This window comes from Balaenoptera ricei, chromosome 7 (assembly GCF_028023285.1).
Source record: "Balaenoptera ricei isolate mBalRic1 chromosome 7, mBalRic1.hap2, whole genome shotgun sequence".
NCBI classification, from domain to species: domain Eukaryota; kingdom Metazoa; phylum Chordata; class Mammalia; order Artiodactyla; family Balaenopteridae; genus Balaenoptera; species Balaenoptera ricei.
The window spans coordinates 29,732,687-30,021,044 of NC_082645.1; the positions used below are offsets into that span (position 1 = coordinate 29,732,687).

At 38.2% G+C, this 288,358-nt stretch overlaps 1 protein-coding gene and 1 long non-coding RNA gene across 7 annotated transcripts; one reads left to right on the top strand and one right to left on the bottom strand.

The window, feature by feature from the left end:
* Positions 1–23,135: 23,135 nt before the first annotated feature.
* Positions 23,136–165,954, bottom strand: LOC132368925 (uncharacterized). Its single transcript, XR_009504183.1, has 3 exons — positions 165,886–165,954; positions 70,303–70,394; positions 23,136–23,186 (listed from the first exon to the last, which is right to left on the bottom strand). It is a non-coding gene; the product is annotated as an uncharacterized LOC132368925 (long non-coding RNA).
* Positions 165,683–226,783, top strand: SPOPL (speckle type BTB/POZ protein like). Of its 6 annotated transcripts, XM_059927766.1 has the most exons (14): positions 165,683–165,822; positions 166,301–166,424; positions 191,473–191,504; positions 205,634–205,770; positions 205,955–206,076; positions 206,349–206,500; positions 208,415–208,542; positions 210,235–210,330; positions 213,710–213,887; positions 213,968–214,023; positions 215,407–215,529; positions 218,454–218,596; positions 218,686–218,739; positions 222,549–226,783. In XM_059927766.1, exons 4-14 carry the CDS (start codon positions 205,693–205,695, stop codon positions 222,691–222,693), a joined length of 1,275 nt encoding a protein of 424 aa, XP_059783749.1. In that variant the 5' UTR covers positions 165,683–165,822; positions 166,301–166,424; positions 191,473–191,504; positions 205,634–205,692; the 3' UTR covers positions 222,694–226,783. The 6 variants fall into 6 exon arrangements, with proteins under 6 accessions (XP_059783749.1, XP_059783753.1, XP_059783750.1 ...); XM_059927770.1 differs by lacking the exon at positions 210,235–210,330; XM_059927767.1 differs by lacking the exon at positions 191,473–191,504.
* Positions 226,784–288,358: the final 61,575 nt, after the last annotated feature.

Consider the following 288,358-nt stretch of genomic DNA (forward strand, 5'->3'; position numbering starts at 1 on the left):
ATAGTACACAAAAGTCTTAATCCATGAAAGAAAAAATTGTCAAGTTGGACGTCATTAAAATTAAAAACTTCCATTTTGTGAAAGACACTGTTAAGAGAATGAGAAGACACAACACAGACTGGGAAAAAAAATTTGCAAAAGACATATTTGATAAAGAAATGTTATTCAAAATATACAATAAACTCAAAACTCAACAATAAGAAAAGGAACAACCCAGTTTAATAATGGGCAAAAGTTCTGAACAGTCACCTCAACCAAGATGAAGTACAGATGACAAATAAACATATAAAAAAATGTTCAACATCATTCTTCATTAAGGAATTGCACATTAAAATAACAATAGCTAAAATCCAAGCCGCAGACAACACCAAATGCTAGTGAGGATATGAAGTAACAGGAACTCTCATTCATTGTTGGTGGGAATGCAAAATGATACAGCCACTTTGGAAGAAAGTTTGGCAGTTTCTTACCAAACCAAACCTATTCTTAACACACAATCCAGCAATTGTGCTCCTTGGTATCTACCCAAATTGAGTTGAAAAATTATATCCACAAAAACCTGAACAGGAACGTTTATAGCAGCTTTATTCATAATTGCCAGAACTTGGAAGCAACCAAAGTGTCTCTCAGTAGGTGAATGGATAAAGAAACTGTGGTACACTCAGACAATGGACTGTTATTCAGCACTAAAAAGAAATGAGCTATCAAGGCATGAAAAGACATGGCAGAACCTTAAATGTATACTACTGAGTGACAGAACGTAATCTGAAAGTACTACATACTGTATGATTTCAATTATAAGACATTCTAGAAAAGGCAAAACTATGGAAAGAGTAAAAAGTTGAGTAATTGCCAGGGGGTAGGGGTAGGGAAGGATGAATAGGTGGGGAACAGGGAATTTTTAGGGAAGTGAAACTACTCTGTAGGATAAAATAGTAGGTATATGTATTACACACTTGTCAACATCCATAGAATGAACAACAGCAAGAGTGAACCCTAATGTAAACTATGGGCTTTGTTTGATAATGTTGTATACATGCTGTTTCATGGATTGTAATAAATGCACCACACTGATCTGGAATATTGGTGATGGGGAGGATGGGGAGGTGTTGGAACTCTCTCTACTTTCCCCTCAATTTTTTGTGAGCCTAGAATCACTCTAAAAAATAATCTTGGGAACTTCCTTGGTGGTGTAGTGGTTAAGACTACACGCTCCCAATGCAGGGAGCCCGGGTTCGATCCCTGGTCAGGGAACTAGATCCCACATGCATGACGCAACTAAGAATTTGCATGCCACAACTAAGGAGCCCACTGCCGCAACTAAGATCTGGTGCAACCAAATAAATAAATAAATAAATATCTAAAATAAATAAATAAATAAATAAATCTTACTAATTAAAAAAAAAAAATCAAATCAATCAATCCAAGAGAACCAGAGAGTCCACATCAGGAGATCTGTGGTTCCTTCTGTAAAGTCAAGTGGAGAGTTAAAGAGAAAATTTCTAAGAAATCCAGTAGTCAGGAGCATGAGAAGCACCAAATAGGCCAGACACAGTGATATAGATAAGGCCAAACAGATAGCACAGTCATTCATGTAGAAAGCTCTGTAGCATTGTTGCCTACTACAAGAATGACAGGGAAACCATATGACTCAGCTATTCCACTTCTGGGTATTTGAAAAAGAAATCTGAAAAACACAAAACACTAATTCGTAAAGATATATACACCCCTATGTTCATTTCAGTTTTATTGATAATAGCCAAGATATGGAAACAACCTAAGTGTCCACTGATGGACAAAAGGATAAGGAAGATGTGGTACACACAACAGAATACTACTCAGCCATAAAAGAGAATGAAATCCTACCATTTGTGACAACGTGGATGGACCTTAAAGGTAGTATGCTAAGTGAAATAAGTCAAATGGAGAAAGACAAATATTATATTATTTCACTCATAGGTGGAATCTAAAAAAAACAAAGAGACAAACAAAACAATAACAAACTCATAGATAGAGGGAACAGATCAGTGGTTACCAGAGGGGATAGGGGTTGGGGGTGGGCGAAATGGGTGAAAGAGTCAATTGTATGGTGATGCATGGAAACTACACTTGTGATGGTGATCATTTCATAGTGCATACAGATGTCAAATTATGATGCTATATACTAGAAACTTATATAATACAAAAATTAAGAAATAAAAATAAGGGTAACTAGTTACCCTTTGGGGGGAGAAAAAGAATGACAGGTAAGACCTCTGACTTCTAGGAAGAAAACCAGACTGAGCGGAATTTAAGTAGCAATTTAAAATAAGTATATGGAAATGAGGGTGTTTATCTAGGCCAAGTTGTAGTACTCAATTAAAAATCCCTTTCTAAGCATGTGAATATAGGTAATTAGTGGTCAGTATGTATCTAGTTTTTTTAATAGTTATAATTATATGATTTTAATAAAAATACTGTAATTTGTGTTCTCATGAGCATTGAAAGCTTTACTCTGTTTATCTCTTGGACTTTTGCTAACCTAACAAGGGTCATTCAGAAGAATCTTACTAAAGTTTCAGGCAGGCATTTTGTTTGAGATGCTCTAACTAATTTCTTGGAGCTAGCCCTAGCATATTTAAATTAAGTGCTTTTTATCCTATCTATCATTTATTCAACAGAGAAGCATTGAGGACCTAGTTTTCCAAGCTCTGTGACTCGCAAGCTAATCTTCTGCCTGTCCTGCTAACAGCCGACTCACTCTAGCTTGCTGCCAAATGGTAGCTTAATTTTATATATGTATCATGAGATTGGGTGTGCCTATCTGCAAGATTAGACCAGCTGTCTGATCTTGAATCCAACTCCTGTCTCACATGAAATATAAGATAGGTTCTGATGCTAGCAATATGAGTCTCAGTTAAGTCTATTCACATGGCATATGTGTGTGTGTGTGTGTGTGTGTGTACACATGAGTTTTTATGTATTTTCTACAATGTGCAGACACATAGGCCATTCCCCCATGATCAGCATCACAAGCCTGAGAAGATGAAAGAGACCAGCCTCATCCTGGTAGGATAAGTTGAGATGGTGAAAGCTTAGAGTGAATTAGGAGCCTTGGGACCAAAGCACTGGCTTAGAGCTCTAATGGGATGGCAATGCCTTGGAGGAGATGGAGGATTGACTGGGAAGACAAAGGACTGTGGAAACTTAGTGTATATTGGAAAGAGAATTAGAGGACATCATAACATCAGGTTTTATCCAAATTCTGTGAGATCACACATCCCAGTGAAATCTCTCAACATCATTAATAGGAAGCAACAAAATCTAAGGACCAACATCGGCAGTAAGACGTTGCAGGTTGAAGGGCTGATACCACCGGGGAACCAGAGATGATTAGAAAAGAATAATGGCAGAATCCTCACACAAGGATGGAGTGATTGCTAGGAAGTACTTGCAGGACCATGCATGGGGGAGGTCAGAAATTGGTCGAAAGTCTTTAAGGAAACTGGAGGTCTTGGTCTGCTATTTAACATTAGCTGTGACTTAGAAGAGGTGCTAGGAAAGCATTTCTGAAAGCAAGTCTTAGGAGACTTCCTTTGCAGGTCAAAGTTTATATTTACACAAGAGAACAGGCAATTCAAACATAGGAAAGGCTATCGATGTCTCACTAAGTGGTGCCTCTTGCTTTCTGTACCTACACTTTGTCTAAAGTCTGGGAGAGTCAGAACAAAAAGCCTAACAATGTAAAAGACAGTAGTTGGACAATTAGCAAAATTTGAATAAGATCCATAGATTAGATAATAATATTGTATCAAAGTTAATTTTCCAATTTTGAAAATTGCATTATGGGTATGTAAGAGAATGTTCTTGTTCTTAAGGAATGTGCACTAAAATATTTAGGATAAAGAGGCATCATATTTTACAAATTTCAAATGGCACAGAAAAATTTACATAGAAATGTAGGTATATGTAAAGAAATATGAAGAGATGGGGAAGAGAGAGAGAGAGAGGGAATGATAAAACAAATGCAACAAAATACTAAAAATCAGGGCTTCCCTGGTGGCACAGTGGTTAAGAATCCACCTGCCAAAACAGAGGACACGGGTTCGAGCCCTGGTCCGGGAAGATCCCACATGCGCGGAGCAATGAAGCCCACATGCCACAACTACTGAGCCTGCGCTCTAGAGCCCGTGAGCCACAACTACTGAGCCCACATGCCACAACTACTGAAGCCCGCACGCCTAGAGCCCGTGCTCTGCAACAAGAGAAGCCACCACAATGAGAAGCCCCCACTCGCCGCAACAAGAAAAAGACCCGCACACAGCAACAAAGACTGAACGCAGCCAAAAATAAATAAATAAATAAATAAAATAAATTTATAAAATAAAGTTAACAATCAAAGCATATGGGTAAATGTTATACGAAAGTCCTCTATATTATTTTTTAAATTTCTCTAAGTTTGAGGTTATTTCAAAATAAAAAGTTACTCTAAAAAGACTGCCAACAACAGAAAGGCTAACACAAACTAGAGCTATTCTTAAATGTAGACAAGGCTTTGTAAGCAATGAGATCTGAGCCATGTTGAAAATGTGGCATGCTCACTGCAAAATACACCTTACTTCTCCACCCAACATATTTAATTTTATGGCAATCATTCCTAGGGATTAAAACACATTTCAGAAATCTGAGAAGAAATTAAAATGTCTTAGTTGAAGGGGTAATGACTTAATCTCTGTTCATTATTCCAGTGGAAGAAAGCAGGATCCTAAGGATTCTTTCCCTCTGGTTTTTGTTGTACTTACCCAACCAATAGCCTTGCCCCTCTATTTCATGAATATAGGTTTCACTTTCATTAGTCATGTAAAATCACATTAAATTCCCTGTGGGAGAACCGTAACATTTAATGTGAAAATAATTTTTTTTGAATGATATACCATGCTTCTAGAATAAAGTTGCAAAAAAGGGTTGTTTGTGCTTCTTACAATCACCAGACAATAATACTAATGGCTTGGTCTATTATCCACAATCATTTTTGTGCTAAGTCCACTAAGGATTTGGTATTGAATTCCCACTTAAGTGATAGTCATTATGCTGATTTTTTGGGAATCGTTTGCTACATGTTTCACATTTTAATGTATTACATTTATGAAGCCTTTATCCAAGGGTAAAACTTTCTTAGATCAAAAAATGTTACACATATTTCACAGGTGTTTGGAGAGGGATCCTTTCATTTCTGCCTCAGCATTTCAGCCTGAACCCAGAAAATATAAGCATCTACCCACTTGATAATTTCTACCCATTCCTGAATGGAAGATTGACAGATATCTCATTAGAGGAACTGAAAAGCAGTTGGGTATGCTCACCTTTCTCCTGTCTCTGGGGTAACTAGCATTCTTCTCTGTTCTTGTTTCAGGGGGCAACCATGAAGGGGTCAGACCAAGACCTATTTTCTAGAAGCAGTTCTGAAGGTCCATCTCATTCCCTATTTGGGGACTGAAAAGTATAAAGCAATAGTCCTCAGTGAGTATGTTTTGGAAAGACCATTCCAGCCTTTCCAATAATAAAAATAATATTTCATTCTCTGTCTTTCTGACTCTTTTGCCTATTTACATAAATTTATTCAAAACTCAAGAGAGGAAGCGAAGAGTGCTATTTAAAAGCTCCCCTAAAATGTCACCAGTCTTATTGCCTGGTTTTTCTGCTTCCAGATTTGTGGACTTTCTTTTGGTAAATTCCTATTACACTGAGGTTTAAATACACCTTTGATTCCTACTAGGGATGGATAATTACCAAAGCCTCTATTTACATTTCAAAACAAAATGGTTATTCACTTACTTCATTGCCTGATGGGTTATGTATCCATTACAAACCATTAGTGACCATTAGGAATTGCAGTTCTTTTCATTTCCTAAGGCTTTGTTTGAACTTCACAAATCACATGACAAGCTCTGTCAACACCTTCAAAGAGAAGCATCATTCTGATGAAGTCAATAAGCAGAAAAACTGGACCAGGACAGGATGGCGCCTGGCTCTATGGGCTGGACAGAAAGTGGAGCAATCTGGGACTGGTAGAGGTTTCATCAACGAAGTGGGCAGAGCCAGGGGACCTGACCCAGCACTGAGACTGGCCACCTCCAGGAGGCTGCTAGCTCTTGGGAAAGTAATTTTTTTCTCTTTTTGGAATTTGTATTATGATCAAGTGAGACTAAGACTGCGAATGATGTCAATCCAGAGGGAACAAAACAAAAAAGAAATCAACCCAGCGAGATGAAGTCTGGTAACACCGTGAGACCTCCAAATCAGTCTACAATCCTTGGTCTTTTAGTTATGAGAGCCATTAAATGTACGATTTTGCCTTAAGGAAGTTTTGATTGGTTTTCTCCATCTTGTGATTGAATGGATATTAACTAGTACAGAAGGTCTACTTACACTTTTCAGTTTATTTTATGCAAAAGTTAAGTGCGATAATGACATATCATTAAGCTTAAAACAGGAAAATTTAAAAATGACGCTAAGTATTGAAAACAGTGGAAGCAATACAGGGAATTGGTTCCCAGATGATGAAAGAGCTGAAAGACAAACAGGGAGGGGATGGTGAGGCAACCTGCTGACTAGCAGCAAGGGGCCTAGAGGAGGAAGGTTACTGAAGCCCAACAGCCAGCATTACCTGGGGGAACTTAAAACCATGGGAGATCTATCCATTGAGAACGAGAGGGGTGGAAGAGACTCAGTCACTGAGAGAGCCATGTTGCCTGAGTCAGAGAGATGGGGAGAAATACCCTGGCCTTTCCCCTTCACCCTTCCTCTGACCTCCTGTCAGTGCCTCTCATTGGCCAAACCCAAGTGGGAATCAGCTGACACAAGAGCCTGGGAAGCACAGCCTGCAGGGATTGCTCCCCCCTCCCACCCCCGCGTCCAGTGATATTAAGTAAAGCATGAATGCATCTGAACACAAACGAGCCCAACACAAACAATATTTACAAATCAGCAAATATCTTATCTCAAAGTGTCAAATGCTTTCTAACCAGAAAAATGGAGTGCACAAGAAGTACTTGTTCACCACTACTATTCTTTTCCTCATTTCTCCTTCTCAAACGATAAGGGATAGAAAAAATGGATATTACATTTTTAAAAGTTCCCCCAAGCAATTCAGATTATGTTTATATCGCCCTTCCCCCTTCATCCCCCTTACCTGAAGACACTGCTCGACCTCATGCCAAAATTCAAAATTTGAGCAATGGTGTGCTTAAATGCTGATATTCTTGATGATTTTCCCTTCTTTCCTACTTTAAAATTAGGAGGGAAAAAAAAACCCTAACAAATGAACAAATCCAAGGAAATGGTTTTCTATGCTAGGGACTCCAAGACCATAAAACCAATATTATTTCTTAATTATACCAGAGCTTCATACCAGAGAGTTTATAAAACTGAGAGGAAACAATGTTTAAAGGAAACACCACGGCTTTCTGTAGCACTTCAAAACAAACCTCTTTTTAAGTGTGGTTTTAAGATGTAAATTGATTTGTAAGTTTCAGAAGGGAAAAGAGACACTCCCTGACCTCTCAAGTATGTGACTGGACACCTTGGCGCCATCTATAATGATTTGGCCCCAATCCTACCTGTAATGGGAAAAAGTAGAGGCATCAGAATTTGGGTCGGAAACTAGGGGACAATTAGTTCCATCCATTAGTGAAAATTTTATGAGTTCAGTAAAGGAGGAGTGTCTAGCTGAGTGCTTAGGAGGAAAAGGGGAATTTGGTGCAGTAAAGTCATAATATACTACTTATGAGGAACTTTCTCAGGAATCTAAAGGTCATCTGCCTCCCAGTCCCAAAGAAATACAGCCCTGCAGAAATCTCCCTGGCCATTTACCACCTGCCTGGCTAAGCCTTCCCTTGGGGCCTGAAGGACTGACCTATCTGCTGACTCAGGCAGACAGACTATCCTGAGGTCTGTTCTAAATTATCATATCCAGCCTCATCTGTCCTACACAGGTTATGAGGCTAACATAGTATCCATGGATGTGCCCAGGCTGCAGTCTTCAGATCGAGCCCCTATTCCAGGAGGTGGTATTTGGGTAAGTAATTAAAAAGTGAATAATGGGGTTCTTCAGATGACCGCAAGAGTCACCTCCGTGAGAATTCAGAAACCTAAAGTCCAGTGTGATGAGACACAATCACAGACAGGGGAGGGATTCAGCTATTATGTGGTTCTGACAAAACTTTTCAACACGTTTCCTATCGACCTGTAAAGTGTTACCTAGGATGCCTAATTCTGATGTCAGCTAGTCCCTTGGGGATATGCAAGTGATTTCAGAATGCATCGAGGACCACCCAGTGGGCAGCTAAAACTATCTTGAATATCTTTATCTCTTTCTTATATTAATGCTATCCACCTATTTATTCATTTATTCCTTTGGCATTGCCTTTCCTTCCTCTCCACATTCATATTAGAACAGGTTTGAACCACAAATGAACAAAATGAAGACCTATTTTCCAGTTTAACAAAGTTCTCTCCCCACAGGATTTTATCTTTCATGGGGTGTTTGTTGTTTTTTAATACACCATATTAACAAATTGAAGAATAAAAACCATATGATCATCTCAATAGATGCAGAAAAAGCTTTTGACAAAATTCAACACCCATTTCTGATAAAAACTCTCCAGAAAGTGGGCATAGAGGGAACCTACCTCCACATAATAAAGGCCATATATGACAAACCCACAGCAAACATCATTCTCAATGGTGAAAAACTGAAAGCATTTCCTCTAAGATCAGGAACGAGACAAGGATGTCCACTCTCACCACTATTATTCAACATAGTTCTGGAAGTCCTAGCCACGGCAATCAGAGAAGAAAAAGAAATAAAAGGAATACAAATTGGAAAAGAAGAAGTAAAACTGTCACTGTTTGTGGATGACATGATACTATACATAGAGAATCCTAAAACTGCCACCAGAAAACTGCTAGAGCTAATTAATGAATATGGTAAAGTTGCAGGATACAAAATTAATGCACAGAAATCTCTTGCATTCCTATACACTAATGATGAAAAATCTGAAAGAGAAATTATGGAAACACTCCCATTTACCATTGCAACAAAAAGAATAAAATACCTAGGAATAAACCTACCTAGGGAGACAAAAGACCTGTATGCAGAAAACTATAAGACACTGATGAAAGAAATTAAAGATGATACCAACAGATGGAGAGATATACCATGTTCTTGGATTGGAAGAATCAACATTGTGAAAATGAGTATACTACCCAAAGCAATCTACAGATTCAATGCAATCCCTATCAAATTACCAATGGCATTTTTTACGGAGCTAGAACAAATCATCTTAAAATTTGTATGGAGACACAAAAGACCCCGAATAGCCAAAGCAGTCTTGAGGCAAAAAAATGGAGCTGGAGGAATCAGACTCCCTGACTTCAGACTATACTACAAAGCTACAGTAATCAAGACAATATGGTACTGGCACAAAAACAGAAACATAGATCAATGGAATAAGATAGAAAGCCCAGAGATTAACCCACGCACCTATGGTCAACTAATCTATGACAAAAGAGGCAAAGATATACAATGGAGAAAAGACAGTCTCTTCAATAAGTGGTGCTGGGAAAACTGGACAGCTACATGTAAAAGAATGAAATTAGAATACTCCCTAACACCATACACAAAAATAAACTCAAAATGGATTAGAGACCTAAATATAAGACTGGACACTATAAAACTCTTAGAGGAAAACATAGGAAGAACACTCTTTGACATAAATCACAGCAAGATCTTTTTTGATCCACCTCCTAGAGTAATGGAAATAAAAACAAAAATAAACAAGTGGGACCTAATGAAACTTCAAAGCTTTTGCACAGCAAAGGAAACCATCAACAAGACGAAAAGACAACCCTCAGAATGGGAGAAAATATTTGCAAACGAATCAACAGACAAAGGATTAATCTCCAAAATATATAAACAGCTCATTCAGCTCAATATCAAAGAAACAAATACCCCAATCCAAAAATGGGCAGAAGACCTAAATAGACATTTCTCCAAAGAAGACATACAGACGGCCACGAAGCACATGAAAAGATGCTCAACATCACTAATTATTAGAGAAATGCAAATCAAAACTACAATGAGGTATCACCTCACTCCTGTTAGAATGGGCATCATCAGAAAATCTACAAACAACAAATGCTGGAGAGGGTGTGGAGAAAAGGGAACCCTCTTGCACTGTTGGTGGGAATGTAAATTGATACAGCCACTATGGAGAACAATATGGAGGTTCCTTAAAAAACTAAAAATAGAATTACCATATGACCCAGCAATCCCACTACTGGGCACATACCCAGAGAAAACCGTAATTCAAAAAGACACATGCACCTGAATGTTCATTGCAGCACTATTTACAATAGCCAGGTCATGGAAGCAACCTAAATGCCCATCAACAGACGAATGGATAAAGAAGTTATGGTACATATATACAATGGAATATTACTCAGCCATACAAAGGAACGAAATTGAGTCATTTGTTGAGACGTGGATGGATCTAGAGACTGTCATACAGAGTGAAGTAAGTCAGAAAGAGAAAAATAAATATCGTATATTAATGCATGTATGCAGAACCTAGAAAAATGGTACAGATGAGCCAGTTTGCAGGGCAGAAGTTGAGACACAGACGTAGAGAATGGACATATGGACACCAAGGGGGGAAAACTGCGGTGAGGTGGGGATGGTGGTGTGCTGAATTGGGCGATTGGGATTGACATGTATACACTGATGTGTATAAAATTGATGCCTAATAAGAACCTGCAGTATAAAAAAACAAACAAAACAACTAATACTAAACTTTCATTGGGTTATTTGTATGGAAATATGTTAATATAAATGTTTCAGACATTACATGAAATTTCTAAAAATCTTATATCTGTATTTGTATGGAAATATGTATGGAAATATGTTAATATAAATGTTTCAGACATTACATGAAATTTCTAAAAATCGTGTATTTGTATCTGTATGGAAATATGTTAATATAAATGTTTCAGACATTACATGAAATTTCTAAAAATCTTATATGTTCTGGTATAATGTTATAAGTAATAATCCTAGTTATTACTTTAAAATGTATATCTCAGAAATAACTAATTTTCTTGTCAACTGCATTATTATGAACTTTCATCAAATCTTTAACCGTGGTCATTTTTAAGTCTTTTGTCATTTACAGACAATTCTGGGTGTACTCTGATGATTTTGCAAATATGTTCCTATAAAAGGGTTTCATCTTCAAGAAATTCATGGAAAAGACTCTGACAAGTACAGGTTTCTGGTAACTGACTGTACTGCTGAACTGAATGAATAAGCATTTTCAGAACTCTAATGAAAAACTGATGAACTCATAAAAGTGCTAACAAAAGATCAAGATGAAAAAAAAAATTAATTACATGGGACTGAGTGAAGTGATGAGGATGAGTATAATTTTTGTGACTTTCTGTCTGAATTAAAAAAAAAAAAAAAATCCCACAAAGACTCAGAGGCAAAGAATATACAAATCAATTTTCACTGCAAAGTAAAGGAGCTGTTACAGTGGAGGATTACTGGACTGAATGTCAATATTATGACATAGTATGAGTGTGTTTCATGTTTGGTAATTGCAATCATTGTTGCTGTTGTTGTGGTCATCCATGTACAATGCTTGGTGTCAGTCTATTTATCTCTTGTAAAAATAAAATACAGTGTGTGTGTGTGAAAAAAAATAAATAAATAAAAAATAATGATAAAACCCTCTTGCCAATTGCAAAGTCATTTATAACCTAATCACTTGTCTTAATTTACTTTATCCCTAATTTTTAAATTAAATTGTTTAATTTATTTTTATTTATTAATCTGTAATTAATTGATAACCTCATCCTGTTCAAAACTGATTAAATTTGCTTTATAAGAACATGCATATTTTATTAAAATAATATAAATTAAGTGTGTAAGAAAGAAGAAAGCAAAATAAGTATAAGACATAAAATGGTGCTGGAATGTAAAGCTGATGCCAAAACACACACACACACACACACACACACACACACACAGGAATACTAGTCAGTCATAAAAAAGATGAAATCTTGCCATTTGCAACATGAATGGACTTTGACGGTATTATGCTAAGTGAAATGAGATTTCAGACAGAGAAAGACAAATTCCATATGATTTCACTCATATGTGGAATATAAAAACAAACAAAAACAAAATAAATGAACAAACCAAACAAAAACAAACCCATAGATACAGAGAACAGACTGGTGCTTACCAGAGGAGAAGGGAGAGGGTGAAATGGGTAAAGGGGATCAACTGTATGGTGACAGCCGGAAACTAAACTTTTGGTGGTTGAGCATGCTGTAGTGTGTACGGAAACAGAAATATAACGCTGTACACATGAAACTTATATAATGTTATAAACCAATGTTACCTCAATAAAAATATAAAAGTAAAAATATCAAGCGGGTTTTAGTTTAGGCAAAGTAATGATTAGATGAACTTATAAGTAGGACAACTGGCTTTGTTTAAGGTAGAATTCTTCCAAAAGCAAAAATGCAGAGCAGATAAAAAGGAAGCAGAGATTCACTACAGCAACTAATAAATTCAAACCCATATTACATCGTTTCAAGCAACAACATAAAAGATCTTTAGCAAGTGAGACTGGAAGGAAAATACCACTAGCTAACATGTATTGACATACTGAGCACTTTGTTCTAGTCATTTTCTATGTGCTCACTTAATCTTCACAACAATCCTCTGGGATCAGCACTATTATTATCTCCATTTTATAGACAAGGAAACCGAGTCACAAAGACTCAGAAAAACTTGTTCAAAGTCATCAGCTAATAAGTTGTTAAACTGAGGCTTGAACTCAGGTATCCTGGCTCCAAAACCACTATGATATCATTAATATTATAAAAAATATTTTAAAATCACACTTAAGATGAAAAGTAGAGGCATAATTAGGAAATTAGTTAGAAAACAATGATGTCTATTATATCATGTATCATTTGCAAATATGGAAATGAAGGAAGGAAGGATGGAAAGGAAAAAGAAAAGAAGGTAAGAAAAATATTTGAAATAGAGGAAAAAATGCATAACCTTATCTACACAGAAAAATCTTTGGTGTGCAGATAATCTCAGTAACTGAAAATCATTTTTAGTAGTTTTTGGAATGCACACACACATATCTTTATATCTTGTAGCTATATTACATATACATGTATGCATGTACTATATATGCAATACATTATGTATATACATATATGTATGTCATACATATAATACATTGCATTATATGTGTACATACATATATATTTATGCATGTATCAACACATAATAAATGTTTTGATATTATTCGTTGAATGAATGAATGAATGAATGAAATATACACATATATGCTTTTGAAAGCTACACAAGCACTGTTCAAAAAAGCCTTCAATAGAAAGGCTGGGTTTGAGGTATGAAGGCTTTTACTTTCACTTTATATTTCTTGGTATTGTCTGCATTTTTTCCCAGTATTCATACATTGCTTCTTATTTTTCCATGTCAACCATAATTATCCAGAAAACAGTATTATAGGACATATTTGCTTTACATTCTTACATTAAAATATTAATAAATATTAAGAAACACAACATTATCTATTGACCACTTTTTCTATAATGTTAGAAATCAAAGGAAAAACACACATGCCTTGAAGTTTACTTGAACCAACCCAGAGCAATACAATAGATGTTATCCAAAGAATGGGGTTTGGGGATTTGTTTTTTGTTATCCAAAGAATGGGGTTTGGGGATTTGTTTTTTGTCCGTTTGTTCTGTTTTTGTTTGTTTTCAGTCAAAAGGCTCATCCCATGAATGTCCAGTTCCCCAGGTAAAACAGATGAAAAACCAGAGGGGAGAGCATCACCACAGTCAGGTGATAAACATGACTGCCTAGATTTCTTATTTTTAAACTTCAGTTGTTATCTTCTACTAAATCTCTCATTTTTCCTGTAGATCTCTGGCTCGACAATCATGTAGCCATAATTTAACTAAGTATTAAAACTAAAATCCTCTTAGAAATAATCTTCCTCCCTACTCTTCTTTTTGCCTTTCAGTAATTACTGTACTAGTGGGCAGGTGGTACAAAGGCTATGAAGTATTTTAATAGATTTTTTTGGTTTCATGATTAACTGATACAAACCTGAAGTGTTACCACTCTTAAATGTAATCAACTAAAGATTATAGTTTTGATTAGCCATTGAATAGGTCTGGAATCATAATCAGATACTTGCCTATTTTGTCAACCTCTGATTTAGAGTCTTTATTGCAATTGAATGGCCTTTATCTACTAACAAATAAGATATCTTATTTAAGCAGACAAGGAAGAACATGATTTTGCTATGAAAATTTTCCTTCTCTCTTACGCAAAGAGATGGGCTAAAATCTTCCTAATGGTCTGTTAAAAGACTATAAGGATTTGATATGGAAAGTAAAATGACTTTCAGTATTCTGATGTAAGTTAGAATCTTTATTTTATCATCTCTTTTTCTCAAATCAATCAAAAATATTTATTGGACTTTTGCAATATAAAGCATCAGAGAAAGAAGAATCATAATCTCTATCTAGAAATGTTCACCTTATTAGACAAATAAGATAAAACTAGGTAAGAAATAGTAGAAAATTAAACTTTCTATTGAAGTATAAAATTGTGCCCTATAGACAATAGATCTTCATTTTCTTTCTATTTTTGTCACTCAAGTTTTTTTTTTTAATAGTTCCTCTACCTTCTAATATGGGATATCTTTAGGCTCATTTTTCCACCTGCTTCTCTACACATTTCTTCTCTCATCCTTTCTCATGGCTATGAAACCATATACAAATTCTGGTGTTTCCTGAATGTATATGTCCAGTACAGACCTCAGACATGATAGCCCGCTGCCTATTCTACACATCTGCTTAAATATCTCAAATGTTCCTAAAATTCAACAGCTCCAAAATTGAACTCTTGATCATCCTTCTCCCACACCAAATCTGTTCCATCGCTAGTCTTTCAAACCTCAATTGGTAAAGCCAGAAATCTGAGAATCATCCTTAATATCTTATCACTTGTCCTTAACTCCTATATCTAGTCCGTTATAAAATCCAATCAATTCAACTTCCAAAATATTACTTGAATCCACCTACATCTCTCTTTTCACTCTAATTGCTTACCTGGTCTCCCTGCTTTTGCCCTTTTTTGCCCTCCTCCCTCCATCCATCCTCCACAGAGCAGCCAAAATGATCAATTTAAAGTGAAAATTACATGATATTCTTTTTCTTAAAAGCCTTCAAAGACTTGATATTGTATTTAAGATAAAGTATGAGTACAATTTGAATCATATCCCTTGCCACCTTTACATCTCAAATAAAGTCATTGTTTTTTCACAAATCATTACAATTTGTTAATATATTTTATATGAGTGGCTTCCATTTCTGCTTTGGTTTTATTGGTTTGCTGTTTATCCCCCCCTGCTAGACTTTAAGCTGCATATATCAGGGACCATGTCTCCTTATGCACATGATCTCATTTAATACTCAGAATATCCCTATTTTATTTATTATTCCCTATTTTACAGATGAGAAAAATATGACTTAAGAGAAGATGAGTCTTTCCTGAGGACACATACCTGATATGATGAAAAACTAGATATAAACCAAGGTCTCTTGGAAGCAGAGAGCTATATAGTTATTTACGATACTGTATCATTCCCTCCACAAACATTACCCACTGGAGATGTCCAAAATCACAGCCATACAAGGGAACTTCCTCTTGAAAATTATTAATGAGCTAAAATCAACATGAAAGGAAGTCTCAAAAATGTCAAGTAATTTTTTAATTGCATGATTTTGAGGAAGGTAGGGTAAGAAACTGGTTGCCTGATTTTTCAGTGGGTGCACAGGATATTTTTATGTATAGAAACCTCAAGTGGTAAAAGCCTTCACGAAAAACCCAAATCCCAGTTCCTCTATTTCAGTTTCCTAATATGTAAATAGTTTTAGGATTTAAGAATTAAATGCGGTAAAGTATATGAAACATTTAGCGTAGTCTTGTATTCAAATATTACTTATTATTATACTAATTAGTCTTTTTTTTTTTCCATCTCAGCTGCACAACCCTGTAGTGAGAGAAGAGGCACTAGAGAGTGTGTTCTCTGTTTTCAGTCTGAGGGTGCTGCTTAGTCCAGTAGCCGTGAATATGGAGCGGCTGCAGTCCTGCAAAATGGAATCCCCTAAGGCTTAGGATCCGGAATGCACTCCAGTTCCCTGTACTTGATGACGAGTCCTCTAAAACTGATGGAGAAGTTTACAGATGAGTTCAGTTCATGGTTCTTTCAATCCCTGACTTTATCATTCGGTTGTAATTATCAAGATCCTTTCCACTTTATTTTGTACACTTGAATCTCTCCTTTAGTATCCTTCAAGGACTGGCTCCTGCCTTGCTCTTACCAGCTCACCTCAGAGACTATAGTTTTGATACCTGCATCCTTAGTTCCCCTTCTTGGAGCCAGCTCTCCCCTTCTCTACCTGCCTGGACCAAGACATACCATGTAAGGGAATACTGGATTCCCTGTTGCTGTGCTCTGCGGACCTGATGAGAAACCTCTCATAAGTGGTAGTGATCTTGCCAATGACAACAAGTTGTCAGTAATCAAGTTTTGGGGCACCCTGTTTTGCTGCTAATACTCTACTCCTTCTCCCTCCTCTCTATCCACAAAATAGGCCGGTGGGTTCTGATGTCCACCGTTCTACCAAGTGTGGATGTAGTAATGAAATCATATGCAATCCCTTTATTCCAGAATGTAATGTAATTAATTTCTTTGCTAACTAACCCCTATCGAAAGGTTAAAACTCTAAAGACCCAAGACAAACACAATGTACACTTACAGAAGAAAACAATTGGGAGTGGGGAGAATTTCTAACGTCCCTTCAGAATACAGGTAAATATATTCAAAAGTAGTTGATTAACAGCATAGTTTTTTAAAACCACAGGGAAACTGTCATTTCTTTAGAATGCATATTAAAATTTAACTAATTATAAATTATAAGCATTCCACAAAACATACTTGTGGAAACAGTTTCAAAATGCTCATACATATTACTGACCTTGGGGAAAACCAAGGAAGGAAATCACCTAGGAGTCCTCCCAATTTTCCTGTCAGTCTTATTCTCTCATTTTTGGTGACCCTGGTCACGTTCATGAATGCTATCCCTTTTTTTGTGATGCATAATCACCACCCAACAGGGATACTTCTCCAGTCCGTTGTCTGTATCCATCACGTCTCATCACCCCTGTCACAGACCTTTCCTTCCCTGGCCACACCACTTCCTGCTGCCTGCTCTTTCCTAGTCCCTTGCTCTAACTCCTGTGGAATTCTCTTTCTACCTCTAGTGTCATAGGGCACAGACTGAACCCAGGGCTTAGACTCTGCTCACCCATGAAGTTCTATCATGCCTTTCCCAACAGACTCACGTGCATTCATTTTATAGTTGGATGCTGCCAGGCTAGCAACTTGCCTTCTTCTTTGTAACTATTTGTGAAAACAAATGAATAAAGGACAAGTAAGGTTTATGAGAAAAAGAGGGCTGAATCCATGAGTCCATGACTCCTCTCCACTGACATTAGATATTAAAATAAGTCAGTGAGCTGATAAGGGTCTGGCCCAAGGCAGATTCTAACTAAGAGTAATAGGATGCCTGGGAGGGAGCTTACCACAGAACAGCAGTCCCCAACCTTTTTGGCACCAGGAACCGGTTTCGTGGAAGACAATTTTTCCACAGACGGCGGCAGGGGTGGGGGAGCAGAGATATGGTTTCGGGATGATTCAAGCACATCACATTTATTGTGCACTTTATTTCTATTATTATTACATTGTAATATATAATGAAATAATTATACAACTCACCATAATGCAGAATCAGTGGGAGCCCTGAGCTTGTTTTCACTTGCTACTCGCTGATAGGGTTTTGATATGAGTCTGCAAGCAATTGATTTATTATGGTCTCTGGTCAGACAAACCTCTCTGCTGATGATAATGTGTATTTGCAGCCACTCCCCAGAGCTAGCATCACTGCCTCAGCTCCACCTCAGATCAACAGGCATTAGATTCTCATAAGGAGCGTGCAACCGACATCTCTCACATGCACAGTTCACAGTAGGGTTTGCGCTCCTATGAGAATCTAACGCCTCTGCTGATCTGACAGGAGGCGGAGCTCAGGAGGTAATGCGAGCGATGGGGAGCGGCTGTAAATACAGATGAAGCTTTGCTCGCTTGCCTGCCACTTGCCTCCTGCTGTGCGGCCCGGGGGTTGGGGACCCCTGCCATAGAAGATAGAAGGAGTTTGGAAGCATGAATATGTCTGTCTATCAAAGCTACGGGTGAGGTGAGAGTACTAATTCCGCCTACATACACCACTGAAAATTCAGTTACTACTAGTACAATTAATTTTGGTAATATGAGTGTATTTCATGGGCCACGGCAGAGTGAGAGGCTCTGAACTGAAAGAGATTTTACCGCTCATGAAGATATTGTTGTTGCAATAAATCAACTGGCATCCATGAAAGGAAGGAATACAGAGCCATCAAGGTAGATTTCTGGATCCCCTGATGGTGGTAATGGAGGACCAGAAAGGGTGGTCATCATGGTGTTCATCCTCAAGAACATCAGTTTCTGCTCCCCTAGTAGGAAAAGCATGAGAGATGGTAAGAAATGGTTCATGAATATTTTTATACTACCCGAGGACCCTCAGAGATATTTAGGGAGAGAAACTCCTGGAAATATTAGGAAGCTTTACAGTAAAGTGGATAGGGAACTCAAATTCTTATAATTTGGGATAATAGTGTAACTGTGCTTTTTTGTCTTTTATTTACAAAATGCTAAAATTTCCTTATACCCTTACTCTTTTCTATGAATGCTTGAACTTCAGTGAAATCCTGATCTCCCCAATATCCCTGTTTGAGTGTAGAAGAGACCACTGCTTTTCTTTAATAGTAATTTAAGTTTTTACTGGATACATGGTTTCTCTGAATAAATATTACATTTCTCAGTCTTCCTTACAGGAGTGTAAGGCCATGTGACTAACTTCTGATCAATAAGATATGATTACATATAATTTGGGTATAGGAATCTACCATAACTTTGCAGGAACCTACCTTAAGAGTCAGCTGACATATACCCTTTGTTTCTTTTTCCTTCCTTCCCCCATCCTCCTGCCAGGAACATCATACCACTACCTTGGACGATAAGGATGAGGGCAACACCCTAAGGACAGTAGGGCAATGAGGCAAGGATGTTGGGTTCTTGATGAATTCATGGATCAGAGACACCATACCAACCCTGGAAAATACAAGATGGCATTTTTACTCTCATGTCCAGTACTTAGATGGAGAGGGTTAGAAAAGCTGGGGGACTTACGGTCATCTCTCTCTTTGCAGCCTTTCTATGGAAGCTAGCTTAGCCAAACTGTCTCCTGGTTTCCCTTCTATCCTTGCTGATTGTTCTTTCTCAGTCATCTTAAATGGATTCCTTTCCTCAGCCCTGTGACCACTCCCCAAAGTCCTGCCCTCTGCTCACTGTCTTCTTCCTGTATACTCTCTCCCCACGTAACCTCCCAAGGCTGCTGAGAGACCAAGTGCTGCCTCAAATGATATAAAAAACTTTTGCAACATGCCTCCAAGAATGTCATTCTCCACACATTGAAATCCCCCAGCTTTTACTTGGGCTTTCCTGCCTCTTCAATAACCTCCTTTCGATCATATGTGACAGTGTGTGCCTAGTGTCAACACAGTCAGCCCACAATAAATACTAGTTTCAAAACAGAAAAAAAGTTCATATGTCATTTTTTTCTGAGATCATGTAAAATATCCCCAGGAAGAACTAACCATTGTCTCTTCCCTGCTTCCACAGCGGTTAATCTTATACTTGTATTTATTGTAACACGCACCACATTGTACTGTATTAGAGTTAGTGGCTTGACTGTTCAGCCCATGCCCCTCTGTCAAAGTTTGCAAAGGGTCATCCCAGGGGTCAAAAATCATGCCACTGACTCATTTGTTTGGCCAGCGCAATACTGGTAAACAAATGAATTTGAAGGATTTGGCAGGCATCTTTCACTTTCTCAAGCCCCAACTCTCTCTAGGGTCTTATTCCTGCTTTATACATATCACAGATCAATTCCTGCCCCATCCTTCCCTGGAAGATGAGAGACCAAGTCTTAGTAATCTCATTTCCTAGCACATCACACCACACTGGGTTCACCATAGGCATTCGGTATGTACTAAAGGGAAGTGAGGGACAACCTTCCTTGCTGTTTAGGCCCTACCTAGAGCCTAGGCTCAAAAAAGACTTAGAGAGTGTTCTTGAAATGCTTGCATGTTCACAGGAGATTTCAACACTGTAAACCCTTCAACGTTTCCTCCAAAGTAAGTCTTTAAGGGTAGAGCTCTTTTAAGGCACACAATACTAGATACTGAAATAGTTCAAGTGCTTTCCTGAGTTCTACATTGCATCCTGGGAATGAGCAGAAGGTCAGGAAACAGGGAACAGGATGTGATTCTGTCCAGTTTGACAAAAGAGTAACGATCCCTACCGCCTCCCCAGCAAGCTAGGGCCACCCCCAGTCAAATCATCACCTATATCCTCCTCTTCTTCTTTAAACCAGTCACAGTGGCCCTGAGAGGTCTCTCAAAACACAGAATTGCATTTGCTCGCTTTTTTAACATTAACATAGAAGATGAGCTTCCTTCCAGCTTACATTTGAAAGTGGAGAGTTTTACCTAACCCAAATAAACTCGGTGCATCTCATTATAGAAAAAAAAAAGAGAGAGAGAGAGAAAGAAAAACACACCACCTAGGAATATGAATACATTTTTATCATTGCTTCAAGATTCAGGGCGTGAATTTTTTAATACTTAATATCCTAAGTTGTTTTCTTCATTTCCACAGAAATAACTCTGCAAGTTCAGATTTTATTTTTTTAAACTTCTCTTTTCCCCAAATCAGTGGGAAAAATTACCATATCTTTCAGCTATATAAAATAGTTTTACAGTTTAGCACTTGAGAAACAACCCCCATCAATCACTAGCAGTAACTGAGGCACTTTTTGTACCAAACAACTTAAGCTGAAATTGAAACATCACTGATTGGCAAAACAATTTTGCCTTTCTAGTTTCTGGCCTGTCCTCTCATCAGTAGGTGTTAAGTCTAAGGGAAAGTCCATCTTATGGCCCTATTTAAAATATTTCTAGTATCTTGGGGGTGGGTGGAAGAAAATCCTACCTCATTATTAAAAGGTATGATGCAACTACATATGGTTGCCTGCAAATACTTACTGCCTGAAGAAAATTCCTTAAGAACATTATTATCTTTCTAACACCTTATAAGAAGAAATATTTAGTGATCTGATTAAATACAGGTTGAATTTGCCAAGTAATAAAACCACATTTTGGAAGGAAATAAAATTGTTTATTCTTTGCAAATTGCATTATATTAATATCTAAACCAGTTATCGTCTATGCTCTCCCCATTCCCCCAAAAGAGAAGTCTTGCTTTTCTCTCGCATATTATTTTCTGCCAAAATGTTTCATTTCTGTCCAGTAGTTAGGGGAAAAGTTATTTTTGTGGGAAAACATGCTGGGACAGCATTCTAGAACTTTATTATGAACAGATAACCAGTCTACAGTGTAATAAAAATTAACTCTACATGAAGAAATTTAATTTTCAATCTAAGTTATAGTATGTATATTATGTATTTATTAACACACATTTTAGATCTCCCCATATGATGAAAGGAATCATATTTAAGGCACTTTTCTAAAGCCATTGAACAATTTCCTTCTACTTCTCCTGATGGGAGAGCAACCAATTTCATAGCCAACAACACTGGAGAAATACCAGGACAGAGAAAGAAGAGGGTTAAGTAGCAGATCCTCAATCTGTTTATTCGTTCATTCAACACGTATGTGTTACTCATCTCCTCTGCACCAGGCAGTGTGCTAGCCACTGACACATTGTGATGTAGAAAACTTACAGTCTAAGCAATAGTTTGTGATTCTAGGAAGCTAAGTGGTAACTCAAGAAGACCGTTCCCCCCAACTCCACCTAGACCTGAAAAGATTCTCCAACATGTGAAATAAGTTCCACTTCCTCTCTCTCTCTCTGTGATTTATTCAATATAATATACTTACCAGTTCTTTTCCAACCAAAAAGTGAACCAGGGATATAGACTACAGTGAACCATGATCCAAGTGCGGAGCTTCTTGTAAGCAGTATTTTTTCATTAGATTTTGTAATAAATTATAGAGGTGGTGTTAAAAATTGAATAGTTTATAAATGTGAGCCCTCATTAGCATATATTAAATATTATTATTTATTAGAACAGTAATACTTTATTAGTTTTTAAAAATTAATCATCAAATCGCTTTACACAATTAAGTTTAATTAACGCAGAGGGATTTCAGAGGAAGGATGTCCTAAAATCTCTTTATTTATTTATTTTTATTAAGGAAAAAGCATAATTCAAAGTTGTTACATGACCCTTAGGCACAGCTCAATTATTGAGCAAGGAGGGAGTTTTGCATAACAGCATTTTCATCATTTGGGCACTAGGATCATTTGGGGCTCAGAAAATAAAGTACTTCTCAGGGTAATCAAATTGTAAGGTGAGAAATCTAAGGGTTCCTAGAGTGCTTGTCTGTTAGTTTGGGAGAAGCTCCACTGGTAACTCTAATAGTCCTTCCCTCTTCCACATTGACGAGTTGAGACCTGCTACACTGGGCCCTAAGCTTCTTAAGGACAGGGTGATGTCTAATTCATCTCTGCATGCTACTGTCCATAACAGTACCTGACACAGAGTACTATGTACTCAATGTTTGTGTCCCCCCAGAATTCACATGTGGAAGCCCTATTCCCCAGAGTTGCTGTATTTGGAGTAAAGAAGTAACTAAAGTTAAATAAGATAAGGGTGGGGACCTGACCCAACAGGGTTAGTGTCCTTATAAGAAGAGACACCTTGTTCTCTCTCTGTGCATGCACCAAGGAAAGGCCATAGTAGGACATAGTGAGAAGGTAGCCATATGCAAGCCAGGAAGAAAGCTCTCACCAGAAACTGAACCGGTCAGCACCTTGATCTTGGACTTCCCAGCTTCCAGGCTATGAGAAAGGACATTTCTGTTATTTAAGTCACCCAGTCTGTGGTATGTTGTTATAGCAGCCTGAGTGAATTCATACACAAAACAACCACTCTGATTAGTTGTCAGATGAACAAATAATTTCTTCAAAAAATTCCAGGCTTTCTGGTTCAAACATTTTTTGAACACTTGCTGTGGCAGGAACTGTGGCAGTCAAAGTGTTATGAGATGAAAAGAGAACTGCAGTTATATGTTTTTGCATCTATGGAATGGGAACAATGGTAATACTTTCTTAGAGGTATGAGGAATAAATGAGATAGAGACCTTAGCTCAGTGCTAAGGAACTATTCCATCATTTGTTATCGTTATGTCTCAGGGTGTGGTACCACAGATGAAACTGTAGATTTTTCTTCTCTTTCTGTTGACAAAGGGGCCAGGAATGTTGCTCATCCCACCTGCCATTTTCATGGGTGTAGTCCTTATATTACCTTGGGCACAGGGTTGAAACTTGGGTGAGGCAATAAGAGACATATACCCAAAATTTAAGGAGGCACCCACTCTCAGGGTCGTGTAAGTACAACCCTGTACTTGAAAGACACAGAGAATGAGCATCTCCTTAAATTTTGTACTCTAGTTTCCTTCTTACCTCCCAGCTCTGTTGGGGAATCTTCTTTATGAGGATGAGTCACCTTAGAACTACTAGGAGTAACCTTCTTTAGGAGTGTGGGAAATGATCCCCATATTGTGAGGAAAGAGGCAAAATAAGACTGTTTTGGATTTTGAACATTTAAGAGAAAACTGTTTTTCTGAGTTGAATAGTATCCCCCCAGATTCATGTCCACTAACAGCCTGTAAATGTGACCTTATTTGGAAATAAGGTCTTTGCAGATGTAATCAAGTTAAGATGGGGTCATAATGGATTAAGATATGCCCTAAATTCCATATGACTAGTGTCTTTATAAGAAAAGGGAAATTTGGACACAAAGACACAGACACACAGGGCAGAAAGCAATGTGAAGATGGAGGCAGAGACTAGAATAAAGCATCTATAAGCCAAGAAAGGCCAAGGATAACCAGCAACAACCAGAACCTACCAGAGGCAAGGAAGCATTCTTCTCTAGAGCCTTAACCGGGAGCATAGCGCTGCCAACACCTTGGTTTCAGACTTCCATCTTTCACAACTGTGAGAGAATACACTTCTCTCTTTTAAGCCACTCGTTTTGTGCTCATTTGTTATAGCAGCACTGGGAAACTAATATACTGCTCAAGTATTAGGTATGAATCTCTGGGAAAGAAGAAAAAAGGGTAGCCTGGATCTGTGGGGTGTAGGACGAGAATCAGTCAGGACCCAGTATTTGTGGGGCCTCCTGTTTCCCTGGGAGGGAACTATCCATGTGAACTGAAAGGCTGAGCACGAAGATCTGAGACCCTGGGAGCCAAGAATGGGGCAGCTGTGACTGAGCTTAGCACTGGTGCTGGTGGTGTCATCTTCTTCAAAGACACATGGAAGTCCCTGGAGGAATCTCACCATCATTGTCAGGAGAGTAGAATAGCATCTTCTGACATATCTGGAGGGCCAGTGCTCATCAGGGACAAGTACAAGCAAGGGCCAGTGGAAATAGCAGTTGTCTTTCCGTGTAAGTATGGAAGCTCGACTGGCCATCTTCTCTTCTTTGGGTTACCTGTATATACTCTCAGAAGTCCTGGGCAGTTTGAATATGGGTAGGCTTAAGACAAACTGAAGCATGAGAAGGAGGAACTCTTGCAAAGAGGTGACACCCACACTGAAGGACAAACAGGAGTCAGTCAAGAGGTGAATGAATGGGGGAGATTTTAAGTAGAGGGGCTCGCAAAAATGAGGGTCTTGACTTGATAGAAAGATGGCACACTGAACATCTGAAAGAACTGAGAAAGATTAAATGTAGGAGTTCCAAGGCATGAGATGAAGACATACATGTCTCTATGTGGTAAGCCAAGGAAGCAGTGGAGTTAGTGGGGATGGAGGAAAAATATTAGCTCCTAAAACCAGGGCCACAATGGAGGTAACTGAAACTCCGAACACATTTCCAAATGTAAGTGATTGCTGGTTTCATCAGTACAATTATATCACGCTACAATCGCATTGTAAGCTCCACAGATGTTGGAGGGCTAGCCTAGGAATCAAGTCAGTATTCTTAATAATGCTTTGTATAGATTATTATCCTCCTGAATTCCAAACAACCAACTTACAAAGAAGCCCAATTCAGTTCTAAAAGGCAAACTAGCTATACTAGTGACTTGCCACACCCTGAAATGGCCTTGAAACTTGGGAGCAGATACAATTCAGCATAAATTGTCCTCTGCTACCAGTACGTTCTGAATTGCCGATAAGAAAAATCAACACTTTTCTTTAATGTTTGCAGGCTCCTTTTTTTAAATTGAGATAGCCAGAAATGCCATAATAGATCTGGATAAAATTGAGCCGGAGAACAGAACCAAAGCACGGTTAGAAACACCCCTCTCCCCTCATACCTCCCACTGAGCTGTCAGTAGAGCCAGGAGGGAACTACACAGAGAACCTGTTCTAACTCCTCTGATCGAAACCTGGCCATCCTTGAGCAAACTCCAGAGACAGCTGTATTTTCATAGGAAAACCCACCTTTTTGGTTTTAGCGCAAGGGAAACTGCAAGTCTGTACTCCTAGACTAACATAAAATGCAATGGAGATTAAATAAGGGTGACAGCAGCTTCCTTGAATTCTCTTCCGGTCCATGAATTAAATCCTCTTAGAGATGAGACTCTCATCACCACAGAGCCCGGGGAAAGGACATGACTGATTGAGTTCATATTATAATGCCTTGTACCTCTCCTGCCTTGGGGAAGGAAACATAAAATAAAGATGCCTGTACCATAAAATACCCAAATACGTTCTTCAGAATTCAAGGACTTAAATTATTCATTGACTGGAGCATTCCTTTTTTTTTTTTTTTTTTTGAATGAGAATAAAAGAGGAAAAAAATACCCTAATCTTTCTGTCACAAAATAAAATATCAGTCCTAATGTTCAAATTCACCCTCGGAACACAGCATAATCCCATATTATAACCAATTTTGTAAAGTGAAACTGTATGCAAAAGAAGATAAACAAAAGGAAAAGAAAGCAACCGAGTACCAGAAAATAACTCACAGCAAATGACATTTGGAATGAAAGACAGAAAACCCACACTATTTTGTTCTCTACTTAAATAGACGGAGAGCAGAAATGCACTGGAGACATTTGATAATCAATAAAACATTACCCCGAGGGCGCTATATACAACTATAATCTTTAAAACAAAACTCAAGGAAATGGAACATTTAAATTAGAAGGACTTTTAAAAAACAACATGGCAAAAAAAGAAAAAGAGGCTTAATGTCCTTTTCTATCAGGGAATTCTCAACTTAAGGGTTATTTTTCACAGCCAGTTTTTAACCAAGGAACATGAGGAGAGAAAAAAAATATCTCAAGCCTTTCCTGTCACTGTAGCCTTCATAATCACCACAATTCAACATGACACCATGACTTGTAAGAAATTCTCCCTGGCATCCATTTAAGTGGACACTAATTGGAAAGTTCAGTGAACAGAAAAAGGCTGTGAACAATATATATTTCAACATGCTGTACCCAATCCTGACCTTAAATGACAAGGAGGAAAAAAAATGCCTCAACACAGCCTCTGTACCTCAGCTCTGTACTGTGAAACCAGGATGTGAGTTAGCTCTGGGAAAAACGCCGGGCTTGTGATAAGACTGAAAGCAAACCTGGAAACTCCAGGAGAATCAATCTGCTCCAGACACATGGTTCTATAAGGGAGCATCTGGGTGCCCAGAACTGAAGGCAGGGACTCCACAAGCAAGGAGGTAATGGTAAGGTGTCATTGAAAACAAGGGCTCTTGCCAGATGAACAAGGATTTCAACCTTGGATCCACTGTATCCTAGATGTATAACACCTTGGTCAGAGAGCTCCACCTCTTAGATATGTCATCTGTAAAATGGGGATAGTAATAACGCTATCATGAGCCATTGTGAGGAATAACTCAGATGATATAAATATAGCACAGAACCTGTCACATTGTAATTGTTGCCCTATTAATAGCTAGCATGTATTGAGGGCTTACAACCTACTATTAAAAAACCTTTGTCTCTCCTACCAAATGTAAAACCGATAACTAGTGGGAAGCAGCCGCATAGCACAGGGAGATCAGCTCTGTGCTTTGTGACCACCTAGAGGGGTGGGATAGGGAGGGTGGGAGGGAGAGAGACGTAAGAGGGAAGAGATATGGGGATAAATATATATGTATAGCTGATTCACTTTGTTATAAAGCAGAAACTAACACACCATTGTAAAGCAATTATACTCCAATAAAGATGTTAAAAAAAAAAAACACTTTTGTCCCTCAAAATAACCCTGTGAGCTAGATATTATGATTCTCCTCATTTTACAGAGGAAAAGACTGAGGCACGGAAAGGATAAGTAACTTGCCTAAGGTCACACAGGTGTTTAGTGGTAAACTGGCACTTAACCCTGGCATTCTGGTTCCAGTCTACACATACTGTTTCTAATTTAGTTTTATTGAATGAATGAATGAATGAATGAATGGTAGTTATTTTTTTATTCTTGAAGATTTGATAATCTCATTGAACAGTGATAGGCAGAAACACTGTAATCATAAAATAAGATCCTATAAAATCAATAGCTATCTTTAAACTTCCAGAGAACCAAGCCCTACAAACAAGAAATGGAGGCAGAAAGGGTTTAAGAAGCATTTATGAGAGTTTCCTCAGCGTCAGCGAAGGAAATATCTGACTGCTTACAGAAGATCCCAGGCAACCTGGGGTTCAGGGGAGCTGCCCCCATCCTGACTTTTGGTAGTCTCAATGCTCTGCTAATCCTTCTCCTTCCTGGCTGGCATAGGGGAATTCACCTTTATTTTACACTCTGGATCCCAAGATTCCCAACTGACTGGTTTTCTGTGTCTAGATCTACACTTAGCACTAAACTTATCCTTGGGAGTTGCAGTCCCATGATCCTAGAGACACTGAATGGTTATGCCTCAGAAAGGTTAAGCTTGGTGATTGGGGACCAAGGGTAAGGAAACTTAATACGTCGCATTTGCACAATCTTTTTTTTTAACTTACAGTTCTTCATCCATGCAAAAATCCTTCACAAATGAGAGGGCTCAGGTCCCAAGATATATAACTGGCACAAGGTCACAGAGTAGAAATAAGAACCAGGATCCCAGGTCTTTCTTGCCCTGCTCAGCGTCTTCTTTGTCCTAGTCCCTTATAGCTACATGACATGAAAATCCATCCCCAAGTTGGAATTATGGCTTAAGGTTAGTTCTGAGAATTCCAAGAACTTTAGGCTGTTGATAAGATACTATTTGGTGGTCTGTCCCATTGGTACCCTGGTTGCTAGATCTTCTGACCCAGCAAAGAGAACTCTAGGAGACTATGAAATCTATTGTTTGATTGTCCTTCACCTTTTGTGAGCCCTGCCTTCTGTTAACAAATTCTACCTCAGCGTCATTGGATTCAGCCTATGATCCAGACTTGATCAATTACAAAATCCATTTCCCTCAACACAGTGATTAACTCAGAGATGGGCACATCTCTGATTAGCTACCCAAGGGAAGCTAATCAGAATCCTTTCCTGGATTTGCTGCACAGGTACTAAGAGAAAGAAGTTCTCTATCAAGTGAGATTTCTAAAATGAGAAGATGTGAACCTGGGGTCTTCAGTCAATCTTCCAGGTTTTCAGCAGGTTTTCTCATGCCATGGGTCAAAGCCTATTTTCAGAATGCAGGCAAGGCAAAACAAGCGAAAATGAAAGATAGATAGTGAAATTCCTAGCTGATAGCAGGGGAAATCCCAGTGCTTGAGACCTCTGTGGGTGCAGCTCTTCCTTCAATTTTTTTAAAATTTTTAAATTTTTGGCTGTGCTGGGTCTTCGTTTCTACATGCGGGCTTTCTCTAGTTGGGGCCAGCGGGGGCTACTCTTCATTGCAGTGCATGGGCTTCTCATTGCAGTGGCTTCTCTTGTTGTGGAGCACGGGCTCTAGGCGCACGGGCTTCCGTAGTTGCAGCAAGCGGGCTCAGTAGTTGTGGCGCATGGTCTTAGTTGCTCTGCGGCACATGGGATCTTCCTGGATCAGGGCTTGAACCTGTGTCCCCTGCATTGGAAGGCATATTATTATCCACTGCACCACTGGGGAAGTCCTCCTTCAATTTTTTGAGCCCTCCCCAGTAGTGTTTTTGGTCAAATGAGCTAATGTATTTCTTTCTTGCCTAAGCTAGTTTGCCACTGACACATCCTTAAAATCTTCTCCATTTAAGGCTTTCATGAAACCTAAGCCCATTGGAACTTTTGTTGACCTATTTATCTAGTCATCATTGGTCTCCACCACCATTCCCTGCACTGCAATGTAAGCTCTACAGAGAAAGCGGACATCTGGTGTGTCTTATTCACTGCTCTACCTGCAGCATCTAGAAGAGAGTCCTGCACATAGGAGGCACTCAGTAAAAAGTGGGGAACGTGTGAGTGGATGGAAGAATGAATGGATGAATAAGGCAGAGCCAGAAGTCCAAGACCCCGAAGCTCTCTCCGGAGAGGCGTTCCATGAACACCCACCAGCTCTGAAGCTGGTGAGATGGGAGAAAGCTCACTAGGGGTCCAGCACACTGAGACTCTTTAGAGACTCACAGAGGCAAACCTCCTGTCGCTTTGGTGGCAGGACAGTGAGCAAGGTTTTCTCCAGCCACTAGGAGACCTCAGGCAGAAACCTATTGACTAGGCAAGGGGTCTTCATTAATGGGCCTTCTTCCTCAGAGAGCCAGAAGATAATCAGAAGTTTTTTTGAGGTCTGTGCAAGGTGTTTAAATGACAATACATTGAGGTATTGGGATCTCCTAGCTCTTCAACACCATGAAATTCAGCTCAGCCCCTTCTTGAGCATGCACCACGTACAAACTATAGTCCTCCCTGGGTACCTGTGGGGGACTGGTTCCAAGACCCCTGTGGATACCAAACTCCAAGAATGTTCAAGTCCCACGTATAAAATGCTGTAGTATTTGAATAACCTATGTACATCCCCCCCATACTTTAGACCATCTCTAAGTTACTTATTATACCTAATACAATATAAATGCTGTGTAAATAGTTGTAAATGCAAGTAAATGCTGTATAAATAGTTGCTGGGTGAGGAGCAAATTCACGTTTTGCTTTTGGGAACTTTCTGTAAAATTTCTTTTTAGTATTTTCAATCTGCAGTTGGCTAAACGTATGGATGTGGAACCCATAGATACAAAGGACTGACTGTATAGAGTTAGGAATTGTAGGGAATACTAAGTAGAAGATGTCTTCACCCTGCTGTGATGGAGCCTTAGAGAGATAAGGCACTAAAGAAAGACCTCACATACTAAGCAGTAAATGATAATGAGTTGTGGTTTTCCTAGGGAGAAAAGAAGGGAAAGGTGGAAGAATAACATCCAAAGATTTTATTCCCAAAGCTATTTTTGTATCATTAATATTCTCAAGACAAAGTCATCTTAATTCATTTGCGATTTTATGTGTCTATTGTTTGATTTGTCAGGTGTTCCAAGACATTCTTTTTGAGGAGAGGCATGGGAAAAGAATAAAACTCAAACAAATGACAATAGGATACTGGTCCTTTTAAAGGGGTGTTATAAAAGAGAACAAGACTATTTCAAGTTTGAACGTTAAAAGCCTAGATTTCATACAAGTGTTTGTTGCAATTGGCCACATACAACGACTTATAGGGCTCCTCCACGAGACGTGAAATCATGACAGATGTCATCCCATCACAGCTACCCTGTTCTCAAGGTGTTTGCCTCCCAAAGAAGGGAGAATCTAAACTAACCTTTGTTGTATGCATATGTTGCCTGCCACTGTGTAAATGTGTTATCTTATTTGACCACCACAGCAGACAATGAGAAAAGTGGTGGTGTTACAAACATTTTACAGAGAAGCTAGTCAACCTGCCAAAGTTCACATAGTTAGAAAGGGGCAGAGCCGGGCTTTGAAAGAAGTCAGACTCTAGTACCCTTGCTCTTACCCACGAGGTCTTTTCCATATGAGGATGCCTAGAGAGGGATGTTTGGCAACAATGTGACAAACAAAAGCAATAGCCAAAGAAAGCATAAAATATTTTTCTTACCAAACTTAGCAGTCCATGTTAGTTGAAGAACAGGTGTAACCTGAAGGAGGCCAGGCTGCTGAGGCTCCCTACCTTGCCTTGTATACGAACCCCGTATCAGCACATGGTGAACGATCCTCCCCTCCCCCAAAACCTACAATTGAGCCATGCAGACTTTACTGATGGTTTCCTGAGAAGGTAGAGAGAGCTAGATGGCAAGACAGCAGAAGTTTCCAAAACCTACTTTAAACATACTTCTCTCTTTCCCAGAAAAAAGAAAAAAATTCTCTCCAGAATAAGCATATCTCCTCTTTATCTTCCCACCAACTACCTTGAGCCCTGGTTTCCTGCCACACACGCCTCTTAATATCCCCTCACTGAAATAAAACCCTGCTGGCTGGCTGAGGAGTGTCAGTGGGGAAGAATAAATAACAAAGCCAAACCAACCTGGGGAATGAGAGCCTTCAATCGCTCTTCCAAAAGCAAGTGATGAGATGGAATACATTTAACCATATACTATGTACCAGGCATTGTTCTTGGATCCGGGGATACAACCATGAACAAGACAGCCTAGAGCTTACATTCTAGAGAGAAGATCCAGACATTAAACATCAAACACATGTGTCAGTCTGATGCTATCTATGGTAACAACGACGCAGACTGGTGGGAGAAAGCTGCTTTATATTCAATGGGAGGCAAAGGCTTCTCCGAGGAAAAGACTTTTGATCTGAATCCTAACAGAAAGGGAATAGCCACGCAAAGATGTGCATTCTAGATGGAGAAATTACCAAATGTAAAAGCCATGAATCAATCCTAAGAGAGTCAGGAAAGCTGGGGCAAAATGAGTGAGGAGGAGAGAGAGATGAGGACAGAGAGGTGTGCAGGGAGGACCTCATGGTTCAGAGTAAGAAGTCTGGATTTCATTCTCCACAGAGTGGGAAGCCCCTGCAGGAACTGAGAGGGAGTGACAAACATTTTGTAAAGGGTAATCTGCCTGCTGGTTGGAGAATGACTGTGGAGGGTCATGGAGGAAGGGTGACTGGAAGCTCCCCTCCCCTCCACACCAGGCTGTTTGGTGTTGGCTTTCATTTTGCTTACAGCATTTTGCTGCTTACTAGATTAGGCTTACTGCTTACTGCCTATTGTAGGAGCTCAGGTACCGTGGGGCTTACATTAGAGTGATCAATTTCTAGGTGAAGGTGGATGTATTTGTGAAAGTAAGGCAACCAAACCTGCTGTCAGGAGTTGAAAAAGTGGTGTAAGATGAATCTCAGGTTTTGAGATGGGTCAATATTAGAGAAGGATAAATTGGTTTGTGGGGAGGGGACTGAGGGACGAGAAATCTAGAGTTGAGACAAAATTTTTTTAAACTTTATTTTAGCCTAAGGAATTTTAACTTTATTTGCTCATCAGTGAAGAAGCCAGCAAAGGATATTTATTTGTTCACTTTGCTTTTAATAACTTTGTATTGAAGTATGATTAACATGAAGGGCTGGTTTCATGGGAATGCCCCTCACTCAGAAGGGCCATGCCTAGTTTATTGCTCTACTGTTAAATTTTTAATAATTTTATCTTTGAACTTGTGTTTTGTCAGTAAGTCCAACAGAACAATGGAGCATGTGTGTAAGCAGAGGAGACTGACAAAATTTGTGTGTCTAGTGTTCCTTACCACCCCGTTTGCATACAGTGTTCGTGATGCCCTAAGAGCAAGGAATTCCACTGGGCTCACCATGCATAGGAGTTCAGGGAGACGCAAAGTGAGTACAAAGAATGTATATTACGGAAGCCAACGGTTTCCAAAAAGTGTTGGTAGAATGTATGCGTATCAAGGAGTGAAATAAAATGTATTTATTATTCTACTATTGATGGACATTGAGGTGGTTTTCCAGTTTGGGACTGTTATGAATAGTGCTGCTATAAATAATTTTGTACACAGCTTGAAATGCACTCATTACCCATTTCTGCTGGGTATTTATCTACAAGTGGAATTGCTGGATCAGAGGGTATGCATACACTCAGCTTTAGTTGATAATTACCAGTCTTTCAAAGCAATTATATAAATTCTGCATTTCTGCCAGGGATTATAAAAGTTCTACCTGTTCTACATCCCTCCCAGCACTGGTATTGTACGGGTTTAAAAATGTTAGCCATCCTGGTGGATATGTAGTGGTATTTCATTGAGGTTTTAGTTTGCAGTTCTTAGTGTCTAATAAGATTTAGCACCTCTTCGTATGTTTATTGGCCATGTATAGATCCTCTTTTGTTAAGTACCTGTTAAAGTCTTTTGTGCATTTCTCTATTAGGCTACTTGCTTTTGTCTTATTATTTTGTAGGAGTTTGTTATGTATTCTATACTACTCCTTTGTCAGATGTACTGCCAACATCTTCTACTCTGTGGCGAGCATTTTCACTTCTTTATGTTTCTTAATTTTAATGCAGTCTGTTTAACTAGTACTTTCCTTTTTAGCTAATGATTTTGTGTGTGTGTCCCTTTGATTATTTTAGCTTCCACGTTCAGCTCCATGCCCCCATTGTTTTTTACATATATGAGAGAGGGGTCAACATTTCATTTTTTTCTATATGAATATACAATTAACCCAGCACCACTTATTGAAAAGACCATCCTTTCCCACTGCACTCTAGCATTATCTTTCTCATTAATCAAGGAGCTATATATGTGTGAGTTCATTTCTGGAATCTCTGTTATGTGTACAGTTATTGAAAGAGTTCTTTCATCATACCAGACTCTCATTGCTTTGCAGTTTTTTCATCTATTCCAAGTCTATTTGTCTATTCTTGCTCAAGTACCATACTGTCTGAATTACATTTGATATCTTGTAGTATAAATCGCTTCTAATCCATACTGATATCTAGTATTATATGTACTCAACTTGATTTTCATCTCTCTGATTGGCTTACAATTCCAGGTCCTAATGTAAGGTTTTTGATAAGAAGATGAAATGCTCATTGTTGGTGTGTTGGAATCCTGTGGTATCATAGATATCTTGACATGGTGTGAAGGATGGATTGGTAAGGACCAGAGAAAGGAAGTGAAAACCAATTTAGATGAATGATGACAAGGGTCTACTCCTTAATAATAGAAATAAAAATGAAAAGACAGATTTAAAGATGTAACAAAAGTAGAGTCAGGAGGACTCATGTCTAATTGGACATAGGAAGAAAAGGCAAAGAAGAAGTCCAAGATTACTGCAAGGATTGAGGCCTAGATAACTGAAAGGTTGGTGAGGATATTCACTGAAATAGGAAAGAGAAGATCAAAAGCTGGGTTGAGGAATGAGGGAAAGATGAGTTCAACATAAAACAAGTGGAATCTACAGGATTTAAATGACCATAGCTGCCAGTGTCCAGTGGGCAGCAGGTAACAGTGGATTGGAGGTGAAAAGAGATCAGGGCTAGAGATGGAGAATTGGGATTATGTCTACACTAATGTGTCAGAGATTATCTGTGCTCTCAAAGGGAGAGTGATGGAGAGGGGTTGGGGGAAGAGGGATAGTAGAAGACCAAGATAGGAAAGGAGACCAAAAGTAGAAAGAGACAGGTGAGGAATGAACAGAGAAAAGAAAGAGGAAGAAGGGAAAGCACGAGGAGGGAGGAAAAGAAAGAAAAAGATTTTTGATTTCAGTTAATAGAGAGGGCTAACCATATCTTTATTCTAAGGTCAAATCCATGTATTGTTCAAGCATTCCAGTAGAAAATTATCTTGGTGGGACATTCCTGTGCAGAGTCTTTGAGACTCTATCTCCCTGCCACATGTGCTCTTCTGTGCCCACTGCTGTCTCCTTCCCAGCAGAAGGCCTTTGGGCTGATAGGGAATATTTGGGAGCCCCTAGATTTCCTGCCAATGCATGTGCATTTGAAGTGACAGTAGGTGGCTAGGTACTAATTCCTTATATTATTAGAGTGCTTTTCTAAAGAGGAATTAATGCAGAAACCAATCAACTTGGGGATCAAGGAAAAGCATATTACATATTATAATAAAATCATGAAAATAATACCTTGCTTCCTAACTACATTCAAGAATTTTTATTACATTGCTTTTATCACAGTTAGTCAAATTTTGGAAAGTTGATGATTCACAAATAAAGATCATTAAATGTTCCTGATGGCCTGTAGACAAGGTTAATTTACACCCTGGAAGCCAGATGAGGTGTTAACTATATTCAGGTTGCACTTCAGTGGTTTGAAAGGTAATTGTTTTACATTCCCAGAGCTTAAAAGGGACTTCCAAAAATGGAGTAGACTATCAAACACAGAGAGACCACAAAACATTTGAATTGTTGTTTTCTTAAAATTCCCTTCCATTCTGTGATTTATCTAATGCTAGTCAAAGTACTTCATATCAAATATTTATTAGTGAAAGGCAACATTTCAGAGAAAGTTTTACCATCATGGACTAGAGTTTTGTACCATTTTTTTGCTTAAACGAAATACAGAAAAGTAATAAATGAAAAAAAAAAGTTCTTCCATCTTGATCGACCCTATAAATTTGAAGATCTAAACCATATTCAGCAATCATGTCCATTCCTCTTTCATCTATCTGACCCTTTGGGGAAAACAAGCTGAATGTGAAAAGTGGAAGATTCTTCTTGAGTACATATGTTACTAAAAAAGGCAGTTCTTACTTGGACATGGAGAAACAAATTTAAGCCAGCAAAGAAGTCCCAGAGCAGCATTTTTCTCCCCTCCCACTTTAAAGGATAACTTTGTTAAAAATATCAATAAATAAGCACACCAAGTTAACTTTCAATCACATGCACAAAAGTCCACTTTTCCAGAGGCACTGTATCATGATTGGTAACTTGACTGCTAGAGCAATTATCTCATGACACAGTTATTATGGTACTCAATAGCCAAAGCATTTCCAGATAGTTTTCAGGGCCAAAAAAGAAACTGGAGTACGGCAATCACAATTATAATGCAAAAACAAGACAAAATAATTTGGCCAAATGAATAAGCCCAGAATTATTTTTGAACTGAATTGTCAATAATTCCCTGGCCATAAGAGAGATTTTCACTTCTAAGACCTCAAATATCATATGTTATCATCTTGCACTCTTGAAATAATAAAAGTTGTAAATATCAAGTACACATAATCTTTGCTTGTCTTTCACAAAAAGTAACTTAAACGTGTGTGAGAGAAAAGTGGTGTGTTTGTACTTAATCCATTTTTCTATATTTAGTTATCTTGATTAATAAAAGTCAAATATATTCAAATAAATATTTCAGACTTCGGAAGTTAATCTGTTAAAAAAAAAAAAAAAAGCATTAACTTTTAATAAAGATGCCTGAACACAATCTAAGAGACACGTTGGGAAAAAGTCTCTCAAAATGTTGATTTTTCTAACCAGGAAATGGATCCTGAAAAAAAATCACAGCCCAATTAGTGTCACTCATGACTTTATAGTCTTCCTTTTATGTTTTGAGGAATGCAAGAGCTTGAGTGAGATGAAAATTATAATTCAGAGGTTGAATTCAGCTGTGTACTTGAACATTGTGTAAATTCACTGAGCTGAGGCCCACATTTGTTTACTTGAGGACTTTTCAATAAAGTCTTATAATGTGCTTGCAGTTCCAAAGAGCTGCTAAAATCACAAATTCTAAAGCTATGAATATTTTTTGTGTGAAATGGTACACTGAAATTAACACTACACTTTTTGAATAAAAACACCAAGGTGGTATGTAGAAATGTCTCCAATTTTCTTGGCTCAGAAAACACAGCTGAAGCTGTGTCTATCAGGACGCTGGGTAGCAATTTCTTAAGGTAGCACTGGAGTAACCTCCAAAGACAAGAAAAGCCATCCTGTGTCAGGCATGCTGTAAAGTCTTCTGCTTCACTCATCACTTTGACTTGCGAAGCACCTGGCAGGATTCCCACCATCACCTTTTAAAATTTCCCCAGTCTCCCCAAGATCACAAAACCACATTTTATTTTCGAATGGAATGTATCCCTCTTGAATTGTTTCCAATCCCCATTAATCTATTAGAGAGCAGATATGAAAATGGAAGACCTTTGTCATTTGATGATGCTAATAAAATGGCCACTGTGTATTACACACATCGTGTGTCAAACACAGCAATAACCCTTTACCTATGTTATTTCACTGAATCCTCACACAGCCTATGAGATAGATTCTATATTTCATCATCTCAAGGAGGCCATCAGCACATTACGATTTTTTTAAATATACAAATAAAAAATAGGGAAAATGCTGCCAAATAAACTATGATGTAATGTTTTCTTGTCACTTCGAATTTGTCTTTTATACTTGTTGAAAGCACTCTTGTATCATACCACCAAAAACTGCTTTGCAATTTTTCCCCAGTATTCCAAGGGATTTGGAATTTCTCCTGTGTGCAGTTCAGTTGCATGACTTGGTGTGTGATAAGTAATCCTTTTGCTGCACCTCAGCAACAAAATAAACACAGTTTTAGCTACATGTGGGTACCTTCCTCTTTTGGATATCATAAAGCACTTGATTTTTTCTTTGGAAGAAAACCTGGCAAGATGATCATTCCTTTAATGATGAATATTTGCTTCACAAATATCAAATTTAAGCCCCCTGCTCTGTTTTTGTGTATAGAGTAACTTTTTGTCTTAAAGCCAAGTGCATTGTGTAATCTTTCTGAAAACAACTTAAATGGCAAATTAACTCAGCATGTGCAATAACACCAGTGCCCGTAACTCCGGTAAAGAGATGACAACGTGAACAGCAATGACCAAGTACGTGTCTGTGCTCAGGCAATGCCAGCTATGTCTCAGCTGTCACGAGGCCAATGGTGACCATAAAATACTGTTCTTTGTGTGAGTCATCTCAATTTCTGAGATGTGAAAATGTACAATATTGTTTTTCTTGGAATCTATAAAATATAGTGTGTTCAAAACAGTACATAATTGTTAAGTGGCCAAGCCAGAATTGTTACCCAGGAAATCCGACTCTGGACCACATTCTCTCAATTGCTACATTACACTAGTTATAGGAAAATTAAGGAAATAAATCCACGCCCTTAACTTTGCCATAACGAACTAAAGTTGGAACTCAATATAATTTTCACCTTAGGGCTGTGGATTTAATTTCAAACTTTTGCTGCTGCTTCTTGTATTTTTATTAAATAGTAACACCAGCCTTAGTACTCTGTATAAAGAGGTGATGGTTTCTGACTGGAGAGTTCATGATCTAAATTAGGACAAAACTGGGAAAATGAGATGACAGAAGATCATGAGAAGCTGGTGTTGGTTTCAGTTTGCTTCATTTTCATGGTGCCAATTTTCTTCATGCTTCCTCGATTCACACTTCCTGTCTCACTTTCTCCCAATAATTTTCAGAGTGCCAAGCAGCTAGTATGTTCCCTTTGTTGAAAGTGAAGAATCTGAGTGTTACCTGTGTTCACACAGCTAGTAAGAAGATGAGACGGTTCTAGCACTCAGATTATCCCTGTATTCAGAGCACATCTGTGTTCAAAAAAGTTATAATCTCGTTGCTATGTTTAACAGATGGCTGAATACAATGATCCTGATGACACAAAAACTCTCCTGCAAGAGAATCTGACAATACACCAGATTTCAAACATTTACCTTGAATTTAGTGAAAATGCAGCAAAGTGGAACAATAAACAGCATGTGCTCTAGAGCCAGCCTGTCTTGGTCCATATTCTGGCTCTGCCACTAAGGAGCTTTGCAAGCTTTGTCAAGTTACTTAATCTCTCTGTGCATCAGCTTCCTTATTCTGTATAAGGCGGGGATCATATTAGCAACAAAAATTCTGGATGTGAAGAAAATGAAGACTAAAACTCGATCAATAAATAAGGCTGTATATAGACTAGAAAGAATGGTCTTTAAAATAGACAGAAATGTAGAAAGAATGAGTAAAGAAATTTGGGGGAAAAGAGGAGGCACTCTCTATTGTTACACTAAACTTGGATTGACTACCAAAGTTCACCTTTGGTTTTTATATACGTTATTATTCATCTTTGTAGTGACCCTCAAAGGGTTACCAATTCCCAACCCAAGTCTTTTGCTTACTGAATAATACTCCTGTTTAAATTTCCAGAAACATATCTACATATCACTTCCGTAGTCCCAGTTCTATTTGTTTATGCGCCTGGGCAAGAATATCTGATAAACACACGCTGTCTTCCCAAAGTCACGCTGACTTATTGGTATTTGTGAGCACACTCAGGAGACTTACTATGCGAATGAACCCATTGAATTCCTACTTTCACCTACTGCCCTTATAGTAACAGAGGTAGTTACCAGCTCTTTTCAGAACTGTTAAAAAGCATTTTCACACGATGATAGTATATGGAAAATAATTTCTCATTCATGGCAGGATCAGAGTGCTCCAAAAGGGTAATGGTGAAGAAATATAGTACAGCTGTGGTGAAATATCTTCATTCAGCAAGAAGTCTGTTTTCCCAGTAGGAAAATCTAGGCTTAATATGTATCACATAGGCATATAACTACTACTACTGCTCAACACACTTCACATTAATGCAGGGGGGAAGGGCAGCGAATAACCCCAAACATCATAAAATAATAAAGCTGTTGTTTATGGTGGACTGTGGTAACTCTAGCTTGCATTTCATACTTCCCTTCTTTGGGCTTTCAATCACAAACCTTCCCTCCACACACCCATCTGCCTCCGTGCATACTCATAAGTGTGAGCACCTGACCTGTGCTCCTACGATCGGGAAGACTCCATCCTCGAGGCCACAGTGGATCAAGAATAGGCACGTGACCCAGTCCAGGCCAATCAGAGTCCTCCTTGGCAACTTTCTACTGAAACTGAGAGGAAAGATTTTGTTTTCTTTCTGCTACAGTGTTGGAAGGATACAAGCTACAGTTTCATGTGGCCATATTTCCCAGCCTTCGGCAGGAAACCTACCTGGTGCGGAAGAGAATAAGGTGCAAAGAGAAGCAAAATCAAGGAGAGAAGAGAGCGTGTCACATCTCCAAAGGGAACCATTCACCCCTCACTTGCCCTTCTTCCTGATGGAGTACCACTCCCCTGAAATACCATGTGAACAGTGCCCTCTAGAGTTGTGCCACAAAGTAGTCTAAGAGAAGAAAAAAAAAAAAAAAAAAAAAAACAATCCCAGTCACTTTGAATACCTAGTTCCAGTCTCTAAGGACCAGGTTCCTACAGCTTGTCCTTCAGTCCATGAAATACCCAATATCCTGTCCAGTTTCATCAGCTAATTAACTCCACTTCTTAGCTAGTTTGAGTTGAGTTTCCATCACTTGCAACTGAAAGGATCCTGAATAATACAAACTTTCTATAAAGGCGCAAAATGCTTTCATACAGATAATTTCACTTTGCACAGAGAAAGTGCCTATTTTATGGATGAGGGAACAAAGGTTAAAGATTTGCCTGCCTCTATAGTGGAGCAGAATTTTTTTAATAGAAAAAGGGGAGGGAAAGAATGAGAATTATATCTAGGTCTTTTGGAAGTGGGCTTAGCGAGTTTTCCTCCTCGGTATACTATGCCACGTTTATTTGTCTCCAAATTCACTCTTGAATTTGGGAGGCGAGCATTCCTGGATCCTCACCCACTCACTGCTGATTTCACCTATATGCTCTTTGTTCCTTCTACCTGCACTGGGGTCAAGTGCCTGAAGAGAAGCTCACAGTTGCACCCCAATCATATTTACCAATGCCTTTTAATAGCTGATACTTATTAAACACTTATTATGCACCAAGCACTATTCTAAGCACTGTATCTGTATTAACTCATTTAATCCTCAGTAAACACTTGTAAGGTAGGTATTACAATTGTCCCTATTTTATGCATGAAGAAACAGAGGCACAGAGAGATGAGAGGTTATATTGATATAACTTGCCTGGGTCACAGCACTAATAAGTAGAGGAATGTGGATTCAAATGGAGGAAATGACACTCCAGCCTCTGTACCTTTCCCTAGATGTGTAACACATGGCGCTCAGATGCTCTGCCTTAGACTCCTGAGTACATTCTACATTACCTGTGCACCTGGGTGCCTGCCCTTTTTAATACTCACTCTCATATCTTGAGTCTATATTTCCTGTTGCATGAGCTCTGCAGCCTGTGTGCCTACGGGGCCTGACTGCTCCTCCTTGTTTTACCTACCTTGGCTCCATCTTTGTCTATAGGACCTATGTGACTAAAGGTAAACTAATGCTCATTGAATCTGCCCAGATAATATTTGCGGCACTTGATCCCACAAGTTGACAACAGAAGGATGGGCCAAACATGAGCTGACCCTGAATGAACTAACATTACCAGCAGGGAGTACCCAGAGGACCCACAAGTAACAAAACTGTCTCTAATATTTACCTCCTTTTTTTTTTTTACCTGTTGACCTTTTATAATATGAAGTACCACCTAAGATAAATTATTCTCCTCTTGAGAATTCTGGGGCTAGTGATCTGGTTTTCCTCACTGTGTTTACTAAAAGAATTTGCACTATATTTGCAGAGAGTTCAAACATCAAAGATAAATTTTGATAAAAATATAATTTATTGAAGGGATACCAGGTGTTGAAACTGGAAACTGGAAAAGGCTTTGAGGTTGATAAAAGGATACAATCTTTAAGTTATAAGATGAATAAGTTCTGAGGATCTACTATATAGCATGGTGACTATAGGTGGCTATAGTTAGTAATACTGTATAGTATACTTGAAATTTTCTAAGAGAGTAGATCTTATGCATTCTCACCAAAAAAAAAAAAAAAAGTCACTAAGTGAGGTGATGGATGTGCTAATTAACTCAGCTGCGGGAATCCTTTCACAATGCACACATGTATCAAATCACACTGTACACTTAAATATATTACAGTTTTATTTGAAAAGGAAGGAAGGAAGGGAGGGAGGGAGGAAGGGAGGGAGGGAAGAAGGAAGGAGGGAAGGGAGGAAGGAAGGAAGGGAGGGAGGGAGGAAGGAAGGAATAGGGATGGAGGGAGTAGGGATGGAGGGAGGAAGGAAAGGAAACTAGCCTCCAAGACAGAACAGGCAGAATCACAAACCAAGACAGCTCAGTGACTCAACCGACTCCTGGGCCCAAATGCTGGAATGAATGAGTTTCAAATAACCTTTTTCTTGACTCAGTCAGCCAAAAGTTCTAGGTAAGAGCAATCAGCTAGTTTGGCTTTCAGTTAGGACAGGGCAGGACACATGACTGACATACTTAAATTGCCCACAAATAGAAAGAAGAAATTCCCCCAAAAGTCACAGGAAAATTAAGAATGGTTGATGGTTGTTAGGCAGCCAAACAACACAGCAAGGTCTATTCTACAGTACTGACTTCAGCACTACATCCTTGACCACGAGTATTCGGTATGTTATTCCCAGTTTCAGTATCTACATTTAATGGCACCTGGAGAGGTGCTTTTTTTTTTTTTTTTTTTTGGCTGTGTTGGGTCTTCGCTTCTGTGCGAGGGCTTTCTCTAGTTGTGGCAAGCGGGGGCCACTCTTCATCGCGGTGCGCGGGCCTCTCACTATCGCGGCCTCTCCCGTTGCGGAGCACAGGCTCCAGACGCGCAGGCTCAGTAGCTGTGGCTCACGGGCCTAGCTGCTCCGCGGCATGTGGGATCTTCCCAGACCAGGGCTCGAACCCGTGTCCCCTGCATTAGCAGGCAGATTCTCAACCACTGCGCCACCAGGGAAGCCCTAGAGAGGTGCTTTTATTCTGAACTTCGTGAAGATGACAAAAGGATTTACTGAGAGCAAATAATTCCATACTTGGTAATGCTACCTAGATATATGTTAAAATACAACGAACTAGAAAGGATACGTAGGAGGTTCTGACAACCTATTTATCTCACATAGAACTTGTGATAAACCTGGAACCAGGAGGCTAAGGGAGTGGTCTGGCCCGAACAGCATCTCTCTCCAGGCTCCATATTTTCTATGCTGGGACATGTACTTCTGTCTTAAGGGTCCCACAACTCTGCTCCTGCACCTATTTAAAGTCACCACCTTTGGGGCTTCCCTGGTGGCACAGTGGTTAAGAATCCGCCTGCCAATGCAGGGGACACAGGTTCGATCCCCTGGTCCGGGAAGATCTCACATGCTGCGGAGCAACTAAGCCCGTGAGCCACAACTACTGAGCCTGCGCTCTAGAGCCCACGAGCCACAAATACTGAGCCCATGTGCCACAACTACTGAAGCCCGCACACCCAGAGCCCGTGCTCTGCAACAAGAGAAGCCACTGCAATGAGAAGCCTGCACACCGCAACGAAGAGTAGCCCCTGCTTGATGCAACTAGAGAAAAGCCTGTGCACAGCACTGAAGACTCAACACAGACAAAAAATAATAATAATAAAATTAATTAATTAATTATTTTTAAAAAAGAAAAAATTAAAAAAATAAAGTCACCACCTTTATCAGTGGATGGTTGTTAAGGTTTGCCTTCCCTTGAGTATTTTGTTGCACTCAGCTTTGTAATACTGCAGCCCTCTGCCTCTCAGACAGGCACTCTCTAAGTCTGTGGCTGTGTTTTCTTTGATGACTACCTTCTCTTCAGAGGATCAGTCATCTTTGGGCTGCAAGTATATGACACAATATACCTTTTAAAAGGGGGATCACTTCTTCTTTGGCATAACAATTGAACACTGATTCTCCTTTGCAAGGAAACATGGACACAATGATAGTTTCTGGACAAGAACATTCAAAATCATTGATCTTTGCTCACTCCCGTCCTTGCAGTGAGACCTCAGGATTAGGTCACAAATATTTTTAAATATCTAATGGGATACACTTCTTTCCTGGAAGTTATTCCACTATGAAGTAAATCAAAATCCCACCTTCTTCCTTGATAGTAAACATTTACTATCCTGATGAGAACAGAATTTACTTCTCATAACTAATTAAGTCAAAATTTAAAACTTCACCTTTTCATTCTGAGCAAGGGTTCTTCATAATTAACAATCAAAGAACTACACAAATTCACTCAACAGGTAAATCCATTTAGACATCTGGGGTTATATTTTACTACTAACTCAAATTGACATGCATCAGGATTAATCAAATAACATCCCATATAAACTCTATTAAGGTTTTTTATCAGTGAGAATAGGATAGGATTGGGCTATGCCATTGATTCCCAAATCACAGAAGTTCATCTCTTACTTTCACAAAGATGGCTGCCGATCTCCAGGGCAGCTGCCCTCCATGTAAAACTCGACTTTTTATCTCCAAGAATTAAAGCTTTCTGAAGCCATTATGCTACATATATTTGTCCCTTCCTGAACTTTAGACTTTCTCTCTGTCTGAAAACTATCCTTAGCCCTTAGACATGCAGCTGCCTCCCCTCATTAGTTCTCCCTTCCTCGTGTATGCTCTTCCCTCACATACTCACATGTGTCATTTCCTCCTCCACATTTTGGAATCTCCCAACTAAGGTGTCATCAACTGCTTAGTTACCCTGACTACTGCCATCTTCTTCTCTGCCAGTTCTCCTTTGTCACCTATCCAATCTATTTAAAACCCTTCTGCCAAGACATTCTATTCACACAGCTAAGCCCAAGACAGCTGCGTCTTCCTACCCATCTCTCTGTGTCTCCCACCCTTCCCTCTCTGACTTCAGACTTCTGGCTACTTTCAATCAATCAATCAACAAAAATTGACTAATTTGCTTGCAGGATTCTATAAACTGTACTAGAAAGTCTATTCAAGAGAAAAGGATAACACATAGTATCTATCATCAAGTATATTCTAATGTATCAGGAATTTTTAATTTGATAATACAAATAAAAACTGAAATGTAATATACTATATTTTTAGTCACAACTCTCTGGTGCTGTATGACCATCAGAGGGAGTTCCATTGAGGGAGACAGCTGTTTGGACCGGAGAATTTAGAAAGCATCTAGTCCAGCGGTTTCCAGTCATGACTGATCATTAGAATCATCTAGGGAAGGTTACAAAAAAATACCTCAGATTACTGATTCAACATCTCCAAGGTTGGCGGGACTGGACTCTGCAATTCATATATATACATATAGGTGCTGTATGTGCATACATGTATGCAGGTATGTGTACTTATACAGGTTTATATGTATATATATACAGGTAGGTATATATGTATAATGTGTGTATGTGTGTATATACAAGTATTCATACATTATGGGTAAAAATAAACACCTCTCCAAGGGATTTTTATATTGCTCATGTTTATGATCCAAGTCGACTTCATTCTTATATCTTGTTAATCAAATTCAAAAACAAAAACAAAAATGAATTGCAGAAAAGCTTAAGTGCCTTAGCCAAATCACACAATTAGTTACTGACAAAACTAGAAGCTAAGAGCAGCTTTATTGATTCAATGCCCCCAAACTCCTCCAATGTTATATATACTCCAAGAAGATGGTGGGAAGATTTGGAACTTCAATTGAACCTTGAATTATGGCTAGGTTTCATAAACATGTGAAAAAGATAGGATATTCAAGAGAAGTTTCTTCCCACCTCTGTTCCTATCTAACTAGTTTACATTCAATGCATATTTTACATATTTATTGAGAGGCTAACATATATAAGGCATCAACCTGGACACAATCAGAGAAAGTTTATCTTTGAGAGGATACTGCCTTTCAAAGTCTTTATTAGCATGGGGACCCCCTGAGGAGCATTTTCAACATTCAAGTTCCTTTTGTCTACCTCAGACTACTGAATCACAATTTCTAGAGATGGGACACAGAAATATGTATTATTAATGTGCTTCTCAGCTGAATTTTATGCACAGTAAATTCTGAGAAACATGGTAGTGGGGAATAAAGACAAGAAAACAGCACAGATGATGATTAAAATCAAGATAAGGGTTTTCCGCTCAGAGATGTAAAGAGAGCGGAAGTGTGTTGCTTCAACTTTGTAGCAAGGACAGAGCTGTACAAACTGCCAATTGATGACTTTTCTTGAACCCATTAAAGAACTGAGGTTGCAGGGCCACCAAATAACCTTAACTCTGGGGAGACACGGGTGCTTTTGGGGAGAAATAGGACCAAGTATTTGCTTACCTGAGGCAGACAACACTAGATACCATCTTAGCTGGAAAGAAGATGCAGCTAATTTTTTAACAAATTGCTAGAGGATAAGGGTGAGCTAGCATGAGAATTCCAAGTCTCTAAGGATCTCAGCTACAGGGGCCTTCATACCCTCTTGCAGGATTTGACTCCATGAACCCCACCAGGCATTCACAGGGAAGACCAGGGAGAATCCTGAGAAAATTTTCCTTAGGAGGCTGGCTATGCAAGGAAACAGTAGCTGCTGCCAGAATCCTGGCTCTACCCATAACCTCCACCTCCCTACAAAACAAAAGCCTAATCTGCAGGAGGAAGAGCATGAAAACCACAATGTTAGGGCCCTGGTGAAAACCCATTGCAGCTGGGGGACAGGACAGAAAAATAAAGCAAGAATTATACTACCCCTTGGAGAGGGGCAGAAGCATATGAGAAGGCCATAATCCAGAAACCTAGGGATTACTGAACATTAGCTTACGTGATTATACACATGTATGTTATAACCCATACCCATTTAGAAAATCTTTAATTGTTTGAAGTATGTTAAAAATTGGTAGGGTCTGGAAATGTAAATGAGTACAGCCCCTATGGAAAACAGTATGGATATTCCTCAAAAATTAAAAACAGAATTACCATATGATCCAGCAATTCCACTTCTGGGCATATATTGGAGGGAAATGAAAATCACTGTCTCAAAGAGATATCTGTGTACCCGTGTTCACTGCAGCATTATTTACAATAGCTGAGACATGGAAACAATATAAGTGTCTGTTGATAGCTGAATGGATAAAGAAGATGTGAGATAGATAGATAGATAGATAGATAGAAACACACACAGAGATATAAAATTTAGCCATAAAATGGAAGGAACTCCTGCTATTTATGACAAGACAGATGGCCCTTGAGGGCATTATACTAGGTGAAATAAGTCAGACAGTAAAAGACAAATACTGTATGATCTCATTATGCAGAATCTAAAAAGACCAAATTCACAGACACAGAACAGATTGGTGGTTGCCAGAGGTGGCCGGAGGTGGTGGGGGGTGGGTGGGACAAATGGGTGAAGATGTTAAGAAAATAAAAGGAAACCCTGAGCAAGAACCTCCCAACTGAGCCCAGGCAGCCAACAGAACTGAGAGAGACAATAAAATGGTTGTTTTACGCCAAAAAAAAAGAAAAATAAAGTCCATGTCCTGTCTCAAGTAAAAGTGAAATAACCTGTATCTAACATAAAGCTGGGTCATGCCACGGAGCAACCAAGCCCATGCACCACAACTACTGAGCCTGTGCTCAAGAGCCCACGAGCCACAACTACTGAGCTCATGTGCCACAACTACTAAAGCCCGGGCACCTAGAGTCCATGCTCCACAACAAGAGAACCCACCGCAGTGAGAAGCCTGCGCACCGCAATAAAGGGTAGCCCCCACTTGCTGCAACTAGAGAAAGCCCATGCGCAGCAACGAAGACCCAACGCAGCCAAAAATAAATAAATAAATAAATAAAAGATTATTCACTAAAGCATTAAAAAAAAGTAACATAAAGCTGGGTCAGCTGTAGTTTTTCTATTCCCACATCAAATTCTCTTAACCTCACATGTTTCAATTGCATTTGATCCATCTTGAGTTCTTATCCATCCTTGGTAAGAGTAAGTCTGAAAGATCCAGGTGCCTATTTATTGTCTCCAAAATGTATCATAATATCAATTTACTTTACTTCTTTAATATCCCAAAGCTTGCTTTATTCACAAAGTTTAATGAATTCAAAGTTAACTATTTAGGTAACTTTCTTCTGGTCCAGAACTTAGATCTGCATATTAGGTAAACTGCCTGATCTAACCAATTTTTAAAAAATTTTTGAACACAGATATACATGGTATATTTTCCCAGATGAACTATCAGACTTACTACTAAAATTTCTTGGACCATTTCTTCTCAGTATATGAAATTTTCTGAACGTTATGACCCTGTACTCCCTTCAACTAAGATTTGTCTAATGACCTCAAGGAAACTCTTGTTAGGCTTTTTTATTAAAGGAAATAGATATATTTCCCCTGATCAACCTTCTTGATCTTCTAAACATAAGTACTTAATAGTTTCCACTAATTGGGAAAATAACTTCTGAAAGAGATTATTGTCCAATACTAAAGCAATATGTTCATTTTATAAGAACTAATTTGCAAGCAGATATTCCTTACTTTTATTTAATTTATCTATCTATTTATTTATTTATTTATTATAAATTTATTTATTGATTTATTTTTGGCTGCATTGGGTCTTCGTTGCTGCGTGCGGGCTTTCTCTAGTTGCAGCAAGCGTAGGCTACTCTTCATTGCGGTGTGCGAGCTTCTCATTGTGGTGGGTTCCCTTGATGTGGAGCACAGGCTCTAGGCGTGCGGGCTTCAGTAGTTGCAGCGCATGGGCTCAGTAGTTGTGGCTCGTGGGCTCTAGAGCACAGGCTCAGTAGTTGTGGAGCACAGGCTTAGTTGCTCCACGGCCTGTGGGATCTTCCTGGACCAGGGCTCGAACCTGTGTCCCATGCATTGGCAGGTGGATTTTTAACCACTGTGCCACCAGGGAAGTCCCTATTCTTTACTTTTAAAAGACAAATTGTAAAAACCTTACATAGTAAGAATAAAGCAATGGTAAAGGTCTACAATTTGCAATCAGAGACCTAGCTTGCTACTTACTCTTTGTGAAACTTTAAACCTCTACTAAGTCTAATTAAATCAGTAATGCATGTGGAAGCACCATATCTCTAGAGTACCATGTTAAAATGTTAAATTTTGTATTATTAATATACTTATTATTGTCCCTCTTTTATTCATTCAACAAACATTCTATTTTAAGCCTCTTACTTAGAAATTAGACAATATTTTCTTCAAGTGACTTTTCCCAAACTTCTCCTCCCTGCCTGACTCTTCAGACTGAGTCTGATTCATCTAAGTAGCACCATAATTTAGCTCATGATCCAAAACGTAGCAAGTACTCAATAAATATTTCTTAAATGATTTCAGTCATTGTCAGCTTCCTCCTCCCCTCTACTTCCAACAACTAATATATTCTAAATTATGTTGTGGTAAAGTTATTCAGTAGCACCCAGATTCACTCCATGAAAACGTGTAGTCTTTAAAAGAACATTTCCACTTTGAATCCGGTTAAACTTGCCAGAATTATTAAGATAATTAATGGATATTCACACTTTGAATTTTACATCTTTATTCAAACTCCATCTTTTTTTAAAAAAAATTTAATCATGAAAGGCCCACCTTATGTTTAAAAGCTACTATGATTGTTTAGATAGAGAGAGACCAGTGCTCCCTCTTCTGGTTCTACAGAGAAAGATGATAACAGAAAACCCTCGGCAGAGTCAGACTCACACCCTGGGCAGGGAGGCTTGCCTACCCAAAGGACCATTTTGGAATTCTGGGGTGTGGGATGCTACATAATGACCGAGTTTGCTATACAATCTTAACTGACCTAAAACCCCGCATTAATATACATGCTTGTCAGATGTGAAAGACATTATGAAAAGAGATCTCTTACTAACCTTATTCAAGGTTAGAAAAGCTATTATTTTAAAAAAAATGAAACCTAGGAGAATAAAACAGTAAAAAAATATATACATATATATAAAATATAAATATATAAAACTTGACATTTTCTCTTACAGTGATGAGTATATAAAATAACAAAGTCAGTTTCTTTCTTGGTGTGAATGGATGTTAATTTTGCAACCCAAAAATAATATGTGTGTAAGGTATTTTAAATTTGCAACGTAGAAAAATGAGCATTATCTCAGTTGGTCCTCACGATAGATACTGTAAGTTAATAAGCCATGGAATATTATAACTCTTGTTTCCTCCAGTTTAATTGGAGGTATCTCTACAATGATGCATAGCTTTTTTTACAGGGCCTGCAAAACAAGCCCACGACCACTTCTATGCTTCAGATATTAATAACAGCTAAACTCTAAATGAAGGCTTACTATGGTCAGGCATTGAAACAAGCAGTTTACAAGTTAAGTTGAATCCTCATAATAATCCTGTGAACGAGGCACTATTATCACTCCCATTTCACAGACGAAGAAATTAAGCAGGATCACTTCTCAGGGCCAAATTCAAGACTATGCCCCAACATCCAAAGTAAGTCATGTGAAAACTCCCTAAAGCCAACTCAAACACAGGTGAGGAATTGCTTGGAAATCATAGCACTCTTCATGGAATGCCACAAAATTGATATATTTAGCTCCATTTGATAAACTAGAAACACATTTTCTAGCAGAAAATATTACCATAAAATATATATGGGTACCAACCAATTTATATTTATATTGTATATGTTTAAACAAAAAAGTAATATATAAATCAATTCCAGATTTGGAGAGGGATCTTATGTCCCAGAATGCCTTCAACTCTAATATGTACAGACACCCGATGTCTTGCAGAATTATGTATTTCACTCACTGAATTTTACAAAAGTTGAAAATTCTTCTGGATATGTTTCAGTTGTTTTCAAATCAGTCTGGAAGCCTTCCCACACCCTCTCCAAGATAAAAGTTAGCATGAATTAAAATGTGACACCCCACCCCCTCACAATTAGATACAAGGTTTGTAATTTAGGATCAACATGTCTTCCCTGTAGGTCTTCAAATAGATTTGGTTGAAATCCTGGCTTTTCAAATGACTTGAAATAACATGCAGTAAAAATTTGCACAGTAACAGAAATAACATGCATTTGGAATCAAAGATCTTTTGCTGACCCTAATTTTTGGCTACATCCTCTCCTTTGCTTTGCAGTATTTCTCCACAAGACTACTCTGAGTTTCTGTAGGCAATGCAAATTTTTTTAATCTCTAAAATGATACAGGTCTCCACATTCCCAAAACACACAAAAATTTTCAGGAAAACATTTTATTAAGTTAAAACCATATAAGATGAACCCAATTACTTTATCATGTGATGAAAGAGCTTGATTGGCTGTCCAATTTGCCATTTTCATGCTCATTGTTTACCCAGCTGCATGAGCCACTGAGCAAACAATCAGCAGCAGTTGCCAAGGTTTTACCAGAATAACAAATTATGAGGTAAAAACTTAGAATTCAGAAAATTCTACTCACAAACTTAACTATTTTCTGAGTATTTGGGAACATACCAACCTAGTGAAATTCTGTAGCAAAACCCCATTGTTTTATGGGCGTGTGGGAGACTAGTTTGAGAAGCACATTTCTTTGGATTCAGACTTTGCTCCTCTTCTATCATCTAACTTCTCTTCCATGGATGCCCCAATAGGAAATCCACAGTAATTATCATACAGGAAATTAAACTGTGTGGAATTGCTTTTAATTGAATTTTATATTTGAAAGAAATTGAATTAAATCAAGCACCAGTGGACTAGCTCACAGGTAACAGAACATGGGAGGAAAGGCACTGGTCGCCGTGCAACTGAGTAAGAAAAATCAACTGACCCTTTAAAGAACCAGTAAAGGGCTAAGTGTGGGTAGTATGACAGGATAGAACCACCCTGGCAGCCCCAGACACAAGAGGAGTTAATACTTACTCCAGGTTCTTTCCCATAAACTCCAGCAGGGGCTCAGGACAAATATGAGGGCACAGTGGACACCCTGAGAGAGTGCCCCTGGCGGGTGCAGGCCAGCAGGAGCGGAACAGCTGCTGCTACGGGGAAAGCATGAACCCCAGGTACCTGGCCCAGACCATCCTCTCACAAATAGCAAAAGCCTGAAGCTGCTGTGAGAAGAGCAGAGGTGAAGACCCATTGCGGACAGAAGAATGTAGAAGAAAAAATCCTCTACCCCTGGAGGACAGCCAGCCCCAGAATCCTATATTAATGCCATTAAAGGTGTGCTGTCTCTGCTGGGAAGGGCCAGGAAACTCTCTCACGCACCAGGACAGCAGAGAACCTACATTGTCCTCCTCTACCTCCCCTAACTGCCACCAACAACATACAATTATCAGAACAGCCAGCAATATCACTCCTAGGTATGTGTCTAAGAGAAATGAAAGCTTACGTCCTCACAAAACCTGTACACAAATGTTTATAGCAGCCTTGTTCATAATTAAGCAACCCATAAATTTGCTAAAATAACCTAGCAATTCATAAAATTTCTAAAAACAACCTAAAGGGAAATAACCTAAACGTCCATCAGCTGGTGAATGGATGACAAACTATATGATAGCCATTCAGTGGACTACTACTCACCAATAAAAAGGAATAATCTACTATTAAGCACAACAACATGAAGGGATCACAAATGCAGTAAGTGAAAGAAGGCAGACACAAAAGGCTATATACTATATGCTTCTATTCATATGATATTCTAGAAGGGCAAAATTATAGTGACAAAAAGAGAGTTCACTGGTTGCCTTGAGGTGGAAGAAGGCGCAAAGGAATTTTGGGGAGATGTAACTCTTCTAAATCTTAATTGTAGCAGTGGTTACACGTCTGTATACACTCATCAAGTTCATAAACAGGGTGAATTTTACTGTATATAAATCATACCTCAATAAACCTGACTAAGAAAGTTAAGAGATACATATTTTAGCTTCATTTCTGCCATAGTCTGAGTGATTTTGAAAAAAAATTCAATTCACTTAATAAACCAGCTTTTATGGAATAACCATTGTATGCCATGCCATGTTATATCTAAGAGATGAATTAGCTATGGTCCTTCGGGAACACACAGTGTCATACAATACTTCTTAAAATATCTTCAGCAATTTCTGGATTAAGCATGAAATCCCAATGCAAAAGTCGAAGTATTTAGAACTATGTGGTAATGAATTACATCATTTTAGAGCTTGTGGGATACAACTCAAGAGTTTTTTAGAAGGCAATTTATAACCTTAAGGCATTTATTGAAAAACAATAAAGATTTAAAATACATGCATCAGGACTTCCCTGGCGGTCCAGCAGTTAAGAATTGGTCTTGCAATGCAGGGGATACCGGTTCAACCCCTGGCCAGGGAACTAAGATTTCCCCATGCCGCGAGGCAACTAAGCCCACGTGCTGCAACTACTGAGCCCACCTGCTCTGGAGCCCTCACACCACAACTAGAGAGAAGCCTGCACGCTGCAAAGAAGAGCCGGGGTGCAGCAATGAAAGATCCCACGTGCTGCAACTAAGACCTGACGCAGTCAAAAAGTAAATAAATATTAAAAATAAAATAAAATAAAATATATGCATCAAGTGCTTAACTCAAGAAGCAAAAAGAAAACAAACAAAAAACCCTCAAATAAACAAAAAGAAAGAAAGATGCAAGAATAAAACAAAATATGCTTTATAATATGCTTTAAATGATTAAGTTAATAGATTAGTGCACAAATATTTCTGAGTCTTTGGTATATAATATATATTGTTGGGACTTCCCTGGTGGCGCAGTGGTTAAGAATAAGCCTGCCAGTGCAGGGGATACGGGATAAAAATAATGATAAAATCACTGTTTTTGTTCTACATGTGTTATGGTAAAGCTATTTTCTAAAGCTAATACATGGAGCTCAAAAAAGATAGAACTTTATTCTATTCTTTTTTCCAAAAAAAATCAGGTTAAGCAGGTTTTAATGATAGCACCTAAAAAATATTTATCCTTGTTTTGCCATGTAAGTCTACAAAGGAAACTCTCAATCAATTTGTTGAGATATTTAATTTCCTAGACATCATATATACTCACAGGGCAAGTCATTACTAAGACAAACTGTTTTCTGATTATGCTGGAAACTTAACTATTAGATTTATAACTTGGTTCTCAATCCCTTACCTGTATTTTCAACAGCTAAGTCATATGTTTTCATTCTATAATACTGATACAGATATTCTTGTTTATTTACATGACACTAACAAATTTTGTCTAATTACACATTTTAATAATAACCTAACCTCAGAACCATTGCCTCTTCTCATTGGATTTGTCAATCTTTATAGCATTTTTCTTTTGGCGAACAGCTAAGAATTTAACCTAATGAAGACAATACATTCCCAATTATGTCCTGAGAGCATAAAAGCCTCCACGAACTTTTTAACTCAAATTTACTTTTTCCTGAGCATAAGATAATCGATTCTGATTGCAAAAATTTGAAAACCCCCAAAAAGTTCAGAGACAAAATGGACCAGTACAGTCTCACAAATCAAAGCAACTACTATTAACTTGTATTCCTTCCTTGTATCTATCTTCTTTAAATAGTTACAATCTTAGAAATATACAAATTTGTTTTACACTATTTTCACTTGAAATGATTAAGAATAAGCACTTTCCACCTATAAGTGAAAAGAATCTGAAAAAGAATATATATATATACACACATATGTTATATATATATATATAGTATATATGTATAACTGAATTGCTGTGCTGTACACCTGAAACTTACACGATATTGTACATCAACTATACTTCAATAAAAAAATTTTAGAAAAAAGAAAATGCAGTTTCCATGCCATCTCTAGCTGCATGGCAATATATACAGTGGGCCCACCATAGTTTATTTTACTGTGAAAATTAATTAGAATTAATTAATAAGAAAATTAACAATATTACATTATTAATAGATTTAAAGTATTTCCAATTATATCATGAAAGATATCTATGAGTAAAATAAAATAGTAACGAAGAGTCCAAGCAGAATTTGAAGCAGACAGATGTAAGTTCAAATCCTGGCTCAGCTACTTAGGAGCTTTGCTGAAAAGTGAATTACACGACGTAAGTAAAGCCTGTCACATGGTAAGCAATTAATGAATTAAAGCTATTATTGTAATAAAGCTTTTTTAAATTTCAAAATGTTGTGTTATCATATATGCCCTGGGACTGGGTTTCTTGGTTAAACAATCTAAGCATTTATAAGGTTTTTCATAATATTGTCAAATTACTCTCCAAAGTGGCATACCAATGGATGCTTTCACCAGTGTTATACGAGAAGTGATCCTCAGCAACACTGGGTGTTCTCATATTTTATAACTCAATAGATGAAAATGTTACCTCATTTTACCTTTAACTTTTCGAGCATTTAGTAACATTATACATTTTAAAGCATATATTAATCATTTGTACCTTTTAAATAAATTATCTGTCCATGTCTTTTGTACAAGTTGGAGTCCTATCAATTTATATAACTGCTTTAAATATTAAAGTTATTAATAATTTGTCATATACGTAGTTAAATAACTTAGTTTCTCTAGTTTTAAACTTGTTCATAATACTCCTGATTTTGAGAAATTTTATATTTTTCTATAGTCAAAACTATTATTCTTTTTCTTTATGAATTATTCCTCCCTTATCTAGAAATTGGAAAATAATTACCTTTTATTTCTTTTAAGTCTATTAAGTTTGACATTGTTCAGTTACCTTTTTAATCCTGATATTTTGGTTTATGCTGTTCAATGAGAATCCAAGTTGAATTTTTCTCCAAGTAGCTAAACAATTGCCCAAATAAGATTTATAAAATGATCGTTCTCTTTCTCATCGACTCACAATGTCTCCTTTATGATGTATAAAACTTTAATACATAATAAAGTTTAATTTTACAAAGCACCAAAATTTATCAAAGATATTATCCGTTGTACCTGGTCTGCTTTTGGAAGAAGAGCCGCAATTAAAGATCCCTCTGCAACCCTCCCCAGATTGTCTCCCTTACCTACTGGGCTGTGGAGATTTCCAAGACAAGAGAGAAGGATGCACAAAGGAGGATAGAGAGTAACAGAAAAAAAAATTTCCACATTTTAATTCACCATCAGTCCCTTCCTCTCACTTTGCCCACAATAAACCTACATCACTAATGGAATGAGGTAGAAGAGAGGTAACATTTACCAAGGGCTTACAGTGTTCCAGGTGCTTTTATCCTCTCAAAACCCCATGAGATAGACATTCTCTCCTAACTTTGCAATTATGGAAACACGTTGGGCAATTTTAACTAAACTGCCCACCACTGTATAATCGATAAGTAGCCAAAACAGATAGAATTTGAACCTAGGTCACTCTGAATCAAAAATCATGTTTGTTGAAAAATACCCTTAGTTGGAAAGAATCAATCTCTCTCTCTTTCTCTCTCTCCCTCTCTCTCATGATCATTCCTTTCCTGGAATAATATTATTTTCATAATCGCAGACTGCATATAGCATAGACTATAATTTGGAGCTTTTATACTTTTCAAGAATAAAAGTGCATGTGAAGCTGAAGTGACGAGGAGGGAAGACTCTCATGGCTGAGATGAGGGAACCCTGAAACAAAGGGTGTGACTGTCCCACAAAAGGTTAGATGAGGATGTAACGACATCTCAACAGATCACCAGGGTTAATAAGGACAACATTAGGACCAGATAATACTGGTTATAACTTAAAGGATGCAAGTTCAATGTGAAACAGAATACTAACAATGGACATTTCCTCTTCACTAATGCCACCAGTGATCAAAGCTTAAGGCCCTGAGAGCCTCAACCCAGGTGAAAGAAGGTAAAAGAATCCTGATTATGACAGTTTCCAACATGAAGTGACTGAATAATCAGTCAGATAAATTTGTCTCAATTTTTAGATTTCATTTTCTGTATGTTGAAGAATGGGGGTTAAGCTTCAAAAACTTAAATAGGCTACAAAAAACAATTGTAAAATTTATGATAGACACTCGTGGAACTGAGCCCCACTCAGATTAGGTTAAAAGAGGAGATTACTGTGAGGAATAAAGGCACAGCCAGCCTGCAAGTACACTGGAAGGGAGAACGGGAAATTGGAAAATGAGGCTGCTCTCTGTCTCAGAGAGACGCAGACCCTCCTTCTCGCCTTCTCCTTGGGTGGCTGAGGGCTGCTCCCTCTCCCGGCCTCATCCTGGCCGAGGACGAAGAGCTTCTCTGCCGCTGCCTGGAAAGGCCTGGTGTCAATCAAGAAGTCTCCTGCTCATAACACCAGTGGCTCCTGCCATTTCAAATTCCATTTCCTCGCTCCTTGCTTGACATTTCTGACTTAATGCACTCCTACTGATTTCTTACTCATTTCAGTCTTCCTTTCTCTTTGCCAGCACTTTTTCGTCTATTTTATACCCCGATGTAAATGTTATTTCCATTGTCATTTGGTGGAGATAAAACCCATGTATTCTGTGTGTGTGTGTGTGTGTGTGTGTGTGTGTGTGTGTGTACACATATATATGGTATATATAACCCTGGACTTGTGGATTATATGTGGTGAATACAATTCTCGGTCCAAAACTTACGTTTTACAAGAAGTGTAACATATGTCTTTTTCTGTAATTCAGCTTACTTTCTATTTCGAGTTTCCATCCTGCCATAGCGGTGGAAACTCAACATTAACCAGTTTGTGTCCACACTCCTCCCTTTCCCCAGGATTATGGCAAAGTTCTAGAGCCACATGTAGTGCCAAGAAATTGGAGTTGCACTCCCCAAAATCTTCCATTTGCCCCCTCCAGATTCATTCTCGACCCATCTCCACTCTACTCTGTCGTGGAGCCTAAACTGAATGGAGCACATGAACAAGGTTCCCTTCCCTCTGGCTTCCAGATGGAATCAGCCTTCTTTCTGTGCTCTTCTTTCTTCTAGTTTCTAGAATCTTGCCCTCTCTTCATCCCATCGGGCCCAGCAGTGGTAACAGCTCCGCAGCTGTGAGCCCCGGGTTCCTGCACTCTACCCTGTGCCCACACCTTTGTAATCACTCCTCTTGTAAACAATCCCTCCTCAAATGATCCTATTGTGATAGTGCCAGCTGTTTCCTGCTGTGATACAGTCCTAGATGTCCACTGGCCACATAGCAATTCTGAGAGACCTTTCATTCTGTCTGGTTCCTGGTATTCAGACCACGAGGTTTCCGCAGCGACATCCCTCATGTTTGTCCACTTCACCCTGAAGGTCTTGTAACTCTCTCTGCTGCTGTTTCCATGCCGCACTGGGGACAGAGATGCCTGTGGGGTTGTCAAGGTGCTGTCTGCCTAGACCTTGTGTGTACTCACTCGCTCTCTGCATCTAGGGTTGCAAAATGCAGGGAGATCCCATCTGTGTCTACACACTTCCCACTCCTACTCTGTCAACCTTATGCAACCCACATCAGGGGACGGGTTGGACTGGTGAAAGATGGGGAAAGAAAGGAGGTGTATAAAATACTGAGAAAGAAAAAATAAATGTCATAATATATAGAAGTGTGTTAATATAGATATTTAAACATCACCACCCTGTAACAAATCCATGAAAGTGAACATTTACATGGCCACTAGAACCATCCAGCTTGTGAGTTCTAAAAATAAGGATTTAAACATTCCTATTGCCAAATGCCAGGCTCTTCATTTATATAGAAAATTATATTTTGAAAAGCACTCTGCATATAAAAACTCATTGGATCTTCAACCTTAAGAAGGTTATAAGATATACTCTCTGTTACAGGCTGAACTGTGTCCCTCCAAATTTTATATGTTGAAGTCCTCACAATGTAATATTTAGTTATAAGGTCTTTAAAGTGGTAATTAAGTTAAAATGAGGTCTTTAGAGTGGTTCATAATCTAATATGGTTGGTGTCCCTGTAGGAAGAAGAAATTTGAATGCAGACATGCACACACAGCAGAAAAATTATCTCTGGGCAGAGGGAAAAGACGGCCATCTGCAGGCTAAAGAGAGAGGTCTCATAAGAAGAAACCAACCCTGCCAACACATTGATCTTGGACTTCCAGCTCCCAGAACTGCGAGAAAATAAATGTCTGTTGTTTAAGCCACCCAGTCTCTGGTACTTTTTTACAGCAGCTCTAGGAAACCCATTCACTTCATTTTATAGATCAAGAAACTGAACTTTAGAGAGGTCAAATAGCCTGTCAAAAAGTCACAATTGTTTTACAGTAGATTACTTACCATAAATCATTACACTAGTAATTCCAACACTTAAACCCAGGCTACCTCGCACCCTATAATACGTCTCTCATGAGATGACTGCAAAGGGCTCTGCAACTGTACAATATGATTGTCATATGAGCATATGCATGAGAATATACATCTGCGGGCTTAGGCCACCAGGTTGTGGCTGCCTCCAGCCGGTTTCCAGACTCCCTGCTCCCCTCCGTCCTCCACTCCATCAGCTGCCTTCCCACTCCTTTCACACTCCCTGTCAGTTCCTGAATTACAGGTCCATTCAGAGACTGTACAAAGAGGGCAAGAGGTGAGGGAGGAAGCCTAGAGCAGCAAGGGAACTGCACTGAAACACTGTGAGGCACATAAAGGAGAGGACACTCTTGAACATGTTAAATTCCCCACATGTGGCCAGTCTGTAGAGAACGAGGAAAAGCAACAGGAATTTCCTATTTCGTTTGGAATCCAAGCACAGGCAGTAGATACTGTGCGTGCAGTAGGGTTAAAGGACAAGACGGAAATGAGAAAGCTTGGGTTATGGTCTCAGATTTGTGGATTCCCTATCAGGAACTTTGGGCAAATTACCTTAATTATTGGGCTTATGTTTCCTTACCACCGAAATGACCAAGTTATATTCAAGGTTTCTTCTATTTAATATTTGGTGAGATGTTTACCTGACACTGTAATGTGCTTTTACATGGAAGTATAAAATCATACCATATGGTTCAGCTGCCATTTGAACCTCAGTGTCAAGTTTTGATGATCATGGGGAGTGAGGTTTCAAAAATAAAAGAATAATCCCACTGTTAATAGTGCTATTCCAAAATCAACCTTTATTCCAATATCAATAAATTAGGGGAAATTTTGATTTATTAATATATTTAACTGTAACCATAGAAAAATGCTCCATTCAGTTATTCATTCATTTAACCAAAATTGAAGGAACAGCTACTGTGGGCTGAGTACTTACTATGCATTCCCGTAGGCACTCCTAGTCTCTCCAGTGGGAAACAGTACATTGCGGAAAGTGCTGTGGGTCGTGTTAGAATACGGGTAAGCTCAGAGCAGCATGGCAACCTATGAAAGGGCAAAAGAAAACCTAGCTCCACTCTTTCCAGGAAGATGAATCAAACTCTATCAAGACAAAAGAGTTAATTTGCACAACATCCCAGAGAGGGCTGGACATAGTTTAGGAATTATAAGAAAATAGAAACTCAGTCTTTCAAAAGGGCTGTGTAGTTTAAAGACTAAATCATAAAAGACTCTCATACACCGCTTATAAATGAGCCCAATCACAGTAAGCTAAACTCCTTTGCTCTTTGTTACTATTATAAAGGTTTCCAAAAGATGTGAATTCTATGTCAATCCCCAGTATTTATTATATCTTTCCTTGCTTTGGGAAGCAAACATGGCTGAAATCACAAAAAAATTAAATATGGAAAGGATCTTATAAATCAGCTGGTCCAACTCACTCACTCAGAGATAGACTGATTGCTCCCAGGTTTCACAGCAGCAGAGCACAATCTAGATCTCAAGTATGTGGACTCCCATGTCAATGATTTTTGGGTTTTCCTACTGAACTTCCCTGTGCTTCCCACCAGCCATTATACATAAACTCCCGGGAAAAAAGTCAAGCATTCTCTGTCATTCAGTTAACCAAGCAATCAATCATTTAGGAAGTATGCCAGACCTAACTATATATGCCTTGGAATCAACCATGACTATGTGCCAGTTGTGCTGCTATATATATTTATCTGCTTATTCCATATTCTGAAATATCCCTTCTGTTGGAATTATCTCAGCCAGAAATATCCATGAGTGGGAACAGTGACAGGACATTGCAATAATTTCCCCAGAGCCAAGTGCACAGGGGCAGCAAATGACACTGAACAATGATTCACAGTTCATTTGGCAAACATTTCATGAGCATCTAATACACGTCAGGCACTGTCCTAAGCAGCATCAGTGAAAACTAAAATAAGTGTAATAAGATAGCGTCTTAGGCTACACGGTGCTTGTCTACTGAGTAAAACAGACAATAAGCAAAGAAACAAATACATGTAACTATAGTGTCAAACAACAATAAGTGTATGGCAAACGTTCAAAACACAGGAAGTGAAAAAAAGTTTTAAATTCTGAAGGAACAGAAAGTGCAGTAAGAAGAAACTGTAATGACTCACTTCCAGAAAAGAAAGATGCTTGGATATATTGCAGCCTTTCATATTCACCTTCCTCTGCCGTGGAGTCATTCTTAGAAACATAGTGGGAAGAAGTAGGAGGCACTCTCAAATTTCTTCTGGAGTGTCAAGAACCACCCTCCAAACTCTTATCAGACTGGTTTTTAGAGAGACATCAAGCACTTTCTTCCCAAGCACCCAGCACTTTCTTATCCAAATACAGTGTTCCATGTGTTTTTACACTATTGGGCAGTGGTTCTTGTAACGTTCCTAGAGGATTTCACGGCCCCCTTTGAATATCTGATTTAAAATAGAGACCTTCCCTCCCCAAAAAACCCACAAGTACCTACGTAGAATATGCTGCATTTAACATCGGGGGCTCACTGTGGATCATCAATGATCATCCTACTGGAGACTCCTCCAAAAAAATCATCTACCTTTGCATTATGAGGAGTGGGTTCTAACTGGCTTCGGCACAGGGGTCTGCAATCCAAGAGTTCCCCAGTTTAAATGCTGTGCGTGTTCAGAGACCTCTCAGCCAGAGGGCTTCAGAGTGCCAGGCTGCAGTGCTGATCACATGTGTGATCAGCAGTACTGTTGACTGCTGGTTGTTAGAGATCAAATAGAATTTCAATCCTGTTCATTTAAAAAAGAATTTTAAATGCATATGTGATATCAGTTGCTCCTGAAATGCACCGAATAAATACAATGAAATCTAACCCTACCCACATATTGGAATCACCTGGGAAGTTTTTAAAAAGACTGATGCTCAGGCCCATATCAGATCAATTAAATCAGAATCTCTCAGGATAAGGTTCAGGAATTGGTGATGTTTAAAATCTCAGATAGGGACTTCTCTGGCGGCACTGTGGTTAAGAATCCACCTGCCAATGCAGGGGACATGGGTTCAAGCCTTGGTCCGGAAGATCCCACATGCCGCGGAGCAACTAAGCCTGTGCGCCACAACTACTGAGCCTGCGCTCCAGAGCCTGCGAGTGACAACTACTGAGCCCACATGGCAGAAATACTGAAGCTGACGCACCTAGAGCCTGTGCTCCGCAATAAGAGAAGTCACCGCAACCGCATGCCGCAACGAAGAGTAGCCCCCGTTCGCCACAACTAGAGAAAGCCCATGCACAGCAACGAAGACCCAATGCAGCCAATAAATAAATAAATTTATTTTTTAAAAAAATCTCAGATAATTCCAATGAAGATCCTGATCTTCATGCATTGCAAATCTGGCTTTACTGAATTAAGAAGAGAAATACTTTAAACTAAACCCAACTGATCATAGAGTTGTTTATTCGGTTTATCCTGAACTCAAAGGCCAGTAATTCAGATGATTCTGAATAGTCCTAACATTTCACAGAATATATGAAGAACAGAAAACTTATCAATAAATAGGTAGTTGGTTTCCGTATATGGGTCCAAACACAAATACCTGTGAGCAAAGATTCTTCTTACTTCTTCCTGGAATTCCAGTACCTAGTATAGAGCTTGGCACATATGAAGACTTAAGTAATGTTTGCTGAGTCAACCACATCATTTTGGTCCTTCCTTCCTCCTTCAAACACTCTAGGGAAGAAAATGTCATGATCACTCAGTACGTTGTCTAATGAGGCATTTAACTGCACCCTTGAGAAGCAATATTATTGAATACATTCTTTCATTAAAATATTGATTATCTACCATGTGCCAAATATTATAATTGGTGCTGGGTATGATAATGACAATTTAATCCTTTTAAAATCATTCCTGACATTTTCTTTTAATCGATTATTAGAAATTAGTCCTAAGAAGATTAAGAGATACTCAAGACCACAGAGTTAGTCTGTAGTGGCAGGTAAACTGGAACTCCTATCTTCCAATTCCCAATGTGGTGCTATTTTGGGGAGAGCAAAGTGTATCACTTTTATTATGTATAAATTTAAAGTAATGAGACTAATTTTAACAGCAGATGATCGTGTAAGAAAGGAGTCACAACTTGTATCAATCTACATAGAGGACCTTTCCAGTTCTATCAGTCAGTTTTGTGTAAGCAACTATGGGATTAGAAATAGACATTTTTTCATGTGTGGGTTACAATGAATTTTGAACTTAGAGCAAATAGTATCAAGTTCTGCATAAAGGTAAAGTAAATTGTCTCTGAGACTCCAGGAGAATAAGTGAGGTACGCAAGGCAAAGAGTGAGTTGAGACTGGCACACAGGTTTAAGAAGAATAGAAAGGATATGTTGATTTCAAAATGAGTCTCTAATCTCAAACAAAAATATGCAATTGTTCAGCAATTTCAGTTATTCATATAGATTACTGTGAGAATGTATAAAATTTAGGTGAAACCCCCCAAGTAATTACAGATACTAATCACCTCTCTGACACCATCTCCCCACAGCTCTTCCTCTTGTTCTCTATTCTCTAGCAGCTTCAACTTTCTAATGGCATCTCAGGAAAGTCAAGGTCGATCCACTTGGGCATTTCTATATGGACTTGTCTTTCCCCAACTCTTCCTGAGGGCATTCCTTCCCTCTTTCAATCTCAATGCTTAATATCTCTCTCAGAGAGTACTTTGCTGACCACCCTACCTGAAACTGAGTTCCCAGGCCTCACCATCCCCTATGCCCCTACACTGCTCTATGATTTTCTTCTGAGCACTTAACACTCCCCAAAATTATTTTTATTTCCTTGTTTACATAGTGGTCTCTTCCATTAGTGTATATGCTCCATGAAGGCAGAATTCTGGCTCTCTTTGTCATTGTTGTATTCCTTGCAAACAATTCTAAAATTTATATAGAAACACAAAAGACTCCCAACAGCCAAAGCAATCTTGAGAAAGAAGAACAAAGCTGGAGGTATCATGCTCCCTGACTTCACACTCTCCTACAAAGCTACAGTAATCAAAGCAGTATGGTACTGGCAGACATTGCATGATTTCTATGTGTTTTAAGGCCCAGAATGTGGTATCTTGGTGGATGTTCCATGTGAGCTACTACCCTGCTTTGATCTATGTTCATCAGCGATATTGGCTTGTAATTCTCTTTTTATGTAGGTCTTTGTCTGCTTTTAGTATCAGGGTAATGGTGGCCTTGTGAAATGAATTTGTGAGTGTTCCCTCCACATTAGCTTTTTGGAACAGTTTGAGAAGGATAAGTATTAGGTCTTCTTTATATGTTTGTTAGAATTCCCCTGTGAAGCAGTTGGGTCCTGGACTTTTGTTTGCTGGGAGTTTTTGATTACTAATTCAATTTCACTACTAGTGATCAGTCTGTTCAGGTTGTCTATTTCTTTTTGATTCAGTCATAGAAGATTGTATGTTTCTAGAAATTTATCTGTTTCTTCTAGGTTGTCCAATTTGTTGGCATATAACTGTCTGTAGTTTTCTCGTATGGTTTTTTGAATCCCTGTAATATTGGTTATAATTTCTCCTCTTTATTTTGTTTATTGGGTCCTTTCACTTTTTTCTTAATGAGCCTAGCTAACAGCTTATCAGTTTTGTTTATCTTTTCAAAAAACCTGCTCTTAGAGGATGGGGAGAAAAGGGAACCCTCCTACATTGTCAGTGGAAATGTAAGTTGGTGCAGCCACTATGAAAACAGTATGGAAGTTCCTCAAAAAACTAAAAATAGAGTTGCCATATGATCCAGCAATCCCACTCCTGAGCATATATCTGGACAAAACTATAATTCAAAAAGATACATGCACCCCTATGTTCATAGTAGCACTATTCACAACAGCCAAAACATGGAAACAACCTAAATGTCCACCAACAAATGAACTGATAAAGAAGATGTGGTATATATATATACAATGGAATACTACTCAGCCATAGAAAAGAATGAAATAATGCCATTTTCAGCAACGTGAATGGACCTAGAGATTATCATACTAAGTGAATAAGTCAGAGAGAAAAAGACAAATACCATATGATATCACTTATATGTGGAATCTAAAATATGACACAAATGAACTTATCTGTGAAACAGAAACAGACTCACAGACACAGAGAATAGACTTGTGGTTGCCAAGGGGAAGGGGGGTGGGGGAGGGATGGATTGGGAGTTTGGGATTAGCAGATGCAACCTATAATGTACAGAATGGATACAGAACAAGGTCCTACTCTATACCACAGGGAACTATATCCAATATCCTGTGATAAACCATAATGGAAAAGAATATGAAAAAGAATGTATATATATGTATAACTGAATCACTTTGCTGTACAGCAGAAATTAACACATTGTAAATCAACTATAAAATAATAATAACAATAACAATAATAATAATAATAAAAAACCCAGCTCTTGGTTTCATTGATCTTTTCTATTGGTTTTTTTTTTCTTTTCTTTTTTTTTTTTTCCTTTGGCCACACCATGAGGCACGTGGGATCTTAGTTCCCTGACCAGGGATCAAACCTGCGCCCCCTGACATGGAAGCATGAAGTCTCAACCTCTGGACTGCCAGGGAAGTCCCTCTATTGGGTTTTTTGTTGTCGTTGTTCTCTATTTTATTTCCTCTCTGATCTTTATTATTTCCTTTCTTCTGCTGACTTTGGGCTTTGGTTGTTCTTTTTCTAATTCCTTTAAATGGTGGGTTAGGTTGCTTATTTGAGATATTTTCTGTTTTTTGAGGGAGGCCTGTATCACTATAAACTTCCCTCATAGAACTGCTTTTGCCGTGTTCCATAGATTTTGGAAAGTTGTGTTTTTATTTTCATTTGTCTCAAGGTTCTTTCTGATTTCCTCTTTTGTTTCTTCATTGATCCATTGGTTTTTTAGTAGTGTGTTGTTTAGTCTCCACGTGTTTGTGTTTTTCCCACTTTTTCTTCCTGTAATTGATTTCTGGTTTCATACCCTTGTGGTTAGAAAAAATGCTTACTATAATTTCTACCCTCTTAAATCTGTTGAGACTTGTTTTGTGGCCCATAATGTGATCTATCCTGGAGAACTTTCTATGTACACTTGAAAAGAATGTATATTCTGCTCTTTTTGGATAGAATTCCTGTAGACATCTATTGTCCAACTGGTCTAATATGTCATTAAGGCCACTGTTTCCTTATTGATTTTATGTCTGGATTATGTGTTCATTGATGTAAGTGGGAGGTTAAAGTCCCCTACTATTATTGCATTATTGTCAATTTCTCCCCTTATGTTCACTAATATTTGCTTTATGTATTTAGGTGCTCTATGGCAGCTTCATTCTTAATTGATAAAGCTTGAAAGCAACCAGAATGTCCTTCAGTAGGTGAGTGGTACATCCAGACATGAAATATTATTCAGCACAAAAAAGCAATAAGCTATCAGGCCATGAAAACATATGGAGGAAACTCAAATGCACACTACTGAATGAAAGAAACCAATCTGAGAAGGCTTCATGTTACCTAATTCCAACTATAAGACATTCTGGAAAAGATAAAACTATGGAGACAGTAAAAAGATCAGTGGTTGCCAAGATCTGGGGGAATGAGGGGTGAATAGGCAGAGCACAGAGGATTTTTAGGGCAGTAAAAATATTCTGTATAATACTATAATGGTGGATACATGTCATTATATATTTGTCAAAACCTGTAAAGTATACAGCACCAAGAGTGAACCCAAATGTAAACTATAGACTTTGGATGATAATGATGTCAATGTAGGTTCATAAATTGTAACAAATGTAACACTCTGATGTAGGATGTTGATAGTGACAGAGGCTGTGCATGTTGGAGCAGGAGGCATATGAGAATTCTCTGTAGTTTCTATTCAACTTTTCTGTGAACCTAAAAATAGAAAATACATTTTAAAAAAAGAAATTAAGTACTGACACTTGCTATGATGTGTATGAACCTTGAAAACGTTATGCTAAGTTAAAAAGCCAGTCACAAAAGACCACATAGTGTATGATTCCATTATTTGAAATGTCCCCAAATGGTAAATCTATAGAGGCAAAAAGTAGATTAGTGTTTGCCATGGCCTGGAGGTTAAGGCATAATGGACAGTTAGTGTGAATGGCTATGGATTTTTTTGGAGGGAGAGTGATGAAAATGTTCTAAAATTAGATAGTGTTGATGGTTGCACAATTTTGTGAATATACTAAAAAGCAATGAATTGTACAGTTTAAATTGGTGAATTTTATAGGATTTGAATTTTATCTCAAAAAAGCTGCTATATTAAAAAAAGACTAGCTTTAAAAGTACTTTGTGCAAGGATAGTTTTATCATATTAAGCATATAGCCTTAACCATAAGTCAATGCATAAGCATGACACTTAGATAACTTTGAATCCACTGGCTCCACCATCTGCTTTCTTTGTGCCTGCAGACAATCACTTGTCTGCAGATTGAGATAACCCTCATAGCATAGCTGAGCAATTTAATACAACATCACAGAAAAAGCACCTGGTGGGGCTTTCCTCACTGTTGGAGAATGAAATTACAAATACGTAAGAGGGAAAGGCAAAACTAATCTTGTGTTACTGGACTGGAGTCAGAGATATCAGTATGAATGCATGTTTATTTTAATATATTTGCAGATAGATATGAGAATAACTATAGAAATATGTGTATACATAGTTTAACATACATACAGATATTTCCTAGTAGCCATCAGCACACCTAACGTTCAGATCTGAGTTTCTAAATACCATTTTCCAATAAAAGGAACTAAGATTCCCTGAAGAAATGGAAGATACTAGAATGGGAGCAGGGAAAATACAGATAAATCTGACCATCTGAAAGTGCTTTTTAAAAAAATACTAAAGGATGACTACATGGCAAAAGGACATGAAAGCCAACCTGAAAGAGCTCTAAATGGCCAGAGCTGGAACAGCACAACAAAAAAGTTAGTATTAGATTATGACCCCCCAAAATAAAGTAAATATCCATGAGCCCAAAATGATTTACACAAATGATTGAATCCATAAATAAATTCGGGAGAAGAAATGTTCTTTACAAAAGAATTCCAACGGATAAATAGAGAAGGAATGAGGGGAATATAACATCACCATTAGACACAGCAACACCTGCTGCAGGCAAGATCTGTAGATGAATGCTCAAACTGATGGGGGAAACTTTATGGAGTAAGCGGATATTTCCTTACCCTCAAAGTATTGCCCCCCAAATATTTATGAATTACAAGGGTGATTTTAACATTTGTTTACAAATGTATAGTAACTTTTCAGTGAAGAAACCTAGCAGACACCGCCTTAACCAAGTGATTAAGGTTTACACCCCAGTTGTAAGTTATGCTGATATCATGCACCCTTGATAACATGACATGACGTGAAAAAAAAGGACATATCAGCTCTGTAGTATTCTTCCCACCCATAACCCCAATCTAATCATGAGAAAACATCATATTAAACCCAAATTGAAGGATATTCTAAAAATACCTGACCAGTACACTTTAAAAGTGTCAAGATAACAAAGAATAAGTGAAGACTAAGAATCTGTCATCGGTTGGAAAAGACTATGACAACGTGATGACTAAGTGCAATGTCTAGTATCTGGATTGGATCCTAGAACACAAAAAGGACATTAGTGGAACACTGGTGAAATCTGAGTAAAGTCTACAGTTTAGATAATAGTGTACAATGTTCATTCTTAGTTTTAGTAAATGTGCCATGGTTATGTAAGATGTTACTATTAGGAGAAGCTGGATGAACATTATTCAGGAGTTCTGTGTACTATCTGTACAACTATTCTGTAAATCTATAATCACTGCAAAATAGAAAAGTTAAAAAACAAAACAAGGACTTGGCCTGCTATACATGCTCAATAAATCATCCTCAATATTCTACCCTCTTGCTAGCTATCACCACAGCCTTCTGGGGCGACACCTCCCGAACTAATTAAACAATCCACTTTCCACTTTTCTGTGAACTCCCTCCCCAGCCTCAAATCCCTTTAGTTATAATGGGAAGACTCCAGGGAATCACAGTAGCCAATGCGATGCTTCCTACCACATGCCTCCTATGCCCTGCCTGGTCATAACTGATTGAACCAGGAATGGGCATTTGACCTAAACTGAGCCAATCAGCCCTTCTTTAGGGAAATTGAGATTCCAGGTACTTCTGTCTGATTTCTTGAATGGAGGAGATCTACTTCAGACCTCTTAGAATCTATTTTCTAATATCTGTCCTGCGAAGCAGGGAAGTCATTTATTATGGACAGAATGTTTGTTCCCCCCCCACAAATTCACATGTTGAAATCCTAACCCAATACACTATGTGATGATATTAGGAGGTGGAGCCTTTGGGAGGTAATTAGATCATAAGGGTTTAGCCCTCATGAATGAGATTAGTGTCCTTATAAAAAAAAACACCCCAGAGAGCTTTCTCATTTCTCTTTCTGCCAAGTGAGGACACAATGAGAAGTCAGCAGTCTAAAACCGAAAGAGGGTCCTCATCAGAACTCAACCATGCCAGCAGCCATATCTGGAATCCAGCCTCCAGAACTGTGAGAAATAAACTTCTGTTGTTTATAAGCCACCCAGTCTATGGTATATTTGTTGTAGCAGTCTGAGCCAACCAAGACACCATTCTTCAGCAAGAGGACAAAATCTGAGAGGCCGAACTGATAAATCAGGAGAGAAAAAATTACCTGGGTTACTATGGTGCTCTAGCCTTTAGCTCCTACTGGTTCCCAAAGCTTAGCTGCTCCCCTACCCTTAGATTCCATGAAATGCCCACTTAACCCTATTTCTCTTTGAGCTTAAACTGGCTAGATTTGGTTTCTGTTAATATAACTTTAATGTGCTAATTAATACAACTACTTTGTAAGACATGACATGCATTTACATGTATGGTTTCTGTTATATTTGCTTTTTAATAGTCAAGGTCAGTAATTTTTTTAGTCATAGTTTATATAAACTATCTGGTTAAATTACCCCTACCTTTTCACATATATACAAATAAACCACATCTTTTTAATTCTAGTCATTTGTTCATTCTGTGCTTGCTCTCTGAAATACCTTTGCTCTATCTCATCATGTCCAAATTCCATCCATACTGCCATGTTTGGTTTAAATGCCGTCTCTTCCATACAGTCTTCCTTGCCACCCACCTAAAAAAAAAGAATATGTATATATTACTATCCCATGGGATATATATATATCCCATGCTTTCTTATCTGTATCTTTCATTCCTTTTATCCCTTTCTATCTTTACCTAGTCATTTACTTACACATATTGTCTCCCTCTTAGATGTGAAGCTACTTGAGATCAGCTTCCCTGTTCTCGTGTAGGCAGCATTTCAAGAAACATTGCATTGCATAACAATGCAAATACGTAAGTTAATTTCAACTGTTTAAGAAGGACAGAAATGAAAGATAGCAATGACAGTTAACTGTATTCTTTTACTGTACTTAGTAAGAAAATTATTTTTAAGAAGTAAAGCTATCTCACACCTAAAAGAAAATATTAGAGAATATCGTCGTCACCTTGGGTCAGGCAAAGATGTCTTAAACAGGATACAACAAAAAAACCACTAGTAAAGGAAAAGTGGATATATTACAGTGTATTAAAATTAAGAATTTCTGTTCATCAAAAAAATCATTAAAAGAGAGAAAAGGTAAGACATAGAGTTGGAGAAAATATTTGTAAGATATATAAAAGACTCAAACCTAGACAGTTTTAAAAAAACATACAAATCAATTTTTTTAAAAAGACAAACATCCTGGGACTTCCCTGGCGGTCCAGTGGTTAAGACTCTACGCTTCCACTGCTGGGGGCACAGGTTCAATCCCTGGTCAGGGAACTAAGATCCTGCATGCCACACAGCACAGCCAAAAAAAAAGACAAACATCCTAATAGAAAAAATGAGAAGAAGACTTGACCATGTACACCAGAATGGCTAAACCTACAAAGATGGCAAAAATCAAGTGCTGACGAAGTGCTTAAGGTAGTAAACAAGATGCTACTAGAAGTATAAACTGATACTGACTTAGAAAAGAGTTTGGCTGTATCAGCTAAAGCTGGACACAGGCACACTCTGACCTAGCAGCAATTCACAGTTATGAAAGCATGCATGTGTCATGCATGCATCATCAAAAGTCATGCCTAAGAATGTTCATAACCACTATTCATAAAAGCTAAAACCTGGAAACAAATGTTCATCAACAGAAAACGAATAAAGTCATTGTGACATTCATACAAAGGCATATGACACAGCAATGAAAAAATTATTACTAAATGCAAAAATGTGAATGAGTTGCTTAAAGATGATGTTGACGGTTTTCTTGTTCATTTTTATTTAAAAGCAGGCACAGAAATTTTCCGATTGCAGGATTCAACTTATGTAAAGTTCAATCCCAGGCCAAATTAATTGATGGTGTTAGAAAACAAATTGTGGTTATTTTTTTCAGGGGATACTGACTGGGAGAGAAGAGGGAAGCTTCCAGGGGGCTGGTATATTCTATTATTTCTTAATCCAGAGACTGAATATACAGATGTGTTCACTTGGCACAAATCCATCAAGTTGTAAACTTATAATCTGTGTGCACATTTCTGTATGACTGTTGTACTTCAATAAAAGATTTTTAAAAAGAAAAGTTTTCAAGCATTACTTGCAGCCGTGATATCAATGCCTTAGGCATCGTGCTAAAGGGTCGTGTATGTATAAATTACATATCGTTTTAGTAGCACAAAAACCTATTAAAATCAATATTTTTATATTATACCTTTGAGAATTAAGAGGTAAAATTACACAGTGATTTATTCAGAGGTACAAATAGGAACAATAATAAATGTTTATTGATTTTAAAGTTATGGAGGCTTGGGAATTTAAACCAGAGTTTCGGTATGCAAAGGCAAATAATTTGTTCAGATGACCTTGGTATTTATAATTAGCTGGGAATTTTTTTTTAAATAAATTTATTTATTTATTTATTTTTGGCTGTGTCGGGTCTTCATTGCTGCACACAGGCTTTCTCTAGTTGCGGCGAGCAGGGGCTACTCTTCATTGCAGTGTGTGTGCTTCTCATTGCAGTGGCTTCTCTTGTTGTGCAGCACGGGCTCTAGGTGCGTGGGCTTCAGTAGTTGTGGCACACAGGCTCAGTAGTTGTGGCACACGGGCTTAGTTGCTCCACGGCATGTGGGATCTTCCCAGACCAGGGCTTAAACCTGTGTCCCCTGCATTGGCAGGTGTATTCTTAACCACTGCGCCACCAGGGAAGTCCCTAGCTGGGAATTTGATTAAGCAGGGGTCCATGTCACCATCTTGCAATGTGGAAGTGTTCCTCTTCTTTTTTTTTTTTTAATCCTTTGCTGTATGTGAGCTGGGGTGTTCTGGAAATATCATTAACATTAGAAACTTAGTTGGAAAAATAGGTGATGCTTAAAATCCAGCTAAGTGGGTTATGGTTCCATCAAAAGAATGAACTCAAAATAATTCCTAGGACTTGAAGCCTAGAACAAACCTTTTGTTAGGTCTTCTGGGTTTCAGCGTTTTTACTCAGAACTTAGATTTAAACTTGAATAGACATTGGTCACAACCTTGAAGGATAAAAGAAGCCACGACAAGGCAAGGAGCAGTGTGCAGGGTTAGGTGTGGGGGGGACGGATTAGAGGAGGAATGGCTACTAGGTAAGGAAAGAGGATTCCTTAGACCTGCTATCTCAGTCCATTCGGGCTGCTATAACAAAATACCACAGACTGGGTGGATTATAAACAACAGACATTTATTTCTCATAGTTCTGGAGGCTGGGAAGCCCAAGATTCAAGGCACCAGCACATCAGTGTCTGGTGAGAACCTGCTTCCTGGTTCACAGACAGCCCTTGTGCTCACAAGGCAGAACAGGTGAGGGAGTTCTCTAGGGCTTCTTTATAAGGGCACTAATCCCATTCACAAGGGCTCTGCCCTCATGCTCTAATCACCTCCCAAAGGCTCCACCTCCAAACAGCCTGACACTGGGGATTAGGTTTCAACAAATGAATTTAGGAGGCATGCAGTCTATAGCACTTGCCATACTTCTTTTGAAATTTAAAGACATTAGTGATGGTTCTGGCCAATTAATTACCCCTAACATTCTAAAACCCCACAAAGTCACACCTAAAAGGCCCACCACCCAATGCCTTCAAAATGGGCACCAATGTTACGAAGGACCTTACTATTTCACACTCTCCTCCCCAAAGAGTCCAGGCCTCCCCCTAGGTCCCACACTTTAGAGCATCCTACGTATTCCTAACATACACACACACGCACACACACACACACACACACATGCGTGCACGCACACACACACACACACCCCCAAGGAGAGAATGTATATGAAGACTACAAATAGAAGTCATATTACTGAAGTGATGGAGTATAACCTGACTTATTGCAGATAATACTTTTACATTTGCAAATCCAGGGCAAGACAAACAAACAAACAAAATAACACAAAATAAATAAACCAAACAGTAACAAACAGGTAGCTACAGAGAACAGAGTAGTGGTTACTGGGGATGGGTAAAGGGGATCAATTGTGTGAGGACAGATGGAAACTAGACTTTTGGTGGTGAGCACACTGTAATGTGTACAGAAGTCAAAATATAATGTTGTACACATGAAACATGTTATAAAGCAATGTTACCTCATTTTCAAACTTCTGAATCAATTAAGACAGCAAACAAAAATCCTTTTGGTTGGACATAAGGCAGAGGGAGAATAGGTTTAGGGTGTGGCTCCCTGATGAAAATCTGATTGGATTAAAGCATCCAAAATTAACTTTGAGGAAAGAAGCACATATCAAAAAGAATCGTAGGTGGGACTTCCCTGGTGGCGCAGTGGTTAAGAATCCGCCTGCCAATGCAGGGGATTCAATCCCTGGTCCGGGAAGATCCCACGTGCCACGGAGCAACTAAGCCCGTGCACCACAGCTACTGAGCCTGCTCTCTAGAGCCTGTGGGCCACAACTACTGAGCCCACGTGCTGCAACTACTGAAGACCGCGCCTAAAGCCCATGCTCCGCAACAAGAGAAGCCACCGCAATGAGAAGCCGGCGCACTGCAATGAAGAGTAGCCCCCGCTCGCTGCAACTAGAGAAAGCCTGCGCGCACAGCAATGAAGACCGAATGCAGCCAAAATAAATAAATAAATAAATAAATTTATTTAAAAAAGAAAAATTGGCTTTATTTTTCTCCCTTTGTTCTAAGTAAATAAGTTAAATATTAATTGAGTGGAATTTATCCAAAAATTTTAGAGTGAAATCTTCAGAAATCCTTTAAAAAGCTCTTAATTATATTTTGAAAACAATGTGTAACCTCAAGTTTAAGGGTGTTACCTAATACTCAACTGGATAAGTTACTGAGAACAGGAACTGCCCCAGGCAGAACTATCAAAGGGTTAGTCTGGATTCTTTTTACAATTGGTAATCCTTTCTTAACTCTCCTGTTTCCCCAGGACCTTCATTTATCATACTGACCCATTATGCTCAAAGAACCCCTAAATAGGAGACCACCCAATTTTGGACCTCCTCCTTATTCCTGTCCTTCCTGGTTCCCATCTGACATCAGAAGCTGAACTGGTATCAGAGTAAGAACTGTACCTTAGCACTCACTTCTAGCATAATCTGACTATTTCATCTAGCATGTAAATATAGTTTCCTAAAGGGACTAACAAACAAAACAAAGAAAAAGCTAGTGCAAATGAAGCAGTGATGATTAAACAAACTCAGAAGGACTTTTAAGACCTTTGACAAAAATGATATTCCTTCCTTAGCTAGTAATCTTTTAACCATCCATAAAGGGTCATAGAGTTTCAGGTCTGGAATATAATCTAGCTTCACTCAACTCTTCCCCCGACTATTTTCCCCTTTCAGGCTTGAATATTCTAACCCCCCCCAAAAAAATGCCTGACGTAAGATTTATGATTATATTTATATTTATCATAGATAAATTATATCTAAATATATAACAATATAAATCATAAAATAATTATGCCGAGCAGGGCCCTGTGGGGCTCCTGGACATGGAGGTTTTTATTGTCCCCCATTTCTTTCAGGCAAGACTCCAGCCTCCATGACCTTCCCTGAGTTCCAAAGGGCAGATTTGAACAATTGCTAATCAAGGGAGGAGCAGCCAGGAAACCACCTGAGGCAAGATTAAAGGGACCAGAGAAGCTCATCAAGATTAGGAAACCCGACCACCTGAGACCCTGCACACACCCTAATCCTGTCAGCAACCCCACCCTCTTGAAACTTTGCAGAAGAAAGAAGAATACAAGACTGTTACTGCCCTGATCCTTATCACATACCTCTGACCACTACCCCTGCCTATATAACCTCTCCCTATTCCCCAGTGAGGGGGTACAGTTCTTGAGGTGCTAGCCTGCTGTGTTCCCTCTCTGTCTGGCAAAGAAATAAAGCCACTCTTTCTTTCTCCTCCATAACTCTGTCTCCGTATTTCTATTTGACATCGATGCACAGAGAGCCAAGATTCTAGCACCAGTAATATAAATATAAAATAGTATATAATATGTAAATAATTATATATTGTTGACTCAAAACAAATGCACAACCTAAAAATTGAGAATTATGTTTTATTCAGGGCATTACTGGGGATTATAGTCCAGGAAGGAAGTCTCTCAGATACCTCTGAGGGACTGTTCCAAAGAGGTAAGGGAGGAGCTGGGATATAGAGGAGTTTTTGCTGGAAAAAAAACAAACAAATGTAGTCTAACATCAAAAGATTACTGCTAATCACAAAAACTGACATCTTAACGATTTTACTGCTTTTCTATATATGGGAAGATGCAAGAGTCTGGGCTTATTGAAATCATTCCTTTGAGATGCACCTTAACTATCTAAGGCCAATATCTTGTTTTTCTCCTTCCTGAATTCCCCTCAGGGTGCACCACTGGGGGTGGCTGAAGTGGCTGATGGTTTTATGGCCACAACATCCTTTGAAACATTCTTTGTCCACAGTATAAATATTATGATTATAATTACATATCACATATAAATGTATAAAGTATATATTATATAAATATATCGTATTAAATTATATACATTTAATGAGTCAATTTTAAAATATAAAATATATATGACATAAATTATATATAATTTACATAAATTTTCAAACCAACATCAACAATTAACAAAAATGCCTGACAGAAGATTTATGATCATATTTATATTTATTATATAAACTATAACTTATACAATACATTATATTTTATATTGTTTAATTGTAATTTATATAATTATTATATCATATATTATATTAAAATTATATTTGGATCATATATAAATTATATACAATATAAATATAATATAATTATGTAATATAGAATATATGATATATAAATGTCATATGATTAAACGTATATATTATATATAATATATAAATATATAAATCATAATCACATGTTATATAAATATACTATATTAAATTATATAAATTTAATGATTCTTACTCTTAAAATATAAAATATATTAGTTATATATAATTTGTACATAAATATAATTCATACATTATATATTTCTATAATTAAATATAATTATAATTATATTTAGTTTATTATAGAAGATTTAGTTTTCTGTTTTTTGTTTTAGGCTGCTCCACGCAGCATGTGGGATCTTAGTTCCCCGACCAGGGATCAAACCTGTGTTCCCTGCAGTAGAAGTGCAGAGCCTTTACCACTGGACTGCCAGGGATGTCCCTAGAAGATTTAGTTTTATTTATGATAGATCTCCTGTTTTGTGTCTTTTGCTCGTCTCTTCAGTTCCAATTGAAAATTTAAAACATGAGTCTTTCAATTCCAGTGTGATCAAGCTAGAATATGTGCAAAAATCAGTACAAAACCATCTCTATGACTGTTGAAACATAATAGATGTTAAGTACCCATCTACTGAATGAACACATTAATGATATGTTTATGTCAATAATATCACAACTACCTATGAAGGATGCTACATTTTATTAAATATCCAGAGATTCACTGAGAGGATTTTATGACCAAAATTAAACTCTACAAAAAGCTTTGTACACTCATTTTCTCTGATGTGCAGTGCTAGTTACAAGTAAAGATTTTCTCCAACTTTGGGTAGAGTCACTTTTAAAATTCAGAGCCAAGAAACAAACTTAGAGAGCCTCATGTGTATGGTCAGTAAATGCTGTAATGAATTGGAATTTCCAGAACCCAAAAGATAAACGTAGAAGTGTAAAATAGTACTCATAGGGGAAAAACCAAACAGATTGCTCTTTGCCATATACTTCAGCAATTTTTAGATTTCAGTTAGACTGCAAGTTTGGATTGAGGTTAAAAGTCATAGTTCTAATGACTCAATCTTAAATCATCTCTGAATTGTAGGGAGGAGGGGGCCCATCACATGACAGAAGCACTTTCAGTCACAAGGAAATCTTCCTTAGGCTTCCCTCTCTGACCATTCATTAACTTTTAGTTAATATATGCAATTCAGCACTGGCAGTGTATATTTAAGTTTACATTGGTTAATAAGCTCTCAGCTCTTTGAGCTCAGAGATCCTTACTGTACTTTCCTTGTACCAGCCACAAAACCTAATGAAGGGCAGAGAACAATGTGCTGTTCAATATATGTGGACAGTTGATTGATTTAGTGAATCTTATAAAATAATAAATACGCTAAAATCATGGTGGATGACCCAAGATTTAGCCTGGAAACAAAGATTCAAAGGGTTTTTAAAGTTTCTTGAGGCCAGGAATCCTATCTTTCTTATCCTTGTATTTTAGGAATCCAGCACAACACAGGGACAAAGAAATGCACAGTCAGTGAGCGCTAAGTGAACGAATTAATAAGTCATTAGAACATACTGAACATCAGGAGAGACCTTCCCCAATGGTACGCAGCAGGGGAGGAAGGTTTGTTCCAGCTTTCACCCTACACTGAATAAGCACCCATCTCTGGTTCTGTTGTCCCTCCTCCTCAGAGGCTTATCATTTTTGCAGGTTAACTCCACAAATCTGGTACCTGAAATGTTTTACGAGACCTTAAATTATCAATGTCCTCTTAACAATCCAAATAGAAAATCTGAATGGTGGATTTAACAAACAAACTGGTGCTCATAGTGTGGGGTGTACATGCACAGGTAAGAAAGTCAGCTTAAGCTTCTGTCTTTAAACCCTTCAACAGTCCAGCGAGGGAGATACTATTGTCCCCACTTTAAAGATGAGAACACTGAGAATTACTGTGGTGTTTCTCAAAGTATGGTCCTGGACTGTGTTAGGATCACCTGGGCCAATCTGTGGTCCCACTGTGGATATACTCTGGGGAGAGGCCCAGCACTCTTGAGTTTTAACAAGTGTGCTGAAGTTTGAGAGTCACTGCTTTAGAGAACTTAAGCGATGTGATTTGCCCAAATCACACACAGATGGGAAAGGCAGAGCTGGGAGTTGAACCCAGGCATCCAGTGCCAACCTGTCCACTGCAGCCCACTTCCTCCTGCTGGGGAGTCAGTCATCCTCCCACTCCCTCAAAAGGCCAGCCCTGGACAAGACGGAAATTCAGTAAGGGAAAAGGATCCAGTTCCCAGAAGAGCCTCACAGTCTCAGAATGTTAAAGACTCTTAAGAATATGTTTACACATAAAGTTCAAAGAAGTAAATATATAATATTCCTGATTAAAACACACGTTAATGGTTTTCGGTCTGGAAATGTAGAGATCAACAAGGACTTTCTAAGTAGAGCCTTATACTTATTTTATTCAGTGCTTTCTTTAAAATTTCTCTTTTGGGGTATTAAAAATAACCTTTTTCTCATTATCTTACCCGATACTGACATTAGCCATTTTTCCTTCCTTGACTTAAAAAAAACCTATAAAATTTTCTAAGAACATAATGAAAACTAAAGAATACTCTGAACTGGCCTTGTTGGAAGTAGCATAATATCTAACACGCAGGTTTGGGCATGAGAATCAGCTGGATTTCACACAACTTGAACTTACTAGTCAAACACTTTACGTGGGTTCCCTATGCTCCAGTTCACCATCTAAATGGAAATAAGAATTGTGTCTATTTCACTGAGTGGTTTCAAGGACTTATAACTCAGTGAAGCACTTAAGACAGCTCCTGCACTTAATAAAAGCTCAGTAAATCCTTATCTTTATTTTTATTATTGCTGTTATTAGCCGTGTGAGAATGCTACAGCCGATCTCCACGTCTGCCATTGGCACGTCATTCATTTATTCAGAGGGCTGCTTCCCTTATGTCATCCCTCACAATGTTTTAGAGAGCTGTTTTAATTTTCAGTAACTATTTCTTCTGCATGTGCTTCGTCTCCCCCAGTGCACAAACCATACACTCACACATCCACTCATTCCCATGGCTCAGGTTGTTACAGTCATGTCCAGAGTAGGGGCCTCTTTCCCAAAGCTGATTAGAGAAGTGATGCTCATTATGAAGGGCCCTTTCTCTGAAAGTATCCTTGCCACCAATCACTGGAATTCTGTCATTTTTAGTACTCATTCTAGTGTGTCAAGATCAACTCGGCCCTCTCCATACTGCCTCTTTCAAACAAAAATGCTACTGAAAATGGGTAATGTATTCAACCATCAGTGTAAAGAGTCAGATTGAATGAGAGAAGTGTGGATCTTGAGTGTATTGGATTCTGCTGGGAAACAGAGTGAAAGGATTGAAAGTTCTCCAATATGTGACTAGGAGCCAAAAGCAACTCTGCGCTCTGCCTCAGACATTCCTTTGTAAAAGCTGGTAAAGGCCTTTGCCTTGGAAATCAATACAAAGTTTCAGAAGTGTCTATGTATATACACAGTTTCACCTGAAAAATGTTAGCTCCATGACCTACCCAGATTCAGGGTAAAAATACTGAGTACAAATATCACCAACCATATGCACAGTAGTGTCATACCTATAACTGGCTTAGGCAAACCAAATAAACTGATAGATAGATAGATAGATAGATAGGTAGAGAGACGACAGGTAATTTCCCATACATGTACCTCCATGAAATCTTTAACCAGAACCAAACACACAAAGAGTATGAAAATTAAAATTAAAAAACGCAAGGCCAATCTTTCCACCTCCACATATTGACCCAACAACTTTGGTCTAATTAGCACCATATTTAGGTAAAAGTTCAGTGCTAACAATGAGATAAACAATGGTGGTGGTCAATATCATTAGTCTCTTGATAATAAGGAGTCTGGATCCTCCTTAAATTAGCTGACTTGATATCCCAAAGTTGCAACATTAGCATCTCCACCCTCCCAAAGCCATCACTGTGTAGTATGGCCAATTACACTCAACAAGCGTCAGCATGCTTGGGCTTCAAATGCTACAGTCAGTTGCTGTAGATGAGTTGGGCATGTTTCCAAGCCTCCCTAAGTATGAAAATATATATTCAAATGAGGGTAAACAATGACCTAATGGGAAACGTTCAGTCAAGCATCTGAGGACCAGTTCAGACTGGCACCTTTATTCTTTTCAGTCTCATCTGTCCCTCCCAGTCAGGGAAAGGACTAGGCACCAGTACAGAACCAAGGTGGGAAGGGGAGTGGTGGCCCTTGCAGAAGTCCAGGTGTTTTGCCTACACACTGATTATGACAACACATCCAACAGTGGCAGGGCATCCTATCTGCAAAAGCCTGATAACTCTATCAGACCCTGCTCATTCAAACGACTCCAGAGGCCCCCTTTTCATCCTCAGCTTGAGGCAGATCTCAATGGGCTGAACGAGTATGAGAAACTGAGATAAGTGCTAGCTACAATTATAGCGATACTGCGCGAGGCAATTAGGGTTTTGTCAGCGCTTCTATTAACCTTTGCACTGCCAGCATTTTCCCACTTGGCATTCCAAGTGAGTAACAGTATTTAAATTAGGAAGGAACACAAGCTGGCTACTGAGTTACAGGCCCAATGAGAAATGGCCAGCGGGACATAGTGACAGCCTCTACTGACCTGCTCAACAAGCACAGCAGGAAACAGGGAGGTTTACGAGTGGCTCCCGCACCACTGTTCTTGTATTCTTTGATGTTGAAATGATTTCTGGTGATGATGTGAACTTATAACTGTGTCACCTGAGAGAATGTGGGCACTGGACGGATCTCAAGAATTTATCAAGGCCTTTCCTTTGGCTGACTTAGGTTCCCTGATCAAATACTCCTTTTAAACAGTGCAGAGTAATGATTTTTCAGACCATTTTGAGACAAAGTACACAGAATTTTTTATTATCAGTGGAGTTTAGTAACTCTTTGTATTTACACCCATTATCTTATTTGACCCTCACAATAATCTAATAAGATTCATAGAATATGTGTTGTTAGGTTCCTTTGACAGAGATTAAATGAAAAGCAGAACAGTTAAGTAATTTTCTCAAAATCACACAGCAAGTTAAGTACTGGACCAACCCAAACTTAAGCATATTGATTAACATCTGGGACGGATCACATTAGTCTTTACCACTAAGGACTGAAAAGCTAAAGTACCTTTTTTTCCCTGTACCACAAGCCAATCCTGAGTTGCCTAATCAAAAAAAAAAAAGTTCAGGTTTTGAGAAAGCTTATCATAATCACCATTAAGAAATATTTATCAGGCATTTTACATGTAAAACAGATTCTTTTTTTTACTATCCCTCCTCCAGTATCTGAAAACTTTGTCACTAAAATTCTTGGTCACCCCTTGCTATTCAACCTTGAACTCTGTTAAAATTGAAAACAAAACAATAATCTTTTCCTAAAAACCAGATTCCGTCTTTCCTATCATACTTGATTTGCTTCAAGTATCTGTGTACAAAACTAAAATGAATGATACTGCCACCATCTTTTTACCTACACCATCCGATTCTCTTCCCTCAAAAGCTTAATCTTAGGAATTTTGAAATGGCACTGATTTGAGGGTCTTTTTTCCCTTCATTAATACGTTAAAAATTAATTACCTCAAATTCTGTTCACCTAACTCTGGTTTGGAATGCTTTTTTCCCATCAAAACTTAAGGCCAATTTCAAGTCCATCTGGCCCACTGATCTGACAACCATCTGCAGCTGTGTGTCAAACCAACTCGGACTGTGCAAGTCTGAGTTGATTATCAAGAAATCAGAGGTTAAATTTCAAGTGGCTCTGGGCTAAATTAGTGATTCCCAAACTTGCTGATGATAAAAATAAACTGGGGCCATTGTTAAAAATACGGATTTCCAGATTTTTCTGGAATCCCTAAGTTTAAGAAGTACCCCAAGTGATTACTTCACTCCGACTAAATTTGGGGAACACTGCGTTAAATGTTCATTTTAAATGAAAACCAAATATAAAGCAGGAATCTTGGTTGACTTTTTGTAAGATCTTAGAGGTTCTCTTAATTCAAAAAATTGAAATTAACTTAAGTCAGTTGAACTTGGGAAAATAAAAATATTCGATATTATGAAATATGGTTTTTGTGCCCTATGTAACATATTACACAAAATTTTGGTTATAATTTTGTCTGTAGTCATCAACCTTTTTTAAAATTTGTGTGTCACAAACAGCTAAGCCAGATATAGCACTGTGCTTGGCAATAAAGTCCCTAATAAATATTTCATTAAAGAATGAATGGGTGGGACTTTCCTGGCGGTCCAGTGGTTGGGACTTCATCTTCTGGTGCAGGTGGTGTGGTTTGATCCTTGGTTGGGGAGCTAAGATCCTATATGCCTCATGGCCAAAAAACCTAAAAACATAAAATAGAAGCAATATTGTAACAAATTCAATAAAGACTTTAAAAATGGTCCACATCAAAAAAAAAAAAAAAAATGAATGGGGAAAATGACTCAAGTCCCCACCTCTCCATAAAGTCTTCACCATCTTTCCAACAACCTGTAATATCTTTTCCTTTCCTCAGATGCCTGTTATAAATACAGCCAACTCCACCCCACAGTGCACCTGATCCAATTATATTCTGTTATTCCTACAAGGCAGCACAATGTAGGAAAAAGAAATACGGCTTTGGATTCAAACACACAGACAAATTTCTTAACTTCTGATATGCAAAATGAGGATAGGCTAAGTATCTCAAAGGGTTGTTGAGGGGATTAAATGAGTAATGTCTGTCAAACACCAGACTATACACCATTTGAGAGCATGAATCTTTGTGTTCTCAGCACTTAATACTATTCAAGGTCACCGTAAGAGCTTAGTTTATTGTATTTTCCTTTCTTCCTTCCTTCCTTAAATAATCTACAAATGCCTGAAAATGAGGGGCTAAGTCTTACACTTCCTTGTATTCCCTTGCCTCCATCCTACATCAGTTATGCTGAGCATATAATAGACACTCAAATAACTGCTGATTGAGAAAGGAGAAAAAAAAAAAAGGGCACAGGAAAATAAGGAAAGAGGAAGAAAGATGGAGCACTGGAGGAAAAAAAAAAGATGTAAAAGAAAAGAACTACAAATGCTAGGAAAGGTTGTCTTCTTCTCAATACTTCTCCCAGGCACCACAGAACCAGCCATCAGTGCAGATCAGAGTCAACATCCTAAGATCTACAAACAGGAGCTGTTTCTCACAGCAATAATTGTTTGCAATTTTGTTCACTTCATAACTTAGGTTTCAGAGCCAAGAATAAGTGATTTTACCTACACTGCACGTTATTCTCTCTGAAATAAAGTTTTTATTTACTGAGCCATCTCTGCTTGTTTGCAAAACAAAGTTTCTTTCCAATATAATTCATGTATTTTTTAATATTTAAAGTCAAATGGAAAAAGAAAAGTAAGAATTATAGAATTATATACTATGCATAGACCAGAATTCTCCACATTCCTAGCTCCAAGAAAAACAAACACTGAAAACAAGTGGGAAAAGTTTCTCAGATGGCTTTCATTCATTAGTCTCAGTGTTTTTAGAGCTAAAAAGTTATTAGAGGTCATTGTCAGTGGTCTCATCTTTTTACAGATGAGACCCAAAACTAACACCCAAAGAGGTTAAATGACTCACCTAAGAACACACGAGTCAAAATTCCAAGCAGGACAAATTATTTACACCTATAGAACTTTTATAGAATTCTTACATTTTAGATCCATAAGTGATCTTAGAAACTCCCAAGCCTAACATATCACTGCCAGGTCGAAATACCCAATACAACATTCCTGAGGCTGCTGCCTGAATAGCACCTGTGAGAGCTAATCACCCCCCCCACAGTTAGCCATACTACTGAATTTAGGAGATTTATATCTCCTAAATTTATATTAGAAGATTTATATCTCCTAAACTTTTATATCAAGCCATAATATCCCTCCTTCTACCTTCTGTTCCTAGTTCTGATCTTCAAAAATTGGATTCCTTCTGTGCCCTTTTCTCTTTATATTTTCACTGTTCTTTCAAGCATTTATTGTATTCCATATTTCCAAGTATTTCATGACCTTGTTCCCTCTCCAGATATTTCTTAGTCGGTATTGATGCTGATGAGAATGATGATAATATCAATGAAAATAATAATGAGAAGCACGTAAGTTTACTGAATACTTTCTATGTGTCAGGCATTACGAAAAAGCATGAGCATTTATTATCTCTTTTTTGTTCAGTGCTTATATCCACAGCACCTAGAAGGGTGCCTAGAATATATCAGGCATTCAATAAATATCAGTGGACTGAAGGCATCCCCACCAAAACTCTTTTAAGTAGGCAATAATTTTATATATATATATGTTATATAATTGCTATATAGTATATATATGTTGGAATTTGAAGCTAGGCATTTTGACTAGAAAACTTTATATATGCACTTAACCATTATGCTTTGTGCTTACTAATGCTTTTCTCTCGCAAACACGGTAACACAGCTGTGACCACAGATTTCATTTATTAGCTATTGTATGTAAAAAGTCTGCATCTAGAATTAAGACTATAGCATTCTAGAGCACAGAGGTTGATTCCCATAGCATACAAATAAGCCATTGTTTCTCCTTTCTTAAAAAAAAAAATAATAATACAGCTCTTGCCTCCAACACCTGCAAGCTACCACCCCACTTCTTTTATTTGCTTTTCAGAAAAATTCCTTTACAGAGTTATCTACTTTGCTGTCTCTAATTCCTCTCCTTCTGTTGTCATTTAAAACCACTTCATTTACTTTTCCCCAAATCCTCTTGAGAATTACTCTTGTCATTGCCAGTGACCTTCACTGTTTAAATCCAACAGTCAATTCTCAGTCCTAATCTTATCAGCCACATTGAACATGGTTAATCCTCCCTTCTCCTCTAACCACTTTCTTCATTTGCCTTCCAGGACACCAACTCCTTTGGATTCCTCAGACTCTACTGAGCACCCCTTCTCAGTCTCCAGTTCTCTCCCTCACCCTGAGCTCTTGGTAGACTGTCCCGAGGCTCAGTCCCTGGCACTCTATTTATACTCACTGCATTGTTGATCTAATCCCTTCTCATGGCTTTAAACCCAACCTCTATACAAAGACTCTCAAATTTACAATTCCTGCCCACAACTCGCTCCCCAACACTTTTTCTAGATGTCCAATAGAAAACCAAAACACAACTCCTGATCTCCCTTTACTCCAAACCCAATCCACCCATATCTTTCCCTGTCTCACTTGATGGAAACTCCATCACTGCTCAGGCTAAAATCCTTCAAATCGACGTTAACTCTTCCCTTTTAAACTGTAAGACATTCAATCTGCCAGAAAATTCTAATGGCAAAAGCCTCTATTTTTTTTTTAATAAATCTGATCATTTCACTCCTCCACTCAAAACCTTGCAGTGATTCTCCATTTCACTCAGAGTAAAAGCCAAGTCTTTACAGTGACCTATCATGTCCTGCCCAATCCATTCTTCTGTTACCTTTTTAACTTTATCCTCATTAACTCACTTGATTCTCACAAAAACCCTATTGCAGTTTGCCATCCCTTTGTTATAGATGAGGAGACTGAGGCTCAAATTTGAGTGATCTAAGATTAAAGAGACAGCGAATGGCACAAAAGATGTGGACTCAAGTAACTGTGCTCTTCAGTATTATTTCATCTGCCTAAGCAGGAAGCAACCTGATTTTCATTGCAGAACCCCAAGGAGACTCAGAAATCTGTGGGACCAGGTACCCCTAAACATGGAAGGTTAATGTGGGGCTGAAAACAGGAGAAATCATTGAGCGTCTGATTAAGATTCCACACTCCATCCTGCAAAGACAGGCAACCTTGGAAGAGGAATAAAGGTCTACATGATGGAAATCATGAGCCAGGAGGATACTTGGACTGAAGGACACTGGACATTGAAGAGGGCATGGGGAGCCACTCCATTCCCCAGACTAAAATGAGAAATATTCTTCTTCATGTGTCTCATCACTATTCCTATGAACACTTCAAAAACAATTTTTAGAGCATTAGCACGGAAGAGTATAGACCGGTCTAGACAGCTTAGTCGAAAAATTGAAAGTGACAAGTCTGCATTCAAAGACAAACTATTTAATGACTAATTTTTTAAATTGGTTCTAGGCTGAGACTTGTATAACAAGTCTCAGCCTGGAGAAAATTTTTTATGCTGCAGTTATGAACCTCTAATAATAGAGCATTTAATGGAACTTCAAATAGGCCATTAATTGTAACATGCCAATATAATAATAAGAAGATTAAAATATGTCCAAACAAAACAAGTTCAATACAGTTTAAGTACAATGTTTGAAATTAAATTTTCTGAAGTATATATTTTGATATCAAATCTTGAAAAGTTAAATACTGAAACAGATAGCAAAAGATTTTTGTGGCAAATTTCCATAAAATATGCCTGAATAGCTTACTCTAAATATAACAAACTTGCAACCATAGAAATTAGAAATTATATCAAGCATAAATAAATTGGGGATAAGACAGTTGTAGTACACGTATGTTTATAGTTTCTTATGCTTTTGAAACAAATCTTTGTGTAAATGTGATTTTTCAGGGTAAATTTTGAGATGTTTGTAATGCAATTATTTCCCCCAAAATAAGGTTACAAAACAGGAAAGAAAGGATTGGATAGAGTGTTGTTATTGAGTGTATTGAAGTGTAAACCTTTAGAAAAATAAATGGTGCACAGAGGTAGCTCATTCTGTGGAGATAAAGGAAAAGATATGAGGGATAATAGCTACTGTGTGTGTGTGTATGTATGTATGTATGGATGGATGTATTTATTTATTTATTTATGGCTGCATTGGGTCTCCGTTGCTGCGCGTTGCAGTCTTTCTCTAGTTGTGGCAAGCGGGGGATACACTTCGTTACGGTGTGCAGGCTTCTTATGGCAGTGGCATCTCTTGTTGCACAGCATGGGCTCTAGGCACACAGGCTTCAGTAATTGTAGCCGCGGGCTCCAGAGTGCAGGCTCAGTAGTTGTGGCGCACAGGCTTAGTTGCTCTGTACCATGTGGGATCTTCCCAGACCAGGGCTCAAATCCATGTCCCCTGCATTGGCAGGCAGATTCTTAATCACTGAGCCACCAGCGAAGTCCCTACTGGGTTGTTTTTCTTTGGGTGATGCAGTGGTGTTGGAGGGAATTATATAGATTCGAGCTGCATTTGGAGTTTGTAACAAAAAGACTTGCTGGAAGATTTTTAATCACAGTCTTAATTTCAGTGCTTGTGATTGGTCTGTTTATATTTTCTATTTCTTCCTGGTTCAGTATTGGAAGGTTGTGCTTTTCTAAGAATTTGTCCATTTCTTCCAGGTTGTCCATTTTATTGGCATATAGTTGCTTGTAGCAATCTCTCCTAATCCTTTGTATTTCTGCAGTGTCAGTTGCTACTTCTCCTTTTTCATTTCTAATTCTATTGATTTGAGAAAACTATAGACACTGATGAAAGAAATTAAAGATGATACAAACAGATGGAGAGATATACCATGTTCTTGGATTGGAAGAATCAACGTTGTGAAAATGACTCTACTACCCAAAGCAATCTACAGATTCAGTGCAATCCCTATCAAACTACCAATGGCATTTTTCACAGAACTAGAACCAAAAATTTCACAATTTGTATGGAAACACAAAAGACCCTGAATAGCCAAAGCAATCTTGAGAAGAAAAACTGAGCTGGAGGAATCAGGCTCCTGGACTTCAGACTATACTACAAGGCTACAGTAATCAAAACAGTATGGTACTGGCACAAAAACAGAAATATAGATCAATGGAACAGGATAGAAAGCCCAGAGATAAACCCACACACATATGGTCAGCTTATTTTTCATAAAGGAGGCAAGAATATACAATGGGGAAAAGACAGCCTCTTCAATAAGCGATACTGAGAAAATTGGACAGCTACATGTAAAAGAATGAAATTAGAACACTCCCTAACACCATACACAAAAATAAACTCAAAATGGATTAAAGACCTAAATGTAAGGTCAGACACTATAAAACTCTTAGAGGAAAACATAGGCAGAACACTCTATGACATAAATCACAGCAAGATCCTTTTTGACCCACGTCCTAGAGAAATGGAAATAAAAACAAAAATAAACAAATGGGACCTAATGAAACTTAAAAGCTTTTGCAAAGGAAACCATAAAGAAGACGAAAAGACAACCCTCAGAATGGGAGAAAATATTTGCAAATGAAGCAACTGACAAAGGATTAATCTCCAAAATTTACAAGCAGCTCATGCAGCTCAATATCAAAAAACAAACAACCCAATCCAAAAATGGGCAGAAGACCTAAATAGACATTTCTCCAAAGAAGATATACAGATTGCCAACAAACACTTGAAAGAATGCTCAACATCACTAACCATTAGAGAAATGCAAATCAAAACTACAATGAGGTATCATCTCACACCAGTCAGAATGGCCATCATCAAAAAATCTACAAACAATAAATGCTGGAAAAGGTGTGGAGAAAAGGGAACTCTCTTGCACTGTTGGTGGGAATATAAATTGATAGAGCCATTATGGAGAACAGTATGGAGGTTCTTTAAAAAACTAAAAATATAACTACCATATGACCCAGCAATCCCACTACTGGGCATATACCCTGAGAAAACCATAATTCAAAAAGAGTCATGTACCCCAATGTTCACTGCAGCACTATTTACAATAGTCAGGACATGGAAGCAACCAAAGTGTCCATTAACAGATGAACGGATAAAGAAGATGTGGCACATATATACAATGGAATATTACTCAGCCAGAAAAAGAAACGAAATTGAGTTATTTGTAGTGAGGTGGATGGACCTAGAGTCTGTCATACAGAGTGAAGTAAGTGAGAAAGAGAAAAACAAATACCATATCCTAACACATATATATGGAATCTAAAAAAAAAAGAAAGAAAAAAAAGGTTGTGAAGAACCTAGGAGCAGGACAGGAAAAAAGACGCAGACATAGAGAAAGGACTTGAGGACACGGGGAGGGGGAAGGGTAAGCTGGGACAAAGTGAGAAAGTGGCATGGACTTATATAAATTACTAAATGTAAAATAGATAGCTAGTGGGAAGCAGCTGCATAGCACAGGGAGATCAGCTCGGTGCTTTGTGACCATGTAGAGGTGTGGGATAAGGTAGGGTGGGAGGGAGATGCAAGAGGGAGGAGATATGGGGATATATGTATATGTATAGCTGATTCACTTTGTTATGAAGCAGAAACTAACAAAGCATTGAAAGCAATTATACTCCAATAAAGATGTTAAAAAAAAAAAAAACGACTTGCTGCTGGGTTGGATGTGGGAAGTGAGGAGTGGAATTAAAGATGAAAAAAAGAGGGCAGAGTCAAGATGGCAGTGTGGGAAGATGCCGAGTTAGCATCTCTCCACAATGTGGTGCCTGCCGGCCACTGGTGGGAGACCCTGACACTCAAGCAAAGGGGAGGAACCCCCAAGTGAACCGCCACCCCACGCGGCATGCAGTATCTTGGTTCATGAGCTGGGGGTAGGGCTAAATCTCCTGCAGTGGGAGCTCCAAGTCCAAACCACTGGACTAACAGAGAACCTCAGACTCCAGGGAATATTCATCATAGTGAGGTCTCACAGAGGTCCTCATCTCAGCACCAAGACCCAGCTCTACCCAACAGCCTACAAACTCCACTGTTGGAGGCCCCAGGCCAAACAACCAGTAAAAAAGGAACACAATCCCACTCATTTAAAAAAAAAAAAAATGAGACAGCAAAAAAATATGTCACAGATGAAAGAGTAAGGTAAAAACCTACAAGACCAAATAAATGAAGAGGAAATAGGCAATTCACCTGAAAAAGAATTCAGAGTAATGATAGTAAAGATGATCCTGAATCTTGGAGATAGAATGAAGGCAAGAATTGAGAAAATAAAAGAAATGTTTATCAAAGATCTAGAAGAACTAAAGGACAAACAAACAGATGTGACGAACAAAATAACTGAAATGAAAAATACACTAGAAGGAATCAATAACAGAATAACTGAGGCAGAAGAACAAATAAGTGAGTTGGAAGACAAAATGGTGGTAATAACTGCCAAGGAGCCAAATAACGAAAAAAGAATGAAAAGAATTGAAGACAATCTCAGAGACCTCTGGGACAACACTAAATGCAACGTTTAGAATTATAGGGGTGCCAGAGGAAGAAAAGAAAAAGAAAGAGTCTGAGAAAATATTTGAAGAGATTATAGCCCAAAACTTCCCTAACACGGGAAAGGAAATAGTCATCCAAGTCCAGGAAGCATAGAGAGTCTGATACAGGATAAACCCTAGGAAAAACACACCAAGACACATATTAATCAAATTAACAAAAATAAAATGCAAAGAAAAACTATTAAAAGCAGCAAGGGAAAAACAAAAAATAACATACAAAGGAATCCCCAGAAGGTTATCAGCTGATTTGTCAGCAGAAACTCTGCAGGCCAGAAGGGAGTGGCAGGAAATACTTAAAGTGATGAAAGAGAAAAAACTTCAACCAAGATTGCTCTACACAGCAACGATCGCATTCAGATACGACGAAGAAATCAAAAGCTTTTCAGACAAGCAAAAGCTAAGAGAATTCAGCACCACCAAACCAGCTTTACAACAAATGCTAAAGAAAGTTCTCTAGGCTGGAAACACAAGAGAAGAAAAAGACCCACAAAAACAAATCCAAAACAATTAAGAAAATGGTAATAGGAACATACATATCAATAATAACCTTGAATGTAAATAGATTAAATACCCCAACCAGAAGACACAGACCGGCTGAATGGACACACAAAAACAAGACCCCTATGTATGCTGTCTACAAGAGACCCACTTCAGACCTAGGGACACATACAGACTGAAAGTGAGGGGATGGAAAAAGATATTTGATCCAAATAGAAATCAAAAGGAAGCTGGAGCAGCAATACTCGTATCAGATAAAATAGACTTTCAAATAAAGACAATTACAAGAGACAAAGAAGGACACTACATAATGATCAAAGGATCAATCCAAGAAGATATAACAATTATAAGTGTTTATGCACCCATAATAGGAGCAACTCAATACATAAGGCAAATGCTAACAACCATGAAAGAGAAATCAACAGTAACACAATAATAGTAGGGGACTTTAACACCCCACTTACACCAATGGATAGATCATCCAAACCAAAAATTAATAAGGAGACACAATATTTATATGACACAACAGACCGGATGGCTTTAACTGATACTTATAGGACATTCCACGCAAAAGTGTGCCAGAATACACTTTCTTCTCAAGTGCACATGTAACATTCTCCAGGATACATCACACCTTGGGTCACAAATCAAGCCTTGGGAAAATTTAAGAAAATTGAAATTGTATCAAGCATCTTTTATGACCACACGCTATGAGATTGGAAATCAATTATAGGGAAAAAACTGTGAAAAACACAAATACATGGAAGCTAAACAGTGCACTACTAAATAAACAAGAGATCACTGAAGAAATCAAAGAAGAAATTAAAAATACAAAAAAACAAATGACAACGAAAACACGACGACCCAAAACCTATGGGACGCAGTAAACGCAGTTATAAGAGGGAAGTTTATAGCAATTCAATCTCACCTCAAGAAACAAGAAAAATCTCAAATAAACAATCTAACCCTACACTTAAAACAACTAGAGAGAGATGAACAAAGAAAACCCAGCATCAGTGGAAGGAAAGAAATCATAAAAATCAGAGCAGAAATAAATGAAATAGAAACAAAGAAAACAATAGCAAATAAATAAAACTAAAAGCTGGTTCTTTAAGAAGATAAACAAAATTGATAAATCCTTAGCCAGACTAATAAAGAACAAAAGGGAGAGGACGCAAATCAATAAAATCAGAAATGAAAAAGGAGAAGTCACAACCGACACCAGAGAAACACAAAGGATTATAAGAGACTACTACAAACAACTATATGCCAATAAAATGGACAACCAGGAAGAAATGGACAAATTCTTGGAAAGGTACAATTTTCCTATACTGAACCAGGAAGAATTAGAGAATAAAAACAGACCTACAACAAGTAATAAAATTGAAACCGTAACTAAAAATATTCCAACAAACAAAAGTCCAGAACGAGATGGCTTTACAGGCAAATTCTATCAAACATGTAGAGAAGAGCTAACACCTATCTTTCTCAAACTCTTCCAAAAAATTGCAGAGGGAGAAACACTCCCAAATTCATTCTATGAAGCCACCATCACCCTGGTACCAAAACCAAAAAAAGATATCAGAAAAAAAGAAAATTATACACCAGTATCACTGATGAACATAGATGCAAAAATCCTGAACAAAATACTAGCAAACAGAATCCAACAACACATAAAAAGGATCATACACCATGATCAAGTGCGATTTATCCCAGGTATGCAAGGATTCTTCAGTATATGCAAATCAATCAATGTGACACACCACATTAACAAATTAAGGAATAAAAACCACGTGATCATCTCAATGGATGCAGAAAAAGCTTTTGACAAAATTCAACACACATTTATGATAAAAACTCCCTAGAAAATGGGCATAGAGGGAACCTACCTCAACATAATAAAGGCCATATACGACAAACCCACAGCAAGCATCATACTCAGTGGTGAAAAACTAAAAGCATTTCCACTAAGATCAGGAACAAGACAAGGATGTCCACTCTCATCACTATTATTCAACATAGTTTTGGAAGTCCTAAGCACGGCAATCAGAAAAGAAAAAGAACTTAAAGGAATAGAAATTGGAAAAGAAAAAGTAAAACTGTCACTGTTTCCAGATGACATGATACAATACATAGATAATCCTAAAGATGCCACCAGAAAACTACTAGAAGTAATCAATGAATTTGGTAAGGTGGCAGGATACAAAATGAATGTACAGAAATCTCTGGAATTCCTATACACTAACAATGAAAGATCAGGAAGAGAAATTAAGGAAACACCCCATTTACCAATGCAACAGAAAGAATAAAATACCTAGGAATAAACCTGCCTAAGGAGGCGAAAGACTTGTACTCAGAAAAGCATAAAACACTGATGAAAGAAATCAAAGATGACATAAACAGATGGAGAAATATACCATGTTCTTGGATTGGAAGAATCAATATTGTGTAAATGACTATACTACCAAACGCAATCCACAGATTCAATGCAATCCCTATCAAACTACCAATGGCATACTTCACAGATTTAGAACAAAAAATTTCACTATTCGAATGGAAACACAAAAGATCCTGAAAAGGCAAAGCAATCTTGAGAAAGAAAAAAGGAGTCGGAGTAATCAGGCTCCCTGACTTCAAACTATACCACAAAGCTACAGTAATCAAGAAATATAGATCAATGGTACAGGATAGATGCCCAGAGATAAACTCACGCACATATGGTCATCTAATTTACAACAAAGGAGGCAAGAACAAACAATGGAGAAAAGACAGCCTCTTCAATAACTGGTGCTGGGAAAACTCGACAGCAACATGTAAAAGAATGAAATTAGAACACTACCTAACACCATACACAAAAATAAACTCCAAATGGATTAAAAAACTAAATGTAAGACAAGACACTATTAAAACTCTTAGAGGAAAACATGGGAAAAACACTCTTTGACATAAACCACAGCAATACCTTTTTTGACCCACCTCCTACAGTAACAGAAATAAAAACAAAAATAAACAAATGGGACCTAATGAAACTTAAAAGCTTTTGCACAGCAAAGGAAACCATAAACAGGACAAAAAGACAACCCTCAGAATGGGAGAAAATATTTTCAAATGAAAAAACAGACAAAGGATTAATCTCCAAAATATACAAACAGCTAATGGAGCTCAATATCAAAAAAACAAAGAATCCAATTAAAAAATGGCAGAAGACCTAAATAGACATTTCACCAAGGAAGACATGCAGATGGACAAGAGGCACATGAAAAGATGCTCAACATCACTAATTATCAGAGAAATGCAAATCAAAACTACAATGAGGTATCACCTCACTCTGGTCAGAATGATCATTATCAAAACAATCTACAAACAATAAATGCTGGAGAGGGTGTGGAGAAAAGGGAACCCTCCTGCACTGTTGGTGGGAATGTAAATTGATACAGCCACTATGGAAAACTGTATGGAGTTTCCTTAAAAAACTAAAAATACAATTACCATATGACCCAGCAATCCCACTACTGGGCATATACCCTGAGAAAACCATAATTCCAAAAGAGACATGCAGAGTCCCTCCCATCAGGAAACTTGCACAAGCCTCTTAGATAGCCTCAGCCACCAGAGGGTGGACAGCAGAAGCAAGAAGAACTACAACCCTGCAGCCTGTGGAACAAAAACCACATTCACAGAAAGATAGACAAGATGAAAAGGCAGAGGGCTATGTACCAGATGAAGGAACAAGATAAAACCCCAGAAAAACAACAAAATGAAGTGGAGGTAGGCAACCTTCCAGAAAGAGAATTCAGAATAATGATACTGAAGATGATCCAGGACCTCGGAAAAAGAATGGAGGAAAAGATTGAGAAGATGCAAGACATGTTTAACAAAGATATAGAAGAATTAAAGAACAAACAAACAGAGATGAACAATATAAAAACTGAAATGAAAACTACACTTGAAAGAATCAATAGCAGAATAACTGAGGAAGAAGAACGGAGAAGTTACGTGGAAGACAGAATAGTGGAATTCACTGCTGCGGAACAGAATAAAGACAAAAGAACGAAAAGAAATGAAGACAGCCTAAGAGACCTCTGGGACAACATTAAACGCAACAACATTCGCATTATAGGGGTCCCAGAAGGAGAAGAGACAGAGAAAGGATCAGAGAAAATATTTGCAGAGATTATAGTCAAAAACTTCCCTAACATGGGAAAGGAAATAGCCACCCAAGTCCAGGAAGCGCAGAGAGTCCCTTACAGGATAAACCCAAGGAGAAACACGCCGAGACACATAGTAATCAAAGCGGCAAAAATTAAAGACAAAGAAAAATTATTGAAAGCAGCAAGGGAAAAATGACAAATAACATACAAGGGAACTCCCATAAGGTTAACAGCTGATTTCTCAGCAGAAACTCTAAAAGCCAGAAGGGAGTGGCATGATACACTTAAAGTGATGAAAGGGAAGAACCTACAAACAAGATTACTCTACCTGGCAAGGATCTCATTCAGATTCGATGGAGAAATCAAAAGCTTTACAGACAAGCAAAAGCTAAGAGAATTCAGCACCACCCAACCAGCTCTACAACAAATGCTAAAGGAACTTCTCTAAGTGGGAAATACAAGAGAAGAAAAGGACCTACAAAAACAAACCCAAAACAATTAAGAAAATGGTCATGGGAATATACATATTGATAATTACCTTAAACGTGAATGGATTAAATGCTCCAACCAAAAGACACAGGCTTGCTGAATGGATATAAAAAGACCCATATATATGTTGTCAACAAGAGACCCACTTCAGACCTAGGGACACATACAGACTGAAAGTGAGGGGATGGAAAAAGATATTCCATGCAAATGGAAATCACAAGAAAACTGGAGTAGCAATACTCATATAAGATAAAATAGACTTTAAAATAAAGAATGTTACAAGAGACAAGGAAGGACACTACATAATGATCAAGGGATCAATCCAAGAAGAAGATATAACAATTATAAATATATATGCACCCAACATAGGAGCACCTCATACATAAGGCAACTGCTAACACCTATAAAAGAGGAAATCGACAGAACACAAAAATAGTAGGGGACTTTAACACCTCACTTACACCAATGGACAGATTATCCAAACAGAAAATTAATAAGGAAACACAAGCTTTAAATGGCACAATAGACCAGATAGATTTAGTTGATATTTATAGGACATTCCATCCAAAAACAGCAGACTACACTTTCTTCTCAACTGTGCACGGAACATTCTCCAGGATACACCACACCTTGGGTCACAAATCAAGCCTCAGTAAATATAAGAAAATTGAAATCATATCAAGCATCTTTTCTGACCACAATGCTATGAGATTAGAAATCAATTACAGGGAAAAAAACGTAAAAAACACAAACACATGGAGGCCAAACCACACGTTACTAAATAACCAAGAGATCACTGAAGGAATCAAAGAGAAAATGAAAAAATACCTAGAGACAAATGACAATGAAAACACGATGATCCAAAACCTATGGGATGCAGCAAATGCAGTCCTAAAAGGGAAGTTTATAGCTATACAAGCCTACCTCAAGAAAGAAGAAAAATCTCAAATAAACAATCCAACCTTACACCTAAAGGAACTAGAGAAAGAAGAACAAACAAAACCCAAAGTTAGCAGAAGGAAAGAAATCATAAAGATCAGAGCAGAAATAAATGAAATAGAAACAAAGAAAACAATAGCAAAGATCAATAAAACTAAAAGCTGGTTCTTTGAGAAGATAAACAAAATTGATAAGCCATTAGCCAGACTCATCAAGAAAAAGAGGGAGTGGACTCAAATCAATAAAATTAGAAATGAAAAAGGAGAAGTTACAATAGACACCGGAGAAATACAAAGCATCCTAAGAGACTACTACAAGCAACTCTATGCCAATAAAATGGACAACCTGGAAGAAATGGACAAATTCTTAGAAAGGTATAACCTTCCAAGACTGAACCAGGAAGAAACAGAAAATATGAACAGACCAATCACAAGTAATGAAATTGAAACTGTGATTAAAAATCTTCCAACAAACGAAAGTCCAGGACCAGATGGCTTCACAGGTGAATATTTTCAAACAGTTAGAGAAGAGTTAACACCCATCCTTCTCAAACTCTTCCAAAAAATTGCAGAGGAAGGAACACTCCCAAACTCATTCTATGAGGCCACCATCACCCACCCTGATACCAAAACCAGACAAAGATACTACAAAAAAAGAAAATTGCAGACGAATATCACTGATGAATATAGATGCAAAAATCTTCAACAAAATACTAGCAAACAGAATCCAACAATGCATTAAAAGGATCATACACCACGATCAAGTGGGATTTATCCCAGGGATGCAAGGATTCTTCAATATACACAAATCAATCAATGTGATACACCATATTAACAAATTGAAGAATAAAAACCATATGATCATCTCAATAGATGCAGAAAAAGCTTTTGACAAAATTCAACACCCATTTATGATAAAAACTCTCCAGAGAGTGGGCATAGAGGGAACCTACCTCAACATACTTAAGGCCATATATGACAAACCCACAGCAAACATCATTCTTAACGGTGAAAAACTGAAAGCATTTCCTCTAAGATAAGGAACGAGACAAGGATGTCCACTCTCACCTCTATTATTCAATATAGTTTTGGAAGTCCTAGACACGGCAATCAGAGAAGAAAAAGAAATAAAAGGAATACAAATTGGAAAAGAAGCAGTAAAACTGTCACTGTTTGCAGATGACATGATACTATACATAGAGAATCCTAAAAATGCCACCAGAAAACTACTAGAGTTAATCAATGAATTTGGTAAAGTTGCAGGATACAAAATTAATGCACAGAAATCTCTTGCATTCCTATACACTAATGATGAAAAATCTGAAAGAGAAATTATGGAAACACTCCCATTTACCATTGCAACAAAAAGAATAAAATACTTAGGAATAAACCTACCTAGGGAGACAAAAGACCTGTATGCAGAAAACTATAAGACACTGATGAAAGAAGTTAAAGATGATACCAACAGATGGAGAGATATACCATGTTCTTGGATTGGAAGAATCAATATTGTGAAAATGACGATACTACCCAAAGCAATCTACAGATTCAGTGCAATCCCTATCAAATTACCAATGGCATTTTTTACGGAACTAAAACAAATCATCTTAAAATTTGTACGGAGACACAAAAGATCCCGAAAAGCCAAAGCAGTCTTGAGGGAAAAAAACGGAGCTGGAGGAATCAGACTCCCTGACTTCAGACAATACTACAAAGCTACAGTAATCAAGACAATATGGTACTGGCACAAAAACAGAAACATAGATCAATGGAACAAGATAGAAAGCCCAGAGATAAACCCACGCACCTATGGTCAACTAACCTATGACAAAAGAGGCGAAGATATACAATGGAGAAAAGACAGTCTCTTCAATAAATGGTGCTGGGAAAACTGGACAGCTGCATGTAAAAGAATGAAATTAGAATACACCCTAACACCATACACAAAAATAAACTCAAAATGCATTCGAGACCTAAATGTAAGACCGGACACTATAAAACTCTTAGAGGAAAACACAGGAAGAACACTCTTTGACATAAATCACAGCAAGATCTTTTTTGATCCACCTCCTAGAGTAATGGAAATAAAAACAAAAATAAACAAATGGGACCTAATGAAACTTCAAAGCTTTTGCACAGCAAAGGAAACCATAAACAAGACGAAAAGACAACCCTCAGAATGGGAGAAAATATTTGCAAACGAACAAAGGACAAAGGATTAATCTCCAAAATATATAAACACCTCATGCAGCTCAATATTAAAACAACAAACAACCCAATCCAAAAATGGGCAGAAGACCTAAATAGACATTTCTCCAAAGAAGACATACAGATGGCCAGGAAGCACATGAAAAGATGCTTAACATCACTAATTATCAGAGAAATGCAAATCAAAACTACAATGAGCTATCACCTCACACCAGTCAGAATGGGTATCATCAGAAAATCTACAAACAACAAATGCTGGAGAGGGTGTGGAGAAAAGGGAACCCTCTTGCACTGTTGGTGGGAATGTAAACTGATACAGCCACTAAGGAGGACCATATGGAGTTTCCTTAAAAAACTAAAAATAGAATTACCATATGACCCAGCAATCCCACTACTGGGCATATACCCAGAGAAAACCATTATTCAAAATGACACACGCACCCCAATGTTCATTGCAGCACTATTTACAATAGCCAGGTCATGGAAGCAACCTAAATGCCCATCAACAGACGAATGGATAAAGAAGTTGTGGTACAAATATACAATGGAATATTACTCAGCCATAAAAAGGAACGATATTGGGTCATTTGTAGAGACATGGATGGATCTAGAGACTGTCATACAGAGTGAAGTAAGTCAGAAAGAGAAAAACAAATATTGTATATTAATGCATACATGTGGAACCTAGAAAAATGGTACAGATGAACCGGTTTGCAGGGCAGAAACTGAGATACACATGTAGAGAACAAACGTATGGACACCAAGGGGGGAAAGCGGCAGGAGGTGGGGGTGGTGGTGTGATGAATTGGGCGATTGGGATTGACATGTATACACTGATGTGTATAAAACTGATGCCTAATAAGAACCTGCAGTATAAAAAAACAAACAAAACAACTAATACTAAACTTTCATTGGGTTATTTGTATGGAAACATGTTAATATAAATGTTTCAGACATTACATGAAATTTCTAAAAATCTTATATTTGTATTTGTATGGAAATATGTATGGAAATATGTTAATATAAATGTTTCAGACATAAAAAAAAAAAAAAAAAAAAGAACCTGCTGTATAAAAAAATCAATAAAAGAAAAAAAAATTTTTTTTTAATAATGGAAAAAAAAAAAGAGACATGCACCACAATGTTCATTGCAGCACCATATACAATAGCCAGGACTTGGAAGCAACCTAAATGTCCATGGACAGATGAATGGATAAAGAAGATGTGACACATATATATAATGGAATCTTAGCCATAAAAAGAAATGAAATTAAGTTATTAGTAGTGAGGTAGATGGACCTAGAGTCTGTCATACAGAGTGAAGTGAGAAAGAGAAAAACAAATATCATATGCTAACACATATATATGGAATCTAAAAAAAAAAATGGTACTGATGAACCTAGTTTCAGGGCAGGAATAAAGAGGTAGACATAGAGAATGGACTTGAGGACATGGGGTGGGAGGGGAAGCTGGGGCAAAGTGAGAGTAGCATCGGCATATATACACTACCGAATGTAAAACAGTCAGCTAGTGGGAAGCAGCAGCATAGCACAGGGAGATCAGCTGGGTGCTTTGTTATGACCTAGAGCGGGGGTATAGGGAGGATGGGAGGGAGGCTCAAGAGGGAGGGGATATGGGGACATATGTATGTATATGGCTGATTCACTTTGGTGTACAACAGAAAGTAGCACAGTATTGTGAAGCAATTATACTCCAATAAAGATCTATTAAAAAAAATAAAGATGACAAGTAAGTTTCTGGCTTGAGCTACTGATAAAAGATGATGCTATTTATTGAAAACAGATCGGGGTAGGGAGAACAGGTTTGTGGGGTGTGGAATCACAAGGTCTGTTTGGGACTTCCTAAGTTCAAGAAGCTTTGTGAGTCATCCAACGGGTAAAGTCAAGTGGGATGTTGAAAATCTGAGTCTGGAATCATCTCCACTAAATCAGCAGCAGTGAGCATGGGGTTGACCAGAGTCAGCATCACCTGTGCACAGGTGTAAGCAGCCACCCTGAACAGTGGTGTGGTGGAACAGGAAAAGCCGAGCAGGAAAGCGAGGAAATAGAGGCTCTTTTTCTCCCTTTCCAGTATTTAGATGTTGGATTCATTCCAACTTTCTACCACTCACAATGGTGCAATCGTTTATAATATACACTCGAATTCAGTATTTAGATGTTGGATTCATTCCAACTTTCTACCACTCACAATGGTGCAATCGTTTATAATATACACTCGAATACTGGGGTCGAATTCCAGCTGTACCTCTTATTAGATGTGTAACTTCAGCAAAGGTATTTAAGTTCTCAATGCCTCAATTTCCTCATCTATAAAAGAGGGATATCACAATCATTTCACCAGGTTGTTTTGAAAAATAAATTAATATGTTTGTACACACACACATCACTTAATGTTGTACCTGGCATATTAGTGCTATTTACGTATTTGCTACTATTATTTTTATAATGATTAGTCTACAGTAACATTTCTCAAACTTTGTCTATTGACAGGATCTTTGTTTAAAATAGTATCATGCAGAAACCCAATATGTAAAAGAAGTAAAGACCAAATGGCTGTGGCTGGAAGGTAGCACCTGGAGCCCCCGAGCCCCCATCCCAGCTTAGCACTTTTCCTTGCCTTTCCCACCACTGAGGAAGATCTGTGAAACTTCTAAACAACCGCCAAACTAGGTAATCTTTCAAAAATGAGAGAAAAATAAAGATTTTTCAGACTTACAAGCAATAAAGACTCCACCATCCACAAATCCTCACTAAAGGAACTCTGTGCTTCGGCAATAAGAAAAGTGAAGCCGGAAGGTCAGTCCATCTTTCTGGAGTGATGCGTCTTCTCCACTTAGTTTGTTTCACACTGTATGGAGGGTCCTCCGTGTGCATCACAATCCTGGCCTTCCTCCCCCGACCCCACCCTGGCCTCACTCAGTCCTCCTCCAAGGAAGAGTGAGTTAACATGATTGGAAAAATTGAGAAGAGAGACTGGATGTAAGTAGGCCAGCCCCTCCTTCTCCCCTTCTGCTTGGGACCTAGGCTGCCTGCAGGGTAGTACCTTGTGGGGCGCATAGGGGCCACGTGTGGGGAGGCCTGCCCTCATCCAGCACTGCCTATGCCTTAGTTAGTATGACCATCTACTGGGATGGTAGTTCTAGGAACTGGTATTTGGAAGCCCACTTGTCCACCAACAGGAATTTTTCTAATATCCTACTGGTAACAAAGGTCATATTTTGGTCCCCATATGCCTTACACTTTTGTCTGATTTCTCAATTGGTTCTGAAAACTTGGACGAGGAAGAAGTGCTATTTAAAGACCTCCTTGCCCTCCAACAATGTGGGACAAAACAAACAACAGTGAACTCAGAAAGGGATCAAATACATTGGCAAATTCCTGAGATAGGGAAGGACCAGATCGCAAAAACAAAATTTGTTTATCCTACAGAGGAAGTTGGATTTTATGCGACCAGGAGGCAAAGGCCATTAGAACACTTTCAATCAAAGGTGACGTGACCAGCTTAGTATTTTGATTATTTTCTTAGATGGGGTCGGTGTGGAAGAAAGAGAGCACTTTCAAACGGGAAACGTTCGAAAGAGAAGGTGGCATTTTCTGAAGGCCAAATTCACCTGCTTTAGAACTTTCTCTAAGGCTGTCGCAAATGATGATGTCATGTTTTTCCAAACTACTGACTAATTTTGAACAGTTGGTCAGCTGGCTCAGTAAGCTTGCATTAAACCAAACAATCAGATAAGCAAAACTACAACTGCGTTTGGGATTCTTATCACAATGTTTCGAAATATGCTTTACAACTTTTCATTCAAGAAAAAGAATGAAGTAATGTTGTTTCTCTTCTGACCTCCAAAGTTTACATTTTCCTAGAATATCCATGATACATTATTATTGAGAATTTTAAAAGTCAAAATATTGATAGTCACAAAGTGATGGCTTGAAAACTTGTGGCTGTAAAATAGACCATTTGTCATTCACAAAATCAGCACAGTATTAAATGTTGATACAAAACAGAAGTATACTACATTGCTGCAGTAGTATTTTTTTTCTCTCTGAAGATAATTTTTTAGCAATGTCGAAGTAGGTCAGGTAAGCTTAATGATACCTTTAAGCCATAAGCTAGCCCTTGGTCCCTTACTTTTCTGAGTCTTCTATTTTTGCCCCATTCCTCTGAGCAAGATACTTCCACCAGACCAAGGCAACTGCTTTCGACCCTGAGATAAAGGTTTGGGTCTCTGCCACAAACATGTTCTATGTTCCATGGCTGGGGTTGTCCAGCACTGTACCAAGCATTGGGTGTCCTGGGATAAGCAAGACATGATACAATCCACGTTTCCAAAGAACTTTTGGTCTCCTGGAAAAACAGGAGTAATACAAAATTACAACACAGCAAAATTTGTAAATGATTACAAATCTTCGTAAAAATTACAAAAACAGCATAATAGTAACACCCCCCATGCTCACTTCCTAATGGTCCCGCCCTCCATCAGGAAATCCCCTGACACTGTCCTCTACTGATGAGGAAGGAATTTTGGGGGGAAAACACAAGAAACAAGATAAAAATAGTCACCTATGTAGGCTTACCAGACAAATCAACTGGCACAAAAAATGTCATCATCAGATTGCCCTACCTCCAAGTGGGGTCACTTGGGGACTTAAGTTCTTCTCCTGTTTTGTTGTTATTGCTTGTTCTTTGTCTTTTTCCCCCACACACGGCTGCTAAGTGCTCCCTTTCTTTATTGCCTACATTCATCCCCCACAACAGGGTCCTCTTTTCCAAAGTGCAGGCCTAGCTATTTCCGCCTCCCCGCTGAACCCTGGGGAACATAATATATTAATAAAGGAACTCTTTCAGTAACAGAAATCCTACCCAAAGTAGTTGAAAGAAAGACCTGTCTAGCTTTCTAACTGGGAAGTTCAAGCAATAAACTTCAGGCACGGCTAGATCCTGGTGCTCAAATGATGTCTTCAAGGATTTGACTTTCTCACTCTGTCTCTGTTTTGCTCTGGGCTGATTCTCCCCCTCAAAGTGGCAAAGATGGCCACCAGGAGCTCTAGGATTGCATCATTTTTATAGCTAATAATCCTATCTCCTTCTTCCACTTCCCACTCCCCCTCCCCCCATTCTTTCTTTCCATAAAGCTACAGCAAAACTTCCAGGGACTGTTCACCAGAGAGATGCTATGAAGAAACAAATGTATATTCACTTTACACAGAACTCCTTTAATATTTTCTAAAGATTCTTTACTAACTGGGAACAAAACATGACCAAATTGTAGTGGTAAGAAACTATGTAGCTTAATACTTTTCATGGACTTCTTTCTGGAATTTATGGAAACATAAATGGAATTAAACAGGCTCTTTCTTAGCTCCTTTCACTGACCCATTTCTCATTGTACTGTTTAGAAACATCTCCACCCAACTCCTTTATTTGGGTTTTTGGTTCTATTTACAATGATGCTCATGGGCTTTCCCAGCTTCTTGGTTGGCATCCTTTCCTTCTAATTCATAGAGCCAACATCAGAATGAAATTTTGTAGCTGCTAGTTATCAACAATAGATTTAAAGAGAGCCAAGTAAGATTTATCTTCTCAGAGAAACATGCTAGTCTATCTATCTAGATGTAACATCTTCTGACTTCACATAGGAAAGCTGACTTATTTAATTCTGTAATGCTTGACCTGTTCTTCATGCCAAAATTCTTTTAACGTTTTTTTAATTAAGTCTTTTACTAAAATATAGTTAATTTACAATGTTGTGTCAGTTTCAAGTGTACAGCAAAGTGATTCAGTAAGACATATATATTTTTTTTCAGATTCTTTTCTATTCTACTATAGGTTATTACAAGATATTGAGTATAGTCCCCTGTGCTATACAGTAGGTCCTTGTTGTTTACCTATTTTATATATAGCAGTGTGTACGTTAATCCCAGACTCATAATTTATCTCCCCCCACCCCTCTCCCTCTATCCCCTTTGGTAACCATAAGTTTGTTTTCTATGTCTGTGAGTATTTTTCCATCTTGTAAATAAGATCATTTGTATCATTTTTTTAGATTCCACATATAAGTGATATTACATATTTGTCTTTCTCTGCCTGGCTGACTTCACTTAGTATGATAATCTCTAGGTCCATCCAATGCCAACATTCTTTAACAGTGGTTGCCAAACACAAAGCTGGAAGGCTGTCTCCTTATACTGGAACACAGCAAGCCGGTGCCAAGCTGTGAGAAACACTCAAGAGGGAGAACAGAGTCCAAGAACTCAAAGAAAACGCACATTGCACACGTTCCCCTCTGCTGAGCTGGCCCCTTAACCCTGACATTCCCTCAGGCTATAAAAAAGTGGATATAATGTAAAATACTCAGCCCACCACCTGTAAATGTGAGGAAAACAAATCTTCCTCACATGGTAGGAAGAAGGCATCAACACTGTATCACTGGAGTATTACCTGAGCATGATCAAGATGAAAGTAACAGCATGGCAAGAACAAACAAATATTTAACATGAAGTAAAACAGCCCCACTTAAAATAAATTATAGCTTAAAACAAGAAGGAAATATCTCACAGTTGTTTCAGGCTATAGACAGATTTCATAAGAATAAAAATTCATTTTTTTTAATGGCTCAAAAACAAATCAATAAAGCAACAGTATGAGATGAAAAGGAAATCTGCCAATCTGAGAAAAATAACTGAGGGTGGATAACATTGTTCTATGGCTATGAAATTCTTTGGCTCTTCTCTCTTTCTTTAAATAAAATAGAGCTGATGAACTCTGGAAATGAAATGGACTCACTGTTTGAAAAGATTCCCTAAGATACCAACTGTTTTCTGCTTTGAGGATTATACTTTCCCTCAAATTTGGAAAGATCAAGGCTTCATGATGATACAGGTGGAAACTTGGCAAATGCACACATGTGCATATGCACACATACACGTGTGTGTGTGTGCATGCACTTGCAGACACACACATGCTCCAGTGGGGAGGAGTAAGTATTTGAGACTTGTTGAAGAGTTAAAATCTTTGTAATCCTTTAAGAAAGTAACATAAATTGGCAAGTATGTGCTGGTCATTCTCATTGGTCAACTCCCCACCCGCCACTGTCAGTACCACCATTCTCTGCCCCTCTCTGCCTTGCTCTGGTGCAGGGGAAGCTGACTCCTGAGACTTGTTCCCATGCCCCCAGGCTTCCAGGTGGGCAGGAAAGTCAGAGGGTGGGAGAAGGGAGAATCCTAGGTATTTCTTCCCTCTCTCCCCTGTTCCCATGCATGATCCTCCACAACTCTAGCTTACATGGGAGGGATCCCCTCTTCCACATGTTCACTGTCAGTGGACTCCAGGAACACTCTTTCCTTCCCTTGAGCAGTAGTCCTAGGGATGGGAGCATCTTTAAGCAGTTGTTAGTCTCTGGGATCTTACTATTCCTTGACTTTTTTCTCTTAACCTCATCCCCAACCCAACAATAATCCTTTTCTTAATATCTCTAAATTTTAAGCATGGAGGATGAATTCTGTTTCCTGCCATGATCCTGAGTTGTAAAAACAGAAACCGATTTTGGCCAAATTGAGAAAAAATAAACAAATTAGAAAGAGCAAAGGAAAGAAAAAAGTCTGCTGAATATGGAATTGCTCTCACAGAGAAAAGGCTAGAAATAATAAATGCAAAAAGAAGGTGAAGGAGAAAGAAAGAAAGGTCTAAGAGATTAGAGAGAAGCTAATAGATAATAAAGATAGATAAAAAGTATCTACCATAAAAATATTGGGTCGTAAGGAACTAAACAAATAAAGCAGAAATGAAAAAACAAATTTGAAAATATAGAACTAGAAAAGTTTCCCAGAAATGAAGAAAATAAATGCTGCAGACTAAAGGAATATGCTGTGTTTGAAGTAAACTTGATGCAAAGCAGTCAACACCAATTTATATTCTAAGTATACTATTCTTTATATGCTAGTTAGGCTATTATCAAGGATAAAGAAAAACTATTCAAGCATAATACAGAAAAAAACAATCACTATCACAAGGGAAGAAATCATGCTGCCCTCATACTCCTTTACAACAGAGCTTGGTTCTACAAAGTTCTCAGGGAAAGAGAATCATTGTTATAGTACATTATGTATTTCTATATGTTAAAAAAGAATTCTTAAGAAAACCTGGAAGATGGATACCATGAGATGAGAGAAGATACGTGATATGTGCTAATGTCTTCATCATACATACCAGGTAATCACTCTATTTTATTTGTTATGGTGATCTGTGACCAACTGAGGCCATGTGTCTGGGGTGTTGGTTCTGTCCCTCCTCTGGGCACCTCCATTCTCCTCCACATGGCCTGTCTGGGTAGTCTCAGGGTTCCAAGAGGAAGCACTGCTGAGAAGACGAGCCCCCAAAGGACAAGCGCTTATTATTAAGCCTCTGCTTATGTCACGCTTGCATAATATCCCATTGGCCAAAGCAAGCACATGGTCAAGCCAGACTCTGTTTGGAAATGTATACACAGGGAATTTGGATCTCAACTACCATTTTTGGCAAGTAATTTAATTTCTCCGTGTCTCAGTTTCCTCCTCTGTAAAATAAAGATAACATCTGGTTCACATTATTTGGGGGATTAAATGAGACAATAAAAATATAGCTAACAAAGGACCTAAGAAATAGTAGGTGGTTGACAGATACTAATTCCCACTTGTTATACACCTGCAAAAGGTGTCTCTTGTTAAAAAGAAAATTGGTTGCTTACCTCATCAAATTGGCTTTTGAATAAGCCTCACATTTTTGTACAGTTGTGATTAGCATTGTTTTAAATCTGCTTTTCAATGGTTTTATTTATATTGGGTCCCTTATGCAAATCATGTAATTCCTTCCATATAGTGATTTCATTATTTTCTATTTCTTTTGTTTGTCATCTTATCTTTTATTTTTACAGACTTCTAATTTAAAGAATATTTCCCTTGAACTACCTGAAGGGCATCTCATTTTTTTCCAACTTCATTGAGATATAATGATATACAGGCGCACCTCATTTTATCGTGCTTCACTTTGTTTTGATTCACAGATACGGAGTTTTTTACAAATTGAAGGTTTGTGAGAACTCTGTGTTGAGCAAGCCTATTGGCATGATTATTCCAACAGCATTTGCTCACTTTCTGCCTCTGTGTCACATTATGGTAATTCTTGCCACAATATTCCCTTAAGCCAAAGCCTAATTCAGAGTAAAGCCCTAACTCTCTTCAATTCTATGAAGGCTGAGAGAGGTGAGGAAGCTGCACAAGAAAAGTTTGAAGTGAGCAGAGGTTGGTTCCTGAAGTTTAAAGAAGCCATCTCCATAACATAAAAGTCCAAGGTGAAGCAGCAAGTAATCCAGAAGATCTAGCTAAGAAAATTAATGAAGGTGGCTACACTAAACAAACAACAGATTTTCAGTGTAGATGAAACAGCCTTCTATTGGAAGAAGATGTCATCTAGGACTTCCATAGCTAGAGAGGAGAAGTCAGTGCCTGGCTTCAAAATTTCAAAGGACAGGCTGACTCTCTTGTTAGGGGCTAATGTTCACTTACCATTCTGAAAATCCTAGGGCCCTTAGGAATTATGCTAAATCTACTCTGCGTATGCTCTATAAATGGAACAGCAAAGCTTGGGGGACAGCACATCTGTTTACAACATGGTTTACTGTTTTAAGCCCACTATTGAGACCTACTGCTCAGAAAAAAAAGATTCCTTTTAAAATATTACTGCTTATTGACAATGTACCTGGTCACCCAAGAGCTCTGATGGAGATGTATGAGATTCATGTTGTTTTCATACCTGCTAACACAACATCCACTCTACAGCCCAGGGATCAAGGAGCAATTTCAACTCTCAAGTTTTATTACCCATGATATACATTTTGTAAGGCTATAGCTGCCACAGGCAGTGATTCCTCTAATGGATCTGGGCAAAGTAAATTGAAAACCTTCTGGAAAGGACTCACCGTTCTAGGTGCCATGAAGAACATTCATGATTCATGGGAAGAGGTGAAAATACCAACATTAACAGGAATTTGGAAGAAGTTGATTCCAACCCTCATGGATGACTTTGAGGGGTTCAAGATTTCAGTGGAGGAAGGCACTGCAGATGTGGTGGAAATAACAAGAGAACTAGAAATAGAAGTGGAAACTGAAAATGTAACAGAATTGCTGCCATCTCATGATAATACTTGAGCAGATGGGGAGTTGCTTCTTACGGATGAGCAAAGAAAGTGGTTTCTTAAGATGGAAACTACTCCTGGTGAAGCTGCTGTGAAGATTGTTGAAATGACAACAAAGGATTTAGAACATTATGTAAACTTAGTTGTCTCCAATTTGAAAGAATTTCTACTGTGGGTAAAATGTTATCAAACAGCATTGCATGCTACAGAGAAATTGTTCAGGAAAAGAAGAGTCAAAGCAGCAAACTTCATTGTTATCTTATTTTAATAAATGGCCCCAGCCACCCCAACTTTCAGCAACCACCATACTGATCAGTCAGTAGCCATCAACATCAAGGCAAAACCCTGTATCAGCAGAAAGATTACAACTTGCTGTAGGCTCAGATGATGGTTAGCACTTTTAGCAATAGAATATTTAACTAAGGTATGTACATTGCTTTTTTAGACAATGCTATTGCACACTTAATAAACTACAGTATGGTGTAAACTTAACTTTTATATGCACTGAGAAACCAAAAAATTGGTGTGACTCACCTTACTGCAATGTTCACTTTATTGTGGTGGAATGGAATCAAACATTAAAGCTCTGCTCTTACAGCAACTTTTAATTATATAATAGAGTATTGATAACTATAGTTACCATGCTGCATATTAGATCCTCAGAATTTTATTCATCTTGTAAGTGAAAGTTTGTACCCTTTGATCAACATCTCCCAATTTCCCCTACACCTCGACATCTGGCAACCACCATTTTACTACCTGTTTTTATGAGTTCACTGCTTTTATTTTTTTATTTTTATTTTCATTTTCATTTTTTAATATATTGGAGTATAACTGCTTTACACTGTTGTGTTAGTTGCTGCTGTATAACAAAGTGAATCAGCTATATGTATACATATATCCCCATATCCCTTCCTTCTTACATCTCCCTCCCACCCTCCCTATACCACCTCTCTAGGTGGTCACAAAGCACTGAGCTGATCTCCCTGTGCTATGCAGCTGCTTCCCACTAGCTATCTATTTGATATTTGGTAGTGTATATACGTCACTGCCACTCTCTCACTTTGACCAAGCTTACCCTTCCCCCTTCCTGTGTCCTCAATTCCATTCTCCACGTCTATGTCTTTATTCCTGTCGTGCTGCTAGGTTCTTCATAACCTTTTTTTTTTTTTCGATTCCATATATATGTGTTAGCATACAGTACTTGTTTTTCTCTTTCTGACGTAACTTCACTCTGTATGACAGACTCTAGGTCCACCCACCTCACTACAAATAACTCAATTTCGTTTCTTTTTATGGCTGAGTAATATTCCATTGTATATATGTTCCACATCTTCTTTATCCATTCATCTGTCGATGGACAGTTAGTTGCTTCCATGTCCTAGCTATTGTAAATAGTGCTGCAATGAACATTGTGGTACATGACTCTTTTTGAATTATGGTTTTCTTAGGGTATATCCCAGTAGTGGGATTGCTGGGATAGGTCTATTTTTAGTTTCTAAGGAACCTCCATACTGTTCTCCATAGTGGCTGCATCAATTTATATTCCCACCAACAGTGCAAGAGAGTTCCCTTTTCTCCACACCTTTTCCAGCATTTATTGTTTGTAGATTTTTTGATGATGGCCATTCTGACTGGTGTGAGATGATACCTCATTGTAGTTTTGATTTGCATTTCTCTAACGGTTAGTGATGTTCAGCATCCTTTCAACTGTTTGTTGGCAATCTGTATATCTTCTTTGGAGAAATGTCTATTTAGGTCTTCTGCCCATTTTTGGATTGGGTTGTGTGTTTTTCGATATTGAGCTGCATGAGCTGCTTGTATATTTGTTAGATTAATCCTTTGTCAGTTGCTTTGTTTGCAAATATTTTCTCCCATTCTGAGGGATGTCTTTTTGTATTGTTTATGGTTTCCTTTGTTGTGCAAAAGTTTTTAAGTTTCATTAGGTCCCATTTGTTTATTTTTGTTTTTATTTCCATTTCTCTAGGACGTGGGTCAAAAAGGATCTTGCTGTGATTTATGTCATAGAGTGTTCTGCCTATGTTTTCCTCTAAGAGTTTTATAGTGTCTGGCCTTACATTTAGGTCTTTAATCCATTTTGAGTTTATTTTTGTGTATGGTGTTAGGGAGTGCTCTAATTTCATTCTTTTACATGTAGCTGTCCAGTTTTCCCAGCACCACTTATTGAAGAGGGTGTCTTTTCTCCACTGTATATTCTTGCCTCCTTTATCAAAGACAAGGTGACCGTATGTGTGTGGGTTTATCTCTGGGCTTTCTATCCTGTTCCATTGATCTATATTTCTGTTTTTGTGCCAGTACCATACTGTCTTGATTAATGTAGCTTTGTAGTATAGTCTGAAGTCCGGGAGCCTGATTCCTCCAGCTCCATTTTTCTTTTTCAAGATTGCTTTGGTTATTCGGGGTCTTTTGTGTTTCCATACAAACTGTGAAATTTTTGGTTCTAGTTCTGTGAAAAATGCCATTGGTAGTTTGAAAGAGATTGCATTGAATCTGTAGATTGCTTTGGGTAGTACAGTCATTTTCAAAATGTTGATTCTTCCAATCCAAGAAATTGGTATATCTCTCCATCTGGTTGCATCATCTTTAACTTCTTTCATTACTGTCATAGTTTTCTGCATACAGGTTTTTGTCTACTTAGGTAGGTTTATTCCTAGGTATTTTATTCTTTTTCTTGCAATGGTAAATGGGAGTGTTTCCTTAATTTCTCTTTCATATTTTTCATCATTAGTGTATAGAAAGGCAAGAGATTTCTGTGCATTAACTTTGTATCCTGCTACTTTACCAAATTCATTGATGAGCTCCAATAGTTTTCTGGTAGCATGTTTAGGATTCTCTATGTATAGTATCATGTCATCTGCAAACATTGATATTTCAACTTCTTCTTTTCTGATTTGGATTCCTTTTATTCCTTTTTCGTCTCTGATTGCTGTGGATAAAACTTCCAAAACTATGTTGAATAGTAGTGGTGAGAGTGGGCAACCTTGTCTTGTTCCTGATCTTAGTGGAAATGGTTTCAGTTTTGCACCACTAAGAATGATGTTGGCTGTGGGTTTATCATATATGGCCTTTATTACGTTGAAGTAAGTTCTCTCTATGCCTACTTTTTGGAGAGTTTTTACCATAAATGGGTGTGGAATTTTGTCGAAAGCTCTTTCTGCATCTATTGAGATGATCATATGGTTTTTCTCCTTCAATTTGTTGATATGGTGTATCACATTGATTGATGTGCGTATATTGAAGAATCCTTGCATTCCTGGGATAAACCCCACTTGATCATGGTGTATGATCCTTTTAATGTGATGCTGGATTCTGTTTGCTAGTATTTTGATGTGGATATTTGCATCTATGTTCATCAGTGATATTGGCCTGTAGTTTTCTTTTATTGTGACATCTTTGTCTGGTTTTGGTATCAGGGTGATGGTGGCCTCGTAGAATGAGTTTGGGAGTGTTCCTCCCTCTGCTATATTTTGGAACAGTTTGAGAAGGATAGGTGTTAGCTCTTCTCTAAATGTTTGATAGAATTCGCATGTGAAGCCATCTGGTCCTGGGCTTTTGTTTTTTTGGAAGAATTTTAATCACAGCTTCAATTTCAGTGCTTGTGATTGGTCTGTTTATATTTTCTATTTCTTCCTGGTTCAGTCTTGAAAGGTTGTGCTTTTCTAAGAATTTGTCCACGTCTTCCACGTTGTTCATTTTATTGGCATATAGTTGCTTGTAGTAATCTCTCAGGATCCTTTGTATTTCTGCAGTGTTAGTTGTTACTTCTACTTTTTCATTTCTAATTCTGTTGATTTGTGACTTCTCCCTTTTTTCCTTGATGAGTCTGGCTAATGGTTTATCAATTTTGTTTATCTTCTCAAAGAACCAGCTTTTAGTTTTACTGATCTCTGCTACTGTTTCCTTCATTTCTTTTTCATTTATTTCCGATCTGATCTTTATGATTTCTTTCCTTCTGTGAAATTTGGGGTTTTTTGGTTCTTCTTTCTCTAACTGCTTTAGGTGTAAGATTAGGTTGTTTATTTGAGATGTTTCTTGTTCCTTGAGGTAGGATTGTATTGCTATAAACTTCCCTCTTAGAACTGCTTTTGCTGCATCCCATAGGTTTTGGGTCATCATGTTTTCATTGTCATTTGTTTCTAGGTATTTTTTGATTTCCTCTTTGATTTCTTCAGTGATCTCTTGGTTATTTAGTAGCGTAGTGTTTAGCCTCCATGTGTTAGCATTTTACAGTTTTTTCCTGTAATTGATATCTAGTCTCATAGCGTTGTGGTCAGAAATGTTACTTGATACGATTTCAATTTTCTTAAACTTACCAAGGCTTGATTTGTGACTCAGGATAAGATCTATCCTGGAGAATGTTCCAAGAGCACTTGAGAGGAAAGTGCATTCTGTTGCTTTTGGATGGAATGTCCTATAAATATCAGTTGTTTAATGTATCATTTAAAGTTTGTGTTTCCTTATTTATTTTCATTTTGGTTGATCTGTCCATTGGTGAAAGTGGGGTGTTAAAGTCCCCTACTATTATTGTGTTACTGTCAATTGCCCCTTTTATGGCTGTCAGCATTTGCCTTATGTATTGAGGTGTTCCTATGTTGGGTGCATAAATATTTACAATTGTTATATCTTCTTCTTGGATTCATCTCTTGATCATTATATAGTGTCCTTCTTTGTCTCTTGTAAAAGCCTTTATTTTAAAGTCTATTTTGTCTGATATGAGAATTTCTACTCCAGCTTTCTTCTGATATCCATTTGCATGGAATATCTTGTTCCATCCCCTCACTTTCAGTCTGTATGTGTCCCTAGGTCTGAAGTGGGTCTCTTGTAGACAGCATATATACGGGTCTTGCTTTTGTATCCATTCAGCCAGTCTATGTCTTTTGGTTGGAGCATTTAATCCGTTTACATTTAAGATAATTATTGATATGTATGTTCCTATTACCATATTCTTAATTGTTTTGGGTTTGTTTTTGTAGGTCTTTTCCTTCTCTTGTGTTTCCTGCCTAGAAAAGTTCCTTTAGCATTTGTTGTAAAGCTGGTTTGGTAGTGCTGAATTCTCTTAGCTTTTGCTTGTCTGTAAAGGTTTTAATTTCTCTGTCAAATCTGAATGAGATCCTTGTTGGGTAGAGTAATCTTGGTTGTAGGTTTTTCCCTTTCATCGCTTTGAATATGTCCTCCCACTCCCTTCTGACAGATTCCCTTGTATGTTATTTTTTGCTTTTCCCTTGCTGCTTTTAATATTTTTTCTTTGTATTTAATTTTTGTTAGCTTGATTAATATGTGTCTTGGCATGTTTCTCCTTGGCTTTATCCTGTATGGGACTCTCTGTGCTTCCTGGACTTGATTGACTATTTTCTTTCCCATATTAGGGAAGTTTTCAACTATAATCTCTTCAAATATTTTCTCAGTCCCTTTCTTTTTCTCTTCTTCTTCTGGGACCCCTATAATTCGAATGTTGGTGCATTTAATGTTGTCCCAGAGGCCTCTGAGACTGTCCTCAATTCTTTTCATTCTTTTTTCTTTATTCTGCTCGGTGGTAGCTATTTCCACTATTTTATCTTCCAGGTCACTTATCCGTTCTTCTGCCTCAGTTATTCTGCTGTTGATCCCTTCTGGAGAATTTTCAGTTTCATTTATTGTGCTATTCATCATTGGTTGTTTGCTCTTTAGTTCTTCTAGGTCTTTGTTAAACATTTCTTGTATTTTCTCCATTCTATTTCCAAGATTTTGGATCATCTTTACTCTCATTACTCTGAATTCTTTTTCAGGTAGACTGCCTATTTCCTCTTCATTTGTTTGGTCTGGTGGGTTTTTATCTTGATCCTTCACCTGCTGCGTATTTCTCTGTCTTCTCATTTTGCTTAACTTACTGTGTTTGGGGTCTCCTTTTTGCAGGCTGCAGGTTCATAGTTCCCGTTGTTTTTGGTGTCTGCCCCCAGTGGGTAAGTTTGGTTCAGTGGGTTGTGTAGGCTTCCTGGTGCAGGGGACTGGTGCCTGTTTTCTGGCAGATAAGGCTAGATCTTGTCTTTCTGGTGGGCAGGACCACATCCAGTGGTGTGTTTTGGGGTGTCTGTGTACTTAGTATGATTTTAGGCAGCCTCTCTGCTCATGGGTGCGGTTGTGTTCCTGTCTTGCTAGTTGTTTGGCATGGGGTGTCCAGCACTGTAGCTTGCTGGTCGTGGACTGGAGCTAGGTCTTAGTGTTGAGACGGAGATCTCTGGGAGAGCTTTCTCCGTTTGATATTACGTGGGGCCGGGAAGTGTCTGGTGGACCAATGTCCTGAACTCGGCTCTCCCACCTCAGAGGCTCAGTCCTGATACCCAGCTGGAGCACTAAGACTCTGTCAGCCACACGGCAGTGAATGTGGCAGTCTCCATTGTGAAGTCAGATTATGAGGGTCTACAATAGCCGTTCAGCTAGAACAGGCTGACTTGGTAGCAATTTGTCTATGAGGCTATCTCCAGCAGCCCACGGCTGAAGAATAGGTCTCTGCATGAGCAGCCAGAATCTTAAACGTTTATATAGCAGTCTTCACTGGGTTCAGTCACAGATTCGGTACAGATGGTCTCAAGAACACCTTACTCTCTCAAGGTTGTGTGCTTGAAACAGCTCCTGAGCCTGAGGGTCTACAAGCTGCAGGAAGACGAGACCACCCCGGGGCGGCCTGCATGCCGTGATTCTTGCCACGAACCCTGCTGCTGCCATCGTGGAATCTGGCTTCCCCCACCACTCTGCAGTGAGTTTTCAGTGAAGCTTTCTCTCTTTGCTGATGAGATTCATGCTACCTGAGTTGCCCAAAGCCATAGAGTGGTTTAATGTTGGGGCTGGGGTACAAACTCAGCAAATCTGGCTCCACGGTCTGTGTTACCTCACCCTAAACGCCTCATCCCCGTGAGCCGCCTCCTCAAGCCCACACCACCGCAGGAAGAGTCGCCCACGCCAGCGCTCCTGCGCAGCCGCACAAACCCCTCTCAGCCTTAGAGGCTCGTGTTTTCAGTCTAGCACAGGGTTCCGATCCCACCAGCTCCCGCGAACAAACCAGTTCAGTGTTTTTAGATTCCACATATAAGTGAGGTCATACAGTATTTGTCTTTCTCTGTCTGACTTATTCCACTTAGAATAATGGGAGGGCATCTTATTTGATCTTCATAAAACCTTCTGAGGCAGATAAAGAAATTTTCATCTTCCCTCTACTGCTGGGAAAATTACAACCATGAAAGGTGAAATAAACATCAAACGTCACCCAGTGAAAGCGGCAAGACAAAGTCCAAAATCTCAGTCCTCCCTGGCCTCAGATCTTTAGACTGTAACATCTTTTTCTACATTCTCTTGAGCCTTTTAAAGAATCTATGTTGACATTCCAGAAATGTTGTCATTGCTAAGCTTGTACAATCTTTTTCACATTCCCTTGAAGGAAATTCATGGTAGTTAATAAAATTTAACTAGTTAAGCTCTTTCTCCAGATATTAAGCACAAACCTGTTATGAGATTAGTATGTGTATAGCATTGTGTAACAGCTTTAAAAGAACATTTCTCTTTTCATTTGACTAAAATAGGGCTTACAAATTCACTAATGAACTGGAGAGAGTGTTAAAGGAGACGCCTTAGAATACACCTGTGTTCTGCTTTGAGTCCTGCAATTTCCCTTAATTAGAAAAGATCAAGTTCTCATAAAGATGTTGATGGAATCTTGGTATTTCCATATGTGTCACATACCAAAACACATTCATACAAGCATGCACACAAACACACATATCCATGGAAAGAAGTAAATATTCCATATATGTATACTGATAAGAAGTGTTAAATTCTGTATAATCATTCAGAAAGATAACACAGATTGAGGAGGAGTGCAAGTTCTTGTGCATCAATCAGTGATCTTTAGTTGCAACAACAAAGTCCAGCTCTGGAAGACTTGAATAATAAAAAAAGGACTTATTAGAAGGCTATGGGGTGACTCACAGACCAAAGGAGTAAGTGCAAAATTGTGCTCAGCAAAGAGCTCCAGGGATACAGGTAGCAAGAACCAGTCTGGGGTTTTACCAAGTTCCCTTGGGGATGAATGGGCTCTAGTTTTTCTATCTTTCTATCACTCTTTTCCAGAGTCAAATCTTGGGAAGGAACATCTGATTAGGTCATGGACTCACACTTTAACTAGCTGAGGGTGGGCATTTTGGTTGACAATTAACAAGACTGCAAACAGTGAGTAAGAAGTAATTCCCAAAAGGAAATCATGGCACTATAATCAAAAGGAAGGAAAGAATGCTGGAATGTGAAAAATAAAATGAAATAAAATACCAAATGTCTTATTTAGATTTACTGTATTCTAAAGGGAAAAATTTGCTGCAGGTAAAGCCAATAAATTAAGCTGATTTAAGATTATCCCATTTAACCATTACAGAGACTTATTCTAGGAAGTCCTCAGTACCTCCAGTTAGATGTAGTTGTATATTATTCTCCTAGCTTATTAGTTATAGTTACCTGTTTTATTGTTATTAAGCCTGTCATTTAAAAACATAAGCAGAACAATATATTTCATTCTAAACTCCACTTTCTTTCATCACATAATTATGTTAGAAAACACTAAGCCTTCTGCTACAATGAGATAATACAATCCCTAGTTGTTCAAAGACACATGGCAAACAATGCCTAAAAGGGGAATGTTATCTTACAGTAAAATATGCCTACCTCTGAGGGCTCTGTTTTACCGCTGCTAATGTGCTTTTGGAATTCTGACAGAGATGTACCTATAGGAATGCCATTGACTGACAAATCATTACATACAGAAGAGCCAGAGGGGGAAAAAATGACACTAAGAATTCAAAACAAGATAGTGAGTGCATTTTGAAATGAATTTTGGAAGGCATATTACACGTAAATTAAAACCTTCTTTCTTGAAAACTGCCATACTGTTTTCCTTGATTGTAATGAGGCATTTGGTAGAATTAAGTATTTGATATCTATAAATCATTTAAAAGATGGAATAAAGAGCTAGGGTTATTGGTGTGTGATGTGTTGCCCTTGAATTTACTCAGGGAATGAGGTATTAAGATGTGATTCTGTGAGTGCTCCAGCAAACAGGACACGGTTTTTCACGGGGTAGATAAGGATTATGTGTGAACTCAGGGTTTTAGAACTCAGAGAACTTAGAATTAGAGAGAGAGGTCAGAAATCACCCAGTACAGATCCTTCATGTAACAGCTTCTCCTGTCATTCATGTGGCTTATACGTCTTGTTCAAAGTTAGTAGCAATCCCAGTCAAATCAACTCTGATTCACTCTTGTTTTACCCACAGAAAGAAGGAAACTTTTATTAGAATATCTGGAAAGGGTTTCAAATTGCTCTACCCCACCAGGAAGTCCCTGGGTTGAAGAAAGTAGGGAAAAATCATGATGAAAATATGGGCCAGTCCTCTGTCCTTCGAGTATATTAAAAACACTCAAAGAATCTGTGAGTGGTTAGGGACCTAAGAAGTTACCTCTTTTTCATTTTTTGCTTTGTTTTTAAAAATAATGTATGGTCAGGAATTCTCTGGCAGTCCAGTGGTTAGGACTTTGAGCTTCCACTGCAGGGGCCCAGGTTCGATCCCTGGTCTGGGAACTAGGATCCCACAAGCCACATGGCCAAAATACTACTACTACTACTACTACTACTACTACTACTACTACTACTAATGTATGGTGACTTTAGACAGCAACTAGCAAAATCTTATTTCCCAGAGAAAAAGTCTGCACCATCTCAAACTGATGTTCCTGTTTTCATTTCAATGACAAGACCCACATTTATTCACACATGCCACTTTCCCATGACTTAATAAAGCTAGTTATTAGAAAAACCTCCCTTGTACAGACTCACACTCTCTTTTCTATAATATACACTTTGTTTGACTTAATATAATACAATGCACTTTGAGAATTTCTTTCAAGATCATAATCTGTCCATAAACTTCCCATGAACAATACAAATTTTTCTTTCTGAATCAAAGACATTGTCTAATAGACTCATTCATCCATGTTGAAAGTGTCTCTTCTGATCCTGAATCAGTGTCAGAATCACCTGCTGTGCAAAGTCATAGGCTCCACTCCAAACTGAATGAATGTGAATCTCTGAAGATAAGACCAGAGAATCTACATTTTAAATAAGCTCCTTCTGATTCTTATATACACTTAAATCTGAGATCCAATGCCTAAGGGATAGGGATCAAAGGCTGATGTGGATTCAGCCACCTTTAAACTTACTCTCAGAATATCTTCTCATTCCACAAGAAAAAAAAAATTATCTGAAAGCTCTTTAGTCCCACAGAGCACTAGATTTACACAGGTGTAGGAATCCAGTACTTAGTACTTACCCAGTCTGTTGGGGGTAATTGTTCAAAGGGTTGTAGTCTGCATGGAGAATGCACTAAAATAATGAGGGGCAGGCTAGCATCAAACCCAAGAAGTTGCGGGTGGAGACAGCCCTGTGAAATATTGCCCTTATCTTCTCTCATGAATATGAACAAGACCCCATATACCTGAAATTTAAGGCAAGCTTGTTTTATAACAAACTTGGATCCCTGAGATGCCTTTATATGAGACAGCGTTATAAAATGTTGGCTTTGGCAGTCCACATTAGAATTAAACCAGTTATATAAGCCTTGAACCAATGCTCCAGTGTGTACGTTGGTAGGGACATCAGAAGACTGAGTTCTAGACTAAAATACTGAATGTATCCGAGACCTTAATCCTTGGAGCTCTCTTCTTTCTCTATCTACATTCACTCTCTTGGCATTCTCATGGCTTTAAATATCAGCAACACTCTGATGACCACTCAATTATCTAGTCCAATTCTCTTATCTAAATTCTCGATTCATATTCACCTGCCTATTTGACATCACTGTTTGGATATCTAAAGACATCTCAAAGGAAACATTTCTAAAACTGAACTGTTCATCTCCCTCCAAACCTGCTCCTCTTGCAGCCTCGGCCATCCTTAGGTAAGTGCAACTCTATCTTTCCAATTGCTCAGGCTAAAAACCTTGGAGTCGTCTTTAATTTTTCTCTTTTTCACCCCAAATCCAATCCTTCAGTAAATCCTCTTGGCTCCACCTCCAAAATGCATTCAGAATTCAACCTCTTGGACCATTTCTACCACTCCCACCTGGTCTAAGCCACCATCTTCTCTTGCCTGAATTATTACAACAGCCTCCTAATAACTTGTTTCCCAGTTCTACCCTGGCCTCACTCTAATCCATTCTCAACATAAAAACCCAGAGTAATCCACTTAAAACTAAACACAAATATATCACTTCACTGCTCAGGATTCTTCAATATCTCATTTCACTCACTTGGAGTAAAAACCAAAGTCCTCGCCAAGGCCCACAAGGCTCCACATAGATCTGGTTCTCCAGGACCTCTGAGACTTCATTTCCATTACTCACTCCCACTACCTTGCTCATTCAGCCCCAGCCCCTGGCCCTGGCCTCCCAAAGATGTCATCACACCCCTGCCTCAGGGCTTTGCACAGTCTTTCCCCAGGTCCTCTCAATACTTACTCCTTCACCTACTCTATGTTGTTGCTCAAAAATGTCACCTTGTCAGTGAATGCCTCCCTGACCTCCCTATTTAAAATTTGCCCAGTACCCCCAGAACACCTTACCCTCTTTTCCTGCTGCTATAGTTTGAATGTTTGTGCCCTTCCCTCTCCCCCAAACCCCCTAATTTAAATGTTGAAATCTTAATGCCCAATGTGATGGTATTAGGAGAAGCCTTCGGGAGGTGCTTAGGTCATGAGGGTGGAGCCCTCATGAATGGAATTAGTGTTGTTATAAAAAAGATCCCACAGAGCTCTCCTAGCTCCTTCTAGCATATGAGGACACAATGAAAAGGTGCTGACTGAACCAGGAAGAGGGCCTTCACCAGAATGTGATCATGCTTTGAACTTGTACTTCCAGCCTCTAGAACTCTAAGAAATAAATTTCTGTTATTTTTAAGCTACCCAGTTTGTGGTATTTTGTTATAGCAACCCAAACAGACTAAGACACCTGCTTTATTTTTTTTTTTCATGTGTTGCCGCATTTAACATACCCTATAATTTAACTTTTGTTTTTATTATTTGCCTTCCTCCACTAGGATAGAAACTCTATTGAAGCAGTGATTTTTGTCTTTTTTTTTTTTTTCCACTGCTGTATTTCCAGTACCCAGAATAATTCCTGGAACAAAATATGTTTTCAAATAAATGTTTTCTAAGTGAATCAGTTAATGAATAAAGAAGCCTGCCCAGCTCCATGGCCCTGATAGAACAGGTCACTTAAGTTCACATCCTCTATCCTCATTTGTAAAGTGTGATTCATGATCCTTATTAAGATCCCTTCCATGCTCTAAAATTAAAGTCATGATCATAGATCCATAGATATGGCCGGAAGTCCAATGACGCTCTGGGACAGAGTCTCACTATTTGAACACTGTTGTAAAACCAAGCTGAAGTGGCTGTGAGAAAGGTACCCAGTGGTCCCCATGATAAAGACTGAGTTTCAACATAACTTGGTGTCAAGGTGGATCTGATGTTGCACTATCCTGTCTCAAAGAGTCATAAAGAAAATCTGTCTGATGGCTTTGTCCTTATATCTTTTAGCTACTTTTGGCAACCCAGGCAGTGTTCACTGCCTCCACCCAGCATGGTTTTGTAAATGTTAGACACCCTATAGAGTTTTAAGAGATGAAATATCTAATTAAAATGAGATTTCTGGTGGGAATAGCTTTCAGAGAGTAATGATGTGATGAGACAATATTTAACCAGAAATGTCTGAGACTAGAAGTCGGGAGAACTTAATCCTAAACCTAGTACTGTCACCATCTGTGTGACTTCAGCCCTCTATGCCTCAGTTTCCTCATTTGTCAAAGAGATTTGCCATCCCTCACAGGGTAATTGTGGAAATTGCAGAAGATAATCGATGTAGAAGTTTTTTTGTTTTTTTTGTCTTTTTTTTTTTGGCTGCGTTGGGTCTTTCATTGCTGCACGTGGGGTTTCTCTAGTTGTGGCGAGCGGGGGCTGTTCTTCGTTGTGGAGCGCAGGCTTCTCATTGCAGTGGCCTCTCTTGTTGTGGAGCACGGGCTTAGTTGCTCCGCAGCATGTGGGATCTTCCCAGACCAGGGCTCAAACCCATGCCCCCTGCATTGGCAGGCAGATTCTTAACCATTGTGCCACCGGGGAAGTCTGATGTAGAAGTATTTTTTAAATTTATAAACACCCTACACCTACATAGTCAAGGAATTGCTTCATCCTTTTAAAGCACTAACAATGTGTTAAGTGCTAAAAATGACAGAGAATTAAGTGAGATCTTTGCTCATAAAGCTATGAGATGCAGTCCTATAGGCTCAAAATCTACCTAACAGGATATGACATGCACACTGGGAGATACTCCAGGGAACAGGCTGTTGACAGAGTGGAAAAGTCAGGCATATGCAATTACAATGTTGAATCCAATCATCGTCATGAGTTCAGGGTAGATATTTATGGATCATCATGGGGATCGGGAGGAACTTGACATTCTGGATGGGTAGTACGAGACGATTTTCTTGAGGAAGGAGAAGTTATCAAAGACAAAGTCACTTCCAAGTCAAGAATTGGATACTTTACAAGTTGTACAGCTCATCTATTTAACAGGCCCTCACATTTGCTGCATGCAGAAGCTGAGTTTGGTTGCCATGAGACCACAGTAGACATTCTGAGTGCCACACTTGGTAGCAGCACAGCTGTAATCAGGACAGACTGCAATCAGGACCCTTTTCTCTGGCTCCATAGATACTGACAAAATCCATGTTTTCTTTTTCCAGGGCCCAGTTCAGAAATCAGTGCTGATCAAACAAAGCACACATTCTCTCTGGCACTGAATTTGACTCAGCAGGGTCTGTACAGAGATCCTGGCAAGCAAGAGATTCATTTTTCGAAGCCATGGACAGTCCCTGGAAGCAAATCTAATCCTAGTACAGTGTTCCAAGAAGAAAAGCGAGAAATTTTTAGAGATGGGCAGAAGGGAAGATGTAAGAATAAGCATAACAAGATCCTTAGAGGGGAGAGCCGTATTGGATTAAACTTTATATGCCCTATAACAGCTATACAGTGCCTAAGTAAGTACCTATAAAAAACTACATATGTTAATTAATGAAAGGAGGGAAGCCTAGTCAGGACAGGCTAAGCATCTATGATTGTATTCATTTGGTTGCAGAATCAAAACCTTCAGCCTTTAAAATCACCAGGACCGGCTCATTACTCTACGGACATACAACTCTTATTTCTGAATGCCATCCATGTGGCACAGCCACCAAATTGAGGCAGCAATCAGAAGAAGCAGATGGGTGCTCTGTGCTTTACCCAGTCTGATTTGGCTAAGGCCACACAGATAGGTTCTACAAAGGAAGCATTATTGCCATTGTCACTGAAACACAAATCTACTTTTGGAAGACAAATGCCTTATAAATACACCAGTTGAAAAACAAAGTGAATTTAAGCCTCTATGAGCAAGAGAAGATTCTTCCTTTCTTAATTTAATTTTTACTTTTTTCAGCTTTATTGAGATATAATTGACAAATAACTTTGTGTAAATTCAAGGTGTGCAATGTGTTGATTTGATATACATATATACTGTGAGAAGATTACCACAATAAGTTAGACACATCCTTCACATCACACAGTTACCATTCTGTGTGTGTATGTGGTGAGAACATTTAAGATACACTCTTTTAGCAAACGTTAAGTATACAATACAGTATTGTTAACTGCAGTCACCATGCTGTATATTAGATCCCCAGAACTTATTCATCTTGTAATTAATGTCTGCTTCTACTTTTCTCTGATAAACCTTTCAACCTTTAAGGTCCTCAAAACATTCCTGTTTCATATCTTTGTTTCTGGTCCCTTCAATGACTTTAGCTGTTTTCAGCACTTGTACATAGGAACTCCTCTTATATGACATAGTCAACTAATGCAATATCCAGGCCTTACAGATATTCTGGTTGCCAGAAAGTTAGCTTCTGACATGCCATGTAAGTTTTCCAACAGATATCCAGCAATAATACATAATTACATTATATATTTATTATTATAATACATTATACTATATCATAATCATATAACTATACCTCTGCTGGATGTAGTGTAATCTTCTCTCAGTGACTCATAAAGCACTTTAGGATCCTGGTGTGTCTCAGTTATACCTGGGCTCTCAGCAAGCAAAACAACTGTGCCAAAGTGCTGGTGAGTAGAACATTATGTTTAGTAGATTCCTGGTAAGCACAACTACATCTTTACTCCAGAACTATCTGGTATGTAGATAGCTCTTAGTAACCTAAGCATTTTCTATCTACTTACTTACCAAGATTAGTTCTATTTAGTTTCCTGGATCAAACAAGATCAGGTGTGCTCTATTTAGCATGTTTTAAAATATTTGCTTATGATTATACTCATTTGTGCTCCAAGTGTTTTTCCTTCTTATGTTTTTATCTCAGATTCTCTCCAGGCTCAAATATTTTATTTTCCATGGCAATTTCTTCCCCTGGATGTTTATTTTAAGGCTATGTACAATGAGTCCTTCAAAAAGCTGGGTCACTGACTGGTGCTTACTGGCTACATCTTACACAGCAAAAATAAGCAATATATTATTCAGCAAATAACCAAAATATTCTTGGAAATAATATAGATTTAAGGTTTTCCTAGCACGATCTGCAGAGCTCTGGGTTTTTACAGATGTGCTTTGCTGGTCACTGTGATATGAAGAGAAAGCTAAACTCACTTCTCTCTGTGCATCTCATATTCCTCACCTTGAGCTGTTCTTTCCTTATCTGTTTTATATATTGGAATTCCGAATAAGGTTGTTATTCGGATTAAATGGATTTCATAGCATAAAAATAGTTTGACAATAAGCAATATTGCCCCACCCACTGACTGACTGTGAATATTTCATTTTGATTGATCTAGTTGCCTGTTGACAAAACTACTAATGGGAAGTAGCAGTGATGCTGAGAAGTCCTTTTTTTGGTGTAGAAATATTGTTAAATCCTTACCAAGGGTTCACTGCTTAATAAAGCCCATACACTCCCAATGCTTACTGTCCAAAGTATCATTATGCCCACCACTCAACTGAGCTTCCACCCTAGAATTCTAAAATCTAAGCAAGCATGTGTGTTGTTGCTTTGAATATTTGGATTAGAAATTATTGGCGAAGCAGGTTCTCATGCAGTTTGACTCTTCTCCACATTGGAGTAATTACCCCACATTGCAGCTGGACTCAAGGGATTTTGAATGTAGTAACGAATTCCTGTAAACCTTCCAAGAAATACAAAACCATATGTCTCAGGGACTTGGTTGGAGGCTGAAGCTATAGATAAGGATGTGGAAAGGGAATGGTAGTACTTCTAAAGCCAACTGGTTATGAATTGAAATTCATTGCTAATGTAAATGAAGCTGGAATGCATTTTTCCCATGCTGTTTAGGGTGGAATTTGTCATAGTAGTAGGAAACTGGATGCTAAACTTTATCATTTGCTTTCTAAGGATTAAAGAACAGAATGTCCATATTCTTAGAATTTTCATACTAGAAGTTCAAATTTATATATGGCTTATATTAACTGGATGGCTACAATGAGAAACTCTCAGAAGCTTAGGCAAGATCAGAGAAAGGCCAAAATATGAGACTGAAAGTAATGAGAATTAAAACACAATAGATGAAAATAGTCTTCTGGAAAAGTTCCGTATTCAAGAGATCTTTTCTTCTTACTGAGGAGATCCGAATCCAGGCAAGAAATAAAACATAAATAAGAAAAGCAGTAACAATCAATTATATCCATTTATTATCTCTAGGAAGGGTGGGACATGTTTATGGAAGCACAATATTTCAAACTGAGGCTGGGAAAAGAGGAACCAAAAATAAAAATTCATAACATTAAGAAGAGATACTATATCTAAGTGACCTGAGGTAAACTCTCATTGAATAAGGATGGCTTAGCAAGCTTTTCTTATAGCCTTTTTTTTTTTAAAATTTATTTACTTATTTATTTTTATTTTTGGCTGCATTGGTTCTTCGTTGCTGCGTGCGGGCTTTCTCTAGTTGCAGTGAGCGGGGGCTACTCTTCATTGCGGTGCGAGGGCTTCTCATTGCAGTGGCTACTCTTGCTACGGAGCACGGGCTCTAGTGGCGTGGGCTTCAGTAGTTGCAGCGCATGGGCTCAGTAGTTGTGGCTCGCGGGCTCCAGAGCACAGGCTCAGTAGTTGTGGCGCATGGGCTTAGTTGCTCCACAGCATGTGGTATCTTCCTGGACCAGGGCTTGAACCCGTGGTCCCCTGCATTGGCAGGTGGATTCTTAATCACTGTGCCACCAGGGAAGTCCTCTTATAGCCTTTAAGCAACTTTTAGGATCTCAAGAAAGAATAGGGAAAATAGATGTCTATAATCAGCCGACCATAAGTAAAAGAGATTATTCTATATATACTAGGTGGGCCTGATTCAATCAGTTGAAAGGCTTTAATTGCAGATCTGAGGTTTTCTGGAAGAAGAAAAGAACTTCTCCTATGGACAGCAGTTCCAGCCTGTGTCTGAGACTTCAGGCCTGCCTTTCCTCACAGTCTGACCTATGGGTTTTAGACTTGCCAAACCAGCTCCCACAATCACTTAAGCCAGTTCCTCGAAATGAATCCCTTACTGTATCTTTCCTATTGGTTCTGTTTTTTTCTGGTTGAACCCTGACTGACATCCTCCCGCACAACCTTTCTCAGGCAACTAACAGAGAACGTACGTCATCAAAAACAAAGAATCAATAAAGAAAGAGGAAGACAAGGATCAAGCAAACAGGGAATTCAATTTAAAAGAGAGATAAAGGGAATCCTAGGATGATGGTGACTAAACATTCCCAGGAAAACAGCTGTGGACCATGTTGGATAGGATGTCTAACATCCCTAAGGAAAACAGAAAGGTATACACTAGTTGCCTCTTATCTACAGTTTCACTTCCCTGGTTTCAGTTACCCATGGTCAACTGTGGTCTGAAAATATTAAATGGAAAAATTCCAGAAATAAACAAAGTTTTAAATCACGCACCTTTCTGAGGAGTGTGATGAAATCTCGCAACTTCCCTTCCAGAACTTGAATCATCCCACTGTCCAGAGCATTCTGCCCATTAGTCACTTAGTAGCCATTTCAGTTATCAGAATGACTGTTACAGTATCGCAGTGCTTGTGTTCCAGTCACCCTTATTTTACTTAATGATGGCCCCAAAGCACAAGAGTGGTGATTTGGATATAACAAACGAGAGCTTCCTTTAAGGGAAAAGGTGAAAGTTCTCAATAAGGAAAGGGGAAAAAAATGTATGCTGAGGTTGCTAAGATCTATGGTAAGAACGAATCCTCTATCCATGAAATTGTGAAGAAGGAAAAAGAATTTGTGTTTGTTTTGCAAACTCCAAAAGTTACAGCCAGTGTGCGACATGTGCTTAGTTAAGATGGAAAAGGCATTAAAGAGAGAGACTAAATTCACAAACTTTTTACTACTGTATATTGTTACAATTGTTTTATTTTATTATTAGTTATTGTTGTTAATCTCATTGTGCTTAATTTATAAATTGAATTTTATCTTAGGTATGTATGTATAGGAAAAAACATAGCATATAGTTGACCCCTTAACAACAGGAGTTTGAACTGCATGGTCCACTTATACACGGATTTTTTTTCAGTAGTAAATCATACAGTAGTACTACAGTAGTACTATACAATCTGAGGTTGTTTCAATCCACAGGTTCAGAACCTCTGATACAGAGAAACCATGGATACAGAGGAAGTAAAAATATGGAGAAACTTCGGATACGGAGAAACTGTGGATATGGAGGGTAGACTCTAATACTTGGATTTTTTACTGCTTGAGAGTCAGCAGCCCTAACCCCTGTTGTTCAAGGATCAACTGTATATAGGGTTCAGAACTATCCAAAGTTTCAGGCATCCACTGAGGGTCTTGGAATGTATCCCCCTCAGATAAGAGGGGACTACTATACTCATAAAGTGAAAATTAGTAATACATATCAGATTAACAGGTTAGTAGCTGAGAAGACAAAAGCCAGACATATTTTAAAACAATATTGACAGGAGTTCTTAGTGACTAAGACAAAAATGTACATGTTGCCTTGCCTGCCCATTTATTGGTGGAACCACAGATGTTTGCAATTCACTGAGTATAGGAAGCAGGGACACCAGCAAAACTCTTCCAGTGCCCTAGATGTGCCATAATTATGTTTTGACTGAGATTATTATCAATTTTGTGCTCTGAAGAAAAATGTCTCAGCAATGAATGCTTAAAATGAAATTTTCTGGGGACTTCCCTGGCGATCCAGTGGTTAAGACTCTGTACTCCCAATGCAGGGGGCCCAGGTTCGATCCCTGGTCAGGGAACTAGATCCCACATGCCTCAACTAAAAGATCCCTCGTGCTGCAACTAAGACCCGGAGCAGCCAAATAAATAAATAAATATTTTAAAAAATAAATAAAATAAGATGAAGTTTTCTGAATAGGGTTGAAGAAATGATCTGGGAAAAGATGCCAGGAAGGAAAAGATTTCTAGGAGGAAAAGGAGAACTAAAAAGTTGTGTTGATAGAAAAATGTTTTTAGTAGATGGGAAGAAACTCAGTACTACTAAGGTCGTGGTGTGGGGTATAAAACTCCAGTGTCAGAGTAAGAGCTTTGATATCTTTCAGCTGCCAGAGACTATAAAATAAAATCACATTATTTAGATATCAGCATCATGTTTTATGCTAAACTGTGTCAAAAGCTAAATTTAAAGCAAATTTAGGTATAAATTGGATTGTTAGGTGACGGAATGCCTTCTGAAGTTCTGGAGAGTCCAATAACCAACAAGTAATAGAATTATGAGCAGTGATTTCCATTAGGCTCAGGTAGGTAAGTGAAGTGTCATTCAGGTATGTCATAGATCTGAAGTGGATGGACAGGTTATAAATAGTAAGTACAATGCTCTAGGGTCAATTGAGTAGTGGCTTCAAGGGCATCAAAGGGCTTTAAGAGTTCTTTCTTCTACATCAGCATCTGAGGATTCTAGGGAAACTTGGAGATACGATGCCTTAATCTTTAGGGAGTTTATCTTAAAATAATGAAAACAAATGCATTCATATGTACATATAGGGATAAACACCATAGTATCATAAATTAGGCAGACTGACTTCAGCAAGTGGTGGTGGGAAAGCTGGACTGCCTTATGTAAATCAATGAAGTTAGAACATACTCTCACACCATACACAAAAATAAACTCAAAATTGCTTAAAGACTTAAATATAAGACATGAAACCATAAAACTCCTAGAAGAAAACATAGGCAAAACATACCCTGACATAAATTGTACCAATGTTTTCTTAGGTCAGTCTACCAAGGCAACAGAAATAAAAGCAAAAATAAACAAATGGGGCCTAATCAAACTTATAAGCTTTTGCACAGCAAAGGAAACCATAAACAAAAAAAAAAGACAACATACAGACTGGGAGAAAATATTTGTAAATAATGTTACCAACAAGGGCTTAATTTCCAAAATACACAAACAGCTCATACAGCTCAATATCAAGAAAACAAAAAACCCAGTCAAAAAAAGGGCAGAAGACCTAAATAGACATTTCTCCAAAGAAGACATACAGATGGCCAATAGGCATATGAAAAGATGCTCAACATTGCTAATTATTAGAGAAATGCAAATCAAAACACTAATGAGGTACCACCTCACACTGGTCAGAATGGCCAGCATTAAAAATTCTGCAGATAATAAATGCTGGAGAGGGTGTGGAGAAAAGGGAACCCTCCTACACTTTTAGTGAGAATGCAAATTGGTGCAGCCACTATGGAAAACACTATGGAGGTTCCTCAAAAAACTAAAAATAGAGTTGCCATATGATCCAGCAATCCCACTCCTGGGCACATATCTGGACAAAACTATAATTTGAAAAGATACATGCACCCCTATGTTCATAGCAGCACTATTTACCATAGCCAAGACATGGAAATTACCTAAATGTCCATCAACAGATGAATGGATAAAGAAGATGTATTATATATATTCAAAGGAATATTACTCAGCCATAAAAAAGAATGAAATAATGCCATTTGCAGCAACATAGATGGATCTAGAGATTATCATACTAAGTGAAGTAAGTTAGAAAGAGACAAATACCATACGATATCACCTATATGTGGAATCTAAAATATGACAGGAATGAACTTATCTACGAAACAGAAACAGACTCACATACATAGAGGACAGACTTGTGGTTGCCAAGGGGGAGGGGGTTGGGGGAAGGTTGGATTGAGAGTTTGGGATGAGCAGTTGCAAACTATTATATATAGAATGGATAAACAACAAGGTCCTCTTGCATAGCACAGGGAACTATATTCGATACCCTGTAATAAACCACAATGAAAAAGAATGTATATATATATGTATAACTGAATCATTTTGCTGTATACCAGAACCTACACAACACTGTAAATCAACTATACTTCAATTAAAAAAAAATTAGGCAGACTGAGACATGACGCATGCTAGTACCTTAGCAACATGTATAACCAGGAAAGGCGGAGAAGCTGAGACTGTGAAAAACAGGGCATGAGGATACCAATGAGTCTTGAGCACCTAGCTTCTGGAGTAGCCAGGAAATCAAAAGCCCATAAGCCAAAGGACATGGCAGTCTCAAGACTGAGTAACTAAGGGCCCCTCTCAGTTGGGCAGAGAACAGCATCAGGAATCCATCTGATGTTGATTATAACTCTCTTCACAGCAAGGCTCTTGCCAGGAGCTAGAGTCCACAGGAAAGAGGTTTGGTGCAAGCCAAATAGGGAGTTGGAGTCATAACCAAGTGAGCTCCAGCTCAGGGAGTATATCCAGTCCAGCAAGGAAAGCAGAGCAAATTCATGATCCGAATTAATATGGTGAGTAAAAGGGGGAAAAAATCCTGCAACAAAATGGGATCCAATTCAAGAGCTTCCTGCAGTCAATTATAAACCAGGAAGAATAGTTCTAGGTTCTATCTATAGGTGGTGCTAACAAAACTGCTTTAACTTCCTGACCTGGTCATGATCTGCTAGGGAACTGGGGTCAGATTGGTCCAGCATGAGAAGGACAATATTGTCTCCAGCTGGGCAGAACTAGAGACAACAAAAGTAGAAAAAATGAGATTATTAAGGATAAGAGGTACATATCTGTAGCTACATAAAATGAAATGACACTTGAGTCTCATTTCAAAGCTGTTATATCTGCTGAGAGTCCAAGGAAACCTTGTCAGTGACGAATCAGTTTTTAATGAATAGAGTTATAGGAGTTCTATGCTGTATATTTCTAAGAACTCTGCTCTGAGCAGGCCAATGAAAAGAAACTTCTGCACATTTACTCAGACAGACACCCGTTCAGAGTGGTAACAGGAATTATTGTTTTGATCTCAGTAACAGTTTATGAAGCCAACTGGAGAGTCATGGAAAGAATGATCAAAGCAAAGACAAAAATAACCTATACTTTCTTTTTCCAATAGAGCCTGAAAAATCCTTTTACCCACCTTTCATTATCTTTTGAAATAACTTGTAGGGAAATAAAAGCGGATGTCTGGAGAAGTCATCAAGAAAAGACACAAAGCAAAGAGATTTCAAACAGGTATGTTTTAAATGAACTGGCTGAAGGTTTGGGGGTTTTTTGGCCCCTGTTCCATCCCAACTGATCCCAGAGTGTTGGTGGCTGAGTGTTCTAGCAATGAACACTTTTTCAAATCCAAATGTGCTGTCATTTTACTTCTCTTTGGTAAGAGAAGACTTAAGAAAGTGGATGAGGGGCTTCCCTGGTGGTGCAGTGGTTGAGAATCCATCTGCCAGTGTAGGGGACATGGGTTCGAGCCCTGGTCCGGGAGGATCTAGAGCAGAGCAACAAGGCCCGTGTGCCACAATTACTGAGCCTGCATTCTACAGCCTGCGAGCCACAACTACTGAAGCCCACATGACTAGAGCCTGTGCTCCGCAACAAGAGAAGCCACCACAATGAGAAGCCCGCGCACCACAATGAAGAGTAGCCCCTGCTCGCCGCAACTAGAGAAAGCCCGCATGCAGCAACAAAGACCTAACTCAGCCATAAATAAATAAATAAATAAATATATTAAATAAATAAATAAATTACATTAAGGCAAATTAAAAAAAAAAAAAAGAAAGTGGATGAAAGTATGCCTTAGAGTATCAAAAGAGCTTTCTTCTGCAATCCAGTCCTTTTAATCCACAGGTAAAGCCAACTGGACCTGGAAAACTTGGAGTAATTCCTTGTCTGTCCTTCTGTTATACTTGCAAGGGAAACATATGATGTCACTTCTTATGAGAGCTGTCTTGATTCACAGAACATTCATTCATTCATTCATTGGCATTTGTTTTTTTCCTTTCTTTCCCAGAGTCATAGTATTTAAAAACAAAATTTAAAAGATCTTTTGGTAGTTTCGATACTTCTTTATTTTTTCTTTTTAAAAGGACAGATAGGGGAACCTTTAACATGGCAGAGGAGTAAGAGGTGGGGATCACCTTCCTCCCCACAAATACATCAAAAATACATCTACATGTGGAACAACTCCTACATAACACCTACTGAATGCCGGCAGAAGACCTCAGACTTCCCAAAAGGAACAGAAGCTTGAGAGCAACCTACACACAGAGGTGTGGCCAAAACCAAAGCTGAACCCCAGGAGCTGTGTGAACAAAGAAGAAAAGGGAAATATCTCCTTGCAGCCTCAGGAGCAGTGGATTAAATTCCCACAATCAACTTGAGGTACCCTGCATCTGAGGAATACCTGAATAGACAATGAATCAACCCAAAATTGAGGCAGTGGATTTTGGGATCAACTGTAGACTGTGGGTTTGCTGTCTGTGACTGACTAGTTTCTGAATTTTATGTTTATCTTAGTATAGTTTTTAGTGCTTGTTATCATTGCTAGATTTGTTTATTGGTTTGGTTGTTCTCTTCTTTTTTGATTTTATTATTTGTTTTTATTTTAATAATTACAAAATTTTTTTAATTTTACTTATTTTATTTTTGGGGGGTTTTTCTTGTTCTGAATTTTATTTTGTTTTCTTATACAGCAGATTCTTATTAGTCATCAATTTTATACATATCACTGTATACATGTCAATCCCAATCGCCCAATTCATCACACCACTGCCACCACTCCACCGCAGCTTTCCCCCCTTGGTGTCCATACGTTTGTTCTCTACATCTGTATCTCAATTTCTGCCCTGCAAACCAGCTCATCTGTACCATTTTTCTAGGTTCCACAAATGTGTGTTAATATACGATATTTCTTTTTCTCAATCTGACTTACTTCACTCTGTATGACACTCTCTAGATCCACCCACGTCTCAACAAATGACGCAATATCATTCCTTTTTTATGGGTGAGTAATATTCCATTGTATATATGTACCAAAATTTCTTTATCCATTCATCTGTCGATGGGCATTTAGGTTGCTTCCATGACCTGGCTATTGTAAAGAGTGCTGCAATGAACACTGGGATGCATGTGTCTTTTTGAATTATGGTTTACTCTGGGTATATGCCAAGGAGTGGGATTGCTGGATCATATGGTAATTCTATTTTTAGTTTTTTAAGGAACCTCCATACTGTTCTCCATAGTGGCTGTATCAATTTACATTCCCACCAACAGTGCAAGAGGGTTCCCTTTTCTCCACACCCTCTCCAGCATTGGTTGTATGTAGATTTTCTGATAATGCCCATTCTAACTGGTGTAAGGTGATACCTCATTGTAGTTTTGATTTGCATTTCTCTAATAATTAGTGATGTTGAGCAGCTTTTCATGTGCTTTTTGCCCATCTGTATGTCTTCTCTGGAGAAATGTCTACTTAGCTCTTCTGCCCATTTTTGGACTGGGTTGTTTGTTTTTTTAATATTGAGCTGCATGAGCTGTTTCTATATTTTGGAGATTAATCCTTTGTCCATTGATTCATTTGCAAATATTTTCTCCAATTCTGAGGGTTGTCTTTTCGTCTTGTTTATGGTTTCCTTTGCTGTGCAAAAGCTTTGAACTTTCATTAGGTCTCATTTGCTTATGTTTGTTTTTATTTCCATTACTATAGGAGGTGGATCAAAAAAGATCTTGCTGTGATTTATGTCAAAGAGTGTTCTTCCTATGTCTTCCTCTAAGAGTTTTATAGCGTCCAGTCTTACATTTAGGTCTCTAATCCATTTTGAGTTTATTTTTGTGTATGGTGTTACGGAGCGTTCTAATTTCATTCTTTTATATGTAGCTGTCCAGTATTCCCAGCACGACATATAGAAGAGGCTGTTTTTTCTCCATTGTATACTCTTGCCTCCTTTGTCATAGATTAGGTGACCATAGGTGCGTGGGTATATCTCTGGGCTTTCTATCTTGTTCCATTAATCTATGTTTCTGTTTTTGTGCCACTACCATATTGTCTTGATTACTGTAGCTTTGTAATATAGTCTGAAGTCAGGGAGTCTGATTCCTCCAGCTCTGTTTTTTTCCCTCAAGACTGCTTTGGCTATTCGGGGGTCTTTTGTGTCTCCACACAAATTTTAAGATTTTTTGTTCTGGTTCCATAAAAAATGCCATTGGTAATTTGATAGGGATTGCATTGAATCTCTAGATTGCTTTGGGTAGTATAGTCATTTCACAATATTGATTCTTCCAATCCAAGAACATGGTATATCTCTCCATCTGTTAGTATCATCTTTAATTTCTTTCATCAGTGTCTTATAGTTTTCTGCCTATAGGTCTTTTGTCTCCCTAGGAAGGTTTATTCCTAGGTATTTTATTCTTTTTGTTGCAATGGTAAATGGGAGTGTTTCCTTAATTTCTCTTTCGGATTTTTCATTATTAGTGTATAGGAATGCCAGAGATTTCTGTGCATTAACTTTGTATCCTGCAACTTTACCAAATTCATTGATTAGCTCTAGTATTTTTCTGGTGGCATCTTTAGGGTTCTCTATGTATAGTATCATGTCATCTGCAAACAGTGACAGTTTTACTTCTTCTTTTCCAATTTGTATTCCTTTTATTTCTTTTTCTTCTCTGATTGCCATGGCTAGGACTTCCAAAACTATGTTGAATAATAGTGGTGAGAGTGGACATCCTTGTCTTGTTCCTGATCTTAGAGGAAATGCTTTCAGTTTTTCACCATTGAGAATAAAGTTTGCTGTGGGTTTGTCGTATATGGCCTTTATTATGTTGAGGTAGGTTCCCTCTATGCCCACTTTCTGGAGAGCTTTTATCATAAACGAGTGTTGAATTTTGTCAAAAGCTTTTTCTGCATCTATTGAGATGATCATATGGTTTTTCTTCTTCAATTTGTTAATATGGTGTATCACATTGATTGATTTGTGTATATTGAAGAATCCTTGCATCCCTGGGATAAATCCCAATAGATCATGCTGTATGATCCTTTTAATGTGTTGTTGGATTCTGTCTGTTAGCATTTTGTTGAGGATCTTTGCATCTATATTCATCAGTGATATTGGCCTGTCATTTTATTTTTTTGTAGTATCTTTGCCTGGTTTTGGTATCAGGGTGATGGTGGCCTCATAGAATGAGTTTGGGAGTATTCCTTCCTCTGCAATTTTTTGAAAGAGTTTGAGAAGGATGGGTGTTAGCTCTTCTCTAAATGTTTGATAGAATTCATCTGTGAAGCCATCTGGTCCTGGACTTTTGTTTGTTGGAAGGTTTTTAATCACAGTTTCAATTTCATTACTTGTGATTGGTCTGTTCATATGTTCTATTTCTTCCTGGTTCAGTCTTGGATGGTTATACCTTTCTAAGAATTTGTCCATTTTTTCCAGGTTGTCCATTTTATTGGCATAGAGTTGCTTATAGTAGTCTCTTAGGATGCTTTGTATTTCTGCGGTGTCTGTTGTAACTTCTCCTTTTTCATTTCTAATTTTATTGATTTGAGTCCTCTCCCTCTTTTTCTTGATGAGTCTGGCTAATGGTTTATCAATTTTGTTTATCTTTTCAAAGAACCAGCTTTTAGTTTTATTGACCTTTGCTACTGTTTTCTTTGTTTCTATTTCATTTATTTCTGCTCTGCTCTTTATGATTATTTTCCTTCTGCTAACTTTGGGTTTTGTTTGTTCTTCTTTCTCTAGTTCCTTTAGGTGTAAGGTTAAATTGTTTACTTGAGATTTTTCTTGTTTCTTGATGTAGGCTTGATAGCTATAAACTTCCCTCTTAGAACTGCTTTTGCTGCATCCCATAGGTTTTGGATCATCGTGTTTTCATTGTCATTTGTCTCTAGGTATTTTTTCATTTCCTCTTTGATTTCTTCAGTGATCTCTTGGTTATTTAGTAATGTATTGTATAGCCCCCATGTGTTTGTGTTTTTTACGTTTTTTCCCCTATAATTGATTTCTAATCTCATAGCATTGTAGTCAGAAAAGATGCTTGATATGATTTCAATTTTCTTAACTTTACTGAGGCTTGATTTGTGACCCAAGATGTGATCTATCCTGGAGAATGTTCTGTGCACACTTGAGAAGAAATTATAATCTGCTGTTTTTGGATGGAATGTCCCATAAATATCAGTTAAAATATCTGGTCTTTTGTGTCATTTAAAGCTTCTGTTCCTTATTTATTTTCATTTTGGATGAACTGTCCATTGGTGTAATTGAGGTGTTAAAGTCCCCCACTATTATTGTGTTACTGTCAATTTCCTGTTTTATAGCTGTTACAAGTTGCCTTATGTATTGAGGTGCTCCTATGTTGGGTGCATATATATTAATAATTGTTATATCTTCTTGGATTGATCCCTTGATCATTATGTAGTGTCCTTCCTTGTCTCTTGTAACATTCTTTATTTTAAAGTCTATTTTATCTGATATGAGTATTGCTAATCCAGCTTTCTTTTGGTTTCCATTTGCATGGAATATCTTTTTCCATCCTCTCACTTTCAGTCTGTATGTGTCCCTAGGTCTGAAGTGGGTCTCTTGTTGACAGCATATATATGGGTCTTGTTTTTATATCTATTCAGGAAGCCTGTGTCTTTTGGTTGGAGCATTTAACCCATTCACGTTTAAGGTAATTATTGATATGTATGTTCCTATGACCATTTTCTTAATTGTTTTGGGTTTGTTTTTGTAGGTCCCTTTCTTCTCTTGTGTTTCCCTCTTAGAGAAGTTCCTTTAGCATTTGTTGTAGAGCTGGTTTGGTGGTGCTGAATTCTCTTAGCTTTTGCTTGTCTGTAAAGCTTTTGATTTCTCCATCAAATCTAAATGAGATCCTTGCCAGGTAGAGTAATCTTGGTTGTAGGTTCTTCCCTTTCATCACTTTAAGTATATCATGTCACTCCCTTCTGGCTTGTAGAGTTTCTGCTGAGAAATCAGCTGTTAACCTTATGGGAGTTCCCTTGTACGTTTTTGTCGTTTTTCCCTTGCTGCTTTCAATAATTTTTCTGTGTCTTTAATTTTTGCCAGTTTCATTACTATGTGTCTCAGCGTGTTTCTCCTTGGGTTTATCCTGTAGTGGACTCTCTGCGCTTCCTGGACTTGGGTGGCTATTTCCTTTCCCATGTTAGGGAAGTTTTCGATTATAATCTCTTCAAATATTTTCTATGGTCCTTTCTCTCTCTCTTCTCCTTCTGGGACCCCTAAAATGTGAATGTTGTTGCGTTTAATGTTGTCACAGAGGTCTCTTAGGCCTCTTCATTTCTTTTTTTTTTTTTTTTTTTTTTTTAACTTTTTTTTTTTTTAATTTTTATTTATTTATTCATTTATTTTTGGCTGTGTTGGGTCTTCGTTTCTGTGCGAGGGCTTTCTCTAGTTGCGGCAAGCGGGGGCCACTCTTCATCGCGGTGCGCGGGCCTCTCACTATTGCGGCCTCTCTTGTTGCGGAGCACAGGCTCCAGACGCGCAGGCTCAGTAGTTGTGGCTCACGGGCCTAGTTGCTCCGCGGCATGTGGGATCTTCCCAGACCAGGGCTCGAACCCGCGTCCCCTGCATTGGCAGGCAGATTCTCAACCACTGCGCCACCAGGGAAGCCCCTCTTCATTTCTTTTCATTCTTTTGTCTTTATTCGGTTCCGCAGCAGTGAATTCCACCATTCTGTCTTCCAGGTCACCTCTCCATTCTTCTGCCTCAGTTATTCTGCTATTGATTCCTTCAAGTGTAGTTTTCATTTCAGTTATTGTATTGTTCATCTCTGTTTGTTTGTTCTTTAATTCTTCTAAGTCTTTTTTAAACATGTCTTACATCTTCTCGATCTTTGCCTCCATTCTTTTTCCGAGGTCCTGGATCATCTTCACTATCATTATTGTAATTCTTTTTCTGGAAGGTTGCCTACCTCCACTTCATTTTGTTGTTTTTCTGGGGTTTTATCTTGTTCCTTGATCTGGTACATAGCCCTCTGCCTTTTCATCTTGTCTCTCTTTCTGTGAATGTGGGTTTTGTTCCACAGGCTGCAGGGTTGTAGTTCTTCTTGCTTCTCCTGTCTGCCCTCTGGCGGATGAGGCTATCTAAGAGGCTTGTGCCAGTTTCCTGATGGGAGGCACTAGTGGTGGGTAGAGCTGACTGTTGCTCTGGTGGGCAGAGCTCAGTAAAACTATAACCCATTTGACTGCTGATGGGTGGGGCTGCGTACCCTCCCTGTTGGTTGTTTGGCCTGAGGCAACCCAACACTGGAGCCTACCTGGGCTCTTTGGTGGGGCTAATGGCAGACTCTGGGAGGGCTCACGCCAAGAAGTACTTCCCAATATTCTGCTACCAGTGTCCTTGTCCCAATGGTGAGCCACAGCCACCCCCGCCTCTGCAGGAGACCCTCCAACACTAGCAGGTAGGTCTGGTTCAGTCTCCCCTGGGGTCACAGGTCCTTCCCCTGGGTCCTGATGCACACACTACTTTGTGTGTGCTCTCCAGGAGTGGAGTCTCTGTTTCCCCCAGTCCTGTCGAAGTCCTGCAATCAAATCCCACTAGCCTTCAAAGTCTGATTCTCTAGGAATTCCTTCTCCCGTTGCCAGACCCCCAGGTTGGAAGCCTGACGTGGGGCTCAGAAGCTTCACTCCAGTGGGTGGACTTCTGTGGTATAAGTGTTCTCCAGTCTGAGTCACCAATGCAGCAGTTATGGGATTTGATTTTACTGGGATTGCGCTCCTCCTACCGTCTCATTGTGGCTTCTCCTTTGTCTTTGGATGTGGGGTATCTTTTTTGGTGAGTTCCAGTTTCTTCCTCTTGATGATTGTCCAGCAGCTAGTTGTGATTCTGGTGTTCTCGCAAGAGGGAATGAGAGCATGTCCTTCTATTCCGCCATCTTGGTTCCGATCTAGTTATTTTATTTTATTAAAAAATTTTTTTCTTTCTATTTTTCTGCCTTTTTTCTGAGCCATATGGCTGACAGGGTCTTGATGCTCTGGCCTGGTGTCAAGCCTGAGCCTCTGAGGTGGGAGAGCCAACTTCAGGACATTGGACCACCAGAGACCTCCCGTACCCACGTAATATCAATCAGCGAGAGCTCTCCCAGAGATCTCGGTCTCAACACTAAAACCCAGCTCCACCCAACAGTCAGCTAGCCCCAGTGCTGGACGTCTCATGCCAAACAACTAGCAAGACAGGAACACAATCCCACCCATAAGCAGAGAGGCTGCCTAAAATCATACTAAGTTCACAGACACCCCAAAACACACCACTGGACGTAGCCCTGCCCACCAGAAACACAAGATGCAGGCCCACCCACCAGAACACAGGCACCAGTTCCCTCCACCAGAAAGCCTACACAACCCACTGAACCAACCTTACCCACTGGGGCAGACACCAAAAACAACAGGAACTACATACCAGCAGCCTGGGAAAAGGAGACCCCAAACACAGCAATTTAAGCAAAATGGGAAAACACAGAAATATGCAGCAGATGGAGGAAGGTTAAAACACACCAGACCAAACAAATGAAAAGGAAACAGACAGTCTACCTGAAAAATAAATCAGAGTAATGAGAGTAAAGATGATCCAAAATCTTGGAAATAGAATGGAGAAAATACAAGAAACGTTTAACAAGGACCTAGAAGAACTAAAGCGCAAACAAATAACGATGAACAACACAATCAATGAAATTAAAAATTCTCTAGAAAGAATCAATAGTAGAATAACTGAGGCAGAAGAACAGATAAGTGACCAGGAAGATAAATTAGTGGAAATAACTATCACAGAGGAGAATAAAGTAAAAAGAATGAAAAGAATTGAGGACAGTCTCAGAGATTTCTGGGACAACATTAACCACACCAACATTCAAATTATAGGGGTTCCAGAAGAAGAAGAGAAAAAGAAAGGGACTGAGAAAATATCTGAAGAGATTATAGTTGAAAACTTCCCTAACACAGGAAAGGAAATAGTCAGTCAAGTCCAAGAATCACAGAGAGTCCCATACAGGATAAATCCAAGGAGACACATGCCAAGACACATATTAATCAAACTATCAAAAATTAAATACAAAGAAAATATATTAAAAGCAGCAAGGGAAAAGCAACAAATAACATACAAGGGAATCCCCATAAGGTTATTAACAGCTGCTCTTTCAGCAGAAACTCTGACAGAAGGGAGTGGGAGGATATACTTAAAGTGATGAAAGGGAAAACCCTACAACCAAGATTACTCTACCCAGCAAGGACCTCATTCAGATTTGACAGAGAAATTAAAACCTTTACAGACAAGCAAAAGTTAAGAGAATTCAGCACCACCAAACCAGCTTTAAAACAAATGCTACAGGAACTTCTCTAGGCAGGAAACACAAGAGAAGGAAGAGACCTACAATAACAAACCCAAAACAATTAAGAAAATGGTCATAGGAACACACATATCAATATTTACCTTAAATGTAAATGGATTACATCCTCCAACCAAAAGACACAGACTGGCTGAATGGATACAAAAACAATACCCAAATATATGCTGTCTACAAGAGACCCACTTCAGACCTAGGGACACATACAGACTGAAAGTGAGGGGATGGAAAAAGATATTCCATGCAAATGGAAATCAAAAGAAAGCTGGAGTAGCAATTCTCATATCACACAAAATAGACTTTAAAATAAAGACTATTACAAGACACAAAGACAGACACTACATAATGATCAAGGGATCAATCCAAGAAGAAGATATAACAATTGTAAATATTTATGCACCCAACATAGGAGCACCTCAATACATAAGGCAAATGCTAACAGCCATAAATGGGGAAATCGACAGTAACACAATAATAGTAGCAGACTTTAACACCTCACTTTCACCAATGGACAGATCATCCAAAATGAAAATAAATAGGGAAACACAAACTTTAAATGATACATTAAACAGGATGGACTTAATTGATATTTATAGGACATTCCATCCAAAAGCAACAGAATACACTTTCCTCTCAAGTGCTCATGGAACATTCTCCAGGATAGATCATATCTTGGGTCACAAATCAAGCCTTGGTAAATTTAAGAAAATTGAAATCGTATCAAGTATCTTTCCGACCACAATGCTATGAGACTGGATATCAGTTACAGGGAAAAAACTGTAAAAAATGCAAACACCTGGAGGCTAAACACTACGCTACTAAATAACCAAGAGATCACTGAAGAAATCAAAGAGGAATTCAAAAAATACCTAGAAACGAATGACAATGAAAACACGATAGCCCAAAATCTATGGGATGCAGCAAAAGCAGTTCTACGAGGGAAGTTTACAGCAATACAATCCTACCTCAAAAAACAAGAAACATCTCTAATAAACAACCTAACTACACGTAAAGCAATTAGAGAAAGAAGAACCAAAAAACCCCAAAGTTAGCACAAGGTACAAAATCATAAAGATCAGAACAGAAATAAATGAAAAAGAAATGAAGGAAAGAATAGCAAAGATCAATAAAACTAAAAGCTGGTTCTTTGAGAAGATAAACAAAATTGATAAACCACAAGACAGACTCATCAAGAAAAAAGGGGAGAAGACACAAATCCACAGAGTTAGAAATGAAAAAGCACAAGTAACAATTGAACCTGCAGAAATACAAATGATCCTGAGAGATTACTACAAGCAACTATATGCTAATAAATGGACAACCTGGAAGAAATGGACAAATTCTTAGAAAAGCACAACCTTCCGAGACTGAACCAGGAAGAAATTGAAAATATAAACAGACCAATCACAAGCACTGGAATTGAAACTGTGATTAAAAATCTTCTGACAAACAAAAGCCCAGGACCAGATGGCTTCACATGCGAATTCTATCAAACATTTAGAGAAGATCTAACACCTATCTTTCTCAAATTCTTCTAAAATATAGCAGAGGGAGGAACACTCCCAAACTCATTCTACGAGGCCATCATCACCCCGATACCAAAACCAGAGGAAGATGTCACAGAAAAAGAAAACTACAGACTAATATCACTGATGAACACAGATGCAAAAATGCTCAACAAAATACTAGCAAACAGCATCCAACAGCACATTAAAAGGATCATACACCATGATCAAGTGGTGTTTATCCTAGGAATACAAGAATTCTTCAATACACGCAAATCAATCAATGTGATACACCATATTAACAAACTGAAGGATAAAAACCATATGATCATCTCAATAGGTGCAGAAAAAGCTTTTGACAAAATTCAACACCGATTTATGATAAAAACTCTCCAGAAAGTAGGCATAGAGGGAACTTACTTCAATGTAATAAAGGCCATATATGACAAACCCACAGCCAACATTGTTCTTAGTGGTGCAAAACTGAAACCATTTCCACTAAGATCAGGAACAAGACAAAGTTGCCCACACTCACCACTACCATTCAACATAGTTTTGGAAGTTTTATCCACAGCAATCAGAAACAAAGAAGAATAAAAGGAATCCAAATCGGAAGAGAAGAAGTTAAAATGTCACTGTTTGCAGATAACATGATACTATACATAGACAATCCCAAAGATGCTACCAGAAAACTACTGGAGCTCATCAATGAATTTGGTAAAGTAGCAGGATACAAAGTTAATGCAAAGAAAGGACTTGCCCTCCTATACACTAATGATGAAAAATCTGAAAGAGAAATTAAGGAAACAGTCCCATTTACCACTGCAACAAAAAGAATAAAATACCTAGGAATAAACCTACCTAAGTAGACAAAAGACCTGTATGCAGAAAACCATGAGACACTGATGAAATAAATTAAAGATGACACAAACAGATGGAGAGATATACCAATTTCTCGGATTGGAAGAACCAACATTGTGAAAATGACTATACTACCCAAAGCAATCTACAGATTCAATGCAATCCCTATCAAACTACCAATGGCATTCTTCACAGAACTAGAACAAAAAATTTCACAATTTGTATGGAAACACAGAAGACCCTGAATAGCCAAAGCAATCTTGAGAAAGAAAAACGGAGCTGGAGGAATCAGGCTCCCGGACTTCAGACTATACTACAAAGCTACAGTAATCAAGACTTATGGTACTGGCACAAAGACAAAAATACAGATCAACGGAACAGGATAGAAAGCCCAGAGATAAATCCACACACATATGGTCACCTTATCTTTGATAAAGGAGGCAAGAATATACAATGGAGAAAAGACAGCCTCTTCAATAAGTGGTGCTAGGAAAACTGGACAGCTACATGTAAAAGAATGAAATTAGAACACTCCCTAACACCATACACAAAAATAAACTCAGAATGGATTAACGACCTAAATGTAAGGCCAGACACTCTAAAACTCTTAGAGGAAAACATAGGCAGAACACTCTATGACGTAAATCACAGCAAGATCCTTTTTGACCCACGTCCTAGAGAAATGGAAATAAAAACAAAAATAAACAAATGGGACCTAATGAAACTTAAAAGCTTTTGCACAGCAAAGGAAACCATAAACAAGACGAAAAGACAACCCTCAGAATGGGAGAAAATATTTGCAAATGAAGCAACTGACAGAGGATTAATCTCCAAAATATACAAGCAGCTCATGCAGCTCAATATCAAAAAACAAACAACGCAATCCAAAAATGGGCAGATCTAAATAGACATTTCTCCAAAGAAGATACACAGATTGCCAACAAACACATGGAAGGATGCTCAACATCACTAATCATTACAGAAATGCAAATCAAAACTACAATGAGGTATCTCCTCACACCAGTCAGAATGGCCATTATCAAAATATCTACAAACAATAAATCATGGAAAAGGTGTGGAGAAAAGGGAACCCTCTTGCACTGTTGGTGGGAATGTAAACTGATTCAGCCACTATGGAGAATAGTATGGAGGTTCCTTAAAAAACTAAAAATAGAACTACCATACAACCCAGCAATCCCACTACTGGGCATATACCCTGAGAAAACCATAATTCAAAAAGAGTCATGTACCACAATGTTCATTGCAGCACTATTTACAATAGCCAGGACATGGAAGCAATCTAAGTGTCCATCGACAGATGAATGGATAAAGAAGATGTGGCACATATATACAACGGAATATTACTCAGCGATAAAATGAAACCAAACTGAGTTATTTGTAGTGAGGTGGATGGACCTAGAGACTGTCATACAGAGTGAAGTAAGTCAGAAAGAGAAAAACAAATACCATATGCTAACACACATATATGGAACTTAAAAAAAAAATGGTTCTGAAGAATCTAGGGGCAGGACAGGAATAAGGATGTAGATGTAGAGAATGCACTTGAGGACACAGGGAGGGGGAAGGGTAAACTGGGACGAAGTGAGAGAGTGGCATTGACATATATACACTACCAAATGTAAAATAGCTAGTGGGAAGCAGCTACATAGCACAGGGAGATCAGCTCGGTGCTTTGTGATCACCTAGAGCTGTGTTATAGGGAGGGAGGGAGGGAGATACAAGAGGGAGGGGATATGGGGATATATGTATACATATAGCTGATTCTCTTTGTTATACAGCAGAATCTAACACAACATTGTAAAGCAATTATACTCCAATAAAGATGTTAAAAAAGAAAAAAGAGGACACAATCGTTTTCTATATAGCTAGGGGTTTTAGATAGACAGACAGTATTTCAGGATAAATGGAATTCCACCCAAAAGAGTTACGTAGTTTCTACAAGTTTCGATTCTTAACATGGTGCTAATTCTAAGGCAGCTGATCGTTTTAGGTTCAGAAGAGGCCTGAAGAGATCATCTTGCCTCACCCCCTGTGTTCTAATCACCAGGATGTAATTATGTCCCTGTCCTCATTTTATGGAGTGAAGTTCAGTGTTATGCTGGGGTTTCACTGCAACTCAGAGAGCATGAGAATCCAGGACAACTGCCTCTTGTGGAGGGCCTTGATCTACCACTACACCATGCTGTTTCTCTCCTAGACCAGTGGCTGATTTAAGCTATATTATTATAAACCAGGCCATAGACATTAACTTAGTAACTGAGTCCTGTGAAATTTCCAAGCTAGATTACAATGACTGAAGAGTGTCTTCACAATAAAAATTTCATAATTAAAAGAAATGGTTTTGTAGAATACTGTGGGCAATAAAATATATTTCTTTTTAATAAAGTGGTAAATAATAATAGGAGGCATTATTGTTAATTATTTTGATTCTCATATGAATGCATATAATTATAGAATTTCTACATATCTTAGTGAATGTATTCCTGTCTGAGATATGATTCTAGAGTCAAGAATTGCAATCAGAGAAAGAAACCAAAAAATCCCTATACAGAAAGATATGGTAGCACATGCTGGTGCAATATGGTAAGAAATTTGCTGTGAACCCATGTGTCCTTTAGTAGATGGATCTAGAAGGGGTTAATAAAAAAGGATACAGGAAACCTAGGATTAGACATTTCCAAATGGGAATGATGAGCTTTACACTCTTCCACCCTTGCTCCAGAGAATGCCATCACTCTCCACCAAGCATAGCTCACTCAAAACCCTGGTTTTCCAAGGAAGCAGATTACCATGCAACATGCACCAAAAAGAGGGAAGTGGTATTTCCACAGATAGTCTCAAGAAGCTTGGGTGGTGTCTCAAGCCAGTCTTTGGGAAATCCTCATGTCCAATGAAAAACAGGGATATGGAAAATACAGTTTACTATTAAAAATACATCTTGTTATAAAATGTTATTAAAGTAATTAAAACAAGCATTTCTATGACATGGTTTCAACATATTTTATGAAACTGGAGATTTGATTCTTGACATTAACAGTGAGAACGAAGACTTCTATCTGGTAAATTAACACTCCTAACCCCAAGTGCATGTGACCACGTGTATTCTTTTTTTTGCTTTAGATAAAATTTTTCAGTTTTTATATTTACCATAAAAATACAGACATTTTAAAAACAAGATCCACAGGGACTTCCCTGGTGGCACAGTGGTTAAGAATCTGCGTGCCAATGCAGGGGACATGGGTTCAATCCCTGGTCTGGGAGGTTCCCATATGCCGCAGAGCAAGTAAGCCCGAGTGCCACAACTACTGAGCCCACGTGCTGCAACTACTGAAGCCCGCGTGCCTAGAGCCCATGCTCCACAACAAGAGAAGCCACAGCAATGAGAAGCCCTTGCGCCACAACGAAGAGTAGCCCTCACTCGCCGCAACTAGAGAAAGCCCGTGTGCAGCAGTGAAGACCCAATGCAGCAAAAAAGAAAAAAACCAAGATACACAAATTTATTTTTCAAGCACTGTGGTTATATTTTTTAACAAACTCGTGTAAATTCTATATGACTGATGAAATTATTATTTTTAAAAGCAATATTTTTAGAATTTTATATTTATGGGTGAGAGTATTTCTAGGCAGGATGTCTAGATTTACTTGTTTATATATCACTTTATACATTGCTCTGTCCCTGAAAGAATGTAGGGGAGAATAAAAACATATAAGCCATATGAATCTAACTTTAGATGATTAGATTAATTCAAGGTTATATTGTAGAGTAAACAGTTGATTTGTTAGTATAGGCTAGACTGTGCTTTGGTTAAAAAAAAAAAACCAAAAACCAAAACCACAACCCCAAATCTTAGCAGCTTAATAAAATTAAAAATTTGTTTTCTTGTTTACTATATGTCTGTTGTGAGTCAAGGTAGCTCTTCAGGCAAACATCCTTCATTAGGAGACTCAAGAGATTGAGGCTGCTTTTACCATCTTCTAATGGTAATATCATTTTTACTTTTATCAAAATTATTTGAGTGAGGGCATTCTTTAAGTGCTGTATGATGTTATCAACTGTAATTTTTATTCTAAGCTATAGTATCTTCTATAAATATAATGCTATCATAGCTTTTTTTTTTTCATCTATCTTCACAATATTTATACTTGCTACATTGATTTTTTAAGTGATACTTGAAAGGCGTGCTTACGTGATTATCTTTGTAAGGTCACACATACCATCATCACCTCCCACCCCTGCCAGAAAAACTAAAGCAGTTTACATTATTGTGCCTCCTTTTTTTCTCCCCCTTTAAAACAGTTCAGTCAAGTGACTTATATAAGCATTTAAAACTAGCATTGATTTTGGCCATATCAGTTTGTTTTCCCCAAACAGTATTTGTTTAAAATAAATTTAGAAAATGCCCTAAAATATGAAAGACTTACAAGACTCCATATGTAAGACAGTATCCTTTTATTCTGAGGCATACTTTTGGATAAAATATTAAAAGTCTATTAAATTCTTAGCATTATGCTAAGTCCTAAAACAAAGATAATGCACAGAGGCAGGGACGGACCTGAGAACTGGGGGTGTGGGCACGGGTGCATGTGCCATTTTGACTCTGATAGGGAGGGTAGGCTCCTCTCAGGGGTGATAAGCATGCTGAAGGCCAAGTGAGGTAGACAGTGAACCATGTGAAGTCTGGGGGAAGGTCATTCCTGCCAGAAGGAGTATTAAGCACAAAACACAAAAGCCATAAGGTATGAACAAGCTCTGTTTGTTCAAGAGTCTGAAAGTGAGGGGCTTCCCTGGTGGTGCAGTGGTTGAGAGTCTGCCTGCCAATGCAGGGGACGCGGGTTCGAGCCCTGGTCTGGGAGGATCCCACATGCCGCGGAGCAACTAGGCCCGTGAGCCACAATTACTGAGCCTGCGTGTCTGGAGCCTGTGCTCCGCAACAAGAGAGGCCGCGATAGTGAGAGGCCCGCGCACCGCGATGAAGAGTGGCCCCCGCTTGCCGCAACTGGAGAAAGCCCTCGCACAGAAATGAAGACCCAACACAGCCATAAGTAAATAAAAAATTAAAAAAAAAAAAAGAGACCATGCAGGTTATAAAAAAAAAGAGTCTGAAAGTGAAAGAAGGTCATTCTCTGGACAGAGAGCTGTAGAAGATTAGTTGAGAGAAGTAGGTAAGGTGTGACTCATGCAGGGTCATACTGGCCGTGGAGTGGCGTTTAGATTTAAGTGCGCTGAGAAGTAGCCCTTGGGGTATTTTTAGGATGTAGTATGATCTCGTTCCTATTTGACAAAGGCCACTCTGTCTTGCACAGAGAATTGGATCCAGGAGGGAGAAGTGGAAGCAGAGACTTGGTAGGAGGCTGAGTCTCCAGTCCAGGTGGGAGCTGATGGAGGCTTGGACCAGCAGTGGAGAAGGAGAGAAAGAATTCCATAAGGAAATTCCAAAGACACACAATGAACTGGAGAAATATTTGCATTTCATATCACAAAAGGCTGTTTTTCTACAGATCAATAATAAGAAGACAGATAACCTGAAAGAAAAATGAACAAAGAATATTAACATGCAGTTTGCATGTTAAAAAAAGGAAATTAAAAAAGGCTTCTAAGTATATGTTAAGCTGCTCAACCTCACTCCTAATAAGATAAATGATAATTAAAATTACACTGAAATATTTGCTTAACGAGAAGATTGGCAAAAAGCAGAGTTTAAAAGAACACAGATTTAGGGAGGGTATGAAGAAATAGACACTCTCATACATTTCTGGTATGAATATAAATTAGCATACTCTGTGTAATAGACAATTTGGAGATGTCTATTAAAATTACAAACATACTTGTCCTTTGACCCTACAATTCTGCTTATTGTAATTTATCCTCAGATAAACCTTTATTCTACATCCTTGTAACAGATGTTGTCAGTGCTTTGCCCATATCCCTTAGATCTGTGCCCTCAGTCAATGACTCTCAGATGTTGGTGTGTATTTACCTCCTCTCTCTCACTCTCGAGACTGAGAAATTGGAAGGGATGTGTTTTGCTCCTTTCTCTGATATCCCCATTTTTAACTTCCTGTGAGGTTAAGCTCCAGTTACCCACTGAGGTACCTCGCTTAACCGTGCACCAATGGTTTCCTCCTTTTCCCTGGATCACTTTCCCTTCCTTTACTAGTCTTCCTAGCACCTCTAAACAAACTACTTATAATCAATGTTGCTTTCTGGAGGAACCCAAATAAGAGAATCCTCAACCTCTTCTCTGGTTAGATTCCCAATGCGGGTGCTCCTGGCATTTGGGCAGGGTAAGTCTATGTTGTACTTAGGCCTGCCCCTACCTTTGAGGACTTTTAGTATCCCTCTTCCCTGGACACTAAACTTCAATAGCACTCCAGCTACTTAATGAAAAACTTAATCCATGAATTTCTACATTTCCACATGTCCCTGTCTCTTCCCTGGGAACAAAGCTTCTCCACAGCCCTCACAAGCAGTACAAATGTCTTCCCTCATGTGCCTCTTACCACTGGGCCTGGTGGTGGGCTAGGCATCCTCCTTACTGTTTTTTACTGCTTCCAGATCATTTTCTCTTACTCTTCCCCTCCAACTCCAGCTTTGAATCCTATTCCTTCCCACCATAATATGTACTGTTATCCCTCATCACAGGGGTACCCCCTGAAGACTCCTCCTTACTCCTTGAAGATTTTAGTCCCTAGCTCATTGTCATTTTATCCAACACTACTCCTACAATAATTCTTGGTGACTGTAATATTTACCATGGCCTCTCAGTTCCTTGACCTTCTCTCCTCTCTTTTCCAGTGACCTTATCTGTCCTCCAAAAGAGAATCTCCAGAACTTCCCACTACGACATCTATCTACTTCTCTGCATCTATGCCACATACATCTTTCCTTTCTGTTACTACAGATGAACTGTCCCTTCCCCTATCTGGACCAACACGTTCTCTACTATCCTAACCGCGTACTTTCTTGCCTACTCAAGGACATGACTCCAGGAAATCACATCTCTCCATGTGCATCACCAATTTTTCCCTTTCCACTGGGTTACTACTTTCAGCATTCAAGTACACTGTAATTCTGCCCATCTTAAAATATTAATACACTCACCTGATTTTTGTCCTACTTTACTGGCTGCTTCGTCAGAGCCTTCCTTGCTGGTTCTGCCTTATTCTCCTGACTTCTAACGATGGAAGGGCCCCAAGGTTCAGTTCATGGTCTGTTCTCTATCCATGCTGCCTACGTTAGAGATTTCATCCAGTTTCGTGGCTTTAAATTCCATATACACATGAACAACTCCAGGATTTATTTCTCCAGCCCTCTCCTCTGAATTCCAAACTCATATATCCAACTCTACTTGATATCTCTATCTAGATACCTGATAAATGGTTTTAAATGGAAATGTTCAAGTCAAACTTCTTATCTCTTCCTACCCAAACATGCTCCTTCAATGGTCTTCTCCAACTTGGGGAATGGCATACCCATCCTTCCAGTTGCTCAGACCATACTCCTGGTATCATTATTTGATTTTTCTTTTTCTCTCATGATCTACATCTACTTTATTAGAATAGAATTCAACCACCACTTACACCTCCATTACCAATGCACTAGTCCAAACTATCACTTTTTAAAAATTGTAATAGCTTTCTGAGTTTCCTATGTTCATTTTTGCCACCCTCCCCAGGCTAATTTCAACACAAAAATCAGTGTGACCTTTAAAGACTTGTTAGATCATGTGAGTACTCTGCTCAAACTCCTGCATTTCATTTGGAGTAAAGGTGAAAGTCCTTACAATGGCCCACAACTGCAGAGTGGGGCAGATTCAGCATATATTTGGGGGTTAGAACTATTAAGACCTGCCAATGGGTTAGATGTGGTAAGATTAGGGAAAGAGAGCAATCAAACATGGCAAATGACTCCTTAGTTTTGGGCCTGAGCATCTGGGTAAATGATTGTGTGTTAACTCTCACAAGAAAGACAAGGGAAGAGTAGTAGAATGGGTCTGATATGTGCATATGGGATGGGGTTACAACGAATAGATAAGAATTGTCATGTACATTTTGGGTTTTAGGGACCTATTAGACATCTAAGTGAAGATTATGCATATGCAGCTGGTTATACAAATTTGATAAAAGAAAACTAGGTGTGATTTCATGGAACAATAGAAAGTAAAATGCTATTTTGAAAAGGATGCTGTGATAAACTATTTTTGATGTTGCTAAGAGTGAATACAATTAGGACAGAGGTTGACAATGAATTAGACAAATGCAGGTCATTGATGACCTTGGGAAGATTGTGTCAGTGGAGTTGTGGGATGGATTAAGGAGAGAATGAGAGGAGTTAAATGGAGGGGAGTTTATATAACTGATTTGAGAGTGGGAAGGTAAGTTGGTTCCCTTCTGATTATAATGATTCTTGAAACATCTTTATTGTGATATAATTAACCATAATCTTTAAATTGAATTATTCATCTTATTTTTGAGTTGTAAAACTTCTTTATATATTCTGTATACAAGTTCCTTATCTGATATATAATTTGCAAATATTTTCTCCCATTATTTTGGCTGTCTTTTCACTTTCTTGATAGTGTCCTTTAATACATGAGTTTTTAATTTTGAAATCAAATGTATCTAGATTTTCTTTGGTTGTTTGTGCTTTTGGTGTCATATCTAAAAAATTGTTGCCTAATCCGAGGTCATGAAGATTTACAATCATGTTTTCTTTCAACTGTTTTATAGTTATAGCTCTTACATTTTGTCTTTGATCTATTTTGAGCTAATTTTTGTATGTTATGTGACTATTATTTTGATACTGTTATGCACACAGTTCTTTTATTAATTTCATTCTTAATTTCCTTCTGCCTGAGGAATGGCTTGTAACTTGTCTTACAGGATCTGCTGCTAATGAATTCTTTCAGGTTTTGTATGTCTGAATATATCTTTACTTCACCATTGTTTTTGAAAGATGTTTTAGTAGGACATATAATTCTAGGCTGACAAGTTTTTTCCTTTCATTACTTTAAAGATGTTGCTCCTCTGTGTTTTCACTTGGATTGTTTCCAATTAAACAAAAATCTCATGTCACTCTTACTTGTATTGCTCTGTATGTAGCATGTCTTTTATCCTGGATACTTTTAGGTTCTTCTTCCTTATCACCATTTTTTTGACAATTTTGTGATAATAGACCTAGGTGTAATTTTCTTCATGTTTCTTGTGATGGAGTTTCATTGAGCCTCTTGGATTTATGGGTTTATAGTTTTTATTGTTTGGAAAATTTGGGGACATATTTTCCCAAATATTTTTTTTCCCTACCTTCTTTTCTCCTGTGGAGACTCTAACTACTCATACCTTAGGCTGCTTAAAGTTGCCCCACAACTCACTGATGCTCTTTAATTTTTTTGGATTCTTTTTTTCTGTGTTTCATTTTGGATGGTTTCCATTGCTATGCCTTCAAATTCACTAATCTTTATCTCCTGCTATATGTAATTTGCTGTTAATCCCATCCAGTGTATTTCTCATCTTGGACATTGTACTTTTCATCTCTAGATATATGATTGGGATCTGTTTTTAAAATCTCTGCTTAACTTTCTGAATATGTATAGTATAGTTACACTAATTGTTTTAATGTTCTTTTCTGCTAATGATAACAACTGTGTCAATTTGGGTCAACTTTGACTTACTGGTTATTCTCCTCATTATGGTTGCATTTTCCTATCTTTTCGCATGCCTGGTAGTCTTTGGTTGCATGCATACTTTGTGGATTTTATTTTGTTGGGTGCTGGATACTTTTGAATTCTCATACATTTTCTTGTGCTTCACTCAGGAATGATGATAAGTTACTTGGAAACAGTTTGATCCCTTCAGTTTTTGCTTTTATGGTTTGACAGCTTGGGAGCAGTTCTCAATCTAAGGCTTATTATTCCCCACTAATGAAGCAGGACCTTCTTGAATAATCTACCCAGTACCTTATGAATTATGAGTTTTTCCAGCCTGGCTGGTGAGAACTGGCAATGGCATGGGTTCTCTCTATTGCTTCCAGATGATTCTTTCCTGGGCTTCATGTAGTTTCCTCATTGGTACATGTTGATCAGGACTCCGCTGAATATTTGACAGGGGTCCCTCTGCAGACTGCCGGTGTCCTCTCTGTGCAGCTCTGTCCTCTTTGTCACTCATCCTATCAACTCTGTCTTGATCTCCCTGGACTCTCACCTCTGTCTCTTCAATTCATGGTCCTAACTGGGCTTCACCTCGGTTCCTGTTCCATATGTCATGGCCTGAAAACTCTCTTAAGTGAATACACCTGAGCAATAGTTGCTCTCATCTCTCATGTTTCCTTTCTTTCAAGAATAACTGTCAGTCACTGCCTAATAGCCAGTATCTTGAAAACCACTGTTTCATGTATTGTTTTTGTTTTGTTTTCTTTTTGTTTTGGCTGTTACAAGTGGGAAGGTAAATCTAATCCCTGTAATTTAATTCCATCTTGGCCATATAGATTTTCTTAATCAGAGATAGCAGAGAGGAATCTGAAATGGCCCATCATTAACATCTTTCATTCCTTGTTTATGATGAGAATGGGAAATTTGGCTCAGATCATTTCTATACATATTTAGTTTTTCGTTTCTCATATCTCAAAAAACAGATGAGGCAAACACTGATACTTCAAATGGATTCCTTCTCCAGAAACAACAGACTTCCACTGGGGAATACTGATTTATAGTGTGGGATGCTAGCCAAAGCTTTGTTCTGGCAGAGTTTGCAGATCCAAACGTGTACACAGGGGTCTGATAGATGCGAAGTTGCAGGCCAGAAGTAATATGTGATAAACTGGGGAAATGGCAGTGAATGTAGAGGTAGGCCTGGTCCAAAGTCATCTAAATTCAATAGTAGGATAGCAAATAAGAGGACCCTAACTTTCCGAACCAACTTAATGGCACTGTCTACATCCTAAACTCCTACCACCTACCTCAATCATAAGATTGTTTTTTTAAAAGTACTTTATGAAAAAAACCTTTAAGAGCAATATATAATACTGATAGCAAACACAAGTCTGTGTGCCCGAGGCACAGTGAGGCCAAACAATACCAAAACTTAGCAGTATGGAGCAGAGAAAGGTTTATTGCAGGGTCATACAAGGAGACAGGTGGCTCATGCCTTAAAAATCCCAAACTCCCCAAAAGCTTTTAGCAAAGCCCTTTTATAGGAAAGGTGAGGGAGGGACGAAGTTAGTTGTTACAAACTTCTTGGTGTCAGATCCTTTGTTCTTGAGGTTAGGTCATGGTCAGGTCACAATGCTCCTGTAAACCTCCACCAAAACAAATGTTATTCTTTGTTCTGACAAGAAAGGGCAAGGTCCCAAGGCTCAACTTTAGCCCAGGCCCGGCTGAAGAGTTAGATCTCAGCTGGCGGCGCCCTGAGGGCCAGGTCCGCAGACCCTGCTCAGCCGACATCGCTGAGCAAGCAAGGCGCCCAGGACCCAACCAGCCCTTAGGCTTTTCATTTAAACTGGAGAGAATCGTTTATATAGGATCAAATACATGTTGTAGCAAACACCAATCAGGTGAATTCCCAGCTCACAACAACTGCCCTTCTCTGAGAACAGCCCCAATCACACAGGTGTACTTGAAGTAATGCTGCGCAATGTCCTTGCAACTTAACCCTGACCTCTGGCCACCTCCTAGCGGTAGACAACAGATCTAAAGGGGACCAATTTTTGAAACTTGAATGGAGAGCCTGAAGGCTGGTTGAAACTGTTACCTTAATGGCAGTGTCCATATATTGCAGTTGCTGAGGTCTCCATGGACCGCGACCCACAGAGACTGCCGCCGCCATTACGTCGAGGAAGTGGGAATTGGGGAGAGGTTCACTGCTGCCTCAAGGCCTGGGCGCCGCCAGTTGGCCGCCGTGGCGAGGGCTCTGGAGCTCTTTGGAACACAGCTCTCAGCTTGTCCCCAGGCCCCCTGGCTCACCCGCCAGCCCGAGGCCACAGGGCCTGGAAGGCCTCCAGGGAGAAAGCCACCATCTGCCTCACACCGCACTCGCTGCCGAGAGCGAGGCTGACTGTTGCCTGAGCGGGACCACTAACCACCGCGCTCAGGGTCTCGCGATAACAGCCAGGCGCTGACGGCCGCGTGCTAACAGCTGCGTGCCCGCTCCACCCCTAATACAGTATTAATCATTTTACTGATATTATTGTTGATGCTGATAAGTCCTTCAAAGAGGGTCCATAGTCCCCCAAAGAAGATTAACCAGGCGAATGCAAAAAAAAAAATCATAGATGAGGAAATGAATTGAATTCTCCTGATGCAGTATCCTTTTTTACCAATCTTGGAAACACTGTGTGTCCACAAAGCTTAGCAGTATATTCATGTTAAGGATAATACAGCTTTTCTGTCTTCCCAGCAAAAGTAGCCCTATTGCTACAACCTGTTTCTCCTGTTTTACAATCTGCTTTGGTCAATATTTCCTTAAGCTAGTAAGAAAGCTAACTGACACAGTTGAGATGGGAAACTGGTTTTAGAAACCTGTTGACAATATAAGCTAGAAGAGACAGTTTTAGAGACCTGGCATCAACATTTTTAAAATAATAATTTCTGGATTTTTTTTTTTTGGCCACACTGTACAGCTTGTGGGAGGCTCATGGGATCTTAGTTCCCCAACCAGGGATTGAACCCGGGGCCAAAGGCAGTGAAAGTACCAGGTCCTAACCGCTGGACCACCAGGGAACTCCCAATAATTTCTGGATTTTAAATAGCTACAGTTGGGTTTCCAGTGTCCTAGAAATCCAATGACAAAGAGAGTATCTCATTAGGAATCAAGAATATGAAAAGTTCTACTGATTATGACCTAGCAGTGATTCTCATAAAATTCTAACTCCTGCTGCTACTCAAGGTAGCCTGTATAAGTATAGATCCAGAATATTTGAGTCATATTATGACTGAAATATATGTTCCTACTAATATTCGAGTTCCCTTGCCTTAAAGGACATCAAAAGATATCAACATATGATAGTCAGATATAAAGTATTAGTGTGGTTTTTTAATACCTAGTAAAAATAGCAAAAGGTATTAATTGTAAGAAGAAACCCACTTAATTAGGCAGTCCAATCACATATTCAGCAGGAAGGTGAGTCTCTCCAACATAAATACTTTAGTAAGACACATGACTGCTATGATAGTGATCACTGACTTTCACTGCAGGGTTTATGCATCTCTAAAACAGGGTATGTTTCAAGACCGAACTGCATTTTAATTTTTATTTTATTTATTTATTTTTGGCTGTGTTGGGTCTTCGTTGCTGTGCATGGGCTTTTCTCCAGTTGTGGCGAGCGGGCTTCTCATTGCGGTGGCTTCTCTTGTTGCGGAGCACGGTCTCTAGGTGCGCGGGCTTCAGTAGTTGTGGCACACGGGCTCTAGAGGGCAGGCTCAGTAGTTGTGGTGCACGGGCTTAGTTGCTCCTCGGCATGTGGCATCTTCCCAGGGCTCGAACCCATGTCCCCTGCACTGGCAGGTGGATTCCTAACCACTGCGCCTGCAAGGAAGTCCCTGAACTGCATTTTTAAAAGTCCTTTTCCAAAATCTTCTTTGAAAGTCAAACTCTTTTTTAACAGCTTAAATTAAAAGGAGGTGACACGTTTCCCAAGTAGGTTTGGTTAGATCAGTGGTTCTCAACCTGGGTTTTTGTTTGTTTGTTTGTTTGTTTTTGCTCCGCCCTTTCTCCTAGGGAAATCTGGCAATGTTTAGAAATGTTTTGATTGTCAAAAATGAGGAGGAAGGTGTTACTGGCATCTAGCAGCTAGAGGCAGGGATTCCACTAAACATTTTACAATGTACAGAGCAGGCTCCTACAACAAAGAATTATCCAGTCCCAAACGTCAATAGAACCATGACTGAGAAATCCCATGTTAGATGAAGGCTGTGTGATGCTATTAAACTTCACTATAAATTCGAATTGAGAAACACCTTTGTGCTAACTTTTAAAATTACGTTTGTTTCATGGACTTCCTCCGTGGTCCAGTGGCTAAGACTCCGCGCTCCCAATGCAAGGGGCATGTGTTTGATCCCAGGCCAGGGAACTAGATACCACACGCTGCAACTAAGAGTCCACATGACGCAACTAGATTCCGCATGGATCAACTAAAGGTCCCACATGCCACAATGAAGATCTCGCACACAGCAACAAAGATCTCTCGTGCCTCAAAGACCCAACACAGCCAAATAAATAAATATTAAAAAATAAAATAAAATTACACCTGTTTCAAGAAAAGATAGTCTTACTCACTGTTTTTAAATAATAACTTCTTACATTTTATCATTTACAAAATCCTTTTATTAATCTCATTTGCTCTTCATAGTTCTGATGAAGAAGTCATCTTTTCCCCTGTTTTACTACCAAGGGCACTGTTGTGCAGGAAGAGGCTGAGGGATTCAAGCAAGATCACAAAGACTCAAATTCTGGGTGGATAATCTAGTGCCCTTTTTGCTATCCTATAGCTGTGACACTCTTGTTAAGAACACTATATAAAAGAGGATTTAAAAAATTTAAAAGCAAATTGTTGTGCATCTATGTGCACAGAAAACAGAAGACAGATGTCATATGCTTTAAGGATGGAGAATGGGAGAAGGACTGGGCCTCGGTTGGGTATTATCAGAGGTGGGAAGCAAGTATGGAAGGTAAGGAGCTAAAAGAACGATGACATTAGCCAAGCCACATGGAGGAGAACAGATAGATCCCTAAGTTTAAAAAGGCGACTTCTTGGGACTTCCCTGGAGGTCCAGTGGGTAAGACTCTGTGCTTCCACTGCAGGGGGCACGGGTTTGATCCCTGGCCAGGGAACAAAGATCTCACAAGGCACGCAACATTGCAGAAAATAAAATAAAATGACTACTTCTCTGTGAAAATCATTCCTTCCCCTATAAATAGGATAAGACCCTTATGAAAACATAAAATGGACAAATGTGCTGAGTCCAACCAGAAAAAAAGAAACCACACTCATTACTTCCAACAGAGGATTTGATACATCCATTGTACAGATGACGGAAAAACTGAGAAGAATTCAGGGATTAACAACCACAGGAAGCCATTACACTTTTAAACAGGCCTGAGGGAGGAGGCGGTATTGCCAGGGCTGATTTGGTGGTAGGCTTGTGCAGCAGGAGTTGGAGCCTGGGAGAAAACACAGTTGCTGCCGGGGAGGGTGCCTAAGGCAGAAAAAGAGGGGGAATACACTGGCTTCTCCATTCCTCCCTCCCTCCAGGACCCCCACAGTGCCTCCTATGGGCCGAAGCCGGCAGGAAGCCAGCCGACACAGGAGCCTGGGAAACAGCCTGCAGGAGCTGGCTGAGATGTGGAGCGGAGAAGGGAAAGGGCAAGGGGTGGCTGGGATGGCAAATGGGTTCAGAACCATAGCATGTCCTGTAGGCTTTATGCCAAAATAAGGACACCACGACTAATTAGCGCAAGGCATCAGGTGAATACTCCAGGAGCTAAATCATGTTTTACTTCAAGTCAAGGAAAACATATCTTGAATCTATCCTGGACCAAACAAATAAGTAAAATAAAAATCAAACTCAGAAAAGGAACGTGACAAATGAAGCACAACATTCTGTATAAATATCCAGACTTTTTATGGTTAAGTGATTACAACTGAGAAAAATAAAAAACAGAACAAAAGAAAGAAAACAGCTCTAACAGGTGTTCAGAAAGGAAGCTGGGCTTTTGTCACACCTGTTTTGCACACAGTAGGCTCCACATTCAAAATAGAAGCAAGTTCTTGCTGAGCTCTTGACATGAAAATAAAAACATTCATCACTTTTCCTCTCAAAATTGTAGACTATAGCAGAACATAGTTTTTAAAAGGCTAGCCTAATTTTCTTTCTGGGGAAAAAAATATTAAGAAAAGACGACTAAAGAGGCAATAATGTATTGCTGCAGGCTCTCTCTCTTAACTGGTTCACTCTGTGCACTGAATATGCATAATTCAATTTTAAGAAGTATATTGAAATTATAGAATCACTAGTATAAAATCCAGACATCCTGGAAAGTAAAAGCCAAACTACTAATGGGTATTTCAGCTTATTAACAGTTAATACTTAGAAGAGATGTAATCTGGGGTAATTGCTGAGGACATTTTGGTTTCTTTTTCTTTTTTTTTCTTTTTTTAATATTTATTTATTTATTTGCTTATTTGGTTGCACCGGGTCTTAGTCGCGGCAGGCGGGCTCCTTAGTTGTGGCACATGGGCTCCTTAGTTGTGGCACGCATGTGGGATCTAGCTCCCTGACCAGGGATCGAACCCATGCCCCCTGCATTGGGAGCACAGAGTCCTATCCACTGCGCCACTAGGGAAGTCCCTTGGTTTCTTATATATAAGCTCAATCTGCAAGAATGAGTAACCAGGAAAACTTCCAGAAAAGTGTAGCAGTGATGCCATATGTAACGGAGGCGTACATAGTGCCTCCTTCGGGGAAGGAGACACTCAAAACAGAAATGTGAGCAGGTACTTAAGTAGAAAAATGTAAAGTGTGGTTTCTGATAGCTATTCTGCTTCAGACACAAGTGGGCTTTGCTGGTCAGTCCTAGCAGACAGGGTAAGACTGAAGCATCCAAAATGCAGTACGGGTGGGCAGGAACTGTCTCATACAGCAGGGGGTGGCGGGTGGAGCGCCAGAGAGCTGGATCGAGCTGTAGACTTACAATGGTTCAGTCTGAGAACATCGTCATATCTACAGGGTCAAGCGAACAAACGCCATATTTGAAAGCTGCAGCCTCAGAGGGCAAAGGGGTTTCAAGACAATACCCAGGGCCCTCAGTGGTGGAAGGAGCGCTGTGAAAGGGAATCTAGGGGCTGGTGATGCTGTGAAATCCAGACTGGCCAGCCGGCATTGGGAATAAGGGGAGTGTCACATGTGAGCAGCATGGGTAAAAGGTGAGTGACCAAGGCAGGGATCAAACAGAGAAGCCCAGTTATTAAAAACTGGAGAAGAGAAAGATTTCAGTGATGATGAGGTTGGGGGGAGAAGCCTTGAGACGGAGTCAAGTGTGGAAGGGCTTACCTCCCTCCCTCCCAGAGCCATTTTTTAATCCTTTTAAGGCTCAGGTTCTCACTATAGGCAAGTGCCCAGGGCCCATAAGCTTTTCCAGGTTTTATCAAATGGTTTGAGAGCTGGAAAAGAAATGGTTTTTGGCTCTAAAATGCAAAGAAAACTGCAAAATGAAATTATTAAATATTTCAAAAGGAAAATTAGATGAATCTCTTTCATTTTGCATAACAAAACATTGTATTTTTCATGTGAGACATGGCTGCATTTTTTTCCGTGTTTGACAGGATGTGGGATGAGGCCTCTAAGAGGCCTATATAATCCAGGGTTTATATAGCCCTTGAGTTGGCCCTTCTCCAGCCTGGCATAGTTCAGGCAGAGAAGGTCAAGGGTGCTAAAACTTCGGCAAGGTTGGACAGGCAGGGAGGGGAAGGCAAAAAAACCAAATCACCTAGGCTAGAAATGCGGGGGCGGGGAAGGGGGGGGAGGAAGGCTTGGGGGGAGGGTGTTTGGCACCATTGCAGAGGTTGGGCTTGACCGGCTGCTGGGAGGTGAAGGCGCAGTGTCCCCGGAGATGGCGCGGTCTGGTTTCTAATTTTGGAAATGGCCATACCAGGATTTCCAATTTGGCAGCCAGGCTGGCAGCGAAGGGCTCTGAATAGCAGAGAGAACCATCTGGAGGCAGGTGGCCATTCAGTGTTGTGTAGGGGTATGGATGCAGATTTGGCAACAGCTAGACAGCAGGGCTTAGTTTCTAAAGCAGGGAGGCGGCAGAAGGGGAGAGAAGAGAGTGGGAGAACTCAGTCCTTCTGAGGCTGCAGAGCAGGGGAAAAGCAGCAAGTCAAGGAACACTTGAGGCACGGAGGTTCCAAGGCTCCCGGGTTCACCTAGCGTCTGATTGGCCGCAGGACAGTCCCAGGAACACTGCTGCAGCTCACCCAATGGGCCCTATAGGGCTTCTAGATTGCTGGTCTGGGAGCAGGGCCCAATTCTACATGCTTCCCCTTGGAGGAGGAGTGCCTTAGTCTGAGGGAAACAGAAGCCCTTCCGAGATTCCGCTGGAGGCAGGGCCCCTTAATATGTCCAGAGAAAACGCCATGCAGCTGCCATTTCTTGAGTCAGGGTCAGAAGGAAGTGGAGTGAAGTGACCCCAATTTTCGGGAAGAAGAAGGCCAGAGAGGCAGGGACCCACGCAGTGGGCGTTGCAGGGACAGATGTTTAAATAAACTCCTCTAGCCAGAAATTGCCCTGATAGGCATTAGGGTGTGTCTCTCTGGGAGGGGACTGAAGACCCTGACCCGGAGGCATTGTGATGACTGAGCAGAGATAAAAGAGGAGGAGACAGAGCTGCTGCACCTCTAGAGCCATTTGGGGCTGCTGCAGAGGCTGGTGACCCTGGCTGGAGAGCACAGTGGAGAGCGCCAGCGTTCCCCTGGGACTGTCTCCAGGGTCCAGAATCAACCGCAACTTCTTGGGTTACCTGAGAAGCAGAGAAGGGGCAAGGCCAGTGCACCAGCAGAGGAGAGAGAACTTAGCTGGCCAAGCTGAAGAAGGGAGAGGTCATCAGGGACTACTAGATTATGGCAGCAGCGACCGCCTGGATCCTGGCACAGTAAAAATATTTCCAGCAACCGTAAGTGACCTTGGATGAGACTTCTCAGGGCACATCTGGAGCGATGCTGTAGGGGCTTTGGGTAATCTTGTAGAAGAGAACATTTTTGATGTTTTTCTCCTATTACACTGTGAATAGAGGACTTGCAAGTTGGGTGACCAAGATTTTTCCAAGACGATATATTGTGTAGGTAGAGGTATCACTGTTTCTCATTAACTGGGCATCATTGATCCAGAATCTAGGATTGCTGATGGTTTAAGAGCCTCAAAGTGTTTCAGATTTGGTTAAATTTAATATTTAATTAAATGTCTAGAAAATGTAACAGTATGCCAACTAGTGAACTGCTGCAACTCAACCCTTACTCTTCACATGGTGATTGATAGAACAACAAAAGTTCTCCCTCCTATAGCAGACCCGACAGATTATGCAAAGGACCAAAGCATTAAATATATGAATGTGTTTGAAACAAGGGAGCAACTCGAAATATTTGACATAATGTGGCTGAGGACATGAAAATAAGGGTGTCAGTGAAAGACTTAAAAGACATAAGATCCTGTTCTCAGAGTTCTGGGCAGGTCCTGTTCTCAGTTTTCTGAGAATGGTTTTTGAGTGATAAGTACATCAAGTTTACTGGCCCTTTTTTTTTTGCTATAGGCATCACTACACAAGAGTTGTAGGTATAATGCTAGTGTTCTGAAGTTTTTAGATCCTTAAAAAGTGAGTATTATATAATGCAAAAGTACTACAAAAGTAGGAATTCATATGCAAGATGAAAAGCCAGAGATAGAAGAAATGGAGACAAGGGAACAGAAAATGAAATTACATGTAATTTACAGGTTACTCAACAAGGGTTTTAGTGTTTTCTTCCAAATAAAAGGCCTAATATTTATAACAATGAAAAATTAACGAATGAGTTGTTCTTTTCTTTCCACCTAAATTCCAAAAACTAAATGTTAAGTGTCTGATCACAAGTATTAGCTTGTGGGAAGTAAGACCTGAGTTTGGTTCCCTTGAAGAAAATTTAAGATAGGAAGGGATAATGGTTAGAAAAATATGGGGAAGCCAGCTCACTAGGAGAGAAGAGCTTGGTGGACCACATTAACAAGGGTAGGGGTATGAGCAAAATGTTCAGGGAAGCTCAGAGAGCACACCACTTAGGATTCATGAAGAATACAATGTTTGCTAACACGCACATTATTACCTTTTTTTGCTCTCTAAACAGAAGATAATAATGGATTTGTTCATTGTTTGCCACTGTATGTTTTAGGTTTTGACAGTTAGAATTGGAAAATGATAATACAAAAAAGGGTAGTGGCATGCAAGGCAGTGGCAAGTCCGTTGTGCCATGAAATGGAAGGAACTGTGATGTTTAATTTAGAAAAGAGGAATAAGATGCTGTAGTCACTAAAATATCAAAGTGGAGTGCTTGGATAGCTCCTCAGACAGAGCCTCATAGGGCTGAGTCAAGAAGATTTGAAATCTGGTCCTCATCTGCATGCATTAAGGTCAGAGAATAAATGGCTCTTCTGATCTTTACTAGCTGCTGACCTATTATCTACAATAAGTAGAACTTCCAAGTCAGCCACATCCATTGAGGAATCTGAATGGTTTCCTACAGAAAACTGACAATGAGCAGCAAAACGAGTATCGTAAAGTTTCTTGGCATCTAAGGAGTTGGATGGTCATAATGGCTAATGCCTTAGCAATGCAAATATGAGTGGAAGCACACTATTTTCTACATCAGTGATAAAGCTGTTACTTATTTCTCTATTTATAAAAGTCACTTATGGCTGCAATAAACTAAAACCTATTTTTTCTTTTTCTTTCTTTTTTTTTTTTTGGCCACATGGCACGCGGGATCTTAGTTCCCCGACCAGGGATCAAATCCGCGCCCCCTGCAGTGTCCTGATCACTGGACTGCCAGGGAATCCCCAACTAAAACCTATTGTAATAATCTAGTTTTCCAACAGGTATCCAGCAAGTAGGAAATCAAATCAAGAAAGGAAGTTCTTTAGGGGACTGATAATATAGCACCAAGCTTTAATCCAGGTTTATTGACCATAGAGCCATCTTTTACTTTGCCAAACGATCACATTTTTGTTAGCATTATTTACAAGCCTTATTTACTCTTACTACTTACTATTATTTTATCAGTGGATAAAGTCACCAAATACTTCAAGGAAAAGAATGATATATCCTAATACTGCAAAGAGATCAAGCCTAGGGGAAAGACTGATAATACCTTGACGAGAAGTCTGACATCCTTGTGGTGGAAGTTTATTGAACCACTTCCCGACTAGAACTCAGTCAAGTATCAAGAGTCACCAAGTACCACTCATTTCTTAACTCCCAATTGGAAATCTACTTGAAGGATTTATTGCAGTTTGATTCCTTGAGCCTATTACATTCATTAGTGCCTAATAATGGTTGATTAGCAAAAGAAAGGGCATGAGTGCTAAGGGGTTGACATACCTAAAAGGCCTGGGCAAAAATTACATGTAATTTTCACCCTTTCTGTCACATATCATAAAGTTAACACAGACCCACAATGAGTACAGCAACTAATATTAACTGGTTTTTGTTCATGTTTGGAGAACGAGAAATTCTGCACTAATAATTTCCTCTCCCCACAGGCCCCAACACATCAATGCTCACTTCTACTTCTGTTTTTTTAATTCTTGGCTTAAGGCAACTTTGATTATGCGGATCCTATCTCCTTCTTGAAAATCCGGCTGGAGCTGCTTGTATTCCACGCACGTTTTTCTGTGTTAAAACACGTGAGTAAGATTGCCAATGTAGTACCGTGGTCACCTTTCTCTTAACTCCGTGAGGCAGTCCCCTCATCTCTTAAGACATCTACTTAGGTATAGCCCTATTTACCACCAACGTCCAGCCTGCTTTTCTGTGCTTCACAAGCATCCTCAGCCGCCCCTCGGCGGACCCCTCCCCTCCTAAGCCTGAGATTTCAGGTTCATCTCCAACCGAAAACCGCTCCACCGTGGCACTTCATTTGTCTACCACACTGCTGTCTTTATCTGTATCCCTCTTCGGAGACTGTATACTGCTGTTTTGTCTGGGCAGTTCATATGGCTCTTGGCTCGCAACAGGAGCTCGGTACAAGTTGTATCTTGGCTTTCTAGCCTGGTACAGCCCTAAAGAAACCGTGCACAGAAACGGCAGTCGCCTCTCACCCGACGTGATCAATCAGACCAGTTAGGAGGAGCTATTCAGTGGGCTTTTTAGTTAAGGAAAGTTTAACGGTGGGCCGAGGAGGGGGGCGGGGAGGCGTCCCCACCAGGCGAGGTTCGGCCCGGGATGCGGAACCCGCCGGGCTGGAAACCCAGGACCCGGCGCAAACAGCGGCGGCTACATTCAAACCCCGGCAGCGGATCCGACCCGGCCCGGAAGTGCCCGGCGCCGGAGGGAGGGAGGGAGGAAAAGATTGGCGAGCAGACGCCGCCGCGCGCACGCGCCCTCGCGAGCTGGGGGCTGGAGTCGCAACTCGGAAGCCGGAGCCCAGACGGGCCCGGGGCGGGGGGTGGGGGGGGGGAACCTGCGCGGGGGCGGGAGCGGCGGAGACGGCCGCCCCTGGCGGCGGGTTTGTTTATCCCGGGGAAGAAGTTTAGGAGCGGGAGATAGGGGAGGAGGGCGGGCCGGGGAGGAGGGATGCGGTTCGGCGGAGGCGGCCGCCACAGGGACTCGCCGCCATCACCTCAGCCGCCTCAGCCGGAGAGGAGCCGCCGCCGGGGCTGCCCGCCGCCGCCCCGCACGTCCGGGTAGGTGCCCCTCCCCCTCCGGGGTCCCGGCCGCTGGCTGCCCCCCTCTTTCCCGGGACTCACCTGCACTGAAACCCAGCGACCTCCTCCTCCCCCATTTCGGCGCCCCCATCGCTCTCGGTCCGGGACCCCCGCTCCTGAGGCGTGCCTTCCGCCCCCGCCCTTCAGCCCCACCTCCGCCCCCCGGACCTCCCTAACCTCGCGCGTCTCTGCTTCCCCTGGGAATTACCCCCTCCCCCATTGATCTCCCAGCTTCCGTCTACCAGGATCCCCCCGACTTTCCTCCACAAGCCTTGCCTCTTTTTTCTTTATCATGCTCCCCCCCTTTGTACCTGTAGACCTCCTCGCCCGCACCTTGATACCTTGTCCCTTTCTCCCACCTTGAGTACTGCCCAAAGCGAGAAACTGCACGCCACCCCCGCGTTCACGTCCATCCCTCCTTATCCCAAACGTATACGCCTGAAACTGTCCCCATTAGCCCATTTTAGGGTGAATTCTCAGCTCTCCAGCCAGACCACTCGGAGCCTCCACCCCAGTGGGCATGCCCTCAACCTGCCTACCTCCAGGCACACATTGCCCTCTCCTCCGTTCTCTCTCCCCAGGTACGTCAAGCTCACTCTGCAGTTCAGGGTCCACGTCCTGACTTACCCCTTTCTGCTCCCTTCTGCTGTCCTTTCCCCTTACAGTTCTTCTTGAATTGATGCATTTGTGTACTGAATCACAGAAAGGGGAGGAGATGGGTGGGATTTTCTCTCTCAAAGCAGTAGATCCAGTAGAAATAGGATTCACCTTCTGCCTAGCCCAACTTCTGGCATCTTTCTCTGTGAATAGTGCCATTCAGCCATACTTTTGAGGCTTCTGATGATTTGTATTTGAATACTCCTGGGCCTAGATTGTTTTATTATAGTACTCATCTTCCCAGTTTTTCCGTATAGCTGAACCTCCTGTTTCTTAGACTGGAAACTTAAGTAATAAAAGGTTCATACCTTGGAAAATTACATCTCTCCTGCCATAATGGGAAAGGTGGAATATTTCAAATTATCATTCTATTATTCTTGAGAGAAATGGTGCCTAGTGGTTAAGAGCTCAGACTCTGTAGCTGAACTGCAAGGATCTAAATCCCTACCTTTCTGTCTACCAGGTCTGGCCTTGGGCAAGTTATTTAATCTCTCTGTGCCTCAGTATTCTTACAGCTGTAGAATGGGGTTAGTGATGTACTTCATAAGATGGTGGTGATAATTGCATAACTTAATGCAGGTAAAATACAACAGTGCCTGGTAAGAGTTCAATAAATGTTCTTTATCATCATCTCTTAGCTTGACTTGGCTCGGCTATTGGTAGGATAATTTTGAGAGAGGAAGGGGGGAATGGAAAACTGTCTTTTTGCTCTTTTTAATTTAACACCTTTTTTGAGGTAGCTATGATTCATATTTTGTTACTGTATAAATTAGTTCCTTCTGGTGTGAAAAGTACAGTTTTAGCTGCCTATTTTCAGGTAAGTTACCAGGCTACACGCAGTCCCATTTTCAGGTACCTGTTTGGAAATTTTAAATTTTTATCTTTGTTTTGAGAATAACTGAAGTTTAATTATGTAGCAGATTTATCGTAGGGAAAAATGAGGATTTTGCCGATGAGAATTTTAATACTACAATTAAATACTCAAACCTGGTTGGATACTTCACACCTACCTGTCCTTTATGTTGAATTGCTACTCAGGATAGAGCTTTGGCTTCATTCCAAAGACTGGTGGCTTTTCTCTTACTAACATGTTGTTTTATTCACATGACCATGCCTTGATGTGTCTAAAAGTTTACTCTTTAAAACCCTGACAATTTCTGTCCTATTTGCTTACCTCCTGTGCATTATTATTTTCTTGATACATTTTTTAAACAACTCACAAAAAAATATCCAAATAGGTACTGTCAACTCAATGTTGTTATAAGTAGTAAAAGTTTGAAATCACAATTTGCTGTCCCAATTACACATAAAAATGTGTGCATGTGGAACTATCAAAATAAAGTTGTTTGCCTGTGTATAGCTTAAAATCTTTTTTGTGTGTCACCAATGGAATGTTCATTAAACTTTGGGTAACACTGCCTTTGCTTATGCTATTCTCTGGCCTAGAATAACCTTTGCTCTTTCTCCTGCATATCCAAATTCTACTTATCTTTCACCTCTTACTATTTTCATAGTTCTTGCCAACATTGGTTTCTATTCCTTGGCTTTCCTACTGTCTGTATTCTGCATTTGGCTTTGAATAATACAGACTGCCCCAGTTCAAGAAAAATGACTCCCATAGAATCATACTTTTAAAGTTTGTAGAAACTTTGAAGGGGTGGAATAAAATTGATAATTAGTATCTGCTCTGTGCTGAGCACTATTCCTTTGGTTTTGTAAATATTCATTCTTTCCAAAAATATTTAATGAGCACCTACTTCATGCCAGGTGTTGGGGATACACAAGAGCAGCCCTTCCCAACTGGGGTTCCAGTAAATTATCAAGCCCTAATGCTCTAAAGTATCCAGGGTATGTAATAACTACTCTCCTGTGCACCTAAAATGGTCCTATGTCCCATCCTTGAGAGAGAGAACTGAGGAAATAGTCACTTAACTCAGTTTCTGTAGGGTTTAAGTCTTTGAGAAAAGCTCCACCAGAGAATAATAACACAGACTCTGCTTTTTTTGTAATTTATATCAGTGTGGCACTGGCAGACAATAAGCAAGTAAGAAGATAAACTTATAAGAGCACTGGTAATGTTAAAAACAATGATAATCGCTAATACTTATAAAGCACTATGCCAGCCACTCTTTCAAATGATTTATACATATTAACTTGTTTAAACCTCTCAACAATCCATTGAAGAAGGCTTTATTATATCTCCATTTCACAAATGAGGAACCTGAGAATCAGATTACTTAACTTCCACAAAATCACACAGCTAAGTAAGCAATGGAGCCAGACAATATGGTTGTAGAGACTGTTACCCTTTGTTGCCTCTTAGACCTTCCAACCTTCCAATTTTTTGTTGGTTACTTTAGACAAGATTCTTTACCTTTCTGAAAAATCTTTTTTTTTTTTAAATCTCAACAGTGAGATTTCCCTGTCTTTTAGGTTGTTGAGGGGAGTAAAGAAGATTTAACTTTGTAAAGCACCTGGTATACAGATGTATCCCAAGTCTTACATATGACTAGATATTGCAGGCATTTGCATTTCGGTGGTCCTGGTCACCATTCTGTTTCCTGACTTAGATTTATTCACTTAGCAAAAGTTTATTGAACATCTGATCTGTGCCAGGCGCTTGCTAGGCTGTGGTGACACACGTTATGGAAAGAGTGTACCTGTATTCATGATGGCAAAACTCTGTTGGGGAATAGAGAAACTAAACGAATTATTACAAAAATAATAATTACAGTTACGATAACTGCCACAAAGGAAAATTACTGTAAACAACAAAAGCTCACTAATGTATCAGAGAATGTTTGTCTGAAGAAATGACTTTCAGGCCGAAGTCTGAAGGATGAACTGGAGTTACCCAAGCGATGCTGGCGATTTCAGCTTTCTAGGACTGAAAAGTCCTGTGGAGACTGGACCTTAGCACATGAGGCTGGGTGATATGAAATGAGACTGGAGCAGATCACAGTGGTCAATTATTGCTAAGCTCTTTGTACTTAATCCTAAGAGCAGTGGGAAGCCACTGGAGAATGTTAAACAGCTGAGTAAGTTACTTAAATTTTTGTTTTAAAAACATCACTTGGCTGCTCTGTGGAGGACAGATTGGAGAGGCAAGTGTAAAACCAAGGAGACGAGTTAGGCCAGGGCTCCTCAAACTTATCTGTGGCGAAGGACATGTTTTGTTTTGTTTTACTTTCTAGTTTGTGCTGGTACTTTAGTAATGAACAGTAAAATGGATGTTGTGGCAGTGTCTGTCAAATTGCTATAAAAATTTCTAAATGCTGCCTCTCAGTTTCTGTATTTACCTTGTCTCACACCAATAACAGTAGTTCATGGGTCAGTATTGGTCCACAGCTCACACTTTGACTAGAATTAAATTCACCTATTATAGTCATTTAGGCAAGAGATGATAGAATCTCGGTCCAGACTGGTGGTGATAGAGATAAAGCAGCTGGATTTGACAAATATTTGGGAAGTAAAGTTAATAGGATTTGGTGATGGATTTTATTTGAGGGTCTAGGGAGAGGAGAAGGCCGATTTCCAGGGTTAACGGTTCCTGTGCTTAACCTAGGGGGATATTGGGGGAGGAGCAGTTTTTTGTTAGTTTATGGAAACGGGGGGAGTATTGATCATAATTCAGTTGGGAATAATCAGTACATAGCTGATAATGGATGTTTTAGTGTGGAAGGTGGGGGATGAGATTGCCTAAGGAGAGAGTATAGAGAGAGAAGATAAAGGGACGTGGTCCCCTATGATTCTCCAACATTTAACGTTGAGGAAAAGAAATGAAGCAAAGGAGACTGAGAAGATATAGCCAGAGGTTGGAGGAAAATTTCCTTAGCGTCACTGAAGTCAAGGCAATAGACTGAAAAAGGAGGGCGTGGCTAATCTGCTATGTTGATTGAAGCTGAGAAATCAATTAAGTTGGGAACTAAAGAGTACACATTGCATTTAGTGACAGGGAGAAAATTTTATGTCTCAGTCGTCAGTCCATCCATAAACTATTTGATGATTTTTGTTTTAATCTGCCAAAGCAACAAGTCTAAATTTAGGGTAGAATTTTATCTGTAACATGAACCATGTCTTCCTTCCTGAGCTCAGACCCATGTTTCTATTTATCACCATCTGGGTGTTCTATAAGCATCTCAGACTCTACAACTCATTCATTCAGAACATACTCAAATAGAATGTGTTTTTTAAGTACTGTTTATCAGGCAGTAACTATTAGACTTTTAGGAATGCAATTAGACCTCAGAGTCTAGGGGCAATGGACAATTAAATATTGTTTAGTGTGATTAGTGCTGTCATAGCAGTTTATTCAGGTTGCCTTGTAAGCACAGAAAAGGAGCCTTAAGGAAGGCTTTCTAAGGAAAGTAGAGTGTTGGGCAGAGTGTTTCCGAAGGACAAGTGGAGAGATGGAAAGGGCAATGCAATGGTAGAGGAGTTTACTTTGAAAGCGTTCAAGTTTGCTGTTTTGATTTATGTCATCACTACCCATTTAGTCACCAAACATGGAGATATCTTCAGACTGTCTTCAGGATTTAAAGATTTTCTTTGTTATTGTCCAAGGTGGTGTTTTGTTTTTGCTGGTTAGCTTTATATTTATTATATCTATACTTATGGAATCATTAAGTAATAGTAGAATGTAAATATTTTGGTTATGCTTTAATGATTTTTTTTTTCTGAATGGGAGAAATTTTATACATACAACTTTTTCTCAGACTTAGAGAATTAAAATGAAAGCCTTGGTAAGGATTGCTAAGAGTTTACTGCTAAACATCAGGTATATGGTCAATGATGGTGCTTTTGGGCTCAGTGGAGTAACACTCCCCTGATACCTTAAATGCTATTTTAGATAGTTGTCTAAATGTCCCTAGACTTAAGTCTTGCATCATAGTAGAACACAGTTCATCTTCAGGAATTACTTTATGAAGAATACTGTAGTTGGCAAAACCTTAATTGACAAGAAAATAGTGTATTAGAAGGGTAAATGATGTCAAAATGGATTTTAAAAACACAGTAAATAAAGGTTCTAGAAGACATCTGCTTTAAAATAACAGGAATATAGGGTCAATCAAAATTTTTGCTTCTGAAATACGTTCTTGAGTTTTTGTAGAAACATCGTTGTATTATTCTGATCTGCTAAGGCAGTCTTCCTTATATTTTATATTAAGAAAGTTGTAACTTAAAAATTTTGTTTTTATTTGTTCCTACTGGCTTTTGCTCTTGTCTTCTCCCTGGTTTTTTTTTAAATCTTAATAAATTCTTGTACGACAACTATATATTTTTCATATATTATGGTTCTTATAGGTATACTTTCCCAGGCCTTTTGTTTATATGCATAAGTAGAATTCTTCTGGTATTCTTCAGACTTGCCTACATGTTCTAAAGGACAGAATAATTATTAGCATTAAATTCTGAATTATATAACTCTGTGAAACAGAACTTACATACATAAAAAATAGCAGTTTTAAAAAAATTTGACCTACAAATATAAAATTGCATTACCTCAGACTTTGGTTGGGGTAGGTTGTTTATACACTTGAAGGGAAAGTAATATAGTAATAAAAATAATTAGGAGTAACAAATACAAAAGAAAGAGGTTTCACTCTCGTATTAGGTAATGCAAGATCTCAAAGGTTGTAGTGTAACTGAAAAGTAGTATGAGGCTTTTAAAATATTATTTGAGATATGTTAAAAGAAGATACTGTTGTTTCCTGTTTTGGTATGTTTTCTGAAGCAAATTTCACAGTTTTTCCTTGTGAAAATGCATTTTAATCCTCTCCCCTCTGCCCCATCAAAATTAAGTGATTTTTAAGGTAAAGCGTGCTCAAGGTGGTTTTTTTGTTGTTGTAATTTGGATGCAATTTTTGGTGTTGTAGTGGGAAATTACCCTGAAAGGTAGTTTTCATCCAATAAGACAAAAGCAAACCAAAAAAAAAAAAAAATTGAATATTAATTAAGTCATCCTGAAATTACCAAGGCAAGTATTGACACAGGAGTATTTAAATGAATTGAATTTTATTTAATTAAATTTTTTTGGTGGCCACTCTTAGGATCAGTTTAAACCTTTGTTAACCAGTCATTTAACATGGTGGTTAAGTTCTGTATGTCCAGTTTTGTTAGAAAAGCTCAAGTAGGGCATGGGCACACACCAAGCATATTTGGTTATTTGCATTCAAAGTGTATTTTTTAGAAAGTGAAGATACTTTTTCATGTGAACATTTTATCAGTGGCATTTGAGAACTGGCTTGAATCAAGTGGTACTTGGGAGGTATCTTGAGTTATGCTTTACTGTTGATAATTTTTATTTTCTCAGGTGTCTCATTTTCACTGTTGTTTTGTCTGCCTGCCTTCTCCCCACCCACAGTCCTTTATTTCTTCATCAGATTGTATAATGAAACCAGTTATTTTTCCCTAGTAGGATATAACCAGGTTTAGTTGAACATGGGCCTGAGAAACTGACAACTTACTACAGGGTAAATGGAATTTCCTCATAGATCATTTTGGTTTAAAGGGAAAAAATGCCCTTTTTTAAAGCATTTGTACCAGAGTTGTCAAGTACTTTAGATATTTTATCTCATTTACTTCTTATCACTAACCCATGAGGGTCATACCATAAGTTTTTGAATCGTACTTGCCTGCAATTACCAGATGCACCACTGCTTTATGTACTCCACAGAGAGAGAGCACTGTCAGTTAAAATTGTAAAATGCCATCAATTTTAGATATGTTAAAATACGAAAAAAAAATGGGTATCTTAGAATTTGTTAACTGTGCCATTAGTGCTGCTTCATTTTATGGTTATCACCCAAGGTCTTCAAAATAACTAACCTCCCAACATCAAGTGAAGTCAGGATAAATTTAGTTTTGCTTAACTTCAGAGATCTCTGGGCAGTATAGCATAGAGGTTAATAGAGTGCATCCAGTCTGCTTTTTAATAGCTTTGTGACTTTAGGTAAGTTACTTAGCATCTCTGCTTCAGTGTTCTCATCCGTAAAATGGAAAGGATAACTGTACCTCCCTTGTAAGAGTTGTTACAAGAACCAAATGAGTTATATTTACATTTAGAATAGTGCTTTCCACATAAGTTGCTTTGTGTAAATGTCGGTTAATTAAAACAGTGATGCTATTTCTGATCTAAGATATATAAGTAGACGATGTGCTTAAAAGGAAGGGAAAAAGGGAACCATTAGAACCTTATCTAATGGTTCATTGGTGTTTTGTGCACACGATGGAGATTAAAGTATCTTATTAATTTGTCTTTTAAGTTTAATATAAGATTGCAGTCTTGATGATTTTGATATCTAAAATAAAAATAATACCACTGTATAAAGGTTCAACTGAAATCCGTTTTCCTTTCATTTCTGTTATGACATATTTAGTCAGAATATTGACATGCTATGATAGATGTCTTTAAAATAACCTGTTATATACTTATGATTCCTGTCAAACTCATAAGAAATTCATTCAGAAATATTTTTAAAGGATTTCTATATTAAAGAACCATGTTTAAATTTTAGTTAAGACATCTGACTTCTTCATTTTGAAGTATATGGAGGAAAGGTAATACTGAGGCAGTTTTTTTTTATTTTAATGGTTTTAATATGTACCTGATTCTGTTGCTTCATTTGAGATTTAAAATCTTGTCATTTACCCTGATATAAAAGTAAGGCCTTACTTTGAACTTCTTGATATTTCCCTTTTTTCCACTTTTGCCTTGTTTTAATTTTATTCTTTTTGTTTTGAGCTCATATCATTCATTTACTCCATAAAATTGACCAACTGTTAAATGCTGGGTTCTGTGTTTACAGTGATGAATTGGAAATAACCCTTGACCTGTAAGACTCACTATTTGGGATTTTTTAATACTGTTTAGTCATTGAGTGCTTAGGCACAGTGCTGAAGACTTCATATATCTGCTCTTTTTGTTTCAATCCTCATAACTACCTTTCTAGGGTAGTTCATTACTTTAAAAATGTTTCCACTAAATAAATGGCAGAGAAGAGTGAGCTCTTGGTAGATGGAAGGGTAGTGAAGATCTGAGTGTGGTCAAGGTAATGTGGAGAGGGAGAGTTTTGGTGTTAAAATTCTTTTCAGATTAGTGTTTTCTCTCCTAGAAAGGATATGACTCTTGCATTCTGTTACCCTAATATAGCCTTCTTTGTTTTAATATAAAAATGTATTAGATTAGCATGAGGGAAGATTTTAAAAAGTGTTCTGTCCCAATTTTAGGGTGGAGTTCGGAACATGGCTCTGAGAATAGGATTGTATTATTAACATTTAGGCATCAAGGTTGCTTATTTATTTATTAAATATTTATTTGCTTTTTTATTTTACATAAACTTTTATGGAGTATAACATACATTCAGAGACAGGCATGTAACATCATACAGCATCAACACCCTTGTGTATGGCTTCTTACATCAGTTTTTATGTGATCCATCTGTGTAGTGTGTAGTGGTAGCTTCTTCATTCTCATTCTGTTGTTTTCCATCCCATTGTATGACTATGTATATGTACCGTAATTTATCCATTTTACTGTTGATGAACATATAGGTTGTTTCCAGTTTTGAGTCGCAATGGATAGTGCCCCTTATAGAATGTTCTTGTATCAATACATATCTTTTGCTGCACATCTGCGCATATTGCTGTAGTAGAATTTTTTGGATCGTGTGTGCTTTTGTTCAGTTTTAGTATACATTACCCAGTGTTTTCCAAAGTGTCTTTTCAGTAATGAATGAGAGATTTATTTGTCCCACATACTCTGCAACGTTTGCTTGATATTGTTTCATTTATTTAGCTATTCTGGTGGGTGTAAAGTGGTATGGCTAGTTTTTCAAAATATACACGATTCCTTTCTTCACTCATACCCACGTACCCCTCCCATGTGCACACCAAGGGAAAGTGGAATAGAGACATGTATATTTTCATAAAACCCATCAAATGATTCTGGTTGCCTTGTCAGTTGATAAGATGCAGAATATAAAACAAATGTAAGTATAATTTAAGGAAAATGAGACTGTCATGAAAATTACAACTTCACTGTATAGTTTACTGACTTTCTTACAAATGATGCATTTCTGCCTAACTTTTGCTAAACATGGGACAGGTTTTAAGATTTTGCAAGCTGGTGAAAAGTTTTGTAGGCCCTTTTATTGAGTGAGTCTGCAACATTTCCCCAAAGCTCTAATTACACAATACTGGAATGCACTTGCTCTTACTTGACTATCTACCCAGATTGTAGGTTGTGTTCATTCATTATTTTGTGAGGTTTTGCTACCCCTTAATTAGGGGAAGTGGTGTCTGCCCAACAGAGTTGACTCAATTTTCAGAACTTGAAAGTTGAGCAAATTTTACCAAATGCCCACAGCATGCTACGTATTGTTTTAGACTTAATTTCTTGTTATTTATGGAGTTTTTCTTGTGTCACAGACAGCAGTGTTGCTAATTTTTTTTTTTTAATTATCGAATTGTGTAGTGAATACCAAGGATGTGAAAAATACTTTTGCCTGTGTATCTTTTTCAGGGTTAGGACTGTGGTTAGTCTCTTCTCATTCCCCAGTCAATGTAGATCATGTTAGAATCATATGTAGGGATGCACCATTCCTGTACCTTTTGTGAATCATAATTAGTTGTTGATTTTTTCTGTTTTAAGTCACACATACAGACTCATAACTGCAGATAAGCTCATAGTTTTCCCTTTTTAACATTGCCTTATGCCTTTTTAGAGCTAATATTTTAATATCTGACTTTATTTCTTACTGCTGCAAAGTACTGTTCGTGGGTAGCACAGCTGTTTGATAAATACTTGTGCTCTACATATTCATAAGTAGTTACTGATTATTGCTAGTGATAAGAATCTTGGGATTATTAGCTCATCATCAGAAGAGCTGAGATGGCATTCATGTACTTAAAGTGTTCTCTTGAGGTATAAGAACAACTCAGTTTATTTTTTTGCAAAGCATTTCCCTGAGAGGCAGGGCTGGTAGCTGGATGGCAGTAGCCTCCTTTTATTTAGTCTAGCTTGACCGTGCGTTACATTATTTCAGAAAAGACTGGATTAAAATCCAGGGTCTCCTAACACATTGCTCTTCATGGATCATTTTGCTTCATTTCTTTCTCTTTCAATTTTTCTTTCTTTCCTTTTTTTCTTCTTTTTTTCCCCTGTAAACTAAGCAACTATATGAAATGTTTTTCTTTAAGAAAGTGTGATTCCTTAAGGAGGATTAAGCCATTTTAATGGTTATAGACATGAAAGGTGTAATGATAGAGACATATAGATCCCTACAACCCTGTATCCTAAGGCATGCTGTTTTGCCCATTTCTTTCCCCTAGAGTTTATCATTTAGAGTTCCCCAAAGTGGTAGTTCCTCTTATCTTTTTCAATGATGGTGGGTTTTCCTGCTTTTGTCTAGGATAGTACTAGTTTATGTCTTTTGTCCCAGCATCTTGTCCACTTTAACATTTGTTATGACTGTTTAATTTTTAATGAAATACTATTATTAATAGTTGCATTAAAATAAGCCTTAGTGGGTTTGGTAGAATTTTTATTTCCAGCTGCTGCCATGGTCTAGTCTAGTGATAGGTGAGAGATGTGTAATAATGAGTTCTGCCTTTAACAGGTGGTCAAATCTGAAAGGAATCTTAAGTACACCTCTCTTTCCCTAACCCATCTCAGATACAGTGTAACCAGTGACAGTATCAAGGTGGGGATCTCCATGATTAGAAGTGGGCTGGGACATAAATGATTAGGGGTAACTAACTCCTCGTGGTCTCAGGTGATGGTAAGAGATTTGATGCCTCCGCCTTCATCGACTGCTTTGGGTACCAGCCTGTTCCATGTTCATGCAGCTTGCAAGATTCATGAAGTCACAAGGATAGCAATAAGTGGTGTCAGTGAGAAACTGTAGGTTATGGAAGCTGAATAGTGGTTGAGCAGTTCTGCCATAGAATGAGTAAGCAGCACTGTTTAGTAAAGCTTTGTGTGATGATGGAAATGTTCTATGATTCCCACTTTCCATTATGGTAGCCATTTGCCACTTGTGTATGTTGAGCACTGAAAATGAGTCTAGTACAACTAAGGAGCTGAATTTCTAGTTTAATTATTTCATCATTTGGTAAGACTTTTATTTTGCAACAAATCCTCTTGAAATCAATTAGTTAAAAACAGAAGTACGTATTTAATGAAAGTGTACACTTCAGAAGCTGTTATTCTGCTTTTTTAAAAGATTTTCTACACCATTGCTCAGCAACCCAAATAACAGAGCATACAGTGGGTGGTTAGACTGATACAGAATGGATGGTTTACAGAATTGTTGTGATAAAAGAACAAAGGAGTGAAATGTTAAGCATGCTTACTAGAGAGTTTTTGAAGTGATGCACTGTGGGTTTTGAGTTTGATAAGGAAGGAAGGGAAGCCATAAGGGGGTAATGACTTAAGAAGAATGGTATGGACTCAGTGAAGTGTTGGTAATAAGAGCTGTTGGGGGATTAAATTGATGACAGAATAGGAATAAGTTCTGTTATTAAAATGATATATTCAAGTTTATTTCCATGGTTGGTCAAGCTATCCTAGGTAGTAAGTTCCAAGTCAGAATCTCTGAAAAAGATTGCTAAAATTTTAAGTGGGTGAGATCATTCAGGAAGGTAAAAGAACTTTGATGCTGGTAGGAAAGAAGTCCACTGGAGTGCAGTCATCCAGGGTGGTGGCAGGAATAGTGAAGAAGACAATGGAGACAGTGGTTGAAGTCCTCCATAAAGGAGTCTAACTCAGAGAGGTGAGTAGGTGATTGCAAGAGAGAAGAATGTAAGAGAATTTTTTAAGAATGGACTCATGCAGTTGCCATACACTTTTGTTAGGTTGGAAAAGTAGTCTGGAAGCAACAGTGGTGAGTCAGAAGAACTCTTTAACTACTTCCAACTCCTTTTACTATGGAGTTCGCCAAAAAGTTCATTTGTTTTTTTCCATAAGATGACTCAAGTGGTGCTTAGTTGTCTTTAAGTTCATTCGAAACAATTTTGTTAGATTGTATTGTGACAGCTGTCATATCAGCGTGCATTAAAAAAAACTTACCAAATTGGTGAATTTTTGTGTAGCCATTTTAATATTGAAGATGGAAGAAAAACAACATTTTTGGCATAGTATGCTTTATTAGTTCAAGAAAGGTAAAAACACAACTGAAATGCAAAAACAGATTTGTGCAGTGTATGGAAAAGGTGCTATGGCTGATCAAACGTGCCAAAAGTGGTTTGTGAAGTTTCATGCTGGAGATTTCTTGCGGACAATGCTCCACAGTTGGGTAGACCAGTTGAAGTTGATAACGATCAAATTGAGACATTAATTGAGAACAATCAACGTTATACCACACGGGAGATAGCTGACATACTCAAAATATCCAAATCAAGCATTGAAAATTATTTGCACCAGCTTGGATATGTGAATTGCTTTAATGTTTGGGTTCCACATAAGTGAAAAAAAACCTTCTTGACCATATTTCCACATTCAGTTCTCTATTTAAACGTAACAAAAATGTTCCGTTTTTAAAACAAATTGTGACGGGCGATGAAAAGTGGATACTGTACAATAATGTGGAACAGAAGAGATCGTGGGGCAAGCAAAGTGAACCACCACCAACCACACCAAAAGCCGGTCTTTATCCAAAGAAGGTGATGTTGTGTATATGGTGGGATTGGAAGGGAGTCCTCTATTTTGAGCTCCTTCCAGAAAACTAAATGATTAATTCCAACAAGTTCTGTTATTAAAATAATATATTCAAGTTTATTTTCGTAGTTGGTCAAGCTATCCTAGGTAGTAAGTTCCACTGAACCCCAATTAGACCAACTGAAAGCATCACTCAACGAAAAGTGTCCGGAATTAGTCAACAGAAAACACATAATCTTCCATCAGGATAATGCAAGACCGCACATTTCTTTGATGACCACGCAAAAACTGTTTCAGCTTCACTGGGAAGTTCTGATCATCCACCGTATTCACCAGACATTGCACCTTTGGATTTCCATTTATTTCGGTCTTTACAAAATTCTCTTAATGGAAAAAATTTCAATTCCCTGGAAGACTGTAAAAGGCACCTGGAACAGTTCTTTGCTCAAAAAGATAAGTTTTGGGAAGAATGATGAATACGTTAAGTTCAGTAAAGTTCTTAGTGAAAATGAAAAACGTGTCTTTTATTTTTACTTAAAAACCAAAGGAACTTTTTGGCCAACCCAATAGATCCTTCACAGGTGTAAGAAAAGGATATGATTTTAGCCTCTCTGACCTTATCTTTGTTTCTCCAGTGCCTGACCGATTTAGGTTCTTAATAAATGTTTGCTCAGTAAATGCTAGATGAATGTGAAATTGTTCCAGTGTCCTGGAATTCTAGAACAAAGAACATTGCTTAGACACTTTTAAAAAGTGATTTGAAAACTAGTAACAGGAATTGTTACTTGGTTTTGTTTTTGGCAGCACCGGGTGGTTTGCGGGATCTTAGTTCCCTGACCAGGGATCGAACCCAGGCCCTCGGCAGTGAAAGCGCAGAGTCTTAATTACTAGACCCCCAGGGAATTCTCACTTTTTTGACTGTAATTAAATGAGAAGGAAGAGAAATATGAAGGCAAAAGACTATTATGATTTGTTAAAAAAAAAACTATGGAGGCAAAAGCTTTAATCAAATGTTTACTCATATTTTCCTAAAGTAAAAGAGATGAGGGGAAGAGTAGGAGAAGGGACAGGGGGAGAATATAGGTTTTATTTTGGAGGAATGTTTTAGGACTCAAATAAATCTGAAAAATGCCTAGGGTTAATGTTAAGTGGATCCAGAATTGGCAACTAACTGTGCAGAAACTAAGTACTTTATAGACCTTATCTCCTTTAACACTCACTATATTCTTTCTGTACGAGAAATTATTCCCTTTCTGAAGATGAGAAAGCTAAGGGCCAAAAAGGGAAAGTAACTTGTTCAAGGGTTATAAAACCTAAAAAAACTTGTGTTTTTTTTTAACTTGCATTGTTTCATATACACATCTTTTCTTTTGTGTACATTTCAATGAGTTTTGACAGATACGTTCACCTGTGTAACAACAGCCCAGTCAAGAGACAGATCATTTCCATTACTCCAGGAAGTTCTCTAGAAGTTTACACAATTCCTGAGAGACACTTTGGATGTTAGTCTATCTTTTTACAACTACACCTCCACATTACTTGCATTAAAAGGGAGATGGAAGTTAAGAGATAAGCAGTGTGAGAGCAGCAGCGTGAGAGCAGTAGTGTTCATAGCTCATGTAAATAGCTCATGGAGAGCCTAGTGATAAAGGTTGAAAAAGTAAAAACAAAACCTCAAAAACATACTTAGGCAAATTTAACTCTGTTCTTCTTCATAGTTCATGAGATTATTACTGTTTTGTAAACTAGTTCTACTTTTTAGTTTCATATTAATACTCATACACATTAAACTAATTTATTGAGTGCTTTCTATGTACCAGACACTATACTAGGCGTCTTCTATACACTCCCATTCAGTACACCAGTCATTTGAGATAATTACCATTTATTATTCCCATTTTACAAACAAAACTGAGGCCCAGAGAGCTTACACAGCTTCAGGATCTGCATCTAACTCTAAATTCAGAAACCAAATTCTTAACCCTGATGGTGTTCCATGTATCATTCTGTAATACTAAATTATATCTGGTACTTTGTTTTTTAGGAAGCAATAAATTTTGTATTGCCTAGTAAATATGTAATACCTTTCCAGTAGTTGACTTCAAATCTAGTCTCTATGTCTTTGCTTAGTATCTGCCATCGTATACACTAGGCAGTACGTAAAGATGAAAATATAATCTCAAGGAGTTCAGCATATTTGATGAATTGAAAAAAAACCATAGTATTTTCAGTTAAAAATCCTGGATTCACGGACTTCCCTGGTGGTCCCATGGTTAAGACTCCGTGCTTCCAGTGCAGGGGGCGCAGGTTCAATCCCTGGTCAGGGCACTAAGGTCCCACACGCTGTGGGGCATGGCCAAAAAGTGAAAAAAAAAAAAAAAAAACCCAAAAAATCCTGGATTCAATTTCTGAATTTTTTTTTGTCTTTTTGGTTTTTTTTAAAACTCTATGACCTTAGATCATATTGCTTCTGTTTCAGTTTCCCTGTCTGTAAAATAGAAGTAACTACTTCACAGGGTTGTTTAGAGGATCAAATGAGATAATATGTATAGGAGTAAAATTCTAAAGTGTGAAGTAAAATCTTACAGATTATTGTACTAATAATTACAATAAATTTGATTAATTCTATATGAGAGGCATTGGTTATGAAAGTGCTTGGGTACCTAAGGAGTAATTCATTTTACTGAAGAAAATGGTATGGGAGTAAACATAAACGGTTGGTTAGTAAACATTTTACAGAAGAAATGGCAGTCGAGATCAACAGATTAAAACACTGTTGGTGCTTAAAGAAGGAATAAGGTTAAGTTATCTTATTGTTTGTTGATTGAGATAACTTACTCCTCTTGTGTTTGATAAAGAGTCTGTTGCTATAATTTATAAATTAGATCTTGAATAAAGATTCTACCTGAAGGGACCCCTGAGATCTAGTTCAAATAATGCCATCCTTCCTTGTGTCCACAGGGTTTAGCTAAGCGTAGAACCTCCCAAGATACTCAAACAGGTCAGTGAATAAGAGAGAGAGAGACTATAAAGGAACAAATGAATGAGTAAAAAAAAACAAAGGAATGGGGGGTGGGGTGGGGTCTTGCAGCTTGGCCATAGTGAGTAGTCTCCTGACTGCTGGTCTTGCCCTGTTTTGGTTCACCACAGTTTATATATTACTATAATTTAAAATCTTACCTCACGAAGTTTAATGACCGTAGTCATAAACTGCCATGCTAAGTATTTAAATAAGGCTGATTTTTTAAAATCCCAATACTGTCTTTGTAAGATTTCTGGAAATAGCCTCCTTTTACTTGTATTTTTTCCTTCACCCTCCTCTGGAAATAGCCTCCTTTTAGAAAGTGAAATATTTGCTTCATACATTTTAAGGGGATATGACTATTAAAATAGATGCAGATAGGCTTATAATTTTCTTATTGTGCCTTGTATATGTCATTACACAAGTAATGTGAAAACAATTGAACTTGTAGCAACTAGCATGACATATAAATCTAGTTGTTTTTAAATGATTTTTTTTTTTAAATGGTTGCCAAAGAGCCAGACTGTCCTTAATATGTAATGCTACAGGAAACGCAATCAGGTTCTGAAGTGATCTGTAGTCGATTTTTTTTTCCCCAAGAAGTTCATTGCACTATGAGGAAATCATGTAGTGATATCAAGTACATCTTAGTCTACAGTGTATGAGTCTTACTGTATAAGCTTATGTTAGAACTGGATAGGATTTAGTGATTCTTGCCCTGAATGCATTGTTTAGCCAACAGCTCAGTGATGTGCAAAAGGGCATGCATGTGTTCTGAAACCAAAAAGGGCCAGGGATAGAATCCAGGTCTCTCAACACGTGGACCCCAGGGCTTTTTTCCATTTTTACCTTTGTTAAGAAAAATGACATTGCGTCTATATCAAGAAATGTTAAATGCCTTTTAGTTTTAATCCTTTTTTTAAAAAAATACATTAAAGTGACAGAAATGGAGTGATTTTTTGGGGTTACAGTGTGTGTGCACGGGAGTTGACTTTCAGTTTTTTGTTCTTTTTTTTAAGGGAGAACCTTGGCGTTGAATGACAAGGCAACAGTAAGCAGAGGCTTTAAATCCCTGCTTGTGTGCAAACCTTCACCAACACGTATTAATGGCTTTTAGGATTTATCAAATAGAGAAAGAGTTCATCTTAAAATGTCTGTATTTTGCCTATACTAATAAAGTTTCCATATATATGTTATTAGAACTACCTCCTTACTATCAGTGTTAGAGGATGTTGTAGATTTCAAAACAGATTCCATAACACTGGAATAAGATCCTGAAACAAAGAAGTTGAAAACTAGCCCAGAGGTCTACCTCTCAGGGTAATACTCAGGTAAAACGGAAGACTTAGTCATAGGTAGAGGACAGATGGATAGCTGCAGCAGGGATGATGAGATTTTTGTATTATTGGTAATAATAGCTTTCTGGTCTAATCCTCACACTAGAAATGTGATTCTCAGTGTGAGATCCCTAGACGAGCAGCATCAGCACCATCTGAGACTTGTTAGAAATACAAATTCTGGGGCCTGACCCAGACCCACTGAATCATTCATCCTAGGGTTGGGGCTCAGTATTCTGGTTTCACAAGGCTTCCAGGTGATTCTAATGCACAGTTAAATTTGAGAATCACTGCCCTAGAAAAATATAAACCTGTGAGTCTACCATTTGTAATCACTTAGAGGCTGGCACTACTTGGTTGGACCATATAAAATTACCCATAGTCTCCTGCTTTTGATTTACAAAAATGTCAAATTACCAAGTTTTAAAGAAAAGTCACCTTTTATTTTGGGCAGAGAGTTCAAACTGTAAAACTGATATTTCACTTAGGCCTCTCAATAACCAAAGTAGGAAAAAATTAAGGGCCCCAGTAAGAGACTAGAAGGTAAATGGAAGTATTTGAGCAACGTGTGTGTGCGCGCATGCGCACGCACACGCCCTGGGTAATTTCATCATAAGCCGTGACTCCTGAGTACCCGTCCACTTCCCCCGCCCCAGCTCTTTTGGCTTTCCTCTTCTATGGGAATATATATAGTCAGGAAGGAGGAATGGTCTTCCCACCCCCAGCCATTTTTTTTCTTGAGGGTTCAGAGTATTTCCGTTGCTATATACTTCATCAGCCCCTGTTCCTGCCCCCTAAGATTTTTACTAGGACCTGTGTTTAGATGTGCTGCCACTGAGTTGACTCTCTCCTGAGAGTCACAGCTGTTTCTGTTTCGAAGAGGAGCCTTTCTCTCCCTGTTATATGCATTTTAGTGAACTTTAGTAAACTTGACATAAACTGGTTTTAAGTGATTGGAACTACAAGATGGCTTTTCTCCATTATTTTCCTCAGACCATTTAATTAGTCCCCGCCCTCTTTTTAAAAAATAAACACTGAGCATTGTGCTAGGCTTTGCATTGCAGAAATGAATAAAACAGAAAAACCTTCATGAAGATCATAGTTTAGGTAAAAACACAGCTGTTCTGTGCACATAAAACTCAGTAGTAAAAGGCAGTAAATGAACGGAGGGTGATGGAGGTGGTAGGTGTATTTAATGGGAGCTGACTATGGCCATCAGTAACCAATTTCAGTTTTCTAAATGGGCATACTGTGTTATGTACTGCTTTCCCTCCTGCTTATAATGCTTCTTAAAAATAGAAGTCGTAATTATATTGCGATTCGTATTACATAAGAGTAAAAAGAAGAGGAAGTCACCTTCCCACCCCCAGTTCCACTTCCCACTGTAAATTGTGCCTGCTTTTAGTTCTAGACAGTATTGCCTACCTCTGTGAATGATAGTCTTATTTCTCTCCTCACTCCGTCAATCTCCCAATTATTATTCGTTGTTAAGGCTACATCATCAAGGTGTTTGCATTTTAATTTCTTTTTTGCTTTATTTGCAGACCAATTCTAAAAATTTTAAACCTGGAAATATTTATAATGTGATTATATAAATACTTACTATAGAACAAAGTAGGGTGGCCTCACAGAAAATGAAATGTAATCCTATGTACATAAAAACTTTACCAATGGAAAATTTTCTAAGTGTCAAATTGTAGTGAATTCTCCTAGTTTCTTTTTTAGTTTCCTTCTCTACTGAGACCTGTTCAATTCTGTTGTTTTTTCAAGCCCATGGTTTCTTTCTTTAGGGTTCATTTTCATTTGGTTAGAGCTGTGGTCTTCAAAACGAAGCATCCACATAAACGGGTTACACAAGATAATTTGGGGGGGTGTCAGAATATATTAAAAATTAAATTATTTAATTTTATCTGATTATTTTAAATTTTAATTTTGATATGCTTTATAATATACATAAATATATTAGTATAATAATATGTTAGTTTATAAATAGACATGCATACTGAGAGCAAATGGTTTTTTACTCATAAAGGCATGTCATACAAAAAAGTTTGGAGTTCATTGGGTTCATTGAGTAATTTTCAATATAGAATGGCAGACTTTTAAAGTATTTGCTGTCTGAAAATGTCCTTTCTTCAGCTTGCATTCCTGAAGAATTTTGAGGATGAAATTCTAAATTCAAAATTTTTCTTAAAAACCTTAAAAGCATTTCTCCTTATATCTTAACAGCATTTAGATTTCAGTGTGACTGGTTCCTTTGTAGATAACGTGAGAAGTTTTAGGATTTTCTCTTTTTTGGTGGAACTTTGAAATTTTGCCAGGATGTGCCTAGGTATAGATCTTTTTTCACTAAGTATTCTTGGTACTTGGTGAGGCCTGACTGGGAACTTGTGTCTTCCTTCAGATCGTGGAAATAGTCTGTTTTTTTCTCTTGATATAGCTCTGTTATTTCTGTCTTAATCCCCTTCAGGAGCATTTAATGGCTCTCCTGTTGGAATATTGGATCTCTTCTGTCTGACCTCCAGGTCCCTAACTTCTCTTATTTCCTATATTCTTTGTGTATTTAGTTTGTGTCTTCAAAAGTAGTCTTTATCTTTTATTCTCCATTAATTATAAACATTTTATTGTTTATCTTACCCATTGGAATTATCATTTATATATATATATATATATATTTTTTTTAATATTTATTATTTTTGGCTGCGTCAGGTCTTAGTTGTGGCACACGGGCTCTTCGTTGCAGTGTGCAGGCTTTTCTCTAGTTGTGGAGTGCAGGCTTCTCTGTAGTTGTGGCACACGGGCTCCACAGCGTGTGGGCTCAGTAGTTGGGACGCTTGGGCTCTCTAGTTGTGGCACGTGGGCTTAGTTGCCCCGCAGCATGTGGGATCGTAGTTCCCTGACCAGGGATTGGACCTGCGTCCCCTGCGTTGGAAGGCGGATTCTTAACCACTGGACCACCAGAGAAGTCCCCCATTTATATTTTTAATTAACAAGAATTCTTGTTTTCTGACCACTTGTTCAAAGCAGCTTATTCCTGTTTTATTTAAGTGTACCATTCTGTCCCCTGCATTGTTTCCATTTCTACCAGGGTTATTTTGTTTTATTTTGTTTTATTTTACAGTTTTGGACCTTTTCCCAGTTGTCTGTTGTGATTTTCTCCTTTAAGTTTCTCTGCTGACTTGTTCCTATCTAATTGATTTCTCTGCTAATTTGTTCCCATTTATCTGCCTTAAAATTCTCAAAATATCTGATCCACCAATATCATCCTTTTGTACTTTCCAGCCCTGTTATGACTTCATTCTTTTGCAAAAATTTGTTTTCATCTCGTTGGTATGTTGGGAAATAAAAAAGACAGATAAATGTGCTCACTTGACTGCCTTGAACTATGTACTGCTTTCAAAGTTCCATCTTTGGTACAATATCTGATCCAGACATCTAGAAATTATAAAGTTGATAGAAGGCCATATAATCTGTCACATGACTTTGGAAGAGAGTATGAAACCCCTTTGTTTGTTTGTTTTGGTTTTTGTTGTTTTTTTCTGTTAATAACATGCTAGAAAGGTTGTCTTTAAGAATTTATTATAAGCTTAGGCTGAATCCAGGCAGGCAGGCAGACATTGCCAAATTTTAGCATTATATTCCTGGGCAGATTATGTAGCCTTTTTGCACTCTAGTTTACTCCCCTATAACATTGGCAGAAGCAGCGATTACTCTCCTCATAGAGTTATTCTGGGAATCAAATTAGATAAATACTTAGGCCTGGCATATAGAAAGCCTTTACAAAATATTTATTCTTGATATTGTTAGATTGCTTCTATTCAGGAAAAAGTTACACATTTTAGATAACTCTTTCCTTATAGAACAGATAAGTTTCTGTAAAGTTGGCTATGAAGTTGATTATTATAAAATAAATTTTCACAATGATTCTCTGTATAATACTGAAAATGCATTTGCAGAGAAAACTTCCTCAGTTCCATGAGTTGAAAACCTTGGATGAAGAAGTCTGTTTGTGACTTGCTGGAACCAGTAGCAAACATACTTGCAGTAACTGCTAGAGATTTTTGTTCCCTCTTAGTAAGCACCTACTGGAATAGTAATAGGGTTCTTTGCATGACTGGACTCAGGAAGCTAATAACACTCTTCTCATTGTGTCATTTTTCTGTGTGTGTACTTCTGTAAAGTTATAATAAATATGTATATTTTTATGGTCTTCTTGAATGTGATGATAATTCCACGTCCTCTCCTACCCCCAAACTCTTAAATTGTCCAGAAATGCAGCTTCTTATTGTCTCTACATGAATCACCTTTATCATTGACTTTAAGTCTGTTTTCTAAACTACAAACCTTGATATCCATAATTCCTCAAAACCTTGTCACTTATACCTCTGCTCTTCTGACTTCATTCTCATTGCTGTATGATATTTCACTATATGAACGTACCATAGTTTATCCATTCTATTACTTAGGAATAACTGGGTAGTTTTCAGTTTTTCACAATCACAAGAGCTTTACTGCTTTATTTTTATATTTATATCTAGAGCCCATCAATGAACAATCTTGTACACATATTTTGAAGAACATATGAATGTATGCTTCTGGCTGTATACCCAGGAGTGGAATTGATGGGTTTCAAGGTATTCAATTGTTTGGCTTTAATAGATATTGCAAACAGTTTTCCAAAGTGGCTAGACTAATTTATACTTTCACCATCAGTGTAATTTTAGAGATTCATTTCTCCCCTCTGGCAACATGTATTGTCTTTTTTAATTTTAATTTTAGCCATCCTGTTGTGTGAGTAGTGGTTATCACACTGTTGTCTTAATATATTTGTCTGATGACTAATGAAGTTGAACACCTTTTCATATGTTGACTGACCTTTTGGATATCTTTTTTTTTTTTTTTTTACTTTTTATGCAGTATTTAAGTCTTTGGCCAATTTTTCTGTTCAATTCCCTGCATTTTTTATAATAATTTATAGGAATTCTCTGTATACTCTGGATATAAGCCCTGTATCAGATCCCTGTATTGCAGATATCTTTTTCTACCCTGTGTCCTGCTTAAGAAATACTTGCCTACCCCAGAGTTGTAAAGATATTCTCCCATTCCCCGCCACCCCAAGTTTTATTGCTTTACTTTCATATTTATATCTGAACTATATCTGGAATTGATCATTGTATATGATGTGAGGTAGGAGTCAAGATTTTATTTTTCTATATGACCGTCCATTTGACCCAGGACCATAAAGACCATCATTTCTGTACTGCATTTCATTATTTGTCATAAATGTGCTCAATATGTGTACATCTGTTTCCAGATTCTGTTTTCTTCCATTGGTCAGTTTCTCTTAATTTTTTCACCAGTACCACTCTGTCTTAATTTTAATAGCTATATTTTAAGTCTTGAAATTTTATACTTATTTTTTATACTTAAGTCTTGATGTCATACACTTGACGTACTTATAGTCCTTTAGCTTTGTTGTTCTTCCATAATGCTTTTGCATATCCATATAAATTTTAGAATTCATCTATCAGTTTCCACAAAAAGCAAAATTGTGATTTTGATAGTGATTGCACTGAATTTATATGTCAGTCTGGGGAGAATTCTTTATAAGATTTATTTTACATTTCATGAACCATGGCATATTTCTTTTTACTTTTCTCTCAGTACCATTTTGTAGTTTTCAGTATAGAGTTTGTGAGCATCTTTCATTAGATTTACTTCTAGGAAAAGTAGATTTTTAAATTATATTATAAATGGTATCTTTTAAATATTCTATTTTCTAATTGTTGCTAACATATAGAAATACAATAGATTTTTATATGTTATACAGCAACTTGTGCAAAATTCCTTGTTAATTCTGTTAGTTTGTACACAATCATGTGTATTATCTGGGAATGATGATGATTTTCTTTTTTCTTTTCCAATTCTTATGCCTTTATTTTTTTCCTGCTTTAAGGTACTGCCTGGGACTTCAAGTGCAGTGTTGAGTGAAAGGCTGATAGTGGTCTTTCTTGTCTCATCTCACCTGGAACTCTTACTGTAGGGGTGTGGGTATGAGTTTTAAGATACTTTTTGTAAAATTAAAGAAGTTCTTTTTTTTTTGGAAGTTCTCTTTTATTTGCAGCTTTTTAAAGAGTTTTTATCCCAAATGGGTATTAAATTTTATCAAATGCTTTTTCTGCATCTGTCAGGGTGATCTGTTTCCCCCCTTTTTTGGTTAATAGAAAAAACTAATAGATTCTGATGTTAATCACCCTTGCATTACTCAACTAAAACTTCATTGGTCATGAAATATACTTTTTATGCAATCCTAGGTTTGACTTGCTATTAGTTTGCTTAGGATTTTTATATGTATGTTCACGAGACAGACTTTCCTATATCTTTCCTTCTTGTAATGTGCTTGACAGGTTTTGGTGTAAAAGTTACACTGGTTTCATCAGACAAAGCTGGGAAGTTTGTTTTTGTTTTCCATTTTGTGGAAGAGCTTGTGCAGTGAAACCATTCCTATAAGTTTTCCTTGTGGGAGGGTTTTTAATAAAGTTTAATAAAAACAGGACTTTATAATTTTCTCTTTCATATTGTATGTCAGTTTTGGAAAGTGATTTTTTTCAGGTAATTTTCTCATTTTACTTAAATTATCAATTAAGTTGGTGTAACGTTTTCATGATAGCCTCATTATCCTTCACAGCATCATTTTAGGTGTTGTAAATTTGTGTCCTCTCTCGTTTCCCTTGATTAGTCTAAAGCTATCGATTTTATTATTTTTTTCAAAAATAATACAAAGCATTTGGCTTTGCATTTTTTTCTGTTGTCTGTTGTACATTTTTTTTCCTAGTCATTGCTTTCTGCTCATACTTTTATTATTTCTTCTACTTTCTTTGGGTTTGATGTACTCTTTTCTAGCTTCCTTAGATGGAAGCTTGTCATTGATTTTCAGCCTTCCTTATCTGATATATGCATGAAAGGTATAAATTTCCTAAGCATTGATATAACTACATCTTACAAGTTTGGAAATTTCTTATCTTTAATATTCAGTTCAAAATGTTTTCTAATTCTCATTGTGATTTCTTTTTTCACCCATAGATTTAGAAAGCTATTATTTAATTTTTGGAGATTAGGTATTTTCTACTTATCTTTTTGCTTATTGATTTTTAACTTAATCCCACTGTGATTAAGGTTTATACTCTGAATGATTTCAATGACCAGTATTTGTTTGTAAGGCTTTCTTTATCTTGCAGTAATATGGTCAGTTTTGGCAAATGATTCCTGTGCCATTGAAAATAATTTGCATTCTTTTGCTGTTGGGTGCCATATCTCTCCCCTCAACTCCTGCCTCTCTCCCTCCCTCTGGCCCCTCATATATATATATGAATATGGGTATGTATATTTACCTATATATGTCATTAAGATTGTTCTTTAACTTACTGAGAGAAGTGAATTAAAGTCTCCCACTGTGATTTTTGGAATCATCCTATTGCATACAGACACGTTTAGTATTATATTTTTATGATTGACCTTTTTTCTCATTTTATTATTTTCCTTTTTATGTCTCTGAGTGCTTCTTGCTTTAAAATTTATTTTAAATTTTAAATTTAGCTAATATAGCTGTACCTGCTTTGTTTTGGATAGGATTTGTCAGCTATATATTTTCTCATTATTTGTAACCTAAACCTTTCTTTTACCCTTATACAGGCACAATTTTATTGCATTTTGCTTTATTGTGCTTCACAGATAATGTGTCTTTACAAATTGAAGGTTTGTGGCAATGCTGTGTTGTCAGATGATGGTCAGCATTTTTAGCAAGAAAATATTTTTTAATTTATGTACATTTTTTTAGACATAATGCTACTGCACACTTAGTAAACTATAGTATAGTGTAAACATAACTTGTATATGCACTGGGAAATAAAAAAATTCATGTGAGTCACTTTACTGCATTATTCACTTTATTTCAGGGGTCTGGAACTGAACCTGCAGTATCTCCGAGGTATGCCTATATTTAAGTCTTCTCCAAACTTAAATACAGTTGACCCCTGAACAAAGTGAGGGTTAGGGGCACCAACCCCCCATGCAATTGAAAATTTGCATATAACTTTATAGTCGGCCTCCATATCTGTAGTTCCTTTGTATCTACCGTTCTGAATCTGAGGATTCAACCAATTGCCCCTCATACAGTACTGTAGTATTTATTGAAAAAATCGGCATATAAGTGGACCCACAGGGTTCAAACCCATGTTGTTCAAGGGTCAGCTGTAGTTGCATTTTTTTCCCCTTATACAGCTTCCCATAATGTTAATACCGTATTAAAACCCATATTAAATAGCAATTAAATGTAAACACCTTGTTATTATATTAAATAATATAACACTATTAAACTTACTGAAACCAAGAAATTAACATTGGTATAATACTGTTAAATGAAGACTTGAATCAGATTTTTACCAATTTTCCTACTACTATTTTTTTTTTTTTTTTTACTATTCCAAGATCTGACACTGCACTTAGTTGTTATGTCTTTGGGATTTGTTTACTTAACCCAGTCTGATAATGGGAGTATATAGCCTATCTAAATATAAATACTTTTTTATATATTTATATCATCTACCATCTTACTATTTTCTGTATTTCCCTCTCCTTTTTTTGTTTATCTATTATAATTTGTTATGCTGTCTCATTTTTCTTTTAGTGTTTACCCTAGTGATTACAGTGTTTCATTGAGTTATATTGCCACTTCCCCAAGAATGCTAGAATCTTAGAACACTTTTTTTGTTTGTTAAGAACGCTTTTTATTACATTTACCCCCCCATGCCTTTTACATTATTGTTGTCATGCATTTTAATTGTACATATATTTAAGCCCCACCAGACATTACAGTTTTTGTTTTATTGATGAATTTTGGAAAGTTCTCAGTTATATTTTCAAATGTTGCAACTTCACTCACATACGTTAGACTTTCACTGTGTGTCACATTTGTCCTAGGTTCTTTTTGCATTTTCCATATTTTTTTTCTGCTTCAGTACAAATGTCTTTTATTGACCTTTTAAAAAGATTTCTTTTCCTATCTTTTGCTGTTAAACTTACATATTAAGTTGTTAATTTCAATTGTTTTTTAGTTCTAGGGTTTCCACTTGATTCTTTCTTAAGGACTTAAATTCTTTTTTTTTTTTTTTTTTATAAATTTATTTATTTATTTTTGGCTGTGTTGGGTCTTCGTTTCTGTGCGAGGGCTTTCTCTAGTTGGCGGCAAGTGGGGGCCACTCTTCATCGCGGTGCACGGGTCTCTCACTATCGCGGCTTCTCTTGCTCCAGGCGCGGAGGCTCAGTAGTTGTGGCTCATGGGCGCAGCCGCTCCGCGGCATGTGGGATCTTCCCAGACCAGGGCTCGAACCCGTGTCCCCTGCATTGGCAGGCAGATTCTCAACCACTGCGCCACCAGGGAAGCCCAGGACTTAAATTCTTGATAAAACTCTTTTTCATCTAGTTTTCCCCATCTTTTCCTCTGTTCTACAACATATTATTCACAGTTATTCTGAAAATTTTGTCTTCTGACTTCTGAATGTCTGAAGGTTCTGTGCATCTGTGTCAGTTGCCTGGTTTTTTTCCTCCTAGTTTTAGGTCATGTTTATCTGTCTTTTGGCAGCTTGTAGTATTAATTAATTACTAGCCATTATGAAAATTGTAAAGGTTCCAGATGATATCTTCTTTCGTAGAGTGTTCATCCTTTCCCCTCTTAGATATAAAGCAGAGGGGCTGATAACTTTGAGCTAGTCAGGTACTGACATCAATCAAGACCAAATTAAGGCAGTTTGTACGTATGGTTTGTTCTTCTCCTGTAGCTTAGCTTTCCAAGCCTTCCAAATAAGAGCCTGGTGTTCTTACTTGGGCCCCTCTCTCTGGCAGACACTGAACTCTAATCCTTGTCTTCTCAGCAATATGAGATATTTGAAAACTTTGCTGTGCTCTTTGAAGGCTTCTTGGCTTTCTGCTCCTTGCAGGGTCAGCATTCAGCAGAAATCTTAAAGGGCACTTTTTCATCAGGATCTTAGCCCCTCAGATACCTACTTTTATCTTCTACCCCATGGGGCCAACAAAATCATTCCTGATATTTCTGCCTCTTGGCAGCAGCCCTCAGCTTGGACAAAACGAAGCCCGGATTCTCACTCTACATTGTGGCTAGAATCAGCGAACGCTCTTAGAGAAAAGGTATTTGTAGTCTATCAGCTTACCTTTCGATTTTTCCCTCTTCTCTGGAATCTTGGAACCCACTGTCCTGATTGCTTGAGTAGCTCTAAATGCCTTTAAACAGATAGTTACTTTATTTTTATCCAGGTTTTTCTGCACAGCAGAACTTAGTTCACTTGCCAGCGATTTCATCATACTCAGAAGCGGGAGACCCCATGATAGCCTCTAAGTACTCTTTTTGTATACGTTAATTATCTTGGTTATTACCAGCCTTACCACCACTGCCCAAATTATTTGTCTTCAGATGTTACCTGTGAAGTTTTCCTTGCTATGTGTCTATTCTAATAATCACATTGTGCTAAGTGTAAGCACTTTATTTAATTATTTATTTATATATATATATATATATATAAAATTTCATGTTATCCACTCACCAACCATAGGGAAATTAGGTACTATAATCTTTTAATAGGCAAAGGAAAGGCCCAGTATCTAAAAGATTACAGAATGCATGACAAAACAATGATTCACATTGGTCTCTATATAGAGCCCTTGCTATTAAGAGCTGTGCTGCAGTTTGTGATCTCCCTATAATTTGCTTCCTTTAGAATCCAGCCCAGGGACCATCTTCAGGACATCCTTCCTGTCCTGAAAGTGCTTCATTATTACTCTGGTACATTCCTCTATCATATTACCATATTGAAAGTAATCTAGAATGTATCTATCTCTCCTACTATATTATAGTCTTCCCCAAAGCAGGGACTATATATATTATTCATCTTTGTAGTACTTCAGGGTCCATTAGTGTGCACGATATATCTAAGCATATAATAAATGTTTATTGCACTTCCATGAAGTCGTCATATGCTTTTTTTTTTTTTAAGGGACATTTATTTATTTATTTATTTTGGCTGCGTTGGGTCTTCGTTGCTGCACGTGGGCTTTCTCTAGTTGTGGCAAGTGGGGGCTACTCTGTTGCGGTGCACAGGCTTCTCATTGCAGTGGCTTGTTTTGTTGTGGAGCATGGGCTCTAGGCACATGGGCTTCAGTAGTTGTGGCACGTGGGCTCAGTAGTTGTGGCACAGGCTCTAGAGTGCTCGCTCAGTAGTTGTAGCGCATGGGCTTAGTTGCTCCACGGCATGTGGAATCTTCCCGGACCAGAGATCAAACCCGTGTCCCCTGCGTTGGCAGGTGGATTCTTTACCACTGCGCCACCAGGGAAGTCCCCATATGCTTAATTTAAAGAGATTTAAGAAGCTTATGATACATAAGCTTATCATAAGCTTATGATACATGTATTGTTATTATTTTATTATCTTTATTCTTCCTGATAAGTCTTAGCAAAACTGTTGAACATTATATATTATTATATATTAAGTTACATACTAACTTATTTCATTATGTAATTATAGTCGATATATATAAAATTGCCTTGACCTCAGACAGTATTTTCAGTTATAACTTCATGAAGCAGTTCGATAACTTTTAGGATAAATATGGTAGTATTTCACAGTTGCAGCGTGATTTACATTTTGTTAGTTGAAGAATTAATACACAAAAATGTTATGATTAACATCACATTTGGTTAAGATAGCTCCTAGAAGACTTGTGCTGATTACAGATGACAGTACAAAAGAGGTACCTCGTAAATATGCTAGTCACATTTTATAACTGGATAGAATTTCGATAATATTCTTCAGACAGTATGAGTTTAAGGAAAAAAACCTGAACTTTGTTGGATAATTCATATATTCCATTAGTCTGGAAGCTTGATAGCTAACACACTAGGAATACTACACAGCTGTTGAAAATGTCTCTCGAGAGTTATTAAAAATAATCTCTTTAGTACTTTATTCTCTAATAGTGGCTAATTTAGTCTCAACAGTTACAGAAGAGACTTTATAATTACTTCCATTATTTTTAATGACAAAAGAAATATGTGTGTATATGTAGATATGGACATGTATGTGCATATTTTTTTTAAATGAGGTAAAATTCATATAACATAAAACTCACCATTTTAACAGTTGTGTTTGTTTTTAATATTTATTTATTTGGTTGCACCAGGTCTTAGTTGTGGCTCACGGGGTCCTTAGTTGCGGCAAGTGGGCTCCTTGGGTGTGGCTCGCCAGCTCCTTAGTTGCAGCACACAGGCTCTTTAGTTGCAGCGTGTGAACTCTTAGTTGCAGCCTGCATGTGGGATCTAGTTCCCTGACCAGAGATCAAACCCGGGTCCCCTGCATTGGGAGCTCGGCGTCTTACCCACTGTGCTACTAGGGAAGTCCCAAAATATTTATTTATTTATTTATTTATTTATGGCTGTGCCGGGTCTTATTTGTGGCATGCGGGATCTTCATTGCAGCATGTGGGCTCTTAGTTGCAGCATGCAGACTTCTTAGTTGCAGCATGCATGTGGGATCTAGTTCCCCAACCAGGGATTGAACTCGGGTCCCCTGCTTTGGGAGTGCGGAGTCTTACCCACTGGACCACCAGGGAAGTCCTTTAACAGTTTTAAAGTATACAGTTGATTGGTGTTTATAGTACATTCACAGTATTGTGTAACCAGCACCACTATCTAGTTCCAGAATATTTTTATTACTCCAAAAGGAAACCCCATACCCACTGAGCAGTCACTCCCCATGTCTCACCCTCCCTCTAGCCCCTGGCAACCACTAATCTGCTTTCTGTCCATATGTCATATCATATTCTGGATTTTTCATGTAAATGAAATCATACAGTGTGTGGCCTTTTGTGTTTGGCTTTTTTCATTAAGCATGATATTTTGAGGTTCATCCATGTTATAGCACATACTTCATTACTTTTTCTGGCTATATGATATTCCATTGCATGGATATACATTTTGTTTATCAGTTCATCAGTTGATGATTTGGATTATTAGCCAATAAACTTTTGGCTATTGTGAATAGTGCTGCTGTGGACATCGATGTGCAAGTTTTTGTTCAAACACCTGTCTTCTGTTATTTTGGATGTATAATTAGGAATGGAATTACTTTTTGAGGAACTGCCAAATATACCACAGCAGCTGAAATGAACCATTTTGTTTCCACCAGCAATATGCAAGGTTTCTAATTCCTCCACATTCTCACCAATGCTGGTAATTTTCCATTTTTTAATTATAGCGTAACCATCCTAGTGACTATTTTTTCCTTATCTTTGGCTTTCATCATTTTTACTGTGATGTGTCTATGGATCTCTTTGCGTGTATCCTACGTGGATTTAGTTGAGCTCCCTAAATATGTATATATTGTTGTTTTTCAATAAATTTGGGAAGTTTTCAGCGTTTCTTAGAATATTTTTTTCTTCTCCATTTTGTCTTTTTTTTCCCATTATATGTATTTCAGTGTACTTAATAGGGTCCCACACTTCTCTTAGGCTCTGTTTATATTTCTTCATTCTTTCATCTATGGATTGCATAATCTCTATTGATCTCTCAGCAGTTTCAGTAATTCTTCTACCAGTTCATATCTGCTGTATATGAACATGGCCCCTTATGTCATTCTTCCATTTCAATTATTGTACTTTTCAAGTCCAGAGTTTCCTTTAAAAAAAAGTAATAATAATTTTTACCTCTACATTGATATGCTCTATTTTTTGTGACATTGTCAACATACTTTACTTATTTAATCACGGTTTCCTTTAGTTCTTTACACATGTATACAGCATCTCCTACATAGACAGGTTTTGTTACCTACTTTTTTCCCATTATATGGGTCATGCTTTCTTGTTTCTTTGCATGTTTTTTGCAAAGAAAATCTGCATAATTTTATGTTTGAAACTGGACATTTTATATAATGTTAGAAATTCTTGGAGCTGGTTTCTCCCTTCCAGTGCATATTATTGTTACTTGCTTGTTTATTTGTTCAGTGACTTGCAGGGTTATTTTAGTGGAGTCTGTTTTCCTCTCCTTCCATCCACCCCACTCCCCCACCCCACCCCCCAACACATACACACACACGCACACATGTGCGCACACACACACAGCCTCTGATGTTACTTCTCTAGGGTTATAGCCCTACGTTTTCCAACGGTTAATGCTGGGATGACAATGGTATTGGCAGGGTTCTTGACTATCTCTTTCCCTGACAACTTAGAACTCTTAGGATCCACTAATCTAAGGCTAATTGCGCTATAATTTTTAGCAATGGCCTGAGGCATTAATTGCTGCACATACTAATCAAATTTGAGTTCCTTTGGAGGAAAAGTTTCCTAAATCAGTGCTTGAGATATGTTCTGACCCCAGGAATGCTCCTCCTAGTTGTTTCCATTGCTCTCTGGCAAACAAACCCGCCTACAGTTTAGCTTTTATGTCCCAAGATTCCTCCAGTCTCCTCTCAGTTGCCTTTCACCAGGACCTCTACTGTTTTTCAGAGCACCCTTGCTCATTCCCTTGCAAATGAATCACTATTTCTCTAGGAAAAGATTTGAAGCTTATCAGTTTTATGGCCTCCTTGCCCCACAGGCAGTATCTCCAGGTCAGGTCTCTGGAGTATGGAGTGAGTACAGTGATGTATTTCTCTCCCAGTGAAAATCTCTGCTCTAGGAGCTAAGCACTTAGTGGAATGGGGGTAGAGGAGGGGAATGGCACCCTCAGGTCTTCCTGGCTTGGTCCTCCCAGTATGGGACTCCCACCTTACAGGCTGCAACAGTAGCAGTCAGTGCTACAGCAGCACCACACCCAAGGTAGATCCTACATTCCCACCCCACCCCCCCACCCCCGCCATCTCTTGGCCACATTCACTTGGGAACTTAGCTTCATCAATAGAATGGGAAGTGTTGACATCCTGCTCTTCCCAGTAAGATGGATACCTGAGCCCCAAGGGGGAAGAGGGAGCGCAATCAGAGAAGATACCTTTTCAGTATTTTAAAATTTGTCAGAGACTTGTTTTGTGGCCTAGCATACAGTCTAAGTGGAGAATATTCCATGTGCACTTGAAAAGAATGTGTATTTGTATTCTGCTGTCGACATGTGAATGTCTGTTAGGTTTAGTTGTTTTATGATGTTGTTCAAGTCCTCAGTTTCTTTATTGATCATCTTCCTGGGTGTTCTATATATTATTGAAAGTCAGGTATTGATATTTCCAACTATTATTGAAGAATTGTCTGTTTCCAGTTTCATTAGTTCTTGCTTGATATAGTTTGGAGCTCTGTTTGCATATATGTTTATAGTTGTTATGTCTTCTTCATGGTTCACCTTTTTATCAATATGTACTGTACTACTTTGTTTCCTGTGATAACTTTTGACTAAAGTCCATTTGTCTTATTACTATAGCTACCCGGCTCTCTTTTGGTTCTTCGCATGGAATATCTTTTTTCATCTTTTTACTTTCAACTTATTTTTGATTTCCATAAATACATGGAGCCAAAAACATACTTTTCTAGTTTTGTAGAAATTGGCTTTTTCTTTTGAGCACTTCTTCAGTGCTTCACCATTTACAGCTCTGCCTTAGTCTTCACTTTCTGCTTGCGTGACACCTAAAGGTCAGCCAGAGTTGATAGCTTAGGGTCTTCTCACATTTTTTCCAAGGATGTGTTTGGACTCAGTTATGCACATGACCTTCTAACTTCACCTGTATGTGTGAGAGCTTTTAAAAGCCCTTTTCTCCCAAGTATCTTTTTCAGTTTCTTTCTCCCCAGGCTTTCCTATCTGGCTGTCGATGGCCCCAACACTTATCCCTGTTCCAGACAGGTACAGTACTACATTTGCTTTTAAATGGTTTTGACAAATGCTGCCACCCAGAATGCTGCTTCTACCCTGCAGAAGCTCCAAGGCAGGTGAGACAAAGACAAGCCCTTAAGCTGATCCTTCAGGAAGGTTACCAGCCTGCACAAAGCACACCCCACTTTGCCATTTTCAGTGAGGTCTATATGCATGTACTTTACTACATCTGTAAATTTCTATCTATGTAGTTTAGGGATTCACAGATACACAAGAATGTGAAAAAATTCTTTGCTATGCTAGCAAATTTAAGATGCAGATAACTTCTGGTAGGAAGAAGAGGTTTGGTGGTAGGAAGATGGTTGTTTGACATACGGTTCTTTATATATATTCTAGATAGTTGACATTCTTTATGGTGAATTTATGTAGCTGAGTGTGTGTCTGTTACATATGCATAATAGAACAGGGGTCCTCAACCCCCGGGCCATGGACCAGTACCGGTCCATGGCCCGTTAGGAACTGGGCCACACAGCAGGAGGTGAGCAGCAGGCAAGCGAGCGAAACTTCATCTGCCGCTCCCCATCACTAGCATTAATGCCTGAACCATATCACCAACCCCCACCCCCGTCCATGGAAAAATTGTCTTCCATGAAAGCAGTCCCTGGTGCTAAAAAGCTTGGGGACCACTATAATAGAACATTAAATCTGGCACTCAAACATTTTTTTAAAGTAGAAAATTGCATATGTGTTTATTCTAATGTCTTGCTTTTTAAAATAAAGCTATAAAACATCACACTTAAAATTTTTAAAAGAAACATGTTTAGAATATGGATGAAACCTTTATTTGTTAATTTGTGTAGATTGTCTACAGTTATTCTCTAGATTTTATATTAGTTGCGCCCTTTCTGCAAGAACAAGAATAGGAAGTCCTGAAGGTCTTGAATGTAGCTGATGGTCTACTATCATTTTTTTTTTTTTAACGTTTGAAGAGAAGAAAAAGAAAATAGAATACTGGCAATAGCACTGAAATGGATATTAGGAGATCTCTGTCTTTGTCCTTCTGATATTTATCCAGCAATGTAAACGTGGGCAGTTTATTTTCCTAGTCTAGTCCATTTCTCTCATCTTGGTCCTCAACTGTAAAATAGGAGTTGGACCAGACAGGTTAAGGGCTGTTTCAGCTCTATAATATCAGGAGCAGCAGCATTATTCTATGGAAAGAGTATAGACTTCGGAGCCAGGCAAATTTGTGTTCAGCCACTTTCTGGTTAATAAAGTCTAAAGTAAGCTTTCTGACTTGTGTAGTCATTTTCTAATGGTTAAGATGGGGTTCTTAACATCCATCTCATAGAGTTGTGGAGGAATAAACAAGGTACATAATGTCTTGTAAGTGCGCACAAATGCAGTCTGCTCACCAGCATTCTTCATACTCCCATCACATAACTACATCATTTGAAGTAGTTGGAGAAAAGACAAAAATATTTGTAACCTTTTACTTGGTTCTCATATATATATATATATATATATATATATATATATATATATGGATTATGTTGTGAGTTACACTTGAGCAAGGTAAAAACTCTTGTAGAGGCATTAAAGAACTTTTGTTTTTTACTTTAGATTCTTTAAACTTATGTTTTATTTATTTTATTAGTATTAAATTAGCATCTTATAGAAAGTTAAGTATTAAAGGTTATGACTAAAGTTTTCGTTGACTTACCATCTTTGACCTAATGTCTCTCAATGTCTACTATTTGGAAAGTCTCTCTCTCTCTCTCTCTCTCTCTCTCTCTCTCTCTCTCTCTCTCTCTCTCTCTCTCTGTCTCTCTCTCTCACACACACACACACACACACACACACACACATACATTTTCTGTGGGCTAATGTAAGCATGCAGATAACTGATTTTCTACTTCTTTTAAAAATAATGACTTGTATCTCTGTTAATTAAAACATAATAACATACTTAGAAAATATAAACAAATAAAAATAAGCAAAAATCTCACCACCCAGAGGTAGCCTCTGTTAATACTTAGATATATATCTTAGCAGCATTATCAGTGCCAAAGTTCAACTCAGTGTGTCTATGTGCCAGTCTGTTTTTCTTTATGCACCCATACTTGTAATAACTCTACAAACATACTTCATTTTATTGTGCTTCACTTTTTTGCGCTTCACAGATACTGCACTTTTTACAAATTGAGGGTTTATGGCAACCCTGCATCAAACAGGTCTATTAGTGACATTTTTTCAACAGCATTTACTAATGTCATGTCTCTGTCACATTTTGGTAATTCTTAAAATATTTCCAACTTTTTCATTTGTTATGGTGATCTGTGATCAGTGATCTTTGATGTTACTATTGCAAAAAGATTATGATTCTCTGTAAGCTCAGGTGATGGTTACATTTTTAAGCAATAAAGTATCTTTTAATTAAGGTGTGTACATTTTTTAGGCATAATGCTATTGAACATTTAATAGACTACAGCATGGTGTCAACATAACTTTTATATGCATTGGGAAACCAAAAATTTCATGTGACGCACTTTGTGATAGTCGCTTTACTGTGGTGGTCTGGAACCGAACCCTCAATATCTTGAGCTATGCCTGTATGTGCTATTTAAAGTCAGGTCCTTTAAGGCATACTCTGTTTAATGTTTTACTTTAAACGTATCTTGAATACTTTACCTGTCATTAAGAAAATTAAGTACATTCTTAATGGGTTGCATAGTTCTGTGTATATAAATGTATCACGAAAACATACTACGCTTATACTTAGTTATCTTTTCCCACAGTTGTGATACTTGTCTCAAGATGAATTTCTAGGATGAATCTGAGAAAAAAATTTCTTTTGATACTAATTGTAAGATTGTCCTACAGAGAAGATTTGCCAGTAAAGTAATATCTGCTTGTCTACAGTTTTCCTGGCTATAGGAATTGACAGTTTAAAATGATCTTTGAAAATAAATACTATAGGTGAAAAATGGTATGGATTCTTTTATAACTGATTACAAAGGAGGTTAAACTCCACTCTCCCCCTTTTTAGCTATTCTCCTGCAAATTGCTTCTTCATCTCACTTTTTCTGAATTTTTTTGAAATCATTCTTAGTTGACAGAAACCATATAATTGGTTCTCATGGACATCAAATAACACTATCGGCATTTTTATACTTGTAAAGTAGTAGTTTATTTATTAGCATCATTTCCTTTCCCTTTTGCCAGAAATTTCACCATAAAAGAATGAGAAGGGAGATTATTAAAACAACTTTACAATTTATATACATTCCCGCAAGAAATGTATGAGAGTGCCTATCCTTAAACTCTCACCACTGTTTTTGGATTATCACTAGTGTCCTGGGTTACAAAACGGCTTCTTAACTTAGTTTTAATTTATACTACTCTAATTATGAGTAAAGTTCTTTTTCTGTGAATTATTTGTATTCTTTTTATTTCTAATTTTTAGGAATTCTTTATATATTAGGGAAATTACCCTTTTGTGTGCTGTATGCATTGCAGATACTTTTCTTGGTTTGTTGTTTTCAGGGTTGGTTATTGTGGCTTATTTTATTAGCTTGCTTCAGAATCACTGGTAAAAGTATTGACTAGGACAGGGCTCTTTCACATATTCCTAATGGGTAAGTTGATAATCGTTGTCCTTTCGGTACATTTATTAATTGTGAATTTGCTTAAGAGAAATATCCAACTCAGGTTTCTGCTCCTATTTCCACCTTCAACCCAGTAGAAAACAGTGGTAGTTTTACTAGCCTGTGGCTAGCCAGGAAAACCAGCAGCTTTGCTGCCAAATCAGGTGGACTTGATTCGGGGCTTGATTTGGGGCCAAGAAGGGAGTGGGAGGAACTTGGCTTTGTCAGCTAAAAGTAGCAAACTTGGTTTGAAAGAAAGGGGACAACCTGCAGCTTTGCTAACCAGGCAAAAAAAGTTAAGAATAAAAAGCCAAACAGATATAAGCAGCTATACAATATGGTGGAGATGGATACTACAGTTAAGTCCTAGCAAGTTACTAAAAAGAAAACAACCACCCGTAGAAAAACAAATGAGAATCCAGAGTTGCTACAGTGCATTAACTAACATGTCCAGCTTTCAGCCAAATATTATGAGATATGCAAAGAAACAGGAAACTGTAATAAATATTCAGGGGAAAGAACAGAAGCCACACATAAAACTACATGTTGTACAATTCTGTTTACATGGAATTTCTAGATAAGGTGTAACTATGGAAAGCAGATGAGTGGTTCCCTAAATTTGGGGGTGGGAAGGACCTTTTGGGATGCTGGAAGTACTCCAAAACTGTATTGATGAGTGTACAACTGTATAAATTCACTAAAAATCATTGATCTGTACATTTAAAATGAGTGAATTTCATGATATGTAAATTATACCTCAGTAAAGCTGTTAAATATGGAGGGGGAACCAACATCTTTGATGGTACTCTGGATCTCCCTGTTGTGACTACCTGTTTGCTGTTCTGTTTTCAAATGTAAATAACCATTTGTGGTTTATAAAAGTAAGTGAAGATAACAACTGGAGGTACTTACAAGCAGTACCTAATTTTTATGTAGAAGTGAATAATTCTTGTTAGTGACAGTGTACAATGCTCTTAAATTGTATATTCACTTTTCTTTGAGGCACTCTTCCTTCCTTCAACCATTTATCTCCTCTAGCTTACTTAATTAAGAGACATCCACTTTTCTTCACCTCTCCTTTAATGCTGATTGTGACTTTTAAGTGCTCCTCATAGAATGTTCCCAATGTTATCATCCTGACTTTCTTGCCTGGCTACTTTGCTGATTGCCTAGTTCATTGTGTCATGCTGCAAGTACATGATGTGACAGGAACTCTTGTATGTGAGGAACCTACATAAATACATTTGGGTGAGTATATTAGTATAGATGCCATTATTGAAAGGGGGAATTACTCAAACAATCCATAAAGGAGTAGAAACATGATATAGTGCAGAATCTTTGTGCTACAGCCCTTTTCCCCTTAGACCTCTGTAGTAATTAATCCTGTTTTCTATATGTATTTAACAATGAGGAGAAAAATGGGGCCATCCTGATCTTTGTTCCTTTAATCAAACATGATACTTGTGATTTTTTTTAATCTTGGTGGTTTCTTATTTCTATTGTTTATTTCTAGTACAGATTTTGAATGTGCGTCTTCATTTGTAGTTTGGCATTTTTTTATACCTTTTATATCTTTTTGTTTTTATGTATCTTTCAGGTAGCTTTCTTCAGTCTTTGTTTTCTTATTTCATTCTATTGTTTCATTGGTTGTAGACACAGAGCAGATATTTCCTTCTGCATTTTGAATGAAGTCCTTCCTTTTTTTCCCCTTAGTAGTTTCTTTTTATAGGACTCATGTGCTTTTCTTCACTCATTAATTATTCCTAAATGAAAACACTTCTCCAGACTTGATTCCTTGTACTGGAATGTAATCTCAACACCTTCATCCATACCCCTGCAAAGTGCAATACTTACGTAGCTCTTCTGGATGTTGCCTCTTTTGTTTTATAGACTTTTCCAAGTTGCAAAGCACCATCTAATCACTAATGTCCTGGCCAGGTTATGATGACTAATTATGTGTCCAAATAGATGTAGTTTAAGAACAGCCAATTGGGAGGAAATTTTATGAGACGGTACATATTATCTGGTAGGGAACACTCTGATAGGGACAAAGTCTTATCTGAGAACCTGTGTGTCTGAGATAGAGGGAGATTTCTGTGGAATATAATTCTTCAGCATTGCCTGTTATATCTCATTCTGTGTTTTTAGTTGGTCAGAACTTGGGGGTCTGGGAGACGAGTAATATTTGTAGTTTCCAGGGCTGTTCTAACTTCGTAGCCCTTTTGATTTTCATAAATATGTCAACGGAAAGGTGAAGGAAGGTGAATCAGATATTAATTGTTATAAGTTTCCATGTTATTTTGTGATTTTATGTTTTTGATCTTACTGTTAAGCTATATGTTATTTTTTGATTTGTGACAGTTTTGGAAAGTATGCCTTTGTATAATAAAATCTGTAAGTATTAATTTCATTCAGATTTCAAGTGTTATATGGCATAAAGTTTTATGGTTTTATTTCTTAAAAAATTAATTTTCATTAAATGAAATCCTCACGTTTCCTCATAATGTAATTTGAGAAAGTAATTGTTTTATGACTGTTTAAATACTTCTTCCCTCTTGATTCAGTCAGTTAAACTTTTTGATTAGTAAATGAAACTTCTTTTCTTTGTAGTAAAGCACTCAACTGTGTGGGATATTGCATAAATCTTAGAAGACTGCAATAAAGCGGCAATGTCTCGAGAACCCACCCCACCTCTCTCTGGAGATATGTCTACTGGTCCTATAGCAGAAAGCTGGTGTTACACACAGGTACATGCTGTTAAAAATGCCTTCTTTTATGTCACTTACAAATTGTGTAGTATTTTGAGAATATTGTGAAACACTTTGGCATTGTTACTAGAAGGTTAGAAGAGTGGGTCAAAGAATGTTTAACATGTGACAGGTCAAGAGTGTAAAAGTCATCATTGTAAAAGTGCTTTTCTGAATGTTTTAGGTTAAAGTTGTAAAATTTTCCTACATGTGGACCATTAATAACTTCAGTTTTTGTCGAGAGGAAATGGGTGAAGTGTTAAAAAGTTCAACGTTCTCATCCAGCCCCAGTGACAAAATGAAATGGTAAGATGTTTGTTTGTTTTGGGTGTTTGTTTTTGATATGATCATCGGCTACTTTAAAATTTTGTTGTTACTGTTTCTGAATGGATATTTGTCTAATTTTATATTAGATTTGTAATAAGTTCCTAATAGTATAGAGAATTGTAAAGAACTGTGAGGCTATTGACAGGAGTGCTGTTCTATTATTTAGATTTAACAAATGATTTCAGTATTGCCTCTCTCTTGAATGTTTAAAGTATTATTTTCCTCCTTGTGAGCCTATTGTTTTATTTTAGGTGCCTGAGGGTAAATCCAAAGGGATTAGATGATGAAAGTAAAGACTACTTGTCCTTATATTTGCTTTTAGTCAGCTGTCCAAAAAGTGAAGTTCGAGCAAAATTCAAATTTTCCCTTCTGAACGCTAAAAGGGAAGAAACAAAAGCAATGGGTAAGTGATTTCCAAACTGACTTGAAGAAGTCTCTCTGTAACTATGTACTGTGACTTCCGCACTTTTACTTAGAGAAACTTAGGATTTTTTTCCCTAAAATCTAAAATCTGCTCAACCCAAAACATTTCATTTTGGCTGTTAATTTTAAATGCCAGTGTAGAGTTACAGTTGTTTTACTAAGTCTTAGACTTCCTAAGACATGTAAAATTAGTTTTAAATCTTAATTAAAATTTAAATTTTTTATGCCCTAAAATGACATTCACTTTTCACTTGTAAAAATAGCTGCTGTCAGGGCAAGATGCCTGGTTCAATGCCTGGCATATATAATAGGTGTTCAGGAAACATTTCTTTTTCTTCCTTGCCATTTTTGCCAGATAATAAAATCTGAAGAACAATGTGAAAGGAGTTTGAATGTCCTGATATTTTGTCACTAGAATTTTTTTGAGCAGTGGGCTGAACACTGACTGAAAGGAAATCAGTTTTTCTTAGTCTCAGGACCTATTAAATTCAGTTCAAGCTTCTGAATTATTGCCAGCTGAAACCATGTAGCCTGGCACTTCATAACAGAAGATCATTGTAGGAAATGTACAGTGTGCATAGTAGGAAAATACATCATGAACTGCTGCATTAAATTTGAAGTGATTTCTGGAAGTGAATAACAAAAATCAAGTACTAACCTCACTACAAAAAACCCTCCAAATACACACTTTAATAATATATTTTGTTGCTAAGGTAATACATAGTTTCACATGTGTTTTCACATTGTCTGACATTTAAGACAGGCGAGTGTCTTAGTTCAGGCTGCTATAACAAAGTAACATAGACTGGGTGGCCTATAAACAACAGACATTTATTTCTCACAAATCTGGAGGCTGGGAATCCAAGATCAGGGTGCCAGCATAGTCAGATTCTAGTCTGACTGTTCTACTTATAGACTGCCAGTGTTTCACTGTGTCTTCACATGATGGAAAGGGCTAGGAAGCACTAATCCTTACATTCATGAGGGTATCTACCCTCATGACCTCATCTAATCCCACTCACTGGCCTCTTAATACCGTCACTTTGGGGATAGGGTTTCAACATGAAACTTTTGAGGGGATACAAACGTTCAGTCCTTAACATGGAGCATCTCAGTTAGATTTATTACTGGTTTTCTACCTCCAACTTGTATAACAGATAATGAATACTTTCTGTAAAGGACCTTGTTTATTTCATAGTATACAGTTGTTAATCAGTATGTTAGGCATTTGAAACATTTACTTCAGACATTTATTAAATCTTTTACTAATCATACTAAGACCGTCTTCTGGACTTTTATGAAAATTGTTTTTAGAGGTAATGGGACTATGTCTGAAGACCTAGAAATGATAGGGGACTTTATTTTAGCTTTTTTACCAGTTAATGGATTTTTCTCTAGTTCAGTGAAACTTAAATCAGTGGGATGGTTATCCCAGGAAAGCTTACAGGATGCCCTGGTGATATAGAGCATCCATTTTTAAAGGGAGAAACAAGAAATGAGAGGTATGTTTCTATGTTGGTTCTGATATTAGGTGATGAATAGTATGCGTATGCCAATGTATTTTAATCCTACTTCATTGTTAAAGGGCTTAGATTGTTTGAAAGATCTCTTCCTTCTCCTTGAGATTTGATCTGGCTTTTCTTCTACTTAGATACCTAGGAATCTGAAAGTGAGCTCATTGGTAATGGCCAGAGTTTGTGCTAGGCTGTGAAATGATCTGGTTCTACCTAATGTAACTCTTTTGACATTTTACCTATGGACACACATATCTGTAATTTTTATGATGGATGTGTTGGCCCAGTCCTATTTTTGCACATTCATTTAACTGTGTTATCATTAACAAAATGTTTCTTGGATACTTGTTTATTTAAACTTTTATTCTGTTTTCCACCAGAAAGCCAAAGAGCATATCGATTTGTACAAGGGAAAGATTGGGGTTTTAAAAAATTCATTCGAAGGGATTTTTTGCTTGATGAAGCTAATGGTCTTTTACCAGATGACAAGCTTACATTATTTTGTGAGGTGGGTACATTTTTTATTCAAGGAACTCAGTGTTTGGCTATATTTAGTGATAAAGCAAAAATATACACTAAGTAACTGGTATAATTTGTAATATTTTATATGTAAATATTTAACCACGTAAAAGCTGACTGGATTTTCTTAGAAATCAATGTAGTAGCCCAGTCTGAAAAAATTCTGTCATACTTTTAAGCTATAAATTGTATATACAGTTATACTACCACATACTAAATACTTCGTCCTCATAGGAAGACTATGGATGTGTATAGCTTCATATCAAGATTTCTGAATATCTTCTTCATTCTGAATAATTCTAAATAGATGGTCAGTATTTTCTGTCATATTCAGATTGATGATATTAAACATTATTACTAGTTTATCAGTTTGAATCTGTACTTGAACGGTAGTGAAAGCACCTGAAAAAAGGCTGGGAAGCTTTTTGTTCATTCAAGCAGTTGGGTTCATTTATTCAAATAGATGTTAGCATTATAAGCAAAAGCATCTCAAAATTTTTAAGATATACCTATGTCTGTTGACAGACTTATAAGATGTAATCATATGCATGAAATGTCATCTTTTGAAAGTTACCAGCATTGCCCCTTCTAATAATTTACACTTATGATTTGTCTTAATTTGAGGCTTGAACTTGCTTCTGTCATTGTTATTACATAGCTTTACCTATATGAATTGTTGAGATGATCAGGTAACCTCAGCATTAAATATATTTCAGTAGGTTACTGTAGACAGATGAGTGTCTTGGAAACACAATAACTTCCTTAACTGCTACTAAGGTAGCTTTACTCTTTTTATAGAAAATGTGTAAAATTTCTTGGCAAGATTTACAAACTAATTATATATTATGCTGTGTCAGAAGAATAATTGAAATATGGCCCCAGAGACTACATTGTGCAAATATAGTGCATCTTATTTTCACTTAGACAAGTTAAATGAACTGTATAATGAATTTGTTATGAATACAATTATTTGGTTGGTAAAGCGCATACCACAAGTGTCTTGAGCAGAGCTTATCATTAAATAATTTGATAAAAATATATACTAAAGCATTTGTTGCCAATAGATAAGATACTCTAAGTAGTATTCTAAATAATTGTAGGTTATGTTATTTAAGCATTCTTAACGTAGAATCTTTTCAGAATTTTAGCAGTTATCTTAAATTTCAGCATGTTAATTTTTTTTAATCACATAATCTTAGAATTTAAAGGACCCTAAAGGCTGTGTAATCCAGTTAAGAAAAAAAACTACTGCAGCTAAGTCTTTTTGTGAATAAGCATTTTAAGAAAATATTTCTTTTTTTAGAATTGAAATATTGTTTACTAAGTATATTTCCCTAAGTATATTTTATTGGAAACTAGACAACCAAAAAGTTCAGAATGAAGGCTGAAATTAAGATTTTTTTTTGATACATGTTTTTGAAGTATACTTTTTATTCACACGCTAAATTAAATTATACAAGCTAGTGACCTCCTAAAAATCAAACCCACCATGACATATATTTTAAGTTGACATTGATCAAATTCAGTTTTGGATACTGTAATACATACCTTTACTGATGTAGACCTTTATACCCTGGGCACTGTATTTAACATAGGTGGGCAAAAAGTGCTTTGAACAAACATTCCTTGTGCCCTTTCCCGCTTTCTTCCGTACCTCTCACTGATGCCCTTCCTTCTACAGCATCTCCAGCACTGCTTGCAGAAGAGGAGGAAGCATTGCACTGGCCTACCTAAAGAACTGCCTCCTCCCCTCCCCTGCAAGTGGTGCTGTAGACAGGTAAGGCAGTCTGGTGCTACCCTTTGGTGCAAGACATAAATAATCTTGCAAGCTCCATTCTATGAATCAAATAGCCAGAGGTAGAAATTTTTGGCAGTGTAAACAGTTCTGCCCCTTCTCTCCCAAAGTGATGCAGAAAACAGGAATTGAGGAATAAGTAGGAAAAATAGAAAATTGGTTAGATTGCTTTATCTTTTGGAATCCAACAGATTTTAAATAATCTCATGGTCCAAAGACCCATGCTATTCTATGGTATACAGAAGACTGTAATAAAGGTAGAATATACGTAATGAATTGTTCATAAAATTAAATTAATTCATTTAGAAGGACTTTTTTTCCCTCCTATTTTTCTGTTGCTAAGTTAACCTTTCTATTTTAAAATACTTTTGATAGTGGATGGAAGTTGGGTTTTATTCTCTAAAAATGACAAAATGGAAAATTGACAACCCGATTTCAATCAACTGCATTCTAAAAAAGGATACCTGTCTATGAAAGCCAGAAAGTCTAAGTCCCAGTATTCTAGAAGATGATATGAAATTGGACTACTAGAATTTTCTCACTTCAGAGCCAGTGTAAAGGATGGTTAGGTAGTTGATTAGAGTGGCAAAATTTGTAGTACTATGCACCTTTGGATAGTCTAGCTAGCCTTCAGAATTAGTTTAGAGAATTGAGAGTTTTAAAAATAGGAACCAGTAGTCCCAGATTTCCAGGGAAGTCACAGCTGATTAGAGCCTGCACATGTTCATCTTTAGTCTAAATTATATTCTCAGAGTTGATCCAAAAGCAAATTTGAAAAAGAGCTGTCAAATGAGTTTGAGGTTTTACGTTGTCAGTTTTGAGTATTGTGCATTTGCTGTTTTATTTTGAAAGAACAACAGTTTAACCTCAGGAAAGAATCTCAGCCTTTCTTCTGAATTTTTTACTCTAGGTTCCATTCAGTAAGAATGTTCATTGCCTATATTTGAATATGTACTAGAAAAAACAAAAATTTTACCAATTTCTTAATTATAGGTATCAAAGAAAATAATCATCAGAATTCATTGCATATCAGTTTTAATTAGATCATTAATTTCTGCTCTATAAATAGTCCCTTGAATACTCTTCAGAGTATGAAATGTTAGTTATGTCTTACTGAAAATTTGTGGTTGCTGTTATAATAGTATGTAGATGTGTATGCCAATAATATAAATTCTTCTGAATTGTGATTATATATACAAAGTACAAATATATCATCATCGGTATCTATGCCCGATAATGATGGCTTTATTTTTTGATCCTTTTTTCCTTCTATCACCTGATTTTTGTAAAATTTTTACATTAAATATATTGTTTAGAGTTAAGATAGTTAGACAATAAGTAGAATTTAAGAAATCCTTTCCTAAATTTAAATAATATGGTCACGTTTTCATGACTCCACTGCATACTTTATGCAAGTAATTGAATTGTTCAGTTTAATCTAGTTTCTGCTCTCTAGAAATTTCAAGAGCAGTGTTGATATGAACAAGTAAACACTGTCTTTGTGATCCTAACTAAACCCTGAATATTAATACCAACATTTTTGATTTATGTATTGTTAAGTTATAATGTATGGTGTAACAGAGCAATCAGGTAAGGATTAGTGAAGCTTTTTTTTTCTGTTTTGTAGTTTGTAAAATTTTAGAAACAATTTGAATAATTAAAAACTTAATAGAAGAATCTTTATTCATGAACTTATTTATGTGCACAATGTCTTGGCTCCTATATTTAGAAGAACATCTCAGAAGATTGTTGTGATAAATCCCTTCAGAACCATAATTGCATTAACGTACTACTAATTTTTTTAAAACTCCAAAGAAATACTGTCTAGTACAAAGAATGCTGTAAAAAGGGATGTAGGTCTGGTCTTCCTCTGATACTGACTAGCAGTGGATTTAGGACACTTTAGTTACCTTCTCTGGATCTCACTTTTTTCAAATTTTTTTTTAAAAATGAGGTGATTGGATTAGATGATTTCTATGATGTGTGATTCCAAAAGGTTAATAAAAGCAGAAAAACAAAATGGTTAATAAAAATATCCTCCGAAAATAAAGTTTTTCTTTAGAAGTGTCTATTCATTCATATGAGATAGATGTTATTACATCTGGGTGAATGAGGACTAATGAGATTTAATATTCTCCAAACATTTTATATTGGACCATTATAATACTTTCTTAGTAGCATGTTAGTAGTTTGGTCCAATTTATCCATTTCCATTTTATAATTTCTACATAGTTTACTGTATTTGTCCTTATTTATACCTACTTTTAATTAACAAAAGCCTTACGAAATATGTTTTTAAATGAACACAGTCATCTATTGCTGCATAACAAACAACCATAAAACTTAGTAGCTTGAAACAGTAGATAACTAATATAGCACTTTTTGTGAAAGATTGTTCATTGACTCTTGACACATTTGATTTACTAGTTGAGGTAGTATTTTCTTCAATGTATTAAATGTAATATGAAATTCCTGGTAATAGTATATTCCTTTTCTTAAAAAATTAGTGTGCCAAACTTAGTCAGTAGTGTTTTAAGACTTTATTCAGTATGTAGTCATCTTTCATGAGAGATAATTTAATCCATATATATTGGACTCCATATGAAAGCAATGTTGCAGTCATACCAAGTTTTATTTATTGATTATTTCATAGGTAAATAAAAGGTCTGCAAATCGAACTAAATTATATTTATATTGTTCTTACTCTTGATTTTTTTAAATAAAAGATTTCCATGAACATTAATAACTACATTGGTTTTGTGAGAATTCTTATACTTTAAAATTTAAATCAATATTACTAGATATTTAAATCAATTTGTTTAGAGATGAAACATATAGGGACAACACTTAAAATACTTCCCAAATTGCATATTGTAGGCTGTAGTTTTATAAAACATTTTAAAATACTCCAAAAAGTCATAAGTGTGATGCTGTGTTTTTTGAATGTATAATAAACATTAAATGTTGATAGGTCTGTAGTGTGAGGAAATAAAAATTAAAGAAATTTCTTTCTCCTCACAAAAATACCTTCTCCTTGTTTGAATTTGGAATCATTATGACCGTTTTCTTGTTGAGAAATACTTTTTGTGATTAATAGCTGAGCATTCCAAGGAATCATTAAGCCATTTATTTACATAAAATGTCACTTTAAAATGATCTAGTTCATTTCAAATTTTTTTCTATATTATTTCTCTCCTTTAAATTGTGTCCTTAAATTCACTTCCCAAGTATTACCATTTTTGATCAGGAGTACATTGAATTTTCCACATGATTTTAATGATAAGTTTAAGTTTAGACTTAGTAGCTTATTATTGATACTAATTTCTAAAAGTGTTTTTTCTTGCTGTCCCTTTTTTATTAGGTGAGTGTGGTCCAAGATTCAGTAAATATATCAGGACATACTAATACAAATACTTTAAAGGTGCCTGAATGTCGACTAGCAGATGATTTAGGTAATCTCTGGGAAAACACAAGATTTACAGATTGCAGTTTTTTCGTGAGAGGACAAGAATTTAAAGCTCATAAATCTGTACTTGCAGGTACTTTCTACTTTTGGTTAATATGGTACCTTTCTTTCATAAATTTGTACATTAAATAATGATGCTTAATCTTGTTACAGCTCGATCCCCAGTTTTTAATGCAATGTTTGAACATGAAATGGAAGAAAGCAAAAAGGTAAACATGGTTTAAAGGGCTAATATTTGTACAAATGTAGAATAGTGGAATGTATATTTTAAAAGCGAAGGTACATTTTCTTATGATTTTAGAAAGAAATAGAAGGATGGGGGAAATATGTTCTATCATAGAAAAATAGATGTAGCTTAATGTGGGTGAATATTCCAAATAACAGCTATTTTGACAGCTATTTGCTACCAGCTATTTCTGGTAGCAAAATAAGTGGGTAGTTGTTATGCAAAAGGATAGCTATCCAAAAGGACTGTACTGGTCCATAACTATTTGAGAGTTCTCCAGTTAAGATGTATATTCCTTCTTTCTAGACTTTGAGTTGATTTTGGAACTTGTTTTCTAGAACAAAAACAATTCCTACATTCTTTTTACCACTATAATAAGAGGATATTTATTGGATTTAATAAAGGACATAAATTATGTCATTATTAGTATGCATGAATTGTAATCAAGATATTACCTATTTGGTTTTCTCAGATATTTCTCTTTCACCTGTCATCTTGAAATGTAGTCATATTAAAGTCCAGAGGTTGATTTTTGCGAGGTGCATTACATATGAGCCTCATTGCTCCAACTAGGCAACTCCTGAGTTTATTTATATGGCTCAGCTTTATTCTCCCTGCAGAACTAGAAGCTGCAAGAAAGTAGCTTCTTTCTTTCCTTTGATTATTGGTCTGGGCAGGTAGTATGATCAGTCTTCTGATCAATGATGTCAAATGTTACTGTCATCAAAGGGTCAGAAAAGTTTGGTATTGTTTAGTGTTAAGTATTTAGCTTCTTTGATCTCAGGAGAGAAACCAAATACAAAGATACAGGAGTAAAAAAGCAACTAGTCCTCTTTGGACTTGAGTATGTCTCAAGTAAAGAGGTGAGGTGCCTGTAGATAATATTACATGCCGTTTTTGTAGGAGAGTTCTGAGGTAGTGGGCTCTGGTATGTTCTCAAATACCTGACCTTGCCTTTGCTTAAAGCTGGGACTAGAACCAGTGGTTATTGGGTCTTAGGCATTGTATTATGACCTAATTCTTTTCAACAACAAAAAAAGTTAATAGCCATCTTCTTCTAAGATAGAGGTCAGAAACTGAATACAGATGTATTTAGTTTGGCCTTACAGATTTTTTTGTTTTTGTTTGAACTCTTTTTAACTGAGAAATTGGGGGTTATATTCCTACATGGTAGTGCTTGACTTGGTGTACTTGTCTTAGACCTACCTGCTTCACTTTGCCTGCTTACTTAGCTTACTGAAGATTTACTTACCTCAATTTTAAAATACACTTTGGGGCTTTTAAGTTACTGTCAGTTTTGCTTTGGTTCATTTGTGTATGTGTGTGTTCTTGAAATATAACTTTTTTTTGTTGTTTTCAATACCAGAATCGAGTGGAAATAAATGATGTAGACCCTGAGGTTTTTAAAGAAATGATGAGATTCATTTACACAGGGAAGGCGCCAAATCTTGACAAAATGGCTGACAACTTGTTGGCAGCTGCAGACAAAGTAAGTAATTAGGTCTTAAAGAGCTGAAAAATGTCCTCAAGCTTGATGTATCTAGAAAACTATCATCAAATGAGAACCCGCAATAACTTGAAATATTGAACTAATTTATACTGTTTGTGGATGGCTCTTGAGAGTATTATGAAATAACACACAGTGGGATAATATAGAAATGAAATTTTTTTAAATCAATAAGACATAAAAATATCTTGAGCCAATTTACAGAAATGGCAGATTAACTGTAGACTCAATAGTTTTGAGTGTATCATTACCCTGTTTTATGAGAACACACACACAATAACATATATAATCTATGGCAATTTTGAGATATTCTTAGTGTTAAGATACAATGCATGACCTTTGTCTAAAAAAGGAAAAAAATATTGGGTATTTTTTTCTAATTTAATCTTGTATTCATAGATTTATTTTTTAATATAAGAGTATAGAGAAAAAAACAATGTTAATTTTATAATGTTCTTTTATAATGGTGATTTCCTGAAGGTAGGGACACTACAAAAATTTCAGGAAATCTCAAAGCCAGTAGTTCTCAATCCTCAAAGCACTAAAGCACTTTGGGAGCTTTCTCCAAAAGGATTAATGTCCATGCCACTTCTGTCTGTGTGTGTGTGTATGTAAGTGTGTGTGTGTATGTATGTATGTATATGTATATATAGTGATAATTATACTCATTTTGAAAAATGTTACCATTGGGAGAAACTGGGCCAAGTGTGTATTACTATCTCAATAAAAATTTAAATGTAAAAATGCCATTATAATAGAATCAAAAATATGAAATATGTAGACATAAATCTGACAAAATATGTTCAAGACCTGTATGCTGAAAATTATAATATACTGCTAATAGAAATTAAGATAGACCTCAATAAATGGGGAGAAAAATCTTGTTCATGGACTGGATATCTTAACATTGTTAAAATTCCAATTCTCCTTTGATTAGTAGAACCAACATGTCACTATCAAAATCCTAGCATGCTTTTGCAGGGGACAAATTGACATGCTGATTTAAAAATTTATATGCAAGTACAAGGACCTAGAATAGTCAGATAACTTTGAAAAAGAAGATCAAAGTGGAGGAGTCATAAAGGTTCAGTATTTAAGACAGCGTTGTATTGGTGACAAGATAGACAAATAACTCATTGAAGCAGAATATAGAGTACAGAAATAGACTCACATGTATGACTACTTAATTTTTGATAAAAGTGCGAAGATAGTTCAGTGGAGAAAGGATAGTCTTTTCAATAAATGGTGCTATAGGAGTTGGATAGCCTGTGTCCAAAAAGATGAACTGTGGTTGAACTCATTTGAAAAAACTTTGTATGTGAACTTCACATCATGTACAAAAAGTAACGCAAAATAGATTATAAACCTAAAAATCTTAAACTTCTTACATTAGGCAAAGACTTCTTAGCTATGACACCAAAAACATAATACATAAAAGGAAAAATGATAAATTGGACTTCAATGAAATTTAAAACACCTTTTATTCAAAAGACATAGGAAAATAAAGACTAGCCACAGACTGGGAGAGCATATTTGCAAAGCATATATCTGATGAACAACTTTGGGTTTTGTTTCTGTTTTTTGTTTTGATGATGAACAACTTTTGTCCAGAATGTAAATGATTAAGGACTTTTGTATTCAGACTGTATAAAGACCTCTCAAAACTCAATTATAAGTAAACAAAGTTATTTCTAAAAATAAAAATATTTGAACAGATACTTCCTAAAATAGTGTCAGTCAAGTATATCAAAAGATGCTCAACCGCATTAGGGTAGTGTAAATTAAAACCACTGTGAGCTACTTCTATAACTATATTATAATAACTAAAATTACAAAGACCATATCAAGTATGGTCAAGGATATGGAAAAATTAGGACTCTCATATACTGCTAATCGGAATGTAAAATGATACAACCACTTTGAAAGACCATTTGGCAATTTTTTTTAAAGTTTTACACTTACCATATTATTCAGCGAGTTTACTTATAGGTTTCTACTCAAGAGAAAAGAAAGCATATGCCCATACAGTGACTTGTATATGAATGTTTATAGCAGCTTTATTTGTAATGGCTAAAAACTGGAAACACCCAAATGTTCATCAATAGATCAGTGGAATACGATTGAGTAATAAAAAGCGTAGAACTGTTGATACATAGACAACAGCATGCATGAATCTCAAAATAATTATAATGCGTGGAAGCCAGACAAAAACAAATGCAAATTGTATGATTCCATTTATAGAAGACTTCAGAAAATGCAGACTATAGCAGTAGAAAACATATCAGAGGTGTTGCCTGGGGTGGGGTGAGGAAGAAGGGTTACAGAGAGATAGAAGGAAACTTTGGTGAATAATGAATATGTCCACTGTCTTGATTTAATGATGGTTATATGGCTGTATAAACTTATCAAAGTATACACTTTAAATATGTGCTATTTATTGTATGTCAATTTTACCTCAATAAATTGCCAAGGATGTTCTGATAACATATACTAATAACTAAGTTTTTAATGGTTATGATATGATTTGTTTAGCTTTATAACTCATTTTTCAGAATTAAGTAGTGACAACATGCCGTGTACTGACTGGTGTTTAAAATAGTAGAAAAGAGAAATATACTCATTAAGAGTATTGAGTAATGAGGGGTTTTTAAAGAATAAAACCCTATTTTAAAAATATCCTGTATCTTGCACTTATGCAAATAGAAATTTCTTAAGAAAAATTAGTCTTTCTCTTGAATGCATTAATTCATACTTTCTTTATATTTAAAGTAATTTAAAGACTTTTAAAGTACCCTCAGTTCAATGTGTAATGGGCTTAAACTTCATTTTCTAAGTTACAAATATCGTGTATTTAAAAACTTGCTAGTTTGAGTAAATGTTTAATGTTATGTTTTCCTTTTGGATAGTATGCACTGGAACGGCTGAAGGTCATGTGTGAAGAAGCTTTGTGTAGTAACCTCTCAGTAGAAAATGTTGCTGATACCCTTGTCCTTGCAGATTTGCACAGTGCAGAACAGTTGAAAGCACAAGCCATAGACTTTATTAATAGGTAAGCTATGCTTGTATTTCAGTGGACATGACACCTTCAACAATTTTTCACCGGCCTTTTTCTTAAGTGTGTTTAAATCTTCAATGCAGGTGCAGTGTACTTCGACAGCTTGGGTGTAAAGATGGGAAAAACTGGAACAGCAAGTAAGATGACATCAGTTTCTGACTTAAAGTTGATCTGCATACATGAAATTAAGTGTTTGCATAGCCTTTTGTTCATCTACAATAAGTATGAATCCAGATATTAGTTATATGAAGCAAACTGCCAGTTTAAAAAATAATAATTTGACTACGTAGTGGATTCTTGAGGCTATGCTCCATTGTAGATCAGCTTCTAATGTGAACTGGGATGGACGCTCTAATGTCTTAAGCACGTATGTTCATGTAGTATATAGCTGAGTCCAGGTATTTCAGTTGCTAGAGATCCTGCCCTTGCGCCTTCAGAAAGCATTTCTAAAAAGGTGGGAAATATTTATTTTATCCTATGAGGAAATGTACCCTCCAGATTTGCCTAGAAACTTGACATTTGAATGCTAACCCACTGCTTCTTAAGGTAGCCAGATAACTTGCATCACATGCTATATTAGGCTAACTGCCTACCATTCCAGAAATAGTAGCAATTTGATCTTTCCTTTCCCTGGTAGATTATAATGAGCAGGGTAGTTGTGACATCTTTCTAAGCCTGGATGTTCAGAATATGATGTAATTATTAGAACTTATTATTCCCTTCTTTTTTCTTCTTCACTCATTTTATTTATTTATTTATTTATTTATTTATTTATTTATTTATTTATTTATTTATTTATTTATTTATTTATGGCTGAGTTGGGTCTTTGTTGCTGTTGCCGCACACGGGCTTTCTTTAGTTGCAGCGAGCGGGGGCTACTCTTCGTTGGGGTGTGCAGGCTTCTCATTGCAGTGGCTTCTCTTGTCTTGGAGCACGGGCTCTAGGCGCGCGGGCTTCAGTAGTTGTGGCTCGTGGTCTCTAGAGCGCAGGCTCAGTAGTTGTGGTGCACGGGCTTAGTTGCTCCGCGGCATGTGGGATCTTCCCGGACAAGGGCTCGAACCCGTGTCTCCTGCGTTGGCAGGCGGATTCTTAACCACTGCGCCACCAGGGAAGCCCTTCACTCATTTTTAGAGTGACATTTTTACTCTTTGCAATTATTCAGTATCAGGAGTCAGGAGGTTGAAGAATTTGCATCTGCTTTTGATTAGTTTTTGCCTGTAAACCCTTAAACTCCATTTTTGCAATTTATCAAAAGTTGATATAAGCAAGTAAAAAAAGACAGCGTTAGAGACAAGAAAATGAATTTTGATTTATGGCCCCTTGCTTTCATCTGTTTTGATAGATTTGAAGTTGGTTAACTGAATTCTTAACAGTTTGTGAATTCTGTTTTATGAAAGTAAAAATTAGTGGCTATTTTTAAGATATTGGTTATTCTATATATTGGTCAGTGTGTGATAATACATTATCATAGTATGTGATCCTAGAAAAAATCAAATGACTGTATTGTGATTCTTTGTACTTTGCCACTTTCAAGCTCTAGTTTTATTCTGTTAAGAAAATATTTTGCCTTGTATAGCTTTTTCAATGTCAAAAAATATAAGCTTATTTTATATCCCATGTAGAAGCTGTGTTGTACGTAGAGACCTTCAATAGCTATTTGTTGAATTAAATAAATGAAAATGTCAGGTAAATTAAGAAGTATCTGTGTGATTCTAAACGAGTTGAAATTATAAACATGACGACACACTGGTAATTGGATGTTAGGTAAATTTTTTTAAAAATTGTTATTAGCTGCTATTTAGTGAAGCAAACATTTGTGTAGCATCTATTGTGTCTCAAGCACCATGCTGGGGTCCTTCATATAAAAACAATTATGGGGAAAAATCCTGTCCTTGATGAATTGATCTAATGACAGGAACACATCCATGAATATATCATTTTATTATAATATGGTAAGTAATGTGATAAAGAAGGGTATGTGCAGGACACTTGACTAAGGCTGGAGGTTTAGGGATGAAGATAACTGAGCCTTGTCTTAAAACAGGAATAGGAATTAGCAGACTAAGAAGGAAATAACAAGCATTGCAGACAGCATAGCTTGAATCAAAGTATAGACACATGAAGCAATAGTTGATCAATCGTTTGATAGATATTTATGTTTATTATCCAGTAAATTCCCAGGGCACTGTGCTTACTTAGTACAAAGAATTTAATGGTGAACATGACAGATGTTTTCCCTGCCTTCATGGAGTTCATGTTTTAGCAGGAGATGTATAAGAATTAAACAAGTAGTTGAAGTTAAGTGTAATAATAGGTAATGTAGAGCATACCCATCTGAGCATATAGCAAAGGGACCAAACCTAATCTAGGGGTCAGAGAAAGCCCTTTTGAAAAATTATTGTATAAATAAAGACCTGATGAAGAAGAGCGAAGAGGTGGGAAAGTATATCCTGAAAAAGACATTCAGGTGTGCAAAGTTTTGGTGATAAGAAAGAACAGTATGGAGGGTGGGGCATGAGAAGCTGGAGGAAGAAGGCAAAGATCAGATCACGGAAGGCCTTTTAGACATTATTCGAACAGGAATGGGCATACAGTAAAAGGTTTTAACCTAGAGTAGGATATGATCAGGTGTGTGTTTTTAGCAGTCTCTCCACATGCATGGTCATGGGGAGGTTGAGTTGGTGGTGGTAGCTGAGGAGCAAGGTTATATATAGGTAGGCCAGTTGGAAAGTTATTGGAGTATTTCAGGCAAAAGATGAGGGCAAAATTAGACTTGACTGGCGACAGTGCGGCCAGAGGGAAATAAAAGGATATAATATTTTGAATGGACAATCTGTAATACTTGGATATTATTTGGGTGGAGGGTAGGTACAAAGGAGAGAAGACAGGAGACAAGGAAGGATAACTAGATTTGTTGCTTGGGTAATTGTATTTACTCAGAGCATGTTGTACATCAGGTACAATAAACAGTTCAGTATTATTATACAAAGTGCCAGAGCATGGAAGTGGGAGGTAGAAAGCTAGGGGGAAGAACTAGGAAACTTTATTTCTCTTTCTGAAGAACTTGTGTACTGGCAATGGAGAAGAGTAGAGGAGGATGTGTTCATGTTAGTGTTTATGTTACTAAGGCAGCATGGAAGCTGGTTTGAGAGGAGCAAGATAGGAGAGTAGAAGACAAATCAGGAGACTCCCATAATAATTCAAATGTGAGATGATGTGGGCCTTAACTAGGGATTCAGGATACCTTTGGGAATTAAAATAGGGCTTTGATGACTGATTGGAAAGGATGGCGTCTAGGGTGACTCCCAGGTTTCTGACTTGAATCACTGGGTGATGGTGGAAGCATTAGCTGATTGGAAATGAGAGAGGAAGAATTTGGGCCTTGGGAGAAACGTGTTGAGTTCCTTTCCGACAGTCCCAAATTTATGGGTCTCCAGGCACATTCCAAGTAAAGAGAACAAGTGGTTGGGAACAACCTTTGTGGGGAGGCCTAGGACTTAGCAAATCATTATTTATCATCACTGAATATGATAGTTAAAATTGTGAATAGTGGATGAGATAAGATGACTAAAGAATGTTAAGGGAGAAGAGTCGAGGGCAAAACTTGGAACTCTAGAGAAAACCTGCAGATAAGAGCCAGGGAAAAGAGCTCTTGAAAGAGCGGGTATAGAAGTGGTAACAGTGGGAGTAGAACTATGCAAACAAGTGTCACACACTTCCAAGAGTAGAATTTCCAGAAAAATTGAACAGTTTCAGTTACAAAAGAAAATACCAGTAAGGTAAAGATGATATTTTAATGAATTCAAATGGTTTGAATACATAGAGAGGCAGACAAAATGTTCCAGAACATGTTGAAATCTGTACATTAAAAAAAAAAAAATTGACAGTGCAGCAATGCATTTTGAAAAGTACTCTTTAGTAAACATCTCTTAATTTTATTTTTCAGCCAAGCAGCAGACATAATGGAAACATCTGGGTGGAAGTCCATGATTCAGTCTCACCCACATTTGGTAGCAGAAGCCTTCCGAGCACTAGCATCTGCACAGTGTCCGCAGTTCGGTATTCCACGAAAACGGCTAAAACAGTCTTGAAATCTTCCATGAACTGTAGAAAAATGGAATTGACTTTCACTCCTCCAGGTCCAGAAGGATTCTAATAACAAAGCATAAGCAAGAGTTGTTTCTGTTGTCTTGTCCACAGAACAGAAGCTGAAAAAGCATATTGCTTGAATTTCAGGTGGATAATTTATGGTTTATTCTTCAGCTTTAAATTAGACTGATTATACTCTAATTCACTTCAAGGCCTTAAATTATCTTCAGTGACTTCTCTTGTTCATATATATACTTTAATTTTTTTATTGTGCCTTGTCATTGTGACCAAGGCTATGCAGGATTGCACTAGCTCCATAATGCAGTAATATTGATAACTGAAGATAATAAGTTTCAAAAGGATCTTCCATTAGTTTGAGAAAGGCAAATGAATATTATAGGGTTTGTCCTATGCTATCTCAAAGTTTAAAACTAGGTTTTCCTTAAAAGAGCACTTGTATTGGAGATTACTGGTGATGTCTCCAGTCTAAGTTCTGTAAATACAGGAGAACCTGCTTACCTTCAAGGTAAGTTATGGCAATACACTGCTTCAATTCTAATTTATTTTTCATTTCAGGGGGCAAATATGCAATGAGTTGGCCCAGATTTTTAGTGAAATTTGTGGTGTTTGTATGTTATCTGTCCAACAAACTAAGAGAAGCATAACAAACCTTTGCTTGTGTTTCTTTGTGAGTTTATCCAAGTTTACAATGATTGAGAACTGATTGAGGTTAAGATTTCAATAAGAAAGCATGTTTTGTGCTGAATTAATTTTTTTTTAATTTATAGTGACCTACATTTATATGAAGAATTCTGTACATGTTAAAAGTAAGGATGACCAAATATAAATTTAATGAGTGGGCCAATTAAGAAGATATATATGCACTTTTAATGTGTAACTTTTTTATACTGAATGGTACTTTTTTTTTTTTTGCTTTTGAGAGAATTGATAAGGTATAATTAATTGTCTTAACTTTTGAAAGAATTTTTAAGACAGATGGAGGCAACTGGGATGTTTGTGATAATAGATAAGGAAGGTATTCTCCATTATAGTTAAATTGGTTTGACTTCCAGATATTCATTATTGAATTCACGCCTGTTTATAACTCTTTGGAGAAGGCACCTGACAGTAAATGAATCCTGGACAGCCTACTCTCCTTCTAAAAGCAATGAACTGCTATTATTTGCAGACTAAAGGAGAGAACCCTTAGAAATATGTCAGGCTACACTCTGAAACCTTTTTTCCTCCCTAGCTTTCTCCTTTCTGTCTCAGTTACTGTACCAACATTGTGGATGATAGTGAAATTCTGCATAATGTGAACAGGATAAACTATTTATAAACTGCTTTTCACAGGCCAGTTCTTTATTATAAATGAATTTTAGCTTTAAACACATACACATCTTCAGTGTTTGATAGCTCTGTTTACAGCGGAAGTCTGCTCTGGTGCATTGTCCTGGTGAAGCAGGAGCAATCAGTGTCAAGTCACTGCATCTGATTTCCTGTGACAGTGGCAGTATGCTTCTTAGGCAAGATTTACATTTGACCACAAGGGGAAAATTTTTTTCACTGGAAAATAAAATGCATATACCTATATATTTACATATATAACTTTATTCTCCAGATTAAAATTTGTATAATTCGTTTATTTAGTTTTTGAATTTAGGACAAAAGGAAAAAGATGAAGCGTGAAGTTTTAAAATAGATTTTATTTTTGTTATCTGTCTGTTAGGTATTTACTGAAGCAATCCTAATATACCAAGAGTGATTCATATTTACATTGAACAAACACTGTCAAATAATCATTTGTTATCCACATCAAACTGGAGTTCAAAAAGATCATATTTTCAGATATCTTCATTTCTTCCTGTGTAGCTTGAGTCTTTGTTGTGTTAACCTAAGTTTGAAATTGGAAGACTCCCTTCGGATAGAAGAAAGATTCTTACGTATGAGTGGATTCCATCCTATGTAAGAGTATTATAAGGAGCAGAAATTCACTTCCTTAACTTCACCATAAGATTGAGCCCTTTAAATTTACAATGTGCAATTTAAAAAAGAAACCACACACACATACACATACACTTTAAGAATTTGAGATTTTGCCAGGGTCTTAGAAGAAAACAAAAATTCATCCCTCAGGCCCTAGAATTTTGTTGTCATATATTAAAAAAATACCGGTGTATTCATTTATGTCAGATGCACACAGGCGCATTCTGAATTAATTCACTGCTTGGATCTACATTTCTAACCATAGTGACTTCAGTAATAACACCTATTGTAATGAACATTTCAGCTTACCCTTACTTACATACTTACTTTAGTGCTTATTGCAAATCTGAAGGGTTTTATTATAAAGATTTTATTTTTTAGTTTGGTAGCACATTTTGTACCAAAAACGTCCAACACTGTGCTGTAAGAATATCCACATTTGTAGAAATGTCCACTTTTCAGATAATGTAATTCCTACCATTATACTAACAGAATCATATGGTAGTTGATTTATTTTTTTTATTTATTATGTATATTTTTGGTATTGTAGGTTCTTGAGACAATGATACAAAACTGTTAACATATTCTGACGTGAGTGCTCTAATAGCCTTTTTTTTTTTCATTTTTAAACTACAGACATTGTTTCGGTAGGCACAGATTTTGTCCTGAGCAGTGTTGCCTTTTGAACTAAAGCCTGCTCCTGTTTCCCTTTTGTCACCTAAACAGAGCTTTTTCTTAGAAAAGTAGTAACTGGTCTTAAATGTTCCATATTATAAAAGTAACCATTGGAGAACTGTTCTTTAGATTGAGATACAGAAACACTGTATTTGTGCCTTTTTCATTTTTTAATATTAATGTGTATCGGTATTTGGAGCACAAATATGAAGGTGCCATAACATTATGGCCTGCCATTGTTACCTCCTTGAATACTCATGTGTCATTGTCTTGAAATAGTAATTGGAGATTCTTGCATGTATTCCGTGGTCATTTGGGCATGTGTGTGTGCGTGCGTGCGCGCGTGTGTGTGTACATGTATTTGCTTGGACTTGTGTGTGGTATGTTCAAAAGAGTGAATTTCTGAAAATAGGACTCAGTTAAATGTTGAAAGTTTAGGTTAGTTGAAATGTATTCCATTTAAATGTGCTTTATTTGAGGGGACAATTGAGAGGAAATTATAATTCGCAAAAATGTGACCAATTTACTGCATGATGAAATGTGAAAACAGTGCCTTTTAAGGACATCAATTTTAAAATTAAGCTTTAAAATATTAACAAAGATCTCTTAAAAAGTTGTCATGAACATTATTGGTTTATTTTTAAACGAGACCTAAGTTAGAGCTTAAATTGCCAAAAGTATAGTTACTAATTTATTTACCCATTTGTTTTGTGCATAAATTTAAAACCTAAGCAGAATTGTTTATAAAATTGTGGATCATAGATGCTACCCAGTGTTACTAAAATAGAACACTAGGGACTTTGGTAAGTTGTTTTGTTAAAATCCAACTCAAGCTTTTCTCAAAGCCAAGTCTACTTGAAGAGGTGAATTATTCTGAGTTGGATGTTCATGCTCTTTGATGGATAAAATGAAAATATTCAATGTACTCTTGCAAAACAACGTGGGTGGTTGGGTTTTAGTGTTTTTCAGATTATAAAGACAGCACTTTCAACACACATAAGAGTATTTTGCAAGCCTCTTTTATACAGATTATGAGCTCTAGTTTATTTAAGTGTTAAATGGAATGATGTAAATTTTAGGTCCAGTTGAACAAATATTGAGTGCCTACCATGCGAGACTTCTTCTTCACTAGGAGTGAAATCACCACGCTGTGTCTTCTGTTTGCAGTATGTGGACTTTACGTTTGAAAAAGAATTCTTGTATTTAAATCTTTTTCTGTTGTTAAGGGTTTATCCTTGTATACTGTAACCCAGTTAATTTTTGCATTCAGTTTTTTAGAATGAAGATATAACTTAAGTGAGTCCCATTTTTGGAAATAAAATTCTGCTGAAATTATTTAAAAATCAGTTCTGGGGGAAATTGATTTTCAAGATTCAAATGTATAAAGACATTTTGAACTTTTCAGCCTCATTTTGAATCAGCTGATGTCAATGATGAGATACATACTTTTTGTATCTTGTTGCTGAAAATATTTTTTGCATTTCAGCACATTGAGTTAAAATAAAGTTGTTACTACTTATTCAGAATTAATTGGTTTATTTTGTGTTTATTTGAAAAATATGAATAATTCTTTTTCAGATTACTGTGATGCTTTACAAAAAGAGCCATGTATTTGATATGGTAACTTTTAGAATTATGCATAGTAATTGTCTTTTCTACATAGGAAAGCTAGTGTTTTTTGGAACCTACTAAAGACTTATTCCTTGACTCTGAGATGTTACATATATATGTACTTTAACATATGCATACCATCAATATTGCGTGACTTATGCTAATGTTATGTAATTTAGATCACCTTTCCCTGGTCCTCCTACCCCGTCTTAATTTCAGCTAATTATTTGCTGCTCTCAAAAAGAGCAAATTTGGGGCAGTGTATTCCTACACCAGCTTAGTAACAGCAACATAATTAGTGCTTAAAAATTACGGCCAAAGTCACAGAAATGCACAGTGAAAAACCTTCCATATACTCAACACACACATACACATGTCCACACACACTGAATTACCCTTAAAGAATAAAAGAAGGGTTGAAGCACTTAAAAAATATTATCTATACAACTATAGTAAGATAGAACAAGGGGTCATATTCTAAACTTTAAGTGAACTGTGTATAACCTTCTCCCTTACTCTGCAGCAGCCAGCACCCTTCATACTTCATTTTAGAAAATTGGAATGTTGTGTTTCCTCTGTTCTATCACCTCAGAATCATTTGTTTCTAAGAGAAGGCCAAGACTGGCATTTGCTTTTTGATCACTGTTTTTAAATAGAAGACATTGATAGAGATGTTTACATTATTGCTACCTTCTTATTTTTTGTACCAGGGAGGTTTGCATGGAGATATCTGCAGTGATTAGTGGCAAAAAAGTTTGTCATTCCTGTTAGGAGTGCTTCCTTTCCACCTCTCCCTCATCTCTTGCCCTCCACCCTTAATTCCTTTGTAAAGGATTCAAGTGTAGTCCTGCTTCAGTCTGTGACATCAGAGCCAAACAATTCCTATGGTATCTAATCTTACCCTTTTGTCCAAATTCAAACCAGGCCTTTCGTCCAAATTCAAACCAGGATAAGTGCAAAGAAAGAAAAATTGTGAGATTTAGGAATAACAGTTGCAGCGCGCACACACACAGAGGCAACCAGTGTCCTGAGGACTCTGATATAACTGCCATGGCAGAAGGTTTTTAGAATGTATACTTTATAAATGCCCCCAAAATGTGCAGGTCATTATGAAAATTGGGCAAAAATGAGGAAAAGTGAAAGTGGCATGCAGTTGAAAAAGAGTAGTGAAATTAGATGCATTAAACTTGATAAACCTTCCTGAGGAAGTGACGCTCATCTTAAATTGAGTGGGAGTTAGGCAGTTTAGTGGTGGTATCATCCAACTGATTGTGTGTTGGCAAGGTTCATATGGAACATTTATGGGAGTAAAAACAGGTGTGGCTATATCCCATTGTATAAAGGGAAGAGAAATCTCATGTTGTAAACCAGTTAGCGAAGATCATGATTGTTTAAAGATCTTATTAGAAGAGTCGAACTTAACCTATGAGTGTTGAGTATGTCGTCAACAATCTGTCAATCTTCAGATGGATTGGAGGGGGCTAGAGGAGAGAGGGTAAGGAGACCCTCTTAAGAGGTGAACAATACTAGTGCTTAGTGCTAGGCTAGGAGACCTGGGATGGAGAGATTTGAGAGGAAATTCTGAGAGGGCTTGGAAATTCATATGGTAGAAGGAAGATGGAGGAGTCAAGAGTGACTCCCAGGTTTGATATTTGAGCAGCTGGGTGGAGGATGGTACTGATACATTCACTGATACAGTAATCACAAGAGTAGCAGCAGTTTGTGGAGGAAAAAAAAAAAAAGGTTATTTTGATTTGGAGCCTGTTGATCTTAAGGTTCTTATGGGGCATTCTGGTTGGATATGTGAATCTTAAACATGAGAGTGATCTCAGTTATAAAGTCAGGAATCCTTAGTATTCTACAGATGGTAACCAGTGTATGCAGGCTGAGGTGAGAAGGCAGCACAGGGCAGAGACAGGGACGAACAGAGAAAGAGCAGCTTGCAAAAGAAGATGAGTGATCCCAAAGTCAGAACCAGAAGACTGTCCATCCTAGCAGTTGGAGAAGAGAATGCTTCAAGAAAAGGGATGGTTAACAGTGTCAAGTGCTACTGAGCGGTCAAATAGGCAACTAAAATATAAATTCAATTTGTGAGGGAGCAAATGAAAGGAGTCTTTGGAGTGGGGAAAGCAGTAGGATTAGAGTAAGGAAACGTATGCTCTGAGTATAGACCGTGGGATGTCCAGCGAAGATGGCAAGGCAGAAACCGTAGCTGTAAGATGGGGTTTAGGTTCAGTTTCTTACTTTGATTTGTTTTCCTTTATGGTGGGAGAAATGTCAGTATATTAGGATGTCATAATAAGGAGTCAGAAAAATAGAATACAAAAGGGATTACTGATGTCCTAGTCTGAAGAGAAGAGGAGTGGCATCAGATGCCAGACAGAGAGGCTGCCCCTGACACATGGGAAGGGGAAATGCATAGGATGCGGAGTCAGATTTATACTTTTTTTTTTTTTGGCCTGAAAGTTGGTATACTCGTTTTAGGCCTTTTATTCCTTGTGAAGTCATCTATTCAGAGCAAAGGGGGTGGATGATGGGTTTAGATCAGGAGTCAGCAAACTTACTTTGTAAAGGACTAGGTAGTAAACGTTTTACCCACTCGGCCATGCCACTGTAATGTGAAAGCAGCCATAGACAATATGTAAGCTCACGAGGTGGCTGTGTTCCATTAGAACTATTCACAAAAGCTGGCAGTGGGCTGGATTTAACTCTGGTGCCGTAGTTTGCTGATTTCAGAGATTTGAGAAGGGCAGAGGAGTTTTGGAATAGCAGATGTGAAGAAAAAACATGATGGCCCAGTTGGCAATTGGAGGCCATGACTTTACAGAGGATGAGTTAAGGAGACTCAATGTTTGCATAATTGGTGCAAAAAATAATAATGATAATTGGAATAGAAGCAGTGATTAAAGATACTAATCATTCTCCTTAAAAAAATTAAGAGTTTTAGAAGTAAGAAAATTCATAGTGCTCCAGGTGGAATTCATGAACAGATGTCCAAACCTAGACATACTGGGTGACTTGTAAATTGGAAAGATAAGTAGTGTGAGTATCCAAGCAATAAATAAAAATTTAAAACTCATATTTCTCTGGCCATACTTTTAAGTGAAAAAAAATTGACCCAAAAACTCTTCGCTGTTTAGTGATTCATTTCTAAAGTTAACACAAATTATATAGAGGTAGTATATTAATATAGTACCCAAAGCATAGGGAACATTGATCAAAACTAATCCAAGCATAGGAAGCTGAGGCTTAAAAGGACTGGCAATGAGTATTAAACTGGTAGAGGAAAGACTGACTAATTTTAACATTGTAAACTTGAATGCAACCCCTCTCCCCAACCTTCCACACTCCCACCTGCCTGCCCCTCCTCCCACCTCAGGATTACACTCAGAGATAGCTGTTGTCCTCCCAGAAGAAGGTCCTCCTTCCCTTCCCTCACGGATGAACCCTGGCTGGTTCACAACTATAAAATGTAAAATGTGAAAGTGATCATCTATTGTAAGTAAAAAGGAAATTAGACAAGAGGAAGGGGGGAACTGGCATTGGAAAACAAAACTGCAAAATTCTTCCTCTTCCATAAAATGAGAATTTAAAATGTTTTCTCACTGATTTTAAACTTTGAGTTGTAAACATTTAAGCATTTTTTAAAAAAATAAGAGGCTCTAACTATCCACTGGTAGAATTTAAAATAGACTGTATATCCTCCAAAGCACAAAATACTGTGTGTGTGGCAAAGTCAGGGGAAAGAATCAACTAGGATACCGAAAAGAGAGAAGGCAAAGATAACATTACAAAGATCTAGCAGAACTAGTATGACAAACAGAATAGGTTAAACATATGTACTATCAGAAAAACCTTTTCAGTAATGATCTCTTTTGTGGGTATGTAATAGACATGCCCTGTTCTGATGGAATTTAATAAAATCAGTAACAATAAAATATAAGCCTGTGAAAGGGGAATAGAGGGTATTGTGTAGCACATCTCAAGAGTAAATTACTGCTAGCCAGGCGTAGAGGAGAGTGTTTATATAAGGGAATAAGTATGGAGGCTCAGGGGTCAGAGGAGCTGGTGATTTTACTGAAATTCAGTAGAGCTCAAAAGTAGTGCTTTTTGTTGATGTGTAATGCCTCTGTGTGTGCAGGTCTTTTTTTTTTTTTTTTTTTTGATGGGAGTAAGAATGAATCCAAGTGAGAGAAATCTGAATATGTGAGTACATAGGACTAAGTCAGGAAAGGCCTTTTAAGCTCTTAGTTGACCAAATTCACAATTAAGGAAAAAATGGAAACAATTATAAAATAATTACCTCCAGAAAAGGCTTGGAACTAGGTTGACTTTCTTCAAACTTTCTAGGAACTGATAATTCCCATGATATGTGCATTGAAGAAAATACCGAAAAATAAATTTAAGCAATACTTTTAATCAAACCAGATAACCTTAGAAAATTGCAAAAAAAAAAAAAAAAAGAAATATATGTAAGACACTAATACATTGTCCTAGAGGTAGCAGTAGCCTAGTAAATGCTGGTTCCTAATCCCTTTCCCCATTTTACTAACAGTATACCCAAAAAGGGAGGCTTACAGACCCATCTCTATTATAAATATGAGTGATAGAATCCTAAATAAAATCCTAATAGGTAGAATTTAGTAATAAAAAGAAAAACCAAGTCACCTAAGGTTGACCTAGGACTCTGAGGATGGTTCAGTATTAGGGTATCAGTTTTGTACCACATCAAAAGGTAAAGTAAAAACCATGATCATCTAGTGGAATTCAGCAAAATTGCACATTTATTTTTTTCACAAGATATCCTTACAAACCTAGTATGGTAGATAATTCTTCAACACCATTGAGACTACCACCCTCACACCATTAGCCAAAAACATCATAATGATGACCCATTAGAGTCAACCAAAACACAGGTAGTTTGATAATATGTTTATTATTTAAAATTATCCTAGAAATTTTAATCAATGAAATATATATGAAATAAATAAGCAATATAAGTATGGGAAAGGAAGCCTATATTTGAAAGTTATATACAGTTGTTTTCCTAGAAGACCCAAATTCATAGTAAACTGGCTAGGAAAATCTAGAGATAATCTGCAAGATAATATATCCTGGCAGAAACCATTTATGAGAAATAAGATCCCAATTACAGTAGCAGCAAATAAAATGGGAAAGGCCTAGGAATGACCTTAGGTTGAGATGTAAAATCACTACAATGAGGAAAATGATCCTATCCTATTATACTGAGAAAGGGAAAGAAATGAATTGTGAAGTAGGAAAAAAGAAAAAAAAAACCTGCTGGTTTTTTTATCTTGTTTAGATAAACCATACTATTATATACCAATATTTAATAAAAATACACTTGAGGGAAATATAAGAATACAATAAGAGTATTTGTCTTTGGATTATGTACTGGGGATCATTTGTTCCAATGGACTGCATTTTCCAAAATTTCCATAAAACAAATATATGTTTATATTACTAATGAGAAAAAAGATTAAACATTAAAAAATGTACATTCTGGGAAAGTCAATAAATTGATTTTTTTTTTTTAAGCTATCCAGAATGGTAAATTTGCTAACACTGAGAACAGAAGTTAGTGATACAGCTTCTGCTTGGGGAAGATAATTATGGTCACGTAAGCTGATTTGCTAGTTTGTACTTAACTCTTAGGCAGACCATCATTAGATAATCACATGGAAATAAAGTGGCATGCAATTGCTAGAATAATGTAAATTCTTATTTTCAAAACAACATTTTCCATGAAATGAGGATTGGGGTTTTTTTTCCATAAAATGAATGATAATTAAATGCTGTTTGGTTTTTGTTTGTTTTAATGAGAACTGGTAGCACTCAAACTTAGGAGAATCTAGCACATTGGAGTCTTGATCTGATGCATTCCTCTTGGGCCTTTCAGGTTTGGGGCTGAATGGAGGAGTATTTCCTCAATTATACAGTTGAGCCCTTGTTCTATACAAGAGGCAGTGATGGTAAAGCAAAACAAAACAAATTCAAAGAGAGACCCCTTACTCTCATGCACCTTGCTCACAGATTAGTAGAGGAACAGTCATGGATCAATGATGATCCGTCCCTATAAACAGTTGTTTTAATGGAAAATTTAGCAGTAAATATTCAGAGTGTGTTCTAAAATTGTATAGTTTTAGGGCTTAATTTAAATACTATGAATATGGCATGGTCCCTCCACCAACTAAGCTGACTGGCATCATATTTTGAAGCATACAAAAAAAGAGTGTACACTGTATATCAGTAAATGGTGGCAATTTTCTAAATTAAAATATGTAAAGCCTATATAAGTATATGTGGGCAAGTTGTTTTACAAGATAAGCAAGAAGCAAACAGGGAGCTCAGTCCTCGTGTTTCCACCACACATTTATATTACCACTTCACCATGCTCAGCGTCATAGAAGGACCATTTAAGAGCAGGCCTTTAAAAACAATCTATAAATCTGTAAGTTTAAAATTAGTTTAAAATAAAAGTTGTTTAAATATCCATAAAAAAATTAATGATCGGTCTTGCTACATGAATATAAAAAACAAGTTTTGACTTAATTTTCTCTGTTGTTAGTCCATTTCCTACTTCATTGATGTCCCCACTTTATTACTTCTTCATCGTTTCTTGGTTTCTTAAGATGGAAGCTCAGATTGTTAATTTTTACATATTTCTTCTTTTCTAATCATGTAAAGCTATTGATTTTTCTCTAACCACTGCCTTAATTACATCTTACAATTTTTTGTATGTTGTATGTTCATTATCACCAGTTCAAAATATTTTCTAATATCCCTTGTGATTTATTCTTTGGTCCATGGGCTTACTTCCTCTATTTGGGAGGATTTTTCTAGGTATTATATTTTTACTGATTTCTAATTTAAATCTATGGTGGTCAGAGAATAGACCCCATATATTTTCAGTCAGTTGATATTTATTGATACTTATTTCATGGCACAGAATATGATCTATCTTGAAAGTTCTGTATGCACTTGAAAAGAATGTATTTTCTGCAATTGTTGAGTACTGTATGCTATATATGACAGTAAGGTCAAGCTGATTGATAGTGCTGTTCACATCTTCTATATGTTCACTAATTTTTGTCTACTTTTTTCTAGTAATTGCTGAACAATGAGTATTAAAATCTTCAACTTTATCAGTGAATTGGTCCGCTTCTCCCTTATCTGTTAATTTTTTGTATATTTTGAAACTTTGTTTTTAAGGGCACATATATTTAGAGTTACATATTCTTGATAAGTTGATCCTTTTATCTTCATAAAAGATCTTTACCTCTAGTTATACTCTTCCTTTTGAGGTCACTTTGATGATTAATATCATCACATCAGCTTTCTTACACTGTTTTCAAGGTATATCTTTTCCCATTTTTTTACTTTCAGACTGCCTCTGTCTTTATATTTAAAGTGTGTTTCTTATAAATAGGGTATAGTTGGATCTTGCTTTTGTTCCAGTGTGAAAATCTCTGCAATTTACTTGGAGTGTTTAGTCCATTTCCAATTAATGTGATAATTGATATGTTTGGATTTAACTCTCCCATCTTGATATCTGGTATTTATCTTGTCCATTTGTTTCTCTCTTCCTCCTTTCCTGCTTTCTGGTGAAGGAATTGCATGTTTTTGTTTAATATTTTATTTTACCTTCTATATTGAAATTCTTGTAGTTCCTTCGATCTGTTTTCGAGTGATTGCTCTGGAGATGACAATATGCATCTTTATCACAATCTACCTTCAACTAGTATTATAATACTTCACATACAGCAGTACGTTTCAGTTCCACTTTTTGTGTTTTTCTCTGCTTATATTTTATGTGTACACATGCTACCAACCGGAATACATTGTTATTTTTTATTTTTTAAAGGCAGTAATAGTTTTTAAAATACATTTAAAATATTACATATCTGTGTATATGGATATTATTTACAAAAAATTATCATTTACCCAGGTATTTATCCTTTTTTAGTACTCTTTTTTCCCTTCCTTCAGATCTCTATTTTCATCATTTCTATTTATTCTGAAGAGCTTCTAATACCATTTCTTCTAGCATAGTTATGATGAAGACTAATTCTTTCAACTTTTTTCTGCCTGAAACTGGTATCTATTTCTCCTTTGTTTCTAAATTATGATTTCACTGGATATAGAATGCTAAGTCGGCTGTTTTCTTTCAGCACTTGAAAGATGTTATTGCAATATGTTCTGGCCTCTTTTGTTTTTGGTGATTTGTATTGTTAAATGTAATATATCTTTTTTCCCCTCTGGTTACTTTTAAAATTCATTCTTTGTCTTCAGTTTCCAGCAGTTTGCTGTAAAGTGTCTAGGTATGTTTTTCTCTGAATTGCTCCTCTTTGGGGTTTCTTGAGCTTTTTGATATATAGGTTGGTGTTGTTCATCAATTTTGAAAAATTCTCAGTCATTATTTCTTTAGATATTTCTCCTTTCCCATTCTCTCTGTCCCCTTTCTGTGACTCCAATTGTGTATGTTAGATCATTTAATATTGCCTCACATATTTCAGATGCTCTGTTTTGGTTTTCTTTTTTTTTCATTCTGTATCCTACTTGTTTTTGAGTTTGGGTACTATCTATTGACCCATTTTCAAGTGCACAGATTCTTTCTTAAATGGAATCCACTCTGATACTAATCTCACCTAATGATGTAATTTTCACTTAGAGACTTTCCATTTGACTCTTTCAATGTTTTAGTGTCTCTTCTGAAGTTTCTTATTCTTTTCATGTATATTGTTTAGCTTTCCATTTCCTTTAGCATTTTTAGTATAGTTTCAAGTCCCTCTCTGTTAATTCCAACTTCTGGGCTATAGCTGGATCTGCTTTTATTGACTATTTCTTTTCTTGACGATGAATCACATTTTCTTCTTAATTTTGCTGGTAATGTTTGATTTTATGCCACACATGAAAAAAAAAAACAATAAAAACTAAATAATATGTACTTCCCAAAAAGTGCATGCTATTTTTTGAGTCACACCACTAAAGTGAGGCTGAGTCAATATCTGTAGTGATTCTGTTCTGGATTTTGTCATGACTTTGTATTAATGCATTTTACTACTGGCTTCAAATACTTTAAAACAAAATGAAGATTTTCCCTTCTGAGTACTGGCAATATTCCAGATGTATTTTGTGTTTTATAGCCAAGCTGCCAGCTGAGAAGTGTCATTTGCTCTTCAGTCTTGTTCCAGGCTTTCAGTTCCCTGGGAGATCTCTTTCTGCCTTGGAGAGGTATCTCCAACTTCACCCCCATACCTTGGAAGCTGAGAGCCTACAATACCTAGTATGGGGAGAGGGGAGAAGGGCTCTCTACGTTTTAGCTTGGACCTCAATATTTCACTGGTAAAAGTCCTGAGTACCTTGAATTGATTTCCCTCATTCCCTTTGCCCATCCAATTCAGTGGATGGTTGCCTTATATTTGGGAGAGGCTCCTCTGGCATAGGAGTGTCTTTCCTGCCCTACTCTGCCCTCAGTTGTGGTGTACTGTGCCTAGTACTCTGTAAAGCACTCTGTAAAGTCCCATAGGAAAGATTTGGCAGGTTGGTGCCTGACTTCCTCTGTGACTGTGGCTTTTCAGAATTTCAGAATTATAATTTGTCATGCCAGTCCACATACAGCCATTAAGTGGTTTAAATTTTTTTTGGTTAGTTTCACCTTACATCTGTGGTAGGTTCTGCTTTACCCTGCTGTTTCACCAGAGGTGAGAATAGCCATGGATTTCTTCCACCTTATAAAGAACTAGTCACTTTCTGGAGTTCTCTTAAGGTTTTTGGTTTTTTGTTTTGTTTTGTTTCTTTGTTATTTGCATCCTCAGTTCTCTGATGGGTTTAGAAAAATTAAGCCTTGTCTGGTTTATTTTTGTTATTAGGGTGAAAGTGATAACCTCTTGCAACCATCTAAATACTAACGAAGTAGAAATCCTGGTATTTTTTAAATTTTATTTTCCATTGTTTGTTTCTAAGGTATAAATATGCAATTTTTATATTATCTTGTATGACCTTCTACATTCACTTACTAACTCTACTAGGCGTTTTTGTATATTATTGTTTTGTTTTTTTGTATATTCCTTCTGATTTTCTACATAAATTTTTATCCTCTGGAACAAAAGAAAGTTTTACTTCTTCTTATTCTTTATACTTTCTGTTTTGTTTTGTTTTGTTTTGAGGAGGGGGCTTATTTCATTATCTAGGACCTCCAATGAAATGTTGAATAGAAGTGATGAGAATGGGCATCATTCCCAGGTTGCTGAAGTAAGGAGGAAAACTTTACTACTTTTCCATCAAGTATGATGTTACCTGCAGTTTATCACAGATGCCTTTAACAGACTGAGAAAGCTTCCTTCTATCCCAGCTTTGCAAGTTTTCTCATGAATAGGTGTTAAATTTATACAAATACACTCTTTTTTAATCTATTGAGATGATTACATATTTTTCTCTTTTATTGTTTTAATGTGGTGAATTACATTGAGTAATTAAAAAATTTTAAAACAATCTTGAATTTCTGGAATAAGCCCAAATTGGCTGTGAGGTACTCTTTTTCTATATTACTGATTAAATTTGCTAATATATGTTTAAGGAATTTTTGTGTATATGTTTGTGAAGGATTTTGGTCTGTGTGTGTGTGTGTGTGTGTGCTTTCATTTTTTTTTTTTTTTTGCTTTCATTTTTTCTTGTAGTAGCTGTATTAGGTTTTGGTATTACAATTATTCTTGCTAAATTATTCTAAAATGGGTTGGGTAATGTTTCTTTGTCCTCTATTTTCTGAAAGAGATTGTATAATATGGCATTATTGCCTTCTTAAATGTTCGAAATAATTCACCAGTGAAGTTATCTAGACCAGAAATTTTCTCTATAGGGATTTTTTTTTTTTTGCAATTTATTTAATAATGTAAAGCTGTTCAGATTTTGTACTTCTCCTCATGTACATTTTGGTAAGTCGTGTTTTTCACTTATGACCGTTTTATATATGTTGTCAAACTTAATTGGCATGAATTAAGTTGCTCATACTATTTCCCTTTTTTATCCTTTTGATGTTTGTGGATCTGTAGTGATACCTATTTTTCATTCCTAATATTGGTAATTTTTTTCCTTTATTTTCTTGATTGGGCTTCATAGGAGTTTATCAGCTTTAATTAATCTTTTTTAAAGGTCAGATTTTTTTTTAATCTCCTTTTGAATTTTCTTTTTTTATTGTTGGTTATTTCTATTTTATTGATTTCCAACTTGTCTAATTATTTCCTTCTTTTTAGTTGCTCTAAGTTACATTTCCTCATCTTTTTCTAGTTTTTTATTTTTTTATTTTATGTATTTTTTATTAAAGTATAGTTGATTTACAATATTATACTAGTTTCAGGTGTACAACATAGTGATTCAATGTCTTTATAGATTATACTCCATTTAAAGTTATTACAAAATAATGGCTATATTTGCCTATGCTGTAAAATATATCCTTGTCGCTTATTTATTTTCTACAGAGTAGTTTGTGTCTCTTAATCCCATGCCCCTATTTTGACCCTACCTTTTTCTAGTTTTTTAAGGTATACTCTTAGATTATGGATTTTACACCTTTATTCTTTCCTATCATAAGCATTTAAAGCCATAACTTTTCCTCTAAAAAAATCTTGAAACTGATCTTAAAAATTGCTTTTTGTTATGTTTCTTTATTGTTCCATTTGACCATTTTCTAATTTCCCTGCGATTTTTCTTCTTTGACCAATGAGTTATTTAGAAGTGTTTTATCTTGATTTCCAAATAGTTAGGAATTTTTCTAGATATCTTATTTTTTAATTTTAATTTAATTCTCTTGTGGCCAGAGGATATGCTCTGGCCTTTGATATTTATTGATACTTGTGTTATCACTCAGCATGCAATCTGTCTTGGTAAATATTTCACCTGCATGGGAAAGAATATGTATTCTTCAGTTGCGTAGCAGTCTATATAAATGTCTGTTAGATCAAACTGGTTGAAAATGCTATTCAAATCTTCTATACCTTTACTAGTTTTTTGTATTCTTTTTTATCAATAGGTAAAGATCCTGAGAGAGGGGTGTTCATCTCAATCTTGCCAACTATAATTGTATATTTGTTTATTTCTCCTTTCAGTCCTGTTGATGTTTACTTACTGTATTTGAAGTTTCCTTTTATTAGATACACACACACTTAGGATTTTTATGTTTTTCTAATGACAATCTTTTTATCATAATAAATGTCCTCTTTATCTCTGATAATACTTTGTCTTGAACTCTACTTTAGTAATCTTAATACAGCTACACCAATTTTTTAAAGCTTATATTAACATGGTACATATATTTCCCCCCATCACTTTCATCCTATTTGTGTTTTTATATCTAAAGTGAGTCTTTTGTAGACAACATATAGTTTTGTCTTATTTTTAATTTAGTCTAATAAGTTCTGCCTTTTAATTGGTGTTTGTCAATTTTTAAAAATTACATAAATTACATTATGTAATTACTGATATGTTGGAATTTACATCTACTATCTTCGTATTTCTTTTCTGTATTTTTCTTCCTTTTTTTTTTTTGTTGTTGTTCCTCTGTTGCTCCTTTCCTGCTCTTCTTGTGTGTTCTTTAATGTTTTTAATATCCTATTTCATTTCCTCTGTTTACTTTTTAAGCTATACTTTTTTGCATTTTTAGTAGTTTTAGACTTATAATGTATATCCTTAACTTATCACAGTCTACTTATACTTAATGTTGCATCATTTCATGTAAGTTATAAAAAAGTACAACTATTTAATTTCATTTATTGCCTGCTCCATCTCTTGTACCACTCTTGTCATGTGCTTTATTTCTACATACAGTTATCATGTTATAGTTATCACTCTAAACAGCCAATATCTTACAAAGAAACTAAAAGAAGGAAAATAAAGAAAATATTTTCTATTTACCCGCATATTTAGTATTTCAGTGTTCTTTACTTATTCCTGTAGATCTGAATTTTCATCTATTGTTTTTGCACTTATTTAGAGAATTCTGGAGAGAGTTTGTGAATTAAGTTAATGATTGATAACTAGAAAACTAAGCACATATACAGACAAAAACATTTGTTAACTCCAGGGAACTAAAATAGTCCTACAGAGAGGAAATGCAATCAGATCATACTATTGGGCTCAACTGGGAACAGTGTTTTTATACTAGCACAGTAATGTAAACACTGAGTATTGCCGTAACCACAAACTGTGATTCTATGCTCTTAATCTATCTTAGTGGGAAATCGATAGATAATGTCAAAGTAAAATTTAAAAATTAAATAAATAAATAATAGGGGACTTCCCTGGCCGTCCAGTGGTCAGGGCTCTGTGCTTCCACTGCAGGGGGCATGGGTTCGATCCCTGGTTGGGGAACTAAGATCCCACTTGCTGTGACGCGGCCAAAAAGAAAGAAAAAGAAAGAAACAATAAATAGCCATAACAGCAAGTTTGGAGTTTGGAAAGAGGGAAGAGTTGAGAGTTGGCTGAGTTTGCCTCTGGGAAAAGCAGGAGTGGCAGTAAAGTAGGGGCTGCTCTTTCTAATAACAGGTTTAGTTTTACTGTTTGTCTTTTTGTATTATGTACCTGTACTACTCTGATAACAAAAACAATCGTTAAGCTAATGGGAATATCCCAGTGAGAGGGAAAATATGAGTATATAAGAAACAGGCTAATGGACTATGTAAGATTTCTGAATACACACATTGGGATGATGTTCAGTAACATAAGTGGCCTTAAATAGAAGAAAAGACAATTGTTCTGGTCTGTTTAACAAGAGGGGAGGAAATAGGATTAAAACAGATGATGGTAAATCTATGTGTTTGGCTAACTGAAGGGCATCCTGGTTCTATTTGCTATAAAAAGTTGGCAGGGGAGTAAAATGGAAGTACGAAGTGTCAGCTGCTTTTCCCTGAGGCCTAGCAGTGATGAAGATGAGGGGATTTTGTTAATCATTTAAAAATTTTCCATTAATTTTGGGGGTGTATTTTTGTTGTCATGTTCATCCTTATAGCCTGATACTTTCTTAGTTTATTTTATATGTATTTCCTTTCATAATTTTTCATCTGCTTGGTCTCAGGTTTACTCCCCTGAAAGACATCTGTAGTCCTTTGAAGACATGTTCTTTTTCTGTTCTTTGAATATGCAAAATAAGCTTTATTTATGAATATTTGAGGGCTGTTAGCACCTGAAGAAAAATTATAAATGTCCATGTCATCCTTGTAATTTCTTAACTACTGTGCTTTGGAAAGTATATTGTCAAGAGGCTAAGGAAGCTGAAAATTGAATGGGGGTATAGCCCAAAGTCTCCTGTGTGTAACTTTCTGTCTTAAAGAGCCAGATAGATGTGCTTTGGACCTAGAGGAAGGATTTAGTAAACCTGATAATAGTGACTGGAGAGAGCTGCATAGACATTGAAGGGACACTCAATCTAAGCCGTATGGTTAGAACTTGGGTCCACCAACCAGCTGTGGTTTCCTGCCCTCAGTACACACGGATTTAATTAAGCCGCTGGGAGTCAGTATCACTGCAATGGAATCCTCCACGGCTTACCAGCTGTATGTTCTTGGGCAAATGACTTAAACTCTGAGCTTAATGCTCCATTTTTAAAAATGTTAACAGCTTTGTTACCTTATAGGAATGTTGTGACGATTGAATGACAAGAGTGGATGTGAATGCAACTCTCACACTGACATACATACAGGCACATACTTGGCTACAGGAGAAAGTAGCTCTCATCACCACTGCAGGATCAATCAGTAGCTAAACTGAACACTAACTCTTCTAAATTTGAGGAAACTTACTTCTTAGAGGATCAAGAGTTTTCACGTTTCAATGAGGCAATTGGCAATTAGTTTAAGATTCTGATGTGGGAAGTGGGAAAACAAAATGGAGAAAGATGAGAGTGATCTGGAAAGTTAGGAAAAGTGAAAGATTGGGGTTAGAGACCAAAAGAAGAGTATGAGAGCAATTGCAGAACAAAGGTGCCGAGGTCTTAACTGGGGTTGATGGCCATGAGCATGAACGTAGAGGTAGACCCAATATTTCCAAAGTGTGCTAATGTGGCCAGTGTGTGAATGTGAGTTTCCCATGAAATGAATAAAGCTTCTGCTTCAAAGCCCCTCGCCTGTACACATGGGCTCCTTCCAAGGCTCTGGGACAGATTCTGGTAATGTGATTGCATATTCTTGTGTTTTCATAAAATTTGCAAACTAAGATGTTTGGGCTGCAATTGGTTAAGACTGTTGCCTCTTTTCACTTCAACTTTCTCTCTGACACTCTTCCTCTTGTATTGGGTGGAGTGGTATTGTATTGGAGTGGCCCTAGGCATTTTGAGGCTACGACCAGGGAAAGATTGAGTTGGGAACACATTTAGTTTGAGTTTTGTGGGATCTATGGAGGTGGGTCACAAGCATCCATGTACAGTTAATTATTGCTAGCTGTTCTGGTGAAGGAATGACTTCCAGGAATAATCCTTCTGCCTACCGTGCCAACTTCTTGAAGCAATGTAAAAAAAGGTTCAGGGCCAGATGTTATATCGTGATATAAACGTGTTCTACTGCACCTGGCATTATGTATATGGGTAATAAAGGAGAAACAATATTTGAAATGTATGGAGCCACGTGGCCTGTGGAAAAGTCTTCCCACCCTCAGATGTACAAATTTTCAAGAGGTGAATTCAGTTCTCATTAATACCTAGGAAAGATGGAAGTTGTGTCCTGTGAGAATATCATACCTTATAATGCACCATCTATAATTATCAAAGCACATTTTTTCTTTCTTGATGGACTTTGTAGAAAATTTATCAAAATTTCCATGTGTGTAGGGCACAAAACCGGCAGCAGTATTATAGATGCAGCACAACTGAGTGTGAAGTCATGTTTTATGCGTCCCAACATACAGCATCTCATTACCAACAGCAAGTTGTGAAACTGAACTTTTTTAAAAAAACTATCAGTATTATAACACAGATTTCATCTGCCAGGTTTCAGGCTGATGTATGTTTCTGTTACTTCTTTAGAGGTAACATATTACAAAATTGTCAATATGAAGAAGTGTTCAAAGGTTATGCAAATTTTAGGGAAAAAGAGAAGTATGGTGTATGTCAGACCATTAATTAATAAAAACATTGTTATATTGATTTTGTGATTCTGTATTTATCAGCTTTTAAAAGTGTGTAATTTATTGTGATTTCTTTTCTCATTCAAAATAAATATTCACTTTTCTAACAAATTTTGCAATAATTTAGTTTTTTTTTCTTAAAGACCACCCCCCAAAGTGGTATAAACTTCAGCCTCACAAAACCTGACACCACCCTGGACAAGTTAGACAGTACAGGATAGAACAGGTTTTCTAGAAAAGGACATTAGTTCACTCTTGACACCACTGAGAGTTTCCAGTTAATCACTAAACTCAAATGAGTGATTCTACAGACTGGGCTATTCTCAGAAATTGACTTTTCTTTTAGTACCTTGCTACGGACTCTTAATTCTCCATAATGGATCAGCTGCATCCTAGAGCAGATGTTGGCCAAAACCTTCGGGTACCCTTGTGCTTAACGACTTTCTCTTTCAAATTAGCATGAGACCTCTCAAGCTTTCTTGTTTCCTCCCAGCAAAATGCGGCAGCCAGGACACAGGACCTTGAGATACCAAAAGAAAAGTTGTGATGTTCTCTTTGTTAGTACTGTAAGTAAAGAATTTATCCTAATTTCTCTCTTCCTTTTTTTTTTTCTTCAATGGAGTGTAAACCTAGGAAATCCTCTTTATGTTTTACAGACCCAAAATTGGGCTTGAATTGTTTCTGAGATAAAACCAGGTGCTCTTTGTTGCAGTGATTACAAATGAAATATGGATATGGAGGATATTCACAATGTAATTCAAATGCAAACCACTATTAAGAATTTGTTCAACTCATTCTGTGTTACTAACCTTCAAATGTCTCTGTAAACTTCTATAGACCTTGTCATTAATTACACATTGAAAATTGAAAGTAGGAAGCAAACTGTTTCCACTGTGATCTTTTTTTCTCATAGAATTGTAAAGAGCAAGACAGCCCAATAGACTGATTTACAGTAGGATCAGTTCTCACTTAAGGGACAGTTGTCATCCTACCTTGTGTAGTTTCCTGTAATCTTCTCCTTTGTTCACAGTTTTGCAGTTATAATCTCTGATGTCCTAGGAGCAAATCCCTTGGCATTTCCCTAGGAGAAAAATGACTTCCAATACCATAGATAGTATAGAAAAAGGAGATGGAGCGGATCAGATCAATTTAAGGAAGATCTGCTTATTTTATTTTATTTTATTTATTTATTTTGGCTGTGTCAGATCTTAGTTGTGGCATGCGGGATCTTTCTTGCGGTGTGTGGGTTCTTCGCTGCGGTGCACGGGCTTCTCTCTAGTTGTGGTGCAGGCTTCTCTCTAGTTGTGGCTCACGGGCTCCAGAGCGCAGGGGCTCAGTAGTTGTGGCACGAGGGCTCCAGAGCACATGGGCTCTGTATTTGGGGCACTTAGGCTCTCTAGTTGTGGTGCAGGGGCTCAGTAGTTGCAGCACACGGACTTAGTTGCCCCACGGCATGTGGGATCTTAGTTCCCCGACCAGGGATCGAACCAGTGTCCCCTGCATTGCAAGACTGATTCTTAACCACTGGACCACCAGGGAAGTCCCAAGATCTGCTTATTTTAAACTTGACTTTTATCTTTATCGAGGCTGAACCAATGGATTTTTTTAAATAAGAAGACCTACGCTTTGGTTTCTTAACTCTTAAAAAGCATGTTGAACCAACTTCCTGAGCTAGAAGCCATAGGAACGAAAAGCCAGCAGAGCAAACAGATGAAGCTGAGCGTTTTGTTAATCCGTAAATTCAACGTTCCTCCCGTGGTTGTATTCCTTCCTCCTGGATCAGACATCTGCTTATTTGTGTTTTCCAGTCGGGCAGCATTTCATCCCTTCCCTTCCTCTCCAAAATGTTTCTTGATTTTCAGGTTTGAGGAAAGACCTTTAAGTGATAGCTATATTTATTCCTTTTGTAGCTCTTGGTGTAATAAAATGTATCTCTCTCATCTACATTTAAGTTTAGTGATTTCCTATCTTCTTGGTCAATGTTTGTACCTCTTAGGGTTTTGAGTTTGTTTTGTGAAAAGGAGGCTGAGAATTTCTTCCCCAAATTGTCTCAAGTGAAGCGATCTTCTGCTGAGAGTCTTCAGACCTATATTTTTTTAGCTGACTCTCTCCTACTCCTTTTCTCTCTATTCCTCCATCCTTTCTTCTCCCTGGCCCCTTCCCCTTGATTTCATTGTCATTCAGGGAAGACTGGGAGAGCGAGAAATTACTCACTGGCTCTCATCCTCTCTGCTGGGACCTGAAGGGACTTAGTCCACCTGGACAAGGTGACTACGGACGACATCAGGCAGAAGACAGCTTCTGCCTAGAGACCACTTGGATCTTATACTGAATTGTAACCAATGGTGAAATCAGAACAATACACCAATACACAGTGAGTGATGGTCAGCTTAGAGAGGGAAATATTTCTCAGAATTGTGAAAAGGAGATTTATCTCTCTGCTTCTAGGAGAGCTAGCACCCCCATCCTGCATAAGTCATTTTGAGAAAATACTCATGGTACAGAAAACCTTGAAAAACCCTGGATTAGACCATATGTCTCTCCAGCCCCCGAACTTGAGGTCCAACCTGCATTTTTATTTGGGTTTAATTCACATTCCATACTTTTTTTTTTTCTGGCCATGCTACGTGTCTTGTGGGATCTTAGTTCCCTGACCAGGGATTGAACCTGGGCCCTCGGCAGTGCCTAGTCCTAACCACTGGATCACCAGGGAATTCCCCACCCAGGTTTCTCCTTAATAGCTTATCTGGTACATCTTCCTGTTTTTCCTGCAACCACTGTAACATCTTCAGAGCTCCAAATGACAGCAAAAATGTTGTGTTTATTGACTTTTTGATTACAGTATACTCAGTGATCTCCAGTACCTCTTAGGTGACTATCTGAAATCAAGGCTTAATTTATTAGGGTATATCCCACCACTATTTAGGTCTTCCATTTTCCCTAGACAGGAAGGATCACCAGTTTTACCAGCTACAATTATTTTTATACTATACCTTTTACCAAAAAACTCATCTTTAAAAATCATACAGAAAAATTATGAAGAAAGAAAACAAGAGAAAACATGACAACCATTAAATGTCAAAACATTTTTGAGATTCCAGTTGGTCAAGGCACAAAGAAAAAGCTGGTGAATTAACATTATCCCATAGAAGACAACATACTCGTTCCTCAGATGACATCTTTCTGAATTTTGATTTCTTCATGCAATTGTTCAGATTACAGCTTTCCAATAATATCAGCACCTCCCATGTTCTTCTGTACTCTCACATATATTCAAAATCTGTAACATGGCAACAGTAATAGTAACTATTAGAAATGGCCATTCTTGTAGGTCAAAATAGTTAAATATTACCAATTTCTTATGAGATAACCCCATACCTTGTGGGGTTAAGATTAGTAATAGAGGGAAAAATTGCTCTCACTTCTACCTCCATCCAAACTGAATGCTCCTTTTAATGATTTTTGTGTCTCCTTCCAGAATATCTTTATATCAATATAAGCAAATAAAAGTATGTATTTTTTTTTCTATTCTTGCAAAAAATGTATACAATATTCACTATGGGCCTTGCTTTTTTAAAAAATATATTTTAAGTGTCAGTAGCTTCAAATCCCCCTCGCCCCTCCTTTTTTTTTTTTTTTTAATAAATTAATTTTTTTTTTTTTTTTTATGGCTCTGTTGGGTCTTCGTTTCCGTGCGAGGGCTTTCTCTAGTTGCGGCAACTGTGGGCCACTCTTCATCGCGGTGCGCAGGCCTCTCACTATGGCGGCCTCTCTTGTTGCGGAGCACAGGCTCCAGACGCGCAGGCTCAGGAGTTGTGGCTCACGGGCCCAGCTGCTCCGCGGCATGTGGGATCTTCCCAGACCAGGGCTCGAACCCGTGTCCCCTGCATCGGCAGAAAGACTCTCAACCACTGCACCACCAGGGAAGCCCCGCCCCTCCTTTTTTAAAACAAGTATGTAAGTATCTTACTGTAAGAATGTAATATGACTTGTTTTATCAACCCCGATGGATGGATTTTTCAGGTGGATGATATTTTTAAGATGACTATTGATATGATCAGGCAAATCTTTTGCTATTATAAACAGTGTTACAATGGATAACACTGCCATGTGTCCTATGTGTGCAGATATATGATTAAGATACATTCTCAGAAATCAAGTTCCTGAGTCAAATGGTAAATGTATTTGCACGTATGATAGTTCACTGCCAGGTTACCTCCACAGGGGCAATTTGTGCTCCTGCCAATGAATGAAAGTGCTATTTGCCTACAGCTTCACCAACATGATACATTGTTAAATGGTTGGAATTTTTGCCATGAGGAAAGTCATATTTTAGTATGATCTTATTTTGTATTTCTATATATACATGAATAAATCTTAGAATGTTTTTCATTTAAGGAACATTTTTTCCTATAGAGAGCCCATTTAGCCTATTTATCTCTTTTTCCCTTTAATGTTGTCAATCTTAATCTCATCATTTGTATAGAATCTCTTTATATATTAGGAAAATTAGCACTATACTTCTAATATAAATTGTAAATAAATACTTTTCCCAGTTAATCACTTATATTTTGACTTTGCTTGTATTTTTTTTTGAATTTTTGAATTTTATTTTATTGATTTTTTTAAACAGCAGGTTCTTATTAGTTATCCATTTTATACATATTAGTGTATATATGTCAATCCCAGTCCCCCAATTGCTTGTATTTTTGTCTTTCACTGAGTAGAAGTTTTTATTTTTATGGAGATGAATGTACCCATTTATCCATCTTTAACAGATTCTACATTTTGAATCAGGTAGAAAGGACACTGCAAGTTTGCAAAGGATTTTCCTGAAGTTTTCCTCTGGTAACCTTACATGTTTTTTTAACATTGAATTATTTGATTCATATGGAATTTATCATAAAATGTAAGATTTAAACCAACTTTTTTTTTTAAGTGATTATCTAGTTTTTCCAGCATCACCTATTGAAAAACCCATCTTGTCTTCACACATTATTTTCTTGTTTATTTTTCCATATAAACTTTAGAATCACATTTTAAAGTTTTTAAAAAAGTATCCTGTTGGCACTTTTGAGATTATATTACATTTCTATATTAATGTAGTTGAGAACTGACATCCTGTTATTTTTCCCCCTAGAAATTATGTCTTTTTTGGTTGCAATTAGAAATGGGATTTTTTTCTTCTACTACATTTTGTAAATTGTTTCTGGTATATATGAAATCCAGTGATTTGTGTATATTAATTTTCTACTCTGCTACCTTATTGAATTTTCTTACTGCGTGCATGAAGTAGTTTTCAAGTCAATTTTATTTTGCAAGTATATAATTGTATCATCTGCAAATAATGATAGTTTTATCTTCTCCTTCTCATTTTACACAAGCAATATATGAATATATTATCACTGAATAAAAATTTAAACAATACAGAAATATTTTGAATCACAAACAAGAATCCTTCCTAACTTCCCCCACCAACTATCTTTCCCAAATATAACCATTGTTCATCTAAAGCTCTTTCTGTATATTTCCATAGGTCTGTATGTAAAGTTATACATAGTCTTTTCTATTTTCATATTTAGAATAGACTTTATGTACTATTATTTTGTATAGTTGTCTTCAAGAAAATATTTTTGAAACAACTGCAAAATTAGAAGTTGCAAGTACAGAACAAAGAATTTATTCTCCTGAATCATTTTGAGGAAGTTACTGACCTGATAATCCATAACACTCAATACTTTTGTGTGAATTTCCTACATCAGGGATGTTATCCAAATAGAACCATTGAAATCAGGTAATCAACATCAGTACATTAAACCCGTCTAAACTGATACTGCATTCTCATTTTGCCAGTTGTTGCAATCATGTTCTTTATGACAAAAGGATCCCGTTCAGCTTTGCATGTTGCATTTAATTGTAATAATGGCTCTTGAGTCTCCTTCAGTCTTTCCTTGAGTTTCATGACCTTTGCAGTTTTGAAGATTCCTGGCCAATTATTTTGTATAATGTCCCTCAATTTGAATTGGTTTGGATTTTTTTTTTTTCTCATGATTAAATTCAGGTTACTTGCAGGAATACACTGGGAGGAAAATCACAGAAGTAAATCTGTGTTCTTCTCATTGTAGCATATCTGGACGCACATGACTCCCGTTTGTCCCATTATATTCACCTTGATTATTAAGTGTCTGTCAGCCGGGCTTTTCCACTAGAATGTAACTTTTTAATCTTTTTGAAATTAATAAGCCTTTTGTGAGGAGTTACTTTGAAACCATGTAAGTATCCCAAGCTTCATGAAACTTTTTTACTTATTTGGTTATGTATTTATTTATATCTGTATGAACATGATTTTCTATTTTATTCAATGGGTTATAGTCCTTTACTATCATTATTTCTTTTAATGGTCAAATTGTCCCTGATTTGGCCAATGAGGGCTTCATCAGGCTGAGTTCTGTGTCCTTTCATCATGTCTCAACATTCTTTAAGCACTTCCTTTCTTCCTGAAACAGCAAGATGTTTCAGACATATACTTCTGCCTCAGCCCTAGAATCAGGTATTTTTTTCAAGTAACCCCAGTTGCTTTTAGTGGAGAATGGTATGTCGAAGCCAGGAGCTGAGCACTTGCATGCTTATTGCTACTGGAGTATACCTGTTCTCAGATCCTTTTAAGGGCTAGAGCGAGGGAATATATGTATATGTACATGTATATGTGTACATATATCATATGCAAATATATTTACATCCTTTTTCCTATGTTTATTATATGTCCGTCTGTGTATTTTGAAAACCACAAGGTCACAATGATACTTCTAAATCCAGTAGTAAACGACAGGATTCATTTCAGTGTTCTCCCTTTCATAGTTATAGACCCTTTTCCAGCTAATGATAAACCTATCTCCCATTATCTTTAATATACTTGGTTATGTGATCGGTTTTCTTGAATGTACTTGATCTCCTATCTCCGCCCCCCAAGTTCACGTGGGCATCCTCCTCACCCGGTTTGGACCCTGACATCCCACGCTGGGCCACTACAGCTCCCCCTTTCTCTGGTGTGGGCACCTACCTTGTTCCCTTCCACTTAATGACTTCAGAATTGAACTGTTCAGGAAGGGGTAGAGGAACAGGAAGTACAGATACCCTAGACAAAAAATTTAATTGTAAAATAACCCAAACATCAACTTTGAAATCAAAATCAATTGTATTTCAATTTGCTTTTTATTTTATGTAATGCATGTATTGAAAATCTTTCATTGTGAATATACATATATCTACTTCATCCTTTTTAAATTGCCTGGATGAATTCTATAATATGGCTCTACTGCAGCTTGTCAGTAAAGGAATGGTAAAATATACATTTGATTTCTTGAACTTTTCTATGTTATAAACAATGGATAGCATGTACATATTGCCTCTTCGTGTATTTTCCGTGTAGAAAATGGAAAGTGGAATTTCTGGATTAAAGGGTATTATTGGCACTTTATTTTAGTCAGTAGTTTTGCTGCAGGACTCCTAATCCCCAGAGTTCCTAGCCTAACAAAGGAAAACTTGAACTGGGCTCTTTTATTTTATCTATTTGTCTCCTAAATGTCTAATTCTAAAGGCAGACTGTGATGAGTAAAATGCTTAACATCCCTACTCTTGAGTTTATAGTTCAGCCAAGAGGAAGCTCTAGCTACGTACACAGCCAAATCCAATAAAACTTCATAAGATTATTTTAATGTTTAAAACTCTATGACTTCATGGAGGAAATGAGATATATGAAAGTAGTTTGAAGATAAAAAAAACACAGACAAGTGAGATGATGCAGTATCTGTCTTTCTGTGTCTGGCTAATTTCACTTAGCATAATGTCCCCCAGTTTTATCCATGTTGTCCCAAATGGCAGGATTTCCTTCTTTGTGGTGGTTAAATAATATCGCATTTTGTGTGTGTGTGTGTGTGTGTGTGTGTGTGTGTCGCATTTTCTTTATCCATTCATCCGTTGATGGACACTTGGGTTGATTCCATATCTTGCCTATTGTGAATAATGCTGCAGTGAAGATGGGAGTACAGATATCTCTTCAAGATCTGATTTCATTTCCTTTGGATATATATCCAGAAGTGGGATTGCTGTATCATAGGTTAGTTCTATTTTTAATATTTTGAGGAACCTCCATACTGTTTTCCATAGTGGCTGCACCATTTACATTCCTACCAACAGTGTCAAGGGTTCCCTTTTCTCCACACCCTTGAGAGTCTAAAAAACTCAAACTCATAGAAGCAGAGAATAGAATGGTTGTTGACAGGGGTTTGGGGTGGGGGAAATTAGGAGATGTTGCTTAAAGGGTACAAACTTTTCACTAAAAGATGAATAAGTTCTGGGGATCTAATGTATAAAATGTTGATTATAGTTAATAATACTGTCTTGAACACTTGAAATTTGCTAAGAGGGTAAATCTTAAGTATTCCTACCACACAGAAAATGTTTCATATCTGAATGTAGACATTGCTGTAAGCATTTTGTTGAATATTCCAGTTGCTCATGCCTCAGCAAAGTTTCTCAAGATTAAAATTCATACAAACTACCTAAGAACAATAACCACTCAAGGAATTTAGTCTAATTTGTCAATACTGTCAATAAAATACAAACTGTGAAAAGCTTGATAACAACCACCTAATTAGTACATTTTCTGAAATTAAGGCAATACAAGGAAATTCTATGGAATAAATACATAATAATTTATGAATGATGTAAGTTTTTATTTTATCACTCATCCTAACATCACCAACCCTTCTACGGGACACCCAGACAGATCACCTTTGATATTTTGCCGATTTTCAATTAAATCAAAACCATAGCTTTCCAATTTCTTCATAAAGTTTGTAGTAATGAAGGTGTGTTTGTCAACATAGGAGAATATAACTTATTTGACAATTTGTAGCATGAAATATAATTTTAAATAATTAGACACATGCCATGTGGGTCTCTTTGCCATCTTATCCCGAGCCCAGCAAATGTTAAGGGTGGGCTGGTCTATTGTGATTATATTACTGACCCCTATATATGCACTGGGTGAGTAATCATGAGTGTTATAGGTCTTAGCACAGGGGAAGAAAGGGGCTGATGAGAGTGAAGAGGGAGGGAGGGGAACCCAGACTACTGTACTGCTTGTTTTTCTGTACAAGCATCATGGTGTTACAAGTCCCTCTGGGCCTGACTTATGATCGTCTTTCTATCAGAAATATCTTCTCGGGACTTCCTTGGTGGCGCAGTGGTTAAGACTCTGCACTCCCAGTGCAGGGGCCCTGGGTTCAATCTGTGGTCAGGGAACTAGATCCCACATGCATGCTGCAACTAAGAGTTCACATGCCACAACTAAGGAGCCCACCAGCAGCAACTAAGACCCTGCGCAACCAAATAAATAAATATTTTTTAAAAAGAAAGAAATATCTTCTCCTCCGTGTTCACTTAGATGCTTCCTATTCTTCATGTGCCAGTGTTGTGGTTAAATTGTGTCTTCCAAAAAGAAATGTTGAGGTCTGGAATGTGTGAATGTGACTTTACTTGGAAATAAGGTCATTGTGGATGTACTCAAGGGAAGATGAGGTCTATTGAGTTAAAGTGGGCCTTAATCTGGTGACTGGTGTCCTCATTAAAAGGCCATGAGTGACACGTGAGGAGGGCCACGTGACGGTGGAGGCATAGATTGGAGTGATGCGGACAGAAGCCAGGGGATACCAGCAATCACCAGAAGCTGGAAGAGGCAAGAAAGGATTCTTCCCTACAAGCTTCAGAGGGAGCATGGCCCTGAGAACATCTTGATTTCAGACTTCTAGCCCCCCAAAATGTAAGACAACAGATTTCTGTTGTTTTAAGCCACCCAGCTGGCAGTACTTTGTCATGGCTGCCCTAGGAAACTGATACGAGCATCATGGTGTTTCAAGCCCGTGGGCCTGACTCATGGGACTCTTTCTACCAGAAACTGCTCTCCTCTATATCCACGTGGACACTTCCTATCCATCCTACACATTCCGCTCACTGCTTCCAAGTGGACTTTGTTGACTGTCTAGCGGAGGACTGGCTTCATGCGGGCCAAGGGAGAGCTGAAGGTAGAATGCAGCCCGCTAGAGGAAGCTGCTGCTTCTTCTACCTCGCATTGGCTCGTTGTTTCCTCCTGTAATTAGGAAGAACCGTGTGCAGTCTCGCAGCAGCAGCAAGTCCTCCTGATCTGTTCCTGGGATCAAACAGTCTAACAAATCAGACTGGCATAGCCTGGGTTCATTCCTTCCAACTGTTTCCTTTTGGAAGGTGGCAACCTTGGCCAGCATCTGCTCACTGTCTAGGAAGGACAGATATTTTGATGCTTGTTCATCTGGAGGACAGAACAGGCTTTTGGCGCCGCCGTGATTGGTTCCACCAAATGCAACGGCTCGGCTTCTCTGGGCCCTGGAGTCTGAAGTCTCCGGGGCCACCTACCTGGCATTGATGTCAGGAGCAGCACTTTCAAAAGGACCCTGGTGTCAGCAGCTGCTTGTGTGGGTAACACTAGGTGTAATCATCCACTTAGGCCCTCGAATTAAGAGTTGATTAGGCCAATTGTATCCAGATCATTTTCCCCCTATGAACAATGGCAACTACGGAGCACATTAAAAAAAAAAAAAAAATCTAGTCTAAAATGGGAGAAAAAGATACTGTTTTTTCTTTTTCTTGGAAATGAGAAAATAGATTTGGACTCAGCTCCTGAATTATATTTTCTGTCTCCCTGGGTTTCAGTAACAAGCCTAACGTAGAAAAGAAGCATTTTAATCTGGAGGGAAGGAGTTTGTCCTCTCAACAAATCGACATTCTCTTCTCTTCCGTGTAACACTTGAGCTTGAATATGCAAATGATCCTCTAGTAGGAATTATCATTAGTCATTCTTTCACAAAGAAATAATTGAAGAACATTGTGGTAGATGACAGCATTAAGATTCATCAATGTTCAATTCTTCCGCTCTGTCATCCTGTCAGAAAGCAGACGTCTAATTTTGTGGCCCTGCTGGTGAAACGCTGGACTCTTTCTCCTGGTGCACAGTTGAATCACCTCCTATAATTTGCTTTGAAATGAACAAGACCTGGCACAGTACATCTTCTGTTTAATGGGCAATATTATGAACAAGATAAAAAGAAATGTCTATAAAGCTGTTGTCTTCGCAAATTGGATTTGGCAAGATACTACCTCAGGCAACTAATGAGCTTACTGGATACATTATCAGGACTGATCACCAAACTCGAGAATGGCATCGTTTTTTTCTTTATAAGCCTTAGTAAATATAAGGGAGGGTTTGTCATTCTAACAGTAACAGTTACAGAGAATCTAGGATGGATTTCAGCAAGAGACCATGTGACTTAATTTTAGAGGCAAATAAAAGATCATTATTCAGTCTAATTTTTATTGTTAACTTTGATCTTTGGGGTAAAGTTGGGACAGAGTTGGGGAATCTGTACATTTAAAAACTTTTACTATTACCTCTAATATTAATGATAGTTCCTATTTACTGAGTGGTTACTATATATCAGCCATAGTATTTAGTGTTTTCCATTTAATCCTCATAGTGATACAAGGAGGTAAGTAGTATGGTTATTCCCATTTCAAGTGAGTAACATGAGAGTATTAAACATTAACTTGCCCAAGATCAGCAACTAGAAAGGGCAGTCAGAATTCAACCTCTGCCCATCTGACTCTAGAGCCTGCACTTTGAGTCACTGGGTTAAATAACTTAGAGCCAGAGAAGAACACTCTGCATGGAGAACTTCTATTTAGGAAGCTGACTGAGTCTCCTGATTTCTTTGGAGCCGTAATCTAGATCTGGGGGGAGATGCAGCCCCAAGGAAAACACACAGAGTGCACTTGGCTCTCACGATTGACATAACCTCTCCTCTCTGGTTTTTGCTCTCTCTAGATAAATAGAAGTTTTGTACCTATGGAAGCAATGCACCTTCTCAAAAGGGAAGTCTTAGGTGTGTGATACTGTGATCTATAATAAGAAATACGTATTTGGCCTTCACCCCCTTTCCTGGCACAGAGCTCCTAAAACTCTTGAAATTCCCATGTGAAAAGAGCCATAAAGGTGTCTTCATATTCATAACAAACCCCTTCTAACGATACCTGAATTTATGTTAACAAAGTGACTTTTGGAAAGGACCTAAGGAGGAGGGTTGTTTGCCAGAGGGGCCAACCCAACCACGTGTGATTAGAGGGTTCAGTCCCACCCCAGACCTCTGGGAAGGGGAGAGGCACTGGAGGTTGAATCAATTGCCAATGACCAGTGATTTAATCAATCTTGCCTATGTAATGAAGCCTCTATAAAAAACCAAAAGGATGGGGTTCAGAGAAGTTCTGGGTTGGTGAACACATGGAGATTTGGGGAGAGTGGCGTGCCTGGAGAGGGCATGGAAGCCCTGTGCCCCTTCCCCACATACTCTGCAATTATGCATCTCTTCCGTCTGGCTGCTCCTTTTATAACAAACCTGTAATCTTGTAAGTAAAATGTGTCTCTGAGTTCTGGGAGCTGCTCTAACAAATTAATCAAACTCAAGGAGAGGGTCATTGGAACCTCCAATCTATAGCTAGACAGTCAGAAGCACAGGTGACAACCTGGACTTGGTGATTGACGTCCTAGGGTTGGGGGACAGTCTCGTGGGACTGAGCCCTTAACCTGTGGGTTATGATGCTATCTCCAAGTGGACAGTGTCAGAATTGAATTGAATTGTAGGACGCCCAGCTGGTGTCAGAGAATTGCTTGGTGTGGGGAGAAAACCCACACACTGGAACTGGTACCAGAATTGTGGGTGCATTAATGTGACTGTAATTCAAAGCTTTCTGTGCCAGATAACTTTAAATAATCCCTCCCCCACGCCACCCCATTGCCCCCAATATTCTCAACTCTCTTCTTCTTGCCATTTGCTGACTTCCAAATACTCAATTGTCCAGTCTCCGCTGAGCTAGATGAGACCATATGACCCATGCCTAGCCCATGAGAAATAAGTGCAAGTCTGTACAGGGTGCACTGTTCTGGGAAGTCTGTGCTCTCCTGATAAAGCGGGCAAAGGAGACTGTTGATCCCCGAACCAACCCCAGTGCTCGCCTACTCTAGGCTTGTTCTATGAGAAAAATAAACCCAATTCTTAAAGTTACTGTGAGTTGCGTTGTTTGCTTCTTTTACCCCCAAAACACTCCTAACAGCTACAGTTCCTGATATTTAAACATATCAAAATTTTTTCTTGCTCAGTTTAATTAGTTCAACAATCACATACACTAAATAGCATGATATTATCTCTATTTTAAAGATAAGAAGAACATTACCTAGGGTGACAAAGCTACCCAGTGCACGAGCTGGGGCTGGGACCCAGGTCCTCCAGCCCTGCCTGGGGGCTCTTTGAAATACTCAGTGAAGAAGCTGTGAATGCCATGAGGTCTTTCCTGACCTTTGCATTAGAGCCATTGTGGGGCTTAAACATCATTGCAGGTTGATTTAAAGTGGAGAAAGGGAAAAACTCATTAGACAGTCCTCTGAAAGATGAAGGGAGTCATTTATGAAATAGAGTTAGATTACAGAATGTAATGGATATGAGAGAATTCTTCAAACACAAAGAGAAGCAGCGGAATGGAGGGAAATGAATATAAACTTCTGTTATGGTAATGAATAATCTAAGGAATTAGCACAGAACGGGACAAGAGATTTACCTAAATATTTTAAGGTGTTTCCTTTATTCAAAACTAAGTAAAGAGAGCTTTTATTAATGAACAGAGAATAGGTGGAGAGAGAGGAAAGGAATGAGAACGAGAGAAGGAGAAAGAAAGAGGTTGAGAATATGAGCTAAAAAAGCTGGAGTAAATTCCATTTGGAGGAAAAACGAAGAAACGTGCATAACATAGATGTTCACCTTCTCCTCCTCCTGTCAAGAAACCTAAATTGAGCCTTCAGAAAAGATGCTGTTTCAAGTCCTTCCACTTGCATTTGCAAAAAGTTGAATGGTTTCCACACTGATGGATGTAGTCTGTCACCCTTGTGATATAGACGAAGGCTTCCCTTGGCAAAGATGTCAAATCCACATAGTAGGATATTCTGATTGACTCTGGCCCAAGGCATTGAAGGTCCTATTTAAAGAGCAAATTTTTGAAAGGCATAGCCACTGCCACTCAAAGACATACCGAGTCAGAATGTACCATAGATGTATAGGTCAACAGATGGATAGTGAGGGACTTCCCTTGTGGTTCAGTGGTTAAGACTCTGCACTCCAAATGTAGGGGCCTGGGTCCAATCCCTGGTCAGGAAACTAGATCCTGCATGCCACAACTAAGACCCGGCGCAGCCAAATAAATAAAAATAAATAAATATTTAAAGAAAAGATGGATAGAGAATGTAGGGTTCGGGCACGAACCCAGTGACGCAGTTTTGGAACCCGAGTACATGATTATCAACCTAGTTGGAGTGCAATAGAAGGAGGGGTTAAAGATATTCAGATGAGGTGAACTACCTGGGCCAGAAGACAGAGGGACAGTCAAAGAAAAGATTGTCCAGGTTTATCCGAAATGAACGTGCCCCCAGATTCCATAATGGATGTGATCCCTGGGAGGACTGTCTGGTCCTTGCCCTTGAACAATATTCTTTGGTTTCTGATGCATAACAACTTCAAAAGTTCAGTGTTTTACAGCAATGCTCACAGTTCTTCAGGTCAGCTAAGCAAGGCGGTGCTTAGCTGGGTCAGGCTGGACCCAGGCTTCAGGTCGTGTTCAGGGCAGCTCTACATGGCTTCACGCTGGGGCTTAGGCTGGAGGGCCAGGGGCTCCCTGAAACATACTCTTCTCACGGAAGATCAAAAGAGCGCAAGAGGACAAGCCAAACATGAAAGCATATTTAAAGTCTCTGTTTACATCTCGTCCACCATTATTATACAGATCATAGTTATGTGACCAAGGCTACTGTGAGAGTCACTTCGAAGTTACGTGGCAAAGGATGTGGGTGTAAAATCCTATTCCAGGGGAGTGAAGAATTAGGAACAATAATCCAACCTGCCATGGAGCTGCTCCAGCCCCATCTATCCAGCTGCCTACTAGAGACAAATGCATCTGGATACCGCTAAGGCACTTTAAATTCAATGTGAGCAAAACCAAACACGTGATCCATTTCCTCACCCCATACGTGCACACACAACCCATTCCTCCTCCGTGTTTCCTGTCCTGGTGAATGGCACACCATCCATCCACCCACCTGTGTAAGCCAAACCCCAGAAGTCATCCTTGGTGTCCCTCTCTCCGTCACCTCTCCCTAACTCATCATTCACCTGGTCCTGTCGATTGCTCTCCTAAATATCTCTTGAGTCCATCCACTTTTCTCCATTTCTAATCCTATCCTTTGCCAGAGCTGCCATCTCCTTTTGCCTGAGCTGTTGCAGTACCTCCTAAGCAGCCTCTTCAAATCCACTCTCACCCGCTTCTCTCATACCCTTTGCACTATAGACAGAGTGGTCCTTTAAAAATGCATATCATCTTCTTTTGCCTAAAGCCCTCTGTTGCTTCCCATTGTCAAATGAAGTCCTCAGCACGGTCTGTAGGGCCTGTGTGATCCAGTCTGTTCCTAACTCTGCGGCCCCATCCTATGACACTCCCTCTCTCTGCCCCCTATACTCAGGTATCACTACCCTTATTTCCATTTCTAGATGGCTCTCAGCTCCTCTGACTCAGGGCCTTTGCCCAGGCTGCTCTCTCTCCTAGGAACCCTCTTACCCACATCCTTTGCCTATTTAACTCTGATTCAGCCCTCAAATCTCAGCTCAAATGTCACTTCCTCCAAAAAGCTTCCTCTGTCCATGACGACAGAGTCCTCATTATATATTCTCTTGTCACCATATACCTTTTTGGGGGGCTGTCATCACAGTGCTTACTATTATGTGATTCCCCAGGAAGGAAACCCATACCGGAGGAAACTTAATGAAGAGAATGGTTCCAGAGATGCTAAACACGGGGGAGATGACTGTTGGAAGCCACTGCCATCCCTGGGTCTGGAGGGGTGATGAAGAAGAATATTATCGGAGCTGAAGAGCTGGGGTGGCCTGGGAGGCCCTGGAAACTTGGGGGAGAAGCCACATGGTGTGAGTTAGAGCCATAGCCAGGGCTGTCCAGAGGAAATGTGGTGAGGGAGGAGAAGCTCGTGGCTTTTCCCCTCCTCCCATCCTCCAGTCTTGCCAGTGCCTTCCGTCGGCTGAACTGACCAGAAAGCCAGAGGATGGAGGAAATGCAGCAGATCAGGGGAAGAGCAGAAAATAGCTTCAAGGACAAACAAGCACAGACCCACAATTGGCAAATTATAGGTTTGTTTCTGTAGTGATCTGTACACTGCTTGGTGCCCACACTAGACTGAACCTCCTTGAGCAAGGGCGGGGTATATTTTTCCCATCATTGATTCCTCAGTGCTTTTCATAGGGACTAAGACTGGTCCCTAGTGAATGAATGAATGAATGAATGAATGAAAGACATTCAAGAGAGCCTGAGAATAGAGAATAAAATGATCTGTTAACATTTTGGCAGGCACTAACTCGAGAATGGGCATACTTTCTCTCCTCCGCCTCTTCCCTTATCCCAATCCACTTCTTTTCCAGAAGTTTCTGATTAGGGCTTACCATCCTAATTTGGAGGTATGTTGTTGGAAGAACTGACAAAAGAAAAGAAGACTGTGATGTTAATTGTCCACATTGTCAAACACACACACACACAGAGTTTCTATTCTCTTCCCTCAGCTACAGGAGCAGGACCCTAAGGAGGGTCTTTTGTAGTTAGCAAAGTCTGTTCCTATCACAGCAGAATCTGCCAGATGCCAGGCTCCTCTTTCCCAAGGTGAATATCAAATCATGGTACCTGGCCCCTCTGAATCTGAGCAAAATGTAAAATAAAATAAAAATCTATGTGCTTACATTTATAACCATCTCACAAAATGATTGAAATGGGTTATTGGCACATGTTTTTGGCCTTATTTCCAGAACTTGTCATGAAAGTATTTTAAACAGTTTCGGGGGAACATTTGTACTTTGGGTGAGCTGTCTTGTGGAAATTACAACTTCAAGGAGAAATAATGACCATAACCATGGATGGGGGTGGTGGTGGCAGAATCTGGGTGAGATACTCTACCAGATGTCCTTCCCAACTAATTCTACCTGTTGTGTAAAACTGAGTAAGAACCTCACAGGACCACCTAAGTTGATGCTGGTAGGAGAGTAAGGCAGGCAAAGGGCCCATGAACACCCCCTGCTTTGTGTGTTCTTTCCTTGATACCCATAGTGACCAGAGTGGGAGAGACAGTGGGGTTCTGCAAACATTCCCACGTTGCTCTCCTACGTTTCCCAGGATCCTCACTGGTAGACAAGGTTATATGATTGGTTCTGGCTAATGGGCAGTGGTTGGGAATGATGTGTGTCATCTCCAGGCCAAGGCATGGAAAAGCTGCCTGGTGCTTGAGTAGGACTCCTGTTGAGATGCATGGCTTGGATTGCTGAGTCACACACGAAGGAAAGTTTGCTCTAAAGAGTGATATGGACCCACAGCAGACTTTTTGTGAGTAAGAAAGAAACCTCTGGTATGTTAAGCTACTGAGATTTTGAGATTATTTGTTACTGCAGCATAAGCTAGCCTATTCTGACCAATAATGTGTGGGTACAGCAAAACCAGAAAGACTTCTAAAAATCTTGTTTGGTTATATTCCTTTGCTTTCTCTTTTTTCTCTTTCCTTTGAGAGTGTGAGGAGTACACTGGGGTGAAAAATAACAAAGTTTAAAAATGGAGCTTATTTGCAATTGGGTTGTGACAGTCTTTATTCCAAATATATATCTAGATCTAATAATAAAAGAACGAACTTCTGGTTAAAATGGACAGGTGAAATTCTTCTTTAGAAGCCATTGAACTTTTACTACAGAACACCTCCTAGGGAACATTCCTGGGCAGAACCTGCAGGCATCATGTGATGTGGGGAGGGCGGTGATGAAAGAAGGCTTCTTATGCCTCAAATGATCATCTCACCATTCCTCAAGAAGACATTGTTTGTTGGACTTAGACATATCTCTTATTAACAGTCATGCTTAAAACGGGCACTTAGTAAGACACTGAGGAAGTGAAGATAAAAGCTCCCTTCAATGCGTGAAGGAGTTCACAGGCCATATACTCTTGTAGTTATAGCAAGACTTTAAAACCAGTGGCCAGCCATGAAAAAATTAAGCCAGATCTAGAGTCACAGAACCTACAAGACTGACTATTTCATCACCCTGTTATATTTCTCTCGTATCCCTCGTCATCATCTGAAATTATTTATTTATTTTTTAGTCTACCTGGTTATTAACAGCTTCCTCCATCAGAATATAGTGTCACAAGAGCTAGGGAATTGTCTGTGTTCATCACTGTATCTCCAGAGCCTAAAAGAGAGCCTGGCACAGAGTAGATGCTCAACAGTATATTTGCTGAATGAATGAATGAATGAATGACAAGACAGAAGGGCCACTGTCCACAAACGTGGGCACAGAATCTGGAAGAGTCAAGGCTGGATGGTATGGATGAAGAATGTCACCTGCCATATCAGTAAACAAAGGATGTTGGGGCCATGAAGCCATCAGCCAGCCACTGCAGCCACCCTAGACTGTGCACCCTGAGGGGACTCAGGATGGAGAAAAGCAGGATACTGGCCCTAGATAGTTAAGATGCATCTCAAAGGAATGACTTCAGTGAACCCAGACTCTTGCATCTTCCCATACACAGAAAAGCCCTAAATTCATTAACCTGAGATGTCTAGTTTTCTTTAATTAACAGTAATGTTTCGATGTTCTGACCTCGTGGTTTTTGTTGCAAAAACTCCTGTATACACTGGCTTCTCCCCCACCGCTTCAGAGCAGTCCCTCAGAGCTGTCTGAGAGGCTGCCTCCCAGGCTTAGCTCCTCAGCAAGTCTGTCGAATAAAACATAATTCTCCCTTTTAAGTTGTGCATTTATTTTTCAGTCGACAATAGTTTTTTTAGTGTTCAACATCTACAGATGCTAAGAATTCCTAAGTGTGCCATTTTGATGGATTGCTTTTGACTCTATTCTTACGAAAAGTGACAGAGAAAATAAACACAAATGGATATTTTTGCAAAGTAAAATAATCCCTGAAATACTTCAATATTATGTTCTGAGCTGACACCTCTTAAGCACCTTTTAAGATCCTCGAAGCTGTGCCTTCCCCTGGGGCTTTGGGGCACTAGTTTGGCCCCAGAGACTGCTGTCGCCTGACGTCACACAGGTGCAACCTGACAGTACTGCCTGGGCTGGGCTTCCTCCTGGCAGAGCTAAGGATGCTTGGATACTCAGGCAGGCACAACTGCCAGGGTGGTGGAGTTAACGCCAACCTGAGATGCAAACTTTTGACCAAGGAGAAATGGAAGCGAAGAAGCAATGGTCTTCTTCCTCTCTCTCGCACGTAGTGGACCACCTCGAGTGTCCGTCCTCCAAAAGGCCTCTCGGAAAAGTGTCCCTTGAGATGGAGCGTGTGGCGGCTGGCTTGATGATTTCTCCCCTCCCCCCTCTCCGCTGCCCTTGCCGCCATTCCTGCTCCCTGGGGATCGGGAGCGGATTCTCTGATAAATATCAGTCCGTACGTTTTGCCTCCGGCTCTATCACCTGGGAACCCAGGATAAAACATTGTCTAAACGTTTCCTCCCAGAAATGATGATAAACATCAAAAGAAAAATATGACTTGAAAGTTAAATATTTATTGTGTGCACGTTTGTTTGATGTTGATGCCAAATAGCATAAAGAAAGGCCAACTGCTTTTGGGATCCTTTGGAAGTTCAGTTTAAATGAAGTCCAGATTCCTGCCAGTGGAAGCATTCCCATGGATTATAGTAAATAAACCATATGAAGAAGGAATTAATGCCCTTCATTGGAAAGCTCTTTATAATTTCAAAGTTCTTTCAGATTATTATCTTTATATCTTTAAATAATACTACTTTTACGTAAGGGGAAATGGAAAGTAGGAGTTTTAATTGACATGTTCAAAGTCAAACAATAATAAGGCCCTGGAACAAAGTGTAAATTGTCTAAGTTTTCTCATCTTTAACCAAGGTTTCTTCCATTATACTTGCCTGCTTGCTTCTCCAGACCTAAGTCTGTTAAAAAGCACACAGAGAGGGACTTCCCTTGTAGTCCAGTGGTTAAGACTCCTCGCTTCCACTGCAGGGGGTGTGGGTTCGATCCCTGGTCGGATAAGATTTCCGCATGCCACGTGCGGTAGGCCAAAAAACTGAAAAAAAAAAAGAATAAAAAAGCACATGGAGAGATGCACGCAAGTGCTTGTAAGTAAAGAGCAAGCACATTGGCCGAAAAGGGTAGAAAGCCTCAAATACAACTCACGTTTTAAATACAATCTTGCTTCCTGGAAGATCATTTAAGTGTTGCATTCAAGTTGTTTCCGTTCTGGATGCTTTGTTTGATGACACACTATTAATATCTTGGCTTGAAACTTATGATTTAACAAAAGAGCCCAAATACCTTGTGCCAAATTATTGAATGCAAAGTCTGAGAACCAAGAAACAAAAAAAAAGCAGTGATTTAGAATAAAAAGAGAAAGAAGAACTAGTAAAGACATCTCGAGTCATGTGAAGATCAGGAGTCATGAGTCTATAATTTTATTTTGCCATTTGAAGTGTTTTCAGAAAGATGGCATTTTCGGGTGTATTCCTTGTAGGGGTGTTCGGTTGACATTCACTCTGAAAGGAAGGGAGTGACTTACAGATCACTGGGGTTAGAAAAGATGGGCTGTGCTGGACTCCCCCCCCCCCCCCCCCGCTCCCCCACCAGGGAGACTTAGTATCTGAGCTCAGAATCCTTTTTGCATCCTTAGAGAGGGTAAGTTGTAGACTTGTTTGCTGACTGCTTTCCTGGTGTGAAATAGAAGGACCCCTGAGATCATCTTTGGACAAGAGTGGGACAGAGGTTCTCCCCACCAAAGGAGGCAGGGCTGGGGCTGGCCCACGCTAATGTGACCTTTGCATGAGTTCGAAGAAGGCACAACCCCTCCCAGGGCCTCTGTGGCTGCTGCCCTCTTGGGACGGCTACTCTGCTGGTCACAGCTTCCTCTGATGGAGACGGCTGCTGAAATCCCCACTGGTCTTTGGAGATTACCGGCAGTGCTCTTGATAACCCTCCCAGCACACCTGAGACACCCCGGGTGGGACTTCTAAGTAGCCTTGGCTGTGAACTGGGGGACAGCAGCAGTGCCACACAGACTGAAACTTCCGGCTGCAACTGGAAGGACCAGTCTTCGCTTCCATAGATTCCAGACAACTTTTCTTGGAATTTAGGCTACAGATCCTCGTTTCTGCTTTCAAAGTATTCACAATCCAAGGGAGAGGAAGAGGATTGCCCTTACCTTGTTCATGCCCTGGGATTAGCCTCTTGGAAGAATGCTTGACCGTCAGATGAAGCGGATCACGTGCTTACTCTTGGGATGGAATCTGGCCAACAATTCCTTTCCAGTCTGGTTCATTCAGCCATGCAGCCCAACGTGTGGAGACCCACAGTCCCATCCCAGGAGCAAGGTGCCAAGTGCACTCCCGGTCATCACCAGTTTCCTCCAGCACCGAGGGCAGAGAGCAAGTCTGTGCTCATCTCATGAAATAGCCTGGCCTCTGTGCTCATCTTGAAACCGAGCAGGACCTTGTGGGGCTCCTAGGCATGAAAGCCATTCTGTGTTTCCCTTTTCTTGTTTGTAGGAAATAGGCTCCAGCCGCCATGACCTTCCCTGAGTTCCAAAGGGCAGGACCAAACATTTGCTAATCAGGGAACGGAGGGGATGCAGAGACAAGGGAGGATCACCCAAGAAACAATAGTGTAGCCTTGGGGCAGGGTCCTGGTTCCTCCTCAAGGGATACATATAACAATATCTTTGAGCTCTTCTGCAAAACTAAAACCCCCAACAAATGGAAGATGTTAACTGCTTGATGAAGCATTCTTCGTTCCAGAGAGAAGGTCACAGTTTGATAACCTCGAGAACCACAGGAGCTCATCAAGAGACCACCCGAGGCCAGATTAAAGGAGTGCGGGCCCTGCACACACCCTGACCCTTATCAGCAACCCCTCCCTTGAACCATTGCTATAAAACTCCTCACTAAATCCCGCCCCCCCCCCCCCCCGTGGGAACATACAGTTTTTGAGGGTATGAGCCCCCTGTGTCCCTCTTTCCCTAGCAAAGCAATAAAGCTATTCTTTTCTACTTCACCCACAACTCTGTCTCTGAGATTTGATTTGGCACCGGTGCACAGAGGCTGAGTTTTGGCATCAGTCTCTTATGAATAATTGTTTAGGTGAGAATTCACATGCATCTCTCAAGAACAAGCCACAGTTTTCAAGCACAGGACAATCTATTCCTGTTTTAGGGTGAAGAATTTAACAATTCAGGGATACTCTTTGCTAAAACATCCACTTTACATTGCTATGCAGTTTACTTAATATTTCATCTTAAGTATCTATATTTGCTGCATACAAGGCTCCCCTAAGGGCAATATTTGGGTACTTACCTTGCATTTACATGACAGAAAAGGGTCCTTTCCAGAACAAAGAGAAGATAGGCCACAAGGACAAAAGATGGTTTCTGGACCAACAGAGCAGAAAAATTGCAAAGAACCAAAACATGGCAGATTTCCAACATTAAAAAAGACTCCTCAGTCCTTTCAGGTTTAACTTATATTCACCCTAATGAGGGCAAGGGGAACGCCTTCAGCAAAGGTGGCTCAAAGCAATCTCTCTCTTCCCTTCCCGTCCAACCCTCAGAGCAGCTCTGTTTGCTGATTATTTTTGGTGTTCGCCTTGGTCAATATTTCATAATTTAATGCACCCAAATATTTACTTACTTACAGCAGGGCCGATATTCCAGATGTTTTTCTAATTCTGACACTAAGTACAGAGTATACGTCAACTCTTTATACCTCCCTACTTATTTCTGTTCCTCTTAGCTGCAGTAAAGATCCATGCAATTATGAAGCGTGAAAAGGTTTACGCTCTGTTAACACCTACTCTGCAAAATGTCCAATCCGGCTGCCTGTTACTGAACGAAGTTTGACGGGAAGAGGGTAACTTCCAAATTGAGCCTCATGTGAGAAATCTTCCCCCCTCTACAGAAACAAGCCACTGAGTGACTCTCTGCTTTGTACAATTGAACATGTTCTTCTGGCTGCAGCAGTTTAGAACTGGCTATTTAACTTTTTTAAGCTAATCTATGCCTGGGATACTATCTCTTCTGCTTCATGATATCAATGAAAATCCTATACAACCAAATTTCCTTATATTTCTATTCCTCACTTTTTTCCTGAAATCCAAGCTAGTTTTTCCAAAATTTATCTAGATGCCTCACATAGGAATCTCAAACCTACATGTCCCACATCGCGGTCACCATCTTCCCTCACAAACAAGCTTCTTCTGACGCACTTATGTTAGTTAAAGGTGAGTTAAACATTCACTCATCTGTCAAGTGTCCTAACTCATCTGAGACCTGGCTCCCTCACTGCTCGTATCTCTTCCATAGTCAGGCCCAGGTATTTCTTCTTGTTCTCTCTCTCTCGAAGCCCTTGCCTCTTCTCCAGCCCACAGACCTCCATCACGCTTTCCTAGGACAGTTTCAGCTGAGTGATGATTTACCACGAAGGGCAAGCACATGGCGTGCTGCCTGGGTGCAGATCTGGTCTGCCACATTCTGTCTGGACTTGGTGAAAGTATTTTACTTCCCTAAGTCTCAGTTTAATAATCTATAAACTAAGGATGATATTGGGTTGGCCAAAAAGCTCGTTTGGCTTCAAGTAAAGACTTTTTTCATTTTCACCAAGAAGTTTATTGAACAATGTATTCACTAACCGAATGAACTTTTTGGCCTACCCAATATTAGGAGGATTGAATGAGACAATACATGGAAAGGCGTTTATAACAGCGCATGGCACATAATAAGTACCTATTAACCTAAAAACTTCTTGAAGCCAAAGACCTTGTCCATCTTATGGACCCCACTCTGTCCTGGCACAAGCACAGCATAAGGTATGGTGAATAACAAGTGTTCAGTATTGTGGAATGAATAAGAATTCATTGTTATTATGATAATTCTTCAATCTTTTTTTTATTATAAAAATGTATGAATATTTATTTTAGGTTTTACTGGGTGCAGTTATTTTTAGGACTTTTAAACAAAGTTAGCAGGGCTTCAACGCTATCAGTTCTTTTTTTTAAAATTAATTTTTATTGGAGTATAATTGATTTACACTGCTGTGTTAGTTTCTGCTGTACAGCAAAGTGAATCAGTTATGCATATATCCACTCTTTTTTAGATTCTTTTCCCATATAGGTCATTACAGAGTAACATCTCTTCAATCCTTTTCTGCAAGCCTTCCAGAGTGTGGCAAGTTGTAATCTTGCTCAAAAGATGTTTCTGCCCACTCCTCTTGGGGGCAGGGGTATTATTCCCCGCTCTGGTGTCAGGCTTGGCTTTGTGAGCTGCTTTGGTCAATGAAATGACAATGGGGACGCCCTGTGACATATCCAAGCAGAGGCTGGAAGGACCTGCATGCAGTTTTCCTTTTTTCTTTTTCTTTTCTTTCCTTTTTTCTTTTCTGTGTGGGTGTGCGGTGAGAACAATTAAAATTTATTCTCTTAGCAACCTTCGAGGATATAACACAGTATTGTTAACTAGAGTCACCATTCTGTACATTAGTTCCCCAGAACCTATTCATCTTATAACTGAAAGTTTGTGCCCTTTAACCAACATCTCCCCCTTTTTTCCACTCCCCAGCTCCTGGCAACAATCATTCTACTCTGTTCCTATGAGTTCGGCCTTTTTAGATTCCACATATGAATGTGAGATCATGCATCCTTTGTCTTTCTCTGCCTGGCTTATTTCATTTGGCATCATGACTTGTTGTCACAAATCACACGGGGTTTTCTAACTTCTCTTTCCCTTTGCTGTGAGACTTGCCATGTTCCAGATAGAGGGTGCTCTATTAGGGGGTCCTAGCTGGAGTCTAACTGTATCAGACATGTGGAAAGTATGCACGAGAAATAAGCCTCCCCTGTTGTAAACCACTACGATTCTGGGATTGCATGTAATCCTAGCTTATCCTGGCTGACCATTCAGAAACACACACATGAATCTATTGCTTTCCATTAGCTACAAACCAAGGGCATAATGTCCTTAGTATGACATCCAGGGACCTTCAAAATATGTCCACAGGTCACCTCCTCAATCTGATTCTACCAGTCTGTCCTGAGACACTCTGTGTTTAATCCATACGTAATTTTTAAACATCTCTTAAACATCAATCTGAAAATCTGAAGACCTGTTTCCACCTCTCTCTGAGGTCCTATCTTCTTAGCAACTGACTTAGGAAAAATCGAAATAACTTTTGACTCTAGTGAGTTTAAGGCAGGATTTATAGCCGATTGTTAAATCGTTTACAGAATCACTGGAGGACAGGGGGAACTAATTCTATAGGAAGAGCTTCCAGGAAAAACTCCCGAGGCCATACCCCAGAACCGGGCTGACAAAGGAGCAGCTGCTTCAACCACAATCACTAAACTGCCTTTCCCATCCAGAGGTTACCTATCCAGCTGTCTGCTGCAAAACCATGCCACTTCTGTAACAGATGGCACAAGCAAAACCCGGGCTCTTCACTACATCCAATCCCGTACTCAAGTCTCTCATAAATGCGTGTGATTGGCAAAACTCAAATTACACTCAGACTACAGATTGCGAGATCATCTAAGGAATGTCATTAACTTCTGGGCCCTACAATACAGGAAGGCATCCTAGAAAGAGCTTGGAATAGATGCTGATCAGATCATCCCACACTCTCCAACACATAGTTTATTAATTTCTATAGTGCTTGGCCTTTGGTATGGACTGAATGTTTGTGTCCCACTGTCTGCACCCCTCTCCCTGCCCCAATTCATATGTTGAAGCCCTAACCACTAAAGTGACGGTATTTAGAGGTGGGGCCTTTGGGAGGTAATTTAATTTAGATGAGACCATGAGCGTGAAGACCCTGTGATGGGATTAGTGCCCTCTTAAGAAGAGGAAGAGACCAGAACACACAATCTCTCTCCTTTAATGTGAGAATATAACAAGAAGGTGGCCTTCTCCAAGTCAGGAGGAGAGACTCTGCTGACAACTGAATCTGCCGACATCCTGATCTTGGACTTTCCAGCCTCCAGAACTGTGAGGGATGACTGTCTGTTGCTTAAGACACCACCTAGCGTATGTACTTTGTTATAGTAGCAAGCGCTGACTAAGACAACCTACAATAATGAACCTTCATGCATCTTATCTTGCAGAGACCCCTTGAGGTTTGTAGAAACAGGATCATTATTCCCATCTCTGAGACTCAGGTAAGTCACATGGTCAAACCAAGGCCACAACTCAGTTGTCCTAGATGCTAGTCCAGAGCCCCTCCCAATCCCCTCAAGAATCTCAGTTTTCACTAAGTCCTAGCATCTGAGAATTAAAAAATCTAGAGTGACAACTGCAGCTGCTACTGTTTCTCTGCATAAGGCAGTATTATCGGTGATGCCGGAGAACTGCTGGAGGGAAAGACCTCCTCTTACTGGGGGGGAGTCACTTCCAGGGGAAATAATTAATCCTTTAGTCCTCTGATTCCTATTAGGATAGCGTCTCTCTCATTTGATATCTTTAAATGAAGTGAAGTGGTGCTTCTTCCTCTGCTTGCTGGGAAGTTGGGGGGGAAGCAAAAATATTTTCTACGTTTTGATTTTCACTGGAAATTTTCAGTGGAAGAGATAAGTCTTTGTGGGCCACTCATACCCCTAGTAGATCCCATTTGCTGTTTTACAAATCTGACCAGAAAAGACAATGATTGATTTGCCTGGGAAATCCTGAAAAGCTATTAATGCGTTTATGCCTACATGCACTTAGAGTGCGAGCGTGAGAACATTCCTCTAGAGGTAGACGGCACTTCTAGAAAATGATTCACTCCAAGGCCAAAGAAGAAATAAATTTTAAAATTCAGGAGTCGGAAATACTAATTTCATGTTCTCTAAGTCTAGAAATTATTGAATCTTAGAATGTTTGAGCCAGAGGAAATCTCAGAAATGATCTGGTTTTAACCAAATTTAAAGGGAGAAAACTTTTTATTCAAACAAGATGTTATGGGAAACTCCCAACCAGATAAAAACAGAACTGTTCTGAATGAAATGGGCAAGATTGCCACAGCTGATACACGTGGCCGCCTTCTCACAATGCCTCCATGCCCACCACATCTCCAAGGAAACCGAGGCTTCAGAGAATACAGTTCAAGGGCCACAATGATTGTCCAGCTGAAGGCCAAGTAGATAGTGTCAGCATTGGAATTGGAATCCAGGTTTTCTGATTTCCATATTCTTTCCTTGAAGAATTCCTGGGACAGCGTTTTCTTTGGTGACATCTGCAGATTTCCCTTTACCTCATTCCCAAGCCTCCACACTTGCTTCTCATAGCAGCTTAAGGGGCAGCCCCTTTTGCTAATAGCTGGGATTACTCTGAGAGTCTGGGCTTACTCCTGAGAGTCTTACTTTCCAGGACCAGCTACTGTGCCAGGCATCAGGGATGCATTGGTCACAAGACATTGTCCATGACCTTAAGGGGGAACACAGTGCTGTGGGTTGTTAAAAGGGGAAACCCAGAGATAGTCAGAGGAATGAAAAGATAAAGACATGGATTTTGAGCAAATTCTAATTAATCTTGGAAACTCCTGGGACCTGACTTTTGTTGGCTTCTTTTAGGGTCTGGACATTTAAAGGCACAGAACTGGGACAAATCATCCTTTCTCTATTCTATCCATTTCTGACTCCTTCACTCAAGCACTTCTCCAAATCCTTCAAGGCAATGGCTCTCACACCGGTTCCAAGGGTGAATTCTAACAGTGGCAGGCATTTGCATAAAAGTTAAGATAATTGATAGAATTTTCTCAAACTAAAGTTTATCTCCCAAAGTACTTTTTAAACTTTGGTGTCTGCTACTGCTGGTCTGTCACTGAGAGCTAACGGATGGCAAAATTAATAAACATATAGCAAAGGAATATCTATACAAAACCTAGAAGCAACTGATTCTGCTCAGCTTAGCAGCTTGTTTCTTTGTAGACTTGTGGGCTAACAGCTTTATGCTACATACATCCATATAGCAGAGGTTGTCATATGTGTGGTGAATATAATTGTTAATAATTCATATAAAAATAAGAATATCAATTTTTATGCTTATATATGCTCCGGATAGCTCTGCTTCGTTGCCAAGAAGCTGGTCATAGTGGTAGTGTCTGAAAAGATAATAGATCTTTTATTAAGAGTAAGAGGTGGGAGAGACGTTTATTGTCTATCCTTGTTTTTTTGTTCTTTTAAAATATTATTTATTTATTTATTTATGGTTGTGTTGGGTCTTCGTTTCTGTGCGAGGGCTTTCTCTAGTTGCGGCAAGCGTGGGCCACTCTTCATCGCGGTGCGTGGGCCTTTCACTATCGCAGCCTCTCGTTGCGGAGCACAGGCTCCAGACGCGCAGGCTCAGTAGTTTTGGCTCATGGGCCTAGTTGCTCCGCGGCATGTGGGATCTTCCCAAACCAGGGCTTGAACCCGTGTTCCCTGCATTGGCAGGCAGATTCTCAACCACTGCGCCACCAGGGAAGCCCCTATAGTTACACTTTTCACCTCCAATCAACGATCAAGTTTCATTCAACCAAAATTAAAACATGCTAATCTAAGGAGAACTATTCTATGTATTGGATTTTTCTTAGATATATTACCACACCATGGTACTTGGCATGATTTTTATTAAGGCTTACATATTTTCCCGTCAGTTCTGAAAACTATGGATTTTTTCCTCCCTTGGGAATATCTGACTCTACTTTAAAGTTAAAAATCATTAAAGAAATAGAAAAGCATTTCGCCCCTCAAATGTGCAATAAATATATAGTTCAAGTTCTACCCATTTTGCAAGTAAGCAGGACTCTAGCCATCAATCAACCTATAGTAACTTTTATTTAATTGTATTTTAAAGGCATATGAGATGACAGTAGTAGCTGGAAAAAGCCTGTCTCACCTAAATTGTCATATCATAGTTAACTAATAGTGCCAAAGGATTCTCCAGAATCTGCTTCCAAATCCTCAGGAAGCCTGGCTTGTTCTTTTTGTAGATATTCCTCTGGCTGTTTCTCATTCATCCTTGTGAACTCCTGAATTATAATAAAGTTTTTCCCTCTTTCTTTTTTTTTTTTTGGCCATGCCACATGGCTTGTGGGATCTTAGTTCACAGACCAGGGATTGAACCCAGGCCCTTGGCAGTGAAAGCGAGGAGTCCTAACCACTGGACCCCCAGGGAATTCCCACATTCTTTTTTTTAATATAATCATAAAAGTAATCCATGCTTATTATAGAGCATTTTGGAAGAAAATATATATTTAAAAAATCCTTAAGCTCACCATTATATCCTATCTTTCAGAGATAACCACTCAACATTTTGTTGCATTTCCTTTTCTCTTTTCTCTATGTAAATGGTGTGTGTGTGTATGTTTATACATATATACACACAAATTTATAAACAAAATAGGAGCATATGGTATGTGTACACAATTTTGTGTTCTGTTTCATTCTCTTAAAATCTATTATTAGCATCTGGGTCCCCATTTCCCATGTCTTCTCTTCTCTTCTCACATTCATTGCCCCAATTCCAGATGTCGGCTCCTCTCTTCCAGGTTATTCCAGTAGCCTCCTTCCTGGTAGTTTTCTCAGTCCTCACCTTCCTCCCCCTCCCCACAATCTATCCTTAGTGCTGCAGTCAGATGCATTTCTCTACAGTATGGTACCAATCACATCACTCCCCTATTTTAAAACCTTTGACTTGTTGCCTCTCTGCCCACAGAGTAAATCCAAGTTCCCCTTAGTTTCCCACGTGACCGTCACCTCCTTACTCAGCCCTATCTTTCAGTCACATCCAGTTGTCCTCTTCCCTCTGTGTCTTCTATGCTGTTGCAGCATTTCTCAATGCATGGCCCACAGACCACCCGCTTTAGAGTCACAGAGGAACTTTTAAACAATGCAGAATGTTGGGTTACACTCTAAGCACCTTGAATCAGAAACTCTAAATATGGATTCCAGGATGCTGTATTTTTAACAAGCTTTCCAAGTAAAATCTGAATACCTTACAACATGAAAGCTTATTTTCTAAAACCATCTAATAGAAAAAACGAAAATGGATTGTTTAAAGGCATTTCCCATCAGTATACACCTCACTTGCATTGCTCCTCATTGCATTGCTCTGAAGTCAGTTTTACTATTATTCTAGTCATCCCACAGATGAGGAAACATATGGATGAAGCAAAGACATTAAGAGATTTGTCTGATATACATAACCAGTAAGGTCTGGAGTTAACATTCAAGTATGCTCCTTTCATATCCAAACTCCACGAACTGTCCACTATACGATACCAGCTTCCCGCTTTGCTCTGTAAAGACAGTGACTTTGTTTTACGTGCCTTTGGTAGATGTGCTCATCCTTCAAGGTTGTAGTAGATGCTGTAGGTGCCCTTACCATGTGCCCCCAGCACTCACCTTTCCAGTGCAGGTGGTTAATCAGCACTCTACTGCAAGCACCTACGATTCTCTGCTTAACATCTTTCTCTTGGCCTGAGCAAGAGGCAGAGAAGTGCCAGGGAGTTAGAGATTCCAGGAGCCAATGACAATGGGGTCTAGAGTTAAATACTGGAGCTTCCTTACCTGGGGTGGGGAGAGGGGACTCATGTGTTCTACAGAGAGGCCCGGAGATGTTCACAGTGATGCACTGCTTCGTAAAGCAGATTTCTCTCTGCTTTTCAAGTTTTGATATATCATACACACTATTGGCATACCAATTAGTTCATTTAGTTCATAAACTTTCTTTTTATAGCAGAACTAAACATAAATTAATTGTGTTATTCTTGAATATGAGCCTCAGGAAATCTCAGAGAGGAGACTGACTCAAAATTGGGGATCAGGGACTTCCATGGCAGTCCAGTGGTTGGGACACCACTCTTCCACTGCAGGGGGAATGGGTTCGATACCTGGTCGGGGAACTAGGATCCCGTAGGCCGCAGGGCGTGGCCAAAAACAGAAAAAGAAATTGGGGATCAATGTTGTTTCCCACTTAGATCATAAGAAACGTACATCTCCTCCCTATATCCAAATGCCACTGCTGCCTTCGTACCTCAGAAGTAGCGTGCTGTTCAGTCTGTCTTCAAATTATGTTAAAATCCATTTCATTCACTAGTTCTCACAACCCTGAGAGAAGTCTAAAGCAGTGGCCCTCAAGTGTGGTTTGTGAATGTTTGATGGTCCATATAAGATAAGTACAAAAATTGAGAATAAGAGTACAGCAATATTTTTTTTTTTCAACTTTTGGCTGCGTTGGGTCTTCGTTGCTGCACGCGGGCTTTCTCTAGTTGTAGCACGCAGGGGCTGCTCTTCGTTGTGGTGTGCGGGCTTCTCATTGCAGTGGCTTCTCTTGTTGTGGAGCATGGGGCTCTAGGCGCGCCAGCTTCAGTAGTTGTTGTTGTTGGGCTCAGTAGTTGTGGCACATGGGCTTAGTTGCTCCGTGGCATGTGGGATCTTCCCGGACCAGGGACTGAACCCGTGTCCCCTGCATTGGCAGGCGGATTCTTAACCACTGAGCCACCAGGGAAGCCCAAGAGTACAGCAATTTGAAAGATTAATTTTTTTTTGTCCTTTTCGTATTCTTTTCCATTATGGTTTATTATGGGATATTGAATATAGTTCCTTGTGCTATACAGTAGGACCTTGTTGTTTATCTATTTTATATATAGTAGTTTGTATCTGTTAATCCCAAACTCCTAATTTATCCCTCCCCCACCCCCTTTCCCCTTTGGTGACCATAAATTTGTTTTCTATATCTGTGAGTCTGTTTCTCTCTGTAAATAAGTTTATTTGTATCATATTTTAGATTCCACATATAAGGGGACTTCCCTGGTGGTCCAGTGGTTAAGACTTCATGCGGTCAATGCAGTGGACACTGGTTCAATCCCTGGTCAGGGAACTAAGATCTCACATGCTGCATGGCATGGCCAAAAAAAAAAAAAGAAAGAAAAGAAAAGAAAAAAAAATGGTGTGGCTTCCAAGTAGTATCATCTTTAGATTTCACATATAAGTGATATTATATAGTATTTGAAAAGAGTAATTTTACATCTATCGAATCTAATAATAAAATATTGAGGCTTTACTTTGATATCTTTTTATTTTATTTTACCTATTCTTTTTTCAAGTTATAAATTATTTTAATGAGGAATCTATGGCTTTCCATTTTGCAAATTGTTAAATTGTTAAATTAAATATTGGCATAGAAAAAATACTTATTGCTCCAAAATGAAAAGATAACCTTTTTTTAAAAAAAACATATAAACCTTCTGAACTCCATGTAGGAAGGATGTATTTACTGACACAGTAACAGAGTAAGAAGTAATTTCAGTATACTACAAAAGGTCAGCAGTGCTGGGTCTGGCGTCAGACTACTGGGGTTTCATTTCTGTTTCTCCCACTTGCTAACTGTGATTTTTGGAAATTACCTACTCTGTGCCTTTTTATTTATTGTTCACTAACAATAATATAGTAATAATCATCATCAAACCTGCTTTATAGGGTTTCTATGAGCATATGAAAATTGCTTGGAAGAAACCCTGGAGTGCAGTAGGTACTCAATAAAGGTACTATCTGTTAATAATTTTTTTTAACAAGTAGTCGCATCAAAAGGGCAATAAAATACCCAGATTCTCTTACATTAAAATGTTCCAATTATTTATGAGTATTAATTAGAAAATGACCTTTTCAGAGGCAAGGGCTGTATCACGTCAATCTTTGCAACTCTGGTATCTATCTTTGTGCCTGGCGTGTAAAGATGCCTGCAGCGCTCCTCCCCGAGACCTAGGCCCGCCAGGCTCTTCCTCCCATCAGATCTCGACCTTCAGATCCTTGTCTCAGAGATCTCCCTTCAGGGACCACCCAGTTAAAAGCAGCCCATCATTCCCTACCCAGTTAAAAGCAGCCCATCATTCCCTATCTCTCTCTGACCTGTTACCTGGTTTCTTTTCCCCACGTCTCCTGTCACTCTCCCAAATTACCATTTTCTTTATTGGTTTACTTATTTACTAGTTCTTTTCTTCGCACTGGAATATAAGGTTTATGGACTCAGGAAACTTGTTTGTGTTTTATTTGCTCTTTCATCTCATCGGTGCCCAGAATAGTGTTACTGTTTTTGTTGTTTTGTGGGGTTTTTTTCTTGTATTTTAAAGGATTATCAATTCACAACCAATGGAAAATTACAAAAACAAAACAAAACGTAAGACACAAAACTGGTCCTTTACTACAGATAGTTGAAGAGACACAGGTTTAATGGGGCATATTTACCATTTCCACACATATATAAACTGAGCCATAGGGCTGGCTGGGCGATGACTTGCTTAAAGGCTAACATGTGGTTTAATCATGGGACCTGCTAGAAACCCAGGTCCCAGGATCCTGGCTTTGAGTTCTTTGCTCTTCTCCTGCTGCAGAATCCCTTGCCTCTAGCAGGATAATACATTGAGCTTCTTCGACTGAACATGTGTGTGAGTTGTTAAACTTCCTGTTTGCAGGTGCCCAGCTCTGAATGTTTCCCCACGCCAGTGCAACAGCCGATACCCCGAGAGCTGTGCTAGACAGTGGGGATCTGTCCCTGACTCTTGAGCAAGGCCAGGATTTTCATTAGCCCTGGATTTGCCTTGCTAAGTAAACATGCTTATTTGGTTTTAATATATTAGGCTCTGCTGTTCAGAACTAGATTAAACTGTCAGTCATCTCCCTCATATTTCATATTGTTTCCTCTGGATAGGGGCACGTGTAGTGTTACACATGTCTTGCCAATAAAACAGCCCTCTGGATTGAAATCTGTTCAGGACATATAGCAAGATGTCAAATTAATTGTACCGAAATAATGAGTTAGCACCAAATGCTAATTAAATATTGATGAAAGTCATACTTTCAATTATCTTCATTATGGCCCCATGTTTTATGTAGGCATTAAATGCTTGCAGGATGGGTACGTCTGGTAATTAGCTGTGCACTGTAAAAAAATTAAGTCCGAGTTATTCCCCTCAGTATTAAAATCACTTAGAAACCACTTGGAAAATGGAAACGCTGAAAAGAGGCAGTACTTGTCTTTTCTGAAAGTGTTTGAAATTCTATGAAGTTTGTACTTCCTGCTTGTAGTATTGGATATTCCTTTTTTTTTGTTTTTTTGACTGGGCAGATTAGAAGTCAGAAGGCCCTTGAAGATCCTGCTGAGCTCTGCTGAGTCATGGCTTTTCCCACTCAAGCTGACTTTTGGCAGCCTCCTCTTCTAAACACCTGTGCTACCTTGTACGCTTTTCCTGCCTGCAGGTGAAATGGCTCCCTCTGGCAAATCTGACCATTGTTACCATTTATTGAGCTGTGATTAAGATGCTTCTTGCATTGGAATCACCTGGTTACTACTTAATGTACGCATTCACCAGCCCCGACCCATAGGTGTCCCAATAAAGAAGAGGGAGGCCAGAGATGTGGACCATAAAGTTTGACAACCAATATATAATACAGCATTTTTCAATCCTGATTTCATAGCAGAATAGACCTGGGGTCATTTAAAACATAGTAACTTGATTGGTCTTAAGTAGAGCCACAGTACATATGTATATGTGTGGACACATGTGGGCACACAGACACACACACATCTGATGTGATTCTGAAGTGAAGTTAGGATGGGGAACCAGTATCATGGTCCCTAAACAGTATGTACACTTTGCTGTTCTTTCTGCTTGGAGGGTTCTTTCCCCTTCTTTGCTTGAAAATATTCCTCTTCATTCATTGTTACTGATGCACTTTGTTTTGAAATGTGAACATACTCGGGCACTGGTCATCTGCCTGTTTGTTTTCAGATCCATTCTTTTCAATACACAACACACTCAGGGGTAGAATCAGGTCATGGACAGTCTGTCATGGAGCCATGGAGGCCGTGTGGACTTGGAGTTGGGAAGCCCAACTCCATGTGGTGAATCCTGACTCTACCATTTATCGGCTGTGTGACTTTATGTACGATACTTAACTTCTCTGAACCTCAGTTTCATCATCTGTAAAATAAGGGTAATAAAATCCATCCACTTCCTAGTTGTCATGAACACCATCTCCAGCAAAGGTATCATGAAAGGAGGCTGCTCTTGAACCACTTATCACCTGTGAAAGGGCCTGGAAGAGCGTCATAGTAAATGCTCCGTAAATGTCATTTGAAAAAACTTCATTGAATTCTACAGCTGTTCTATATTCATTCACTGAATTGAAGTGGAACTAGAAGAGAGCATTGGAGAGAATTGGTTCTGTTGAAGGCTTCTGCCTCCTGACATAGGCTGAAACATTCTGCGCTCTAGGACATACCTCTTGTCACTCTCCAACTCACAATGCTCCAGTGTCTTCCATCTCACTTTGACAGAGTAAAAGCCAACTCCTCCCCTCATGTGGTCTAGCTCTGGCCACATCTTTAGTATCAATTCCTACCACGCTCACTGGGTTCCAGCCACGTAGGTCTTTGCGCCGCTCCTAGAACAAGCCAATCGAATGCACCTCAGGGTCTTTACGATTTTTGGTCCCCTCTGCCTGCACCCACTTCCCCATCACCATCTTTATGGCCATCCTTCTCACTCCACTCAGGGCTGTGCTTAAATGTCACTGCCCCAGAGAGACTTCCTTGGCCATTCTACATGAAACAGCGCCCCATCTCTCCTCTTCACCCTACTCTATTCCTCTTCCTGCTGTTTAGCTAGAACACAGTCTGTGTGTTTTATCATCTGTCTACGCTTTTAGAAAGTAAACTCCACGAGAGCAGGGACTTTGTGGGTTCACCCATGTATCTAGAAGAGTGCTTGGCACGTGTTGAATGAATTAATGAAGGAAGGCTGGGTGTGAGAAAAGAAAGCTGAGCGTTTCGTCTGCTGGGTCCTTAGCCAGGTCTCATAATCACTCTTTAGGATAGTAATGTCCTCACCGTTGCACACATGGGCTCAGACTTTGTCACTGCAAATTCACAGTGTCCAAAATCACAATTATGATCTTCCGCCTCTGCCTGCCTTTCTTCCAGTGAATCCTATCTCAGTGAATGGCAGCAGTATCTTCCCGGCTGCTCAAATTAGAAACCTAGGAGTCTTGTGGGGTGCACCCAACTCCTTCGTTGCCTAGATCCAATCCATCACAGCGTCTTATTGATTTCACCTTCTAAATCTCTCTCAAGTCCATCTGCTTCTCTCCATCTTTATTGTTAACACTCTTGTCCAAGGAATTGTTATTTTTCACTTGGAACTTGCGATAGCTTACTACCTAGTTGACTCCCTTTCTCTATGCTTGTTCCTCTGACAATCCATTCTCTTCTCAGAAACCTGAGTAATCATTACAAAATGCAGAACTGATTGTGCCCTGGCCTCCCTCCCTTGCTTAAATATTGCAATGATTTCCCATCGTTCTGAGCAAAACACCGAGGTCCCAACCTTGGCTCTCAGGGCTGGGTACCATCTTGCCCTTGCCTCGCTTCATCAGTTTCCACTCTGCTCGCTGGGTACTGGACACTCGGGCTTGTGCCATGTCGATCATACTCCAGGTGCCTTCGCAGCTCCATGGGCACACTCTCATCATTCTTCTGCCTTATTGCCCAGCTGTGATTAGTTAATTTCTCATCATTTAAATTTCAGTCCAGTTACAGTTTGAAAATGTATCCTGATCCCACAGACTACAGATTGATGTGAAATGTCATAGAACAAGTGGCTTCTCTGTCAGGGAGTTTGTCACAGTTGTAACCAAGGAATTGTGAAATTATGCCTATCTTTCCTACTAGATTATAAACTCCTTGAAGTAGCATTCTGTACACCTATCTTTTTCTAAATTTATTGAACTTGTAGGAAAGCATGTATTTATTATTTTGTTTATGCTTATAGAAAAGATTATCCATTAAGTTAAATTTAAAAAAAATATTTGAGGCCATCAATTAATGAAAATGAAGAAATAACATGTACCAATTCCTTTCACATGCTGTCATATTTAGTTCTTAAAGATGAAATGAAACTGGTTTCTTGCCCATTTTGTAGCCAGAGAAACTGAGCCTCAGACAGGCTAAGTATCTTGCCCAAGATTCTTTATATACATCTGTCTTATGGCTGTTTTTCCATCATTTAGTATAGAGTGGCACAGAGAAAGCACTCAGTAAGTACTGTTGAATTAATGAATGTGACCCCACCTTGAATGGTGAACCTGATGGGATTAGATCCTGGCTTTGAACCTGAGGCTGTCTGACTCCTAACCATACCAACGTTCTTTCCAAAAGTGTCCTGGTCCAAAGCCTACCAAGAAGCAAGAGAGGAGAGTAGGACTGAAAGTTCCAGCAGCCTGGAAAGGTCTGCATGAAAGCAGGGGCTGGGAGGCACCCACTTGCGGTGGACCAGTTTTGGTCCAGGTCCATGGCGGTGCTGTGTTCTTAGCCCTTACCATCAGCCTCCAAGACTGGTTTAGATTCTCCTTGTTGGAGTTTGCCTTTGTTTTTTCACTTCTCTCAGCTTTTGAAGCCGTGACAGCATATCACCCTTCAGGAGGCGTGCTGCCTCATTTGGAGCTGTTAAGATAAGGAAAACGAAAGCTTAATTGATGGGAGAGATGGGTGCTGCTGTGTTTCTGAAAATGAGTTGTGTGAGAGGAAACTGGATTTGTGGTGACAGCAGCAGCAGAAACAGGGCCATGCTGCTAAAAAGCAGAGAAAATTCATTCATTCATTCAAGTATTGATAGAGCTCCAACTACGTACTAGGCACTGATCTAGCACAAAATATACAAAAATGAGAAAAAGAAAGAAACTGCTGGCACTGTCTTAATGGAGCTTATATTTTTGTGTGAGAAGGCAATAAACAAATAATAATTAAATATATACCCACATTAGCTGATGGTATATACTTTGAAGGAAAATAGTGTAAGGTAAGGGGATGATAGACAGTGATGGAGAGGGGCTAGATTATTTTAGAGGAGTAATCAGAGAAGGAAGGCCTTTTGGAGTAGATGACATTTAAGTAAAGGTCTAATGAGTAGGCCATATGAATACAGAAAGGTTTCAAGCAAAGGAAGTAAGTGACATAGGAAGAAATTTGGTACATTTAGTTAGGAGAGGATTATGCTTTAATAAATACCATTCACTCCCACCATGGAAACTCAGTGGTTTAACATAAAATAGGCTTAGTTCTTGCTCACAGCAGAGGCTAGTATGGTTTTAGGGGATGTGCTTTCATGAATTGCTTCAGGAATCCAGGATCCTTCCCTTTGGTGACTTTACTACCTTCTAGGGGCCTGAGTCCTCTGCCAGATTGTCTGCATCCCATTGGCAGATGAGGGAAATAGATTATGTGGGAGGTTTTTACAAGCTAGGTCTGAAAATGGTATGTGTCACTTATCTTCTTATTCCACTGGTCAGAACTTAGTTATATGCCACTGCTAATGGCATGGGAGGCTGAGAAAGGTAACCTATCTCTGTATCCAGGAGGAAGAGATCCAGGTTTGGGAAGCAGCTAGCTAATCTCTTCCTACCATATATGAAGACTATACAAAAGCCAGAATGACTGTTGCTGAAGGATTAAAGGTGGGCGAGTGCTAGGATAGGTAAGACCTTTGGGGCATAGTAAGGACTATGTATTATTTTTCTGAGTATATTGGGATGTTCCTGGAGGATTTCAAACAAGGGAGTGATATGCTTGGATTTCAATATTAAAAAAGGACTTGAAAGCTCTCTAGAGACTACAAAGTAAGGGACAAGAAAGACTATGGGAGTGACAATCATAGCTGAGAGTAGGTTATGGCTGTGGTAATGTGCTGAAAGTTGGTCTGACTGAATTTATTTTTGATGGAAAAGCAAACAGGAGTTGTTAAATTGGATGTGGAGAGTATAAGAAACAGAGGAATCAATGAAGTTTGCTGAAGTTTTTTGTCTGAGAATCTAGGTAATAGATCATGCCATTCACTGAGATGAGGAAGCCTGGAGAAGGAGAAGCAGACATAAATGAAGAATTCTCTTCTAGACATTACGTCTGTAATGCCTATTGAACAGCCAGTGAAGATATCAGGTGGGCAACTGGAGATGGGAAGCTCATGGTGGGAGGAAAGGAGAGATTGGGGCTGGAGATATAAAGTTTGGAGTTGTCAGGGTGTTGGTATGTGAAATCAAGAGACTTCTCGAGGTCACCAAGTGTCAGTAGAGAAAAGAATTTTGAGGACCATGTCCAAGGGCACTCCAATATTTAAAGCTCAAATCATAGACTCATAGACTCAGGAATTAAAAGGCTCTAAGAGGGCTTCCCTGGTGGCACAGTGGTTGAGAATCTGCCTGCCAATGCAGGGGACACGGGTTCGAGCCCTGGTCTGGGAAGATCCCACATGCCGCGGAGCAGCTGGGCCCGTGAGCCACAACTACTGAGCCTGCGCGTCTGGAGCCTGTGCTCCGCAACAAGAGAGGCCTCGATAGTGAGAGGCCCGCGCACCGCGATGAAGAGTGGCCCCCACTTGCCGCAACTAGAGAAAGCCCTTGCACAGCAACGAAGACCCAACACAGCCAAAATAAATGAATAAATAAATAGCGTTCCCTTTAAAAAAAAAAAAAGGGCTCTAAGAAGTTACTCGGTTAAACCCTCATCTTTTCAGTGAAGAAACTAAGGCTCAAATGATTAAGTTGCTCATGTCAGATCATATAATTTGTGCTGGCAGAATTAGACTACCATCCAGATTTGGGGGCTGCTTGCCCACTGCTTCTTCATCTATCTTATAATCAAAATAATAATTCCTGTGCTGAAGGAGAAAAAGAGGTATCAATAAGATGAAAGAGGGGCTTCCCTGGTGGCGCAGTGGTTGTGAATCTGCCTGCCAATGCAGGGGACGCGGGTTCGGGCCCTGGTCTGGGAAGATCCCACATGCCGTGGAGCAACTAGGCCCGTGAGCCACAATTACTAAGCCTGCGCGTCTGGAGCCTGTGCTCCGCAACAGGAGAGGCCACGATAGTGAGAGGCCCGCGCATCGCGATGAAGAGTGGTCCCCACTTGCCACAACTAGAGAAAGCCCTCGCACAGAAACGAAGACCCAACACAGCCAAAAATAAAAATAAATAAATTAATAAAAAATAAGATGAAAGAAAAAAAGGGAGGGAAGCAAGGTGCGCAGCATAATGTTTTCCCTTCCATATCCACTCTTCACCCTTCTAGTAGGTGCAGAATACATTCTATGGAAAGGATAGAGTATTTGATAACACTTGTATTATTTCAACTAGGAAAGGCCTGGGAGAATCCTCAGCAGTCGCCAATACTGTAGTAATGTGGCAAGAAACACGTCTCAGATTGAGTGGGGAAAGTAGGATTAGCTGCTGGAAGAAAGAGAAGGGACAACTCCATCCATTGTCCTTATATCACGAAGCAGAAGTTAATCTGGTTTTGCCCCTGTCTGAGAGCTCCAGATTTGGGTTGCAGTTGGGGTGAGGGAAGGTACGACAGGCCAGACCCATGATGGAAATGATGGACATGGTGGAAAAGGGTAGAAGAGCCTCAAGGGACAGGTCCCATTTAACCAGAATACGAAGAGGTCAAATTCAGGGACTGAAAAATAACTGTAGATGGTGGGAAAATAGATGGGACTTACCAAAAAATATCCGGAATGATAAATAAGATGCATATAGTGAAGAGAAAGATGAATCTCGCCAAAGAAGAGAGGGAGAGCAACTCATCTATCTGCTGTTTCTGTTTACCACAGAGGTTGAACCAGGCAATGTCAGATGGAGATTTTCTAATTCCATCGTCCCTTCTAGATTTATGAATTGGCAATCTATTGCAGGGTGGAACTTTCCCTTCTCCTCCATTTATTGATTCATTTGTATCAGCATGTACTCATGGCTTTCCATTTTACTCAAGGGGTTACAATATGTTACAATTATTATTTTTATACTCAAAGTGTCCTTATTCGTGTGCCCTTCTGATGTCTCCTTCATCACTCTTCAGCGTTTCCTTAATTTCTAGCACAAAAGGTGTTAGTTTCGTTATGTATTTTTCTTGTCCCAGTCCTGGAGAGAGCCATTTCTTCAAGAAGGCCAGGTTCCTTTTAATGGAAAATGGCATTAAGAAAGCAAGAGCAGCCTTTATTTTTTATTTTATTTTATTTTTTTTAAAGATTTATTGATTGATTGATTGATTACTATGTTGGGTCTCGTTTCTGTGCTAGGGCTTTCCTTAGTTGCGGCAAGCGGGGGCCACTCTTCATCGCGGTGCGCAGGCCTCTCACTATCGCGGCCTCTCTTGTTGCGGAGCACAGGCTCCAGACGCGCAGGCTCAGTAGTTGTGGCTCATGGGCCTAGTTGCTCCACGGCATGTGGGATCTTCCCAGACCAGGGCTCGAACCCGTGTCCCCTGCATTAGCAGGCAGATTCTCAACCACTGCGCCACTAGGGAAGCCCAAGAGCAGCCTTTAGAGTGTTGTTGCTTCTAGAGTCTCTGAATGTATCAATCAATGTATGGATGCACACATATATACCTATACCTGTTTAATCCATCTATCATCTATCTACCTACCTGCCTACCTGCCTGTCTTTCTATTACAGGCCAATTCAGTCCAGTCCAGCGCTATAAAGTGATTAGTATTCCCATTTCCTTAATCGTAACTCCCTTATCTGACAGTGAAAAACCTGGCTCTCATTGTTCTCACTGTATTTATTTATTTGCTCAATCTCCTGACCACACCAGCTGGAAATCTGACCCTGGACACATTGGTCCCTCCCATCCCACCTCCAGCTCCACCAAGCACGCTAGCCAACAGCTTGGAACCAATGAAGGGAAGGCACTTCTCTGCCTCTTTCCACCACTTGGCCCCAAGGCCACTCAGCTTGAGCTCAGGGGTGCAGGGTTTCCATCAGCTTCTGGCTTTCACTCATGCCCTGACGTCTCCCCAATACTTTCATCAAATAACAAACAATCACACCAACAAAAACAGTTCTGTCTTTTTCTGGTCCTTCCATTTTGTCACAGAGACTCTAATAAAGTTTATTGGCCAAATGGGGGGCGATGGTTTTCTGCTCCTAGTTTCTCAGCACCCCCTCAGGCCTTCCTCGTCTACTTCCCAGTCTTCTAACATTCAAATTTCCCCCTCTTTTCTGAGTAACAAAACATGCGCCAATCCTACTGATGGATGTGAACAGATCCTGGAGGAAAGAGCGTGGAGTGACATCTGGTCTAGAGCTCTGTCAGCCCCAGGTGCCCATCTCCCTGATCTGATGACCTCTTGCTGCTTTTAGCACCCCAAAGACAGGCTAGCAGCAACACCTAAGGAAGGGGCTGGCCACCTCCCATACCCAGCCAAGCCCCGTGGTACTCTGGAGAGAAGCACTCTGCCCCGGCGCTGGGCCAGCCCTGAGTGACTCACAGTACTAGGACCAAGCTGAATGGAGCGACAGAGCTACGGGAATTGATGGATCGTGCTTAGATCGCACCATGACGATGGCTGGCTTCCAGGTTTCTTCAATTTGAAACACAGTCTGAGTACGTCCTGTATTCCAGATGGTGCTAAATGGTGAGGTTACAGGGTTGAATATTAATATTAAAAATCACTATTTATTAATAGTCCTTTTGATGGACATGTACACACTGCTATATTTTAAAGTAGATAATGAACAAGGACCTACTGTATAGCACAGGAAACGCTGCTCAATATTCTGTAATAACCTAAATGGGAAAATATTTGAAAAGGAACAGATATGTGTATATGTATAACTGAATCACTTTGCTGTACTCCTGAAGCTAACACAACATTATTAATCAACTATGTTCTAATATAAAATAAAAATTAAAAATAAATAAATATATAGTCCTTTTCCTCAAAGAATTCACTGCCTAGTTTAAGGGACAGACAAATGAACAAATCATTGCAATGCATTATATTTGGTGGGATGCCAGAAGTATGACAGAAACATAGACCAAAGAGGAGCTGGCAGAGATTGGTGAGGAAATGTTTTCAAGACGAGCTCATAAGCATTGGAAGGGGAGTAACATTGGCCAGGCTGAGTATACAAAAGAAACAAAGGCATGTAGGTGACAGAACTTGACACTTGGTGGGTGGGGAGGGGGGCGGGGCTTGGGTTAATTAGCAAGAATGTTAGGAAATCAGCACAATCACACCCTGAGGTTCTGCTGTACAGTCCAAGTTGGTACAATCTTCCTGGAGGACAATTTATATTTCAACAGCCTTGGTCTTTGACCCATTGATTGCATCTGTATGAATTTATCCTAAGGAAATAATCAGAGAGGTAGGAAAATACTTATGCACAAAACCATGTTTATCTCAGTATTATTTATAATAGCTATTTATAATAGCTAAATAAAGTGCCTATGGTGAAAAGAAAGATGAACCTCACAAAGGAAGACAAGGGAGAATAATCATTGAAACAATATTTCAAAACATTGGAAATGACTTCTTTGTCTCGTAAATTAGGGTGGCATATTCATGGGTTCATGAGATGGAACATTACACCATAGTGACTGTGAGACTTTAAATTCAATGTTTTAGCACACAATTAAATGAGTCAGGGAAATGTTACAGTTTATTATTACAGATACAGTAGGACTTGGTTTTCCAAGCATTCAGTTCTCTGCTCCTTCTGCAAAAGTAGCCTGACCTTCCATTTATAAAGTTACCCCTCCCCTTGGTGGAGCAGCTGTGGAGTTTGGGGAGAATAGACCCTACCTCCCCCAACTGCCAGCTCCAGGGTGAGCACTCATGGGGTCAAGTTCATCAGCTTACCCGCTTTGTCGCTAGGGAGAACCACCTCCCCTCGGTGGGGTTAGGGAATGAAACTACGGGCTTCTGCTTAAAGATTCAGAGGGAAGTCTTCTCTCGATTCCCTTCTGGCTGCTGTGGTATATGGGTTCAAAGTCTGCAACTGAAATAGTCGTTTTTGCTGCTACAAACAATGAAGCGAGCCTGAGAATGAAGCCAGCACCTGTGAATGGCAGAGGGGACAGAACAGCAGAGAAAGGGAGTTGGATTCCTGAAAAAAGCCCTATTTTTGGAATTTTCTATTGCAGGAATAAAGAAATGTCTTTGATGGTTTAAGCCAGTCTGATCTGGAGTTTTGGTTACTTACACATGAAAACACCTTACCTGATATAATTAAGTGAAAATAGCAGTAAACGAAACTGCAAACACACAGAATTAATTTGCTATTTTTGTACATAATGTATTCCTCAACATGTTTTTTAAAGTCAAGTAATAGGGGGAGATGACAATTAAATGGATGGAGGAAGGTTTAATGTGAGTTGATGGAGGGAAGTGCAGAGAAGGGAGCATGTGGGCAGATGTTGGAGCCTGTGAAAGAACTCTGGTGGGAAGGAGAGGTGGAGACAAGGAACTAAGTATAGCCAGCGTGCATGAGGGGAGGAGTGGGTACCACGCAAGCCTGGGAAAGTTGGGAGGGTCAGATCAGGCCAAGGTTATCTTTTTTTTAAAACTTTTTATTTTATATTGTAGCATAGTTGATTAACAATGTTGTGTTAGTTTCAGGTGTACAGCAAAAGTGATTCAGTTACACATATGCGTATCTATTCTTCTTCAAATTCTTTTCCCATTTAGGTAGTTACATAATATTGAGCAGAGTTCCCTGTGCTCTACAGTAGGTCCTTGTTGGTTACCCATTTTAAATATAGCAGTGTGTTATCTTTTAAGTCAAGAGGAGTGTCTTAATTCTCAGAGCAAATGGCAAGTCAGTAAAGGTTTTAAAGGGATTTGGGGGAGCAAAGACTGGGTGGGTCTGGAGAGAGGATCAGATTTACATTTTGAAGTAGAAAGACGATTCTCTCTGTAGAGTGGAGAATAAATTCAAGGGGGGTGGTCAAGAGGGAATGAGGTCATTACTTAGGGCCCAGGTCAGTGCACACAGGAGCAGGTGATGGTTGTACCATGGCATGATGAGTGGATGATTTGGGAGTAAAATCAATGAAACTTTCCCATAGAAGGAATATGGGGAGGTGGGGAGACTCCTCAGTCTGATGTCTACGATATTTAGAACTTACTATAATACAGGTGTACCTTGTTTTATTGTGCTTCACAAATATTGCATTTTTTACAAACATTCAATTTGTGGCAACTGCTTTGAGCAAGTCTATGGGCCATTTTTTTCA

Coding starts and splice junctions, on each gene's coding strand:
- SPOPL (XM_059927766.1), top strand. CDS start 205,693: ATGTCTCGAGAACCCACCCCACCTCTCTCTGGAGATATGTCTACTGGT. Junction 206,501..208,414: donor GGAAGAAACAAAAGCAATGG/GTAAGTGATTTC, acceptor GTTTTCCACCAG/AAAGCCAAAGAGCATATCGA. Junction 214,024..215,406: donor AAATGGAAGAAAGCAAAAAG/GTAAACATGGTT, acceptor TTTCAATACCAG/AATCGAGTGGAAATAAATGA.